At 33.9% G+C, this 243793-nt stretch overlaps 15 protein-coding genes across 17 annotated transcripts; 8 read left to right on the top strand and 7 right to left on the bottom strand.

The window, feature by feature from the left end:
* The first annotated feature begins 281 nt into the window (after nt 1–281).
* On the top strand, nt 282–26460 carry LOC137928901 (arylsulfatase B). The gene is made up of 12 exons (XM_068771905.1): nt 282–377; nt 3954–4113; nt 9785–9944; nt 10586–10680; nt 11649–11716; nt 12339–12492; nt 13849–14006; nt 20015–20163; nt 21603–21742; nt 23230–23380; nt 25133–25252; nt 26162–26460. Exons 1-12 carry the CDS (start codon nt 282–284, stop codon nt 26322–26324), a joined length of 1614 nt encoding a protein of 537 aa, XP_068628006.1. The 3' UTR covers nt 26325–26460.
* Nucleotides 26461–28524: 2064 nt separating this feature from the next.
* Nucleotides 28525–40269, bottom strand: LOC137929005 (uncharacterized). The gene is made up of 10 exons (XM_068772018.1): nt 40153–40269; nt 39809–40069; nt 36623–36899; nt 35579–35748; nt 33996–34047; nt 33324–33417; nt 31702–31858; nt 30941–31133; nt 29413–29591; nt 28525–28788 (listed from the first exon to the last, which is right to left on the bottom strand). Exons 1-10 carry the CDS (start codon nt 40180–40182, stop codon nt 28525–28527), a joined length of 1677 nt encoding a protein of 558 aa, XP_068628119.1. The 5' UTR covers nt 40183–40269.
* Nucleotides 40270–41836: 1567 nt separating this feature from the next.
* On the top strand, nt 41837–50755 carry csw (corkscrew). The gene is made up of 2 exons (XM_068771704.1): nt 41837–42105; nt 46293–50755. Exon 2 carries the CDS (start codon nt 46405–46407, stop codon nt 48307–48309), a length of 1905 nt encoding a protein of 634 aa, XP_068627805.1. The 5' UTR covers nt 41837–42105; nt 46293–46404; the 3' UTR covers nt 48310–50755.
* Nucleotides 50756–53040: 2285 nt separating this feature from the next.
* Nucleotides 53041–55821, bottom strand: Ype (yippee zinc finger protein). The gene is made up of 3 exons (XM_068771873.1): nt 55627–55821; nt 54346–54505; nt 53041–53336 (listed from the first exon to the last, which is right to left on the bottom strand). Exons 1-3 carry the CDS (start codon nt 55742–55744, stop codon nt 53249–53251), a joined length of 366 nt encoding a protein of 121 aa, XP_068627974.1. The 5' UTR covers nt 55745–55821; the 3' UTR covers nt 53041–53248.
* Nucleotides 55822–56487: 666 nt separating this feature from the next.
* Nucleotides 56488–63760, top strand: LOC137928884 (TBC1 domain family member 19). Its single transcript, XM_068771888.1, has 11 exons — nt 56488–56589; nt 57118–57252; nt 57340–57514; nt 58009–58096; nt 58164–58224; nt 59055–59285; nt 60046–60183; nt 60765–60927; nt 61329–61438; nt 63347–63438; nt 63505–63760. Exons 1-11 carry the CDS (start codon nt 56488–56490, stop codon nt 63758–63760), a joined length of 1551 nt encoding a protein of 516 aa, XP_068627989.1.
* A 613-nt stretch (nt 63761–64373) lies between these two features.
* On the bottom strand, nt 64374–72827 carry LOC137928725 (alkylated DNA repair protein alkB homolog 8). Its single transcript, XM_068771674.1, has 8 exons — nt 72697–72827; nt 72298–72529; nt 71901–72218; nt 70679–70838; nt 68314–68569; nt 66980–67135; nt 65908–66072; nt 64374–64813 (listed from the first exon to the last, which is right to left on the bottom strand). Exons 1-8 carry the CDS (start codon nt 72790–72792, stop codon nt 64412–64414), a joined length of 1785 nt encoding a protein of 594 aa, XP_068627775.1. The 5' UTR covers nt 72793–72827; the 3' UTR covers nt 64374–64411.
* A 290-nt stretch (nt 72828–73117) lies between these two features.
* On the top strand, nt 73118–74777 carry PIG-A (phosphatidylinositol glycan anchor biosynthesis class A). Its single transcript, XM_068771771.1, has 2 exons — nt 73118–73203; nt 73277–74777. Exons 1-2 carry the CDS (start codon nt 73189–73191, stop codon nt 74573–74575), a joined length of 1314 nt encoding a protein of 437 aa, XP_068627872.1. The 5' UTR covers nt 73118–73188; the 3' UTR covers nt 74576–74777.
* Nucleotides 74778–75969: 1192 nt separating this feature from the next.
* On the bottom strand, nt 75970–83325 carry Clc (clathrin light chain). Of its 2 annotated transcripts, XM_068771696.1 has the most exons (6): nt 83080–83325; nt 82722–82865; nt 81612–81723; nt 80670–80681; nt 78210–78398; nt 75970–76236 (listed from the first exon to the last, which is right to left on the bottom strand). In XM_068771696.1, the coding sequence occupies exons 1-6, from the start codon at nt 83240–83242 to the stop codon at nt 76230–76232; spliced, it is 627 nt and encodes a 208-aa protein (XP_068627797.1). In that variant the 5' UTR covers nt 83243–83325; the 3' UTR covers nt 75970–76229. The 2 variants fall into 2 exon arrangements, with proteins under 2 accessions (XP_068627797.1, XP_068627798.1); XM_068771697.1 differs by lacking the exon at nt 80670–80681 and having other exon boundaries at nt 83080–83324.
* Nucleotides 83326–84213: 888 nt separating this feature from the next.
* LOC137928584 (uncharacterized) lies at nt 84214–143068 on the top strand. The gene is made up of 21 exons (XM_068771462.1): nt 84214–84540; nt 88488–88720; nt 90120–90308; nt 91143–91406; nt 92430–92605; nt 106281–106460; nt 119037–119166; nt 124078–124207; nt 125225–125368; nt 130130–130311; nt 131713–131889; nt 133212–133386; nt 134335–134513; nt 136153–136211; nt 136855–136947; nt 137577–137725; nt 138736–138892; nt 140086–140188; nt 141197–141319; nt 142031–142135; nt 142881–143068. The coding sequence occupies exons 1-21, from the start codon at nt 84381–84383 to the stop codon at nt 143034–143036; spliced, it is 3264 nt and encodes a 1087-aa protein (XP_068627563.1). The 5' UTR covers nt 84214–84380; the 3' UTR covers nt 143037–143068.
* Nucleotides 143069–148102: 5034 nt separating this feature from the next.
* On the bottom strand, nt 148103–151068 carry CRIF (growth arrest and DNA damage-inducible proteins-interacting protein CRIF). The gene is made up of 3 exons (XM_068771839.1): nt 150673–151068; nt 149013–149248; nt 148103–148386 (listed from the first exon to the last, which is right to left on the bottom strand). Exons 1-3 carry the CDS (start codon nt 150974–150976, stop codon nt 148183–148185), a joined length of 744 nt encoding a protein of 247 aa, XP_068627940.1. The 5' UTR covers nt 150977–151068; the 3' UTR covers nt 148103–148182.
* A 374-nt stretch (nt 151069–151442) lies between these two features.
* LOC137928583 (nitric oxide synthase-interacting protein homolog) lies at nt 151443–153890 on the top strand. The gene is made up of 2 exons (XM_068771461.1): nt 151443–152164; nt 152940–153890. Exons 1-2 carry the CDS (start codon nt 151482–151484, stop codon nt 153124–153126), a joined length of 870 nt encoding a protein of 289 aa, XP_068627562.1. The 5' UTR covers nt 151443–151481; the 3' UTR covers nt 153127–153890.
* Nucleotide 153891: 1 nt separating this feature from the next.
* LOC137928581 (uncharacterized) lies at nt 153892–162784 on the bottom strand. Its single transcript, XM_068771460.1, has 8 exons — nt 162593–162784; nt 162114–162517; nt 160814–160876; nt 159900–160025; nt 158837–159032; nt 157321–157443; nt 156164–156417; nt 153892–154942 (listed from the first exon to the last, which is right to left on the bottom strand). Exons 1-8 carry the CDS (start codon nt 162677–162679, stop codon nt 153943–153945), a joined length of 2253 nt encoding a protein of 750 aa, XP_068627561.1. The 5' UTR covers nt 162680–162784; the 3' UTR covers nt 153892–153942.
* A 360-nt stretch (nt 162785–163144) lies between these two features.
* RpL21 (ribosomal protein L21) lies at nt 163145–165446 on the top strand. 2 transcript variants are annotated; one of them, XM_068771623.1, is made up of 3 exons: nt 163145–163230; nt 163414–163550; nt 165071–165446. In XM_068771623.1, exons 2-3 carry the CDS (start codon nt 163422–163424, stop codon nt 165419–165421), a joined length of 480 nt encoding a protein of 159 aa, XP_068627724.1. In that variant the 5' UTR covers nt 163145–163230; nt 163414–163421; the 3' UTR covers nt 165422–165446. The 2 variants fall into 2 exon arrangements, with proteins under 2 accessions (XP_068627724.1, XP_068627723.1); XM_068771622.1 differs by having other exon boundaries at nt 163191–163279.
* A 1706-nt stretch (nt 165447–167152) lies between these two features.
* On the bottom strand, nt 167153–177829 carry Usp12-46 (Ubiquitin-specific protease 12/46). The gene is made up of 8 exons (XM_068771770.1): nt 177632–177829; nt 177370–177450; nt 172430–172646; nt 171807–171887; nt 171193–171383; nt 169984–170241; nt 168551–168694; nt 167153–167456 (listed from the first exon to the last, which is right to left on the bottom strand). Exons 1-8 carry the CDS (start codon nt 177674–177676, stop codon nt 167346–167348), a joined length of 1128 nt encoding a protein of 375 aa, XP_068627871.1. The 5' UTR covers nt 177677–177829; the 3' UTR covers nt 167153–167345.
* A 793-nt stretch (nt 177830–178622) lies between these two features.
* Nucleotides 178623–184899, top strand: scf (Calumenin scf). Its single transcript, XM_068771615.1, has 7 exons — nt 178623–178809; nt 178904–179126; nt 180083–180242; nt 180984–181110; nt 182197–182318; nt 182812–182927; nt 184391–184899. Exons 2-7 carry the CDS (start codon nt 178909–178911, stop codon nt 184614–184616), a joined length of 969 nt encoding a protein of 322 aa, XP_068627716.1. The 5' UTR covers nt 178623–178809; nt 178904–178908; the 3' UTR covers nt 184617–184899.
* Nucleotides 184900–243793: the final 58894 nt, after the last annotated feature.

Genomic DNA, 243793 nt, shown 5'->3' with positions numbered 1-243793 from the left:
ATCTTTACACAACTTTAGGCTTGCTGGTAGAAAACAAGGCATAAATTCCGCCATAGTATGGGCATTAATAGTTTTAATAAATAAGTATTGTTATGTTTATAACGAAGTTATCTAAAAATGTTTAGTATTTATTTTTAAATCCAAATTACTTATTGGGAATATCAGAAATAGTGAAGTCGCGTGGATAGCTTACAACGCGGCGCCGGGCGTGCGGCGTATGCTGTGGAACACAGCATTCGATAACCTATTTTGATCATTCGCGTTTAGCGCGCGGTACAGGGATGATGTCTTTTTTGTTGTTCCTCTCCCTGGTGACACTGGGTCAAGCTGTCGCGTCCACTAGGCCTCACATCGTACTGATCATCGCGGACGATCTGGTACGTGAAATAATTTTCTATACCTTTAACAGTTTTTTTTTTCATTTAAATTTCTACTCGTTGCGCAAGACAATTTTACCCTTTTTTATCAATGTTAACGGTTTAATAAATACTTTTTTGTAACCTGTCAAAATTAAAAAGAAAATATTTTTAATTTTGACACATTAATATTGTATTCACAGATTATATATATGTTCACATATTAATTTTAGTAGAGAAAATACATTGTTACAAATCGTAATTTTATGCGATATTCCACTGTTGTCATAACTATATTATCACGACTTGTCATGAAGTGTATGTGCAGAGAGTTATAAAATAGCAATAATTGCAATATAGACGGTAGTTTTAATTTTTTTCACATGTTTTTTTTTGCTAATATTTATTGATGAATTAATGAAATAAGGCGTAAAATCTAACAATTAAATGAAAAATAATGCCCAATGGCAAACGAATCAGTGCAAGACGATAGAATGACGTAACGGTCGCTAGCATTCGAGTTGCAGGTTCGATTTTTATGCAAAGTGAATTTGGTGTGCGGGCGGATTTGTTACATTTTGTTATATCTTCAATTACGTCATATTAACACGAACATACATTTATTTTCGTACATTATAATACTATTTACTATACTGCTATATTAATATTGAGTGATAATGATGGAAGGAATTTAAGATCGATGTATATACTATGATTGTTTATAAATGTAAAAGCTTTAAATGCGTAAATGTTATGCTTATTTGACAATTAATTTATGGAAAATCCTGTCCAAAAATCAATGGTTCCAGAAATAATTAATAACGAAAAGATAAAATAGTAAGAAAAAGCATTTTCTTAATTCAAATTATTTAAAATTAATTATTGTTTATCTGTCCAGCAGTAGTCGTGCAATGAAGTGCACCGCCCGCCAACTTTACACAACTACCTCGGTTAATTCACTCGTCTCGGTGTTTGGCACTGGTCGGTGTAACATTACTCCTGAGGATTCCCCGTGGAGGGGTAAAACATGTGTTGAGTGAATTAACGGTGGTAGTTGTATAATTCGCATTGTTCGCCGCACGTGCATTTATCAGCGAGTTGCCGGGCGGTGCACTTTATTGCACGACTACTGCTGCATAGCGGAAGTAGCTATATATTAGTCCCTTTCTTACTTATATTAGTAGAAAAAATAAAATTTTCATCAGTATCCATTAAAGACATTCGTATAATAACTGTTTTAATTTTTTTATATAACTTATTGACTCGATAAATTTGTCCTGTCATAGCGATAAATAATTAATTAGATATTTAATATATTAAGAAAAACTTATTTTCAAAAACATAGTGAGGATCAGATTCTTCTTGGAATGTCTCTTGGCGTTGTATTGAGGGGCACTAGCCAGTTTCGAAGAAGATACGGCGGCCTCTCTAAAAGTACTGATGACGACCAGCGAGGAGGTTTTAATGAGCAGAAATTCCACATAACTCTGTCCTTCCACCAGAGGGCAGAGTATCTTGCATACAAATTCATTCCGGAACTTTAAAAAAAAATCATTAAGGTTAAAAACAACTACATGCGAACATATATAATATTGGCGAATTGTTTATGTTAACTTTTGTTTATATATCAGTAGGAAGCGACATCTGTCTTCCGACGACCTAAACAAGGTTATATGTCTATCTCAACGAATAATAAAACACACAAGGAAAAGTTGAATAATAAAACCTGGTAGAATTTAAGTTCCTTTTTTAAACATTTATGTTTTTATTTATGTATCGCTTGAAAATAGCCGTGACATATTTGCCAAATAATTTTTAATACAAATCAGTTGTAAATGTCAAAATGGCCATCTGTTGTTTTATTAACAGGCATATTTTTTTCTATTAATTAGATCACAGATTATAAATGATACAAAGGCAATGTAACAAATAAATCAATAAATTGTTATTAATAATAATAATTGATAGCCTTTTTAATAATACCGCTTAATTTTTTACATATTAAATTATGTAGTTAATTTTTTTTTAGGTTAGGTTAGAGCTCTCGGGCTTTATCTATCCGTACAGAGCCGCGTTCAATTTATACAAGCATTTGTGACATAAGTGAAACATTCACAACTAAACAATAATTGTTTTCGTAAATAAGAACTTACTTTTTATATTTTTGTTATGTATAAATATTACAGTACCTGGCGATAAATATCGACCTTTGGGAAGAGACAATTGGCTAATTTCGGCTTCGTAGAGCGTTATCTCCGTCACACGACTTTTACATTTCACACTTTTACTTATATTTACGTATTTAATTATTAAGGAAAATTACAACTGTACATAATAAACGTAATTTGAACATGTTTTTCTTTATTTTACCCCAACCTAAAGCCACCACAGAAAAATTGGTGTATTTTATACAAAGAATAAAAATAATTATTAAAAAATCAAATGATGCTGGTTTTAACAGCTCCTAATAGATACCAAACTGTATTTGGTACTACAGAGATAACGTTCTACGAAGCCGAAATTAGCCGATTGTCTCTTTCCAGAGGTCCTTGTGCAATATTTATCGTCGGGTACAGTAACAACTTTTTTTTCTATTACTTTATGTTAGACACTAGCAACAATCCGTGTGATTTTTTTAATCTTACTAATTAGCTCTAGCATTTAAAAAAATTGTTTTGAGTTTGACGTATGTACAAAGAGTGCTACCATGTGACGTGGTTCTATCTCTCTTCCACACTACAAAATATTTTTAAAAATTCCCTTGGTGATTGATTATAGGAACAAAAAGCTTTAAAACTTTTACAGATATTTCCATTTGCCGTCTCTTTTTATCTTTAATGTTCATTTTTCTTTTTTAAATGCGTTATTTCAATAACTTACAGACAGTAAACAATGATTAATTTCTATATGAAATGCATTTTGAAAACTATTTTTAAGCATTAGGTTATTTATCAGTAATTGACAGTAAATAAACACTCACCCTTTTAAAGGCTTTACACCTATGTATATAGATTAATCACCCTGTTTGTATGAAACAATAAAGTAACATAACTTTCGTATTCCTATTTATGTCATACAGATTTCTCATTGGCGTTCACCGTCATTATTTAGGCCGAATGATGTCCTCAACTGAACATAGCCCCACTATCCCATATATTCCCAATAGGAATGGTTGGAACTGAATCCAGTATTGACGTTAAGTACATGTTACAATATATAATAATGTATAGGTACGCCCAATAAACCAATAGTCAAACATTAATCTTTAGTGCTGTCTCCCTCGCACAGTACTTACCACATGCAGTCCTATGCGGGTTCACTCACCCACGAGTTGTACTATGCAAAATGTATAGATATAGCGGCAAAATAAAGAAGCAGATTGAAGTAAGAGAAGCATAGAACAAAGAATCGTAGGAGCAGGCCAGAAGAGAATCAAGAACCAAATGGATTAACAACATTACAGTGTTTCTTATACGTTCGACGGACTTTTACTCAACGGCTTATCTCCTAAAAATCGTTTCACGCTACTGTTTTTTTGGAAAGTCTTAATTGGTTATCGTTCAAATTCTGTAGAATCTATAAAGTGATAATTTTCAGGGCTGGAACGATGTGGGTTTCCACGGCTCCAATCAAATACCGACGCCGAACATCGACGCGCTGGCGTGGTCGGGGCTGGTGCTGCAGAACTACTATGTGACTCCCATCTGCACGCCGTCCAGGGCTGCGCTTATGACCGGCAAATACCCCATACATACTGGTAAATATATATTTCAAGTTTAATCTGATATATGCAAACAATTGCGCCACGGAGCTCTGTGGTATTCTGACAATAGCACTGATACAATAAAATTGTGACTCTCTAAACTGGAGAAAGAGTTCCAAGGACAATCTAAAGTAAAGATAAAGCCGATATTTTATTTTTACAATGCTATGTAGGTCGTATCTTCGTCGATTGCTATTGTTTTTTTTTTAATGTCCCCGACTATTGGGAGCCTCTCGTACCCCTATTTTGTTGGGACAAGGACTTTATTGACAAATAATTTTTTCAGGGTTTTATCTTTATTCTACACTCACTTTCATTCTTCTCAATTTCTTTTATTCTTTCATTTTATCCTTCACAATATCTTGCAATTTTTTTTTGTTCTTTCATTCCGTCTTGCTTTCATCGCCTTCCTTTCCTCATCTTTTTTAATCTTAGGTGGCTAGGTACAATTTTATTTCTAATCTTTATTTTATTTTTACATTTTCTATCATTATCTTTTAATATCACAGGTTTATTTAGATTAGACTTTTTAATACATTAGAGTCTTGTCTTACATTCTATTATTATTTAATAAGTTCTTTTACATATGCATATTACTCATTTTGGTTCAAGTGTTCCTATTTGGTTTTGTTATTTTTTATTGCATTGCTTACCACCCTGCGAGTAAACGATTGCTATTGTTTAATTCCGACAGTTTATTTTCTACGTGTCTTACGATACGACCCTAGTGGCATTTGCAGATTTCCTGGATTCTAAGCGACAGGATCTAGCCCAATTTTAACGTGGGCAACACAGTAGGGCAATTAGAATGTTAAGAGGGGCAATTCGAAAGTGATGTACATGTATTCAGCTATTTCGCTTTGATATAAAAATTATATATGTTATACAGGCGTAGGAATTTTAGAAAGACTAAGGTAAAGTAGGCCAGAAAAAGTTTGGAAGAGGTTTTTCTAGCCTAATTTAGCCTTTTAAGTTAGCGAAGCTCTCGAGCTTCCGTGGAGAATTTTCGTCCGAAATGGAAGTCCGCAGAGCTGTTAAAGCCCTTTGGCGGACGCGTCATAGTGACTAGACTAAGAGCCTTATTAAGGATAGAGATCCTGAGAGGATCGAACCTATACTTGGTCGGTTGCTATTACCTATCTTATAACAATTTACCATTTGGAAAAGAGTTATCTGTAGTTGAAGTGGCGGAAGAAATTCTAGCTATGCTTCTATCTAGTACGATCGGAGCTGACGTCCCGTGATATATATGATCCAGCTTTTTCTCCTACAAGATCTGTTGGTAATCGAATAGTGACGATGATGGTATGTAGTGGACGTGGCTTGTACTATTGTCGTCGTATCGTTCTGAAATCCGACACAATTTTTATTATTTCGTAAAAATGTTGATGCTATTAGCCTTAAGGCTTGTACAGTTACATCGAATACGACTTTAATTTAGCTGTAAAAGCCTTAGGGCTACCAGCTGCAACATCCGACACAAATGAGCGGCGCTTTTATATGCGACTACTTTACCATAAATGATAGCGCGAGGCAATCAACTATTAGCGCCATCTATTGGTGACGTCCGAAGTGAATAAATTAAAGGAAAGATATTACCAGTATATGATTCCTTCACAAATTTATCTTTCCATTCTCATCATTATATCAGCATATAGATGGCCACAGTAAGGTGTAAGCTTCTCCCAAAGAGCGCCACGTTGACACGCTCTTTCTGCATCTAATTTCTTCTTGCAACTTTGACCATCTCGTCCGGCCGCATATTATGAGATCTACCCACCTACCCACGTTGCGTCTACCGACTTGTGATTGCCACTCGAAAACCTTTCGGGACACTGCCATTTCAGACGAGCATATATTCGAGCTATATCGGTGAAATTATTTTTTCTGCATTCATTTTTGATTCGATCTTGCAGCGAATTTATCATGGCTATATCCGTTGCACCACATGTCTAATCCGTAGGTCATCACCGGCAGCATATACTGGGTAAAGATTTTCGTCTTCAGGCATTACGGTATTTAAGGCTTTAAACATCTGCTAAAAACGTAGCAAATTCCCGTCACTCACCGATATAAAATGCCATTAAACTGTTATATACATAAGTTCATACAAACAATAAAGCTAGCGTTCCACTAAAAATGTATATAAAGTAAAGCCGGTTATTTAACTGGGCCACATCGATCGCAGTGGAAGGAGATCTTAAACGGGTCACAGAAATAGGAAATGTGTCGGTCGATTTAAGATGGAAAGAAAAATATATAAAACCTTTTACTTAGATATTCCATCGCCGATATTTTAATAATGACGGGTAAAATAAACAATAAATCGTAATATTATTAATTACTAGCTGATCCCGCAAACGTTATTTTGCAAAAAAAATTAAAGTTTTTAATTAACAAATGTAAGATAAGGGTTGATCGTAGAGGGGTGAAAATTTAGGTTTGTATGTATTTTTGTATGCTGTATCATAATAAAATAAAAACCAAAAAAATGTTCTAAAAAATGATAAATAAAATTTATGGGTGGACCACCCTTATCACTTAGGGGTATGGAAAATAGATTTTTACCGCTATTTGTATACTAGATGACAAAAGGTTGTTAAATGAAGGTGAATATATTGTTGATTAAAAATAAAAACTTGTTACAAATGTAGTCGTGTGAATTTAACTTAAGAAAGCGACATTACTTACCGGTCTCCCTAATAATATACGGTTTATTTCTTTGAAGTATGCGACAGAATGGCTTCGTCTTAGTGATAGCTTTACACGCAAGAATGCGAATGCACCGTTAGCTCTATGGAGCATTCCGTTGACATTCTTGACCGATATTAGCTCTTGGTGCAATTTAGTCTATACCAAGAGATAAATTATAAATAAAAAAGACTTTGTAAGACATTTTAACAAAACATAAGATATTTAAATATACTTTTTTCTACTTACACCCTACTGTATTAATATGTTGCCACGCATAATTTTATTGAGATATTCTGTGCGACACAATTATCTGCAATTATATTAATATTTGGTGCTATTCACCGTGAAGTTACATGGATATATTTGATATGATTATACTGGCTTTACTCACGGCTTTGCGTGGAATTTAAAATCAAAAAATATTTTTTTTTTTCGCCTAAGAATTTTTCTAAAATAAGAGTAATCCAAGTTACTCCTTTTTACATCAGCTACCTGCCAGTATGCTATTTTAAAATCGATCTAGCCATTTTAATTATTAGCCGAAACAAAAATACAAAATTTTAAAAACATATTATTTTGGTACACTTACCGTATATATTTATATGCATCTAATAAAAAGCAGTTATATTACATACAAACAGATACCCCAATTTTATTTATTTTTATTTTGGTATATATACCGTATACGTATTTATATGCTCGTGGTAAAAATCCTTAATATTAATATTACAATAACTTCGATTTTATCTATTTATATAGATAATCTAAATTATATAAAAGGCTGCATGTTGTAGTATCATTGCGTTATTTATTATTTCTGGAACCATTGATTTTTGGATAAGGTGTACCACAAGTTAACAGCAAATGAACTTGTATATATATGTATATATATGTACAAGATATATATATTCATAATTTTGTAAACAATCGATAGGAATAAAAGTAAAGAATAAAGGGTAGGTTTAAGCCCGACTACGAGAACACAAAACAAGATAGAGAATCAAAATAACAATCGATGTAATTAAATAAACAAATAAAAGTAAAAGTACAAATAAAGATGTAAATTATTTAAAAAAAAGTAAACAAAATAAAAGAATGATGTATTTTAAACTTACCGGAAATGTAGATGATGAAAAAAGGTGATGTGTTAAATAATATCAGATCGCGATGAATGAAACAAAAAGATATTGTGAAGAAACGAAGGAGAAAGATTAATATATAAATATATATATTTATATATATATATATACACATATATATATATATATATTATATATATATACATATATATATATGTATATATATTATATATATATATATATATATTCACAATACGAGTAGTTTGTATTACAGGGAATCAGTTATGATGGCTGCGCAAATAATATTCCAGTTAATCAATCTCTTCAAACAATTTAAAACAAATACTTTAAAACTTCTTCACCAGCATTTCAATCATAAGAGGACAAGTGCTGGATATGGGCTTCCCGTTAATGACCAATATGACCGGTTGGTACTGCCTACCATAGTACTACTTTTTCCGTCCTGGTTCCGTGGTCTTCACTTCAGAACCTTAAGGTCTAAGCGTTCATCTTCAGTGCTGTGTGGTGTTCCAAGTACAACTTGCCAAACCACTGGTCTATATCAGTTAGGAATGAGGAGTAAGATAGGTACTACTAATATATAGCATCCTCAGGAGATGTTACAGGAGGGGTGAAACACGTGTAGTGAATTAATGGTGGTAGTTGTGTTTCCCATTGTTTGCCGCACGCGCATTTATCAGCGGGCTCGCGGGCGGTGCAGTTCATTGCACGACTACTGCTACATAGCAGAAGTAGCTATATATTAGTCTCTTTCTTAGTTAGGATTGACTTCTTCTTGGATTCTGTTAATGTTTCACTCATACCTTTTTTCCGTCACATTATTATCAAATACTTTACCTTTCATACACTGCCTCTTATCCTTCACTGTTCAACCCGGATTGCTACTTTACAATTTCGATTCATCTATTTATTTACTTTATTTCACATTTTGTTATATTTTAAATTCTTATTTTTCTTGTTCTAATGTATGTATATAACACAGTATTATCATTATTTTTTTTATCACATGTTATCGTTTTTGTTCTTATTACTACTGCGTTTTATTACCTTTTATTATTTTATTTACTTCCTTCTGGCAGTAATACAAAGTCTAGCGGCTTTCCTCTTTACATATTAATGAGGCGATGTTCCCTTCTATTCTTTCCTGCAACCGACACCGGCATTCAATCCGTAACGTGCTTAATGCGTTCTGGTCACCTGTGTTCCAGACCTGTATTACGTTTATTTTTTACATCTTTTTCTTTATTACTATTGTACATAAACAGAGGAAATAAAAAGAAATTAGATAAAATAAGATTAGATTTCATAGAGAAATCCCAAGCATAATCCTCTCCATGGCTAGTAAAGCGACTGTATGTGATATACTATATATCTGTGAACGAAAATGCATCTGAAATGAAGGCTCGCTTAGGCGAGCAAGAGAATAAATCGACCGCTATAAAACATAAGGAATTAACTGAAATTGCCAACGTTATTCCTAATTTAAAAAAATATTATAAAGATTTCGTTTTAATTATAAAAAGCTGAAAGCACAATATTGTCTCCAAGGAAATCGCTGCAGTATTATTATGAAAATTTTTAATTTATCCTATTATATTCACATAATTGTGGAATTTTTCCTAGGGATGGTAGATCTTTGGAGATAATAAAAACACGAAGTCCAAAGTAGAAGTGGGAATGTTCATCAAGCTTAGCCCATATTTATATCGATTCAATGTTCAACTAATAAAAAACTCGAGAAATATTGTAGAGCGTTCTCTTTCACCTGATACAAGGAATTATATTTCTGTGAAATGCCCCTTTCGATGCGCCTCTGACGATGACGTTATGTAGCTCATGTATCATAAAAAAATATCTTACATTTTTTGCAGGTATGCAGCATTCGGTGATTTATGGAAACGAGCCAAGGGGATTGCCGTTGACTGAAAAACTGCTCCCACAGTACCTCAAGGAGCTTGGTTACAGTACGCATTTGGTCGGCAAATGGCATTTAGGAAGCTACAAGAGGGATTACCTGCCGTTAAATCGAGGGTACACCATTTTTTCTATATAAAATGACGCGAAAACAGTTGTCTATTATATTAGAGCAAATATAAATAATATTAGAATAATAACAAAATAATATTATAACAAGAAACTATTCGCTTTTTCAAAAAATAACTGCTGCAATCACTTTTGTCCTTAAAACTATGATATTTTATAAATTAGTGTATTTAAGTAACATAAAAATAGTTCAATAAAGTATTGTTTAATCTCTTAACCGTTGATGTGTCATTAAAATAAATAAATGAAGTAATTAAAAATCAATTGAATGACTATATTCGTAACTATTGAAACTTCACGCATTTGACATTTCTCTTTGATTCTCGCGTTTGACAGTTCCCGCGCTGCAAAACTATATTGTCGTTTGACAGCTGCTTCGGACATTATTTAATGATCACATAATTAATTAATTAATTTTACATTTCATTGATAAATAAAGTGATCATGCAGAATGCTCACTAAAATTAATTTATTTTTTCTTTTTAATTGGACAGGTCAATAGCTACGGGCTGTACAATGTCTGTTAGGACGGCTAGCTAGAAATAAATTTGATTTTTCGATAATCGGTATTTCGTGTTTTTGCAAGGACCTAATATTAGTGTTTATTATAAAAAAATATAACATTACAGATTTGACACTCACCTCGGATTCTGGACAGGAAGGATCGACTTGTATGACCACACTTCTTTTGAGTACGGATCTTGGGGCTTCGACTTTCGTCGTGGTTAGTATAAAGAAACACCATTATAAATAAATAATTTTATTATATACTATACATTATTTTTTACATTACTGTGTTTCTTTGAATATACAAAATACATTAAAGCTTTAATTAATTACGTTTAATTAAAACTTTGAATAAAACAATAAAACCTTCACCTAAATTTCTATATTAATATCACTAAATAATATGCATAAAGTTTTGTATACATATTTAACGATTCACATCATAAAATGTGGTAAAATATATATTATTGATCTTTTTGAAAAAATGTATGAAATTTTAATTAAGTAGGCAAGTTCACCTAAAATACCTATACGTATTGATAAAAATTGTTAATAATCGGCATAAAAATAATTATTTAATTAAATGAGATAATTATAATCAATTTATAATCTTCAGCTTAAAATTAATCCACACATGACATATCGCACACATAAACGCGTACGTAATAATATATGCGGCCACACACAATACTATTGGGCCAGTAGAATTTTTGTAAAGTTCACGAACTTTACCATCATCATCATCTCCAGTAAGGCTAACAGGCTGACAGCTAACACATCATCAGAAACAACAGTAGCTAAATTAAGTTCGTGCCACCTACTCAGAAGAACTAACAAGAAACTCTGTGGATGTCTGTGACATTTATAATCTTTCATATTTGATTACAAATTCATTTTATTAAATAAAGAAATTGTCAAGATAAAATTTAATAATTCATTAGACAATATTGCATCTGTTTCAATCAACAAAATTATTTTTTTTTTATTATTTTTGTTTAAAACAAATATGCCAAAAACATGACATGACGTGACAGACAAAATAGCGCCAAATGGTGACAAATAAACATTGCTTATATATAAACCATAGATTATGCATACAATATTTCCATACATCCTATTTAAACCTGTTTAATATATGAATGATATAAATAATATAAACAGTGATTAAATAAATTATGTTTATAGGTTTCCAAGTCGCACACGACCTGTTCGGAGTCTACGCAACCGATATATACACGGATGAAGCTGTGAAGGTATTTTAATACAAAACATTACAAGTATAATTTGTTATAAATTAAAAACAAAAATGTCATGTTTCAGTTTATAATAATTTATGATACTAATTGTAATAATTATGATTTGTAAGTAAAATCGATTTTATATTAAGAAAATGTAAAAGCTAAAAATAATAATCCAAGTAAATCGATTATTTTATACATAATTCACACTTTGTGCGATTATTTATAAAGTATTTTGACGGCTTTCAAAAAAGTTTTCAGAGGATTCGCAATAGCGTCCTCTGCGTACCATAATACCACACTGCGCTCGCCAACCCTTCTGCCAAGCGTGGCGATTATGGTATCCCCCCATAGACATCTTTGGCGGAGGCCGATGTCTTGTTAAACGATGAATTAGATTTGAAAATCGAATTTTATAGTTCTTTATTATTAGTGTGACATAATGACCATTTTTATGGTCACGAAAAGAGTTTTAACACCGAATTATATAGCACGTAATTCAAATTACGCAACATCTATCCCATGTCAAGACTTCTTAAAAGTTCTGGAATAAACTATTAAGTTAACAAAATAGATAAAAAATGATAATCCCTAGTGATTGAATTTGCACACATTGAATCGTGTTATATGCACACAGCTGATCCGCGCACACAACGAAAGCTCTCCAATGTTCCTGGTGGTTGGGCACTCCGCGGTGCACAGCGGTAACCCATCCGAGTTCCTTCGCGCGCCAGACGCGGTCGTTGCCAACTTCTCGCACGTCCAGGATTTGCAGCGACGAAAATTCGCCGGTAGGTACGTTGACGTCGTATCTCTTATATGCAAAGATATATATACAGGGCGATAGGGTTTAGGTTAAATTTTAAAGAGGTAGTATAGTTTTTTTTAATTGTTTTTGTTTAAAACGAATATGCCAAAAACATGACATGGCGTGACAGACAAAATGGCGCCAAATGGTGAAAAATAAATGTATGCTTATTTATAAACCATACATTATGCATACAATATTTCCATACATTATATAAGTACCTATTGATAGTAGTATAGTTCATTTCATCAAAAAGCCCAAGAACTTTTAAACCTGTATCCAATCATCCTATATAAAGTGATCTATCTAAAATATGTTATATCAATATAATTTATCTATTAGAATACGACTGGCCAAAGCCTTCTGATATAATCTGCAGGAACGGATAGAAAACGATTACTTTTAACATTTTGAATTAATTCCAAAACAATTTTTTTTTATTGGACTAACACTGCAGTCGAAGGAACATTTGCAGCTTTCGCGAGAGCTAAGTGGCAGAGCGCTGAATACGCTTAACTTAAATCTACTTTTAATATAGAGAAGCGAAGGCTCGCATGGAAACACCAACTTGGATCGCTACATTCTACAATTTTATCGCATTGGGAGGTTGTTGAGCTTTTAGATCGCATCAACGGACGCTTCTGAACTAGATTTATGCGTTCCCATAAGGGAACTTCGGAGCTGTCATTCGTCGATAATACTCGTTTAGCATTCCTCCAGACCTCGACTTGCTCGGTCTTTATTACTTGGCAAACGTTACTGCCACTTCGGAAAGTAGAAATGGCAGATGAGACTCTAACAACGCTATCTAGGTAGATCGGTGGTTGGCGATTTCCTATACAGTAATACCCCGCTTTACGCGACCCCGTTATACGCGGTTTCACTGTAACGCGCAAATTTCATTCAATTCATTTCATTTTCAATTGCAAATTTCGCGCTCAAATGCCTCGAATTACGCGAAAGAGTGCGTATAAATATAATGTAGTCATCAACTTCTCTATGGTGTCTTGACCATCTGTCAAACAATTAAAAACAGTGTTGGGTGTTATGAACGTATTTTACAAGAACGTAAACAAAACGTTACCCAAAAGACAATAGATGTATTTTTTCGTGAAAAACAAAGAGTATGTATTGCATAAAGTGTTCCTAGAATTAAAGTGATTGATTAAAATGATTTTTATTTTTTTGTAATAATTTTTGACTATGTTTAATCATAAACCTCGTTATACGCGAATTTCAGTTAACGCGATTATTTTTGGAACGTATCCCTCGCGTAAAGCGGGGTATTACTGTATAGGAGATATCATGATCTCTCATTCAACAACCGATTCCTTTGCAGCGATGTTGTCAAAGCTGGACGAGTCGGTGGGTAAGGTAGTGGCCGCGCTGCAGCACCGGGGACTGCTGGAGAACTCCATCGTGATGTTCACCACCGACAACGGTGGAGCCGCGGCTGGGTTCAATAACAACGCCGCTTCAAACTACCCACTCAAAGGGGTAAGTCTAGTTAATCATAGCTTACTGCGCGTTCAATTTGGTCACGAAATACTTCCTGTGTGATATATTTCTGTATATCCCAGTGTAACATATCATTTCAGTCGTTTAGTCCACTGCTGGATGTAAGACTATTGTGTGTTCATATAATCTAACAGAACAGGTTAAAAGCAGCTTGCTTCGGTGTGACATCATTTGCTTTTGTAAGAAAAGGATCAATATTTAGCCACTTCAACATGCAGTGGTAGTCGTGCAACAAAGTGCACCGCCCGCCAGCCTACTGATAAATGCGTATGCGGTAAACAATGCGAATTACACAACTGCCACCGTCAAATCACTTAACACGTGTTTCACCCCACCACGGGGCATCTTCAGGAGTTATGTTACACCGATTAGTGCAAAACACAGAGTGTAATGCCTGATTCCATTAAATATGATTTGCTTTTTTGAACTTGCTACAAATACTTTTTAATTTTAAATAACATTACCTATAATATGTATTTAAAATTATTTTAGTGTCAATATGCTCTTTGATACAAAGCATATCGTTCACAGTATCGGTCTAACATAGTTTTCCAACCTTTTTTCTGACATGCTCCACAATAAGTACAAAAGCAAACAATTTAAAGCCTTTCTAAAATGATTACATCCTCCTATGTAACATACATAATTTTTACATTTTTTTTTTTTTTTTTTAATGACCCCCGCTATTGGGGGCCTCTCGTACCCCTATTTATGTTGGGATAGGGACTTTACAAGCATTAAATTTTTTCACTTAGTTATTTTATTTTCATTCTCTTCTCTTTCATTCTTCACATAATCTTTCTTTCTGTTCTAATCTTTCATGCCACAATTCGTCTGTCTTTCTCTTTTCCTCTGATCATCTATCATTCTTCCCTTGCTTTTTACATTTTCAATAGCTTTTTTTTACTTTTATTTCACATTTTTGTTTCTTATACAATAATAATTTTTATTACAGATTTACATATTTTAATAGTTAATAATTATATTTTCTATTTTAATTTTTTAATATATATTTATTTATTTATTTCCTATATTTACGTTTTGTTTCTTTTCATTGCACTTTCCGCTATTTCTTTGCAAAGGGATAGGAATGATTCTTTATATTCTCCGCCTATCAGGGAGGGTATTGTCTCCTCCCTGACTTGAATTCCAGACCGGCACTCGAAGCCGAACCGGAGTCCCCCGAATGCGGGACACCGGGCCACAAGGTGGATCACGGTCTGGTCCACGCCCGGTTCACAGAAGCACGAGGGGTCCTCCTTGAGCTTAAACCTATGAAGGTACTCAGAGAACCCCCCGTGCCCCGTGAAGAGCTGGGCCGAGACCGCGTCCACCTCGATGCTGCGGAGCACGCGGTAGGCTGAGACGGCGTCCGGGAAAAACATCCTCGTTACCGAAGCCGTCGTTCCTTCCACATACCTCCTGTTCCATTCGTCGAGCGACTCCAGTCTCAGTTGCCGCTTGACGAATGAAACAGGGCATCTCTCGTACTCTGGTCGTCTTTTACTCTTCAGGGCCGCTTCCTTGGCCAGCTGGTCCGTCCTCTCGTTCCCCTCCATCCCCGCGTGCGCTTTCACCCAGAACAACCTTACATCCTTCCCTTTCTCTCTCGCTTTCATTACATTCTCCTTCACTCTTAACGCTAAGGGATGGAGGGTGTCCGATCTTGCGACAGTTTCGAGAGCGGACCGCGAGTCGCTCAGTACGGCGCAGACTTGCGCCGACTCGCCGGCCGCGTACCCTGTTGCCTCAGCTAGAGCCAGCAGCTCTGCCTGGTATACGGTGCAGAAGTTGCCCAACTTGAGTTTCTTTGTGTATGACTCTACGGCGCCCCGCTTGACGCAGAACGCCGCACCCACCTTATCCTCTATGCGGCTGCCGTCGGTATAAATTACCAGATCGGCAGCCGCGGTGGCAAGTCGGACTTCCTCCGCACTTTCCCCCAGACGGGAGAACTCCACACCAACTTGACCAGACGGGTGTGGTAGTCTCAGGTAGCTGACCGGTACCTCCAGGTCTCGGTCCTTTACCACCTGCCGGGAATGACCCTTTCTTATTTCAAATAAGCGGGCTGCTTCTTGGACCCGAAGGTCCAGGGGAAGCAACCCGGCAAGTATAAGGGCCGAGTGCAGGGACGCGGTCCTGTGGGTCCTCGCGATCTTCTGCGCGAAGCCCCGCTGGACCGCGCCCAACTGCCTGCGGACCAGCAGCTTCCTAGCCGCCGGCGCCCATGCACTCGCTGCATACAAAATCGTCGGCTCCAGCACCGCCAGATACATCGTTCTGATCACCTCCGAGTTCAGACCCCAAGATACCTTCGCAGCCCTGCACAGCTGACGATAGAGGCCCTGTGCCTTCTTGCTCACGTTCTTCACGTGACTGTTGAACGTGAGCCTATCGTCAACTGTGAGGCCTAGTATCCGGACCTCCCCAGTCCGGCCAAGCGGCTCACCTCCCATGCTCAGTAATGGGTAGTCGAACTTTAGCTTGTTGGTTAGCACCATCACCTTGGTTTTGTGTGGTGCGAACCTCAGCTTGTTCCTGACCCCCCACTCATGAACATGGGCGAGAACGGCGTTGGCCCGACTCGAGATGTCCTGGGCCTTCTGCCCCGAGAAGACCAGCACGACGTCATCTGCGAACGCCTGGCAGTGTGTCCCGGTCCTTGCCACCTCCTCCAGGAGAGGGTTGATGAGGAGGGTCCAGAAGGTTGGGCCGCCTACGGATCCCTGCACGCACCCCTTGGTGGTCTCTCTGGCCCACTCTGCCCCCGCGTACCGTACGGACACCTTGCGATCGCTAAAATAGCTGTCAACAAGACGCCGCAGATTCGCGGGGCAGCGAGTCTCTGCCAGTCTGCACCGTATAGCAGGCCACCAGGCGTTATCGAAGGCTCCCTCTATGTCCAATGATACCAGCACTGCGATCTCCTTCTCCTTCAGCCGGGTTCGCAGATGCTGGATCAGGTCATACAGGGAGTCTTCGGTACACCTCTGCGGCATGAAGCCGTATTGGTGGCTACTGATATACGGTGCAGTGTACCACCGGATCCTACGGACCATCATTTTCTCAAGGACCTTGCCGAGAATCGGCAAGAGTCCGATGGGCCTGTAGGATTTCGGGTGCGTGTAGTCCTCCTTGTCCGGCTTCCGCAACGCTACGACCACTGCCTCCTTCCATCTCGTGGGGAAGTGGGAAAGCGCGAGACACCGGTTGGAGAGCGCGAGGTACAGAACGGGGTCCACGGCGACGGCCGCACGGCAGATGTCCGCGGTGAGTCCGTCAGAGCCAGGTGCCTTCTTGGCGTTGAAGGTCGATACGGACCATCGGAGCTCCTCCATTGTAAACGGGGGGTCGCATGTTCCATCATGGTCCCCCGAATTGACTTCATCGGCTTTAGCTCTTACAGTTCTGTGGTCCGCATTGTCCTTCCCGGGGTCGTCCTCCGGGAAGAAAACCTCCGCCAGCAACCTGGCTGATCCCGCTGCGTCCAGCACTTTACCTGACTGGACGAGGGGGACGTCCTCTCGCCTCACCTCCGTGCGACGCATCACACGGTGGATCCCGTCCCACATGGTCTCGCGATCCTGTCTCTCACAGAAACGCTTCCAGCTATGGGTCTGAGCGCGCCTCGCCTCAAGGCGGTATGCCTCCTTCGCGTCGCAGTACTCGCGCCAGACCAGCTCCTTACGAGCCGGCCTCGCGGCCCTGATCCTTCTCTTCTTCCTCAAGACATCCGCCTTGAGGAGAGAGAGCTGTTCGGACCACCAGGGCAATTCCGTCCTCTTCCGCTTGGAGACCTTCGGCAGGACCAACTCGCAAGCGTCCCTCACGGTTTCCACATACCGACCGACCGTGCTGTCCAACGCCCCCTTTTCGGTGATCTGATTCACCTCGGTAGGCGTCAGACAGCGATCCGATAGCAGCCGAGCGACAGTTCGATGGAACTCGCCCCAGTCTGCCCTACGGGTAGTGTACTGCCGTGTGGTCCGCTTGACGTCCGTGCCTTGGGACCTCTCAAACTTCAGATTGAACACAATTGCCCTGTGGTCCGACGAGGATATGTCGTCCACGAGGCTCCAGCCCACCGCTCGGTCGAGCAGGGTGGTCGAGCAAGCAGTAATGTCGACGCGACTGGAGTAATGCTTACCGCCCCGATACGTATCAAACGTCGGCTCAGACCCCTGGTTCAACACGTGCACTCCCAGTTGGTCGAGGGCGGCTGCGACCTCCTCCCCCCTTCGGTCCGTGGACCGGCTACCCCACCAGGTGTTATGCGCATTGACGTCGCCACCCAGTACCACGTTGGCAGTCCCCAAGCCCTCCACGGCCGAGCCGATCCGGTCCAGGTATGGTCCGACGGGCGTATTAGGCTCCAGGTAGACGGACACCACCCCTATCTCCCAAGCCCCAGTCCTCAGCCTGGCCACAGCAACGTTGCCAGACGTGAGTTGGGGACATTGAGTGATATCGATAGTGTCGTCGAATAGCACAATGGCCGCCTTGACAACCTCCCCGTTGCCTCGCGCGACACATTGTACCACCCTTGTCCCTGGGTAGTGCCTCATCTCGCCAATAGCGCCGATATACGGCTCCTGGACCAATGCGAACGCCCAGCCTCTCTTCGGCGCTTCGCATATCAGCTCGGCAGTAGCGAGCTTGGACCTTTGCAGGTTTAGCTGCGCCACGCGGTACTGGTGGTGCCCTGCGCGGAGAGTGCGGTGAGTCACCTGGGTGCCCTTAGCAATACGCTACGGACGCCCGTGCAATGGTGTCCCACTTTCTCCGCACAGGACAGTCTTCGTCGAATGCGCCGTGGTCCCACCGGTCTGCCTTAGCTAGTCGGCAGTTCCGGCAGGCGGGAGGTTTCCCGGCTTGCCGATCCGGACACTCGGCGCGTAGGTGCCGGCCACCACAATGGCTGCACCGGTCTTCGCTCTCTGTGCAATGCCGTTTGGTGTGGCCGTAACCTAGGCACCGAGTGCACTGGACTAGCGGGGAGTGATCATGCACCCGCACTCGCTGGAGGTCCACGTGCATGTAGCCCGCAGCCGTCAGCCGTCCCCAGAGAGCAGGCGACACGCGCATGACCACATGGACCGTCTGCACGTTTCGCGCCCTCCTCCTGAACCTCACCTCTGCCCTCTGATCCTCCTCAGAGACGTCGACCAGCAGGTGTTTGTTTTGGGTCTTAATGGCCTTTATTATTTCTTCGTTAGTATTGTAGGCCATTACGTCTCTGAGCAGCACCAGTGGGTCCTTGTTTTTAACCTCTGCAAGGTTCAGGTCGTTACCTGCCCTCCTCAGCCCCTCACGCACCCTCTCCAGCTCGGCCTCTGTGCCGCAACCTAGAATAACACGACCGTCCCGCACTCTGCGGATCCGGTCGATATAATTTATAACACATGTAATTTTTACATTAAAACGAAAGGATTAAACTCGTGTCGGGTCTACTTACGAATTGCCCCCTTAACAATGTAATTGTGTCCCTGTGGGGCGTGGGCCCTACGCTGGGAAACACTGGTCTAAATCAAACGATTCGTCCGAACCTACGTTCACGTTATAGATATTTCTTTACTATTTTTAGTATCAATTTTAAAGATGTAAAATAAACAACATAATCTTACGGTTTCATTAAATAAATATTACATTTATCATTCATCATTTATTATAAATATATACTAAAAATAATTAATAAAAATCTAAAAGTTACCTACTAACTTTAAATTAGATTTAAAAATTTATGTTTGTCTATTACAAACTGTGAACATTGAAGATTAATTCTTGATCTGTCATTTAAAATAAAAATATGTTTATCCTATCGCATGTTGTGGTTATCTGTGATTCAAATTATAATTGTACCAGAACTCATTTTGTATCTGTTATAAAATGAAAATAAAAAGTTAAAAAGAACTCTATGTATATTGTGATAAAGTTTTTACGATTGGCACAAACTAAAATGAGATTGGTCGTTTGTGTGTTGGTAGGTGAAGAACACGCTGTGGGAGGGCGGCGTGCGCGGCGCTGGGGTTTTATGGAGCCCACTGTTGAGCAAAAAGTCGCGCGTGGCAAGACAACGAATGCACATCGTGGACTGGCTGCCCACACTGCTCGCTGCCGCGGGTAGTAACGAAAGGTTTGTGCAAAAATTTAAGAGTTTAGATCAGGGCTTCTTAAACAATGGGTCGCGATCCCAAATGGAGTCGGGTAGCAAAATTCTGGGGTCGAGAAATTTTAATGTCAAATATTTATATATACCATTTTGTAACATCACTAGAGTTGTCGGAATACAGTGGACTTGGAGCGTCTAGACACGCGTATTTGTTGATGGTTTTGAGCTATCTCCACTGACATCAGCAAACGATCAATGATCGCTACTATTATACTGTGACTATACATTGTTCGTGCGTTTGTCGGTATCATACATGTTGAATAAACCGCGCGCCGCTGACTTCCCACTCTGACCGCCACCTCTAAATATCAGCGCTTGTTCACGTTGACTCGCGGGCGCGGTGGAGGGTGCGTTCACGAAATATCAAACATACGACCGTAATATCCAAATGTTCACGTACAAAACGCACGTGCGGTCTCAGTAGCGGGCTAGCTAGCGGCAATTTTGTCTTGCATTTTTAAATTTTTAATTTTAGATTTTTGTATGTTTCAAAACGACTTATAAAACTATATTCTCATATGTATGTGTATATTGTTACCAAACAAGTAAATCATGAAAAAATTTAATAATTTTTGTTTTATATTTGTATGGGGTCGTCAAGAAACTCGCAATCATAAATGGGGTCGTGAATGACAAAAGTTTAAGAAGCCCTGGTTTAGACCAAAGATTAGCGCAGCGTATGCCGTAAAACTCTGATGATGTCTATGTCCAGCTGTGGGCATCCTACGGCTGACACTATAATGATCGTGACATAAAACGGCTGCGTCTTTCGTGTATATAAACATAGTCTATTCATGTTAAACATAGTGACTCTTCATTGGAGACTTATTAACTGGTCAATGTGAACACGACTTTCTAATTTGACTACTTTGTTATATATCTCATTATGAATTTTAGATTATTATTAATGTTAATGTCCAATAGTGAACGTAAAAGAGATGATGGTGTTGTTGGAAACATACATTTTTTAAATAGCAACATTGGTTTTAATGTGTCAATGTGAATTGTCAAACCATCTCCAAGTCTGCCTTTTATTCAACTTAAACAAATCCAGTGGAAATACAACTTCGCTTACCTTCAGCTTATTTTATAAGATAATAGCTTTATTATATAAGATCATTAAAACGACGATTTCTTTACTAGTTTTTATTAGATCTTTTTATATTTATAGATATTTCTGGAAAGTTAATTGTAATAGGGGGATCGGTAAGTAATGTTGTTTCTGTCGACATAATATACAGAAAAACCTATGGATTTTTATCACTCCTGCATTGATTTTGCAAAAGGTTGTTGATTAGAAATAAAAACATGTAAAAATGTAGTCGTGTGTAACTTAAGAAAGCGACATTACTTTCCGTTCCCCGTAATATATGTGAGTTTGCATGAAGGCTTTTCTTGCACAGCGACGACGACATTGATGGCGTAAACCAGTGGGAGTCGCTCTCTGAAGATCTGCCGTCGCTGAGAACGTCTTTAGTCCACAATATCGACGACATCTACGGAAGTGCTTCCATCACTATTGGGAAGTGGAAGCTACATAAAGGTAAAACAACAAAACTTATATGAACAAGATTAAAATTAAATATTCTTCTTTTTGTCCTGTCTAAAGCGTTGTACTGTGGCAACTGTGTTACTCTACGCCATCTAGCGGAGTTGCCGTAAACGATTTCGGGTGTAAATCGCAGAGCCGTGTGCGCAGGCGGCGAGCATTGATCGCCCCACTGAGAGCTCAAGCACGGCGGCGAGCGCATGTGTATCTTTCATTTTCTTACCGCGTAATTTATTAAAATTGTCTAGCATAACTCATATTCCCATAACTGTTGATTATAGTTCATACCTGACGATTTATAATAGTTATCCTACAATACTTTGGAATGAACACAACCTGTGAATTAATTACCAATTCTTATATGTACGTTTAAATAGAAAGTTCTAGAATTCTTATTATCAGCCGATAGTCGCCCACTGCAAAGCTAAAGCCTTCCGATCGGTCTTACGCTGCCGCATTTAGCGACTTCCCGGGACCTTAACTATCTCGCCGGTCCACTTAGTGGGTTGCCTACTCACGCCGCGTCAATCGGTGCTCGTCGTCACTAGACAACCTTGCTGCGTCAAAGTCTCTGGAGGGAAGGCTTAGGCCTCCCCCAAAGATTGATAGAAGTGTTCAAATAAGGACCCATAGACAACAAGCCGAAAGACATCCACCTATAACGTTAGACATACGACATTGGTAGTCGTCTATTGAAACTGGATACAAACCGCTTATAAATAGTCCTATTGGTATCTACGGGGAGGGCTATGTCCAGCTATGATATCCAATAGCTGAAATAATGATGAAAGAAAAACAGTTTTTTATGATAAATTAGGAGAATAATGCTATCAAATTTGGTAAAACTTTTTTATGAGGACCTCTCGTGCCCCTATCTCATTTTGGGACAGCGTTTTTATTCCTCTCCTGTCAATTTTTTGCATATCCTTTTTTATTTATTCCTCTTAATATGTCTTTCCTCTTTTGAAGGATAAATCTTTTTCGTGCTAATTTCCGTTTATTCATCGCCTCACTTCCTTCGCCTCGGTTTTAAGTTCGGACCCTTCCGCTTCCTAAACTCGGCTCAGATGGAGCTGTAAAAACCTCCGAGCTAACTTCACCTACACCAACAGAGAATAATTAAGTCGCATCGTTCCTCAAATATCGCAGAGTTTTTTTATGTTTTATTTTGTTAACGTCTAATTCTAATTCTACCTCCTATTTACTTGGTAGCTTACCTGACCTGTATTTGATTTATTTATTTTTCTGACATCCTTCACTATCCTCCTACAGAACTACAGGAGCGCTGGTCTATCGATGTTATCTCCCATTAGTGAGGCGATGTTGTCATCTTTTTACTTAACTGGCATTTGGAGTCTTATCGAAGTTCTCCAAATGCGGGACAGTCAACCACCAGATGTACCACGGTCTGGTCCACACCCAAATTAGCTATATTACCATCTGTTCGTAGTTCAAGGAGTTATGAAGGTACAATTTTTCAGGTACAAATTACAATGGAGCGTGGGACAATTGGTACGGACCCGACGGACGCGAGGGATCTTACAACGTACAGCTGGTACGGACCGGGGACGCCGGTCAAGCCGTGGAGAAGCTCGGTCTGCTGCCCAGCGACGAGGACATACTGGCATTAAGGTGTGCACATTACTATCAGAATCGAAAATGGAATTATATTTACCCTACTTTTAGGGTATTTCGAAAATGGCAACACTACATAGATACTCTCTAGCTTTCTCCGTCTACGTGAAGTAACAGTAACAATATGTCACAAAAACTGCTTTGAGATAAAATAATTTTATATAATTTTCGTGAGGGTACTCCGAATAAAGATGACATAGTCGAAGTTGCGGGAAATTCCCGGGAGCGGGCATCGAAAATCGATAATCGTGACCATATTTGGGGGGAGCCCTTGATAATAATGATTTCGTATAATAGCTATCGACATCTAAACCCTAAGGAATCCTTACGTTCAGTCATAAACATCTACCTAAGCGACATTTTTTTGTTTATGGTCCCCACTTTTAAGACCCCTCGTTCCACCTATATCATAGGTCAAAATGGTTAAGAACTATTTACTAGACCTATGATTATTTATGTGTTAATTCATTTCTTTATCTATCTATGCTTCTTTATTTTTTCTGAGGCAAGTGCTATCCAAATCAGTTTGTATTATATTTATAATATGTATCATACCTTATTTATTATAAGTATATATGCTATATACATTTGTTTGTATGTTTTGTACACGTGAACTACTCATTGTTTATATTTCTATTGTTTGCATGCTATAGTTGTCTGTAAGAGATTGCCTCGTGTGATAAGACCGACCATTGCACTGTTTTGTTTATTATTATGAAACTGTTTAAATGTGTCCTAGCATGTACAATAAAAAGTATGTTAGGACTATAAAAACAGGACTGGGTCTTTATTAACATTATAATTCTTCAAATGATTTTAATTAATTTCCATACTCCTCTTTTGTCATTCATTCTTTCCTCTAATTTACCATACAATATCTTTCATTCAAAGTTATTTAAAAGTCCGAATCGAAGCTCTCGAAGAAGCCTCGAGCTTAATTGTCACAAGGCAGTCTAATCTAAAGGTCCTCAACATTAAGATATCTTAAATATTTCACTATGATCACAATTCTGTCCTCCCAATATATAATACAAATGATCATAGACATGAATCGGACTTAGGTTAAGTTTAAATTTAGTTTTTTGAATTAATTTCTTTGATATCTCAACAAAGAACTGAAAATAATTAGATAATAAGGGAAGACAAGACTGATTTTATCATCATATGAGCCTATGAACGCCTACTCCAAGACTTGTTCAAAGGTCACCACCATATCCGGTCTTGTACTGCCCGCATCTAGAGACTTTCCGTGAATTTAACAATGTCGTAGGTGCATTTAGGGAGGGGCCTATCTAAACCGCGTCTACCGGTATCAAAAATCTTAAATTGATGACAAAATTAAAAATAAACATGTCGATAAAACCCACGTAAGAGATGATAGAAAATGTATAAATATAAATGAATCTTCTTCTTCCTTCCCTTTTCTCTTTATTTGGGGTCGGGTCTCCTTATCAATTTGCGCCATGCCACTCTATCCTGGGTTGTCTCTGCATCAAGTTGAAGGGTTTCCAGTTCCTTTCCGATATTAGACCACCACGTAGCTTTTGGACGCCCTCCCCTCTTGGGAATTCTAGGAGGCTTAAGGCAGTTTTTACCACGTGGTCATCTGGTTTACGTTGAATGTGGCCATACCATCGCAATCTTTTTTCCTGTAATTTGCTGGGGATCCGATCATAAATATAAATGAATATGCCATAAAAATGTAAAACTGTTGCTAGCTTTTCAAATTGTTTTTTTTTTTTTTTGCAGAGAAGAAGCAACATTGAAATGTAACAAGGAGATACAGCCAATACCGTGCCATCCGCTGAAGGAGCCTTGTCTCTTCAACATAGAGGAGGATCCGTGCGAGATGAGAAATTTAGCTGGCATGTATGTATTATATCGATAAAATCATTTTATGTAATTTTTTTATTGTTTACATTTAACTGTTTTCGTGTTTTTATTCCAAACTAATGTCATATATAAAGGAATAGTGCGCGAAAATGTTTTATTTTCGTTGTTGGTTTTTCTTTACAATTATAGATAAAGATAGTCTAAATGTAAATTAAATATTCTCTTTTATTTTTACTTTAATATTAGTGTATAAAATGTTTTTTTCTTTTCGAACATGATCAATAAAGCAGGATGTTCGTTTTATGGTATATGATGATTTAGCCATTACATCTGTTGATTCTATTATCATCATCTTGGAAAATGAGATGATGTTTCATATTAGGCTATAAATTCTAGCTTTTTGGACTTATCCATAAGCTAACTACAGTTTTGCAGCAAATAGTGAACTGAACAATTGTAAAGTTATGGTACATTATAGAAATAAACATGAAAAAGCAAGCACTTGATAAAAATAGTAAAATATTGAAGCTTTTATCATTGTAAGCAATCATAGTATAATTTTTAAGAGAATAAATTATTTTAGTAGGCAAACTAGTCATAGAAACTTTTTGTTGGTTTTATGAATATATTTTTTGTATAATATACTTTAGACTTTTAGGGAAAAAAATTACAAAGGGTTTGTACTGAAATCTTCTCTTTGGTAGTCTTTAGTACTTTAAAAGGTCCCACAAATCTGTTACAACTGGAACAGGAAGTCCATAGTCGTTAATCTACAGTAACATGGGATGACTTTGTTGCCATTCTCTATGGTTTTATTACACGAAAAGTAAATTTAGTTAAAACTGCGTATGATACTTATTAAAATTAAAAAAAAAAAATGTGAAAAAATGTATGTCCAATTGACACTATTTATTTATTTACACAAATCAAATGTTCTAATTCCAGAGAGCCAGTGATACTAACGGACATGCTGAACGAGTTGGATCAAGTGAACCAAACGGTTACACCGCCGAACAACGTGCCCGGGGATCCCCGGGGAGACCCCAAGTACTGGGGTCGTATCTACACAAACTTCGGGGACTACGAACCGGCTTACTTTTACTCGTAACAACACAAGCTTCGCTTCGATTTTGAATTAACGTGTGTGTCAAGGTCTTAAATAAGGTCCCCACACACCATCTGATTATCAGTCATATGTAAACCAAACTGTAAAGCTTTATAATTTCCTCATTATTATTATTTCAGCTTATAAACGTTGTTGAATGCAAGATATGGGTCATCCCTAAAAATCGTCACGGTGACCGGTCTTCCCTTGCCCGCTTCCGGTAATTCCCCGCGATCTTAACTATGTCATCGGTCCACCTAGTGGGGCATATTATTTTCTTACAATTATTTAGTTTTAAATGTTATATTATTGTGCATTATTGTCATTGATTCTGACTTTTGGTCAACTGTATAGTATCATATACAGACGTGTATGTTGAACCGATTTATTCAGACTACCATATTCGTATGAGAACACATGTTTCTTAGTTTACTTTTCCGGTGATCAGTTTCTCTGAGTTGTCATCCTGGCAATCATCACCTTGTTAACCAATAACCGTTTACTGCAAAGCATAGGCCATCCTCGAAGATCGGCACGATGAGCAGTCATGCACTGCCCGCACCTAATGACTCCTCGCGACCCTGACCATGCCGTTGATCCAGCTGGTGAAGGGCTTATCAAAACCTTGGCGATATGTTCAAAACACACCACTTCTTTAAGGCTGATGATGGACAGCATTTTTTATTTTAAGCTGCTTTAATATAGAGACATAAATCTCCTTCAACGTGTCTCAAATAAAGATATTACGTAAATAATAGTTTGCATTTATAATAAAAATGCTTTAATACGTTACAATAAACTTGTTACAATTTGTCATGTACAAATTTAAGGTTGTGAAAATAGATATTCTTTTTTTGTGTTTAATTTGTATTTTTATTTTAATATCTGTATAGAAATCTTTGTTTTTGATGCAACGAGATTTATTATTACCGTCCTATATGCAGAACTATATTGGATTGACTCAATATTTGCGCTTTATTTAAAAATATTAATATTTTGATTTTAAAAGTCAAACTTTCATATAAAATCACCGGTACGTGATTCTAATATAATAGTTGATTATATATGGTCATTGATAAAATATAAATCAGTAAAACCTATTGACTCATTACATTTTCAGCATCAAAAGATATTGGTTTGACAACTTAAGGCGCCTTTTTTTTGGGCCCTGTCAAAGTTCGTTTAAAAAAGTAAATAGGGTACATTTAAAATTAAATAATGGACATAATTTTTTGTTAGTGTTTAATCAAATAATTTGTTGACATTTTTTTATTTTTCATCAAATTATTAATACTAAGAAGACAATGTACACGAATACGTAATGTGATACGTATATTTAAAGAATTAATGTTGTTAGGCGTTGTTAAAATTGGCTCGAAAATGGAAAATATATGAAAATAAAATAGAAATTTAAATCAATTCCGTACGTTTTTCTATATTTGATCAGTTCTTTCGCCTTAAAACACAAATTACTGTTTATAATTTACACTGTTTACATTTAAAATCAAGTAATAAAGAAACATATACAATTTTTTGTTAGTATTTAACCAAAAAAATTCGTTCGAAACAATTTTTTTATGTTTCATCAAATTATTATGATACGAAATTTGAGAAACTAATGTTTTCAGGCGTTCTTAAAATTATTTAAAATTCATTCGAAAATGGAAAAATATGTGAAAATAAAATACAAATTAAAATCAATTCCGACATTTTTTTTTTAAATTTGATTAGTTGTAACAAAGACAGCTTCCGCTTTAAACATGAATTGCTGTTACAAAATCGTACCTATCGTTTAAAAATGAGAAATGAAAAAACATATGAACATAGATTAAAATTAAAAAAAATCACGTTTTTGAAATAAACAAGCAAATAAGTTAGACGATAAATTTTCTAATACATATAAAACATGAATAATTATACAATTATATTGGATATCATTTTTAAAGAAATTGGCGACGATTTTCTAGCTTCACACGTTTATAGTGTGAATAAACCCTTACTCAGGTCCAATGTCAATCTAGCTAATAACATAAATCTTTTTTATATATATATGACATTAAAATGTATTAAACCTACTTTCATGTTTTTTTTTCTAGATTTGACTAAATATATCGGACAAAAATTTTTCATTTTAATCATTAAAATTATTATTACTATTATTTAACAAAATCAATTACGAATGTATGAAATAATAATAATTAATTTATTTATTTGCAACTCGAGCGCGTTTAGTTTTGACTCCACTCCTGAGCGCTTGTCTCTCTGACTCCATCGTTTCCATCTTCCTCTTCCCTTTTCCAATATTTTTGCTCTTATCCAATGCCTCAAACAAAGGCATTTCGTCTTCTTTATTTTCCCTAGAGAGGACGGCTTCCTGATATTTTTTTAATATCGGGTCTTCGAACGCGGCCGTTGATGGTGTTGGTTGAACCATTTGGCCAAGGTTTCCGGTTTTGTGTAAGTTCGCCTTGTGTTAAAATATAGATTCTCTGATTTAGCGGTGTTACAAAAATTCAAGAATAAGGAAGATTTTTATATGAACAAAAGTAAACGGCATAGCCCAGCTGATAAGCAAGTTGAAGTGATATTGAGCAGGCTATGTGGTCTGCATGAACAAAACAGATGTCCACTGGGATGCACATCGTAGGAAGATAATGGATGCAGGACGCTTCCAACTGATCTTATTGGACCACCCTGATGATAATATTACTTCCGATTGTTTTTGTAATTGTTTATAATGACCAAAAAGTTCAAATATAAATATTGTAACAAATACTTATTATTTCGAATAGGCTTTGCACTTTCGAACATATCAACCAACTTATTTATATAACGTACATTTAAATATATATTTATTCTCAAACCACTATCACGTTCGGAATGTTGATTCTTTCGAAAAAAATCTGACATGAAAGTATATATATTTTTTAACGCCAATCTTATTCTATATTATAATATTTTTTTGGTTACGGGAATTTAATACAATAATATGCTTTATCGATTTTGCTTTACATAAAAGATTTTTAGCAGTTGAATTAAAAATTACTTCAGAGAATATAAAGAAGAATTATTTTAAATGAATCATACATACCTTGTCAAGTGGAGCGAGCGCATCCCCCACGAGATCTGGTTGGCTCTCTTGCGACGCGAAGGTTTCCTCTATGAGCCGGTCCACTATATTCTTTCCATCGTTCATGAAATGATCTTTCATCACCGCTTTCAACTGCTTCTGGTTTACTTCTTGATTAGCCGACCTAAATTTAGATATACCTGCTTAAACATTACTAACGGATAATAAAAGAAACGTGTAAATATATACGCAATATATTTAAAAGATGAATGATTATGATGATGTGATGATTGAAATGTCTTAGTGTATGAAACTGTCCACATAAATTAATATGTCTATGTAAATAAGTGTCTCAGTGAATGAGACTGTATACATAAAAATATGCCCGTTAATAAATGTGTTCAAGTAAAAAAAAACTTTATACGTAAATGAGTCTTCGAACGACTGTTTACGTGAATAAAATCTTCGACGTGTGTTTATAAATGAATCTCTCAGCGCATGAATTTTTCTACTAAAATGAAGGTGTACGTAAATATAAATGAGTCTTTTAATAAATGAGTGTGTACGTAAATGAAAGTGTCTAAATAAATAAATGTATCTTCGTAAATATGTGTGTACGTAAATGAGTTTCTTAGTGAATGAGTTTGTCTACTTTAATGAGAGTGTATACGTAAATGAGTTTCTCAGTGAATGAGTGTGTCTACTTAAATGTAAGTGTGTACGTAAATGAGTTTCTTAGTGAAAGAGTGTGTCTATTAAAATGTAAGTGTGTACGTAAATGAGTTTCTTTGTGAAAGAGTGTGTCTACTTAAATGTAAGTGTGTACGTAAATGAGTTTCTTTGTGAAAGAGTGTGTCTACTTAAATGTAAGTGTGTACGTAAATGAGTTTCTTTGTGAAAGAGTGTGTCTACTTAAATGTAAGTGTGTACGTAAATGAGTTTCTTTGTGAAAGAGTGTGTCTACTTAAATGTAAGTGTGTACGTAAATGAGTTTCTTTGTGAAAGAGTGTGTCTACTTAAATGTAAGTGTGTACGTAAATGAGTTTCTTTGTGAAAGAGTGTGTCTACTTAAATGTAAGTGTGTACGTAAATGAGTTTCTCAGTGAATGAGTGTGTCTACTTAAATGTAAGTGTGTACGTAAATGAGTTTCTCAGTGAATGAGTGTGTCTACTTAAATGTAAGTGTGTACGTAAATGAGTTTCTTAGTGAAAGAGTGTGTCTATTAAAATGTAAGTGTGTACGTAAATGAGTTTCTTTGTGAAAGAGTGTGTCTACTTAAATGTAAGTGTGTACGTAAATGAGTTTCTTTGTGAAAGAGTGTGTCTACTTAAATGTAAGTGTGTACGTAAATGAGTTTCTTTGTGAAAGAGTGTGTCTATTAAAATGTAAGTGTGTACGTAAATGAGTTTCTTTGTGAAAGAGTGTGTCTACTTAAATGTAAGTGTGTACGTAAATGAGTTTCTTTGTGAAAGAGTGTGTCTACTTAAATGTAAGTGTATACGTAAATGAGTTTCTTAGTAAATGAGTGACTACAGAAATAAGTGTCTTAATCAATGATTGTGATAGTGATTGTGCAAACGGCAAGGACTGACTGCGCGGCGGGCAGCACGCCGTAGGAGCGCAGCAGGTCGAGCAGCTTGGCGGCGTTGCGCGGCGTGACGCCCAGCGCGCTCAGCCACGCGCCGCACGCCACGCCAGTCTCCGCGCACCGCACCAGCGTGCGCCGGTACATGCACAGGCTCTGCACACCGACATACAATTACCATTCTAACGCCGTATCCAGAAAGAAATCTGACAGTCGGCGCCGATCTACCAGCGCTTATTAGAACCAGCCATCGCGAGAAATATTAGCTGATAATAGGCGCCGAATTTCAATACTAAGCTCAAAACTAGCTAGCTATACACATGCCATTTACAAAGTGTTAATGAATTGTATTCGATCATATTTTGGTCATCACCTTTGTACTGGTCTCTTCACCATTTCTGTAGACTCATAAGGCTTAGAAACGTTATATTTGGTATGAATATTTCTTTTGCTAAGTTGATATTTTAGCAGGATTTTACAGCTACCGTTTTTTGCCGAAGTTTTTTTTGCAATTTTTTATACTTTTTCTTTTATATGATCTCTACCCACCGCACGTAAACAGGTTTGAGTGTATATTGTAAGTGAAATTTTAAAGTAATACTTTTTGTGTTGCTAAAACAAGTTTTTTATATGTACTGTATATATTTTTAAGATTTTTATGATTTTTTTTTATGCGATATCTACCCAACGGTTCAAAAAGGGGTTAAGTGTATCGTCGGCTTACCTCCCGTTGCTTGGCGCTAAGTGAGGCGAGTCGTGGGTCGGTGGGAGCGCGTGCTCTCCCCGCGTCCGAGCACTCCGTGCAACAGTGGCGCTCGATGTAAGCCACGCGATCACTTAAGACACCGAAACACGCGGCATGCTGGCGCATGTTGCAGTAGCTGATAATATAAAAGCTTTTAAACACGTTCACTGCGGGCCCAATTTTGAAGAACTTTCAGCTGGTGCGGCTGAGGTCGAATCAGCCTCAAGTTGAACTTCCTAGTAGTGCGGTTGAGGCCTTTTCTGCCTCATGTTTCAATCATTTTTTTTACAATATTGAGTCAATGCTTCGCAGACATAAAGAAAGCTATATTTGTCTTTGTCATACCTCATACGGTTGAGTGTAAACAGCCGCCGCACTAGAGAGAAAACACGAGTTTTACGCGCCGCACCAGTGCAAAGTCTACCATGAGGCTGAATCGACCTCAAGCCGCAGTGAACGTGTTAATAGAGAACCTAGATACCCTCCTCCTTAGAGGCAGTGTATCTCATTCAGAAGATCAGGGATATCGCCCTGAATCCAAAAAAAACGTTGAAAAACGACATCGGACGGTTAGGTTATGTTATTTACAACAGTCGACTGCAAAGTAGTTTTTCAAACTAACGAAATATGGTGTTTTTCAATAAGAAGTTTATTTTTCAATCTACTGCGACATTATTGCGACGATCCCCTCTAAAAATATCCACCAATGTTTTATCGTTATCAAAAATGAATATAATTTTCACGACAACTTCCAATTGGCTCATAAATACAATATTAAAAAGTAAAATATTATGAAATTAAAACAAATATAAATCAAAAAGTCACTGATGAGTAGGATGTGCATGTTTTTCTACGCAGTATCACACACACACACAAACACACGCGCGCGCACACACACCAATATACATATATATATATATACACATTATACACCAATTTTTCCATTTGACTATTTGTGTTCTCCAAAAGTCAATATCACTGTATGAAAACTAAACTGTGAATTAGAATTAATATTATTTTTATTACAATGTCTCATTTTAAGTTCAGTTGTAATTTTCCTCAATAATTAAATACGTAAACATATCGTGGAAATGTTTTTATTTCAACCCAACCTTAGACCACCATTATTATAGAATTTTTTTTATTTTATACAAAGAATAAAATAATTAATAAAATAAGCAAATGATACTTATTTTAACAGCTAATAGATACCGGAATGTTTGTATTTCGTGCGACAGAGATAACGCTTTACGAATCCAAAATTAGCCGTTTATCTCTTTCCAAAGGTCGTTGTGCAATATTTATCGCCGGGTACTAATATATTGATTATTGAATGTAAAACGTGATATGTCAACAGAATTACGATCTACCCACAAAATTAATACATTATAATTTCACTATATAATCATTATGAAAAAACCCAAAAATCGCAGTGTTGCAATGGTAACCATTTTGTGTAAAACAATTGCAATTAAGTCTTCTTACATCTTACATGATTCCCAAAGCATATTTAAATCATTGGTTCGGGCCCACGTTGGGCGCCAAATAAATCTATATGTTTTTTTTTTTCAACAAAAAATAAATAAATGGTGTGAACTGACTAGCAAATAAGTATTCCCATCATGTTGTCGGATTCCTCGTCGCCGTATTTGCCACAGGGGCATCGGAACATCGGCTCCCGGCTCCTCCATGCACCTAAGTCAAAAGTTACCATACACGTCATGAGTTTAACGGAAAAATTTGCTTTTATAAAAAAATATATAAATACAGGAAAATTAATTTAAATTTATTACTCTCTTCTACAAGAGTGTCTTCTATATTTGACGGTGGCCTATGACGAAGAAATATATAAAAAGACTATGATGATGGACTTAGGACTCCAGTGACTTGGAATCTTCGTGTAATCCGCATTCTGCAGATATATAAATAGCCATGTAACTCTGTCAGTACAATTATTCCTTAAGGGAAAAAATGAAATTTTAGCACTTCGTACACTAAAGTTTAGTGTGTTTAGTTCTAAATAAAATTTCATTTTTATTTTGGATATAGGATCGCTCTATTCTTAAAGTTCTATATGTACTTAAGCTTTCTAATTATTTTTTCACTTTAACTTAACCATGGTTTTATGAGAGTATAGCTCTTTCTGGCATTTTTTTTTTCAATAAATTTCTGAGGTTTGCGACTACCCTACAATTTTTATCCGTTTGATGTTGACTAAAAAACACCCTCTATATATATATAAAAATAAATATTAAAATAATTGGTTCTATTACCTGGGGTCTCGTCCAAATCTCTTGGTGTCATTACTGGCGTGTTAAGCGACCCCTGGAAATATACTAAACGATACAAAATCCTATACATTTTGATACGTATTAAAATAGTGTTTCCCAACGTAGGGCCCATATCCCACAAGGGGGCAATTTGATTGTTAAGGAGTGTAATTCGAAAATGGACAAGCTTTCAACTCTTTAACTTTAAAAATTACGTATGTTACTTAGGGGGGCGTAAGAATTTTAGAAAGGCTTAAGTAGCACGAAAAAGTTAGGATGAATTACAGAATAGTAAACAAATAAAAAAGTAATTGAAAATAATAATTAAATAATGTAAAACCCTGTTCCAATAATCAGATAGGGGTGTACGAGAGACTTCCAAAAACGGAGTCAATAAAATAGGTTGCGAAACACTATTAAAACTTTAAACATTAATCATAATAAACCGCGACTCATTGTTATAAATAGCCACACCACGTTACAAATATGAAAAAGTTCGTTTCGTTTTTAAAAATAACAAGATGCGTCCGTTCTCTCTGAAGGTCTACCTTCAACTGGTTAATGGAAACACGGCTTTACAATTAACTTCGATCTAATAGATATATTAAGTATAAGTTAGTGGATATGCGAAATAGCGCCAATGACCGTTGGGGCTTTAAGATTTTAGAGTGGAGATCGTGGACTGTCAGGCGCAGCGTAGAGAGTCAGTCCACTATATCGGAAGAGGCTGGTTGCAAGCTGTATTTAACTTATTCTATTGAAAATGAATGGGAAACGTCTACGTCAAGCAGTGATCGTGCTAAGGTTGATATGATGATGATCTATTAAGTGGCAGTGAGCAGATCACATATCGCACAGAACAGATGTCCGCTGGGGCGAGGAGACTGGAGGTTAGGCTGGCAATAAACCCGAATTTCCACATATAAGGCAGACAGATGAGCTTGTTAAGAGGTCGTCATCATCATGTTTACAGGGAATAGGCCTTACCCAAAAACCTCCACGATTACCGGTATTGCGCAGCCCGGATCCATCGACTTCCCTTGACCACAAGGGCGGCTTAACCTATAGTGCAGAGTGGGCAATGTACACGGGCGCCGCCGTGAGACGAGTTCTATGGGGCAGCGAAATAGAAATTTGATACACTTCACTTCTATTTCGCTGTCCATAAAATTTAAAAAACAAGACGAAAGATGAACTATCGCGGTTCGCCGCTTAGTTTCGCAACAGAGATGTGCTACAGGCATTAAAACAATGAGTGTTATTCTGTCGTCATATGAAGAAAGGCCGAAACTAATACCATAATGTAAGCTATACCTATTTATAAAATAGCTTGCTGCAATATGGTAAACTTTCTGGTTACGACGGCAAAGTTAATAGTTAGCCCTGGGGGGTGGGGGGTTGATCAGGCCTGGGGGCGCCAGGATTTCATTGCACACGGGCGCTACACGAGCTAGAGCCGCCCCTGCTTGACCTTTAATATATCGACGGTCCATCTAGTGGAATCCAGGTACTGGTCACCACTCAAGAAATTTCCAATAATGATCTAATTTGGTAGTAATGTTCTCATAAATATACAAATCACTTACAGTGGCCTCGTTGCTTGCTTTAAAATTGACTTTGAAGTAAGACTTCGCTACGATCTTGTGGTGGGGTGTCCGCACGCTGCCCAGGATCGTGGCGCTCGACGGGGTCTCCGCCAAGTGGTCCTCGCACTCCTGGCTGCTATATCCAGGCGCTTGATAGCTTTCAGGCGCGTCTTCGAGAAAGATGTCATCACAGCACGATCAGGTTTAGTTATGTTTACGACATTATTTTTATGGGACACTTTTATAGGGTAATGTCGCTGTTATTACTTAAACGATTTACTCTATACCAGGGAAGACCAACACGCGGTCCGGGGGTAGCTTTCTGACCGTTAAACAGGCTTATGTGGCCCGCCAAGTATTTCTAAAATTGAATTTATTTTGTCGATTTTCTTGCATCAATATATTGTTATAAAATTAATTATTATGAAATGGTAAAGTACATATTAAACCGAAAAAAATAGTTAAAAATGATAATCAATCAAGACTCTAATGCACGATAAGAAAGCAGTTTACATGAAGCTACCTCATTAACCCCAGCCTTTATTAATTAGGTCGTATCGAAAAAAACAATGCCGAACTTACATTTTGCATTAAAATACGTTTTAAATCTAATGTTTAATTTAAATAAAGTTTTCTAAATTATTAATACAATACCCTGCGATAAATATTGCACATCGACCTTTGGAAAGAGCCAATCGGCAACTTCGGCTTCGTAGAGCGTTATCTCTGTCGCACTACTGACAAAACGTCACATACGTAGTGTGTGACAGAGATAATGCTCTACGAAGCTTAAATTACCATTCACTGGCACTCTGTTTGGCATTAATCGGTGTAACATAACTCCTGAAGATGCCCCGTCGGTGTGAAACACGTGTTGAGTGATTTAACGGTGGCAGTTGTGTAATTCGCATTGTTTACCGCATGCGCATGTGCGATAGTGGCTAAATATTGGTACTTTTCTTATTTAGGATGGACTTCCGCAAAATAACGCCTGATTCCATTAAACCTATAATAATAGTTAAGCAAATTAAAATAAGATCCTACCTTCGTTGTAATAGAGTCGCAGGCTGATGTCGAAAGATTGCGATAACTGCTGCTGGCAGGACTCCATGACGACCAGACAGGCCTGGAGGAGCAGTAGAGTCTCTCGCCTCACGTCCCCAAACGTGCACGTGGCACTGCTCTCGGAGCCGTCTCGCGACTTGGAGACCATGCTCATACTGGTCTTCCCATCTCCATAAGTGTACTCAAAGACATGGTATTCCACAAGATTCTCCGCCTTGCATTCGCCATCATAAAAACACAGCGCCAGTTGATGCAGCTGGAAAAATTACTTACTTATATTTATTTCATTTAATAAACACTCATAAATTCAAATTTAATAAAAAAAAAAGCAAAGGAAAGAAGTAGTCAACTATTTTGGGTATAGATGACACGCACGCATAATATAAATAAAATAATAACAAAAAAGGAGGTATTGTATAAAAATAGATTAAACAGTATAAGGTAAACCAACCATAAAAGCCGCAAAGTTTTCCACAATGTGTAAAGCAGGCAAAAAAGAATAATATAAAAATATAGGTCTACGTAAATACTTGATAAAAAAATTATAGTAAACTAGAATAGACTAAGATAATAATGTAAAGGAATCGGAGTGAAACCAAGAATAGGTCAGATTATGAAAAAAATAAAAAATAGAATAAGTAATAAGGTAAGAAAAGGACTAAAATATAGCTACTTCGCAGCGGTGCACTTTATTGCATGACTACTACTGCATTGGCGGAAGTAGCTATATATTGGTCCTTTTCTTACTTAGGATGGACTTCCGCAAAATAACGTCTGAATCCATTAAATAATAAGATAAACAAAAAATAAAACTGAAAAAATATTAACACGGCTACTACACTAACACGGTTGCATCGTGTGCGTAGAGAAAATTATAGAAAATTCTTCCTTACTGTGGCAGCAATATCTCAGTCAAATTGTACTTAAAAAAAAAATATTTTTAAATTCCTTATACTGTTCGTCCAATTTTAAAGAGCAGCTGCTTATAGCTACATCCAATATTCAACTTTATATTTATATATGGTTAAAAAAGAATAGAAGTATAGAAAAGTTTTTTATGTATATGACCTCACAACGCACTAGTTGAAACTCGCGTGCATACAGTGCCGCAGATACCGTGTTTACCCTATATTATTAAAATATCTGCCACTTCTTTTTTATTAATTCTAATTTGTATCGCTAGTGTTTTTTTCTACAATATTTTTCTTTCGCTTTAACTAAACGCAGACAGTTGGGAGAGGGTTGCCGCTATTTGATACGGATCTTTCTTCTCCCAGCTGCGAAGCACGACAGTGTTTTATAATTATTTTTTTTAGACAATTTTCACTTACGGGTAAATACAGCTAAAATTTATACATATTAACAATACAATTTGGAATACTCAATTATATATTAGTTGCTACATTATTTTATTTCAAGTCGCTGCCCAAGCGCTACAGACCGTTAAATGCCTTGAGATCTATCTATCTGCCACTAGAGGTGAGAAGGCGAGTATATAAAAAAACACACACACATACACTAAAATAAAATTAAAAATCGATATTACTAATTGGCGGTAGAATTAAAATATACAAACAAACATTGCATCGAAGTGGACCGTAAATGTTTTTATTAAACTCAATATTATTTCGAAGAGTATTGTACAAAGTAAGAAAAGGACCAATATTCACTTCCGCACATGCAGTGGTGGTCGTGCAACAAAGTGCACCGCCCGCCAGCCCGCTGATAAATGCGTATTAGTGCCAAACAGAGTCTCTGTGTATGGCACTAATCAGTGTAACATAACTCCTGAAGATGCCCCGTGGAGAGGTGAAACGCGTGTTGAGTTAAAAGATAGATAAAATACAACTAGTGTATTGTCGCAGCATATTGACGCCCACTACAATGACATAACCCTGAGATATATAGGGGGATATACCATAATCGCCACACTTGGCAGGCGGGTTGACGATCCTAGGTATTACAGTATGCAGAGAACGTTCCTGTTCATCCTCTGGAAACTTGTCTGTCAGCAATCTTCTATAATTAATGCAAAAAATTCGCGACGAACCACTGATTGCTTCCACAGGTGGATAAATAGCCTAGTAATTTTACCAATACTAAAATTTCGTAAAAGCATTCCATCCGAAACAGCTTAGGTTTAACTGGAGAATTTTAATACACCTATCCCCCGATTTACACGGTACTTTTTTTACACGTTTTCGCTTTTACACGGTTTTCAAAATAAGTTTTTTTTGTTTTAATAACCGATTTTATTACCATCTCTCATAATGAAAATATTTCTGCTTCAAACATCGAATAATTTCGAGTGATGAAAGTGAATTCGAACCTTCGATTCCGAAAAAAAGAATGAGAGTAATTTCTAACAGTGATAAAGGATAATAAAACACGTTTGGTTTTATTTTTGGTCTTCTGTAATATATTTAATATATTACACCTAACTCAATTTTTTATTGTAATAATTTTTATAAATTACTGTAAAGGATTCTTGGTCATCACCGCATAAGTTATACAAAAGAGTCAAAAACAGAAAATACGTAAACTTAGTTTTTAAGCAAAAACATTTTTAGAAATAAAAAAAATATAAATACCTTATTTTTGGTCAATATATTTGATAATTTGTAATGGTACTTTACGAAAATTTTATCATTATGAAAACATGAAAAAGAAAATTTTTGATATTTTATTTTGATTTCTAATTAAATATAAATTTTAAAAATGCTATTGTAATAGTAATTTTTATTGTATCAGTGACCTTAATTTTAATTATAACAACGATTTAAACTTTAGCGATTGTTTTACACGCCTGTTATAATTATAAAAACGACTCGATAAGTAAAAATAAAAATGGCGGCTAAAATGACGGATAATATAAAATTCAAATTTTCACACAATATCAACGATATACATAGGGTAATATAAAAATGTTTTGTTCGATAGCATACTGGATTTTAAATCTACTATAATATCAATATATATTATAACATAATTATTGATGAAAAACTATACTTTTTTCTGAAATTCTTAAACGTATCAAACCGTACAAGACGTAGACATAACTTCTGTAACATAGGTCCTAACCTAGCACAGAAGGTATATCGTGTTTTTTACACTTAAACTTATTCTTAAGTAATAAAGCGTAACATAAACAAATGAGCCACTTACATATTTTTTATCGAATGCATCAAAAGCCTGCACCAAAGCCATACTCAAAAATTGTGCAAGCTCATCTTTACATTTCTTCTTTAAAATCCTTAGCGTAATATTTCCAAATTTTTCAATTGTATAATTGGCATCATGGAATGCATCTTTCAAGTACATTATTGTACTCACAGCAATTACCGTCAGTTGTTTCATAAAAGTAACCGAACTCGTATAATTCTCGACAATATTTTTCGGAAATATTTTTGTCCACTCCGCCATAGCCTGTGAAGTAAGAAAATATAAGTTGTTATTAAACAAACCTTAAATATATCCAATCATTTTATACAAAAATATAAAAATAGTACCGTCGTGGGTGTTAAAGTTGTCGTCTTCATGGCTAATTATTAATTTATGTTTTAGAGAGAAATTAGGAATAGATATGCTTTGCTTTGTATTAGATTAAAATTATCTCAAATCTCAATCTCAAGCGACTTTAGTAAATTATTTACGTATTTATTATAACCAAACTTTTTTTTCCCGCTCAACTTTATTTTTTTTACAATCTGAAGCGAATGAAAAACATTTGCCTATTTAGTGTATAGGATAAATATAATTATATTTACATCAATACAACATTTTTTTAGTTGCAATAATATTAAACAAAGTTATTATTGTTTAATTTATTGCAATTTTAATGTGAAAATTGTGGTGTTTAACTGCAATTTTTTTATTATAAAATTAACACATTCATTAATTTAAATTGAGCTGTTTTTTATCCTGTATTAAATTTTCAAAACAATAAAAAACTCGTTAAATAAATAAAAATAACTGATAACAAACAAATATTCTAAATAATAAAGTACTTGGCCATTTTGTTGCAAAAAAGGTCGTATTCTATATTCAATTTAGACATTATCTAAACAAATGCTCAAAATTATTATGACAGTCATTTGCAAGCATTTTTAAACGTTTTAAAACATACAATATTATAGTTATAAATAATAAATATAACAAAGTAATAACAGTGAAAAATGCTATGCCCAGAAGGTACTCAGTATCAAAAAGAATCTATAAAAAAGGAAGAAGAAACATATCATAAGAAAAATAAAGTGCCTGCAGATGGGTCGGGTAGTTTAGATTTAAATTCTTTGAAAAATCCTAAAAATTGGAAGAAGTCTTTGTCCAACTTTTTCCGTGGTCAACTTCGATCAACTAAGTCGAATGATGTAAGTAAAACATGCTTGCATAATTTTCGTTTTGTCAAATAATTGGTTATAATAAATTTAATGAGCAGTTTGGACTTTTGATTTATGTTTGTAGCGTTTTAAATTTAAACTTTTAAATGCGTTTTACCCATATTGTACGTAACCGTGGTTGCCAAAATTAATGCAAAGGTTTGATATTGTTTAATTTCGGGCTTTTTAGCTAAGTCACTATGTCACAAATGTATAAAATTGTAAAAGTGTATAAATCTCAGTTTAAAATAATTTCTTTTCTGATACCAGGGTGATCGACCATCCGGCAGTAAAGAAACATTTCATGATAAACAAATAAGCCCCGAACAAAAGTGGCAATCACTTGGGAAAGTGTTTAGACGTCAAAGCTTTGCAGAACATTGGAATAAAATGTCTCATAACCAAGGTGAAAGTTCAACTCAGAACAAACGGCTTGCTGTTAGAAAAGTGTTGTCGAGTTATTTCGGTAAATCCCAAAAGAGTCCCTGTGCAACTACTGAAAAATAATATTTGGTTACAAAATAGAATTTTTTTTACATAACATTTTGTTTTATTTTGCAAAAAAGAATTTTCCTTATTCCAATTATACATAAGTTATACAATAAAAAACCGTTTGTAAGTTAGGTTTAAAAACTGATTTAATATACATTCACATTAATTTATTCTAAAACATTGAATATTATAATAAATTATTTTATAATACATTAATATACAAATGAAAGTTTTCACCTAATTTACAATTTTTTTAATTTATCTGTATATGTTAATCTGACAATTCTGACAAAGTAGAGAAAAAAAATTGTGTGACATTTCCGTAGACATCTAAGAATCGAAATTATATTTTGGCTTTCGCAGAAAATAGTAGATTTTACGATCAAATTCCCTCCCAGAAACATATTATGAGATATTATTAATGATACTGCGAAAATAATTAAGTTATTGTGCATCATATTACAAGTGAATACGCCCTTGAAAACAGTGTAACAAAAAGTCCAAAGTCAGCTTAGCAACAACTGTTCGATCCTTATAATTCCTATTTCAAGGAATACTGCGCATTGATCAATATTCGGGTGCTTTTAGGAGGTAAGAATACCTTTATGTAGACTTGTATTATATCGTAATACTTTAATTTCGTATTTATAAAACACCTTTGTCTACAGTCTTATGCATAAGAATTTTCTATAGCAGAATAGTGACACTTTTAGTTTGTCCCGCGACGATGTTCGCAATGTCGTGCCCAAATACAACACGCTAGTATTTTTCATTAATATCAATTGTTAACTTGTATTGATTGAAAACAAATTGTAATATTGCTATATGTCAATATGCTTTTCTCCATTACAATTCGATTTATACATTATGTGGTTATTTCACCTACAAGCTAAGTATTTTTTCATGTAGTTATGAATTGTAGATCTATTTAAATTTTGGTTTTTTAAATATCTTTGTAAAGCATATTTATTTAAAAAGATATATTTCATTTCTGTTCCTTGATGCTCAATGCTGATAACCTATTGATCTTAACATGGATTTTGGGTCTCCACATATCAGATTGACATTGATATATCAATATCTTGTGATATAAATGTGGACCTGTGAAGCTCAGGCAATGTTAAACCTGTGTATACCGCTTTGAGTGTGGTTATTGGTTTTGATGTGTTATGTAGTATGTACACAGTGGTATAGGGAAAGCTCCGATATACCTACAGGTTAACTAATAGCCCAAGGTGAAGTCCTCTTTTGGGGGTCCTTGAGCATAGTCACTCTAAAAACATTTGCCTAAGTGATCTAAGAACTTGGAATACTCTAAATCCTGTGAAATTTTAGTATATATATGTCCAAGTCAAGACTCCCAAGGGAACTTTTCAGCTTTATTACCTTAAAAGAGGTTTAGGCTAGGCTAGAATGATCACGAGGATGCCACTTCCAACTATGAAATAGCCCTCATTATTCTAACTTACACTATACTCACAACACTATACACCAACATGGTCATAGTCCCTCTTTGTATGAGGGTCATTGTTGTAACTGAAATACAATCTGCCAGAGTAAAGCTTTTTATCTCACGAACCTCTGTTTTTATGAGCTGAATTTCAATGGAGCTACAAAAAACTAGCGGTGTAACATCATATACATCAGTAGTATATGCCTCTGCTGGAATACTCAGATATCTCTATTATACAGATTGATTAGTTATATGTGTAAAAACTTTATAGTGGTGAATTTATAGCTTGTTTGTCATCAAAAAGCTATAAAGTTTTTAGCACCTATTTTGAATCACTCTGTGATTGAAAATATGTGTAAGAGCAATTTATTTGTTCTTTTGGAAGTATAAATTTATTTGTTTATATTCATTGCTATGTCATAATTGCTCTCTCTTCAACTGCCTGTCATTCATTGGTGATTATGTTATCACCAGCATCTGTTTAAACTGCTTACTCCAAGTCTATAATCAATCACCATAAATAGAATGCTATTCTTTACCTCTTCTTTCATTCTGACTTTAAAAACCATTTTCACTTCTTAAATATGAGTCACGGTATGTATGATCTCTAATCAGAAATTGAGAAGAGAATCTAGAATTAGAAATGTACAAACATAGAAACTCCTCGCAAACAAGGTTCATTTACAAATAATTTATTGTTCAAGCTTCATGCTGGTATAATGAATTGCTTATACCACATAGGCTAAATCTCTGCCAGTTGTAAAAGACTAGTACAGCTTAACTACTGCTACTAGATGACTATAGCTTGAGTGATGGAAAATTTTGCATAGTGTTGCATATGGCAGAAAAGAAATGTGGAAAGAGTTGTGTAATTCGCATTGTTTGCCGCATGCGTATTTATCAGTGGGTTGGCGGGTGGTGCACTCTGTTGCACGACTATCACTGCATGTGTGGAAATGGCTAAATATTGGTTCTTTTCTTACTTAGGATGGAATTCCGCAAAATAACGCCTAATTCCATTAAATAAAAGTAGCAAAGCTCAAAACCTTCCAAGGGACTCACAGTTCATGCTTCTATATACTACAATTTCACTGGATTTTGTATATAGCCCATTGTCAACAAAAACCTTATAGCTTTATGAACCTATTTCTAATTTTCCAAAAGTGTTTATACTGAAATAAGTTACATTATTTTTTTTATTGAAACACAACCCAATAACTTCTGCCATTACAAAGTTAACAGTGATTCTACATAGAGTCTACATTTAGTAATTGAAAATTTTAAAACACTTTCATACTGTATCCATATGATGTTTATTATTTCTGAAATCATTGGTTTTTGTATAAAGTATACTGTACATTAATAAAGTGTGAATTGGCTATATCCTTTTAATGCTTTTAAAGCTATTTCTAATCACCATATATATCCATATAATAAGAATATCATAATGTGGAACACGAGGAAGATCATAATTAGAATAGTCTTAGTAATGAAGAATTTACAGATTTTTTTATGCAGGAATCTCCCCCTGTAAATCTTTAGTAGTTGTGCTTGTAGCTCAGAAACATTGGTTTTTTGTTGTTGTTGTGAAGTCTTTACCATGGACAAGTGTCTGTGGTAATCTAGCCTTATTGTGTTTAAACTCTGACTATATTTTTATTTAAAATTTAACAAATAAATAATGTTACAATTATGTTTACCTTTTTATTGATTGCGTCATAGATAAATTTGGTTGCAATTGAGTCACCTCTGTACAGACTATATTTAACATAATGCAAAAATATTATAGTGTGTGTTAAACCACATGATTATAGTGGTATAAATAACAGTGGAATTTTGCAAAATATTTATTTCCCTATGATCAGAAAATTTTATTATTTTGATGATGGAACTTTCATGTACAAAACCACATTGTTGTGGTAACCTTTAAATAGATTTTTCATATATAGCTATATATTATTTTGACATTGTCGAGTTTCATCTTTGTTATATATAGTGCGACTTGCTTTTCTATAGGCCTTCTCCAATTGCTTCCATCTGTTCCTGTCTTGAATGTGAGTCCATAGTGGCTTTGCAATTCTCTTAAGATCATCAGACCCTTGTCTGAAGGGTGCGCCTCTTTTTCTTATTATATTGTCTCTAGTTGTATATACAGTGGTGGACTTATCAATTACTACCCTCAATATGTGACCAGCTCATGTCCATTTCAGTTTGCACAATGCATTCTCCAATTTTGTGAGTTTCATCAAATCCAGTGCTCTTTCCTTGACCAATTTTGTATATCTATGCTTCTTTCTATAGACCCTTGGCAAGTTCTAAGAGTGTTAAAGTAGGAATACAAAACCTTGACCCATATCACTATTTTAAATAAATTATAGAATAACTGTGTTTTAAAAATGGAATCTTAATTTAAATTATTTTTTTGAAGCATGATAAATTTTTATACTATCTGATCTTTTCTAATATATATAATAACAGTATAGTTAAAATGCAACATAACTTATTTACCCATAGATTTAAGGTCTCCTCCACAATGGTAGACATATATATGCAAGGCTAAAAACAGCCATTTAATAAGAAAAAGGTGTAGTTTATAATGCAGAAAGCCAATTATTATCAAGCACACTTTATATATTTTTTTATTTGTATTAGGTGGGGGACTGGAAGGTAATGTTGTTTCTGTCGACATATTTTACAGAAAAACCAATTGATTTTTACCACTCTGGCACTGACAATTTGTGTACTAGATGGCAAAATGTTGTTGATAATAAAGATGAATATGTTGTTGATCAGAAATATAAACTTAATAAAAATGTAGTCACATGAATTTTACTTAAGAAAGCAACATTACATTCGATCCCCCTAATATTTGTAAAGAGCAATTGTTGAGTTTTTCGCCTGCTCTTCTCAGCAGAACAGCATTCCGAACTAGTGGTAGTTTACTATAGAGATAATGCTCACAATTTATATTTGTTGATAATTTAAAGGATGCCATTATCCATATCTGATGCCATATCTCAACCTAGTTATAGTTTCTATCAAATTGGGCATCATCATCTGGAATTCAGTTCATGATGTACACAAATGTTTACTATAAATAGTCCTTAGTGAATAAGCGCCAAGTGAAACTAGAATGCTTCCAACCTGTGCTATTAGAAATCTCTGAGAAGGGCTAATTCCAGCAGTGGAAGTCATTGATGAAATGATGATAAAGTGGATAATGCGAATAAAAGTACTAAAAGTAGTCTTGGTCCAATATGAAATTGATAAAAATAATTGTGGATTAATATTAAATTATCAATGACAGTTTTTATTTTATTTTCAGATGACTAAAGAGAATGCTTGGAGGTATAAGAAGCAAGAATTAAAAATATTAATTTGATAGATCTCAAGTGTATTGGTCAGTTATCCAGTTGGTGCTTTTTGGTAAGTGTAAGATGATCACCAGGCGGTGGTTCCACCCGGCCCTGAATGGCGTGGACGCGGAGAAATTGCTGATGGAGTGCGGACGCGACGGATACTTCCTCGCCAGGCCCAGCATGAGTAATAAAGGAGATTTTACACTGTCGGTGCGCAGAGGAACCGAGGTGACGCACATTAAGATACAAAACAACGGCGAGTTTCTGGACCTCTACGGCGGTGAGAAGTTCGCCACACTCTCAGAGTTAGTCCAACACTACATGGACAATCAGGGGCAGCTTCGGGAAAAAAACGGAAACATCATACGGCTTAAGACGCCGCTCAACTGTGCCGATCCTACAACAGAGCGCTGGTACCACGGTCAGCTCACTGCGAAAGAAGCCGAGAGGATGATGCTCGAGAACGGCAAGAACGGGTCCTTCCTCGTCAGGGAGTCCCAGAGGCAGCCCGGGGACTTCGTACTGTCTGTCAGGACCCGAGACCGTGTCACCCACGTTATCATAAGGAGAAAAGATAACAAGTACGACGTGGGAGGTGGAGAAAAATTCGATGACCTCGTCAGTCTGGTAGACCATTATCGCAACTATCCGATGGTCGAAACCACGGGCGACGTGCTACGCCTCATCCAACCGTTTAACGCCACGCGGATACAGGTGAGGCATTTCCATACGCGCGTCAAACAGCTGCAGAAAGAAAACGAGGGCCCCATCGAGAGCATGGCTTACAAGCAGGGCTTCTGGGAGGAGTTCGAGACGCTGCAAATGATGGAGAACCTTCAGCTGTTTGATAGAATGGAGGGTTCCAAGTCGGAGAATACGAGGAAGAATAGATACAAGAACATAATACCGTTTGACCACACGCGTGTTATCCTCCGCGACGTTCCACCGGACGCCCCGCCCGGCGCTGACTACATCAACGCAAACTACATCCGTTGCGAAAATATTGACGCATTTTGGGAAACGCACGACTCGAACGGGAGCTCCGATCACAACTCTTCACCGACCAGGGACAATTCATCTAAGAGCGACAAGGACAAGTCATCCCCCAATCACGCGAGCATTATCATCACCGAGGAAAAACCGGCGGACGCTGGTAAAATTCAGGAGAATGGAACCCCAAAAGCACCCCCCTTTGTCCTCCGATCGAATCCAAACTATGTGAACACCACGATCCCGAAGAGCGCGCCCGTGCCAGAGAACGGCGACGCTGATCACGTCTACAATAAAATTTACATCGCCACCCAGGGCTGCCTATCCACCACCGTCTATCAGTTCTGGTCTATGATCTGGCAGGATGATGTTCGCATTATTATAATGACCACGAAGGAAATCGAACGCGGCAAGGTGAAGTGCGAACGCTATTGGCCCGAACTGAACAAGACGGAGGTGATAAAGAAGTACACGATCTTCAACGAATCCGAGTCCTCCACGCAGGATTATACGCTGAGACGTTTCGTTGTGACGAAGAAGGACGAGCCGAATGTCAAGCGAACTATATACCACTTCCACTTCACTGCTTGGCCCGACCACGGCGTTCCATCCGAGCCGGGGCGTGTCCTGAACATCCTTTTGGACGTGAACTACAGACTCCAACAGATCATGACCGGTGATGATGCACCGGTGCAGGCGGTAGTGTGTGTACACTGCTCTGCCGGCATTGGCAGGACTGGCACTTTCATAGTCATCGACATGATACTCGACCAGATAAGAAAAGAGGGTTTTGATTGCGAGATCGACATACACCGCACGGTGCAGATGGTGAGAGATCAGCGATCTGGTATGGTCCAGAACGAGGCCCAGTACAAGTTCATATACATGGCGGTGCTGGAGTTTATTGAAACAGAGAAGCAGAGAGTCGGGTTTGGACCTGAAAGTCCGCATGAGTCGCCGCGTAGCCGCAACCACCCGGTACCTTTTTTATAAATCGTGCCAGAAAGGCGAGGAATTTCTTCAAAAAAGCTTTATCTGTCAGCCATGTAGGGGTCCGTAGATTTTAACGTATCAAAAATCGATCGTATCTCTTTCACAGCAAATCTTTATTACTTTCATCGACTTGTTGACCCTGTAATCGATGTAGATGTACAAAAGGTACGTGATTAACATAATATATATTGCATATATTCGTGTATTCAAATAACGGATAGAAAAAAAATTCCACATTGCATCGCACATTAATGTTCCCCTACATATTTTTTACTCATTTCAAATCGATGTCGAATCGATATCCATATACGAAGTATTCCATTATTATAGTTAAAGCATTGAACAGATTTAAAAAAATTATTCACTTACACCTATTTGGTAATTTATTACAGCTTTTAATTCTGCTATATGTTCGAACCAAATATATATTTGTATAGATATATAAAGAAGTCTATTGCTAAATCACAACACGTTACGCTTCCGTTGAGACAGTCAAAAGATCGTCGAAATCACATCACTAGTAGATTGTATGTTAGCAGATAATATTTTAAAGTGTTGTCTATGATACTTTATTTAAAATAATTAAAAAAAAAATACTATTCTTGTTACAAAACGGAGACCTGATAATGTTTCAAATTATTGCTTTAATATGTACTATATGAAGTCTGGAGTGCGGCTTCGAAGTGATCTCGAATTGGATAATGAATTAGACATGTTTGTTCCTCGTATAGACGAGTTGAAAAGAAACGTAGGTATTATAAACCAATTGTCAATGGTTCTATATTAGAAATAACGTCTTTCAATGTATTTTTAAATGTGTCCACCCAGATGTATAAACCTGGTAACATTTTCACAATTATTTATTTTAATTCGACACAATCGGACAAAGATGTGACCGAGACATCACCAAAATCGATTTTTATAGTCTTTTTTGTTTTTTTATTCGATAGTTTTCGATTATATGTATATTTTTTTGTATTTTTAAAAAAGAAATGTATAAAATGAGGTGCTCTATGTGTATATGTTGAGCTACGGTTCGCCGTGGACGGTCGGTGCGATATTTTTTATGAAATCTATTCTGTTTGTAAGCGTAGTTACGATAAGGATTGCGTCGAGTAGTGGAATTTCTTGAAGAAATCCTTGTAGTAGTCTAAATATATTTTTTTAAGGATATGCTGATGGACACACGACAATATTTTCTCTGTATGTGATCTTATTTGTTTTATTTTTCAACCTGAATCTGTTTTGGTAGTATTTGGACAAGTAAAATTTACGAAGAAAAATTAACTAAAGAAAAATCGTACATTATCTGTATAGAATTTTTTAATCGATTCAACTTAAAATGTTTCGTAGTATTAAAAACGACATATTGACAGCACAAATGTGTACAACTGAATTTTTGTTTGTTGCATTCTATTTTCTTTTGTATATTATAAAAAGATATATACGTTCATCCATTTTTGTACTACCCACAGTTTTAAGTTTCCATTCGATCAGTCTGAGCACAATGTGGATATTTTTAATGATTTTTTTTTATAACATTTTATATACATTATTTGCAATGGACATTTGCGAAATATTTCTAACAAGATGTATAAGTTTAATACAATTTATGTATGCCGACGTATTTTAATATATGAAGCAATATAATTCGTATCTACATATATCGGAACAAATAACCCAAGTTGGATTTGAATATGATTAAAATTCAAATTTAAGGAGCAATTTTAACATATTTTAAGGTTTAGCATAATATTCAGCTTTCTTTTGGATAAATATTTTAAAACGCTTAGCAATGAACTGCATTTACGACAGTTGAAATTTTCACCGGCAGATTCGTTAGATGTCCGCTTCGAGAAACATTACGCGTTTTATTATAAGTGTTTCGACTATATCAAATTATCAATCGGTGTTATTAAAAAAAATAGTAATAATAATAATAATTGAATTTGCATATCTTTATAAAAAATAATTGTGTAAGGAAGATTTTTAAAATATATTATAGTGCCCGGCGATAAATATTGTACATCGATCTTTGGAAGGAGACAATCGGCTAATTTCGAAGAGCGCTATCTCTGTCGCACAAAAGATAGTGTGGGAGAGAGATAGTGCTCTACGAAGCAGAAATTAGCCGACTGTCTCTTTCCAAAGGTGGATGTGCAATATCTACTTCCGGTTACTGTACGTGATGTTTTGTTTATGATAGAATATATTTTAAATTCTCTTTTAAAGTGCATAGATATAAACTTAGGTGCTAAATTATGTGATGACCTTTAAATTCAAAATTCCACTGCTAGATTCGTGTCCGTAACAATTTACGTTGTTGGCATTTTATTTATACTGTATTCCAATATGTAAAGCTGAAACCTATGTATTTGGCAGAGGAGAGATAAAGAAAAAAAATATGTTATCTTATATGTTGTGTTATATAATATAATAATGAATAAATGTGATATTGAATTTGTATGTTTCATTTACCTTTATTTATTTACTTTTTATTTTGGAAGAAAAATGGATCTACCCTCTTAAAACTCGTGTAAATACTAAAGCGTATTGGGCTTTGATCTTTTCACACGAACAATGAAATAACATTCATTTCTAAGTGATATTTGGTCAATTTCTTTATTGTGACTGTTAAAGTAATTTTTATTGGCCTTCAATGTCCCTACAATTGGAACAAAAAAATTCAGCGCGTGTCTATGGGCCCTAGAGATAGAGATGTGCTAAGGAGTGAACAAACTCTATAGCTAAATAATCTATTATTTTCTCTTTTAAAGGCGATTTTTATATTCATAAAATTATAAACAAAACAATCTAATTATAATTAAATTTTTCATTTTGTACATTCCTGGGTCATAACTATAAAACGGTGAATGTCAAACTTTTTAATTTTTTTAAATAAGTAGTATTAAATATGCCAGTTTTTTGTGTCCAACAACACGATAATTGGCCACATTCTTTCACCGCTGCTATTATGCAAATGATAAGATTTTAAACCTCTTGTTACATACTACTACAAACCACTTGTGTCAATATGAATGATCAATAGAACAAATTAAAAATATTATTAGTATGGAAATGACAAATTTTACAAACCTAATGAAAATACTCACAAACAGTTACCACGTAGGTATATCAATAACTTATACAAATATCATTTTTAAGTTTGTGCGAAAAGGTAAAACGATATTATAGAATCGTTTTACGCGTGGCCATTTGTAGTATCTTAACGTTGATATTTTTTTTAATAAAAAAATCTTTAGCTCCACTTATACTTTCAATTTTATTGGCCACTTGCTAACCCTTTGCAGCACCAAAACAATTGTCTTGACAGACGATGGACTTTAGCAATGGCTGAAGTGCAATAAGACTACAACTTATACGCCGTCGAAGCTCAGGGAGGACCCCTCGTACTTCTGTGAACCGGGTGTGGACCAGACCGTGACCCACCTGGTTGCTGACTGCCTCGCATTCGGGAGGGCCCAAATCGAGATCAAATGCCGGCTAGGTGTCAAAATAAGCCATGAAACCATCGCCTCAATAATGAATGACGGATACAGTAAGCCAGCATTTCTAAAATTTTTCGAAACCATTGTCAAACAAGTAACAATAATGAATAAATGAAATCGATTGGGCAATAGAAACAACAAAATTCAGAAATCAATTATATTAAATGATAATAGAATATAAAACCCAAAAATCTGTGATGAATTAGAAAATAATTATACTGTGATAATTTTATTAGTATGTAAAAATCAAAAACGAATGTAAAATATGTTTTGTCGAAACCAAGAAATGAGGGAAAAGGATGAGGCGATGAACGAATGGCAATCAGAATGAAAGAGAAAAAAGACAGATCGAATTGTGGCATGAAATAATAGAATGATAGACTATGTGAAGGATGACAGCTGAGAATGAAAATAAAAGGGACTGAAAAATTAGGAAAGATAAAGAACAGGGACAGGTTTGGTCCCAAACCAGATAGAGTGGAAGCAGATATCTCCAATAACTATGGAAACTTTCTATGATTTTCCGCAGGTGTATAAATATCCATAAAACTTTAAGAAATAAAAGCATTCCACAATGGCGTTATATATAGAATAGTCATGCAGCTTACTTCACCCTTTTGTCTTTTTATTTATGATGCAGACAGAAAAAATACAATACTTTTTTATATGTTTAACGTCGAAAAAACCGCTAAATAATTCATTTCATATTAATGGTTAATATTATAATATAGATATCAAAAAATAATTTTTAAATTTAATTTGCAACTGTTGGGTTTCTAATCGGCCCTTCTCAGCAGATCAGCTTTCCGAATTAGTGGTAGCTTATTACTTATAATGGCAAAATAATTGACGATTTAAAAATTACAGTAAATGCCTACTTAAATAAATATATTTTGAATTTGAACTTCGAAAGTATTGATTGAAGATAGGTTTCCAGTAATAATGTTATGTATTTGATGTAACTTGGACTTAGATAGTACTTATCTAAGTAAGCAATTAAGGTATTTAACCACTAGACAGACGATCACGGTTTTAAATACACAAATAAAAAAAAACACATGAAGTTCAAATTCACGGCCAATTCGATATTTGGACGAATATAATTTTTATCTGTGGCGGTGGAATTAAAAAAATTACGTAAAATCTAAAGATGTTTATTAACACCGTTTAAGCATTTACTTAATACATAATTTTAATGTTAATATTTTAAAGAATGTTTACACTTAACAATAATAACGACAATTAGATCGTAATAGATTTATTAAAATAAATTGCATGCTATTTTACAAACGAAAATGGCAGTAGTATATTTATATTTGGAATTTTACAATTTTATTGCAAACTTTCAGATTTGATTCGAATTTTATAATTTTTTTATGGTGAATATCATAAAAAAATTTACATCTACTAAATACTAATATTAATAATGTTTAGTCATCGTTGTTGACTTGAATCTCCTCGATGCCATCACTCTCAGTCACCAGCGCCCTCTCTAAAATCACACGGCCCTCTTTGTACCTAAAAACAAGTAAATTATAGTTAGTTAAAAAAAATTTTAATTAGTTATTAAAAAAAATCTGATAAAATGTCATTTACAATATACACCCTCATATATACAATATAAACCTCATAATCACATAAAAGAAAACATTTAAAAATTACAAAATCAACAGTATCAATAAAAATAGTTTTTGCTACTGTTAAAGTTCGATTTATGATATTAATTAATGTCATCAATCTTACACTTCCAAATAAACTTTTTTCAACAACAAACTCCATTTTAATGCATTATAAAATGGCTGCAGGTTCTAATTATGACATTTCTTTTGCACCACTTATTACAAGTAATTTACAAAATTATATTTATTTTAATTTCAAATTAAGATACAAATAGCTAAAGTTCGTCTTTTAGCTTGTGGAACATATTACTCAAATCTTTATTTTATTTTAATTTATTTAACTTTCAATATTTAACTTTGAATGTCCTATTACTCCCTAAGAAATCTACTAACCAAATGGTCCAACAGTAACCAAAAAAGGGTGTATATATATATACACATATAAGTTTGATTGCATATCTATTGGTAGCTTTAATTGTGTAACATGTGAACTGTTTTATTTGACTATTAATCATCATATCAGAGGACACATCAATCGCACCCACAGCACAATTTAGGCCTCCTCTAAAGATCATCATGATCATTTCTCATATTTAGTGATATATTTCACTATTACAGAACAAGAAAAATATTGCTTATTTAATTTTGCCTCTACTAGTGTTAAATATTATACCTCAATGTCATTATTGATGAGGGTAGACCGCCCACAAGATGAGCCAATGACAATCAAGTTTGCGAGAAGTCACTGGATGTATCTTTGGAGGCAGCTTATGGCTTACAGTGGACATTTATTGGCCAGGACCAGAATGAATAATTGAATGAATAATTTTACTTTAACATCAATACTTATTATACTAAATTTAATATTAACTTTCAAGTATTTGTCAATATATAAAATAATACATAACCTTTGGTTTTCTTCAGTAGCAAATTCATAGACCCAACCCAGCTTGTTACCACAGTTTTTACAGGAGACATCCCGCACCATATGTCGGCCAGTCAGCATTACTCTATCCTGCACCTCCGAGTACACAAGGTTCACCACCTTGTGGAACAGGAAGGCTCGTCCTGTCATCAGTATCTTAACTTCATCCTGGCATTTCTACATAATTCTATAGTGCATTATTAAGAAGGTATATGTATAAGACATTGACATCTAGTTATAGGCATACCCTATAGATTTCCAAAAGATCCTTAACACGGTTGTTTATTTATCTTGTGTCTGGACTTCCTATGCTGATTTTACTTATACCTTCGGCACAGTCCAAAAAAGTGTTTGATTGTTAATGTTAAATGTGTGCAAAAGTTAAAGTAAAGGTACATACATTATATAAAACTGTGACTGATTTTGTGTGTGACTGCTCAATAGATTGGCCTTTGTGAAAAACATAATATCTAATATATTGTGTTCATCATAAAGGAAAGGCAGCTGCCATACTACTTTAGTGTACAGGGGCAGTACCCTACTGGGCCCAGCATCTTGGATCACTAAAGTGCCTCCCCCAGATCTCCAACAAGACTTATTATAGGTTGGGGTAATTATGATATATCTCCCTATGGGGGAGGACTATGCCTTGCATTAGGTGCAAGCATGACTGAATAAAAAAGAATTAGAATGTTCTCCCATTAACCAAAATTTTTTAGTTAGTAACAGTACTTTCTGCCATAACCCAGTACATAAAAAAATAAGTCTTTGATTTAATTAACTTTTAAAAGAAATGTATCAAATACTTTGCTGTTGGCAAATTAAAATTCACCATAATATTTTTTTAAAAATTATTAGCAAACACTACAGCAAGATTTGAAATAAATATCAATAATTTTTTTTTGAAGTAAACACAGTTATATACATTATGTATTGTTTTTATTTATCACGCCATATTACTAAAAAAAAATTAGCAACAGAATAAAAAAATTCTCTTGAGATAATTGAATGATTTTACACAGTTCATAATGTATGTCATAATAGTCAAAACATTTTCTAAACTTTTATAATTGGTATGAGTTTTTAATATTAAAAATAATTATGAAGTCTTTTAGAAATTAGACTTGGTAACTTTGGAAAGTAAAAATAAAAGAGGTCTATCGTGAGGTGTATCGAGTGTTTATAGAGAACTAGATATAAATATGGGTTCATAATCAAAACATTGTTCTGCGACGTGTAACAAGAGTATAATTATACAATATACCTGTCGCTCCAGTAAATCTCGTGCTAATTAACTCGGCGCGATTGGTCAGATTAACATCACAAGTGGCGCATGAAAATAATCTCGTCCCACCAATGTGATGGAGAAATATTTTCCCCATTTCCTTTGTTAATTGTTTTCAAAACACTCAATGACACTACGTAAATTTGGTGAATGTCAAAAACATGGTGACTTATGTGTCCAATGTTGCAAATAGCTATTTTCTTATTATTTCTTTACTTAATTTAAAAAAGATTCACATTTTACTATGCATTTTTAAACAAGTAAAAGGGCCCATATTGTCAAGGGCTTCAACAAATTTATAGGAATTTACTGAAGCGTTGCGTTAATAATTTGCGGCAACTTTTTTTAAAAAGTATGATTGTAACAATTTATTTTTTTCTACCTAATCCAATATATACATATTTTATTTAAGTTTTAAAATATAAATCTGAATCGTGAACAGTTATAACATGATATTATCCATGAAAAACACGCATACAAGGAAGAACAATTAACATACAAGTAAGAGAATTACATTTTGCTCCAGTGTAAACGCATCTTAAAATAAATGAGATAAACTTTTGGATTTTAACTTAAACATCATTAATAATGTAGCCAAAGCTCTAATTAATTAGAATTGTTTAATCTTCAAGTTTGACAGTCTTTATAGTAATTAAATAATCTTATTTGGAGCAATTTATTATGACAAGAACACTTTGTGTACAAGTAACTAAGCAACGACATTTCTTTAAATCTATCACAGTTATTTATATTAATAACATTGTCCTCTGTTGATTAATTAGGCCCCACCAATTGAAAATTGTTAATGATAATTGTAAATCAATTGGTGAATTAGTCATAATGGACGGCATTAAAGAAGACGCTATTCACCACACTGCTTTAAAATTAGCAGAAGAAATTAAGAATCTTTCTATTTATAAGTCTTTTTACAGTGACATACAGGTGCGTTGCCTTTACGTATTTTTATATCCGAAAATATTTTTTTATTTAGCAAAAAATATCCCCATGAGGTTCTGGGAAATCTTTTAGCAATATTAAATATTTGACAAAACTGGTTCAAATGTTCAGCAACAATTTATCGATATTTTATCACAATATGGGTTAAAGTTATTAACGTATCCACTGTCGAACTGATAATTTGAACTTCATTTTTGATTTATTATTATTATTTATTTTAATCTGTACTAAATTGTATTTGGATCATTATTAAAATAAAGGGTCTTGTTATAACAGAAAGTTATTCAGTCATTGATCTTAACATTGCTATACAATTTCAGTTTAAATTACAATCTGACTATTGTGGTTTACAAATGTTCTTTCAGTAATAAAATTTAAAATCTAGTTGTATTTTTGTATAAATAACTTAACAGATACAAAATAAAAGTTAATTGCGTAAATAATTTTTAATATTTTAGCTTAGTACTATTTCTTTAAATGCAAAAATTGTTTCAAAATCCATAAACATGACAGAAATTGGTTTCGTCACCGGGTGTAAAAAAAGAAGATTTCAAACAAAGCCTTCAGCAAGCGATGAAAGAGAAGGGCTTGGATACAAAATTAAGAAATACCGTTTACCACTGGGTGAGAACGCAAAGTAAACATAATGTAAGTTTTGTTTATTTATTTAAATAATTAATAAAAAACTAAAACGACTATTTATTTAATATATCTATTACGAATTATTAATTTTAGAAATTGGACCCTTTGACATCATTATCAAAAGCCAGTGCCCAATGGGAAAAAAGGATACACAAGTCGCTTAATTCAATGTGTTCCGATCTAGAAACATCGCTGGCCAAGCTGAGACCACAGAGCGAACAAGAAGATATCGCAGATAAATGGAATGAACTAAGCACTTATAACTTGGGTTAATATTAATTAAAAATTTTATACGTCAATAAATGACAGTCTTTATTTTGATTGTACTGCATTGTGTAAAAATTGATATTGCATTATTGTTTCATGTAAATATGTAAATATGTTTGTCTGTTTAAGTATATTTCAAATTTTTTTTTGGATCCACCGAAAAAAAGTCTAAATGTCATTTCAAACTATTCATACGTCACCTAAGTGTTGCCTAATTTTGATTATGTAAATAATAATTTAAATGTTTTAAAAAGAAATCCCTGAATTTTCACACAGATAAAAAACATTATTTTTACTTACTTATTTTTATTGCTAGATATCAATAAAAAATATAAACAAGAGATTTTTTTTCATCATATCTAGGATACTACTGATGTTAACATATAAACATATTATTGTAGTATTCTTATTCCTTCTTTTTTAATTCTTCTCGTTTATTAATGTGTTAATGCCTGTGCTCTTTTTATTTAAAAAAAAACATGTATTTTATTGCAGATCTTTCAAAGTATCGGCCAGTGTACGCGCCAAAAGATTTTTTAGAAGTGTTGCTTACTTTATCCGGCTACGTTCCGTATACCAGGGAGTGAGTAAAATTAAAATTCGATTTGGTAATTATTTTAAATGTCAATGTTTATTTTTTTTCTTTTTAGAGATGAACCGAAATGGGAATTTGCGCATTTGCCGCTTCAAGTGAAAACTCTGGATCAATTGGTAATATTTTTTATAAATTAAATTTTGATCGAATTAAATTTTATTCAATAAACGATACATAACGCAATGCTTTTATACTTTTGTCATATGGCTTATATATCTTTTACGTTCATTGTGTGGATGGCAAAAGAATATTTAGACAATTACTCCCTAATGATAATTTGCTTTAGACCGTATGGTATGCTATATCAAAAGCCATATACGCATGCTGAGCCTACCTCCCTCAATTCTCTGCAAACGCTCCAAAACTGCTTCTCCCGGATAGCCGAGGCGGAGTGGTATCAGCGCAATGTAGACCTCCATAGCGACCTCAAACTCCCATTGGTCCAGCAGTTCTTTAAGGCCTGCTCAAAGACTTACTTATAATCGGCCTCTTCACACCCTAACCCCCTCACAGCGAGCGCCTCTCGCTACTCCCCCCGTACCTCAGTAAAGGCCAAGAGACTTAAGAGTTTTTGAGACCGGAAGGGTCCATGAATTCAGCTCTAATGAAGCTGTAAAAGCCTTCAGGCTAACAGCGGCAACATCAACAGAGAGTAAGTAAAACCAAATGGTGGAAACATGAGATAAATTTTATGCCCTGTAAATGTTTGATTCATTGTTCATGTTTCTTTCTCATTTCCCTTTCTCACGCTTTCCAAAGAGATCACAGTAAACTGACCTTCAAAGAATTTAATTCAGTTGCTTCCCAATTCTAAGTTCGTGTAAAGTACCATGTACCGCTCAAGCTTAGTTAGCAAGTAAAAAGATTGAGTCAACTCTGCCTCATGTATCTATCTCATGTAATGTGTTAATTTTTAAGGCTGTTAAAGAGGAGTACTTTTCCCTAGCGTAAGGAGTACCCAGAGTGGGCGAGTGGGGAACCTCTACTAGGAGCTCATCCTGAGTCTAGCTGCAGCTCGGGATGCGGTACGCTGGGAGCGGAGCGTGCGGCGTTGGGGGCGCGCGTGTCGGCGCTCCGCTACGCACCAGTCGCCCAGGAGTTCCTCAAGCGAGGGAGTCCACACTGTCTTAGAGCCGGACTTTGGGCTCAGGTGTTGGGCGTAGAGATCACCGAGAAGGTTTTATAGTTTTTTATTTAGGAAGTAATTATTTTTGGAGTAGAAAGGTTCTAATTATAGAAATAAGAATTATGTGAAGTAATATAAAGGGCTGTTCCCGACGGAATGCTTGTATTTATCAAGATACATGGTTTTTTATACACGGGCAGAAATAAATTCTTGGAAAGTTCCCAACGTAGCGCAGTACATAGTCCTATTGCACTTCAGTCGCTTGACCATCAATAACAGGTTGCAAGTGGGCGATAAAATATGAAGTTTCAAGTGGCAGCTACAATTTAAATCATTACTAGCCCCGTTTCATTAATATACACACGCTGTAAGATTTCCAAAATGTTTAAAACTTTTTTAAACCATATAATAATAAATTTAAAGTAAATAATAAATCAATTTTAATCTGTATCATACAGACTAAATGGTTTGAGAATATTGCACCAAATTGTTAATGTAAAGAAAAATAAAATAAAACAGCAGTGTCCAGGAGGAATAGCGAAGGTTGAGAGGAAACAAGGTATAGAAAGGAAAAAAAAAAAGAATATGATGGAAGAGTAAGAATTAGTAAGTGAAAGATGTTGAGATTGATAAAAAAGAGCGAGAAAATAAAAATGATTATGGAAATAAATTATTAAGAAAATATTGCCCCTGTCCACCCATGGGGAGATACCAGAGGCCCGAAAAATAGAGTCATTAAAAAACCTACGAAAATCTGATATAGTCATTTATACTATTATTATTATTAATATTAATTACCAGTTATCACCAGGAAATCGATTACTTCAATCAGTTGAAGATCAACGTCCTTGAAGTGGATCTCATGATAGATAAACTCATATTCAAAGACGTTCAACTTACCGCATCCAATGACGACCAATACTTCGTATTCGAGGATCTACTTTACCAGGTATGGTTTATTTTTTAAGAACAAATGATTTGTGGGATTCTTCCTAGGGCCGTTAGGTATTGAGGTAATAACAACACGAAGTCCGAAGTAGAAGTGTGTTTATTTATTTGAGCTTCGCCCTTATTTATATCGTCGTAAATGAATAATTTTATTTCTGGAAGTCCCGTCATCAGTGGCGCTGAAGAGGGGAATTCCACAGAAATATAATTCTTTGTTTACATTGGTATAAATACGGGCGATGCCCATATGAAATACATACTTCTACTTAGGACTTCATCTTGTTATGGTCTCCTAGATCTACCGTTATTAGGAAGAATCCCACACAATAATTAATTTTAATATATAGTTATTCGACGATGCTTTTTTTAACCCTATTATTATTACGTTATGTATGTAGGATTGACATTGATTGACAGCAAATGAGTCAATCATCCTGTAGATTTAATGGGTAAATATCGATGTCCATAAACCATGTATTCTTATAAGATCAGTATTAAAGATCTATTTCATATCAAAAAAGTTCAACGTGAAGAAATAAAAAAGATATTTTTGTAATTATTTTTCTGGCAACATCTGACCAGGTGATGCTATGTTTTTCCCGCGACCGCGAAGTACTGAAGCAGTTGAAGGGCAGCGTGGGGAACGCGTTAACAGTGACCATCAAAGGCAAACCCACGTCTCCAGACAGTATCACCGTATTTCCACCAAGTGGGATCATACCTTTCCATGGCTTCTCTATGTATGGTGGGTGTCACACTTTTATTTTGCATTAAATATAAAAAATAAAGAGTAGAGAGAAAAACATTCTTTAAGTTGAATTAAATAAAAAACTATGATGTGAAGTAAGCTGTATGAATGTTCCGTGCAGAACACTAAGTCTAAATATACACCTGCAAGAATATCATGGAAAGTTACCACTGTCGCAAAGTTCTATTGTATTTTGTCCATTGCTGAAAGTCCGTTTATGATGAATATTTTGGCGCCCAAATGGGACTCGAAATTTAGCAATCTGAAATTAAATATGCAGGTTCATGTGGCAGCTACTACTAGAGTAGTCTAGTCTAATAGTATCAACTATTTGATTTGAATACTATCATCATTAGTTTTATAGCTTCGTCAAACTCAAGTCGCTCTCCCTCCACCAGCCACTCCTTTCTGCTACCTGTACGACGAGCCGGTGCAACTCTACTACACTTTCCGCGCGTTCTACATTCGTTATTGGCATCGACTTCATTATATATCCACACATCCGCAGGTAAACATCATGAAAAATACTTAAATAGACCAAGTATAAGTTATAATTGTTTAATATAAGCAGCTCCTCACGGGCAACCAACGTTAGAGCCGAAGGTTTCGAATAGCGACCAAGAATTAGTAGACGCGGCGTGGATAGGTTCCTCAATAGGTTGACTGACAAAATAGGAATTCTATGTGTGCGTCCATAGTGCGAGCCTAGCGCGGTTGCGACAACGGGCGCGAAGTATCATACATATGAAACGCGCCTTTGCGTCCATATTGTAGTGACTAAGGCGGAAGCCTAGTGCGACGGGACTGGGCGAGACAGCGCGCCTAAATTTCAAACCCTTCTGTCCGCGCGTTTTGGCCCCACTACGGGCCTAGTCAGCGAGCGACCCAAAGCGCGGGTGGCGGGGGTAACAAACCAGTTCAGTCTTGTCGCTCGGCGTATGCGCGTCTGTTTGTTTTGTTTGTCGTAAAATGGCGATAGATACTGAATCTTTTATATGTGCAATTCAATCTAAACCACCGATTTGGCAAAGCAAACATCCATATTTTACTTAGTATGTAGTCAAAAGTTGTCACGGGCATTCGAGTATACTGAAAGAATTTTGTAGGGTATAATCTTAATTCTTCATATAAGTTAACAAATTCACCAGTTATTGCTCTTTTTTTATTTATTTTGTGCACACCATCTCTAGTGTTCAACACCTCCCATCTCAGAATCGGACTGTCTAGTAAAAATAGCAAATCCTCGTCCATAATAGTTTACAACACCTGATGTACGTCAAACCGCTACAAGAGCTCGCGCCTTTACTGTGGCCACCGCACGCCCCCGCTCGCCGCGCCCGCCTAGGCTCCAGTCACCGCGCTTTCAGTGTGGACGCACACTATGCCTTGCAAGGGGGTCTATAGTCTGACATGATATAATTATGGTTCGATTTTTGAGGAAGCTGCTGGGGAATTTTATATTCTCATCATCATTTAAATCGCGGAACGTCTACTTTTGGACATAGCCTTCACTACAGATTTCCAACAGGAACGGAAAGAAGAAGCCTGCATCCACTTTTTTTTCTTAATAATTTTTTTTTCACTAGAATTTTTGTTTCGTTCTCGTCTTCCATGCCTGCATCCACTTGTCGCTCATTAGTCCACCTTGATAGTAGACGTCCATTCAGTGCAGACCCGTGGTCCACTCCAGAACTTTAAGGCCCAAGCGGCTTTCTTTCCTGCGTGCTTGATAATGATAATGACTTCGATAAACTCTGGAATCAGACTGACCTTTTCAATAATGACATTCTTCATAACTAACTTCTACTAACTTTACTAGGGGTCCAAGCGTGATTTTAAAAGTCCAACAAACTCGCATTTTCTTGTAATCACTTTTGCACTCTAATACAGTTGTATTAGCAGTATTATCAATTAAATATCCTGTATCCTATAGTAATATTTTTGCAATTGTAATAACACTAAGTCTGAAATAGAAATGTGTATAATCAAGCTTAGACCATATTTATACCGATTTAAAACTTCTAAAACTACGGTAAATCAATAAAAATTCTCAGCCAATCATAAGTCAAAAAGTATTGTAGCTCGCTCTCTTTCGTTCGATATGTAAAGAATTATATTTCTGTGGAATTCCCCTTTTCGATGCGTCGTTGACGATGACGTAATGTCGCCCATACAAAATCAATTAAATGATTTAATATATTATAGACATTACAAAGGGAGTATTGTTAATCGTACACAGTTGCCAATAGGAGTTTATAATTTTATTAAAACCTATCTATTTGAATGCTAAAATTATCTACTATTTTTCTTATGTTTATCGATGTTCTAATGTGTATACAAACAGTTATTGTAATTATTAATTATCATAGTATCTATATTTAATGCGTTAACAGAATGATATAATAATATATTTCAGAGCATTGTCTCGCTGTGCCTTTTATACGAGAGACTTTTAGAAGCCAACGAACCCTTGCTTTGGATACATTTTCGAAATATTAACATCAATCCGTAAGTATATTCAAATAAATACTAATCGAAATGTTTTTATACTTATTTAAGTCTCATTGCTTACAGAATAAGGGTGGTTTTCAAATGGCTAATGCGTGCGTTTAGCGGCCATCTTCCTCCGGATCAGCTGTTGTTTTTATGGGACGCCATCTTGGGTTACGACTCTTTGGACATTCTGCCACTATTGGCGGTCGCCATATTGAGTTTTAGAAAGGAGAATATATTTCAAGTTAACACGATACAAAATGTCGACGCCGTATTGGCGGATTTGTCCACGATACCAATTGTTCCTTTATTGCAATTGGCTTTGATGAAACCATAGTTTGAGTAAATATGTTTTTTAACCTTTTGGACTATATTTGTCTTTGACAATGGTCAACAGCGTAGAGTTTTTATCTTTTTTTTAAAGATACGATTGATATAACCTTTATTACACTATAATCGGTAAAACAATAAAATGGTATCAAAATATTTTTTTTCACTTGTTACATTTAATCTTAAAAAAAACCATATATACATCAAAAAATCTTGGCGTCAAAAGTAACTCCGCTAATTTTGGATTTGTAGAGCGTTATCTCTGTCGCACGAAATACAACAACTGACAAAAGGTCACACAGGTAGTGTGGGACAAAGATGCTCTACGAAGCCGAAATTAGCCGATTGTCTCTTTCCATAGGTCGATGTGCAATATTTATTGCCCATGCGCTGTATATTGAATTTCATTTAGCGCTAATAAAAGATAATGGGACGTTTTAACCAGAAGTATTGAGTCCAAAAGGTTATAATTAATTAATTTTGTAATGTTTTAAAAAAATATTAAAAGTAACTTTAATAATGTTATGTAGTTTCGAAATAAAACAATAATTAGAATGTACAAAATTTATTTATTTATACATCCATCATTTAAGGCACAGGCCTCCTCCATTTCCAGCGTTTTTGGACCTTGACTGGATCATCTGTCCGCCATTTGTATCTACGCTGTCTTTATACATACAACACACCAATTACCTTCCTCGTAGAAACTTTTTTCGACAACTAAATTGGACATCCTGCAGAGTGTATCCAATTCGCCTTCTTCGAACACATGATAGAACCTCAGTAGAGTGCTTTCAGGCTTCTCTGACAGCTTATTATCCTTCGCTCCCCTCAATTTCCAAGGTACAAGGAGATCTTTATGTTGGAACTGGGTCCTGTTCTCGTGAACCGGTAGAGTGAGGTCGCCGACTTTGACGGTGGTGTTAGTGTGAAGTGGAATTTCTTTTTTCTTACACAAGTAATTCGACTTTGCTTGATCTTTGGCCCAAACTGTAATTAATGCACGGCCTCCCGGTCGCAGTAATCTGGCTATTGTTGCCACCGCTTGTGACCGTCTCGTCTAATTAAAAAAAAAAAACTAATGTCAAAATTGACAGTTGTGGATGATACATGAGCATGTGAAAAGCATGCAAAAGCATATGTTTGTAATTGTATACAGGACGATTGGTTTTAGATGTAAGAGCTTTCAAAACGTGAATGTATTGCACATTTGCTGCTAGTTATTGTTTGGCACATCCTGTCCAAAATGGTTTAGTTTAATAACGAAATAATATGAACATCGATAGCAAATTTCGGATTACTATGTATTAAAATTAATTATAGTTTACTATATATCAATCAGATTTCGTATTTCCCAGAAGATGGATTGGCTTGTCGCATTGCTATCGAAAAGACATGATCATTCTATACAGGCTGATTAGAAAAAGTTTTATAAGCTTTTTGCGGAGGAATAGGCTATACATTAACCCCTTCACTTTTACACCTTCAACCAATTACCACATGTAATAGAAGTAGGAAAATAATATAAATCATATAAAATAGATTCTAGAACAGTGTTTCCTAACGTGGGGCACACGCCCCACAGTTTTATTTCAAAGGGGGGCAATTCGGAAATGCACTCGATTTGCTTTTAACGCCTTCGCTGTAATATTAAAATTTGTAAAAAGTAGTCCGGGAGGAAATGGTGAAGAAAAAGAAGAGGGAAAGAAAAAGGGAAAAAAGAGAAACTAGTGAGAGGAATTGAGAAAGGTGAAAAGAGAGCGAGGAAATAAAATTAGAATTGAATAAATTATTTTAAAATATTGTCTCTGCGTTACCAAAATAGGGGAATTTACGAGAGGCCCCTTAATAACGAGGGACATATATAATATATATGTGGAGTGCTCCAATTAATATTAATCATATATAACAATAATATTCAGAAGACTCAATTAATTCGACCGATGCCTATTATGCCGTTGTCGCACTGATGTTTTAGGTCATTCGTAACATACATAACATATATATGTTATGAAGAGGGCGTAAGGATTTTAGAAATGATTAAGTGACGTTGCGTTTATTTGAAATATATACTATATGTAATACGTACTTTTTGAAAATGCTATTACTAATTACAAATAGTGGTAAGAAACAAGTATTATTATTTGATTTCACCTGAGTGCTAAAGTGGTGAATGACGGCAATGCATATGATGACGTCAGCGCAACCATCCCTGATGCAAGGTTCCAGTAGATCCAATCTCACGCAGTCGGCCGCCGGAATACCGCAAGTGCGGCTGCGGCACTCGCTCACCAAACCGCAGCTGCGTTCGCCTGCTATCTACAACATATATAGTATACAGGTTTAAATGGCTCCCCTTTTAGGACCTTTCCTTCCCCCCCACCCCCGCTACCCTTCACAATTTTTATTATTATAGGAGATAGGTGGTTGAGTAAAAGTTCGTCGAACGTATAATAAACACTGTAATCAATATTGCTGGTCGTTTGTTTCTTGATTCTCTTCTGGCTTATTCTTACGCTTTTTGTTCTTTACATCTCTTCCCTCATTCTGCTTCATTGTTTTGCATTGAATCTAAAGAAAATAATGCTGTTAGCCTTGCGGCTTTTACAACTTCGTCGGAATGAGTTCACGGAACGGAGGGGTCCGTGAACTTAAAAACTAAGTTTGAGTGTCGGAACTCGCATCAGTGCTCGGTGGAGAGACGTTGAAGACGAAGAGCAGGATAGGGGCAGCGGGGCATCCCAGCCAGTTCTCGAAGACACAAATCAGGCGCGACCTTGCTGGCCGGCAGAACTCACGGCTAGTGCGCGTGTCTGATCAGTGTTGCTGAAGTGTACTGAATGGGAACTTAAGTGTTAACGGCAGCGTGGACCACTCGGCAATCTAAGGAAGGATACTGATCCTACCTTCATTCTGTTTCTTTATTTTGCCGCTTTATTTAAACATTTTGGGTAGTACAACTCGTGCATGTGTGAACCCGCACAGGTCTGCGTGCGGTAGATATAGTGCGAGCGCGACAGCACTAGAGATTAATGTTTACCGGTTAATTGGGCGATCCCCATATTATTATAACGTATCAATAAAAGCATTTATTTTTAAATAGTTTGTACCTTACGTTATATGACAGAAAATGATCTATCAATTATGATCGTCAAAGTCTTGTAACTTTAAGTATTAATCCTGTAGGATATTAAATGACATTTCTAGTTTCTATTGCTACAATTACCTGCAGTATGTCGCCACGGTTGAGTATGTTCTTGCCATTGCCGGCTCCAAGGTCGAGTAACACCGAACCGGCGGGGACTTCCCGGAGGAACTCGACCACCTTCGGCCACGCCGTGTGCCGTGTGCTGCTGAAGTGCTTTGATATCTGCTCGTACACCTAATGAACAACACACTTACTGACTTCTTCGAATATTTCTCAACTAATTTTTAACAGATTATATTACGATTTTTTTGGCAGACTGTGTAAATTGTTTTGACGCATAGTGAAGTAAAAAAAATCGCGCTAGGGTTAGTGTTGTGTTGATGGGGCATACACAAAGCCTTACCCCCGCGTCTTGCACCTAGAAGGCTGGCTATATTTGACTGGTGCAGGGGCCTGTTAGCCTTTCTGGATTTTTAAACTTCTTCGGATCGAAGCTCTGATCCGAAATTCGCGAGCTAATAAATTAAAAAATAACTACTCGTTTATATAACTGACGTAGTCGCGGGAGTTTAGGGTGGGGGCCCTAAATTCCCACTAGCTTTGGCGACTCTGAGGCTGACGATGGTTCGACGTGGTTTCAAACCATCGTGATAGCACCACGAGGGTTGCGGGGGTAGCATGAACCATACACGCATACCCCGGGACAGGCTATCTAAAATAGCACGGCGCGAGGTAAGACCGCGTGGCGATCCCTAACCGGGAGATACCGCAGTCCCCTGTATAGCGCAGAGGACGATCACCGGGGGGTTAAGTGGGTAGGAATCCCACATACCCCTGTTTTCCCCCTAGAGGCGGGTATATTGAACGTCCGGAAGATTTCCCCCCGAAACCAAAAAAAAAAGGTTTATGTAACTGAATCATTTAAATATTTGTATAAATGCTATGACGTTAATTAATTGAGAATTGTCAATTACTTTAACATATAAGTATATAACATACATGTAGTAAGTTACCACCTGCTCGGAAGGCAGATCTGCTAAGAGCTGGCCAGATACTCAACAGCTGTTCATTAATATTAAAAAAAAAAACATAGACTATTCTATTGAACGACACTGAATCAAATGATTCTTCTCGATTACAGTTTTACTTACTATAGAATTTAGGAGAATTGCAGAACCAACCATCGAAGTAGCTCAAATAATTGCTCCCCTGAAGTAGCATTTGACGTAGTACATCGCTTGTGCAACCGATGGCTGTTGAGACCGAAAGAATGTCGAGGGGCGACCACAGGTTGGGAGTCCCAACCATTAGGTGGACTGACATTGAGTTAAAGTCACAGGAAGTCGATGAATACGGGCAGCAATACCATCATGGTGGTTTTTGGGAGAGGGTGATGAATTTTATAAAATTACCTGATGAACATGGAGTTCCTCCAAATTCGATGCAACATTATCATCTAAATCATTCGTAGACTCCGTTGAAACATCACACAATGTTTTATATAAACAGTTACATTCGCCGCTCCTTGTCCATCTGAAAGTCAGAGATATCCTTGTCCCCCTGTTCGTGGTATCACTTGTGATCACTTTAACATGGTTGTCTTGCAATGTTCGGTGTTCGATGATAGGGTCCCAGGTTCGTGGCTGAATACCATGTTGCCAGTCATACCTGTAATTCCAACACTGATAAAGTTTCGCATTACGCTGTCATTTACGAAGGCAAGAAACTCCTGAAACATATGCCAAAATGTATTTTCTATTTATTTATTTATTGTACATAAATAAACATGAAGCGGATCTCTACTTGGGCTAAGTCATTCGGACTAGTAGTAAACCCGAAAAAGTCACAGGCTTTGCTTATTGGGAGCGCATATATGTATAAGCGTCTTGGCGCTGTCACTGCTATCCGTCCATTGCTTTACGATGGCGTTATTATACCTTTTAGCAAATCTGCAAAGAATCTAGGGGTAATCATCGATTCCAATTTGTCTTGGCTCCCGCACGTCAATGAGGTCAGCAAAAAATTACATTTTTCACTTCACTCGCTCAAATGCCTCCAGAACTTTTTACCTCTGAAAACCAAGATCTCCCTCGTACAGACTCTCCTTTTCCCCATTCTTGACTACGCTGACGCGTGCTACCTGGATGCCACTGAGAAGCTTCTAAACAAACTAGAGCGTCTCCAAAATGTATGTATTAGATTTATTTTCGGTTTACGTAAGTACGATCATATTTCCCAGTTCCGATCGCAACTCAAGTGGCTTCCAATTCGTCACCGCAGGAACGCTCATGTTCTTTCTACTCTCTATAACATCCTATACAATCCCTCTGCTCCTTCTTATCTCCGTAACCTCTTCCACTTCTCCCGGGCCCAGGACAAACCTTGTCGTACGAACGTAAGGACGTCACTGGCCATCCCCACCCATCACTCTGATTTCTTTTCCTATTCCTTCACTGTCCATGCTGCAAGATTATGGAACGCTCTCCCCTACGAAGTACGTGATTGTCCATCATTACCTGTATTTAAAAAGCGAGTCAAAGAGCACTATTTATCGCTAGTTGTCTAGTATATATAATATTTTTAGTTATATATGTTATATATGTATTTATGCTTATATTATGTATATATATTATTTATTATGCTTATTTATGTAAGTATATAATATGTAAGTATACATTTATGTTCATGTTAAGTATGTAATTATGGTCAAAAGTCGTATCTATTGTAAATATTTCAATTTAATTATTGTGCACGTTGTGTCTGCCTCACTTTTTATGAATCTCCTTCCGTAGGCCTACTGGAAGAAATTTCTGGTTAGAAATAAGTAGTGCCTGTTGTGTCAGTTATATTTGTATTGTTACTTTAGTGTTTTTATTGTGTACAATAAACTGTTAAATAAATAATAAATAAAATAAATAAATGAAAGATATCACATATAATAGACCAGAAACATGAAGTACAATGTGTCCATTGGATGGACTTGGTTAATATGAAAAAAAAAAGAACGAACGGTCAACAAGCGACAGGTAGATCTGAAGATACATTGTCTGGTCTGTCTGGTGGCTACATGCCGAATGTATTATCATAGCCCTCTCATGAGAGACGCAGGTTATCGCCACATTTTCTTGCGATATGCAAAAATTATAATAAAGGACGTAATAAAAATAAATACAAGTCATGATCGAACAAATAAAAAAACAGATAAATAAAAATAATTGTAATATAGAAATAAGACATATTAAAAAAATAGAAATGCAGCGACTACAACCACATACATACCGTTATATATTCCTTTCTTTGTCATACACACCTTCCATCGCTCTCACACAAACAACGCGTGTGATTGGTTATATAAATAAAGTAAGTTCTAGGATTCGTTGAGGCAGCTTTAATGTATAAATACGGGGTGTAGGGCCAATAAAGTTAAGGATATTTCTGCACTCGAGTTTTACTTTTAATTCTCTTGAATAAATGAATGCTATTAAAAAATCAAATGGGAATTGTAAAACAACATGTAATATTAAGCAACATGGAGAAAGATGGAAGACAATGCATTGAAAGTATGTAAATAAAAGCAATAACAATGAAACAAAGTGTGGAGGAAGGAAGAAGATAGAATGCCAGATATTGTAAGACATATGAAAAAAAAAACTATCCTGAGAAACTTAAATAAATCAAAGTCCCTGTCCACCACTATCATTACCTCCAAGACCTACTGGCCCTAGGAAAAATCCAATAAATTTAAGCACTAAGTGAATATTAAATAAATTTACCAACCTCGCCGCACCTTCCATGACTAACAGAGACCTTGCCGGAACAACAATTGGAACATTCATGCCGCTATGACGTCGCCAATCCATAACTACTGATGACCCCAATGAGAGAGACAGTATCATAGGTCCAAATGGACTGTGTCTGTCCACATGGGAAGGTATACCTTGAAAGGTTTACATCAAATTTTATATTTGTTTATTAATATGGTGAACAAACAATTGCTTATAATTGTTTTTTATACTAATTTAAAAACTTATTCTGTCCATTTTTCATATTTATAAAGAATATACCGGCTGATTGGTTATTGGTTTATGTAGGAATTACTTTAATTAATTCCTCCATATCTTTTCTTCCATTTGACATCACAATGATTTTGACGTCCTTTTGCAAAATTCCCTTCAACAATCACTAAGCGTTTTGCAACTATTTTTAGTGTTAACAGCCAAGTGATGAAACAACATAAAGGCATCATTGTTTTCAGGAAGCAATAACATGAGAGTCTTTAAGTCAAGAGTGAATAGGTATCTTCTAGGCAAGCATGTACCATCATAGACATTAACTTAACATCAGACAAGACAGAGTTTGAATGTTTTGCCTATAGACAGTTAAAAAAGGTGTTAAAGCTATAATGGTGTAAATGTAGCAAAAAGCTTTAAAGGTTTCACAACTATTTCCAATTACCCTTAATAAAGTGAATGCTCTCAATTGCTTTTTTTTCTATAACACTGCAAAATTAATTTTTATAGGTAATAATCTAAATTTTTACAAACATTTATTTCAGGAGCCATTGATTTTTGGATACAGTATACCATATATTAATTATTAGAGAATGAGCAACATGATGATTATGCAATGGAGGCCCTGCAGTAGAAGACCGAGACAAGTGATGATAGGTCACAGTTTCTATTCCCAGTGTACGGTGTTATATAATTCAAACTTTATGCATTAATTATATAGGATTGCCACTGCCCACAAACAAGTTTCTAAAGGATTGGCAGCAGCATCCTCCACATACCATAATACTACATAGCAATTGCCAACCATAGATATCTATAGGGCCCTGTCTTGCAGTACACATCTATACATATAACCAATCACCCTATATGCTGAGTTTTCTAAAATAAGCATTATTGCAATAATATACTTGTTTGTATTAACTTTATAGAATTAAATTTTCTTTGATTTTATTTACATTGGCTTTAATACTTCATGGAAGATTATTTACCATGTCCTGGAGCATATTTGTTAATGGTCAACTGATCAGGAGGATCAATAGCAAAACCATATTTTTTTAATCTTGTCCACAAGATATCACATTCCTGTGGTATCTTTTGAGGTAAGGGAGAGCTCAAATCTACATCATTGCTTCCATAACGGAACTCGTAACCGAAATGTCTGACTTGACGATTCTTCAAGCTTGCATCTATCTCCTCCCAATCAAAGAGTTCTATTAAATCTTTCTCTTCATCTACACTTATAAAATCTTCTATTATCTGTAGACCTTCAGGATTTTTGTGAGGACATATCACTTCTGTATTTGGCACTGAAAATAAGAAAAAAATACCTAAAATCTTTCAAACATCCAGTACATCAATGTTATTCTTAATTATTTATAAACATACCATCATCAATATAGCACATATACAAAATTGTATCATTAATGCATTTTCTTCCATTATATTTTTGAAAAAATGTTTCAGCTTCATTTTCACTATTGAATGTCAAAAAAGAATGTGATTCTCCCTTTTCCGCAATGAATTTTTTAAGTTTCACTGATGGTGTATTATATAATAGATTAACTATATCATCTTTTGATAGACCTGTAGCTTGTCCGACGTTGCACAAAACAATACTCTGAAAAACACATAAAAGATTACTACAAGATAGCGGTTTAAATGTTAGAATTATATTAATTAATGTTCTTAACGCGACAATTGTTTAGAATCCTATGAAAATAAAAGGAAAAATTACTAGAGTGCAAATTGTTCGAAAATCAACAATAATAAGTGAAGATAACATACAGGTCTAGCATAACTAGAACATATAATTCCTTTTGAAGACAACAAACGCGCAGCAAATCTTTTGCATTTACGATCGGCCTTTTTGTCTTCATTCATTCTAAAATTTTTATTCCATCCTTGTTGCTTTTAAATATGAATTACCGATTGTTTACAATTTAAATATAACCTTACACATGTCACTATTTTGAAATGTGTTAATATGACATTTAGTCATTGAGCATGTCTTATGAATTTAACAAGATGAAAATTTTTTTTAGTATATATTACCATTCTAAAAATCTTATTAAAAAATAACATACTCGATATTTTAGATATATTTAATAAGTTTAAATTTTTATTTAATAACAAGTGGCTGAGTAGTCTCGCTACCAAAGCCCTTTAAAAAATCTATCTTAACATGATATTTATTTTGTTTATTTAGCTCAATTTCAGTTTGTATTTTTTTGCCGCATTATTTAGTATATTAAAGAAAAATAGATCCAATTGGAAATCATGAATTTAAATAAGGTAAAAAAGTTTTGAAGGGTATAAATGTTTAAGAAACTGTGTTATAAAAACATAATTTCTTTTATTTCTTCAGGAAATAACAAATTACAAGAAGCGATTTGTGATCTGTATGGCCTCTGATTTCTTCTATCCGAATACAGGCGGAGTTGAGGAACATATTTATAACTTATCCCAATGTCTAATAAAATGTGGACACAAAGTCGTCGTTATCACACATTGCTACGGCGATAGAGTAGGTGTGCGATACCTAACCGGGGGTCTAAAGGTTTATTATTTACCAATAAGAGTTTTTTACTCTCAATGCGTGCTCCCCACCATGATATGCAACATAGCTTTAGTTAGATACATTTTGATACGCGAATGTATTGAAATTGTGCATGGGCACTCTGCGTTTAGTGTCTTAGCGCACGAAGTATCAATAATAGGCAAATTACTCGGTTTGAAGACTGTTTTTACAGACCACAGTCTATTTGGTTTTGCAGACACATCAGCGGTGTTAACTAATAAATACTTACAGATGTGTTTATGTGAGTGTGATCATTGTATTTGTGTATCACATACTGGTAAAGAGAACACAGTTTTAAGAGCAAAAGTTAAGGCGCGAAATGTATCAGTTATACCAAATGCAGTAGATGCTTACAATTTCACCCCAGACCCTAGTAAAAGAGATCCTAAAGTGATAACTATTGTCATTGTATCCAGATTAGTGTATAGAAAAGGGGTGGATTTAATGGCTGCTGTCATAGCAGATTTGTGTCCTCGCTATCCACATATTAGGTTTATTATCGGTGGAGATGGCCCCAAGATGTGGCTCTTGCAGGAAGTGAGGGAAAGAAAGAGTCTGCAACACTGTGTTACTCTCCTAGGCAGTTTAAAACATTCCGAAGTTCGGGACACTTTAGTAAAGGGTGATATATTTCTTAACACATCATTGACAGAAGCTTATTGTATGGCTATAGTAGAAGCCGCTGCTTGCGGATTGAAAGTAGTGTCCACAAAGGTTGGCGGCATTCCTGAAGTTTTACCAGAAACAATGATTTACTTAACAGAACCAAATGTACCGAGTATTATAAAAGGTATTGAATCAGCTATGGATGATATAAAAAAGGGTAACATACTATGTCCATATGAATGTAATAGAATGATAAGGAAAATGTATAACTGGATGGATATTGCAAGAAGAACAGAGATAGTTTATAATAAAATTTTGCAAAATAAAAATAAACCACTGGGTCAACAGTTAAGAAGTTATCTAACTAGTGGAGTGTGGCCATTCCTTTTAGTAATAAGCTTAATGTATTTATTACTGCAATTAGTTGAAAGAATATATAAAAGGAAACATATTGATATTGCAAAGGATTTAAAGTTATAGCACTGCATGAAAAATTATAGGGAGTAACAAAAGTTAGATAATACAATCTGAGAAGTCATTGATATTCAAAGTTAAAGGTTTATTTATACATGGCAATTGATTATGGCTGTAAATGTTTTAGCGAGGTGAATGTATAGGTCATTTGCTGTCAAGTAATGTTTACATCCTATCCAAAGGTCGATGTTTTCAGATTAAAAATATATTAGGCAAAAACATTTTGAAAATACTACATATTAAAATTATTTTCACTATCTATCTTTGCAGACTATACTGCCTTAAGTTATTGCCTATTGCTTTCTAACAGAAAAACAAATATCAGAGTGATTACTTTATACAGGTTGATTGGAAATAGGTGTAAAACTTTTAAACCTTTTTGCTGACAAATAAACTACATTCACTGATTTAAAACTTTTACCTGTAACTAACCATCCTGTATAAGTAGTGAGTTAATTAAATGTCTAGATATGTGTATATTCTGTTACTTCTTGAGAATTACTCGACATTGTTATCGCTTGTGCCTTATATATACAGAGATTGGTATTTAAATGCATACATGCCTAGTTATTTTGTTTACTAAGAAATTATGGAAGCAGTTTTAATATATTACTAATAAATTAACCAATAAACTATTGTGTCTATCTGTGCACACAAGCAGCATCCTTGGATGTTTTGGACACAAAAGTGTATTCTATAATTGGCTAACACTTTATGTAAATGTGATTCTGAATATTGAAACGCTGTTAACATTATTGAATAAAAAATTTTGCATTTAAATAAAATTTACAATCATTGTAGCAAAATGCAATGTCTGTCAAATTAAGAAAGGTGATATTATATTATTTTTATTGTTAAGTATCATCAATATTTCAGTTGAAGGACCTCCACTGTTGGACATGAGTATTCCCTTCCCAGATTTCTAATAAAACTGAAAGCTGCCTACAACCAGAATATTCCAATAACCTTGTCTTGTCTTGTTGGGCTGGTTTCCTAAACCAAGCGGCACTGTGCTTATGTTGCATATGACTAACAAAGTCATCTATTCACCTTGTAATTCCGACATTCCACACTTCACTTACGGGTTCGTTTATAAGCACAAAAACTATATGCAGCAATGATTTTAATTATTAATGATAATAACATTCTAATGATATAAGACTGACATTTTTTTTCATTAAGTAACATTATTATTTAAAACCAGTATTATATACAAAGTTGACAATAAATCCGAGACGAAAAATAGTCTTTTTTATATTTATTTTTATAGAAAACAAAGATAATAAATAGATTTTGTTAAGTTGGATATTATGGTTTACGCAAGTGTTTAAAATTGATTACTAACAAAATGTTAATAGTTTGAAAAGTAATATTGTGTTATTTATATTAAAACAACATAATATATTGGAATGACTTTTATTCTTCATTTTCATGCGATATAATCATATACATGGGTTGCCTATATATAAAAATGTATCATTGGCTAAATAAATAACAAATCTGCGGTAGCCAGCACATAACGGTTCAGCTAATGCCATGTAACATTTCCTATTAAACAATTTAATTTATAATTAAGTGTGATTTCCAATTGAGGCTGGTGTATTTGTTATGACAAATATTCACGCCTCTAACAGTGCTCCTTCCAGGTTGCTCCAGCAATTTAAGCCCTGAAAAAATAAAAAAATAATTGTCATTTTTTTATTATTGTGGCTTGAGATCAGATGCATATTTATCTGTAGTTTGGCCGAGTTATATGACATGACAGAGTATCACCTAAATTTTCTCATAGACAACTTTCCAAATTTAGCTGGTTCCGGTGAATTTCTACTTCTGACATATTTATATAACTCTTATGTGGAATATACAAATTTTCACAAAAAAGTCGGTGATTTTCTTTAAATATTATACTCCTATATTGATAGGCGACGTCAAGTAAACATTGTTTTTCACAATCAAAAGCAGATAAATCTATTGTGAACCCCTTTTATTTTGACATACCGACATAGACCTAGTACATTCTCTTATGCACCAAGGTGGTCCACTTAGACCACTTTGATCGCTAAAGTTATAACCAATTAAATGTTTGGAAGCAAAGATCCTATCCAACGATTCTTTGAATTACTTCAACTAATCAAAAAAATGTTTATTATAAAAAAGTCAAGAGACACATTCACTATTCTTAACATGAATTAATTAAAAGGTTAAAGTGTTGGTATAGTATGAACGGCACTTTTGTATTCAATAAATTCATGTCATAACCACTTGCATGCAGATTGACCATAAAAATAGTTACATTTGTTAATTCATCTATCAATAGGTAATAATAAATTCATTAAAGCCGCCACTATAGTTTCTATATTATAATATATATCTAGATAAATATGCATCTGAATATACTATCGCTGGTCATAGCATATTTTACAATAAAACTCATTAGCCATGTTTGAGGTAGCAAAATACTGTCTAATAGTTTTTAACTATATAGGTAATGTAATTTATTTTTATTATACAGGCAATACAATCGTTCATATAAAAAAACTAGTCATAAAAATTCACAGGACAAAACACTTAAATTAGCTTAATGAAAATAATTATGTACATACAAAAAATATATTTTGAATGTTGTATTAGCAAGAAATTGCTAGCATAAAGCAAACCATTACCTCCTCATCAATTATTTCAGTTGGGCTGTAAGTGTGAATATAAAAAATCAGTACAGAAAACATTATATCAGCGTTTCCCAATGTGGGGCCCATGTCCTACAAGAGGGCAATTTGATTATTAAAGTGGACGATTTGAAAATGGACTTGACACGAGTTTAACACTTTCGCTTTAATATACAAGTTATGTGTATTATAATAGGGCGTTAGAATTTTAGAATGGAGTAAGTGCTGCAAGTTATAAAAAAGGTTGGCAAACACTATACTATATTATACATAAACAAAATTAAATTAATTTGTCTTTGGTTTGAATAACAAATAGGATTTTTTTTACAAAAATACACATATTTCTTTGTGTATTAAAAAATTGAAAAGTTACATTATATTTAAATTGAGGTAGAATAGTGCTCGTTCAATTCGGCTATTTTTATTTCATCTTCCTTCCTTCTGACAGGTCTATAACTTTTAAACATATGAAGACTGTCAAAGAGGTTGGTCTAGTTAGATATCAATAACATTTATATTTAACGTAATATTGTAGAAATATATTTTTGCACAAGTGACATACAACAAGACACATGTATTAATCGTAAAGTTGACAATTTATACAAAGTTTTTATAGTTATGAAAGTTTTTGATTTTGGTGTACTGATGTAAAATGAATTTTGTATTTACAAATAATGTTTGTTTTTAAAACACCTTATTGAGATGGGCAATGATGAGAGATCAAAGAAAAAGGAGATTAATAAATACTGAAGTATATATGTATACTTCATTATATATATATATATATATATATATATATATATATATTTTTTTTTTAAAATGTGAACAGAATTGTACGAAATAACGTAAATTGAATGAAGTTAACACTGGATGCAGACCACTTCTAACCGTTCCTATTGTAAATATGTGGTCGAGGCTTTTGCCCAGCAGTCGACATCCAATGGGAAAAGAAAGGCGAAGTAAATTCAACTCACACTTTGGTAGCGCGTGGTGGATACTTTGGCCGGACACCGGATTGCTTAAGTTGGAGTACGATCGAGCGCAGACGGGCCACGTCTCGCCCACGCCTGGGACCGAAGTCGCACAGCTCGGCAACACGCGCCCACTCGCCTCCTTCCGTGGAACCGCCTTCCGAACCCCGGGCTAACGCTCTCTCTGCATTTCTATATATTTTAAATTTGATTATTATATACATTTGTATTTCTATCATTTATAGATCCACTAGATGCCATTGAAAAATACTTTATTTATTACAGTACCTTATCATCCTTATTTACTAATGGCATCCTTTAATTTAAAATACATGGCTACTATAAAGATGGGCTGTACTTTTTGATGATCAAACTTTTACTTTAAGTGTTATTAAAAAAAAAATTAATAGTAACAAAATTAATAATAACAAAGGATACAATAGATCTTGCCTCAAATATGAGCCTAGCTTATATATTTAATGTAAATATATATATTTAAAGTAACTGTAAATGTATAGTGTAACACAGAGGAATATTTGGTCTTTGAGGCAATTTTCTTAAATAAATTATATTTAAAATTCCTTCTATATATCTATGTATTCTTTTGTACATAATATACTAAAAATTACAGATGTGATATTAGGATGATTTAAAATAAGAAGTAAATAGTAAAGGTAATATTTTTAGTTACCCATAAATACATAAAACAGCTATAAGTAGCTATATATATGTATAGTAATCAAAAAGTAAGGTGAAATTGTCATTTAAAACTCCTGAGCATTAGCAATGCAGGTAATTTTTTTCCTAGGTTAGGACTGTCTATAACATTTGCCAAGCGTCTCTTTGACAAAAGTTTGAATATCATTCGGTTCAGCCCAAAACATTGAGGGATGTTTTGTGTCTCAATCGCTTCAGGTCTCAATTGGTAGTAGCCATACTGCATTGGTTCTTCACAACTTTTTGGGCAAAAACTTAACTCAAATCCTTTCTTATTAACCGTATTCGCCTGATTTGGCTCCGTGCGACTTCTGGCTTCAGCAAATTCAAAAGATCAATGCGGGGAACCCTTTTTTACATGATTGAAGTCTTGAAGACTACACTGGAAAATTACTATTCAAACTGTTTTGAAGAATGAAAACTGCGTTTAGACGGACAGGGATTACTTTGAAGGGGATGAAATAAATTTTATAAACAAATTCACCTTACTTTTTTAGCACAATGATATATGTACCTAGTATATACCTACCAAATTAATAACCATAGATATAACTAATTATGTATATATGAGGATTAAATGAATGTTTTTTTGTAAAGACTTCACAATAGTAAAACAAACAGTTTTTCTAAAACCAAACAATATTATACCCGAAATATGACAACAATGAAAATTATTAAAAATGTAAACTGTTATGATACACCAACATTAGAACAGAATCAATGACAATACTGTGTTATGACATAAACAAAGGAAAAGATGTATGCCAGGGGTGACCAACCTGCGGCTCGCTAGCCACTTGCGGCTCTTTGAAGGATTATTTGCAGCTCGCGATTATTGTATCCGAGTACACTGCATTTTTATGTAATTATAAATATTAAAAAAAATTATAAATTCGTATGTTTCAAAACTTTTTAAAATTACTGTAATAATTAATTTCAATGCAAATATTTTGTACTTTTCTAGAAAAAAATAATACTTTTTTAAATGTTATTAATTGCTGGTAGTGAAAAATTTTTAAATCTCGATAGTTTCTCATATTATCAAGACACTTGGCTACTCCTGATATATGATTTATTCAAAAAGCTGACATCTGTCTATTTACCCATTATTTGGAATGAAGGCTTTAAGGCTTAGGTGAGTTAGTAATAGATAAAATTACCAAACATATATTATTGGAATATATACTTAGGCGCCATTTATTAAATACGGTCACACTAAGGGGGGGGGGGGGGGGGGAGAAGAGTTCCGCTTAATGTAACATTAACAGTGGATTTTAGTCTAAGAAAATGTGACAATACTTCAGTCTTAAATATGTAACAAATCTTTGGACATTTCAACAAAATTGAAACAATTATTGAATATTAATTTATTAACATTTCCGTATTATTAATAAAACAAAATTTTTAATTGATTGCTTTTTTACTATTTTCAGAGGATGTGGTTTATCTAGCTTTTATATGGAAGTATTATTTCCAGGGTTAGCCACAGAAAGTATAACATGGTAATCAATAAAGGAGGGGAGGAAGGAGTAGGAAGAAAGAAAGTAAAATTTCAGATGACACAGAAGTGCCTCCCATACTAAGCAAACACTAAGTTAATATGTATGAGACTATATGTATGATAAACCCTAAATATTTTAGAAACATATATATAGCCCTCTATAAAATGAAGTTAATTAAATACAACATATATACCAATAAGTAATAGTTAGTAAACAAAAAAAAACTACTGTGCAATATACTCACTTAGCTGACTCCCTGCCAGCGATGAAAAGAAAATAGTACATTATTTAGTATATAAATAGTACAATAAACATGGACAGCACATTTACATTCAATTATATTTATAATTAAAATACATGCAATAATTGTTGAATCGATATTTACATACATCATACAGTCATATCTTTTAATTACTTTGTTTGCTATTATCTGTGGTAATAGAATTTTTATCATGTTAATATAATTGTCTTTATATGTTACCATGCAAAAATACATCAAGACCAGTCAACTCAGTGTTGCTATATAACAAATTCTTTTTTTTTTTCACTGGACTCCCATTATGACCTGTATGTATATTTATTGAAAGCTTATTTACACCCATTTAAAACCATGCAATGCCATGCATATTTTTCCACATCAAATTATTTCTTCTCATTCTTGAGAAAGTTAAAAGTTTAAATAACATGCTACTTTTAAACCTCGCTTGTACTATTTGTACACAATTATTATATACAAGACGTCCCATAAATCAAAAACACAGATTGCAACTAACCCATGAAAATTAATATTAAAAATCACATACTACACTTTGTATTTAATATTATACTTCATAATAAATTTTGTGTATATTATTTGACATAAAGTGCTGTTGTTTTTATAAAAGATACAGAAGGGTATACATTAATATAAGAATAAGAAAAATTTGGAAAATAAGTCCATAATCACGATTTTACTCATAAAACAGCAAGTGTAAAAAAACAAGAATTTAACTCTCACTTAATTTTTTTGGATAGGTCACTAACTTTTTCTTGTCTCCAGGGAATGCTACACCGGACATCCCTCTGTTGCACGGCCAATGAAAGGGTTATGCCAGACTCCTATCAGTCTTAAACTCTACCTTCTTTACTAACTTTTGTTAAACTAACTTAACTTGTGATAGATCATAAAAATTATAATAAATTTTACCTGTTTGCAGCTTTAGTTTTCGCAATTTGTTCTTCATGAGTCTTATACCAATCTTCCAGTTCCTTCTTAGCAACCTTCAACATTTCCTCCTTCTTCCTTTCCTCTTCTTCATCTGAAAAGATAGTTATCTTTTATACACAGTGATAGGTTGTAAATGTAAAAGCTGAAAGTGGTGAAAGTTTAGCTCAATTAGCAGCAAATAGCTTTCACATCAATTTCCAATCATCATACATAAAGAAGTTTAACAGGTTCTTAACTTTTGTTAGTACAATTAATGTAGAAACAGTAAATAATAATTTAATTTGATTTGTTGAATTTTTGAAATGCTCTCTTGTACAATAATATTTCTGTTATTTATTGTTTCTGAAACCACTTATTTTTCGATAGGGTGTATTTTACAATAATTGACAGTAAATGAGCAACACATTTCAAAAATAAATTAAAAAAATAATTTGGTAATTAAGTACATAATTAAAAACCCTTCCTTGTTAATAGAAAATCTCTTTGCATTAATGAGTTATAGAAATAAACTTTAATAGCTAATTACTAATTATCCTCAACATATAAGGATATAACATAATATGCCTCTGTATAATAATTATATTCCATACAATAGATGACTACCTATATGTAATGTAAGATGTAAGTAAGTACATAGTATATTTGTGAAAGTTGGCCCATAAACCAAATAATAAACAGATGTGAGTGACAAATCCTGGAAAATTAATTAAAAAATAACTTACATATTTATAAAATTATAATATTCAAAAAAATTTTGTAACTACCAACCCTTCCAACTAATTTCAGTTTGACCATATAATATTTTAATTTATATGGTCAAACTGAAAAATTTATTGTACACACTAGGATACATTTAAAAAGTTTCATAATAATAAACTAAAAAGTACAATGGGCGGTCTTATCACACAAGGCAAACTCTTACAGACAACCATAGTAAGGAAAAGGTAGAAGTATAAATAATGAGTAGTTAAAGTGCACAAAATATACCTGGACATACATACATAATGGTAGAAGTGAAGAGTAAAAGATACAGTCTTATCAACCTATGATGAAGATTAGGATGATCAGATATGATTTTTAATAGTTTACCTTTTTCTGTAAGTCTCTTTTTCTGTTCCTCACGCCATATTCTAATCTTCTCTGGTTCTTCTCTTTCTTGTCTGAACACTGGTGCAGGAGTAGGCTCTTCATCCATTAACCCATTTGTTTCAAATACTGCAGAGCTTGGAATTTCTAGAAAGATTAAAATGACATCTTACTTTTGTTTAAATCTAGAAACTGGCTAAAATTTTGTAATTGTAACGAACTATACACTGCTAGCAATAATAAATAACTCCTCATATTTCTAAAAATTAACAGTTAACCCCGATCTTATAAGAAATATTGATTTTTTTCAATTACGTCATGTATAAAAGAGGTGCGGTGTAAAAAGAAACCTGTAACATACCAACAAAATCCCCTAAGCCATTTGAACCCGGGGCTACAACAGGGGGCGGAGCGCTTGTTTCCAGTTCATCTTCGAGGCCAGCCAGTTGGTTCTGTTCACGGGCCAGGAACTCCGCTGCAGGGTCTACTTCTGGCTGAACGAAGTTATCACCGAAGTCATCCATTTTCACCAATACGCTGAATAATATTTTAAAAGAATAAACGTCGACGACGTATGAATAAATAAACCAAAGACAATGAGATATTAAATACGATGACAGGTAATCCAAAAAAAACTTGTCTATTTGACAATAAAAATTTACAAAACAATATTTTAAAACCTTTCGTCAATATTTTTTTAGATTTAGTCTACCTGAATTCCATAAAGTTGATTTGATTTTATGACTATTTACCTTAATAGCAGTAGTGGCCTTCTGCCAATTGATAATAACACAGTGTTAATGGCGCTAATTCTAAATTTTTTATGTGGTAATTAAGCTCTGCTCGGTTTTTTATTTGAGACATTTCTCAAAATGAAAGGCTACAGATCTCTTAGTTAGCTTGGGCGAATGCATCTATTTAAGTACATGGTCCCTCAGTGAGGGAATCTTCACTTCGTTATTATCAGAGCTGGATGGTTTCACTTCCGCTTCATTTATATTCACTAATAAACAGTAGTGTACCAGATAATGGAAGAAAAGTTGTATAATAAAACCCCACGAAAAAACGCATTGTTATAAAAGACAATTTTTTTTCCCTGTTTATTAAAGGAATGTCGTTAGCAGTAGATGCCTGTTGTAATAAAAATAACCATTAGGTTTTTTTTCGACATTTCTCTAATAATTATTTGTAAAAATTTAAGAATTTTCGACCACCATCTTAATTACATATAAAATTTAATTCTTCTTTCGAATTACTTTCCGTTATTGTTTTTGCTCTTGACATTTGGTTGTTAATATATTGAAAAACAATGTTATAAAAGAATACCATCTAGACACTAACTTTGTGAAATGAATTGTATTAATAGTTTCATTGTTGTTGTCAAGTGTCAAACTTTGACATTGACGTTTCCTGTGATAAAGTCGACTTTTGTAGTATATTTGAATACAAATTTGTTTTATGTTTATTTATATTCAAACTTTATCCGCGACAGTCGTGTTCGTTTTTATTCAATAAAATCGCTACAAGTAGTTTGATAACGATAAGTTTCTTGTGATTATTGTTATCTAATCTCAACTGTGTAGTCGATAAGTTATATTATTGCCGACCTATTTCGTTTATATATTGATAGTTTTCAGTTATAAATTTTTGTATGCGTGAATAATGAACTTGTCGTTTGCGGGTTGTGGTTTTCTCGGTATATACCATGTCGGAGTTGCTGTGTGCTTTAAGAAATACGCGCCTCACTTGTTGTTAGGAAAGATATCAGGTGCTTCTTTTGGTGCTATATCAGCCTGTGCTCTCCTTTGTGACATTCCGATAGGTGAGCATGCATTTTAAATATTTTTTTAAGTGTTTAAGTTACTTATAGCAACAATTTATTTTATAAAATAAACTTTTCAATGTTTGTTTTGGCTCAAATTCTGCACATTATTTTTTAAATTTATAGAGATATATTAGTTAGAGTAATTTTAGATATAGTAATTTTTATAACTTTTTATATTAACTACCTAATTTTATAATTTAAAAATATACACTTAAAATAGAAAACAAATTTATAATAAGCAAGTGCATAACAGAATATTGAATAAATATTATGTTGCAATACCTGAGTCTTCATTTAATACAAATGTTATCGCTTGACAATATTGTAGATATGTGTATGTAATTACAAACAATTGTTTATTATATAGATAATTACTTCCATGAGAGTTAGGTAAATTAAGTGATATAAATACCTTTGTTCATTTATATCCAAGAATATTTTTAAATAAATATTCACGAAATATGTTACCTTCTAAATTTAAGGTTTTTTATATAATGTAGATGTATGTTATATAATTAATTTCTAATATTTTACAATTCCTTTATTTAATTAATATGAAATTGAATTAAAAATGCAGTTACATAATGGTGTAAATAATTTAATAATTATTTAAAATTATCAAATCTCAATCATCAACAAATATAATTATACCTATAAAAAAGAAACAATTAAATTTTATTGACATAATATTAGGAGTAATGTAAAAGTGGATTTGTGAGTGGTGTAATTTAAAGGGGTAAAATAGCTATATTTCTGAAAGTGTAGTTAAACAATGGTTGCCCAGCACTAGGGACTTGCAATTGTAGCTCCCTGGTTCGATCCCCAAAATAAAACTTACTTATTCAAACTTTGTACAATCATTTACACAGTTGCCACAGCTCAGAAATCAGCAAACAAGTCTTTAAAGGATGGGCAGCAGTTTATTCTATGTACCATAATACCATACTGCTATATCTAACCTGCCTACCAAACATGGCAATTATAGTATATCTCCTGTAAATATCTTTGGGGGAGGCCTATGTCCCAATGGGCGTCTTTGGGCTGAAATGATGATTTCTCAAAAAAATAATTTTTTTCTCACAATACATAGACAATATATTTAAAAAAAACTAAAATTAGTGTTTTTTTTGGTTGACAACTGACATTATTTACCAACAGCCTGATAACAAAGAAATGATAATAGCTATGAATAAACATTATGTAATACATACCTTGTCTCTTTAGTGTTCTGATTTGAAATCTTGTCTATTAAAATCTTAGAAGATGATGTAAAAAGATGTGAAATTGTTATCTCTGATTGGAAAAGATTTTTGACACTTGTACCATCAAATTTTAATTGTATAATTAATAATCTGTTAACTTTATACTTTTTTAATTTTTTTTTTAATTTTTGTATGATGTTTTTGATACTTGCTCCATGAAATTGTAACATTAATAATAGATATACAAAACAAACAAAAGATTTTTCAAAGTGATCACTTTAAATTTTTTTTACTAATTCAATGAATTTATTAATAATTTGATAATATTTTGACAATAGTGCTCCTAAATCTATCATAAACACTTCTACTTTTTTTTAGTTTCCAAAATTATATATTTTTGTTAACAAAAACTGATAATTCTAGAACCAACTAACCTTCTAAAGAGCCTATTCATAGCGTATTCATTTTGATGTTAGACATTTTAAACAATACATCTCAAACATGTTACATATATTATTTATACAAGAAATATACTAAGAAGATTTTATATAAAAATAGTGTTATGTCAGCAATTCTGACATTACAAACATTATTTCTGAGATTATATTAAACTTTCAAGGCAACACAGGTTCAAATACACCAATACCTCGATGTGCGTAATTTTGCGTTTTTTTTTTTAAATTGCGTCGCGCTGTGTCATAACATTTTCAAAGTTGCGTTGTTTTTGGTTCTATCCTTTATACGGTTTTCTAAAGAAAATCTTAATTCACTTTGCAACGTTTCATTTTGCGTCGTGTTTTTTTTTGGAATGTAACTAGGACGCAAAGTGACTTACTTATTCTCTGTTGATGTAAGTGCTGTAGGCTTTTACAGCTTCATCTGAACCGAGTTTGCGGAGCGTCCGTTAACTTAAAAACACAAATTGAATGAGAGTGAAAAGTCTTGGGGCCCTTTGTACGCTCAGGTGATGCTAACCACAGTAACAATATTAACCGATTTTACAATGCAAAACATATATACGGTTCACGAGTTACGGTGTGATGTATTTATTTTTAAAAAAATTAAAGAAAAGGAACACTTTTGGCACCTAAAACATGATATACAATTTTTCAAAAGCTTTTTTAGAGATTATCTCATAATATACGTAATTTTCACAGCGAATGAATGTATGGTTTTTGAATCAATCGCGTACAGACAAGAGATTCGTTCATTTTTATATATGTAGATCAGGTGTGAGCAACATTTTTATCAACGGGCAATTTATATTTTAAAATTGTTTGGCGGGACTCTCATAATGTAATACTTGTTAATAATCTACAAAGCATTATTTATAATAAACATTCGAATAAAAAATGTATAATATAAAGAGGAAAAGTAATTTTCATATACATTTTGCATATAAGAAAAAACCGCGCAGATAATTCGCGGTTACACTGCACGTATGAACAAGTCGCTGTGTGAAGAACTCGTTAGAAACAAATTGTTTTGGTTTAGTATATAGTTATAAAAACAACAGATGGCTTGTTACAGAATAATGTGCAAACTAGGCAAGAAGTTATATCTATTTCCTAGGCTTTTGCTTTGTGAAAATTTTACTTTGTGAAATAAGTTGTTCACAAAACTATGTAAACATCCGTCTTCACTTCCAAGAAACTCAAAAAACGTGAGGAACATCAGATGGTCATAGCGTCAGTTCTGGGTTAGGCTCCGGGGGAATCGCTGCTCACAACAGCACTAGCTCAGACTCACAGAGTCCCCAAATCTACTCTTAGATAAGTTTAACAATAACATAAGGCCTATATATGAATATTAACTTTTTTTTTAAAAAGAGAAGTCTTGAATTTCTGAAACTTTTGAACTGCCATTTTGTCGGGAGAAAGTCGATAAAATAAATGTAATTTTCGAAATGCTCGGCGGACCGCATAAATATGTTTTAAGTGCCGCAATAGGTCCGCGGGACGCATGTTGCTTACCCCTGATGTAGATTATTAAAAAATTAATAATGTATATTATACTTCAAGTATGCTTATTATCCTTTTAGGCTATATGTACGCATATATGCGTCTCGCGAAAACCGTCACTTTGAAACGTTTCTAATATGCGTTTATTGAAAGTCAGGGCTGTGAAACTCGCGGCCCGAAATTAATATTTTTGCGACCCAGCCAATATCTGAAACAGAGTAAAATATAATAGTTATTGTGAATTATAAAATAAACTAGTATAAAAAATATAATATGCTTTATTTTTAAACTATACAGATGACTTTAAATTGTAAAATTCTAATTAGCTGAAATGGAGTAATAAATTATTTAATTGCCCTTTTTTGGGGGCCTCTCATTCCCCCTATCTTACTGTTGGGACAAGAAGTTGGAAGTGCTTTTTCCAATAATTTTTCATAATTATTTTTATTTACATTCTCTTCACTCGTAATAAATATTCTGTCCGAAATTATATTGATAACTCATTTTAGGTCAATTTTAAAAGTCGCTTCAGCCCATAGACACCTATAACAAGGCACAGGCTTCCTCTATAGGTTTCTATGGAAGGGTATACCATAATTACGCTTGGCAGGCGGGTTGGAGATCGACGGTGTATATATATATATATATTACGGTACGCAGAGGACGCTTGCTACCCATCCTCTGGAAACTTAACAACTTAAACAAGTTTTTATCCCGAGAATATAACTCCCAGTTGTATTGATTGGAATAAATATATTATTATTATTATTTCTTTCAACAGGTGAAATAACAAGTGATGTCTTAAGGATAGTCGGAGAGGCGCGGGCCGGGTCGCTAGGTCCGTTTAGCCCGTCATTTAACATTCAAAATGTGCTCCTCGCGAGCATGCAGCGACACCTGCCCCCTGACGTCCACAAGGTGGTCAGCGGTCGGCTGCATATATCACTCACCAGGGTTTACGATGGCAAAAACGTCATCGTATCAGAATACCCTACACGGGAAGATCTTTTGCAGGTAAGGCATATTACTCTGTTCTTATTGTACAAAGCCTTTAACAGGATTGAGGATTCAGCCTTAAGGCGGGAAGGGAGGGATAGCATGGGACGCCCGTTTCTCGAGGCGGGCTCGCGGAGTTGTGAGTTCTATGTAAGATTTATAATAAATAATTAAAATTTCCACATATCTTCATCTCGCACCAAGGCGAGAAAGGCACCCAGATTGAAAATTTCATCCCAGATGCCTTTTCCGCCCTAAGGCGTGAGAATTTTTTTTTTTTCATAAAAAGAAATGAAACTACCTATTTTTGCACTTACTTATTTTGTCAAAAAACAAACGAAATTATAAAAAAAACTTGAACGGCTTCCAACAAGCGGTGCCCTACATCGGTAGGCAGTCAAACTGTTAAGTTGAGAGGATTTAAAAAAAACGTCATAGAAATAAAATATAAAGCTTTTTTTAAAATTATTATTAGTTATCTGTATTCCACTGACATTAGCGTCCTTGCCTTTGTTTTTACAATTACGTTAAATATTTTCAAATTTTTTTTTGATCACGTTTTTGCATGTTAGTGTTTAATAAGTGTAAATATTTAAAACTAAGTTAAAGTCAGCAAATTATTTTTTTAAAATTACTGTTCGTGTGACCACTTCTTTATCCCTACTAAACATAGATCTTCGGCTAGCACTTCATAGTGAATGACATGAAAACCAAGCTATCCATCCCCAACCGCGTGATTTTTACAAGCAATGCGTTTTGAATTTGGAAGCTTTTCTAGTCCACCCTGTATTTCAGAGCCTTATTAAATATTTGGGGAACCGGAAAGTAATTTTGCTTTCTTAAGTTAAACTCACATGACTCCATTTTTAAGAAGCTTTTATTTCTAATCAACAATGTATTCACCTCTGTTATCAACAACCTTTTGCCACCTAGTATACAACGTCTTCCAAGTGTGTAATGAGCTGCCAAATGACAATAAAATATTGACATACACAGAAAAGAACGAACGACATTACTTACCGATTCCCCTAATATAATAACCTGTTATCTTGTGTATTTTATGAGAAAAATGCCAGAGGAACTCAACAAAATTCCAAGTTCCCAACGCGTTCTGATATCAGAAGAGCCCATAAAAACTCAGACGGATTATTTTGTGAACACTTATAATATTTTTATACGGTCCTAGAGCTATTCATGTCCACTTATCACTTTTATTATCACTAAAAAATCTTACATATTAAATTTAAAATTATTTATAGAAAGCTTAGAGACATAACATGATCGTATTTTAATAGAACACAGTTATCCACAAAAGAGTTTGTATGCTCATTTAATTTTATGAAACAATTTAAAAAAAGAATACGTTACGGTGGGTAGCGCTGACGTGATGATTATAAAGTTATGGTGGTGAATGCAGGCGTTGCTCGCGTCGTGCTTCGTGCCAGTGTTTTCCGGGATGCTGCCGCCGCGGTTCCACGGTATCCGATATATGGACGGTGGCTTCAGCGACAACTTGCCAGTTCTCGACGAGAACACGGTCACCGTCAGTCCCTTCTGCGGAGAGAGCGACATCTGCCCGAGGGATCTTAGTTCACAACTATTTCACGTGAGTATCATGTTGTCCTTGTCTAACAATTCACGTTAACTTAGCAAATTGTGGTCTAGGAACGAAGACCAATTGAAGAAACATAGATATTGTGGAAGATAAAAAGAGAAAGTGAAATAAAAGAATAAAACGAAAAGGACTTTACCCGATTTGTAACCTTCCTGTCTCACACACGACAGAAGGAAACAAGAGGTCTCCTAATACTCCCTGGTATTTAAGAAAAAATTCTCGTTAAGATTCACACATTTTGGGCGTCAACAAGCTCACATTGGCTCAGCGAGACGTGAAGATCGAATTAGGAATGAGATCTGTAGAAGAACGAAAGTGACATAGCTAGGTATTTATTTTTGTAGTCACTTTTAAAATATCCTTAATACAGTGGAGCAACTCATTCCTACGTCGATTATCAATTAAAAATTCTTCACACTACAATAGGATTTTTTACAAGTTATTGTATTACAATACTAGCTATTCCCATAACGTCTGCGTAGAATTTTACATTAAGGTTTAAATTCTGAAATAAAATAACCTAAGTTACTTCTTTTTATATCAGCTACCTGCCAGTATAAGTTCCGTCAAAATCGGTCCAGTCATTTCAAGGATTAGCCGGAACAAACAGACAGACAGACAAAATAAAAAAAAAATATAATTTTAGTATATGTACCGTATAGATATTCGAATGCATGTACGGTTATTTTAATATTACAAACAGACAATCCTATTGTATTTATTTGTATAGATAATTTAGAGATATGACTTGGGATTGTAAACTAAACGAATGACATTAAAAAAACAATGTGATAAGTTTCTGAACGAAAAATCGTTTATTGACAGGTAAACTTGGCGAACACTAGCATAGAGCTGTCAAAGCAGAACATGAACCGTTTCGCGCGCATTCTTTTCCCGCCAAAACCGGAGGTGCTCAGTAACATGTGCAAGCAGGGTTTCGACGACGCTTTGCGTTTCTTACACAGGAATAACCTCATCTCTTGCACAAGATGTCTGGCGGTGCAAACGACATTTCAGCTACAGGATGTTTTGGACGATACAAACTGCGAATACGACCCGGAGTGCGAGGAATGCAAAACACATAGACAGGTAATTATGAAATTTATTAAACGTCATCAATTAAAAAAAATATCTGTAAAAATAGCTGAGAGATTATAGTTATTTTTACCGGTATAAAGCTTTGCTTGGCAAACTGACGGAATCATCACGATAATTTTAGCATATTTATATAAGACGTTTTTTTTTGTTTTTGTTGATATTTTTCTTCTCTTTTTGAATTTTCTTTCTCTTTTATAATATTTATTTATTTCACCTACCTTTATTAATTTATCTCTGCACCGTCAAAAAGTTTAACCGGTAGAAAATGTCATCAGCATTAAGTTTGCCGTAATACACTGTGTAAATCAGTGTTTCCCAATTTAGGGCCCACGCCCCATAGAGGGGTAATTGGAAAGTGGATTCGACACGAGTTTAGTCCTTTCGCTTTAATATAAAAGTTATGTACGTCATATAGAGGCATGTAAGGGTTTTAGAAAGGGCACGGCACCAAAAAGTTTGAAAAACACTGGTATAAGTATTAAAATAATTATATATATATATATATATATATATATAAATACACACATATGTATATATACATAATTATATTATAAAATATATTCATTGAAATAATGCACCGGTAGTTCAATATTGTGTTGCATAAGATTTTAAATAATCAAATCACGTTGACATTGTTTTTTTTTTTAATTTAAAGTGCACCGTGTAATGTGACTTGCAATATTTTTTTGTTAGAAAAAGGCACAGGTGACTTTTCATGGAGCCTTCTTACTTTTATCCCTGAAGCTATATATAGGCCTAACAACTGATATCGTCCAGTAGTATGTGATATAGCTTTTAAAATGGCGATAGCTGGTATAGATGTCATTATGGAATGTGAAATACCTTTGAATGAATATTTTGTAATTTATTTACATTATAATTTTTATGATTGATTATCTATTATTGTACGAAATTGCCATGTTTACCATAAAAATAATTATAAATTGCAATTTTATCTTAATTTTGTATCCAAAAGAGAATTTGCATTTTTAAATTATTTTTGTTTTCAATCAGGATGCTCTCGTTGACGACCTACCGGACACAGTGATGACGATCTTCCAAAACGCAATCGACTCAGCGAACAGCGGCCTCGTCAGTTGGCTGATGAGGCAACGCGGCATGAGGTGTGTCTCCATGATGACCCTACCATACAGGGTGCCCGTCGACATCCTATACGCCACATTCACCAAGTGAGTACTTCTCGAATTGGTATCATTATACTCGTTTACTATAATTTTATTTACTGATATTTCTTAGTGATTTACATATACGTATTCCTAATTAGGTAAGAGAATACATCCTTTACTATTTATATGACTTCCTATCATAGTCCTTGTATACCAGTGTTTCCCGACGAGGGGCCTATGATCCACAGGGGAGCAATTTCATTTTTAAGGAGGATAACTCGAAAAGAAACTGGACCTAAGTTTAACCCTTTTGCTTGAATATAAAAAAATTTCATGTACCATAGGGAGATGGAATTTTAGAAAGGTTTAGGTAATTTTAGGAAACATAGCACAAAAATGATTGGAAAACACTGCTGTAGACTTTGTACTGCTAGAAGTTCCTGAAGGCCTGTTGCGTTCCGTGGGCCGCCCGTTCCCTAACCGTGAAGAGCGTGGGCGAACCGAAGTTGGATCCGGATCCCTCCTCGGCTCGCCTGTGGTCCACGCTGTCGTCCCAAGCCGCATACACAACATCGATATTACACAGCTCTACTCGGGTAAAGCGTGCAACAACAAACATGTGAACGACTTTGTACACCTGGAACGCGTCACATTAGCTTTTGTTTTTAAATTCACGGACCCTTCCGCTCCGTGAACTCATGTCCGATTAAGCTGTTAAAGCCCCCGGACTAACAGTATCAATATAACTCGAGAATATGTAAATGTTGCATTACAATAGAAAAAAAAAACATAGTGAGTGATGAACTGTTGGGTTTCAACTTTAATTTTATAGTTTGTCGGTTACGTCTTACTTCAAATAAAACATTAACGCCGACTGCAAGGGAAAGGCTTCCCCCAAAGATATTTATGTGGGAATATACCATAATCGCCACACTTGCCAGGTGAATTGGCGATCGTAGTGCGGTATTAGGAGACGCAGAGGACACTGTTGCCCATGCCCTGGAAACTTGTTTGTGAGCAGTGGCAACCCTATATATTTAATTCACAAAGTGTCATATGATATTTGGTCCAGGGAATCGAACCCGCGATTTATGATCGCAGGAATAAGTCCTCTACCGCTAAGCTACCACTATTCATTTCTTAATAATAATAACAAACATGTTTCAAGTTTATTAATATGTAACTTATTTCGTTAAAGATAACTCCATCCCGTTTTGGTTATGCAAATAAGAGTGAAATAAACATAGTTTGAATTATCACTGGATGTTGTTTAGTTCATGTTATGTATTCGATTTATCGTATGTGCGCGGATCAAATAATGTTGGTAGCTTTTAATTCAATTAAGGAATAGTGAAATCAATTGCATCATTATCTAGCGAATGTTTCTGTATATTTTTAATAGTATTGCAGTTTAATATATCAAAGCATCTTCTTAACTTCTTGAACAGCCTATAGATGCACACTGCAAGCTATAGGCCTCTCCGAAAGATATCTATGGAAGGATATATTATAATCGTAGCGCTTGAAAGGCGAATTGGCGATCGCTATGGTGTTAAAGTACCCAGAGATCGCTGCTGTCCAACCTGTTTACACGTTTGTGACATAAAACATCCTTCAAAATGGTTTGTTCTGAGTCAAAAGATATTTCAACTTTTTTGAAAACTTGAGAAACAGACGCTAGGCAAATGTTGAAGACTGTCCTACCAGCCTAAAAAGATATCTTTACTCGGGTGTTTTATATGAAATTTAGCCTTAGTTTTTGATACAGAATATGTATATGGAAGGAGAGTTTGATACTATATGCGAATAATCACTAGTCTATTAATTTAAAAGTATTTTACAAGGCAAAAACGCATCTTTATCTTTGTACTACTTTTTTGGCAATCTCTCATTGACACCTGTCAAAAAGGAGCACATAAAAATAAAAAAAACAAAGATAACAGAACATTCAGCCTCATCCTTCATATATATCTCCGGCCGAATGAAATCTTTTCAACGTTTAGTTTTTTTTTAAATTATTACGCGGAAGAGGTAATCGTTTAGTGCGTCCTATATTTAATTTAATTTAACATTGTATGTTGTTTTGAATGGTGTTAATATTTCAACAGCGTTGTTTGACCTCATACGTTATCGTTTTTTTTTTTACACTTATAACATTTTCGAACGTAGATAAAGCTGTGACGTCAATGGCCTCTGCGTCGTTCGTAATGTTTCGTTATGTTTTTTTTTTTTTGGACAATCTGTTACTGTCATTCATAAATTGTGTCAAGGGTCATTGGTTCTAGCTCAGTTATTTGGGAAATATATCATATTGAATATCATTGACTGATATAAAAATAAAAAAAATACGTAGTGTGGTCTCCCACGGTTCATTATTACAGCCATAGATTGTCCACAGCTGGACATAGGCTACCCTCGTAGATTTTCATTAGGACAATTTAAAGTGGCTTCAATTCGGTGTCTTTAAAATACCTTACACTATATATATATATATATATATATATATATATATATATATATATATATATATATACGCATAGTCTAGTTTCGTGCGAACGTCTTCAACAGGCGAAATTGGGTTAGTTTCATTTATAAACTTTCGTGGACCTTTCAGTTCCAATAAAGCTGCAAAAGCCTCCGGTCTAACAGTATTAACATTAATATATAAAATATTAGGCACATAAATGATCACCATAAATCATCAAAAATGAAGAATAATGTTAATTAATTTATATATAAACGAGCGGAGCAAATCAAACACAATTGCTAATAATTTTTATATTATTTTGTAACTACGTACAATTTTATTAACCTACACAAATATTGATATTTCTCTCGTGTCTTTTGTTTGTTAGTATTCAAGTATCACACTTGTATACTTTATCTTATGTAATTAAGGGTCCGAACACACTGTGCGTTTGCTGTGAAATGAGGAATGTGAAATGGGAATATTAAATAGTTTTGTGAAGTAATTTCTGGTAAATAATGGATATATTTTGTGGGCGGACGTCTTGTGGGTCCGTGGTGTGTGCTGTAGAACCTTAAGGCTCTAGCGGCTGTTTATTCTGTGCGCTATGCAAACAGATCCGGTATGGTTATGTTGTTTACATTAGTTCTGTGAATTTCCTCATTAATTTCAACTCTTTAACCTAACCTAACCTAACCTAACCTAACCTAACCATTATTGTTTTACCTATTTTAAAATTTTCCAAATTTTTATCTTTTCTATAGTTAAAAAACTAATAGTTAAATTTACATTACCTGATGAGCTTTGATAGTTTCTAATTTGATTTAGATCATAATGTAGATAGATGAACTTGTTAAAGTCATTGGAAGAAGCTGGATGCAAGCCGGCTACAAATCGCTCTTATTGTAAATTTATGGGGGAGTTCTATGCCCAGCTGTGGACATCCTATGGTGATGATGGTCTGATTAACACGATTAAGTTTTGTGGTCCAAGTCAGGTGTCGGTAACATTTTTTTTTAAATTTATGTATTATGTTCAAAATCATAGACACCTACTGCAAGGCATTGAACTCCCCTGATCTATATGGAGATATACGATAATCGCTACGTTTGATAGTTCACAGTTTGGTATTATGATATGAAGAGGAATTTCCAGTCCATCCTCTGGAACCTTATTTGTTATGGTACACAATAAATGTAGCAAAAAAAAACATTACAAGTTTTCACTTAGAGAAATCAGTACAATCTAGAGTAGTGTTTCCCAACGACAGGCTCCCACAGGGTGGGCAATTTGAAATTGGACTCGACACGAGTGTTAAACTTTGGCTTTAATATAAAAAATATATATGTTACATAAAAGAATTTTAGAATGGAAATACCGCTCTAGAGTTAAGACATTATAAAACATTACACCCTAGATTTGTAATAACAGAGAAAAATTGTAATAATAATAGGAAATAATTAAAAAATTAAAATATACGCAATTAATAGTATAAACACTATTCAATTTAAATAAAGAATGCGTCGCACAATCGTTTTGAATTTCGAAAGATTTGTGCAAAGGTCTAAATCCATTAGAAACGGGTAGCTCGCGAGCTAGACGCGAGACAAGAAAGATATATATCTTTGCAAAAGATATAATCACTAGCCCGCATGTGTTTCAATTATATCTCTATATCTTTATTCTAAGAGACAATTTTCGTAATGAGTTACGGTTCGTTCAGAGTTAGAGAGAAAGAGAGGGTTATATAGCAATTCATACGTAAAAGAGGGAGTCCGATAACTATTGCATGTATGTATTAAATATGTGAACTACGGATTTACAGAACGACAACATAACGCGCGGGCGTTTAGCTTTTTTGTGTTCTATGACAAAGAGAAAATGCTTAATAGGAATATTTCACACGTTTTATTCCGCCTTACTGAGTTCTAAGTCTATGCTAAAAGAGCGGAAGATATAAAGGACATATTTTTAGTGTTAGATGACTTATTCTCTCTTTGCGCCGTACTGATCTAAATGAGTTAAAGATATAAACTAGCTCTCTTTTTGTCAGCGATACATTTTGCCCATCTCTAAAGTCCATATATATAAGTAAGAAATACATACAGTATGAAGTTTTGTTTTCTTATCGATAAAATCTCTTTTCTTCTACAGTAGTGATCTTCAATTGGTATATGATTTGTATATATAAAATGTATTAATCGATTTTTAGTTATATTGGTGATAAAGTAGAGACGCACGCACTGCAGTACGGTGTGGTTGGAAGTGTGCGCGTCCGTAGGCGACGGTGTCTGCGACACAACAACGTAATGACTAGGTCAGTGATTGCTTGTTTTTTTTTTATCAACCGGTGATGGTTGTTGTATAGTGTTGCCATGTTTTGTCTTTACCGGAATTCGGTTTATATCGTTAGCTTCATGTTTCGTCTGTGTTAAAATATTGATTTTTTAGTGGAATTTCTCGTGTATGTCTTTTGTTTTATTTTCTCTTCGCTTCAAAATTCAAACGTCAAAAAATGTTTTCATTTGTTTAGTTATTAAGTTTTTAATGAATGTTCTGCATGGATGAACTAAAATGTAAAAAAAAACGTAATGACTAGGTCAGTGATTGCTTGTTTTTTTTTTGTCAACCGGTGATGGTTGTTGTATAGTGTTGCCATGTCTTGTCTTTACCGGAATTCGGTTTATATCGTCAGCTTCATGTTTCGTCTGTGTTAAAATATTAATCTGTTGGTGGAATTTCTCGTGTATGTCTTTTGTTTTATTTTCTCTTCATTTCTAAATTCAAACGTCAAAAAATGTTTTATGTGGTTTAGTTATTAAATTTTTAATGAATGTTCTGCATGGATAAACTAAAATGTAAAAAACAACGTAATGACTAGGTCAGTGATTGCTTGTTTTTTTTTGTCAACCGGTGATGGTTGTTGTATAGTGTTGCCATGTCTTGTCTTTACCGGAATTCGGTTTATATAGTCAGCTTCATGTTTCGTCTGTGTTAAAATATTAATTTGTTGGTGGAATTTTCGTGTATGTCTTTTGTTTTATTTTTTCTTCGCTTCTAAATTCAAACATCAAAAAAATTTTTCTGTTGTTTAGTTATTAAATTTTAATGAATGTTCTGCATAGATTTACTAAAATATCGTAAGAAAATTGAACAAGTATTTACCCTTAATTTTCATTGTTTATATAAAATCTGGTTACGAAAATTTTTAACCATTCTACTGTCGTACGAATCAGTCTTATAGAATAGCTATTTCGAATCTATGTTTGTCTTTGTGTTAGTCGAGTGATAGAGGACTAAGACTTGCGATCATGTGTCGCGGGTTCGATTCTTGGCATACAGACCAATATATAATTCACACTTTGTGCATTATTTATATAGAGCTGCCACTACTCACAAACAAGTTTCCAGATGGGTAGTATCGTCCTCTGCATAGTACCAAATTGTAATCACCAAGCCTCCTACCAAGCGTGGCGATTATCATATATCCCCCCCATAGATATCTTTGGGGGAGATTTATGCATAGCATTGTGCGACTATGGGCTCATGCAACAAGAGCGACGAAATTTGAAACATTTTATTTTTAATAAGACGTAACCGACAAACTATGTAATTAAAATTATAATTCTTTTTATGTTTTGCATTGACAACATATATATGTTCAGCAAGATGGTTGATTTTCTCTTGTTCATACAGATGTGGGCATACTTATTTTACTCCATAGTTTTGTCCTTATCAATTGTCTACTGTACCACTACCTAGCAGAACTTAAGTAATGCAGGGAGACGTTTATATTCGTCAACGAGGAATGCAGGGTGACGTTTATATTCGTCAACGAGGAATGCAGGGTGACGTTTATATTCGTCAACGAGGAATGCGATGCTATCGTCTTCAATTCTCCTTACTATTTCCACGTCGACGTATATATACGTAGGACGATGTTGACAGTATTAGTTCTGTCGGTGACATCTTGAAGTATTAGGGATACCGGAAAGTAATGTCGTTTCTGTCGATATATTTTACAGAAAAACCGATAGATTTTTACCGCTCCGGAATTGACAATTTGTATACTAGATGGCAAAAGGTTGTTGATAACGAAGGTATATATATCGTTGATTAGAAATAAAAACATGTTAAAAATGTAGTCGTGTGAATTTTACTTTGGAAAGCAACATTACTTTTCGGTCCCACTAATATATGATTGGTACGATGGGGAAGATAGGTAAAGGTCAAGTCCGAAATCTGTTCTTAAATATCTCATGTGCGTCTTTGTTTTTTTATCGGCGCGCATTTTTGGGAGTTTCTCTTATTTCCCCTGTCTTATGTACAAAGGGACTATTTTAACAAAATATATTTTTGTACCTGATATTATTAGCGTTCTCGTCTTTTTTCACTCTGAATATCATTTATTCAATCATGTTTTCACAAAATCTTTTATTACTTTCACTTATTCCGAATCTATTTATTCATCATATCACTTTAGTCGTCTTCCCACGAGAACACTACGGGTTTACATTTTGTTGTGTTTTGATTTATTTTTAATTGTTTGTTAGCTTTTTGTTATTCTCGTGTGCGTCATGACGATCGCGCTCTTCCGCGTCTTAGTACAGTAGGCCAGTACGTATGACAATACGTGTGACGATTTAAAGATATCGAAATCATTGTGTGGAGCATTTACAATTAGATTTATTTATTTATACAGTAATACAATACACACATTAAAAAAGACTTCGATTCAAAGTTTGCATTTGTTTGAAATTTTCTCACAGTTTGGTTATGAAATATCGGTGAGAATCTCCGCAGTAGTTAATAATAATAAATATATTTTTAGAGACTTTATAGTATATCGTAATCATGCAATGCTACCTTAACCTATAATTATACAGGGTGTTTGGTTATACGTGTGACCCATAATAGCCTGATTTACGAAAGTGATTTTTTAATATTACTGTGTTTGCTTGAGGGTCTAGATGAACGGAAAAATAGATTTTTTTTTAATTTCGTTGGAAAGAATATTATAGAACAGTAAAATACGTACAGCCAACCTATAAAAAAACTAATAGTAATGTGAACATTCGGTTTAAAAGATTGGTATCAAAATTTAAACTCTAGGCTATTAAGGGTTAAAACATTAATGTAAAAATGCGCGAGTCATCTTTTAAATCTTTCTATTGTTATCAACTCGGCGTAATTATAATTTACGTGTGCATCTGTTTAAATACACACACACACGTACTCGCTAGTGTTTAGTACTCACACATGTGTCTCTTTCACATGTATGAGTATATGTGTTATAACAGTTTATTAAAGTATTTTCCTATTTTTTTTTGAATGGCGGAATGACCTCACCTTAGCCTTTATAAAATTCTTACGCTGCCTTATGTAACATGCATAATTTTTATATTAAAGCCAAAGGTGTCTCTCGTGTAGAGTTCACTTTAAAGTTGCCCCCTTAAGCCTTTAGTTACCAGCGTCGGAGTTAGACGGCATCCACTGGACGCTCCGTGTGTATTAATGCAGCATTTAGGTGGCATCCAAAGTAAAAAAGGACCAATATACAAGCGCAGAGTCAAACACAGAGTGTGACTAGGGACTTTATTAACGGAGCCCATCCATCCAAGAGTGATCTCTTTTTCGAAGTTGGACGTACCAAGTAAGAAAAGGACCAATATTTAGCCACTTCCGCACGCAGTGGTAGTCGTGCAACAAAGTGCACTGCCCGCCAGCTCTCTGTGTTTGGCACTAATCGGTGTAACATTACTCCTGAGGATGCCCCGTGGAGGGTGAAACACGTGTTGAGCGATTTATCGGTGGTAGTTGTGTAATTCGCATTGTTTGCCGTATGTTCATTTATCAGCGGGTTGGCGGGCGGTGCACTTTATTGCACGACTACTACTGCATTGGCAGAATTAGCTATAGCTTTTCTTACTTAGGATGGACTTCCAATTGCAATCCATTTGCCGTTCCTTATATTGCATTGTTATTGAATTGATTGCTATAAGGGTACAATCATGTTATTGAATGCGCCTTTACTCGAAAACAATTCCGAAGTGTAGCATGTATTTGGAAACTAAAATTTAAAATATAAAAAAGTATCACCGCAATAATAATCTACTATGGTTGACCAAAAGACATATTACTTTCAATTTATAAATCATAAGGAATAAATCGAAGTAGAAGGTGCATTGTTTGTAGTGCAAATGGCAAAAAACGAGAATCTAAATATGACGGTAAAAAATTGTAATGTGGGCTTACATGTAGATTTTAAGATTTATCACAGCCAAATAAATTACTAACAATTATTTTAAATTCTATTTTTAATTAATATACAAGTAAAATATTTAAATATTATATATAACTAATTCAATTGAGAAAATTCGAACATCAGCCTACCGCCATGCAATGTGCACTTTGTGGCACGCTGCCCGGTTCAGTAGTCACTTCGACGGAAGGTATTGCGGTAAGGGAAGGGCTAACAATCAAATTTCCCCACTGTGGGGCCTGAGCTCTACATTGGGAAACATTTGTTTCCCTTCGCGCTATTTTGTAGAAGGCTATATATAGCGTTTATTTTAGCTCACTGTTGAATTTACAGTTTCGTTCCGTTAATGAATACGGCGCTCACAACTATATAGGGTGATTGGTTATAGGTTTTAAATCTTTAAACGGACTCATTTGACGCCAATGAACACCCTATACCATGGATGCACAGACCGCGGCCCGCCGGTCGAATACTGGTGGCCCGCCGACAGTAAAAATAATACTCACGTACATTCGAAAAATATTGAACTCTATTCCAGAATAAAACCAAAAAAAAAATTATTACCTATACTTCTGGCGGCCGGCCCGCTATCAGTTCATGATTTGTCCGAATGGCCCCTAGTCTTAATAAGTCTGTGCAACCATGCCATATACAAATATCAAAAGTTTCATAAGTAATAGAAAAGGAAATATTCGGATTACTACATGTTGATATCTATTTTTAAAAGCTATAGACATATTTGCTCATTGATAAATGAGCTATAAATTCATTATTTTAAAGTTTTTACACGTATAAACAATTACCTTATACATGAACATTACGTGTAATATCTACATATGTAAAATCATCCAATAAGAAATCATCAGATCAAATCAAATCTTCATTCAAAGGTTGTCGGGTAGAATTCGCCTCTAGTGATAGTACCATATGAATTGTTTATTTTTTTTTTCTAGTTATTATCTACTGTGTACTAAAAAGTGTAAAACACAAGCAAATGAGGCGCAATTAAAATAAAAAAAAAACAGGAAATGAACGGCCTGTGAAGAGGATATGATACCGGACAGCGATTTTGCTATTACGCGTTTCGATAACGAATGTGTACCATTTGAAGGTCGTACGGAAACAAATCGGTGGGGCAATCGCGAAGTTTCTAGAACACTTACGTAAACTATTTACGTACACTGTAAAAATACTACCAACATATACATGTGATCGAAAAAAAAAAGGATTTTAGTCTATTTCGATTTTTGAAAAATGCATTGTGAAGTTATAACATTGACTTATGCGGTATCTGGTAAAACAAAAATAATTTCGAATTGGGAAGGAATTAGGTGTAACAAAAGAAAATAATTGTTTTCCTAATTTTATAAATGTACCAACGATTTTTCTGCATTCATTCACCGTCGGAGCCTTATATGGCTTCAATGAACTGACAAAGCGAACGTTTATAATCCCAATTATTTCTTGGCGCAGTTTAACGAGTCAGATTCGTGATGAAAATTTTAACCCCAACACGAATATGACGAGTCAAACTCGTGAATGGATAGTCGGGCCAAAGATAAACATCACGAGCTTATTGATGATTCAAGTAAAAAAAGAAATCAAATATACAGCAGTAAAAAACTGTCTACATCAGAGGCATTTGCATTTCGGCTTGTATTGAGACTTTCCTCGCGCATCAGTCTGATCTGTTTGCCACGTTTTGACGCGTAACACGTGGACCCACGTGAAGCTTCGTCGAGATAAATGGCACAACAAAGAGTTAAACATAAACAAGTCCTATTCAGTTGTACTAGTTTTACAACGCCTATATTTTATCTATATTTAAACGGTATGACGTGTCTTCTGGACATGGGCCTTCGCCATAGATTTCCAATAAGACCAGTTGGAAACGGTCTTCATCTTGCGTCTTCCGACGACCTTAATGGTCTTCTGTCCACCTTGTTAGTTGATGAAGAACATTAATGTTCCAACTGCTATCTGATCTGGGACCTGCCACTGCCACTTGCCAATACTCTGGACTAAGTCATTGGTATTGCTTTTAAACCATTTTGGTGGCCCTTGGAAGCCATCTTACATATTGTAAAGAGATTTGGTTAAATGCCTTCCATGTTATGTCACCCAAAACCTCAGTTAAAATTCGAGGCTTCCTCCAATGGGGTGATATACCATAATCGCCACGCTTGGCAAGTAGGCGATTGCAGTGTGATATTATGGTATACAAAGAACGCTGCCGCATATCCTTTGGAATCTTGTTTGTGAGCAGTGACAATCCTATATACTTAATGAACAAAATGTGAATTATATAAAATTGTATCCCGGAAATCGATTGCAACTATGATCGCAAGTCTCAATCCTCTACCACTGCTTTTCGTAATGCTAAACATTATCTATACTCTCGATTTTTTCACTTGGCTTATACTGCTGCGCAAGTGATATTTGCGGATTTTGCTGATTCAGGGAGGAGGGGTGATGAGAGAGGATAGATCACAGAGGGCGCTTAGCCTAAAACAGTCGAGTCATAGTTATATACATATCAAATAAACTGTAATACTATAGAGTTTAGAGACTCTGTGTTTGGCACTAATCGGTGTAACATAACTCCTGAAGATGCCCCGTGGAGGGGTGAAACACGTGTTGAGTGATTTAACGGTGGCAGTTGTGCATTTATCAGCGGGCTGGCGGGCGGTGCACTTTGTTGCACGACTACCACTGCATCTGCGGAAGTGACTAAATATTGGTCCCTTTCTTACTGTAATAATCGCTGATCTAGGAATAAGAATGAAGGAAGGATGGTGATGTACGAAAGAAGATATGAAAGAGAAGTGAAAAAAAGGGTTTGTGAATGACAGAAGGAAAGTATATGCTATTGAGAAGGATGAAAGGAAAGTGACGAATATAAATAAAATATTTACATGATAATGTAAAGTCGTGCATCGAACACAGTTAGGGAAAACGAGATGCAAATCAAAACAGGGACCATAAAAACAAGACAGCCAAGGCATATCAGAAAATCGTCGAGCTTCACCTTAAAAAAAGGTTTTAAGGGTAAGCTCCCTCTGCGCTTTGCCACCTGAAATCGTAGGCGGCAATGAGAGCCAGGTAAAAAACAGTACAGTAACAGTACTTTGTAAAAAAAAGTGATTAGCTTTATTTTAGATTTACATTATCGCGATAAAACCAGTACATACGTTATCATGTACAGTGACCGCATGTGACCGTTCCGCATTGTGTCATTATCTAGGTGACGTTAAAACGAATCTTTGTCCTTGCCACGATATCCTGGTGGCGAACGCTTTATCAACCTGATGATATAAGATAAAGTTTATAACTGAGGAATATATTAGACGTGTTATCGACTATTATTTAGATCTATGATAATCTATAATGGCAAAGGAAAATAAGATAAAAGATGTAAGAAATAATTAAGTTTAATTTTTTTGATAACAGGAAGAAATGAATGTAAGGTGATGTCCAAAAGAAATGAAAAGAATGATAGATACTGTGTTGAAAGGAAGATGACGAACAGAAGAAAATATGAAGCGTGAAACAAGAAAATAAAATAAAAATATATTGAACCCTTGTAAAACAAGTCTCGATACTACATATAAGGCTGAAAGAGAGGTTTGGTTTACGTCTTATGTTATGTTTCTTTCTTTTATATATAGACTATATACTTTATATATATATACTTTATATATACTTTATATTTTATATATAGACTATATACTTACACACTTTTCTATAAACATATGTCCTATACTAATGTATAGGACATATGTTTATAGAAAAGTGTATATAGTCTTTTTTCGAAAAACTGCAGAAAACCCGATATGTACAGGATGTGAAAATAAAAACGTAAGTATTTATTGAAATAATGACAGCATCTTAAAAATGTTAGGAATTATACCTTTTGGCAACTGAAAAAGATAATATATTTATATTACAAAATTTTGATAAAATGTGGACTTATTCCTTCTGAAATTATTATATTCAGAAGCTATTAAAAAAGAGCTATCTAACCTAGAAGGAAAGTAAGCAACTAGTAAATCTTTTAATAAGTAACAAGAAATTTATTTATTTGATCAACATGTTAAAAAAACCGAAAGTATCAAAAAATGGACTAACCGCAATTGCTTCTTAGCGGCTTATATATCCTAGTATGGGACCTTAGCAGTGGTAACTCAGCGGTGGAGTAGTGAGTAAGAGTGAGAAAGAGTGAGACTTGAGATCGTAGGTCGCGGGTTAGTTTCCCAGGATACATTCCTATATAATTCACAATTTGTGTAATAATTATGAAGGACGGCTACTGCTCACAAACAAGTTTCCAGAGGATGACCAAGAGTGGTGCCTGCGTTAAATAATTTCTAGAATGTTCTAGATTAATGTTACGCTGAAAATGGGTTATGTGCTTTTACGAAACAGAGTATGGTCTTACTATGATATTTTGCAGAAAAGACCTATTCAAATTTATTGTGAATCTTTATTGTTTGATAGAGGAATGAGCAAATAATGATGGAATAATTCGTAAATAGTATCAAAAATATAATTTGCTTAAAATAAATATGGTGTCATCGTCGTCATGTCAGCAGATTGAATCCGAAAGAGCTCCTAAAATCGCCGCGATGATCGGTCTTGCGCTATATCCAGGGACTTTCCGCAACTTGGACTCTGTCCTTGGTCTACCTGTGATGACGCATCTACCGGATCGTGGTCGCCACTCAAGAACGCTGCACCTGCGATATGCCCCTCCCCCCACACTGCAGAGAAGCAGTTCCTAGAGTTACATCGGCAACCTTGATTCTTCTGCGGACTTCTCGTCGTTGACTACGACGCCGCGTTTACCAGCACCTGGTAGATATAGAACCTCTCAGTCCCAACAGTCTTCGAATGAGCCCTGCATACAGCCATTTCAGACGAGCAGTAATTCTCCTGCGGATTTCCTCATCTGTATAAATTGTATTCCAGGTATGTTAACAAAAATATAAAGTGATTTAAATATGGTCCAGATTCGTATCCAGTACACCGAAGATGAGCAAGTCCCTGTGGCGGTTGAGCTGGAGTCTGCTGAGACAGCTGCATGCCTTCGTCTACTCCGCGCACGACCGCTCTGATGCAGCGGCGAGGATATACTACAAGTTGGCGCTGGAAGCCAAGAAAGACTCCGAGGAGTACAAACTGGATAGAAGGTATGTCTTATTAAAATTGGTCTAGGTGTAACACATATATATATGTATACATAGTGATTTATTATGAGTATAAAAGAATTGAAGAGTTGAATCTATATCTCATTTGCTGTGAATTAAAGTAAGGTACATTCTATACATAAATTAATAATAATGGTTTCAGAGGTTATAAATAACGTAATGATAATATAGGAATAAAAATGATTATTGTTTAATGTAAGTCTCTGAATTTAATATTGTTACACGTAAAAAATCTTATTTCAGAGTGATCACTTCATGATTTTTAATGAGCTATACATTCATCCCTATATGTTTTGTACATATAATGAATCATACTGTACATCTATTTATTGTAAATTTATTAGATGCAGCACCTTTAAAGTTATGTTTCATACAATAAAATTTAAATTGATTTTTAGGTATAATATATTCAGTATATTTTCAGTGTAAGGTTTCAAATTGTCTATAAAATTATTTTATGAAAAATTCTACAGTATTACTAGCTGTACTCGTGACTTCGTCTGCGTGGAATTTAAGAAAAAAAATTATTTAGTTTAGTTTTTAATTTTTTTTCTTTTAAGATTTTTCTAAAATGAAGGAACTACGTGTTTATATTTACAAATATATTAGCTGTGCCCGCGATTTCATCTGCATAGAATTTAATAAAAAAATATTTAGATCGTTCACTTTTTTTAAGATTTTTCTAAGAGCATAAGTTAGTCCTTATTACATCAGCTACATGCCAGTACAAGTCTCGTCAAAATCGGTCAAGCCATTTCATAGAGAGACAGACAGATAGGGAAAAATTAACCCTTTCCACTCCAAGGCTGTTATGTAGCATCGATAAAATTTAATTGAATTATAGTATCTTGCGGTTCTAGAATATGTTTTATTCATTCGTGATTCAAACATTTTAGTAACAAAAATCTTTCCTGTTTTAAAATTTTCCGGAAAAAGAAGTATTACACCATGTCGAGTATCACTCGACAGTGGAGCTTGTGGAACAAAATCAGTGTCGAGTGACACTCGACATTGGAGTGGAAAGGTTTAAAAAAATTTTGCTAAATGTACCGTAAATATATTCATATGCATGTAGTAAAAAGTGATAATTTTAATATTACAAACAGACATACCAATTTTATTTATTTGTATAGATTTTTTCCTAATGTCATATATTCATTTTACGACAAAGGATAACTTATGTGACCTTTTGATTCCAAGGTTGACTCAGTTATCTATCGTTGTTGCATCTTTATAAAACCGTCCATTCCATAGTGCAAAGATTTGTTATACTAATAAATCAATTTATTGCAGTTCGCAATTGATAAATAGGCTTTATTACGAAAACTACGTAACATTATCATATTAGGTGGACAGGAAAGTAATGTCGCTTTCTTAAGTTAAATTCACACGACTACATTTTTAACAAGTTTTAATTCTAATCAACAATATGAGTATATTCACCGTCGTCATCAACCTTTTTCCATCTAGTATACAAAATCAATGCCGAGGCGGTAAAAATCAATCGGTTTTTCTGTATGTCGACAGAAATGACATTACTTTCCGGTCCCTAGATGGGTCCCTAAATGTGCCTTATACAGATTTTAATACAATGAAATTGTTTGTATATCTTAATAATATATAATTATTATTATTTTAAATTGGATTTACATTTTGCATAAATTCAATTTTCATCAAATAATGTAATACCGAAATACCGATATTTTTACATAAATATCGGTTTTTAATAACGGACAAAATCGTCCGGAATTTCGAATGAAATCCGGACGTTCCGGATCCCGGAATTCCGGTATTGTAAGTTTTTGTTATAAAAAAGAGCCATCAGAGCTATTTACGCCTTAGGCCTGCGAATCTCCTTAAGAAATCCGTTTAAAGAAATCAATATTCTTACAGCGGCTTCACTATATATTTATTACTAGCTGATCCCGCAAACGTTGTTTTTCAAAAAAAATATTTTTAATTTTCAATTTAAAAATAAGGGTTGATCGCAGAGAGGTGAAAATTTAGGGTTGTATGTTTTTTTGTATGTTGTATCATAAAAAAATAAAAACAAAAAATTTCTCAAAAAAATAAAAAAAATTTTTTAAGAGTGAACAACCCTTATCACTTAGGGGTATGAAAAATAGATAGTAGGCGATTCTCAGACCTACTAAATACGCATATAAAATTTGGTAAAAATCGGTCAAGCCGTTTCAGAGGAGTTCAAGTTCGAACACCGTGACACGAGAATTTTATATATTAGATAATACTTTATACGTTTACAATAATCATAATAAATTCGAAAATATAGATGTCCATACCTGTACTGCCTGTACCAAAGTTTCAACTGAATAAAATCTCCAATTCATTTGTAATAAACGCAATTAGATATTTTAATGAAATTCCGTAAAACATTATTGGTATACCAAGTACAAAATTCAAAACGCATATTAAAAGTAAATTGACGTAAAATGCTTATTATTCGATAAACGAATATTTAAATGACGAGAATCCTTGGCAGCGATGTCGCCTGATTATTTTTATTTCATTTAGGCTATATCTGATAAAGTGTATATGTATAAATATGTATTGTTAAACTTTATTAAAATATGTGTTGATGTGGAGTTTGTTTCTGCTTCTCGTCCACAACTATAACACCGATAAAACAATGCTAATGATCAATAAGAGTTCTGTCAATATTTATTTAACCTACTTTAATGTTGACTCTACATTGCTCCGCAAGGTGTTATAGATGTGAAGAAGAAGCAGGAAGAAGTTGACGGACGCCCACTACAAGGGATAGGCCTCCCCCAAAGATCGCAACGATGTCTGGTCCTGCGCTGACCGAATCCAGCGACATTCCAAGACCTAAACTAAGTCGTCGGTCCATCTAGTGGTCTACTCTCGCTGATACTGTATCAGCTCGTGGTCGCCATTCGAGAACTTATCGCCCCTACGGCCATCGGTTCAGACGAGTAATTCTTCAAGCCACATCGATAACCTTTGAGGTGGATATACCAAACTCTGGGTTTGAGATCTCATTGTGGTATTATGGTATGCAGAAGACACTAATGTTTATCCTCTAGAAACGTTTTGTGACTGTGGAAATCCTATATACTCGTAATTAACGCACAAAGCGTGAATTATATGTAAGACTGTACTAGGAATCGGACTCGCGACTTAGACCGCATTTCTCATTCCTATACCGATGGGCAACCACTGACCAGTCTTTCAAATATTTAATTACACGAACATGAAAACATTTGATAAATTTACGCAGTATTTTAAATGATTAGTAACAATTGCTTACATATTTGATACATCAGACGCATTCGTTTCATCGCACACGCATTTTATTGAGTTCCATTAATTAGGCGGAAGGCATAAAAAACATCGTAATTCAACATAATGGCATTATTTTTTCTATAATGACGTCATCACTTTTTATCAAAACTTCTTTAATTCCGGTTTTAGATATAAAAACTTAGCGGTATATCTATATACATAATATTTCTGTCTGAAGGCGAAGGTCTTTGACCAGCGTGTATTGCGAGTACAGTAATACCCCTCTTTACGCGAGGGATACGTTCCAAAAAAAATCGCGTTAACTGAAATTCGCGTATAACGAGGTTTATGATTAAACATAGTCAAAAATTATTACAAAAAAATACAAATCATTTTAATCAATCACTTTAATTCTAGGAACACTTTATGCAACACATACTCTTATTTTTTACGGAAAAATACATCTTTTGTCTTTTGGGTAACGTTTTGTTTACGTTCTTGTAAAATACGTTCATAACACCCAACACTGTTATTAATTGTTTGACAGATGGTCAAGACACCATAGAGAAGTTGATGACTACATTATATTTATACGCACTCTTTCGCGTAATTCGAGGCATTTGAGCGCGAAATTTGCAATTCGCGTTGTAGTGAAACCGCGTATAACAGGGTCGCGTAAAGCGGGGTATTACTGTAATGATATATCCAAGACGTGGTAGTTACGAGCGTAGCTGGAAGAACCGCCGCTGTAGTGGCTCATGTAACCGATGGATGTTTTTTTTTATTATGGCCCCCGCTATTGAGAGCCTTTCGTACTGCTCTTGTGTGGGACAGGGACTATTCAACATTATTTAATTTTTTCACATTATTTTTTTATTTTCATCATCGTCTTTCATACTGTAAATATGATCTTTCGTTCTTTTTATTTTTCCCACAATTCTTCTGTCTTTCCCTTTCGCTTTGTAACGCCTTTCATACATCCCTCATTACTCTTTTACATTTTTATTATTTTATTTCTATATAGGATTATTACAATATCACTTGGTTTTACATTTTTTTTTATTTTTGTTGTATACATTTTTATTAGATTTTATATCTATCAATTACTATACTTATTATTTTTCTAATGAGTAGGAGGAACTCTTATTTTGTTTTTTCTTCTCATATCAGGGAGGCTATTGATTCCTCCCTGATTTTCACACCAGACCGGCACTCGTAGTCGAAACCGATGGATGTTAAAGCCGAAAGGTTGTTTAGGGAACTAAAAGCCAATAGACGCGGCGTGGGTCGACCCCTGCTAGGTGTAAAGTTAGATGCGGGCAGCAAAAGAACGATCACCGTAGCGAACTTTGTGGCAGGCATATGCTTTGCAGTGGGTGTCTATCAGCTGAAAAGTAAAGATAGTTTAGAAAATTTAAAATTGGAATATTTAAAAATGTGTGTGGTATCGATTTTGAAATAAGGTTATTCCATTATACCATTTAAATTATTTTTATGTTATACCATTTAAAATCGATTTTTAAATCGATTTTTTTAGCTGATACGCTTATAATGAATACGTTTCTGTGTTTAAATATATGTTTTACAGTACCCGGGCATAAATATTGCATATCGATCTTTGGAAAGAGACAATCGACTAATTTCGGCTTCGTAGAGCGTTATCTCCGTCACACACTTCCTATGTGACGTTTTGTCAGTCGTGTAATATTTCAATATTTATCGCCGGGAATTGTAATATATATGTTATTCTTATATTTTAACAAGAACAGACAAAAACTCAAGACGTGTGTAATGTTAATGTTTGCCTGTTTGTTTATTGTTCTCTCGTGTCGTTTCAAAGTCACTCTTATCATCAAAGACTGATTGTTTAAATTGCAATGTCGCGGTAAATGACACCGTTGACCTTGAATTCAGTCATTACCTATATAGTACACCGGTATTATATACATTAATGTTTATCTTTTTATCCTTAATGATTTCACGAAATATATAATTGCGTTTCATATAATCAGAGATTCGATATACAAATCCATATTTATATGGTTGTTCTATTGATAAGAAATTATAGAGACGGCTTTAATATGTTACTAATTTTTATATAAACAAAAGATATCATCTTGTGTTTATTTTCATATCTGTTTTAGTGCTATGAACAGAAACCGCGTTAAAAAATATTGCGTGTAGTATAAAAGGTAGTTTTCAAACATAAAAAGTATTTTTATTCGGTAAATACGGAACGCATAAGAAACCTAACGTAAAAAATAATTCAAGACCTTACGGAACATGTCACCTGTCGCAGATAGAAATACCAAAAATTTAATGGAATCAGGCGTTACCTTGCGGAAGTCCATCCATTTATTGTATTGATTAAAGTGGTTTAGATAATTAATAAAATATTATTTAAAATGACACGTCAAAAGATATGACCTTTTTCACATCAATGAAAAGACGAAAATGGTAATTTTCAGATCATTGACTGGAGAAATTCCCACAGTATTTTTTGTAATGAACCACCTAAAAAAGCATACTTGAAAAAGTTATTAATATATTTTTTTATTTAGATCGACCATTTAGTGTATTCGATTTTTGATTTGTATATATTTCATCACCCTACATACGCGTGTACAGTTATGTCTCTAACTTTTGCTGATGAAATGATGATGATTTTGTTGATGATGTCATCTGTGGTTTATTTTAACAGGTTGGTACAAGTGTCCTTGAAGGCACCTAAGAGACTTTTTATTATTCTAAGTAAGAAAAGAACCAATATTTAGCCACTTTCGCACATGCAGTAGTAGTAGTGCAACAAAGTGCACCACCCGCCAGCCCGCTGATAAATGCGCAACAATGCGAATTATACAACTACCACCGTTAAATAACTCGACACGTGTTTCACCCCTCCACGGGGCATCTTCAGGAGTTATGTTACACCAAAAAGTGAAAGACTCTATTTTGGCACTATTGTTGTTGTTGGTTGAGTGATTTGGCGGTGGCAGTTGTGTGATTCGCATTGTTTGTCGCATACGCATTTATCAGCGGGCTGGCGTGCGGTGCACTTTGTTGCACGACTACTACTGCATGTGCGGAAGTGGCTAAATATTGGTTCTTTTCTTACTTAGAATAATATTATAGGCTGTTTCTCACAAAAAAACTGTGGGAATTTCTCCGGTCAATGATCTGATTTTCGTCTTTTCCTTGTTGTGAAAAAGGTCGTGTCTTTTGACATGTCATTTTAAATAATATTTTATTTAATTATCTAAACCACTTTAACCAATACAATAAACAATCATTTTTCAGCCCATAGACGCACACCATAAGGCATATGCCTCCTCCAAAGTTATCTATGGGGGGGGGGTGGTTCATAATGGGAGGGAGGGGTTGACGATCATAGTGTGGTATTATGGCACACAAAGAAGGACTTGTTTATGAGAAGTGGCAATCATATGTAATAAATGCCCAAATGCGTAATTATAAGATTGTATCCCCGGAATCGAATCCCCGACCTAAGATCGCAGGTCTTATTCCTCCACCGCTAGGATACGACTGTAACAAATGAATATTGCGTATAAAATATTATATAGCATTAATTTGTTTTTGTTTCATGCACTTAATTTTAAGAACATTTTTTATCTGTTATACAGTATTTTATCTGTATAATATACGACAGTATTAATATAAAAACATGCAAGTCGTCTTTTATTTATTTTTTTATTATCATCGACTTATACGGTAATCAATATGTGCATCTGTTAGACACACACACATGTGCCCGCTTATGTGTAGGTGTGTTATAATAGCTTATCACGAGTTATTTACCTACGTGCTATTTTCTAGAGCTCTTTATAGCGTTTATTTTAGCTCACTGTTAATTTACAGTTTAGTTCCACTAATTGGTACGTCGCTCGCTTTTGTTAAAGCTTTAAAGGGCTGAATATATAGCTCATTTGTTGTTAATTAACGGATATGATGTTCTCAGAAATAACGTTAATTATAACATAAAAAAATGAAATTAAAATTCAGATTACTAAAATTTTAGTTATTGTTGACTTTGTCCTGTTAGAAGTTATTGGCCTTTTGCACGCCTATAAGGTGTCAGGGTGTTTACTTTATACAGGCGGATTTAAAATATGCGTAAAAACTTTTACACCAATAATTAATCACGCTGTATATTTCCAAGTTGACATTTCCGTGATACGAAATTTTTACACTGCGTAAAATGCCGCCACACGTCATCGTGGTTGCGTTTGACATGTGTTTTCGCGGGATTTATTATCTGTGCCACTGGGTTATTTGTTATTGTAACAGATTATCTAACACATGACCTTGTCGATTTGAAAGCTTTGCGTATAATCATATTTGTGCATTATTTTATGAGGAAAAATTGAATGATAATTGGTGGGTGATAAATTTTTTATCATTATAATAGTTTAATATATATAATCAAATTTGGAAGCTATATATATTTTATTATTTTTGTCTTATTTAAAACTGCAATAAATAAGTAATTAAAAATAATTCTCTTGTAACATTTAACATCAGTCAGGAAAAAACTGTTTTTGCGAATGGTATATAAGCATTGTAATAAAACTTCATTCATCACTATTTGTGTCTGCTGGCTGGTGAGTGATGGCATTAAAAAGAATATACTCGAAATAAAGAAACTAATTAGTAAAAATGATTACGCAATAAGATTATGGAAGGAATTCGATACATTTAAATTTTACTTTCAAAAATGAAAAAATGCAACACAATTCGCGAAAAATTTTTTGATGTTGTCAGGCAGTAGAATATAGTAAACTTTTAATGACATAGATTCATATCGCTCTAGTCGCACATTTACGGATAAAGTAGACGCCATTTGTAAAAAAGTTTTTTTTTTAAAAAAAGAAGTCCTATTGCTACAGCATCACCAGCTACATAATGACAAAAGGTCATCGGACTGAATGGCTCCTATATTTTATAGTTAAATGTAAATAAACTGTGAAAAAATATGTCTCTAACATTCATAGAAAAAGCGAAAGAAGTTTTTCCTTAATCTATCATTTGCGCACCTTTTTTGCGCATATTTTTTAGCGACCGACATAATCATGACAGAGTCGCACGATCAAAATGTTATATTTAATTTACTCAATCGAATTCGTTAAACAGCAATTAAAACGAATTAACACAAGTATCGAGGCATTCCTCTCGCTCGGGGTCATATGTCAGTTGTAGTAATTGGCGCTATCTCTTCAGCTCTGACGTCACAGCTTTGCACTTTGTTAGGGGTCCCGTCAACAAAGATTGTAATATAAACATAATACAGTTAAGTTTTGTTTTGTATCTATTAAAGAACATCTGTATTCATTTATCACTTTACGTTATATGATTTAAAATTGTATATATCGGTGAAGAGAGAAAATCTAATTATAAGTATTATTATTAAATTAAGCATTGTAGCGACCAACCGACTACGTTTGCTCGTTAACGAACCCGCTAACTGACGTACCGTAAGTAAGAAAAGGACCAATATTTAGCCACTTCCGCACATGCAGAGTCTCAGATCTCAGTGTTTTGCACTAATCGGTGTAACATAACTCAAGATAACACTGAAGATGCCCCGTGGAGGGGTGAAACACGTGTTGAGTGATTTGACGGTGGTAGTTGTGTAGTTCGCATTGTTTGCCGCATGCGTATTTGTCAGCGGGCTGGCGGGCGGTGCACTTTGTTGCACGACTACCACTGCATGTGAGGAAGTGGCTTAATATTGGTCCTTTTCTTACTTAGGATGGACTTCCGCAAAGTAACGCCTGATTCCATTAAATATGACGTACCGTACGCCAGCTCTGTCCTCTGACTTCTGCCTTTGATTTTTAATTATAAAGAAAACTTCTCTCCTAAAGTATCTTCATGCGTTAAAGCACTAGTAAGTTGATCTAAAGGTGATGTATGTCTAACTGTGCAAGTTCTGCAGATGAAATGATGATGGCGGTGAAACCTGTTTTATTTCCGCGCGTAGAGAAACTATACAAAAAATCCCTCCTTTTCTTTTCGGAAACCAATGCCTTCCTCATTTTTACGACGCGTGATATCAAAAGAAATGCTGTCATACTTCTACTGATCATGACGGGATTCCGCTCTAGCGGATACTCTTTAGTCTGAATGCTAAATGCGTAATGATAGCCAAAGCCGAAGTACCCTACTGAGTGCCTATGTGACTGATCAGTCCATGGAGCGTTCACACAAGCAATCTAAAGGTTCCGTAGCGTTTCTATCCGGGCGAACTATAAATCTTCACCCATCGGAAACTTCTCAGAGTTACTCAAAAAGAGATTTGGGATAAGTGCTTCTTCCCCTTTCTCCTTCTCCACCTAAAAAATTATCTGATAGGTAGATTCATCAAGGCATCTGTTTCTCCGGCCAGTGTTACATATGATACTATGTTAGATATAAGTTTAATGATTTATTTACAAGGAAGTTCAATTTGATTGTAATACGACGTACAATAGTTATCACTGTAAATGACGCAAAGTAGTCTTCTTCTTTTAAGAAGATAGATGCCCACTGCTGGGCATAGGTTTCCCTCAAAGATCGTCACGATGACTGCTCTTGCGATGTCAGTATCCAGCGAATTTGTGGTTTTAAGTATGTCTGTCTACCTAGAGGGGAACCTACCCTCGCACCGTCTACCAGCACGTGGTCACCACTCGAGAATGTTCGGAATGTTTCACGATTGATGTCATCAAATAGAAAGAACTGAATGTGCTGGAATAATCAGATATTCTATCTGGATCAGAAGCGGTAACACCAAATATTTTGTATTTCAAAACCGTGGAAAATGTTATGACGTTGTATGGATTATGGTATGAAAATGTACCTCAGACACACAATTTTCAAATTGTTCATTTTATATACATACATATGTTAGATGCTATATTTAAAGTAAATCTAAAAAGTTTAACCGATTCTCATGTTAAATAATTCATTTGACGTCATTAAAGTTTATTTTAATTCTAAACAGGCATTGTACTGTTAAATTTATTCCATATTCGATCGAGCAAACGTAACGTAATTCTAATTACTATATTTATAGTTTTAAGAAGTGTAATTTTGATAATGCCGTTTTGTCCATAGCCCGCTCATAAAAAAATAAAAAAGTCTCTCAAAAAAAGGGAGATATATACACATATTCAATTTTTTAAACTATCATTTAAAAAGAGAAACCGTTGACTTTTTAGCATGCTCTTAGCAGATCAGCCTTCCGTGGCCAGTGGTAACTTCTATTTTTTTTTAAATAATCGACGATACAAATGTGCATCCGTGTAAATGCATACTTATACACGCATGCATGCATATATATATATACACTCACACACACACACACACAAATATATATATATATATATATATTTATTGATATTGTGAAGGAAATTAGAGAAAAATTTGAAAGGCATTTAGGACGAAACATGAGAAATATAATTTAATAAAGCCCCTGTATATCCATGGTCGGGGTTGAACAAGAGATGCCAATCACGGGGCAATATAACAAAAATGTTCTTATAAATAAGAATAACTCCGATCTAAAAGATATAAACACAATATCCTTATGGATTTTATATTGTTTATAATAGATTATTTAGTATATAATTCCGTATATTAATCGTATATATCTTAGAAATTATTACTAATGTATTAATTATAAACAATACGTTTTTGACCTTGTAGAGGTTTTAGATTATATATTAGATACGATCAATATACGTGTGGTGTTATGATTTGACGACAGATTGAACATCGTACGTTGTACTTTATTGGTGAAGTGAAAAAAAAATTATCAACAGATTATAAAATTAAATTATAATTTGTTAGATAATTGATCATATGGATCCTAAATTAAATCCTTGTATACCAAACGTTATATTACATTTATACGATATAAAAACCTAAGATTTATAATTCTTAGTAAACATAGATATGAAGAAACGCAATCAGAAAAAAAAATTGGAAATAAAATAGTGTAATTGTAAAAACAAAGGCCTTAATGTGTATGATGTGATTTTATTTATTCATTTAATTTATTGGAGATAAACAGTAACAAAAGGCAGTAAGAAAGTACAAACTTAGAAGCTTGACATGTAAAATTAGTTGCAATTGTTACCTTATAACTATCTCACTGAGAACATTTAATGATTTATAGTCAAACAATGACAGAACAAGTAAAAATATTACTAAACAGTGATCAAAGATTATGGTTTATATATTTATATTATGTTTGTTTATATGTATATCATATATTTATATTATGGTATGATATGAAATGAAATATGGGAGGATTGAGAGTGTTTACGAATTTTAAATTCTTGCCGGAAACCACTGGCGTACCGGCCATTGTTAAACAAAAGTAATGGTTTGACGAAATGATGTGGCAGTAAACAGATGATCACTGGGGCTTTAGGGTTCCGGGGTGATGACCACTCACAAGGTGTATCACCTTGTAAATATCATCGAAATGCTCGATGTACACCTACCACCATCTGGTCCTGTTGAAAAGCTATAGTGGAGGTATATATCCAACAGAAAGACCTATTGCTGATATGATGATAATTGGCATATATCCTTCTAATTGTGATGAACATGCATCTGTACGTATCAGTTGCATTATATTTATATTTGCTTAGGAGAATATATATTACGTTGACTAGAATCGTTGTTCGGCCCGTCCACTAGATGAACAGTTGATATTATCAAGGTAAATTAAATAAAGTAATAAACATTATAAGAAGGATAAACAAATATGGCGCTAGATAAAAATAAAAAAAAAACTAGAAATAAGTGTAAATAAATTAAATTAAACTTTGTTCTAAGAGCGAACACGAAGAAAGAAAGGCGATTTGCAAGGCAGATAATAGACAGAAAGCAAAGCATAAAAGTATTTGTGCTTTGCTTTCTGTCTATTTTTTATTATATATATAGTATATATTTTATTGTGAAGAATAGAAGAGTGAGAAATAAAAATTATTCTTGCTCCACACATGGGAAGTGGAACGCGAGGACCCACCCAGACATAGTCAAGGTCGCTCGATGCGCGATACATAAGATCGTTTTTGGGGGAAGCCTAAACCTTCCAGTTGGAGTCTATCGGCTAATATCTTGACGACCCTGAAACCTTAAAACTTTTTATAAATGTTTACCGGTAACTTATAAAAAGGTAATATTTATATCATGCTTATAGTAAACCTTTCACGGAACCTTACATATGCCAACCACTACCATATGTTTTCGAAAGTGACTAACCGGTAACTGATATATTGACAGACGAGCGAGTGAAGTTCGAGTTACGTACGGCGACGTGGTGGCCGACGGCGACACTTTCGAGCACATCCTGAACGTAACAACACACAACGAAGCGCTTCTTGCGTACTACTACCTAGACAGCGACAATAAGGTAAGAATTTTCTTATTTTTAGCTGGTAAACATCATCTGCATGGCATATGTCCTTCCTTAAAGATCATCACAACGGCCGGTCTTGTACTGCCTGCATCTCATCATCCTTTTCATCTAGTGTGAGGCCTATCTATGCCGTATGTACAGGATCGTGGTCGCCACTAGATTGCTCAGACGAGAAATTCTTCTAACTACATCTTTGATTCAATCTCACAGAAAAACTGCGAATATAGCTCTCTCCGTTGCTCCCTGGGTAACCATACAGGGTGACATTAATTGTATTTCTTGCGGGTGAAAGAGACAGATAATTATCGTGCGCTTCAACAATTATAAGGATGCTTTTACATAGGTAATTTTTTTTAATGTGTCCAAGTAACTAATAAAAGTAGGTATTACATGTGAAACTTATAATAATTGATTTTATTTCAAACTCTAGTGAGTATATAGTAATGAGTAATAATTTCTATTTGAAGGCTATATAGCTAATTGGAGAATAATGAAAAAAATTATATATATATATATATATTTATTATACAAGCTGTTGCTTAGCTAGCTGTACCCGCGATTTAGTCCGCGTGGAATTTAACAAAAAAAAATATTGATCTCATTTAGTTTTTTTTTTTTAAAAATTCTAAAATAAAAGAAGCTTCAGTTACTCCTCATTACATCAGCTGCCTGCCAGTATAAATCACGTCAAAATCGGTTCAACCATTTGAGATATTAGCCGAAACAAATATGCAGACAGACAAAATTTTTTAATAATATAAATGTAATATAAATATTCATATGCATGTTGTAAAAAGAGATTATTTTATTATGACAAACAGACAATCCGATTTTATTTATTCATATAGATAAACTGAATTTTGAACTTTTGATTGTATTATCATTACGTCTATGAATTCTCAAAACCATTGATTTTAGATTAGGTTTTAACTATACATTCATCCCACAAAGCTTGTACGCCTATAACAAATCACCCTGTATATTAAAGATTCAACATGATTATATTGCAAGTCAATAACCGCTCTTCACCTGTTGAAATCACCGAACTACAGAGATACACTGATAGGTGTCGATAAGTCAAGTGTTGCATTTGATAATTTCGTCTACATTATGAGTAATGTATGATTTTCTGATACTTACACTTACATTACCTTGTGATATATATTGATATGGTTCAAGAATATTGCATTACAAAAATCTGTTTTGTTTTTAAAATAAATTTACAGGCGTGTATAAAAGAAGCTTTTATTTTTTTATCTTACGTCATACAGTTTTGATCTGTGGTGATTTTAAATAATTGTTTCGGTTTAGCATGTACCACAATTTTATTGTTAATTTTATAACAATATATTAATGAGAGAAAGTCAATAAAATAAATACAAATTTAGAAATGTTTGACAATTCGCGTGTTACTCGTCTCTGTGCTAGACTATATGGGTTAGTTTCATTCGCCTACGGATCCTCAGATTCTTTATTGTTCTTGTACAGTACCTGGCGTTAAATATTGTACATCAACCTTTGGAAAGAGACAATCGGTTAATGTCGACTTTGTAGAGCGTTATCTCTGTCGCTCAAAATGCAACGACTGACAAAACGTAACATAGGTAGTGTGGGACAGAGATAGTGCTCTACGATCCGAAATTAGACGATTGTCTCTTTCCAAAGGTCGATGTGTAATATTTATCGCCGGGTCCTGTATATTTGTTGCGCAGCTGTGGGCTTGCCAATAACGCCAGTAAGTTAGATGAGATATACTTAATTATATTTAAATTGTATTTAAGTTAAATTTCTTATTATCACATATATTAGCAAATCCTCTGCGATAGCAACGTGGCTGCGTAACTTTGTTTATCTGCGTTAAATGGCGGCCGCGGTGACGGCGGCATCGTCCGATATTCCCGCGCGCGCCACGGTTCATAGCCATATTTATTGACATTGCATTTTTTTTTACATATCCGACAAACGCTTTGTGAACATGAGGCCTATGCTTCCCTTAAATATCTAAACATAAAATTATATTTTTTAAATGTTATTTATATATTAATTAAGCCTTCACCTGCAGAGGGGTTCTAGTCGAAGATTAAAAATCATATCGTATATTTTAGTCACTTTTTAATTTTATAATTTTTTTATATTTTAATTATTAAATTACTATTATTTTTATGCCATGTAATGTTAACCTTATGTTTAAAAATAAAGGGCTTTTTATTTTTTATTTATTGTTTATTAATTTGAGTATTCTTTTCGTGGAGAGAATAACAAATGTAGCCATGGTTTCTTATTTAGGGCGATCAGTTACATAGACATATGAAAATATCTGACTTACAGCGGGTTGGTAAATTGAAATGGTAGTGGACAGGCCATATAACACGCAGAACAGATTGCCTCTAGGGCCTTAAAGTTTTCATCACTTCTCTGCTTAACTCGCGTATCTACGCCAAAGGCCTAATGTTTTTCTTTTAGCATTATCAAGATGAAATACCACGCATTTCTTGTGATTAATTGCTTTAATCTTGTAAGAGCTGATAGAGGAAAGAGGTCACAAACAACGGAAACCATAAAAAGGTACCTCTAGAGCTTATAAGAAAGATTAAGTTAATCACTTATAGTGATTAGCAAATGGACAAATGTCAATTAGCGAAAAATTACTATTTGTACGAAGTCCTAATCACAGGAAGCGCAATTGCGACTTACAGCTGTGGCCGCACACAGCTGCACGCAACCACGTGACTCATTTTCAACATCTGACACGCTCCAAATTGATTACCATCGCAATAGGGTTGTCTCTTGTTCATTTTTGTAAACTATATTCCCAATCCGATAAAATAGTAGCGGCCCGGGCTTGAGCACTCCGTGACCTGCCACTTCATACGCGTGTAATTTGCAAGTGCCATTTGGGAAGCAGTTAGTGTCCAATCAAAAAGAAAATCTCCAAATTTATTAAATTAGTAGATTTTAATTTCGTTTTTTGTTTGCATTTATTCAAATACGTTTTGTTATATATTATTAATTTTTAATTGTTCTTAAACAGACTATGAAACTTATTATTGATATATATATGCTTCATTTAATGTATCTTATATCATAAAAGTTAAAATTTATTAAATTCGTAATAGGACTCTTATTGGTCGTCAACTTTTTTAAAATCTTTTTTTTTTAATTTTGACTCTACTCTGCTTTGCGTGTTATAGTTGTAAAGAAGAAGCAGGAAAAAACTCCACACTCTTATCTTTGATTGAAAATAGTTGTCTTTGTATTTAGAAATTATAAATTAAGATTAATTAATTTATAATAAATATAAGATTATTAAAAATTTACACTTGGCCTAAAAATGTGACTTTAAAAAATACTCATCATAATTAATTTTATTTGTTATATAAAAAAATTTCTGTAATAATTTATTCCGCATATTAGTTTTGACGATAAACTAAAAATATGCTTATAAAAATACAATAAGATATGTGTTAGAAGAAAAATATATTTACAATATGCTTGGAACAACCCTGAATCGGAGATTTCTTTGTTGTTTTGTTCATATAAACAACTCGCAACATACAATTTGCAATTAGTGATCATTTTATATCATACTATGACGTTTAATGTTATCAATAAAATAAAAAATATTTAATAAATAATTGTTACGTATATATTTATATATTTTGTGCTATTTATCTGTCCGGTTCAAATGCCATAAATTGAATGATATTAAAAAAAAAAAAACTTCCCGCCATATTTTAAATATTTTTCTCTCTGCCGAAATTAGTGATTTTAAAACATTTGACGTTTAAATTGTTTTGTTATACGGGACAAATATATTACAAGCCGTGAAAATTTTAATTTCATTTATTACTAATATACTTATAAATGCAACACGAGTAATAAAAACGTGATATAAGACTGGTTGAAGTATAATATTTAAAATATGTTTCAACATACGAAGTAAATTGTTTATAAGGTCACCTATTTGACAGTTGAGAAATGTATATTTTTAATATTATCACGTTGAGTTGCAATTTGTAACTGCCATGTAAATGTGGTTTATTGTTTTTTTTTTATTTTGATATTCTTATAGTAATCCATAAAACATAAAAACTTTTGGAACTCATTTTAAAATTATAATTTCGTGCCGTTTAAAATTAAAATTCAGACAGTTTACTTTCAAGACGTATTGATATTATGTTACAAGATCACTTTATACAGGGTGATTGATGGTAGATACAAAATCTTTATAACTTCTTACTGTCAAATGTGCTGTATATTCAGCAATTTAAAGCCTATATATAGAGATGGGTAGCTCGCGAGCTAAAGACAAGAAAGATATCTTTGCAAAAGATATAACTCTCTAGCACGCGTGTGTTTCAATTGTATCTCTATATCTTTGTATTTAGAGTCCATTTTCGTAATGAGTTACGGCTTGTTCAGAGTTAAAGAGAAAGAGATGGGCTTATATAGCAAATTACAAGTAAAAGAATGAGACGAATAGCTATTGCATGCTTGTATTTAAAATGTCAACTACGGATTTTTGGAACAAATGACGAGCGCGAGCGTTTAGATTTTTTGCGCTTTATGGCAAAGACATAAAATGCTTTATAGGAATATTTCACACGTTTTATTCCGCTTTACTGAGTTCTAAGTCTGAGCTAAAAGAACCGAAGAAATAAAGGATATGCTTTTAGTGTTAGCTGCCTTATTCTCTCTCTGTGCCGTTCTGATCTAAATGATGATAATATAAAAAGGTGATATATATCCCAAGATCGAAAAGATATTAATCACTCTTTTCTTCTCGGGGATATATTTTGTCCATCTCTACTTTACATCTATATCCAATAACACTAGTCAGTTTTTAGATCAAATGTACTTTGTGAATTGGATCTTTGCATAGTAAAACCAGAGGTTTAATTCCAGATGAAGATGACGGAGATATATGACGTGACGGACGCCGACACGGAGGCGGTGCAATCGCCTAACGAGAGAGACGTCAACAAGCAGTTGGAGTTTGACAACGACTGGTCTTCAGATCTCATCGCCAATGAGGGTATGTATCCTTGTGTTCCCCCAAGCTTTTTTGTGTCGTAGACCCCTTGCCTTATTTTTCCGTATTGGGTAGACCCCCTACTTACCTGATATTGATTTCCTGTAAATTTACGAACGAAACGAATAAACGTATTTGTCCCACATTCGCGAATACCAACATCCTACAACTTACACAATTTTATAAACATATATAATATTTTTTTTACTTCATAGGTACTTTTATAAATAATGTAAATGTTTTGATATTATAAGATATTATGATGTAAGTAAATGGGTACTATCAGTGTATGTGTTGAGATCCACTATCGTGGACCCCCATTTTCGTTTCATGGACTCCCAAATTTTTTTTCGCTGACGTAGACCCCTTGCAGGTTGTCATAGACCCCTAGGGGTCGATATAGACCACTTTGGGAATCACTGCCCTAAATAGACGCTGGATGCTTGCCGCTTTTCACCGGTGTTATTGGCTGTACATTTTCCGGTTTTTACGAATCTAATTTACGATACCCATTTCTAAATTCAATTGTGAACCCATTAACAAAATGTCTAAATTGAGAATAATTTTCAAACAGTTGAATTATATAAGAATTATATGATGCAATGTTATCGAGGAAAAATTCCATAATCGTAGCAAGTAGCTATCTGATAAATGCTCTTATGTTCATACAGATTATATTCTATTTAAGGTTATCTTTTTTTTTTAGTTCAAAATATTTTTATTCAACTACGCATTTACGCGCAACTTTGACATGTCAATTATTTTAATATTAAATATATTAATCTACTACCGGTTTGAAATGTAGATTGGTTGAAAAGAGACAGATATTCAACAAACTATTTTTAAATTAAATTTAATAATGTTATTCTTGTACATTATAATATTAAGTAAAATGTTTAAAATAGTTAAGATCCACAATTAATAATATTTCTCTCACTTTCCTGCTTACCAAATTAAAAAAAAATTCTACACTTTTTCCCGCCAAAAAATATGTCACTAAGATCGCCATGTTAATTACAGATGAGCTGGACGTAGACAACATAGACGACGAATTACTTGACCGAAATATATTTTCGGACACCGAAAGCGAATGGACCAGACAGAGATCGTTTTCCGATTCGGATTCGAACTGTGAACAACCCGAATCGGATCAGAGGATCGTCAGTTTCACGGCTTTCGAGTAGAGTCGAGACAACTGACATTGTCACAGATAAACACAACGCAAACGACGAAAATATAGAAAAAAAATCACAACAGTTTATGATTTGGGTTATTTGAGCCCAAAATACAAGACGTAAGGTCTTGATGTCTATTCAAAATAGATTTTCAAACATGACCTACGTAGAAAGTGGAATACTGGGTGAGATATGATAACGATATATAAACGTCCAAGTTCCATCATCAGATTTGAAGACTTCGAAGACCAAAAAAAAACTATTTTTGATACAAAATTTACTATATTCATATAGCAAATGAATCGTATATATAGCATATTTGAAATTAATAATTAATGAAATTATTCAAATTTGTTTAACTGCAAAAACTTTACTGTTAAAAAATATTTCAACCGAAAAATAATCGATTTTGTATCGCTTTATTTGCTATTTTGTATTCGAACAACACTATATATGTCAGATGATTGTCAAATTTGAACTGCATATTAAAAGAATCTACAGATTCTAATTCGTTCCATTTTACAGAACATATGTTACCATAGTTTTATTTGTTCGATATCATTGGCGTAATATGTTGTCAATATATGTCAATTATAATTCGACATTATCGATTATTTTTAACACCTCATGTGGAAACGTTAGCGCCTCTATGAATACAAAAATTGGGATAAGCTCAGATTAAGTGTTGCCAGTTATAGTATACGTTATTACCCACAGACTATAATTATAAAATTGGATGAGAAATTTTTTTTTATGTTGCCGAAGTAAAACTTTTAGATATCGTAAACAAATTGTTTACAAATAAGATTTGTAAAGACAAGATTTATGCTTCTATTTTATTGCATTTCAGTGAAAAAAATCACTGCAACGTGATTTTTTTAAAAAAAGTTAATGCACCAAATGTACCAGGGCCTTTGAGTTATAACAACTTTTTTAACGATATACAAGTTTTTTTTTAATATTCTTTAATATCTGTGAACAAAAGTATTGTTAATATTTCATCTTGAGAAAAAAAGGAGATGACTTTTTTAAACACACTATATATTAGATTGTACAAAGAAAACTTATGTATATAATATTATTTTGTTTGATATATTTATATGCCCTCACATTTTGGTTGTTATATATATTTAATAACGATATTTTTCTGGTCAGTTATTTTTAAAGAAACTATCAAGTATTTCTTATTTCAGTGCAATAAATATTTCTTAAAAAATTACATATTTTACAGACTAAAATCGGTATAGTGTTTAATAAAGAAACAGATTTAAATAAGAAAATAAATTTTCTACATTTAATGACAGTTTCAAATGTTGCCATAAAACTGTTACGGTATTTTTTTTTATAAAATTAGTTGTTTACAAAATATTTCGTTAAACTTTTTAATATTTACCGCCATGTGCAATTTATGACATTATTCAATTCGACTTTCGTACTTATAAAATTGTAATATGATATCTGTTAATCGACAATAAAAAATATAGACTGACAGTTGACAATAAATCCGTGACTTTGAAATTAATAAAATATTTAAATAAGAAGAATTTATAGATTTAAGATATCATGCCATTGTTGCCCGTTACCAAAATAAATATTTTATATTATTATGTTGATTGAAATAGTTCTAAATGGGTTTATGTCAAGGTTATATTTTGTATAGTATTTTTTGTTGTAACGTTATTGGTCTCTTACAGGTTTTAGTGTATATTTACATTCATGTATACCTCCTGTAGGATGGCAATACTGCGTTAAGATATTTATTAACTAGTATACCAAAGTGAGCAAAATGTTTTTTATTGATGCCAGTGTTGCCATGATACAGGTTGATGTTTAATAGACGAAAGTCACAATTATTTTTTATAAATAACTTATATTTCAAATGTGTTTTATTTTATATTTTTATCGATTATTTCGCCTGTAACTTCATTTTGTATTCCTCTCGTAATGTGAAGATAACGGTGGATGACTTTCTTCGAACTACAACGACTTCTGAACACTCTACGTTAAAAATCTACGTACTATTACATATGCTTATTAGAATCTTGAGTGGTTAGATACATAGATATGTACGTAAAAGTCCTCTTGAAAGGAAACCTCACGTAAATAGATTTCAATGTCTTACAAAAAAAAGTTAGCTTTTAAAAAAAAATACGGTACACTGGATCGAAATATTTTAATAAAATTGAAATACGAATACACGCACACTTACACGGACGCTATTCCATTCGGGGCAGCTAAGAATTGTCATAGTAATTCCTCCTTCGAAAAAAAAAGTGTTTGTGTTTAATATTAATATAGTTTTTTGTTTACTTTAATTAGTTAAAATTATTATTGTATTTTGGACTATAATTATATTATTATTATTAAATTATTCTGTACTCTTTTATACATTATCTATATATTTTAAATTAATAATGCGATCGGTAAAAAATAAAAAAAAATAATTCTCCGTCAACGTCATAGAGATTCGATTTTCAAATAGCTGCTGTCATTAGTTTTTGAGCATTTACATAATTATTAACTGAAACAGATCGCGGACGCCCGCTGAGTTCGGACGGGTGATATTTTTGATGCTTTCTTTATTTATATATTAACGCGATGGGAAAAGGTGTTGACGCGAAAAGCAGTAGGATATTTCACCAATGCTACTTGAAATGCTGCAAGCTGCAGAATCTGACGCCGCTGAACAACGTGGTGCCTTCAAACAATGGGAAAGTTTTGGACTTCTGTGTGGACAGGATAAAATATGCAGAGTGGGCGCCGATACTCAACGCGCTCTGCTCTGACCTGAGCCTACACTCAATCTCCATACGATGTCGGCAACAGGTTAAAACGGGTAATAATACTAATGTATTTATTTCCACAGTATGATAGATGTAAAAACTTTAAATTGGTGCATATATAGTTCATTTGCTGACAGTTAATTTGTACCACCTATCCGAAATACAAAATTTGGATTACTAAAATTATAATCATTATTGTTTATTATCTGTCTTTGTACACTTTTGAAATTATTTGCCTATGCTTTTTGCTGACAAATGAGCTGTACATTCACACCTTTAGCTTTTTACCCTTTTGTAATCATCCTGTATATCATAAAATAATTAGAGAAGAAAATTATACTAATAGTATCGCCTGTAATTTTTGATAACAAAACCCTTCTCAACACCGTTTGCTCCCATCAAAGAGACATTGTACATCTCATTGAACATTTGTTTCGATTGTAGCAATAGATCGATGTTGTAACCTTTCGGGGACCCTTGATTAGAAATCCTAAACTCGAAGAAGCTCAGTTACACCATGGAGCGTCCGTCTAAGCCACAACCTAAGAGTTTGAAGGCTTTATAATCAGATGAAGTAAATAATATGAGATTCCTGAGGATTCTGAAGACTTCGAGCGTAGTTACTGTAAAAAGGTTTAAGCAAAGTGACTCGAGAAAGTTTTTTTTCTAATTAATTAATGCCATAATGGACTAATAAACCAGTATCAAAGTGAATTCCGTTATAATTTTTTTATGTGAGGTATAATGCATGGGCGCCCTTGTGGTAGACAAGGACAAGATATTTCGGACTCTAATTAAAACGTTTCAATGATATGCTAATATCGCTGTAAAGCGGGCAGCCAGGGAATGTCCTCATCAGCTTCCCTGGTATCCGCTATGCTGACCTCGTTTCGAAACCTTGGGCTCAGCCGTCAACTATGAATTAGGAGATCATATTTAAAAGAAATCGCGATGTAAGTTTTAAAATATAGCAACAAAATCTATTATATCTGAAGGATTGTCTTCCCAAGTAAAAACATCAGCTATCTGGTGCAGATTTATAAATGTATTGGTAGGATCATTTTAAATTCGGTTGGGACGAGTCTGGTCGATGAAGGTGCACGCCAATATATTGCAAGAAAGCCTGACTAAACTGGTATGCGGGTCGTCAGCCCGGAGTACCGTACCTAGCCCTTCTCCCTGCAACGCCGTAGACCCGACACCCACATGATGAACCTTTAGGAAGTCACGTCTCTAAAAGGCAGTGTATCATACAAATATATATAGTTACAAAGGCCTTTGGTACATCGCTATTTTTCTTATATTTATCACCAGGCCTTTTGTTATTTTTTTGAGAGAATGGTATTTTTCTAGTAGTAAGTTCCATTTTTTGTAAAGGTAACATTTTTTTTTCAAATGGCAATTTTTCGATATTTACAAAAATTTCGTTTGGAAGGGCCGTGCGTGCCCCGACAAGAAAAGCCTGATCTATGGAAATAAATGAAATTTTTATGCAAACGAGTTTATAAATAGTACATACAACAATTTTTTTTCGAATTTTTGTCTGTCTGTCATTGTGTTTGTTTCAACTAAATTCTAAAATGGCTGGACCGATTTAAACGGAACTTATACTGGCAGATAGCTGATGTTATAAGGAGTAAGTTAGGCTGCTTTTATTCTAGAAAAATTCTTAGATGAAAAAAAAAATAAACAAGGTTAATGTTTTTTTTTTGTTAAATTTCACGCGGTTTAAGTCGCGGTCATATCTAGTTGTAACTAAGATCACACATAATTTTTAAATATTATGATAATCTTTCGGATTATGAATAATAATAAAAACAGTTTGCATGAGGATAACGTATCAAGTCAAATGTCTAGACGTTTTTTTTATTTACAGCTTATTCTAAAGAGCTTCCTCCACAAAAAAAAAACCCTTGTTTATAATTATTGTTTTAAAGAGTTTCGCTTTCATAATGTTCCAGTGTTAGAACAAATCGATTGCGAACGACTGGCGAAAACAGTTAACAAAAGGGCGGTGATACTGACCAACTTTATGCTCACGAACCTGGTGGAGGCGATCGCGCAGATGCTGGCCGACACGACCTTGCTGACGACGCTCCTGTTCGAAGGTCTACCGATGAAGATACCTTACCTGAATCCGCTATGTGAGGTATTCAAAATAAACCGTTTTAAATTTTTTCTATTTATATTACGTCATGTAGCCGCATTGTTGAGTTCAGTCCCTCAATGGGTTATGCAGAGGTTTAAATATTTAATGGAATCAGGCGTGACCTCGCGGAAGTCCATCCTAAGCAAGAAAAGGACCAATATTTAACCACTTCCGCACATGCAGTGGTAGTCGTCCAATAAAATGCACCGCCCGCCAGCCCGCTGATAAATGCGTATGCGGCAAACAATGCTAATCACACAACCGCCACCGCCAAACTACTCAACACGTGTTTCACCCCTCCCGATTAGTGCCAAACACAGAGACTCTGTTTAACATAACTCCTGAAGATGCCCCGTAGAGGGGTGGGGGTATTGCACGACTACCACTGCATGTGCGGAAGTGGCTAAATATTGGTCCTTTTCTTACAGAGGTTTAAGCCCAGAATTTCTGTATATCATCGGATCAGAAATAAAAGTCTGTTTACTGTCAGGAAGTTTAATAAAAATCAATTTTTTAAAATAGGATTTATAACATTTAGATAAAACGAAACCTTGGACATCCTTTTAACACGTGTATATTGACTTGATAGACTACTATTTAGCAAGTGATGTACTGAAGTGATTGACTATTGCACGAATTTGATAGAATTAAGATGTCTGATTCTGAGGGCCTTTAAATACAATAGAAGGTGATGATATCGCAGGTGCGCTAACTAGACAGAAAAAGATGCCTGCTAGGGTCTCAAGGTTTTAGGTGGAGACCACAGACCGTCAAGACCAGCGTAAGATGTCCAAGAAGTTGGGACTGACGACTTGCTTAAGGTTGTTGGAAGAAGCTCTGGTCAAGCAAGTCATATTGGAAATCAATGTGTGAGACCTGTGTTCAGCTATGGACGTCCTGAGTGATAATAATATATATGTCTTTTTGGATATTTAATACTCTTTACCACACGCGGACCTATGAAGGGTTTGTTAACATTTTGAAGACGAAATTTTATATTACAAGTTTATTTTTATTTCTGGTGTTTATTATTATTTTATTTATTTATTGTAAGGAAGTTTATTTGTCATCGTCAGCGGCACATCGTAGAGGGGAATCCCATGCGAGAACGCTTTATATTCATGTGCTTTTCGACTTGTTATTGGCGGACTGTTTTTATCGGCTGAATATTGTTTTCATAGTTTTAAGAATTGGTATACTTACTTGTAATTTGGACTTCGTGTTGTCATTACTTCAAAGACCTACCAGCTCTAGGAAGAATCCCAAATTTTTAAAATATATTCAATCAACTTAATATGTCTAAGACATCTTGCGGAATTATATATGCAAACACTCAACTAATGAAAGATTTATTAACATTTAAGTATATAATAAAATTATCGTTACATTGCTATTTTTCAGGCTATATTAGTCAACAATTCACTCCAGCACTTGTATTTGCCGCGTTGTCTGGTGGGCGATGCGGGTTGTTTGGCGATATGCAAAGCGGTGCGATGTCTCCCCAACATCCTTACCCTGGATTTATCTGGGTGTGACCTCACGCCGATTGGAGCCAGTTATATAGCTGAACTGTTAAAAGTAAGATGCTAATTAGCATGCTATATTAATTAGCGGATAACGATATTTTTAACACGTAAACTAAAACAAAGAATTTCATTTGCTTTTTTATTGTTACTAAAATATTACAGTGCAGTCTTTGATTAGATCATAATAAACAATTTAATATTTATAAAGAAGAACAATGTATATTAAAACAAGTATTGCTCTATTTAAAAGAAAGCGTCAAAATCTATTGACAATTTTGTTTTGTATCTTATGTATAGTGTGTAACATATGTTAGTGATATTGATATATTCTCGTGCTCTCTCGTATCTTTTAAAAAACAATTTAGTTCGAAATTATTAAGTACATACAATGCAATTTAAACCATAATATAAATATATGAACAAACATAATATAAATATATAAACCATAGTCTTTGATCCCTGTTTAGTAAAGTTATTTCATTATTTGACTATAAATCATTAAATGTTCTCAGTGAGATAATTATAAGGTAACAACTGTAACTAATTTTATATTTCTAAGCTTCTAAGTTTGTACTTTCTTACTGCCTTTTGTTACTGTCTATCTCCAATAAAGTAAATAAATAAATAAATAAACTGACCAGTTAAAAGCATAGATAGGGTCTCTATGTAAGGGTGTAAACCGAATGGATTATTCAGATAGCTTTTACAGATTGCTTGTATTTAATTATAAGGATATGTATATACACATGTATGTGTGCATACACTTGCTGGAATAATACCATTGAAAGTTCCCACACTGGTGGCGCATGAGTTATGATGATTGCATTGCGTTAGCTTGAAGTGTGGTCGGAACTTTCGGTTTGGCAATTTGGATGTAAGATATTGTTATGTACCGTGGGTTCTGACACGAAATGAAACACCACTGGTTGACAAGGAGTCTTTATTTACAATTCAGACGGTCATCCTTCTTTAACACAAAGTATAATTTGGAATAGTCCAAACTACGCCGCCAAATCGCTCAATAAATCACTGTCCAAATAACTTACTAAATAGTCACTTTATATCACTTAAATAGTCACTTTATATCACTGATCGTAGATATTAATCTCATAACTCAAAAGACAACTATGAACTGTTATGGGGAGTACACCTATTTATACTACCGAGTTCTAGTAAGTTCGAGATAGTACTCTGTTAGAATTTCCGAGAACCGTACACAAAAATCTATAAATAACTTGAAGGTCACGCTTGTTTACGGCGCTTTTGTGTTTGGCGTTTACTAGGGTTCCGTGTTTATTGTTTGGATGGTTCTGTAAATCGTGTTTTGTAACAATATGATGGTAGTATGGCAGCTGCACTAACAATTTGTTTCAGTATCAAAAAATTCATCGGTACAGCGAAAACTGGGTCCAAACTCTTCGGTACCGTCTACCCGAGCTCGACACCATGGCGGGGCTGCGACGCATCACGCTCTGCGGAAACACACAGCTCACGGATCGAGGGTTCGTCACCTTGGCTGATGTGCTCGCGGACGACCTTTGGATCAAGGGTATAAAACATTTTTCATCTGTACCATTTATAATGTTCATTTGTGTAAGGTCAAGAAACTTGTTTTATGGAAAATAAAGAGAAACACATACCACTTAAAATAGAACTAATAAGGTTTCAAATGCGCCCAGATTCAAATGGTGTTCTTTTTCTTTTCCGGCAGATTATTATTGTAATTTACTATTTGCAAACCCCAACATGTAACATCAAACAATAATATGTGTGTGTACATATATAATATATAAACATGTATATGTATATATATATTCATATGTTTATCCGATATGTAAATCCTTTAATGGACAATGTATGTAATACAATAATATATAATAACATATACATACATATATATATAAAGAATTTAAAATTTATTGTAAAAGCATATACATACATTACCCATAAAAGGATTTACATATTGGATGAACCGAACGAAGTACTTACGTAAAAATACTTTGGTTCTGATATTTACAAAGACTCACATAATTTTAGACTCTCTTTACTTGAAGACATCTTGTAAGAGTAAGTATTTCTTGGTTTTGAGAATCTTAGATATATAAAATTTGTATTTTTTTCTGGTGTTTAGTTACTGACGTCAATGACATTGCTTGATCAGTTGCTCATCCGAAGTGGCAATGGGCGGAATACATCGCTCGTAACCCCAGGCCGTCTGGGCCGAAAGGTTCTCTAGTGGCGACCAGGAGTCGGTAGACGAAACTTGGTAGCTCTTTTCTGGACCGACGTCAAGATCACGGGACGTTGATACATGTGAACAAGGAAAGACTGGTGACCTGGGCGACCTTTGAGGAGGCCTATACCTCACAGTGAGAGTGTATTGGCTGAAATGATGACTATGATTTTGACTTACATAGATTACTTAAATTTTGACTGTATTCACTTCAAGACGTACCATGTTTGACTGTTGTTCGAGTGCATTGTACGTCGACTACAGCACTGGACGTCCAGAACTGTGGGCTGACGGAGCAAAGCGCAGCGACGGCGCTGAGAATGCTGCAGTCCAACAACACGCTGGTGGTGCTGGACGTGCGTTACAACCCAGAGCTGAGCGCAGACTCTGCGGCCAAACTGCGCGCCGCCCTGCGAAACAACGAGAGGAACGCCGGCGTGGGTGTTGTGGAACAGGTGACTGGTCTACATATGATTATGTACGATGTAATTTCTATGTACAATGCGATTCAAATAAGAATAGGACGGGCTCTCGGCTAACTTTACTCATATAAGTACGGTCAGCATTAAAAATATAAAATAAAAAAATAATAATAATTGTTTTTGTTGATTGTTTAATTTGTTCTACAATGAGCAAAAGAGGTAGTGTTTTACATCGGCGAGCTCGAGAGATTATCAGCAATGTTGATAAGTACTTCGAGGAAGAGAAAAAACGTGCCATTATGTTGTTGGACCAGTTAAAACAAGCAAGAATTGTACCAGGGCCAGATGGCAATATTCATATATCGCGTGATGTATTTGGAAGTTTCATTAAGCATTTGGAAACTGCTTCGAAGGTAACCGAGCGAGTGACTTAGCCACTGGTATTATTTTTTAACATTGCTTTTTTTGCACACTATACCAAGTTCCCGTTGTGACGTCACAACATGGCGCTAGGCCGGTCCTATTCTTATTTTAATCGCATTGTACCTTATATTTCGAAGACAGGGTAAAATTTATAGGTTGATCAAACAACCATTAATATTTAAGATATACAACATATTCTGAATGGTGTATTTAAATAGAAGCTTTAATCGGCCAACATTTCATTTATTTAATTTGAAAAAAATATTCAAGTAATAAAAATCAACAAATTATAAAAAAAATCGTTGTAGGAGCTACATTACGTCGTGGTCAGCGCCGCATCGAAAAGAAGAATTTCATTTTTTGTATTTGATGTACTAGATGATGTACTAGAAGTTATACTGCTAGCCGATTTAGACCTTGTGCAGCTACATCGAAATAGAATCCGTGAAAACAGGTCGACGGCCTAAAAATGTTTACGCTGGCGATTGTACCCTAGTTACAACGAAGATGTACACTCGCGGAGAACTATACCCGTGTAGGTGTATAGTGTAGTAAGTGAGGTGTAGTGTATGTAGCACGAAGCGAGGACTACTCGGCGGTCGGGAGAGACACGGGCCTCTCCAGACCGCCCTCGCTTGAACGCGGGTTAGGCGAACGCGGCCGCCGTGTCATGTGTAGGTGTGTAGTGGATAACATGTGCATCTAGACCTCCGGGGCTCGATGTGAGGCGGCGATATCTTGACGTTGAGACGGGGAATTACACAGAAATATAATTCTGTATACATCGTGCGAAAGAGAGCGCTCTAAAATACTTCTCGACTTGTGATTGGCTGACGATTTTTATTGGTTGAATATTTTTTCAAAGTTTTAAGAATATGCTTGATCAATAAACACACTTCTACTTCGAATTTCCTGTTGTTATTATCTCCAAGACATACTTGCCCTAGAAAGAATCTCAATGTCAACTTTACTAAGTTTGTATCTATAAAATTGAATTCTTGTCATAATTTGTCATTGAAAATGTAACATGAAATGTGTCTTTTGATCTCGTATTGAAATTGGCACTTACAATTTGTTTTTAAATTATAACATACTGATGCTAGGGTTATTTATCACACATTACATTAGTCGCACTTGTGACGTCATAAGGAAACTACCTACCATAGACACAAAGAATATTTTTTAATGATTATAATTTTTTTTTAAACATTTTAATTTATTTCTACATTATCTGCAGTACTCATGGCTGGCCAGCACTTCGAGTGACGGCAGGTCGATTAAATCGGTAGGAAATAAGTAAGTGAACCTTTAATATTTAGTATTCGCAAATTAAAGAATTTTAATAACGTAGAACAACGATTTGATTACTATAGTAATTTTATACAAAAAATACAGAATTTTGTATAATTATATCAGATTTTGTAATTCAAAATTGAAAATAGAACGATGTTTGCATTTTATTACTTGTACAATCCGATTTTAACTTGTTGGTTGTGTTGCCATTATAATGATCCCATTTTGAAAGAAAATCTCAGATATATTCCGAATTTGTTTTAATAATTATTTCAAAACAACGTATGTCGCCTTTTCTTATGAAACCAGCGAGCAACGACTTTGTCATAGGTGGTAACCACTTGTTGCCTACTGTTGCTACCTTGTAAATATAAACACGTCTTCCTATATAGACATATATTATGATCGGTTGGATATGGTCTGCATATATGGTTATACCACGATCATAACAAGGTTATCTTTTTACGTCCAACGCTGCGCTTGTAGATCCGTGCTCTCGCTCCAAAACTTTAGGGCCCCAACGGCCAACAGTTCTGCGCGCTAAGTATGTGGCCCATTAAACTTGCACATATACAAATAATAGAATAGCATAAATTAGTCACGTAGTAAGCTATTAGCAACTATCGAAAAGGAAAGTCATTTACAGGAATGGAATAACGAAAGAGAGGGTTGCGTCCAGCGTAAGAAATGCGAATATACCTAAATACAATAATACGAAAATCGCGGGCAAGAAAGAGAAGTAAGTTTATCTGATATTTAATTAACAACTTTTAAGACTTACAGATCGTCGACTTTTGTTTTTTAATCTTTTTTATTTTTGACTCGACGGTGCATCTTAAAGTTATAGTTGTAGAGAAGAAGCAGGAAGAAGTACCACATTACATCTTTTAAATAGTTTAACAATACAGATTTATGTCATATATATCCTGAAAACAAAATAATTAAGCTATATCATTGCCAAGGATTCCAAATAAATTAAAACCGATTGTGATTAAGATAATGACTATTTTTGTAATTTAAAAAATGGACCATGTGTAAACGCCTCTTTAGATTTCTTTACAATTTTTGATGTCCGGTATTATCATATGTCTTTCTATTGCTTACAAAAATGTGATTATAGTTAACTATACTTAGTTTCATCTTACTGCTTATTATAAAAGAAATATCGATATTTAATCGACGTTTTATTTCCCTTTGAATTTTAATATCACCAGAGTACACATAGCAAAAATCTACATAGAAATAGCTATTGCTAAAGCTATTTTTATAGCTGTAAATGACTATATGGTCATATATATCAAGTTGACAATATAGCAATGTTTTGTATTGTAATTAATTTCTATCTTTTTTCCGGTTATTAAATGATAGAGATTACACGGAAATTTTGGAAGAGCAGTTGCAAGAGGAGATATCACACCGGCAGCAGCTGGAGGAATTGAATCTGCAGCTAATCGACCAGATGAAGCAGCTTAAACAACAACAGGTGCGACTTTGGGCCAACGCTGCCAACTCTTCGGGTAAGCGTGTACTTTTCCTCTTCACATTTACATGAAATAAATAACTGGACTTTATCTAATTTTGACCGAAGCTGTCAAAGGAATACTACATTTCGCGTGTTTGACAACTGTCATAGAAAAGTTGTTTCATTGAATTATATTTAATTTTTTTGTCTGTGCAATTTTCTTTTTATGCAATTCCGATGAATTTAAATTTGATAAACTATCCTTAATATAAAAGATGTTTTTATATAGCATTATTTAATATAGAATTTTGTAATGTTTGATTAATATTTGGTAATAAGACACGTTATCGTTTTGATAATGACATTTAGTTGACAGACAATATAATTTAATAGAAACTAGAATTAAATTGAACTCTCCTATAAAGGCATTCTTCGACATAATCATGCTCTGGTCTGATTTAACCGACAACAAACTCAATCGGATTTTTTGTGATAATTTTACAATAAAATACAATATCCAAAATGCAGTAAGAGCAATTCGTTCCCAACTTGCGCAACTTAAACTTTTACGGTTTAGTAATATTTTAGTTTTTAAATAAGGTTTTTAGATAGATCAATATGTTCCCAATAATTTTCTTACGAGTTTTATAATCTTTTTAAGTCCATTACAATTTATATATGGTATGTAATGAATTTCGATGTATGATTTAATGAGCTTAATTATTACTGTAAAAATAACCATATTTACCTAATCTATGTAAATGGTTTCCTTAAAAAGAATAATTGACGTATAGTTGGTGTGTAAAATTTCACTTCGTTGCCATCTAGCGGTCTATTTACCGAATATCTTTCGGATAAAAATATATCTGTCGGCTAATATTTGCCTGTTTGACAATTGTCCGATTGATACATATCGGATATTTGTCTGTCGGACACTTATCCGTTGGACAAATATCTGTCGGACAAACCGGTCGGATTAATTTCTGCCAACCTTATGTCTCTAGATCGTTTTTCCTCGAGTGTGTTTCTTATTGATATAATTTCATTAAGTGTGTTATGCGATAGGTTCAGAGCAATCGCTGGCGGCGAGCTCGGCGTCGGGCGGCCTGTCGAGCAGCTCGGGGTCGTCGCGCTCCGTGCCCATCGAGCAGAGCACGCTCTCATACATCCAGCAGGCTTTCCGGGATATCTATGCCTTCATCAAGAACAATCAGTGCCACGGGTAGGTCGCCATACATCACGCTCGATTGAAATAAACTACCCCAATAATACACGAGCGCACTGTATTTTTTCAACTCTCCTAAGATCACACTTGTCCTTGATCGCCTAAATTATTCACATTATTTCTGCCGAAAGACGTGTACATTGTTAAACTTAAGCCTCCCGTAGAGGTCTCTAGTAGTGACAGTAATAAGCGGCCTGTATATTACAGCTTACTAAGTTGTAGTAATCTCCCGAATATGCGACAACAATAATTCTTTCGAATTGGACAGCTTTACCACTAATGCACACACCTACATGCACCTATTGTAGAGATTTTGGCTATTTCTTGTCTCTAAGACTTAAACGAATATTGCGCTGTTATATGTATTACATTACTCTATTTATTGACTTATTATTAAGGGCAGGCGTAACGCTCTCAAATGAACACTTGAGTTTTATTATATCTGTGTAAAACTTAAATATTGCTATTTGCTCGATCATGATGTAAAAATTTGAAATAATCATCATTATGTCAGCCAATATTTGCCCATTGCAAGACAGAGACCTCTCGGAAGATCACGATCATCATGCGCTGCCCATTTCCAGCAACTTCCAGCTACCTTGACTTTCCCCCTCCAGGTGAACCGATAATATAGCCTGAGTACCCCTCATAGCTTTTTAAAGTACTCTGAAGCCACAAAGTTACTTATATTTTAAAGAGAAAAACAGAGTCCGTTAAAAAGTATTTGTAAACATTTGTAACGGGGATGTCAACTCCTGATCATACTTGATAGAAGCTTTGCTGGAGTTTCTTCCGCCACATCTCTTGGTGCTGACGCTTTCCGAAGTGATAGTAGCGATAGAAGTCAGGCAATAGAAACCGACCTAGCTGAGGTTTAGCACTCTCGGGTGCCCTTGTATCGGAGTGTGAATGCTAAGCGGGTTTTATCGTCAACTGACAGCCCAAGCCTAGGTCTCCTCATGAAGCCCTTGAGGTAAATCACACCACTGAGCGTTCACTGAAGAGATCTGAGGGGTCGGTGGCCCCCCAATCCTGTATAAAAATAGTATGTAACGAACCGTGCTGAGACTGCCCCGGGAGCCTTCTACCTTCGCTACTATAAAAGAGTTCTTAGGCATCTGCAAATGCGATTTGGGCCGCAGTGAGAGGACCAATCATAAAAAATTATAATAAAATGACTGTTTATTTAGGCAATGCCTGCAAGAGAAATTGGGGAGTGTTATAGCAGAAGTCACAGAACCAGAGGAGACGGAGGGATCTGAACACCCGCCGATGTACAGTGATGTACATAAGGTTAGTACCAGTAGTAAAGAAATGCTTTTACCTTGGAGTTTATAATATTAGTAACATGACAACTGTACAGCATGAATGAGCAACACGCGGCCCGTTTCAAACGTGTTTATACACCCCGCCAAGCATTTATAAAATTGAAATCATTTTAACGACTTTCTCTAATCAATAGATTGTTATAAAATTAATTATAATAAAATGATGGTACATGCTAAACCGTAACAATTAGTAATAACCACCAATAAAAACTAAGTGATGCACTATTAGAAAGCTGCGTATGTATTATATTGTAGGATTCTTCTTCGGGCCGGATTACCCTAAGTCTTAGACGTAATAACTAATAAGTCCGAAGTAAGTGTGTATATTCATATATAGAACTATATTTCTGCGGAATTCCCCTTTTCGATGCGCCGCTGACAATGAAATCGTGTAGCTTCTACAATAAATTTGCTTGTAACGAAAGCACGTTGCCAAAATTCTGATTAAATTTCAATCAAGTACATTCGTTCTAATTTTTGTCAAAATTTGTATATTTTCTAATTCTAACGTTTATTAAAAATAGTTTAATTAAGTGTTCTTGTAAAATTAGTGTTACATTATAATTTTTTTTATTTTTCCAAAAAAAAATTTAAATTTATATTGGTCAATTGATTGAAAAGGTTGCTCACCCCTGGTGTGTTATTACAATACAATCCTACGTAACGCCCCTAGATTAAACTTTATTAAATTAATGAAGTACATTAAAAGAAAAACTTGAAAAGATAATCTATTATCGGATGAAGTATGTTTTAAGTGATGATATTGCTTGGGGAAGAATTATTTTGACTACTATAATAAGAATATTGTAAAAGTGACTAACCAAACCTCAAATATGGGCACTTTTGGAAACATCGTAGATTTAAGTTGAAGGATGATTTATAGAGTTCAATCTGATTGTAGTTTCTATCAAATTGGATTATTCCTGTTATTCTTTCCTATGGCACAAGATGTCACTGTAAACGATGTGAATAGATGCCGGCGAAGAAGGCGCAGAGCACGCACGTGCACCTCGTCGAGAACGCGAGGATGAAGAAGATGACCAAGTCCGCGCACATGCTCGGCGACCTTCAACACCTGAGAGACGGACTAGAAGTGGTAAGAACATGCTATGCTCTCTTCTCATACGTATGCTCTTGGTAGAACACTTGCGATGATTGAACTCATAGCAAGGAGTAAAACAGGTACTGTATTAACAGTATAAAATGAGGGATTTGCTCACTAGGACACTTTGCACGTGTAGTAGATCCAAGAGGACATCATCATGAGTAGTCATAAGACTACGGGACATTAGCTTCTCTCCTAGACTTATTAATTACGACGACTGAACAGTAATATTAGCCAGGAAATAGCAAACAGTCAAGCCAAGGTTCGACCCTTGTGTCGGAATGCTAAGCGGGTATTGTTGAAGAGTGATAGACCAAGCCGAGGTCCTCTCGTGGGAGCTCTAGAGGCCAGTCACTCCATGGAGCGTTTACGGAAACGATCTAAGAGTTTAGCAACCTGGTATGTAGCGGCCCGAATCAAAGCTCCCCCGGGAGTTCTCAAGCTTGGCTTCTTTAAAGTGGTCTTGGCTAGGTGCACTCTGCGCCCTGTCACCTGAAATCCAGGAAGCAGTAATAGTCCGGTCAAAAGATTTAAAAGAGGCCCCCATTCTTCTGTACATGGGAACTGCTATTTATTATTTAGGTTTTTTTTTCATTTATTGTTAATGCCAGTGGTTTATGCTAATTTTGCCTTCCACTGCTTTTGATGTTACTACTAATTGCCTATCCAATCCATTCGGGCCCTAATTTGATGCGTTCCCAGAATCCAGATATGTTCGAGAAACAGATGGGCGACACGTGGGAAATGCACAACGAGGAAATAAGCACTCTGGACGAACTCATCGCGGCGCAGAGCAAAGGAAAGAAGGTTATTTGTTATGAAACCTACATTTTATGCCTAAGATTTAGTTTTAAAAATTTTCTGTCTCTTTTTTATGAGTCTGGTAAGAAAACGGGGAAATGAATGTGTTTGTCATGGTACTGTATTCTAAAATGTCTTTACAAAGTATTCAGAAATACTTCTTTTATTATTATGGACTAGCATTTAATTTATTGTTATGGATATAATTGTATTTAGCTCCCATGTTCTTTTAAAACAAGTAAAAACCTAGTGTTAAACCTTTAATAAGAGGTAATTTCTTACTATATAATTGATAGTTAAGAAAATGACATTTGTTTATTATCACAAAAATGGACGGTTAACTGTAAGCTCTTTTAAGTTAAGACGAGCTTGAGTTATCGTAGCTTTGAGTGATACCAGTGCAGGAAAGCTCGTATTTGATTGGTTGTCAAATTTGACACTTCTGTCATTCTGATGACAGTCGCTGTCAATAATCTAAAGAGGTTAATACATTAATACAGTGCCACTGATACAGTGGTATTTATAATACTTTATATTTGTGTGTGCCTTCCGTAACGGCAAAGCATTTTGTAATGTTCCTACGAGTCGTGCAGCCCACTGCACACGCCAGATTTTTATTTAAATTATGACAAGGAACCTTTTGTTATACCTAAGATGCTCTACTTTTTAATAACTGTCGGATTGTTACAGTGTAATATTGTTAATTTTGTTGGCAATTTTTTATAAATAAAATGTAATTCATTTCTGTAAGGGTGGTGTTGGTGGTCAGGAGCGGAGTCCATGCGGCAGCGTGGTGAGCGACTCGTCGGCCACGCTGGTATGCTCACCGGTGCGGCACGCCCTCCCCGCGCCCCTCGCGCCCAACCCCCGCGACGCCTTCGACTCCACGGACGAGGAGAGCGACTGACCGACACGTTTCGTACAATTTTACATTCGATTTTTGTGAGGATAAATGGTTTTATTGCAAACTTGTTTCATTAACTCTATTAAATATATTTAGATTATAGATGGCAGCACTTAATGCCAAGCCTTACTGACCACTGACTGACAGAACTGTGTTCTGTCAAATTTGAATAATAATGTAGTTGCCAGACTTGAAGCTATGTTTTGTTCCACAATTGCTATTGGCATCACACTTGATGCAAAGAATTTAGAAATAGAGAACCTTAGTATATAAGATAGATGAATAATGTACAATGCAATAAGAATGTTTTTGAAGTAAAACCTCGTGACTTCCGTACGGAAAGCTATTACGAAATGCGTGTTGCATTGTTGCATGCGACAGTTTCATTGTTATTTATATACATGCGGGCACAATGAATTTTGACAGCGGCGCATGAATTCGACCTGTTGCAGTTTAGCCATCACTCTTAATCACACAAGACTATTTTGGCATGAAGTGTGTTGATAGAAACTTACTTTTAACTTCGGGTTAGCAATTACATTGAAAAAGTTCCAGTATGTAAGCAAAACTGATATGCAGATGCAAGAGAGGCGTTATATTCCATATCTGCTAGAACTTTAAGTAACTTAACTAAACAAAATCTTCGAGCATTCCGTATGGAAAAGCCAGGCGATTTAAATATTTTATTACAAGTATAGAGAATTTAAGAGACCGTCTCTTGAAGTTTAATTTAAAACTCGAGTGCAGAGAACAGACTGGCTGAGCTAGGTATATTCGATTGAACCTGGACGCTGTAAACCTTTCTTAATAATACAGTTTCGGACTCGAGACTAGCGGATTCGAAATCCGTAAGTTAATACATTTAAAAATCGACGTCAAATGCGTCGCTTAATCTATTATAGTGTCTACCTATTTTTACTCGGTTTTCGGAGAAAGGTGAGAATTTTTCCTTCAAAGACTTATGTTGGAAGAGGAACGATTTAAGTCGCCAATAAATGAGGCACTACATCGCACACGGGCATAAGCGCTTTATAATTAAATTTAATTTTTATTAGGTCTGATTAAGTTATGCTGTTAGACCTTAGGCTTTTACGGCTTCATCTGACATAAGTTGACGGAACTGAGGTCCGTAAACCCAATTTTTTTTGGCTGTGTTTATATTAAACCTTAAAATTACAATTTCAAATAAACAACCAATCACAAACCTAAATTTACAAACAATCAAAATACTTTCTTAACAACCAATCAAAATACTTACTTTACAACCATTCACAATCCTTACTCTACAACCAATCACAATCCTTACTTTACAACCAATCACAATCCTTACGTTACAACCAATCACAATTCTTGCTTTACAATAAGTCACAATACTTACTTTACAACCAATCACAATACTTACTTTGAAACTAATCTCAATACTTATTTTACAAACAGTCACAATCCTTACTTTACAACCGATCACAATCCTTAATTTAACACCAGTCACAATCCTTACTTTGCAATCAATCACGATCCGTTTCTACAACCAATCACAATCCTTTTCTACAACCAATCACAATCCTTACTTTACAACCGCTCACAATACTTACTTTACAACCAATCACAGTACTTACTTTAGAACCAATCACAAAACTTGCTTTACAACCAATTACAATACTTTACAACCAATCACAAAGAACAGAGGGGTCCGTGAACTCGAATTTTTTTGCCGTGACCCGGTGTTTATATCAAACCTTAAAGCTACATTAACCAATCCTAAACTATCTTCGATTATACAACCAAACAAAATACTTTACAACCAATCAAAATACTTTCTTTACAACCAAACAAAATACTTACATTACAACCAATCACAATCTTTACTATACAACCAATCGCAATACTTACCTTAAAACCAATCACAATCCTTACTTTACAAAAAAATCAAAATACATACTTTACAACCGATAACAATACTTACTTCACAACCAATCACAATCCTAACTATACAATCATTCACAATCCTTACTATGCAACCAATCACAATCCTTTCTTTGCAACCAATAACAATACTTACCTTATAACCAATCACAATACTTACAATACAACCAATCACTATACCTACTATACAACCAGTCACAATACTCACTATTCTACCAATCACAATTCTTACTTTACAACCAATCACAATACTTACCTTGCAACCAGTTACAATACTTACTTTACAACCAATCACAATACTTACTATACAACCAGTCACAATCCTTACTATACAAAAAAAATCAAAATACATACTTTACTACCAATAACAATACTTACTTCACAACCAATCACAATCCTAACTATACAATCATTCACAATCCTTACTATGCAACCAATCACAATCCTTTCTTTGCAACCAATAACAATACTTACCTTATAACCAATCACAATACTTACAATACAACCAATCACTATACCTACTATACAACCAGTCACAATACTCACTATTCTACCAATCACAATTCTTACTTTACAACCAATCACAATACTTACCTTGCAACCAGTTACAATACTTACTTTACAACCAATCACAATACTTACTATACAACCAGTCACAATCCTTACTATACAAAAAAAATCAAAATACATACTTTATTACCAATAACAATACTTACTTCACAACCAATCACAATCCTAACTATACAATCATTCACAATCCTTACTATGCAACCAATCACAATCCTTTCTTTGCAACCAATAACAATACTTACCTTATAACCAATCACAATACTTACAATACAACCAATCACTATACCTACTATACAACCAGTCACAATACTCACTATTCTACCAATCACAATTCTTACTTTACAACCAATCACAATACTTACCTTGCAACCAGTTACAATACTTACTTTACAACCAATCACAATACTTACTATACAACCAGTCACAATCCTTACTATACAAAAAAAATCAAAATACATACTTTACTACCAATAACAATACTTACTTCACAACCAATCACAATCCTAACTATACAATCATTCACAATCCTTACTATGCAACCAATCACAATCCTCTCTTTGCAACTAATGACAATACTTACCTTATAACCAATCACAATACTCACTATTCTACCAATCACAATTCTTACTTTACAACCAATCACAATACTTACCTTGCAACCAGTCACAATACTTACTTTACAACCAATCACAATACTTATTATACAACCAGTCACAATCCTTACTATACAAAAAAAATCAAAATACATACTTTACTACCAATAACAATACTTACTTCACAACCAATCACAATCCTAACTATACAATCATTCACAATCCTTACTATGCAACCAATCACAATCCTTTCTTTGCAACCAATAACAATACTTACCTTATAACCAATCACAATACTTACAATACAACCAATCACTATACCTACTATACAACCAGTCACAATACTCACTATTCTACCAATCACAATTCTTACTTTACAACCAATCACAATACTTACCTTGCAACCAGTTACAATACTTACTTTACAACCAATCACAATACTTACTATACAACCAGTCACAATCCTTACTATACAAAAAAAATCAAAATACATACTTTACTACCAATAACAATACTTACTTCACAACCAATCACAATCCTAACTATACAATCATTCACAATCCTTACTATGCAACCAATCACAATCCTCTCTTTGCAACTAATGACAATACTTACCTTATAACCAATCACAATACTCACTATTCTACCAATCACAATTCTTACTTTACAACCAATCACAATACTTACCTTGCAACCAGTCACAATACTTACTTTACAACCAATCACAATACTTACTATACAACCAGTCACAATCCTTACTATACAAAAAAAATCAAAATACATACTTTACTACCAATAACAATACTTACTTCACAACCAATCACAATCCTAACTATACAATCATTCACAATCCTTACTATGCAACCAATCACAATCCTTTCTTTGCAACCAATAACAATACTTACCTTATAACCAATCACAATACTTACAATACAACCAATCACTATACCTACTATACAACCAGTCACAATACTCACTATTCTACCAATCACAATTCTTACTTTACAACCAATCACAATACTTACCTTGCAACCAGTTACAATACTTACTTTACAACCAATCACAATACTTACTATACAACCAGTCACAATCCTTACTATACAAAAAAAATCAAAATACATACTTTACTACCAATAACAATACTTACTTCACAACCAATCACAATCCTAACTATACAATCATTCACAATCCTTACTATGCAACCAATCACAATCCTCTCTTTGCAACTAATGACAATACTTACCTTATAACCAATCACAATACTCACTATTCTACCAATCACAATTCTTACTTTACAACCAATCACAATACTTACCTTGCAACCAGTCACAATACTTACTTTACAACCAATCACAATACTTACTATACAACCAGTCACAATCCTTACTATACAACCAATCACAATCCTTACTTTGCAATCAATCACAATTCTTGCTTTACAACCAGTCACAATCCTTACTACACAATCAATCACAATCCTTACTTTGCAACCAATCACAATACTTACTTTACAACCAATCACACGAGTCGTTTGTGCAAAAGTTATATAAGAAATGTACGACAAAGAAATGTATATATAAATATGCAGCTGGTTATTGTCTTATGTATGAATCTAGTATGAACGTATGGATCTCTCTCTACTGCTAATTTACTTCCAAAAATTATACCTATCATCAGGTAAATTAGCCCGTTGAGGTAGACAAACATGTCCAAAGTATATATGATAAGAATGGCCATGAAGATTCTTTGCTGTGATCATCGCAACTAATGTGATAACGCTAGAATCCTCTATTTTCATGATTGTGGATATAAATTTACTACGGATTAATAACTCAATAATTTCTTCCATTTAGTTTAAAAGTGTCTGTCTGCGGTTTATTATATTGCCGCAAATGTAGGAAGCTGCTGAGTTTTAGATCGTTAAGGCAGGCAAGGGCCTTCTTAAAGTAGACAATAATATATAATTAATAAAAACACGTTTATTTATCATATTTATACATGTGGCATTAAATAAAACGAACAGATTACTTAATATTATATTACTACATAACATAATTTCTACTTTATGATTGTTCATTCAATTGCACATTTTTTTGCTGTAACTTTGCAATCATAATCTTCTCTTTAGCTTCCATTCTCGCCTGTTTCTCCAATTTCTTCTGTTCTTTCTCCCGTTTGGTTAACATCTCTTGGAACCTTTCGTCTCTTGGATCAAGTGTAAAACCAAAGTGCCTTCGAACCTCTTCTACTAAACGTTCCTTTTTAACCTAAAGGGAATAAAGAAACATAGTTTTAAATATTATTGCTATAATAGCAAAGAAACTAAATGAGAAGATCCACAGAAGAAACAAGATCGCCGACACTGCTTAAACCGTGTCTTTGGACTTGCAGTTTCACGATTGGGCGATAACTTATGTAAGTCACTGACATAGCTCGAAGATTTGCTCGTCCGAAATGGCAGTGGGCATGACACATCGCTCGTGCAGCTGTCGCCGGTTGGGGCCATAAGGTTGGCGACCAAGAGCACGTACACGCATTAGGTGGACTATGGTGTTTGCTTAAATCACCAAACAACAGTTTCCGAATCATCATCAGTCAACAGACTCAAAGATCACCTCGATGATCGGTCATGCATTGACCGCATACAGCGACCTACCGCAACCTTAAATATGTTGTGGATCCACTTAGTGGAAGGCTACAGCATGTCTAATAGCTCATTGTTGCTACTCAAGAATCTTGACCCTGAAGGCTTCACACAAGCAATTATTCAAGATACATCTGTATCCTTGGTTATTATTACAATAACAAAGGTCACTAAGGTGCATTTCTTGTATTATTTATTTCACTACAATCCCTATCAGCCAATTGTGGTTTTACCTTTGTGGAATATTACCTTTGCAGCTTGTATTTCTGCAGCTTTCTTGGCGACTTTAGCATTAAGCTCATTCTTCCATTGCTCTAACTTTGCAAATTTCGCTGCAACCTCTTTTTCCCTCTGTTCTATTTTCAGTTGTTCTTCTTTCCTCTTTACAGCCGCTGCATCCATCATTTCTCTGATGGTGTAAGGAAAAGCTACTGCCTCATACTCTAGTCGTTCTTGAATATCCTTCCTTGTAGGCCAGCAGAGACCTAGATAATATGTGAAATATAACAAATCTGACAACAACATAAGGTATTACATTCAGTAGCCTAGCGCTAAGAAATTAAGTTGTTAAAGAGTGTTTCTAGGAACAGCCATTGAGTTCAATAGATTTTCAGAACTATCACTTAATTTTGATATATGCAGGAAGTCAGTAGATGAAGGCAGCACAAGACTGATCATTATGGTGATTGCTTAGGCAGGCCTAGCCCCGCAGCGGGTGTCTATCGGCTGATATAATGATGATCAAGCTCAAAGTTTACAAATTTTATTATCATTGTAGTGCTTCATGGTCTACAGTATTTTTGTTTTATAAAATCTTTAGATGCATTCTTTTAGTTTAGTTTAGAATGTGTTTGAAAGGTACAGATGCACAAACATACCAGAAATTTCTTAAAATGGTAAGTTCATCATATGAATGTTCAGCTGGAGGTAAGCTTTGAAGTCATTCAATAGAAAAAGATATATTAAGAGAAAATTAAAAGTCAAGTGCAGTGCAGACACATTAGCATGTTACTTCACATGATGCAGGCATTGTACTGGGTAATAAAACTTGACTGGTAGGCATCTCGCACTAGCGTGAAACCTGCCCCTCACTATACACCCCACACCTGGTGCTGGTGCGAGACCAGCAGCGGTGTTATTAATTTACTCAGTGGTTTGTATTGATAAAAAATGGAAATAATAAGTATTCATTTCACTGCTTTCATTGTCTTTCATGTCATCTAGACATAAGAACCTCCTCCATAGTGAAAATATGAAAAAGCAATATCAACTTAATAAAACATTTGGCTATTTATTTTTATTTACATGTAACACTTAGGATAATAAACTGTATACATATTTATATACATATATGGCAATTGGTTTGAAAAGGCTTCAAAAGTACATTCATCATGTATGTAATGTATGTCCAATACAATTGTATAAAGAGAGAACTTTGAAGTATGTAACATATTTTTGTTTCTTTTATAATGCGACAGGCCAATTACTTCTGACAGCACAAAGTCTGTAGGGATAGATAGTAAACAGTACTTAATTTTAAATTGTAGAAATCCATATTTTGAAAACACTTTTCTTATTGTATTATCAATACATTGTTTATTCCATTTGAAACCTTTTTTTGGATAGAGCAAATGAGGCAGCTGCCTTTTTATGCCTTTTTTTACTTCTATATTTTCTTTTACTTCTATATCCAATCACCTATATATAGAACGGGTTTATTACTGTTGTGTTTATTGGATATATTTGGTTTAAGCTACAAATCAGTAATATTCATACATTCCACAAACTACACTTTCACTTCATCATTTCAAAATCTTCAGCAGGTATGTTGAATCCCTAAAGATCCTAAGGGGTAGATTTATTTGTTCCATAAGGATATCAGGGCGTTAGAATTATTAAGAGAACTCACTTGGATTAACGCCACTAGCGGCTCCATACTTTCCATACATCTTACTATGATACTTCACAGTAAGATGTGCTAAAGACTTCGGAGCTTCATACGGACGTCGGTCGTTCACTAGATTAAAGTGTGCAGCTGATAATCCAGACTTGTTCCTTTTCTTTTCGATTTCAGCTTCCCTTGCTTTAACATCATCAGTGTCATCTATCAGGACTTGCTCATTTTGCTCTATTTCAGGAACGGTTGAGGAATACTGCCGGAAGGACGTTAAAAGTCTTGTTCTAATGAAACATGATCTAGAACATAAATTCATTTTGTATTAATCTATGTATTTGATTATATTATGATCTATTAAAGTTTATATAAAAACTAATATGAATTGTTGAGGTTATAATTACAAAATATTTTGAGTTATCACTGACAATTGAAATTTGACAAGATTCTGCAGCTGTTGAATCTTTTCCATTTTACCTTTTATTTACACAATTATAAAGTTTATTGGCATTAGATTTTTATAAAATTTTCTTTATATAGTATTGTAACCATAAACCTTCTTTAATTTTCATTATGTTTGAGTATTTTTTTACCATTATCAAAACTTTAATGAATTTTATAAATATAAAGTGCTTTAGCTCATTAAATCTAAGCAGATTTTTAGAAATAGAAACGAATATATAACCAACTAAACATACAACATATTAAACATTGATTATAAAACGGAACGTTTTGATAATTCATCAATAGATCCATATTTTACATGTCAAAAAATAACAAACGGTGCTAGATAAAGTTGTTAATAAAAAAGTGATTGGTTAATAATGACTAGGCACGCAAGAAATTGTACAGCCGGAGCTGTATATACTTATCACGAGAAAAAAAAGGATGCAGCGGCTTCAGGATATGGTACTCAAAGCGAAAGAGTTGGGAAAGATTCAGTAAAAAGCTTCGATTGTTGTAGTTTAACTTTGCAGCCTTGCAGAAATCCAGTTGTTACTAAAGACGGTTATTTATTCGATAAGGAAGCTATACTAGAATATGTAATTGCAAAGAAAACCGAATACACCAGGAAATTAAAACAATACGAGAAACAACTTAAGAAGGAGGAATTAGAAAAGAAAGAGCTTGCAGATGCCGAGAAGGAGGCGAATTTAATCAAATTCATGAGCAGAGAAAAGAACATTTCTAATAATGGCACAAATAGTCAACCTTCAACATCTAATTCAGTATCAAATTTAGCAAATGGCAAGCATAAAGAACTTCCAAGTTTTTGGGTACCATCACAATTGCCAGATGCAAAAGTTTCGAAAGTAGAAAAACCCGATCCTACTATATACTGTCCCGTTAGCGGAAAGCCGCTTAAAGTTAAAGATTTAATAGAAGTTAATTGGACATTAGTGAAAGATCCAGATGACAAGAAATCATTGATTGCAAAGGAAAACCGTTACATGTGTCCTGTTACTCATGATATATTAAGCAATGCCGTTCCCTGTGCAATAATCAGGTTATTCATATTCCTTGTTTCTACTTAAATTTATTGCTCTTTTTGTTTTAAATTTTGTGCAGGAACAAGATGAACTTTAAGAGACCTGTAGAAACTATTTGTTAAATATACAACAAAAATTAATTTTTATGAATATTAGCTACTTCTGTTCTGAAAATTTGATTTTAACAAACAATTGGGATGTAAAATGGGTTACATATACTGGTTAAGGTCACAGGAACTCACTTTGTGAGCAGTGCAAGACTGCTCATTGTGATGATCTTTGGTGGATGCTTGTTTTTTGCAGGGGGCTGCAGTGCTTTTAACTGATGCAATGATGATAATACATAGACCTCTAAAATAATTTTTCAGGGGGAAATTAATCATCTAAAATGTGGTCAATGAATTGTTAGAATTTTATGTAAATACTAGCTAATCCCGCAAACGTTGTTTTGCAAACAAAAACTAAAGTTTTTATTTAACACAATAAAAATAAGGGTTGATCGTAGAGGGGTAAAAATTTAAGGTTGTGTGTATTTTTGTATGTTGTATCATAAAAAAATAAAAACAAAAAATTTAGAGTTGAACCACCCTTATCACTAAGGGGTATGGAAAATAGATAGTAGCCGATTCTCAGACCTACTGAATACGCATGTGAAATTTGGTAAAAATCGGTCAAGCCGTTTTGGAGGAGTTCAAGTTCGAACATTGTGACACGAGAATTTTATATATATTTGATACACTTAATATGTGATCAAATATGACCAATGATTGTAATTAAAAATCTTTTTTGCAGGACAACAGGCCATGTAGTGACAATGGAGTGTGTTGAAAAAATTATTAAAAAGGACTGGCTACATCCCCTTACTGGTGATAAGCTGAAAGAAAAAGACATCATCCAATTGCAGAGAGGTGGAACGGGTTATGCACTGACAAACCAAAATCTTGAAGGAAAGAATGAACGGCCAGTGCTACAAGCCTAAATATAATGCTCTTTTAAAAACTATTTTAATTAATTATTATCAATTAAAAAAGTAATTTTGGAATGCTCAAGTTTGACAAATGAAGAAGTCATGTTCTTATCTCAATCGGCTGGTTTGTTTTGGTTTAAGTATCCTTACTTCTCAAGAAATCTTACCAGAGCCTTGATGTATGCGGTTATCAGGGAGCCCACTTGGTGAACCAAGGTGGGTAGTCCTAAAGGATGCTTCATACTTAATGTACAGCACATTGAAGTAGTATACAAGTTGCAAACTTGTCTTTTAGGCATACCCTGCATAGAGTACTTCCCATCACACCTAATGTAAATATCTTATTCAAGACCATGATCCATATATAAAAGGTAAAATGGGTATTCTAAGGGTAGACTAGGTTTAATCTGACCTGAACCCATATTGTTGAATGAGATGATATGATATCATGAGAAGTGGTTCATCTTCAAAAACAAACAACCTGATCATCAAATTTAATTAAAGCTTTCTGGCTGATCCTAAATAGAAAAAAGGAAAATAAAAGAAACAAAACAATAATCAGTTAAGAATGGTGACACCAGAAGCCATTACAAATGAGTGGGGCATTGGTGTCTATAATAATGATGATTAACAGCTCAGACTGTCTGGATAGCAAAAGGATCACAGAAGGTCCTATCTTGACATTTAACAAAACGGAAATGTTGCCACAATTGAAATTTTTATTAAATAAAAGATAAGCGACTTTTGCAAATTAATTAATATATTTAAAATAAAAATATCTTTAATAGCAATACAGTTTCATTTCTTTTTATTAAATTATCCTTATAATTAGGTATTGCTAAATGGGAACAAGTCCAGTTGAAAATCTACTGGATTATTCCTAATTTCAGTCTCAGGATATGAAAGACAATCGCTGCCCAGCGAGTCGAAAAAATTTAATACTGAGTGGCTTTGATTTGAGTGATTATTAATTTCCCAATTGTCATTGTGACTATCTACAATCATTTGATTTTTACATTCGCTATCCTTAAAATGTAGTAAAGCTGGTTCAATCAGCGTATTTGATTTAATATCACTTTCTGTTTGTTCATTAGTTATATCTATTGTCCATTCTTTGTTCACGAAATCTAAATTATTATCAGCTGCCTCTTTTGTGGGTACTTCTATGTTATCATTAAATATTGCACTTGCATCTAATGTTCCATTGGTTTGTACTTCGTTTTGTAGTTCTTTCTCCGTTTCAATGGGTTTTATTATTTGGACTTCATACTTGGGTATTTTTTCAGGATTTATTTGGAACTTGCAGAATACAGTTGATGATTGTTTAATAGGTGATGATCGGATATCAAAATGAGCGCTATGGAATCGTACATGTGCAGGTTTTTTAGGTTCATCTTTGAATATGTCTAAGGCGATGGGTTCATTTTTAACATCTGTTGGTATTAAGGGGACACTTGGAGCTGGTTTTTCTAAAGTCTTTTCGCTATAAGTTATGAGATCATCTATTTCTAAATCGATGTGTGTATCACATTCAGATTCCATTTTAGGTTTTTTTGCATTTGTGTTCTGTGGTTTTTGTTTCCAATTTCTTTTAGTTACAGTCGGCCATTTCGCAACTGAGTTGATTCTTGCGCAGTCATCAACTTTGCTGTCTATACTGGATTGATCATCATTTTGTTTCATTGACCAAATCTGTGTTGGTTGACCCAAGTTTGAGTTGATCTGATTGGTTTTGGGTGGGTTATGTCTACAGTGTCCCTCTTTATCCTTTACACAACTCAGTGCATCCATGTTAAGATTGTACTTTCCAGGGTTCATGCCGAATAATCTAAAAACAAAAAAGATACATTCAAATAGGTTAATTGTCAGTTTATAATTATTTGAATGCCTTAAAAATAATATACTTGTTAATAACAAATCTAACAGTTACAAGAGATACATAAGTAATGTAAAATAAATATTGATGAATGGTGGATTATTATATGTACTATCACTAAGAGCGTTTTTAAAAGCCATATATATACATATAATCTATGTAACAATATTATCTATGGAATGAATAGTATAAAAATGTTTTAAGTCATTTATGCAAATCTTTAGTTTCAGAAGCTGCAAAAAAACATAACATTTGAATAGTTATATGTTGAAATATTAAATAACAAAAAAAACAACAATAACGTCCATTGCTTCTGGACTCAGGCATTGTGGTTGAATGGTAATCTGAATTTCACCACTTGTATTTTTTTTTAATTGATTAATATAATCTAGTACTATACATTCTCGAACATTTCACACAACTGCCTTAAGTCAAGCTGAGAAATTCCGTGAAGAACATACACTAGCAACCACACACACTATTCCATTCATAACAACTAATGGTTAATTCATTCTTTTTTTTTAAAGTATAGTGTACACATTTATTATTGTGGACATTCTCCAACAAGATGAATAAAATATTTAATGCTAGCCAACATTTTTATTCTACTTTGATTAATATAATTATTAGAACTGTACACAACATAAAAAACATAATATTTTTATTAATTTTAATAATAATATATCTTTTATCAATATACTGGTTACTAAACCTATGGATAGATTGTTATAAGTTTTGAAAGACTTCCTGAATGTTTCGGTTCAGACACATTCTATGAGGATATAGTGGACATCCACCAACACACCACATTTTGTGTGATTTGGTGTAGGTATTTTATCCATTAAGTGTGTAGATTTACCTAAGGGTAACCCTTAACGGAACTTAAGGCTGTAACAGCTTGTACAAAGCAGAGAATACAAGTCGCATGTGGTTGTTCCAATTGCTTTTAAACATTGACCTAAGGTCGAAACATTCACATTATTCTTTTAAATAAATAGATAAATATAAAATAATATTGTAAAACACTTCATCTATCACCGATAAAATCTTCCTTGACTAAACAGTCAATTTGGTTTTTTAATTAGCACTTTAGTTCATTCTTACTTTATTTTTTATTTATCCTAATTATGTTTTCTATGTATTGCAATACAATAAATATATTATTATTGTCACCTTCCAATATCATCATTAATATTGCACAATTTGCCTTCATCACCGTCAACCTTCTTCAATAAACACGGTAAGAGAGATTTGAATTTTGCTATCAACTGTTCCAGCTGCTGTATAAATATGTTCGCTCTGTCTTCCTCTGACCCGCTTTTTATAATTGCCAGCAGGCAGTGGAAAAGGTTTGAGTGTATTTTGGCCGGTATGTGCGTTGGATGGTTCTCATAGTGTCTCTGTAAACGGTATAAACTGCTGAATTCCTGAAACAATAATTTCTATTAAATTTGGATAATTTGAGATATTCAATACATAAATAAGGTGTACTATAAATGAACGTCAATCCGATCTGTTAATAGATACAGCTAGGGGTTAGCATCAGAAAATTTATAGATAACAACTTATGTCTGTGTATAAAAACAAAATGAAATAAAAAATAGTAAAAAATGTACTGAAGGACTACTAAATAAAAAAAAACTAAACTATGTGAACGATTGTAAGAATTAAACAAATTTAAATAAAATCTATATTCATGAAATTATTGCCATTGAAAAGCTAAATTAATTTATGGAACTTGTAGTGAGTGTTTGTATGTTTGAATCATATTTAAAAAAAAAATTATTTGGTAGCAAAACCTAACAAAAATACCATACTACCTCGAAATAAGGTGTTTGTCAAAATTTGTATTTTACTAAATTTGTGTGTTTAGTAGTTTAAGCCACTACTCGCTCTACCATTTCGACTAGACATTGATTTATAGGATTGCTAAAGAAAAAGATAAAAGAAATATCTAAATGACACATAACTAAATGACATTTCTGATAATATGTTCCTATTATATCATTTACATGTTATATTTTAATATATATTTTAGATTTTCTTGGTGATGACTTTTATATAATAGGAGACCAGTTTCCAACTGTTTATTCCATTGGAATAACTTACTCAAAATGAGACAGGGTTGGTTATTTCACCATGTATGCTGAGTTTGTCAAATGATAAGATAATGTGCAGTTTATGAAACTGGCCAAGCTCCACAGAATCTCATCAACCTGGGTAAGTCATAATAGACTCTATATTGAGGAGTGTACAGCTTCTGGTATTAACGGAAATGTTAGTAATGTAGCATTAAATAAAATGGCAAACAAAAATAAAACAAAACTCACTAAAGAGCATTGAAAACAAGATACAATTGATCCGTTTTTCTTTCTCGGTTTATGCGGTGTTTCTTCCTCTGAAGTGTGGTGCTTTGGCAATTTTACTTTTCTCCCACTTCTTGTTACTTTTGTCTGTAATTCAATTTTACATTAAATCATTTTCTATTTTTATGCTGTGGAAGAAGGATCGAGTGATATAATAGAAAAATCTCTATAACCTGTCAAAGGATTAGTTTTTTTTTAATGGCTTCCCTTTTTAGGGACCTCTCGTTCTCCTCCGGCTATGTGTGGGACAGGGATGTTACAACTTGGGGAAATATTTTTTTAAATTTATTGTTTAATTTGACTTTCTTTTTTCATCCTTCTCAATCTCTTATAACATATTACAATTTCCAACTGTCCTTCACAATCTCTATCTTTCTTTACATTCAAATTGTGTCTAGTACATCACCCTCCTTCTCTTAGGATTAAAGTTTATTGAGAGTAAATATTAGGTCATTTGCAGATCAAACTTTGTAGAATCATTTAAAATTAGGTCACGATGGTAGATGAATATTGCTGTTGAAGGTGAATGCATTCTATAGATATTCTAATAAATCTGCTAAAATAACTACAATCTGAATTATAATCTAGAATCTTGAAACTTGTTTTATTAACATAAGTTACTGTTCACTGGGAAACAAATATTCCTATGACTTGCTCAAAGAAATAACGAGGGTTAATTAAAAAGTGAATTTATATGCAGCATTAGTAGGAGTGAGTGATTTTATTCAGAAATCTTCACAACTTAAGCCTGTCAAGATTGACCATCATATCATTCTTGTAGGATGATTAAAATCTGGTTAGGTAAGGAAACTGCTATGTGAAGGTGAACATATCCAATGCGTATATTATTACTACAGTATATTATTACTTTATTTACTAAAACAATTTGTTTACTTCAGTAAGTGTAAAATGAAACATTTAAAGAAATACTAAAAAAATAAATTAAATTGACATCTAATTACAAGGCACTGATGGCGCTAGTGCGTTTTATAGTTGCCAAAAATTATTGAGAAAAAAATAAGTTATTTTTTTTGTAAAAAGAATTATATTTGGGAGACTAAAATTACTAATATTTCCGTTAACTGTCCCAACTTATTATCATCAGCCATCATAGATAAATTTTATATTATTAATCTTCGAATATTAAATTTATCTACCCTACAATTATGCAATCGTCCTTTTTGTCCCTATTAGCCAAATATCATTTGAATATTCCGTTGGTTCGAGGTGACAGGGAGCAAAGGGCGCCCAGCCTAAGACCCAATTTTTAAGGTTTCCAAGTTTGAGTTCTTATATTGTTTTGAATATCATTTTATAAGTCTTAATGGTTCCCATGTGGAAATTTCAATTGTGGATGTTTACACTTATCGAGCTTTTTATTCTTTACAATAAAAGTGCTCTCTATAACAAATAAACACTTCAAATTTTTATACTTATTTGTTACAGAATTGTTAACAAATATTAAAATTAATTAATTTACCTCTAAAACCGTAGCTGGTGGTTCCTGAACATCTTCAGGTATAATCAGCTTAACTTCTTTTTTCTCTAATTTCTTTTTACAAATATTCTCTTCTTCTACTTCCTTTTTAATTAATTCCGTATTGTCCTCGGCTTTCTTCTGTTTAAATATTAATTTATTCTTACCAACTACAGTCAAATCCTTTGGTGACAAGACTCTGGAAAAGAAAATCTAATATTGTAGGGCGCTATTGTAAAGGCTACCAGATGTGGAATAATGTAGGGATTCTGTTCTTTAAAACAGATGTCTATTGTTTAAAAGTCGTTAAATATAGCAATACCATTCCTTGTTGGACACAATTATATGTCAATCACTTTGTCATCATCTTTATATAACTTAACTATAACCAGGCGTCACAGTATAATTATTAGTAATTAATTAATTTTTACACATTTCCTTTGCATTGTCGTCCTCGTGTATTATTAATTAAATTCAACTGTAAAAGATCACACCATATTTTATATTTCTACTTGCTGAACTTGCTATTATGTTATAATTTTTCTAAAATAAAATTAGTTTAAGTTACTCCTTATTACATTAGTCTACATTTGGCTGGCTACTTAATATGCTGAACAGACTGCTGTTGCAGAACAGAGTGCTTCAAGGTTTTGGAGAAAACTATGGACCAGCGAGCCCAGCTTAGGAAATTGACAACCAAAGTAAGACATGGTAAATCAGGGTCAGTCCTTTGTGCAAAGCGTGCCTGGAAGGCGAGATGGCTGCTCTACAGGATCCATCTTGCTTGGATCACCAAAGTGCCTCCCCGAGACTGCCAGCAACATCAACGGTCTGCTGGGATTTCTCGAGGAGTTGGGTTGACTTGATTAAAACCAACCCCAACGCAAAACGACGAAATCAGCCAGTTGAGACTAAACAACATATCTATCGGCTAAAATGTGAATGATGATCTCTTTATTCTGGCTGAAGAACGCCAGTACTAAACACAGGCATTTTACAAAAAAAGCTGAACCATTATTGACCATTAGATATATTAGCTTTAACTTACTTATTAGTATTAACTTACTTATATATAAAGCGCGTATTTGTGACAGGATCGTAAGCTGGTTCCTTTGGCGTTTTCTCCGGATCACTAAATATTTTCAGAGCATGATTCACTATTTTCATCTGGTCATCGCTCAACTGATTGAGACTGCAAAGATAGATATTATGAATGAGTATTTTTTTTTTAACATTTGCTATGAAAGGCATAGATATTATTGATATCATAGTATTGCAAAAACCTCTCTATAACCAGATACTGTATTGAGAAGTGAAGTCAAAACGGTAGTGTTACTGTTAATATTGAATAGAATAATTCAAATATTACAATAGTAATCTGTTATCAACTTATATCAACACAACTATGCAGATCAACCACCTAAATTTTTTTTTTCATTCTAAAATTGCTTAAATATACACAACAATATTATAAAAATTACTAGTTTTTTTTTCAGAACATTTTTGTCAAGAAATACTATATAAATCAGTGTCAGAAACCCATTAATCTCATATTTAGTTTTATTTAATGGCCCCAGCTATTGGGAGACTCTCGCTCTGTGCTCTTGTATTTATGGGTGAGGGCATTACAATCTTATAACGTATAATATCCTTAATTAATATACATGTTTAATTCATATTTAGTTTTGTTATATAGGTCATAGACATAGTTCGATGAATTTCGCATATGATTTATCAGTGGACCAGGGAATACCATACAGGCAACCATATGCAATTAGAGTCGAAAGAGTCTCATTTGACAACCATGAATTTTTAGACTCTGCATGGATAGGCCCACCATGGTGCACTGACATGGTCAAATTTGGGGGAAATTATAGGATACAGGCAGTGTAAGTTCTATTGGTTGACATGATAATGAACATTAAAAATAGGAGACATAGCACACATTATGTAAAATAAAATATATTATAGAGTACTCACCTGTGGTATGTCTCACCAAGCTTTAATAATTGCACTGAAGTATGTTTAGATGGATTCGTAGAGCTAAAACAAAAAAAAAATTGTATATTTTTCTCTTTGTTTCATAGACATAGTTGATATGTGTTGTAGTGATAGAATATCCAGTATGTTTTGAAAGCATTTAGTGTATGTGCCGTAACAATAGATTTTGGTAACTTATGTCAAGTGTTAAATAAAATGATTGTTCATAAAATAATTCAAAGGGTTTCTTTGTTAAAATTATTAAAAACATATTGAATTGAGGACGGCCGAACAGATCAACAAATCTACCTCCACTAAATAAGGAAAGGGACTCTGCAATTGTACAAGCGAGTCTAAATTATTTGGACATCTGACTTGCAAACAGGATGACTTCAAGAAATTACTCATTGTAAACAGATGTTCAAGGAAACTTCATATAGAACATTTACACAACTTTGTTCAAGTGTGTTTAGGACGAAGAAGAGAATGACACAATTTGACTATGAGCAGTGCTTTAGGGATAAGTATATGGCAAAAGAAGTCCAGTGAAAGTTAATAATGGGCCTCTTTTTTTATAGAAGAGAAAAGCAAACAACAGGATGATATGGAAACAGTTCATTATCAATTCCATCAATGTTTTATGATGAGCACTAAGAAATAATTGTGAAATAAAGCAATTCTTTTAAAACACCCTAGATCAGTGATTTTCAATGTGGAAACCACACCGCACCTACACAGAGGTGCAATTTGATTTTTAAAGGTAGCAATTTGAAAGTGAACTCGCCACAAGTTTAACCTTTAACCGGGTTTAATATAAAAAATTAATATGTTACATAACACCCGCCTATGTAACATATTTTTTTATTATTTATTAAGAATTTTAGAGACGCTAAGGTGCGGCATGGCCGAAAAATGGTTAAAAATGACTGCCTACAATCGATCTATGGATGGTTTTATTATAACATATCATATCTTTATTAATGGTATGATAATGTAGTTACTAGACATTGTATAATTAAAGAAATTAACTAGTTTTAAAACAAAAATTTACCTCTACCATTAGGCTATCGCTGCTATAATTGTGAGTATGCCATAAAAATATGCATTAATATATTAATTTAAATTATCAACAACTTAAGTACTTATGGGAGACCTCAAGTTTAGTTACTATCAGTCAGACGTAGCAACTTCAGTGCATCGCCACTCAACTTGGTAAAGTTGGTAAAATAAAGTGGCTGTATGCCTGAGTGGCATTTGTCCATAAAAAAAAAATGAAGGTATAAAATAAAGTCACACTTACATTTCTTTTGGTTTAATCTTTGGCAATTTTCTTGCTGGTATTGAGGTCTTTGTACTATTAGGGATGCTTTTCAGCTTCACAATTTTTCTATTTATGTCTAATTTCGGTACGATATTGACTACACTCGTGTTAGACGGAGGTACTACAGGTTTGAGCACGATGTTATTCACAGGTGCAACATACTGCTTACTTGTGTTATCGTTCTTAGGCAAGAGGAAACTGGCTAACTTCAAATTATTTCCAACTACACTGCTATCGACTTTTTTCAGTATCTTCGGTTTGAACTCTACATTCTCCTGGAGGTTATTCGCTATTTTGCCGCTATTTTCATAAAAGCTTCTCAAGCTGTCACCAACTGGTTTTTGTGCGTTTTCATTATTTTGGGATATAACAAACGATCTGGCCTGCAAGTGATTAGGTATTAATATATTACTTACATTCATAACAATAACACAAAACGTAAATAACTGTAAAATTACCTGATTACTAACGCTAGGATTTTGTATCACGTAAACAGGGGTATATTGACAGGAATTTATTAAGATATTCTCTGCCGGAGTGTTCATAATTAGTAAATAATTAAATATAAAGTAAAATATACATTTACTGCTAAATTCTAATTAATAAAAAGAGAAATAAAATAAAAAGAACATTCGTTGAAATGATGTATGACGTTAAGGTTTTTGTTCGGTAATTGCAATTTATGTACTCCCGCACAGATACAGATATTATAAAATTGTTACTGGTGAACTTTGTTAACACAAACAATGTCTCGACCAATTTAGACTACAGCTAAGATAAATTAATTAGAAATTATGTTATCTTCCATAAAAATTATATTCTTGAAAATTGTAAAATATTGGCCAAAATTTCTGAACGGTAAAAAAGATCCGTGTGAACTAATTAAATATATTATCAACAATTTTATAAATTAAGTCTAATGCTGTTGAAATGAAAATTATATAGGTTCTATCTGATTAAATCTTTTAAATTGATTTTAAATTAAAATAATTTTAACAGAGATTTATTATTTTATAATATGGCAATGTTTAATATTTAATACCAAAGACAAAATAACCTATTTTCTTTCTTTAGGGCAAAGCTTTGCATAGTTAAGGTGAATATCGGGAAAAATCATTAAAAAACAATTTATAGTGTTTAAACTTGTAGGTTTCTCTTGAAAATAATTATTTTAAATAATATAAGCAATCAGTATATTAGATTTAAGCGTCTATATGTTTATTGACGATTGTATTTGTAAGGCCACGTGCAATGTGCGGTAACTGAATTGTGATTCCAGGCTTCAAGATGACGAACTCCAAGGGATACCGCCGCGGTACGAGGGACCTGTTCGCTCGCAAATTCCGCACACATGGAACCATACCGCTTTCCACTTATATGAAAGTTTATAAAGTCGGAGACATCGTTGACATAAGGGTATGATATGCTTAGATCTATTCCGTCGCTAAAACACGAGGGTTAGTGCGATATAACTTACTACGCAAATGCAACCCCAGTCTTTTGTTGTTTATTTCTTAGATGGCCGCTGTTTTTCTTTTCTCCATTAGGGATATAAATTCTGTTACCCTCACAACTTATTTGAAGATATAAAGATACAATTCAAACGCCGTATATATTAGGTAAATAGCTATTTTTTAATTAAATATCATTCCAATTTCGAATTTTCTCAGCAACAACTTCAAAGATTTTATCTTTGTGCCAGAATACATTCTTATATAGAATCTTAGAATTTATTATTAATAAATAAAATAAAACTAGAGACTGTACAAATTGTCTGGCAACTTCAAGGAAAATCAAAGATAAATAGAAAATTAAATTGTTTAGGTGCAGTAATTTAAAAAACTTGTACCAGGACATTTTTCAATGTAAGAAAAAATTTCTGACCTGAATCCTAGACAGTATTTTAAATGTGTATATTTCAATAGGTTATAACACTCAATTTTGATTAATTCTGTTGACTATAAGGCTTGAATAGTTTAAATAAAACTGTTTTAAGCAGATTATATAGCAGTTTATTTAAATTAGTTTAATGCAAGAGTTGGAAAGTACCTTGGTATAGTTATATCTTGCATCTCACTGCTAAGCAGTAACCAGGTATAAAAGTATATCAAAATCCATAAAACATATATTTACATATAATGTATACAGTAAATTTAAGATTTATATGACATTAAAGTATTTTTTATCTAATTTGAACCATGTTCATGCTTGTGATTTTTTGGCTAATAAAAGTTAGTTAGCCCACAAGGCAGCACTTGTTGGGTAGAGTCAACCATGTTGACAGTTTAATAATATATTTTTGATTATTATTATAAGAGAGTAGCTAAGGTACTTTATGGTCTAAACAATTATTCATAATTGTAATTTTTCACTATATACAATTTTATATATTTTATGGAATATTTATTTATTATGTAGTAGCTATTTGCATGTTTTTTGTCTTTTTATGTGATTGTTGATTCTCTTCCTTCATGGTTTGATTTTATTTTTTTATTCTATTTATTGTATTTTATGATATTAACTGGTTTCAACTACCTTAGCAAAACTGGCAGAGAATGTGTTCAATGCATATTAATCAATGTATTAAGTTTGCTGTTATACAAAAATGTATAATTTTTTTTTGGAATAAATTAATTTAATGCATATTTTTAAGAAATGCAAAAAACGTATTGTGTTTTTAAAAGAAATTACATGGAGTTAAAACAAAAGTTCATACTATGTATATTTGATAAGAACTTGTCTGTCATATTTGTTGTCAGTAATTTAATTATTTTGAAACATGAAACAATGATAGATTTTTAAATTATAATAACAAGAAAGTGAAAAAGATTATTTTTAAAATCATGTTTGACATATTTATGGCCACAAATAATTTTGTAAAGACCTACATGTGGTTTGCACTAAAGTATTAATGGTTTTGGTTTCTTAATTCACAGGGCAATGGAGCAGTTCAGAAGGGCATGCCACACAAGGTGTACCATGGCAAGACAGGCCGTGTGTACAATGTGACAGCACATGCTCTGGGAGTCATTGTAAACAAGCGTGTCCGTGGCCGCATTCTACCCAAGAGGATTAACATCCGAGTGGAACATGTCAAGCACTCAAAGTGCAGACAGGATTTCCTCAAGCGTGTCAAGGAGAACGAGAGGCTGCTGAAGGAAGCCAAGGCTGCAGGCAAGATTGTCAAGCTGAAGAGACAGCCTGAGCCACCAAAGTCAGCGCACATTGTCAACGGTGCTGAGAAACCCATTCTATTGGCTCCAATTCCATACGAATTTGTAGCTTAAGAAGGAATAAACTATTTTTAAGAAATGCCATCTTTTATTTTGTTTATATTCCAAGAGTATTGTGTATATACATTTTGTTAATAATTAAAAATACCTGTAGATAAAGTTAATTAGCTAAATGCAGTCAATCAACTTCTTATATTAAAAATGAATGATTTCATTAAATGTTTAAGAGGCAATGAAAACCAATGGTTTACTAAAACTAACCTTATCCATCAAAGAATCATTAGTTAATATTTTTAAAAATCTCTTAAAGAAACTAGAAAAATATGAATACTATTAAAATTATACAAATGAGTGAATACAGAAAAACTGCAAAATATAGACTTTGTGTAAGTTGATTTGTTACTCTTTATAGTGTTACCATTTAATATCATAAGTGTGTTCAAGTAACACTTTGCTTTTCTTCACTTGTTACAGAACCAAGGTTCTGTAACAGTTGTAAAAGGTTAATGAGGGAAACATACAAAGTATCGGACTTTCTTTCATTAGTTGATGACTATGTAATGCGAGCTGGATGTTTTAATCCTCCATTGTAACATATTAAGTATGAGATTCAGCTGATCTCGTGTTTTTGTGTTAAACATTTAAACAAGATTTCCAAAATAATTCAATATATTTACTGCTTAGGCTGCATGCTGGTCAATTGAGTTACCTGTAGTGGTATGTATATATTGAGTTACCTGTAGTGAAATCCAAAATTGTTTTCAAAAGGCCAGTAAAGCTTCATTATTTGTCACAATAATATTGTATCTATGCTTCTACTTATCACAATATCATGTACATGTGTATATATTATATTTTAATATTTGTTTACATCAGATTTCTAACTAACCCACCCTCCAAAAAAGAAAAGACCACCATCCCTATTTTTCATTAGTACACTGTGGTTTGTACTGCTGTTCTTGCTTATTTTATATGATTTAATTTCTTTTCCTTTGTCCAATAAAGTGTTTATAAACTATCCGCATGAAATTTAAGGAAGCAGCGTGTGCAGTGAAAAGTATTTGAGATTTGAAAGAAATATGAAGTAAAGAAACATTTTTATCCTAAAAACAGAACTTCCCGCCAAAATGTCAGCTTTGACTGCTTCCGTCAATAAAATAATACGTATATATCCAGGGGTGGCCAAATTGCGTCTCATGCAGCCGCACACTGAACGATTACTTTTGACTCCGTTTAATTGTCGAATTATTTTAATATTTCAAATTATATAACCTCAGCTCCTGGGAAATCGAAACAAATTGCTGATATGAATAATTATTATTGTTATTTCGCCATAAAATTAGTAAATTCCAAACACCGTTCATAATTAACTAACCGTCATCTTGACTATTATTAGAAGTGCTGTCATATACGCGTGCCATTATATCTAACTTAAATTCATATTTTGTACTGTCAATAAATATGATTTTTGTAAAAAAAAACATTCTTTTGCGTGTTTTAAACGCGTAAATTGCGGCATGCAATAAATTTTGAAAAATGGCTTGGCCACTCTTGGTATATAATACTCCACATTTGTGTCTGATTAGTAACTTTTGATCATATAACGTATACTTCCTCCAATCCCATTATTAACTATTTTTTTTATTCTTTTTTATAGGGCTAATCGCACATCTAATAATAAATAACTTGCTTAAAAAGTAAGTAATACTCATGCATTTAAGGGTTAAGGATCCAGGTTCCGTAATGAAGTAGGGAAATAAATAAGGTGAAATAAAACGAAAGCAATGAAGAAAATCACAATTCTTAATTTTCGAACGATTGATATTTACAAATTGGATGAAAATCTAAAATGAATATAATAATAATAATCAATGATTGAATCGGAACAATCTCAGTATCGCGTGCCGCGTCAACTTTAACAACCAGGGCACGTCGGTCCGCTAACTTAAATAATATAAATGACTATGTTTAGGGAAACTTAACAACTAGCGTCTCTCGACTGATAGAACAGTATGTATCCCGTTTCGGACGATTTCTGAATGTCGGAAGTTAGGCCGTAGAAGTCTTCTATTGCAGACGCGTCGATTTTCTGCAAAAAAATAATATTTCCAATATATATATATATATATTTCATATAGTCATAGATTCAGCCAACACGGCATAATAGTATATCATAACAAAAAATCTTCAAAGTAAAACTCAACAGTTTTATTTAGATGGTTTAAAATATTAATTTATATATATATATATATATATATATATGTCTAAACTCTGTTTAGTAGAAATTAGATTCATTCTTGTAGTGTTGCAATATGTAAAAATGTAAGTAGAGTCAAATCTAAATAATTTTATTTAGTATCTTTATTTAATTTGTCAAAAATTTATAAAACTGTTCGTAATTAATATTTTAAACCATCTAAATAAAATTGTTGAGTTTTACTTTGAAGATTTTTTGTTATGATATACTATTATGCCGTGTTGGCTGAATCTATGACTATATGCAGGCCTTTATATATCATTTCTTTTTTTAAAAAAAGGAGAAGAAGGGGGCAAGGAGGCTAGCTAATTTTTATAACTTGAAAATGGATAATTTTTTGTATTCCTTCAGATTAGAACTCGGGCCACTGTTTTGTGGACATGATTGCAGTAAATATTTTTTTTATTGTTTAAAACAATGACAAATGATTATTTTCAATACAATTAAAATAAACACACTTGGCATATTCAAAAGAAATCCAAAAAATATTGTAGTTTAGTTTTTTCAATTTTATGTCAATTTTTCTATATCAATGAAATATCATTTGCGGGCACTGTGTGGGATCACTTGGTTATCATTGTGTTTAATTTACCACGTTTGTCAGAGAGATGTGATCCTTATGATTGACCCTATCGATGGATTCCGTAAAAGTGCAGGGTGTTATTTTTTCGGATTTTACGCGGCTCAAAAATCTGTGAATGCAGTTTTGTTTCTTTTTTTTTAAAAAAAAAAAGGAATGTTTCCTTTGAGTAAAATTGTCCATCTCCAGTGTGTACAGTACTTTCCATCCAGATGGCGTTAAAAAATTCCACCCTGTATAGTATTTAACATGTTATGTATGATTTCCTTATCACATTTACAACATAAGTCCGCCGTTACAAAGTGTAATAAGAGTAAATAACAGATATATTAATAAATATGCGTACATCGACCATGTCGTCGTCGAAGAGCAACCAGAAACCGTGACTCTTGACGATGCTGATGTAGTGGCCGCGGTTGGGACCCGAGCCGCAGTGGACCACCACCGCCACCAGGTCGTACAGCCGATCCGGGTTCACTGCGTCATCTGACTGATAAAGAAAACCTTATCACATACCATAATACCTTCTATCAAAGTCCACAACATATATGCCAATTTTACACGGTGGACATGTTCTACAGCTAAGTGCATTTAAAAAAAAGCATATTTGCTCTGAAAAAAGTAGGGATATATTGCAAAGTTTTCTAAAATAGCATTAAAATCAAATCAAAAAGCTAAAATTAAATTAAAACCTCATTTTCATTTTTTTTCAATTTTCAAAAATTTTTAAGAAATTAAGAAAATAGGCTATTTAATAAATTACTTCCAATGTTTAAAAGAAATATATACTATTATATTATATTTTTTAAATTAATTTTATTTTATGGATATGTAGTTTATGTATTTACCCGTCTAGGCATTTTGGAGAATAGCCGGAAACAATGGTATATGTACTATATATTTATATGCATGTTGTAAAAATGGTTTGTTTAATATTACAAGGAGACCACTCTAATTTTATTTATTTGTACAGATTGAGCTGCAATACTCTATTTTAAACATTTCTCACAGCTTCAAATTTTTAATAAATTTTTCACAATAAAAAAGATAGAAATATATGATCAGTGCTCAATGATAAATATAAAGTTTAAATTAATTTATTCAACAATGGAACTTTTAACAGGACTTATTTTAAGCCACTTGTATATTGGTTACATTTATTAACATTTCTCCTTTTTGAATTTTTGCTCACCACTAATTCCTTATTTAAATTTATTTGTCTATATGATACCTAATTATTACTGCCTTATTATTTACCTAGATTAATAAATATCAATCAAATTACTTTATTTTTTAATTAAATGCCTCATATATATTCATTTCTTATCCTATATTTGTATTAAATTATCTACCGATTCTATTATCTATATGTATATGTTTTTGCCCTTCTAATCATAACAAACAGGTGGCATTGTGGTACACATGATTTATTGATCCTTAACATTTATTAAATCTTATTTTTGACTTTACTCTTCTTCGCAAGATGTTATAGTTGTGAAGTAGCATAGACATATAGATAGCCACTACTACACATTTTAAAATAAAGTTTTTCAATACCAATTTATGTATATGTACTTTCAATTGGATTTAGCTTTAATAGAAAATTGATTTATTTACAAGCCTATTTATTATATTATTATTTTATTTATATACAGTACTAAAATCCCAGTTCTTATTTAGTAATTACTGTGAATTCTCTGGGATAAGGTCCCAACTTATTGAATAACATGTCTTTATTATAAATTTATTTTGAATCTGTTTGGTCGTGCATATACTCACAGTATTAAACAGTCTCAATTCCAGAGGGAAGACCACCCGATGCGACACCTTGATATGCCTGTTGTACTGCTCCATGTACTTGAACCGCTTGAGGTGGAGCGCCAGGATGAGGGGCAGTTTCTTCACCCTCATCCGTTTCTGCGCCTCCTGGTAGCTGCTGCAGTTGTCGCACTTGAACTTGTTGTCATTGCAGAGCGTCTCCGTGTCGCTGAAGCACTTCAGGCAGTGTGTTATGCTTGTATTCTGACCCACATCCACCTGAAACAATTGTCCGTCTTGTTAATTATGAAATCTTGCAGATATTGATGTAAAGAGCTGAATGTATAGCTTACATTTATATTAGAATGCAATTGGACAATGACTTATGGATAGTTTAAAGTTCAAAGATAGTAAACAATAATACATTTTACTATGTAGTCATTTTCATATCTGAGACTTCTTTTAAAAAAAAAGTTAATACAAGAATATATTACTTATTCTATTGTGTAACTTATCTAAGAGTCGATTTGGGGACTCTGTGAGTCTGATCTAGTGCTCTGGTGAGCAGCGATTCCCCAGGAGCCTGACACAGAACTGACCCTATGACTGTCTGATGTCCCTCACGTTTTTAAGTTTCTTGAAAAGGCCGTCAGATGTTTATATACTTTTGCAGATAGCTTATTTGGCAAAGTAAAGTCTAGGAAATAGATATAACTTCTTGCCTTGTTTACACATTATTCTGTAACAACCCAATTGCGGTTTTAATAACTACATAGTAAATCTGAGTTTTTTACACTTTTATTTTAATTTCTGAAACCATCGATTTTTGGACAGTGTGTCCTCGTCATTTCCGCCTATAGACGCCCACTACAAGGCATAGGCCACCCCTAAGTTATCTATGGGCGGATATACCATAACCAGAGGGTTTTATGATACACAAAGGACGCTGGTGCCCATCCTCTTGACACTTGTTAGTGGGCCATAGCAATCATATATAATTAGTGGACTAAGTTTGAATTATATAAGATTTTATCCCAGAAACCGAACCCAAGACGTACAAATGCAAGTCTTCTACCATTGCTCAATAGTTGTATAGTGTGTATGATACATTATTTCCACATCAAATGAGCTATATATTCATCTCTATGGCTTTTACATCAGTAATCAATCACACTCTATATAGGTTTGAGGAAACCTCGCTGGATTTAATAATACAAGGTATCAAATGACCTGCAGATCGAAGAAGTGCTCATCCTTGCTGCTGACGGTCTCGCAGTTGAGGCAGCGTGTCTCGCTGGTGAGCGTGCCTTGGAATATCTCGTGCACCCACGTGGGCTCCGCGCTGTGCGGTACCGTGCCGTTGCAGGTCACGCCCTCTCCGGCTGGCTTTTGAAGCTTCAGAGTGCTTTGGTTGCGTTCCGCTGTAACATCATAATCTTCAGTAGTTGGAAGACCTTATCCTTTATTTAAAATAATGTCTTATACATAACACAATCTTCTTAAATCAATTTAGGAAATAATTTCTAAGCTTTCCAAGGATTCATCGTGTGAGTGCTGGGTCTATTACCAAGTTTACGGGGATTACTTTAAAAACTATGAAATTGATTTGGAATAATAAATAATGAAGATTACATTTTATTAATAAATTTACTTTTCTTTTTGATTTTAGTGACTTATATGTTAATGCACAAAGAAAACTAATTGTTACGAACAAAAGCTCGAGGAAAAGTCACTTTTAGTTCCACTATGAAATATTTTCGAATAGGTTAATTAATTAAAAAATATATTTTAAATAATTTTAGTGAATTGATATTTGATATATTATAATATATAGAAACACTTACCCAATATAATCTCATTTATATGATTTATTAGAAAGTTTAGAAATTCGTGGGCATCTTGCTGCATATAATTATCAAACTCCTCTGCAAATAAATTGAAATATTTATGAAATACTATCAATGGTATAAAAGTTCAAATTTGTATCTTATAATAATTTTATGCAAATTCCTTATTAAGATTATAAGAAAAATTCATTTCTTTTCCGGCCTGATCATATATCATTGTCAAAATTTAGTTGGTTCTGGTGGACCACCTGCAGCTACATATTTATCATATTCTCAAAATTCGACGAAAAATTGACGCTTTGACATATCATGAAATCTGCAAGTTTTTACAAATAAATCACTAAGTTTCGTAAAATATTCTCCACCTACATTAAAACATGAAGTCAAGCTAACATTTTGTAAACCGTAGATAAGTTTTCATGGATATATTTTCCTGCATATGAATTGTAAATAGATAGGGTACAAATAAAAAAAAGCCACCAACGGACTCCAATGTTGCTCTGGGAACTAAGGATCTAAATTATTGATATTGAATTTTTATTATTAACTAATTTAAACAAATATCCTGGAATGAGTAATATTACATTATTAATGTTGTCACAAAAACAAACACCACTTACCTTTCTCTTTCCTTAACCTAGCTATAAACTTTTTGGGCGCTATAGAACCCACTTTCTTCTTTTGCGTGGCAATACTATAAAATAAATCTGCTAAGCATGTCAAAAGTGTCTCCTTTGTCCTTTTATTTTTAGCCTTATATTCTAAGACTTTCTCTCTAAAAGGCCGACAGAAGTATAGTGCTTGCAATACTGAATTGCTATAGCAAGTGTTGCCAAACTGAAAAAAAATAAATTAACATTAAAATAGGTTCAAATTAATTTTTATCAATGTAATGGTTTCACAAGACAGGCTTTGCCTAATTTAGAAACTTCTGGAAACTTTAACGGAAAACTTTAACTGGAAATTTAATGAAGATATATACTAGAAAAGTTAATTTAGTTAATAAACATAGTATGTTTAAAATATTAGGGGGACCGGAAAGTAATGTCTTCTGTCAACATATTTTACAGAAAAACCGATTGTTTTTTACAGGTCTGGCATTGAAAATTTGTATACTAGATGACACAAGGTTGTTGTCAATGAAGGTGAATATATCGTTGATTATAAATAAAACCTTGTTAACAATGTAGTCGTATGACTTTAACTTGAGAAAGCTTATTACTTTCCGGCCCCCCCAATAATAAAAAATAAAAACGAAGTTATTAATATATTTTACAACCATAAAGTTCAATGAGTGAAACACAACTATGAACTTTGGAGAATAAACATGCCTCCAAATTAAAAGGAGACAAAAAAACCTTGAATTTCCTTATAGCGCAATACTCATACTGTATCATAAAAATACTATATTATGTAGATTTTGAGGGAACGCACCATTTTCCATTAACATTGGAGTCCCTCAAAAAACGTGTTGCAGTTACATGAAATCAATTTACATTTAAAAATGCTCTTCGGTTAAAAGTCTTCAGTGTTATTTCAGGATTTTACTGATTATGGTTGTACAACCATGATCACAAATCAATAAATCAACCAAATATGTATAGTGATACTGTAGGCTTTCATGTACAATCGTGAGAATAAATCAATAAATCTACTTAAACATAATTACAACATGTTTTCTTTTTTATAATTGAAGCACTTGTATGTAATCACATTATGAGATTACAGCATTGAGTAACAACTACTTGATTTTAAATAGTCCACTCATGTTTATCATTTAAGGCCTAACTAACATAGAGATTTACCTAAGACCAAATTTTTGATGCCAATAAATAATTTCACTATAATTTTCTATCAAATATATTAAAATGCAACTATATGATGAATGAACACTTTTGAGGTATATGATTTGTGAACCACATGCTGTCTGCAGAAGTCAGAAATTTAACAGCGAACTATTTAAAAGTTGGTGGGTGAAGCTTCGTTTAAGATTACAAATAAAAGGTTAAGAAATTTGATCTTCCAACCCATGCTATTTAAAATCAATAAGACAGGTCTATGTTCAGCAGTAGACATCCGTGGTTTAATTTTCCGATATATTAATAGATATTGTCACTTAATATGCATTTAGTATTGAAATTCAAAGTTGCCGGAGAAAATTTGAACTGAAGTATTCCTCAAATGTTATGCAGGCTCTTTGTTAGCTGGACTGACAACATAGTCAAGGTCATAGGAAGTCACTGGATGCAGGTAGCGAAAGACCTGCCAGCATCACATACTTTGGGGAAGGCTTATTAGGACTTACAGTGGGGGTTTTTCAACTGACATGACAAAGTAGCCTCAAATGGTTGAGTTTGCTAAAAAAATATGTTTTATACTGTCAAATTTCAGACCATAAACACCTACAGCAAGGCAATGACCTCCCCCAAAAATATCTATGAAGAGATATAGCATAATAGCCATGTTAGGCAGGCGGGTAGGCAGCCATAGTGTGGTATTATGGTATGGTATATGGAAACTTGTTTGTGAGCATGGCAATTCTGTTTAACTAGTTCACAAAGTGTGAATTATATAAGATTGTAACTAGAAATGGAATCTGGGATCTATGATCACAAGTCACAGTCCTCTATGTCTGGATATATAGTTAATGATGTCTTTTATAACATACATTACATTACTTATAAATTCTTAATTTATTTTAAAAATATTCTTATTACAAGTTGCAGTGAAAAAAAATTAAACTTATTAGAGTCTTATAGTGAAAAATATATGAAGAAGTTACTGAAATAATTGAAAAAGGGAGTGGGAAGTGAGATATAAATTTTACTCAAGTACCATAATGATAAGCAAGCAATAGATGTCTAAGATATGATAGTACATAACAGCTGTAGAATTTATCTATTGTAAAATTGATAACCAAAAGTAGGACTTTATGTAACAAATACAAATTTAAAATTCAGACACATTTGCATATTTTCCTTCACTATCAAACTATAAAGTTTGAAGTGGTTTCAATAATTAACCAGTAGATAAAAGGTAATATTTTTTGAACCTCTCTTGGCAGCAGCTGTAACACCACATACTAATGTGATTAATAAATATAGGGTGATTGGTCATAGGTGATTTACACCTTCTTATGAGTGAATGCATAACTCATTTGTCAGCAAAAAGCTTTTACATCTTAATCTAACCACTATGTGTCTTTTCTTCTATGAAATATATTCCTTTTGAAATATGTGACATTAATTATTTTTTTCAATTGAAATAAAATGCGCCAGTAACTTTTAATGGAACTACCTGTGAAGGGACAGATAGGTAACATTAATTTTAATAGGTGCTAATTCAAATTTTGATAATGAAATCTTTCTAGCTGTATTGTTCAAAATCAAAATGTTCTTTATTTGTATAGAATGTGATAGGTACTTTCACATCGTCAGTCAACTTAAAATGGCATCGTTAACTCTAAAAGAAGTTACCGCTGCGGAAGATAGTTTTGCTGAAAAGGGCCAACGAGAAACTCATGAGTTGCTTATATACACAATAATTTACTTTCTGAATGAGCATCTACAACATTTAATTCCTAACATTAATATCAGTATAATAATCCTGGGTAAGAATAATGTAATTTTTTCAATAATGAATGTTTAATATTGGTCTTAAATCTCTCTAGTGATTACATTATTTATTATTTCTGAAACCATTGATTTTTTAATAGGATGTACCGCATAATAATTGATGCTAAATAAGCTATACATTCACACCTCTAAAGCTATTTTACACCTGTAACCAATCATCATGTAAACTTTGAGTAGATATGAATCGAAATATCTAATCTCTGGTTATAAACAAGTTTAACAGGTCAGATCCTATGTAAATTGATACTAAAAATCTTTATATTTATTAAGAAAATTCAATATATTAAACAGTCACTTAATGAGCCACAGGTAGGGCCAAGAGATTTCTTTACAAGGTAGAATCAGGAATAAGGAGATCCCAGCACATTGGCAAGTTCATGTGGCAGTGGGCAAGCCTTATAGCACACAGAACAGATAGCCACTGGGGCCTTAACATTCAGAAGTTGAAAACAAGAACCAGTAAGCATAGGACTTTCATCCATAAGGTGGAGAGGGTGGATCAATTGGCCAAGGACGCAGCCCTGAAGTGCAAAAAAGGACCGGACTATGAGGAATGCCCCATCTCATTCGCCAAGCGACAATTTAGGCTGGGAACACTTGATGAATATGGAAGGTACGACAGCATCGATAACGCGGAAATTCTTCCCGGACGCCGTCTCAGCCTATCGCGTGCTTCACAGTATCGAGGTGGACGCGGTTTTGGTGTAGCTCTTCATGAGGTCGGGGAGGGTTCTCGGAGTATCTTTACCGGTTTAAGCTCAAGGAGGACCCCTCATGCTTCTGTGAATCGGACCAGACCGTGGTCCACCCAGTAGCACACTGTTCCGCATTTGCAGGACTCCGGGTTGTCTCCGAAAGTCGGCTGGGCGTAAAAATAAATCAGGAAAACATCACCTCGATGTTAGAAGATGCCAAAAGTAGGGAATCTTTTCTCAGTTTAAGTAAAGTTAAACATGTTACAAAAATAAACAAGTAAAACAATGTAATAGAGTAAGCATAAAACTGTAATAAAAATGTGAAATAATGTGAACAAAATTGTAAAAGAAAGAAATAAGAAGGCGATGTATGAATGAGAATTAAAACAAAAGAGAAAAATAGAATGAATTGTGGAAAGAAAGAATAGAATGATAGATTATGTGAAGAATGATAGTAGAGAACAAAAATGTAAAGGACAGACAGAAAAAATTAATAAGACAAAAAACAACCCTGTCCTTCCCAAAGATAGGGGAATGGGAGTAAAAAAAACCATGAAGTGGACAGATAACCTTGTTAAGTTTGTAAAATGCTGAAAGCAGGCTGCTTTCAACTGGTCCTATTTGATATCAATAAGAGAGAACCTACGTTTAACTATAGACCTGTTCATGTTAGCACAACATGTCTTAATCTTTGTATATTTATTTAAATATTTTATTTTATAAACATGGAACAAGTTCCAAGTAACCCTAGACCAATAATTCCTCAAGCTATAACCTGTTAATGTAATATATAATTTATCATCATAGATCAGCCATAGGATATCACTACTGGATATAGACCTGATCTATAGATTTCCAATAGGACCAGTTAAAACTGGACCACATCTAGTAAACTCCAGTATGGTATTAACTGTAGCTTATTTTCTAAATTACATGTTAGAGAGAGCTAGTAACTACATAAAAAATCAATCATTGTATTATGTTTCTTAATCTATGATAAATAAGTGATGGTTCTCCTAAATATGTTTACCATATTAATAGTCTGCTTAGTTAGATTCTCTTTATGTGCGAACTATTATAGTATCTATTTCTAAGAAATCAAATTAGTCAGAATTTGAATCATACAAGTACAGGTCATAAATTTAATGGTTCATTGTATCTAGTTTCATGGGTGGTAACTGAAACTTTATAAGGTAGCACAAATTATTTTATATCAAAATTATAACTTACATTAACTAAACCAAAGTAATGTTCGTTAGGTGGAAACTGCTCTGACCCAATATCTCTTTCTAACTGTGATATATTTGCGCCCTGAAATAAAAAGAAATTCGTCTGTCACTCGATGCCGACACTTGAGAAATAGTAAATATAAACAAATAATCAAATCTTATTGTGAACATAAGGATAGCTATAAAAACCTTTCATAGTAAACTACGTAAAAAAATTGTATACTTTTAACAAAAATGCACAATTCGAAAGTGTATACTCTTACCATTCTCTGTTGGAAATTAAGGCCGAGATCCTGACATATTGACATTTGCAATCTGGTTTTAGCGACTTCTGGTATGGAACACACTATGCAGCGACCCAAAAATGTAACTTAAAGTATCGCTGTTCTGTTTGAAAACATATTTATTACTTGGAATTAAACTAAATGAGCCTGGGAAACGAAAACGAAAAGTCAATCATGTTCATGACAATCAATCAATTTAATGACAGTTTAAAATTTGCGTACAGGAACAGAATACAGACTATTAATTGACTATTTGGTGCTTACAGTTTTCTGAATGTAATATTTAGCTTTCTATACTTCAATATAGTTATAATATAATTATTATCTAATGGATATAATTGACACTATTTTAACAGTATGGCTTACCAAAAAGTTTAAGCTATATTTCAAAGTTTTTCTGTGAATTACAATTGTAAAGTTTAGATTTAAATCATAAGAATGCTTCTTTTACTAGAATGTGCAAAAACTAACACACGGGTTTCTAGCACAAATTTGTATTAAAGTCATTAAAAACTTTGAAACAGTTATGAAATTAATAAATTTGTCGCATATATAAGAACCTCTTGATTCCGCTTTTAAAAAGCATCGCAGTATTAATAGTTACCATGAATATAACCGCCTTCATTTTAAGAAAAAAATATTGAAGCATTGCTAAAAACTTGATAAATAATGCTTGTAAGGGGTCTAAAGTTCTGAAAAGTGTCACTAAATTTGTAATTATTCTGTTACCTATTAAGTTTGTTCTCGTTTCAAATTGCGTCTTTGAAGGTATTTGTCTTTGCTTTATTTGTTTAGTAAAGCAAGCTTAGGATGGTTATGGTTATTTAAATCAATATTAAGTTCATGTGAAAATAATTTTTTTAAAAAAATGATTTCCAATAAGAATTTTAAGTCACGAATAATTTTTTTTATTATCTGTACATTGATATTTCGTCGATGACTTTTGCGATCTGTTTTACGAACATTGAGATAAAGTCGATCGTTCGAGTCGGTTCTCGACGAGATTCCTGTTCGGGAATAGGGAACAATCTATTCAATCTGTGATCTCGACAGGAAGTTTACGTGTTGAATATTGACGTGGCGGTCATAGTTTTATAGCGGGTGATTGAACTGAAATTCTGTAACGCCTTGATATCGGCAACTAGAATTAAACGCCGGTATAAATTTATTCACTTGTATATTTGAATTTATAGGATAAATTTTAAATTGTTGAAATAAAATTATTAATTCATAATCACATTTATATTTCAGTTATAATGCAGACTACGCTTTTCGTCGTTTTGACTATATCGGCGGTGTTTGCTGGAGTTCCTAATCCAGATGAAACTAAGCGGCTAATCGACCATCTCTCCGACCAGGAACACTTCAGAAATGAACATCATAACAAACAGTACGACCACGACGCTTTCTTAGGTGAAGATCAGGCTAAGACCTTCGACCAGCTACCTCCCGAAGAAAGCAAACGAAGACTGGGGTAAGTAATGCCCCTATCCTCAGAAACGTCTATTTTAATTAACTGAATAATCTGAATTTATATATACACTAATAAATTTTTCTAGTATTGATTATGATCTATGCTAAGGAAGTAACATAACATATTAAATATAATTTAAAGTAGGTCCAAATAACACTTTGGTTGGTTCTACATTTTAGTGATGTTTTTAAATTGACACAAATGTAAGCATAATATATACACAATATATATTACATACAGATAATGGTAAGATTAAATTTCGTCTTTGAAAAACGAAACATACTCTTCATATATAGTTGTTCAATTGTACCAAACAATAAAAATAATATATGCATTCACCTTTTTAAATATATAACTTATCCACCCTGCATACATTTGATATATTTTTTTTATATATAGTTGAGATTGAAATTTATACATACAAACATATATCTCTCTCATGTATGTATTTTGCCCGCTTTCAAGATTGAGTGGTTAGTAGAGGGCTGTGTTGCTTCCAACCAGCAAGTAGTGCTTACTTCATAATTCTATACTATATTTTATTCACTACACTATAGAGCTACATGGCTATAGTCCCTTGTTATTGATGTAAATGCAATCACTCGGAGTAATTTTTGATCACAGAAAGCAAACATCAAATTTTTAATAATCTCTCTCAAATTTAATACATCATATTTACTTATTTATCTTATTAATATTCAAAATTCTGCATGTAGTAGCCCCAGTGAGAATAATAACCTACAATATCTTACATATAGTGTGAGATAAACTAAACAAATAAAGCAATGTGGACATTGTACATTCTTCTTTATAAAACAAGTGTGATAATCATGCCATTAATTTTACATGCACTACTTTTTGTTCTGTAGAGACAGTATGTGCTCAATAAGCTTTAAGGTCATTGACCCACTTATCAAATTGTGTAAACATGTTTCATAACTTTTTTTTTGTTCTAGAATAATCGTTGACAAGATTGATTCTGACAATGACGGATTTGTCACACTAGTGGAATTGAAGGATTGGATCCGTTACACTCAGAAGCGGTACATTGATGAGGATGTGGAAAGGCACTGGAAGCAGCATAACCCAGACCATGATGAACTCATATCGTGGGAGGTGCGTTAATTAAATTGTTAACAGAAATTTTGGATATTTGAGTAGATATTTACTTACAGTTTTAAAGATGGCTTCTTACAGAAAGCAATTGTGGTTGAATCGAAAATTGAACCCAGGACTTAATGGTAAAACATAATTGTACTGACATCAATATTTAAAAAGTGAATTGAAATTATAACACATTGTGATGTAATATTATGAATGCCAAATAATTTCAAATGAAAATAATTGTATCAATATCCATTAGAAAATACAAAATCAATGTGAGCTTGTAACATTGATACTGTTCAGAAACTTTTACATTGATATAATTTAATATTGGACATCTAAATGAGAGGCTAAGTAAACAAATATGTTATTTAATTGAGAGAGCTAGACAACTGAGCATCATGGGGGAAATGTAGCCTGTCTGTTTTTGCTCTGGCATAGTACTTCCCGCAATCCGCATTCCAGTGCTGGGAAAGTGTAACACGGAGCCGTAAAGCCCACAGATGATATTGGGAAAGCAAGTCTGTATTTTGAACCACAGACTGCAAGAAGAACCAAAACGAAGCAAAAGTAGACTACATTTCCTCCACAACCCTCAGTCATCTTGCATTATCGGTAATGTTATTTAATAAATGGTTCATAGTAATACATATTATGAAACTAAGGTTCTAAGATTTTTATAGCAGTATCTCAATAGATGGTAGCGTATGTAATGATAAATTTGTGATTACTCACTTTACGACACAATTACAGACATACAGAAAGAATGTCTATGGTTTTATGGATGAAATGGATGAGAGAGAGCTGAAAAACCCCAACAGTGAAGGATTCACTTACTCCAACCTTTTGAAGAGGGATCGCAGGAGGTGGACTTATGCTGGTATGTTTTTATTAATGCCTTTGTCCTTAATTCAACTCAGGAATTTAATTATTGTCAAGCATTATTTAAGTATATTTGAAAAGAGCACATGTCAAGTTTCTCCCTTGCTCTTCTGGTGCTTCTTAGTTTCTTCTGGTGCTTTTGACTTGTGTGTATTTGAATAAAGAAAAGTTTTTTATATGATTTAATGTTGAATTGATTGGGCTCTAGTTAATAAAAATTCAACAATAGTTTACCTTCAAGCAATGGTGTGACTCTCTGGCAATCTTGAAAAGTGTTGCTAAGCATTCTAGGGGACTGTCAAAATCATGATTCCCACTTCATAGTCGTTAGTAACTTAAATGCTTGAATTTGTGCGAGCTTTTGAAAATTAAGAAGCCTTAGATTTTATTGTCCACTAGCCTATATACAACCCGCAGTCAATCAAAATGTATATAATTAGAAATATATCCATTACTACTAGCTGATCCGGCGAACACAGTTTAGCTATATAAATTATATTTTGGGTATATGTAATAATAACTAACTTATTGTGTGTTAAAATGTGTTATGTAAGTTACAGAGGTAGGTACTGCTGTTAACGATATAGGAATATAAATAAAAAACTTTTTTTTAAATCTGGTTATTAAAACCTTAAAATTTTGTATAACATTAATTATGACAAAGTTACTAAAAACAATAACATTTTCACAATACAATATTAATATGTGGTAAGTGATCATTTATAGATCACTAAAAGTAGAAAATTATTACAGTACTATTAAAAAAACAGGGGTAGATAGGAGAAGGGTGAAAATAAGGGGTTGTAAGTATTTTGAATGCCAAATCCAATGAAAAAAGAATTTTTTGTCGAAAAGACGTAAAAAATTTTCTAGGGTGGGTCACAAATATCACTCAAGTGTTTCAAAAAAATTTTCAACAGATTCTTAGACCTACTTAATATACATATGAAATTTTGGTTTCCCTGGATATTTCAACACTCAATAAAATCTTTAAATCCAATTAAAATTGATAACTTAAATACATTAATGACTGCCCAATTTAACTTTCGTCACATCTGACACATTGAAACACTTTTTTTTTCAGATTTAGACCAAGACGACTCATTGAATAGGACTGAATTTGGGTTCTTCTTACACCCAGAGGACCATTCGGGGATGAGGGATGTGATCGTCCTAGAGACCATGGAAGACATTGATAAAGATAATGTAAGTAAATTTGGTTTGAAGAGCACTTTGATTGCTATTGCAACCAAAAACATATGGTATAACTTTTGGTCGCAGATAATAAAGTTTTACCTAGAATACTACCGAATGGTAAAAGATGCAGGCTTTTAATTTTGATCAGATCACTCAAGCGATAAGTTGTCCACTGATGGACATAGACCATGATATAGGCCAGTCATAGATTTTCAAAAAGACCATTTGGAAGCATTCTGCAATCAGTGTTTTCAGACGACCTTAACAAGGTCATTGGTCTATCTTGTAGGTGGGCGTCAGTCCAAATAGGACAGATCCTTGCAAATTATGTCCACATCCTTTGATAAGAGGGAATGGTATTTACTAATTGTTAATACTATTAATTTAACTAAAAACAAACTAATGTCTTATTTTCTTTATCTGTCATGATTTTTTGTTCAAAAGTATGTGTAGTATGTAAGTTTATTGGCAGAACTACTTTAATGTTTGTCTACATCTATAGGACGGTAAAGTGTCACTGGAGGAATACATTGGTGATATGTACAAACCAGAAGATGGTGATGATTCAGAGGAGCCTGATTGGGTGAAGCAAGAACGGGAGCAGTTCACCGGATACAGGTAATTAATAATAACTACATAAACAGTATATTACAATCTACTATTTTGCACTTGTATGATGATTAGTTAAAAGTATAAAAGTTTTAAAGAGGTAATTGTAAATTTTATGAATGTCTTTAAAGGGAATATCAAACAATTTTGAACCATTTTTTGATTTAATTTTGAAATGATGATAATGACCTCGGTATAGAGGGCTATTGAAATATTGTTATCGACTGTAGACTAATAAATCAAAAATCAACTGTATAAATTAAAAGATTAGGGGCCATAGTGTATTTAGAAGGCACTGAAAAACTGGCAATACCAAAATTTCGACTGCATAAAATCTAATTCATTTATATATAAATATGTATGAATGGAGTCAGATTTTTTAATCAAATTCTACAAAATGTTATTAAACCTATTCATTAAATTCAAAACACATTAAAAAGACAAAAATTTTAATTTATTCAAAAAGCGAATATTTAAATGAATTTGGCAATGTTGCATTGATTGCAATTAATGGCACTTGATTACTTGGTTTTCATTTAAGCTTTATTTGTCTAAAAGTGTATGTGCATAAATTGGTATTGTTAAGCTTTGTTTAGAAGAATTGTTGAGTTTCTTCCTGCTTCTCTACATTACATTCTCCACTATAATACATGGCAAAGTGTAGTAGAGTCAAAAATATATATATTTTTAAAAAGTTGACTAGCAATGTGTTGTTTTTTTTTTAATTTAAAATATATTGTAATTCTGTAATCGAAGAGTAAAGTAAATTTATTTATGTAATGTAAATTCTTTATTTATTCTTATAAATCCATTCGAAGTAGTCCCTGGCCGATAAACGCATTTTTGTCAACATCCAGTTCTCAATAAATTCTGAATATTCTTTTTCTCATAGTCTTAAATAACTTCTTTGATTTGAGTTTTATTTCCTCAATCGTGTCACAACAAGGGCTGAGACAAATGATAGTCCGATTATGGACCAGACGCTTGGCAAATGTTATAGACATTCCTACCTTGCTATTCCTTGCTAATGTTTGGAAGTTTTAAATGACAATTTTACTGTACTTTTTGATTACAGTAGTATGTATATATTTTACATTATCTAAATTTTAGTCTATTGTCGTAAGTTGTGTGACAAATTGGTTTAATAAGAATTATTTCTTCTATTTTATATTGTAAATAGCTGTTAACTTCGATATTATGTTAATTCAATATTTAAGGCTTACATCAACATTCTCAATTATATATACTGTAAATGATCTCATAGTATAAGTTATCATATACTGTGATCCATATGTTCTACTCTAGTGTAGTGTTTCCCGACGTGGGGCCTACGGCCCACAGAAGGGCAATTTAGTAGTTAAGGCGGACAATTCAAAAGTGAACTCTCCTTTTTGCTTTAATATAAGAGTTATGTGTTACATAGTAGAGCAACAAAGAGTATGTAATATATATATTTATTTTCAAATTGACAGAGACACAAACAAAGATGGTTACATGGACGAGGTAGAAGTGAAGGACTGGATCGCTCCCCCTGAGTTTGACCATGCAGAAGCGGAGGCCAGGCATTTGGTGTTTGAAGCTGATGGGGATGCGGATGAAAAGCTCACGAAAGCAGAGATCCTGGATAAGTATGATCTGTTTGTTGGCAGTCAGGCCACCGACTTTGGTGAAGCTTTGGCTAGGCATGATGAGTTTTAACCATGTTACTGAAAGGCATTGATTTTTTTACATATAGGATTGATTAATCATTTTTGGGTAACTATTAAAATATTGGGCAACTAAAAGTAACGTTAAAAAAATGGTTACAAACTTGTGTAATATTTTTTTATAATGGCAACTACACAGGAAATATACGTCTAAACGTTTTTACTTTTTTATACACTCATCGTATCAGAAATGGCGATATTTACAAAATAACTAGGGTCACTGAAATAGTTCGAAGAATTGCATGCTTGAAGTGGCAGTGAGTGGGGCACATAGTTGGTGCAAATGGCCGTTGAGTTCGAAAGGCCATTACGAGCCATTAGACGCGGCGTAGATAAGCACCTAACTAGGAGGACAGACAACATAGTTAAGATCGCCGTAAGTCTCTGGATTTAATTGCATGATTCCTACTTCAGATAAAATTTATTTGCTTTATAACATTTCTTAGTTAAACATTTAGTTTTATAGTCATTATTATACATTATCTGTGAGTGCAGTGGTAGCCCAATGGTAGAGGACTGAGACTACGCGATCGTAGGTCGCGGGTTTGATTCCCGGAATATAATGTTATGCAATTCACACATGCATTAATTATTTAGGATTGCCGCTGTCTATAAACAATTTTCCAGAGTATAAAAGGTGTCCTTTGCGTATCATTATACCACACTGCCATTGTCAACCCGCCTGCCAAGAGTGGATATGTCCTGTTTGCCTTGCATTTATATATATAACAATACACTATTTCTGTTATCCAAATATTGATAGATCATTCCTATATGTTTGTCAACTTATTGCCAGTGATTATAATTTAGTTGTAAATTCTATAGATTTTTTTGTTAAATATTCCTTCCATATCTCGTGGGTTCTATTGACAATATTAATACGTAACATCTTAATTCTAATAATTTTAAATACATTAATTAGTAATTACATATATAAAACATGGCGAGTGTCAGAATAAAACATGAAAATTCCTATATCTAATACAGAAGGTCAAAAATCGGCAACAACTTTGCCTGTGTGCAATTAAAAAAATCTCATATTTTTTTAATTCCTAATGAAAATATATAATAGCAGTAAAAGCTTATTAATTGTTTGACAGCTATATACAGCGCTATCGCGCTTCTATATTTAACGTCTAAAAAAGCTATGCAACGCTATCGCGCTGTTATTTCTTGATGAATCTGTATCATTGCAAATATTTTGCGCTATAGCTTTTTCTTAAAATGTGTCTTTAAAAGCATAAATAGCTTTTTTAATTAGTTTTCCTTTAAAAATGATTTTAATTATAAATGAAATTCCAATTTAAATGCTTATAAGCATCACTTAAATATGTGATATTTTAATTTCACCTTTTTAAAATTTTTCAGATTTTACGTGTTAAAAAATTAAAAAAACTTGTTTATTTATACAAAGATATTTAAATAATCTATAGCTTTTTTGGAATGTATCTTTTTATTACTTTCATATTTTTTTACCTGATGGAAACATCATGTCAACTGTCTGTCATGTTTCCTTCAGAGTTTGATTATTATTTTTTTTTTAAAAATTGAATCATTTGTGTCAACATTTCAACTTCAGAGGTTATTCACTATAAGAATAAACATAATTCATTGTTTCATCTAATTTGGAATTATCATGTTTTGTTCTCTCACTCCTTATATATAATCTTGTATTTGTTTTGAGATTAAAAACCAATGTATAACTTGACATTATCAAAAATTATTGGTTACATTTAAGATGTGCGTTTAGCTGTGTTTATATAAATGAGTCTCCGAATGACTTCACTTGCCATATTACTCTATTAGAATCTCGTCTAAGTCTGCAAAACTTGTATATATTTTTTATATATTTTATCGTTTGTCTAGTTTCTAATGATACCAAAGCATTATATACATAGTTTTTATGAAAAAGTTCAGCTTATATAGTAACTCTCAATTTAATTATTGTATTCCGAAAATAAAATTCTTAATTTTTATAGGTGATTATAATGGATTTACTTAATTTTGTGATATTTTTTGAGCCATTTATCAACATTGGAAAGCTGAAATACAACATTGATATATTTTTATAATTAAAATTTTGAGGTTTATACACCAACCTCTTTATCCTATGTTGATAAAATAATTTGTATTACTCTATGCATTTAACATAATTCCATACTAACTTAAGGTGAAATGTATTTTGCGGTGGCAACATTTTTCATGTGTAATCTCTTTTATTTTTAAGCAGTGTTTACACACAACTTAAGTACAACTATTAACACATATAAGCTTGTTCTAGTTATATTAATAAATGATTTTAATATATATACTTTGGTTTTATTATTTTCTTGTTTTATTATTCACATAAGTTTTTATCGGATTTCATTCCGCATTTCATCACCAACACCTGTTAGGAAGCAACGACCTGGTTGAAGAACTATGCAGACTCAGTAGGTACCTGTTCCCTCTGACCTTGAAGAGTTTCGGGTTATATTTCTCTGGAAATAAGGAGATCATCGGAGGAGGCAGATTGTTCCATACTCGGGCTGTGCTGATGCCTCCCATGGGAACTCCACCGTGCAATGGTGGTAATGAGCCTACCTGCTACTCGTCCTATAGAGAAACTGGGATAATGGGATGGTGGTTTGGTGATGTCAATTACGATGTCCTTAGTGTCGAAATTGGAATATATCAAAATTATATAACCTTATACGCCGTGTCGTTGCAGTGTCTTCTTTATTAATGTCAATTCTATGGCACAGTGCCCCTTTATGTTTGTGAACAACTAGCGCCATCTGTCGATGCCGGCCAAAATTACAGAGGTCTGACACGACCATCCTGCGCCTGACATATCCTCATATGGACAGTCTGATATATTTAAACGGATCTCGCCAATGTACGGAGTTCAAACATATATTTATTATATGATGAACGGTTATATGTGTGTTAAAGTGGTAAATGTATATTTCATTTATTGTCAATTATTGTACACCATGTCCAAAAATTAATGGTTTCACAAATAATAAACAACGCAATGATAATATATTAAAAAAGTATTATCAAAATTCGGATCACTACATAACGGAATTATTTATTATATTTTTTCTGTCCTTGCAGACGTACTGCCGGAAGTTATTGTTCAATAACATTTTAATAAAAAAAGAATGTAACATGTTACAAAATTACTTTAAGAAGGTGATTGAAATAAGCCTTTGTTCTGTGCCTCCAAAAAGCTATACATTCACACCTTTATAGCTTCTAGTTCTATACCAACCACTCTGTATACATATTCAAATAGCATTAGGGTCTAGTTTTTCAAGGGTGAATATCTTACACTTTATGACTTATCTAATTGGTATATGATTGTGACTTAAGAATGTGTTTACCTTACAGTAAAAAGTTATTATAAATCTATGAAAATAAACTAGTAAATTTACCAATAATTACTTAAATAAAAAAGCCGATTGTGATAAAGTTTACAGAAAGTTTTTTTTTTAACATTCTTAACCAATTCCAAGGAAAACTAGATTCCAATTTTGCTTTGTCTAATGTTACAAACGATCGATAATGATGAAATAAGCCCAATCAATGAACAAACGAAACAATGAAAAAAATAAAAAAATGTTGAAATTAAATAATCACTGAATGAGTAAAGACAAATGATTTCCCAAAAGATGTAGACTACCTAGAACTATAATCCGTATTTATCAGGGAAACTGTCTAAAAAGTTTATTATTAAAATAAGAAAAACAACAACTCGCAGTGATACAAAAATGACGAATTTTTAAATAATGTTAAGAAATATTATATTGTCTCATAAAACAATGTAAGAAGTAGCAATGTGTAAACGCTTTTTTAATTTATTTATGATTTTTGGCTTAGTTTCGCAACAGAGATGTGTTACAGGCATAAAAACAATGAGTGTTATTCTGCCGTCCTAAGAAGAAAGGCCGTAACTAATACCATACTGTAAGCTATACCTACTTATAAAATATCTTTTTGGAATATTCCAAAAAAATATTTTTTTATGACGGTAAAGTTAATAGTTAAAGCCGTGGTGGGGGGTGGGGTGGGGATGGTCAGGCCTAAAGGGCGCCAGGGTTGTAGTTGCACAAAGGCGCTACACGGGCTAGAGCTGCCTGAGTGGGTCACATTATATTTACGTATTTAATTATTTAGGAAAATTACAACTATATATATACGATTATTTTGCTGACAGGAATGCGGATGAGAAGGTCGTATTTAGTAATTTAAATTATACTCACGTACGGATCCGCGTGTTTAAGCATTAGTTAGTAGGTAGGTAAATATTAGCTGCTTAGGCAAATACGCGCGGACTTGTCTTAGAATTTATTAACAGAAATAAGTTTCCACTAGCGCGTCGTTTTTTTATGGCCTATCGGGGGCCTCTCGTATCCCTATCATATACTATTTTATTTTCGCGCTCTTTTTCCATTCATTTTAAGATTTTTTATTCTTTTTCTTACTTTCTACATATCATCTATCTTACTCTTTCATTCCATTGCGTCTTATTTGTAGCTATGCGTTGAAATCTGTACCTTAATAAAATTTTGAATTATAAATCTTTACATTTCGATTATTTTAAACATTTGATATCGTCGTAACGTCTTTTCTCAACGATTTTTATAACGATAAGAAAGACAACAGAAAAGACACGGCGTTTCTCGAAGAAATGCTTGTCTACAGTAGCAATGAGCGGAGCACAATACCACTGTAATATATAAGATATATGAAGGTATAGTTCATTTGTATAATCAATAAATTAATAAATAAAAACCCATTTTAATAATTCGGATAACTACTTGTTAAAATTAATTATTTTTTAATTATCTGTTCCTGCAGACTTTGTATTATCTGTAGTTATTGGCCCGTAGAATTGAAATAAAAAAATTGTAACATATTTAAAAGATGTCAATATGCAGGTTTAATGACAAGTACTTTATAAAATAAAAAGACTTAGCCATGTTAACTTTATTAAAACGAATCATAAATCCTATTCATATAAAATTAATGATTTCTAATTTTTTAATGTTTGAAGTGGCAGTGGGGCACATCGCTCGTGTTACTGAAGTAAAGGTTCTCAAGTGGCGACTACAAGCCGGTAGACGCAGCGTGGCCAGGTACCTCACGAGGTAGACTGATGATATAGTTGGGGTCGCGATAAGTCACTGGATACGAGCAGCGCAGGACCTGTCATCGTGGCGAACTTTGACGGAAGTCTATGCCATGCATTGGATGTCAATTGACTGAAAAGATGAAGAATAGTAATGCCTTTAAGATTTGAAACAGACCCCGGTCCCAAAGATAACCAGTGTTCACTTTAGAAACATTAGTTATAGAATATCTAATGGATTCAGGCGTTATTTTGCGGAAGTCCATTCTAAGTAAGAAAAGGACCAATACCGGGGCACCGATTAGTGACTCAGTGTTTGGCACTAATCGGTGTAACATTACTACTGAGGACGCCCCGTGGAGGGGTGAAACACGTGTTGAGTGATTTAACGGTAGTAGTTGTGTAATTCGCATTGTTTGCCGCATGCGCATTTATCAGCAGACTGGCGGGCGGTGCACTTTATTGCACGACTACTGCTGCATGGCGGAAGTAGCTATATATTGGTCCTTTCCTTAATTAGTTCTATAATTTTATTTATTCAATTTAGATGGGTAAAAGGAAGGCAACCCGAAGAATGTCGCAATTTTATTTCCGGTAGACAATTTTATATAATTTACATTTCGTGATTTTTATAGTATTGCCCATGTTCACAAGTTGCCAGAGGATAGGCAGCAGCGTCCTCTGCGCCAACCTGCCTGCCAAACGTGGTGAATATGGTATGTTCCCCATAAATATCTTTGAGAGGGGCATGTGCTTCTCAGTGGGCGTCTAACAGCTCAAAAGAGAATCTAAATAGGTTAGACAAACAAGAAATCGTCAATAAAACTGCAAAAGTTTTTTTATAGTGCGACGGGAACTCCTGTAAGAGCGCTCTCCTTATTATATTAAACGGTTATTTAATGTTCACACAAATAAAACGTGTTTCCAGTTTAATGTAATTTAAACACAATATTAAACACCTAAGAACACAGAGGACGCGATTAATTTAATAAAATATTAATTATTGTACAGGTTAGAAAATATATATGTAGTTGTATAGTATTGAAAAAAATTACAATGAGTGGTCTTATCACACAAGACAATTTCTTACAGACAATCATAGTATGGAAACAGTAGAGGTGTAAATAATGGTTAGTTAACCTGTATAAAACCTACATATATATGTATATATCATATATACTTATAATAAATGCAGTGTAACACATTCTATAAATATTATTATAAATAAAAATATCATACTGACGTGAATCGCACTTGCCTCAGTAAGAATAAAGAAACAGAGAAAAAAAAAATAAATTTCGAATCTGTAATAGGTTTTATTTAGTCTTCTTTACTAACAATATATCGTAAGTACAATGTGACGGAATTCTACCGGAAAAAAATAATATTTAATGCGAATGCCACATTCAATAAATTAATAGCACAACCAGGGAATATATCGGCAGCCGCCAATAAAGTTCCCGGGAGACGCATATATCCTATCATATAACACTCAGCGCGGCATATTTCTCAGCTTCATGGACGAGGCTTCGGTTAAGCCGCTCTTATTTACTGATATTGATATAGGCACCGTCGAAATGACAATTACGCGACTCGTATATTTCTCCAAAGAGATGAACTTATACTCCCTGGAAGTGTCACAATTCGATGACATATTGTGTAAAATTTTAATGTGAAAATGGGATGAAACATCTTTCGGTTTGTTTACTTATATCAGAAGTTTGCGTGTTCAAATAACGTCGGATTCATCACTTTGGTTGGCAACCTTCCGTTTATTTTAACTCCAAACAAAGAAAAAGTGAGTGAAGTGTCAATGTCAATGACGTTTGAACGAGAAATATCAGAATGTCTTTATGGGAGTAATATATTTTGTAGTGGCCACAAATACCATTTTAAAATAATAAATATGCAATTTATTTTTGATTTATCACATTATTGTCTCCGATAGCGGTCAGACAGACGATATAAGAAAACTAACGACATCTGTCGGACAACTTAAGACATTAGCAACTCAAAATATATAACAAAACCTTATTTGCTTATTCAATATACGATATATAATAATCCGGTATTCATATTTACTTAGAGCTATTTTATTAAAGAAATTGCGGAGTAGGCTTTAGTGAGTTACTAATAAAAAAACTTAAAATAATATTTTATAACCTCTATCTCGAATTTATTTTCATACAAAACTGCTTCCCATATTAGGTCAGTGGTTTTTCCCATTTTATTTTAAAATGCATCGGAATATTTCTGACGAAAGATTTACTTTATAATCTGTATATAAAATATTCACAATGACATCTTGTATATACAGGTACGCTGCCTTTAATTTTATGTTAATATAAACTAAAAAGTATTCTTAAAAATTTGTTTTATATCATATTAATAATGATCGTTTTAATTTTTATTTATAATTTCGTTTAGATTAGTTATAATAATAAACTAATTTTGATAAATAATTGTTAAATTTATAAAATTGGTTTAGGTTTTTAAAATTAGGTAGGTGGTAGATCACATCCATTGGAGCTAGAGCTTGGCCGTCGATACCGCGACACGAGAACGAATTTCCCCGGAGCGCAATCCACAACAAGCCGCGAAGAAGAATAACCAAGTGAATGCAAAATGAATATTATCATACAAATTCCCTTTCCTATATGAACCAGGCGGCGTTACTGTCGCCCTGTAAGTATGCAAAAATATGTAACGTCTCCTTTGCCTTTCAAATGTTAAAGTAAGAAAATATTTGTTTTCGGCTGTATTTTCTCTTGTAATTTTGAACGTGCGGTAATTTGCATTTATTACGCACATAATGCATGTAAATAGCGTTGTCGTCTTTTGTACATCGAGTTCATTATCGGCGAATGAATAATACAGAACTCGTTCATCTTTCCTTTGCTCGATTTTATTTTGAAAAAGTGAATCAAGGGAAAAAAAGTGCAAGTATAAGGATTATAATATTTGAATTAAATCGTTTATTTTGATTTAACATTTTATAACCTATTTTGATTTAAACTGCAGATGGTTTCAGCTCTGGTACCTTCTCAGAAGATTTGAACATCGGCATAGCAACGCCACTAGGCAAACACAGCACAGTGTTTCAAGCTGAACGCATGGGTATCATAAATGCGGCAGCCCTGATTGCTAGAAGAGTAAAAAGTTCCTCCATTGGAATTCTCTTCGTCAGTAGAGCGGTGTTATTAGCCTGTAAGTGTCACATTATGGACTCTGGGTTAACATGAGGTTCACAGATGTCTAATGGAGGTAAGTAGTAACAAACTTATTACACTACAGTGGATAAAAGGTCATAGCGGCTCCAGAGGCAACGATGTTGCAGATGAGCTGGCCTGAAGGGGCTCCAGCATGGTCGTTTACAGCCCGGATCCCTTTATCCCACTACCAATGGGTAAGGATAGATCTTTAGGAGTCAACACAGAGAGCAAGGGACGAGTCGTGAGGAGTGCCGACAAGCAAAAGAGGCAATGCCTACCATAAGCTGTCGGCTCTCTAACGCCTTGCTCCGGCTGTCGCAACCCTGACTGCTTTTGGTGGTGCGACTTTTACCGGTCATGGTCTTTTTAACAAACATCTATTTACATTATTCGTTACGGACAGTTCTTTTTATAGAGCGTGCATGGAGGAGGACGAGACAGTTACTCACGTACTACTTCAGTGTACGGGAGTAGCACTCTCAAGGGCTACACATCTTGGATCTCTAAGGTGCCTCTCCGAGATCGCCGGCAACATCAAAGGTCTGCTGGGATTTCTCGGGTTGGTTTGATTAAGACCAACCATGACGCAAAACGAGCGCATTGCCGTTTAGGTGTGAAAACCAGCTCGCTGAGACAGGAGGAGATAAGATGTATTTTGATTTTAGCATTTTACGTTCGGATACACGGACATATTTTACAACGACAATATGATAAGAGAATGTTTTTAAAATATCTGTCATATTTTCTGTATAAGATAAGCAAATGATGCTTGATTCGGCAGATTAATAAACTTTTTTTTAACACCACATTTTTGCATGAAGTTTTATGGTATATAATCTCTTTTGCAGTAATTGGGCGTGCTGCTATAAAGAGACGAAAAAATACAGGAAAAAAACGTTTTTTTAGAAGAGAGATCTATAGTCTTTGGTATCCTGGAGGTGATGAAAAGATTATGCTAAAGCCAAAAATTAAAAACATCATTATTTAATGACATATGAAATTATGTAATAAAAATACAATTATATGAAAAATTGTTTAGTGTTGAAGTAAGAAAAGTAGTAAATGAAAAAAAATAATCTGGATAAATGTAAGATAAAATGCTTCTAGTCCAACACATTCGCTTCCGAGTCAGATAAATGTCAATTAAAATGGAAATTATTCTATAAGAACATTGTTATTGTAAATGTGAGTTTATTGAAACAAGTCCAATAATAAAGATTCCGTAAAATCACTTTTATTTTTGGACGAAGTTAATTAAATTTTAACGAAAAATTCTTGCCTGTATTAAAACAATGGCATTACTTAAGAATTTCGATAAAACACTTTTTTATTTCATCTCTCTTTTTTAATAGACGAGCAGAGCATTCCTATATTAATTTTATTTTTCCTCATATTGATAATTTCAAGATTCCTTAAAATAGGATACCGTGTTACATCACGCGCTGATTATTATAATAACTGCCAAAAATAGAATTCGAAAAAAGGTTTGGTTTTGCAACATTTCATCATTTTTATCATGTCAGCTTTCACATACTGTCATCACCGCAAGGAATAGAGTTCCCCCAGCATGAACCATCCGGTGATTTGTCGCGACCCTGACTGCCGTGAGTCCACGGTCCACTTAGTGGAGGTGTTACTCGCGTCGTGTCTACTGGTTGCATGAGCCATGTGCCGCTTACTACCAATATCTCAGTCTATCAGTATATCAGTATCTCTCAGACTCTGTGTTTGGCACTAATCGGTGTAACATAACTCCTGAAGATGCCCCGAGGAGGGGTGAAACACGTGTTGAGTGATTTAACGGTAGCAGTTGTGTAATTCGCATTGTTTGTCGCATACGCATTTATCAGCGGGCTGGCGGGCGGTGCACTTTGTTGTACTACTACCACTGCATGTGCGGAGGGGGCTAAATATTGGTCCTCCACATCTTCAGGAGTTATGTTACCGATTAGTGTCAAACTCTGAGTTTGTTGTCTGAGTTCAAATAGAGTTAGGCACTGTGTGGACTCTGTGTTGCCTCGTGGAGGGGTGAAACACGTGTTGAGTGATTTAACGGAGGCAGTTGTGTGATTCGCATTGTTTGCCGCATACGCATTTATCAGCGGGCTGGCGGGCGGTGCACTTTGTTACACGACTACCACTGCATGTGCGGAAGTGGCTAAATATTGGTCCTTTTCTTACTTAGGATGGACTTCCGCAAGGTAACGCTTGATTCCATTAAATATGCAAGACTTATTGTACGTTTAATTATTAATCTACATCTAAATTGGTTAACCACTGGTATTATAATGTCTGGTTGGAGGAATGTTATATGTTAAACGGATATTGAGTAACAGTTTTTTAAAAGCCTCGCTATGCTTAGATTGCTTAGAGCGCCCGGTAAAACCGATCCTCAACATACACAACTCCTTTATATTATCGTCCTTGATATTATTCAATAAACGAATATTTAAATGATAAGAATCCTTGGCAGTGATGTCCTGATTTATTTGATTTCATTTAGGCTATATCTGATAAAGTGTAGATGTATAAATCTGTGTTAAACTTTACCAAAAAATGTGTCGTTTGGAGTTTGTTTCCGCTTTTCTACAACTACAACACCTAGCGATGCAAAGTAGAAAAAAAGTAAAATAGATTTAAAAATAAATAGATAATAAGTTGACGATCAATAAGAGCTCTGTTAAAAGTTCCTATGTTGAATGTGTTTTTTTTATAGTTTTATTTACTTAATTCATCCAATAGAGACTACAGTCTGGAAGATATATACACGGTGATTTCAATCACGCTGTAGAGAGTGATCACTCTGAAATATGTATACTTTTATAACAATATGACAAATCAACAAACAAGATATAATTTTAACATGTAGCAAAAATGATTTTTCTTATTGCATGATCACTACGTTATTTATAATTTCTAAAACCATTGATATTTAGATATAATTGTTTCGTACATTAATTGGCATCGTAATTATGTCGTCGGTTAATCTAGTAAAGCAAATAAAAAATTAATATAACATAGTAATGTTATAAATGTAAACGATTTCTTAAAATGTAAGTCTACTGTTGACCTTCAACAATTATTCGAGGAAAAATAATTTCCGTGTATAACATAATATTTCGGCTCCTTAATTAAATATATCCGTCATTTTTCGGAATTCAGGTCAAAAATAATTTATTTAACTTAGAAAAAAAGTTATATAAACTTCTTACAATGAGTCTTCCAATTTAAAGTTAGTTAGTCGAGTAAATGAAACTTCGGGACAGCAATTAATTGAACGAAACGTGCCCTTTATAAATTGTATTTACTTTGTATAAACTATTCAGAATTTATATTGTAATGTTCCGTGTCAGAATAGAGTACGGTTTATAATCGTAGATGTACACATAAGATATGTCTATTCACGGCACCAAAGTAGCCAAGAAATATACTAATTATTCACACATAAACTGTAACTCTATAAACACCCTCAGGATTTACGCCACGACCTCGACTTCAATCCACGGTAATGTGCCCACTATTCCTTCGTAACCGCCTCGAGAAGTCAAAAGAATAACTCTCCGTTTTTCTTTCACTCCTCAAATATCGCTGGCACGTAATTTCTAGATGGAATTTCTAACATTAAATTTAAGTTCATCGACCCTTCAGCTCCGTGAACTCAGTTCCAATGAAGCTGTAAAAACCCTCGAGCTAACAGCATCAACTTCAAACCAAAACCAAGCAAGTAACATTAAAGCCACCTGAACGACTGACGAGCCTTTATTGTAGTCCATACTTTATTTCATTTAAAACAGTGTACCGGAAGTGGTCTATATCGACCCCTAGGGGTCTATGACAACCTGCAAGGGGTCTACGACAGTAAAAAAAAATTTGGGGGTCCATGAAATGAAAATGGGGGTCCACGATAGTGGATCTCAACATATACACTGATAATACCTATTTACTTACATCATACTATCTGATAATAATATATCAAAACATTTACATTATTTATAAAAGTATGTGTGAAGTAAAAAAAATATTGTACTTATATGTTTATAAAATTATGTAAGTTGTAGGATTATTAAATTGACATGTGTTTTTACTTTAAAATTTTAACACAAAACTTAACTAAAGTTAGAAATTTACAGGTAATCAATATCAGGTAAATGGGGGTCTACCCAACACGGAAAAAAATAGCAAGGGGTCTACGACACAAAAAAGTTTAGAGAACTCTGATCTAAAAGATGATATAAAGATGCTTGCCGTCAGCCCCGACTGGCTCGTTCATGGAATTTGTTCTTTGTTCCCGACCGTCGCGTTTGTGTCAGATTTTCGGCGGTTGTCACATAGTAATAAAATGAAACAAAATCGGGAAAGAGGTCAATATTCGAATCTAACCCGGCAAGGCCGCGTTCGGAAAACTACGAAACATCTTCCAGTCCAATATCCCTCAGTGCCTACAGATCTAAAGACGAAAGTCTACAACCGATCTATAGAATTTCCTTTTTAGTTTTACCAGTGGTACAGAAACGTAGGTTTCCATTAACCATGTTTCGATATTGCATGTCGTTTGCCAACGTCTAATTAAGCTAACTTATTTAACACAAGCTTAGCTTAATTATGTGTCCACTAATGATGCTCCAACTAATGACGATGTAACTTATAATAACCTATAATTATTGTTATCGGTAGTCAAGTTAGATCAGCTTGAGTTGACTGTTTTATACCGAGACACTGCATCGAAATTACGTAGGAACACTATATATAGAAATACTCCCAGCAGTAGTTTATAAACATTAGAGGCCATGTAATTTTTACCAACTTCATTTAATATAAACAATATATAAAACAATATCTTAAATATCATAATAAATCGATGTGAAGCGACATAGTGGCCGCTACAAAACGCTTCACTCCCATACAGATGTTCAGACATTTTTCGTTCATACACTGGCATACACATTGAGACTTTAGACACTTTTTATCTGTTAGAACGACATTACGTTACGCTTGCGACTGTATTATTTTGTATTAAACATTGGATTCAGAATAAGCGGGAGGCTATTATACGTATCACCTCCCAAAGTTGTGACCTCGACGTGATTTGAACACGCAACCTTCTGATATAAGGTTCAGATGAACCTAAATGAGCGTTAGGGACTTTCAAGATCTATCGAGACTGTGTTCGTGTTGAAGACCTCGATCTGAAAATAATTCATCATCATCCGTTCATTTCATCATGGTATAGCAACCGCCATTTTGAAGACCATCAATATGTCTTGAAGATAGAAGCTCGTAATATAAAATCGTGAATCAATCTAACCGCCAGCGAAATAGTTTTCTACTTTTATTATCTGTTGTAAAGACAATAGACACCGAGAAATAATTAATATTTCTATTATTTATTTCATATCAAATTGATTCTGCTCTATTGTACGGAATAACTGCTCAATTTCTCTTTTAATATGTACGCACGAATGCAAGACAATAGAGATACCGGTGTGTTATAAGTTATTGCATTCTTTGTCTATTGTGTCCTTTTTCTTTGATTATCAGCGAGGCATATTACTCGTGTAACTGTGGGTCAGAAAATTCTCGACGTAATAAGGTAAAACTGAACATCGTGGCAAACATTCAGGGAGGCCTATGTCTTACGTCTATCGGCTGAAAAGAAGAAGATACTATGGTTTCATGCCAAAGAAGAGAGTTTCTTTAGAGTCATCATCAACATGATTTCATCATTTAAAAATCAAAAAAGACGATTTGGAAGCGGTCTGTATCGAGCGTCTTCCGACGGTTGATGTTATGGGCGGGCGTCCAATGCTGCGCCTTCCAGTCGGTGGTTACCACTTCTGAACTCCAAGGCTCTAGTGGAAATTTTTTTTGTGTGCTATGTGGTCTGTTTACTACCTCTTAAATTTCGGAACAACGGCTTCGTCTGTTTATAACATTGCTCACTAATACATAAAGATATATAGTGTATAAAGAAAGTATATAGAAAAGTTTTCGATATTTATGACAAGAAAGAAACCGTGGCGCCATCTAGTTTAACGATCGTTTTCTCGGTGACACACGTAATAAGTTATGGCGCACGGCGCTCCGGGGAAATTCGGTCGCGGGCTGCGCTGTTATTGATAGCCCGGAAGTTATACGTAAAGTGAATTGACGGACACAAATACGCGATAGTTTTCTTTATATATATTAAAAACAAACATTGAATAAACTGCGATAAACTTTATAGCAGTTTAGGTATGTTTTGGGAGAAGTAATTTTATTGACTTATAGCATGTATACAGTACTTGGCGATAAATATTGCACATCGACCTTTGGAAAGAGACAATCAATAGAACGTTATCTCGGTCGCACGAAATACGACTGACAAAAATAGGTAGTTTGGAATTGGAATGTAAAAATGTTTTTTTTTCATATTATAATTAAAAAGAGAATCGCGTAGAAAATTTACTATATATATTATGACAGAGGAAAAGTGTGTTCGCAAATAGTATGTATAAGCTCGTAATTAAATATCCTTGATTGTTGGAGATGACTGGTTTTGGTGACATTAAAAAGGTTATAATTTAAAAATTAAAGAAATAAGTAAAATATCATTCCGAGCTCTTTTGAGGGGTTTTACTTTTTTAAAAATAAATCTAATTCAGAAATTTTTCAAAACTCCAAAAAAAATTATCGCAAGCCGCTATTTAGCCCCCCGTATAATCTCCATAGCTGTCCAACATCATTTGATAAAGACCGTTTTACAACAACATGATCTTAAGTTTTGAAAACTTTTAAACTTGTAACGACGGGGCTAAATATTTGCTTGGTATTGCCAGTAAATAATAAGATTTCGTTCTTAATGACAAAGTAGATTGTTTACTCCATTAAAAGAAGCAAGTAAACAAAAAACTTCTGTTACTGCTCAAATGTTCTATTATATTTTTAATACCCAAGCTTTACGTCAATTGGGGTGTTTCTTATGCAAAAACATGTATTATTTATTAAGATTAAATGTAATTTTTACTTATATAACGAAATTATTCTAAAATTTAAAAAAAGTTAAATAAAAATGTAAACATCTATGTGCGGTATTGTGTGAAATATGGCGAAGGATGGAAAGTATGCAAAAAAATGTGAGAAAATAAGGACGCAGGAAGGATTGGAACATAAGAATTTGTAAAGGAAAAAAGAGCACAGCGCCAATAACCAGATTAAGTGAACAAAATTATTAAAATAAATACCTAAAAATGTCTTTCAATATGACAGGGGAATGAGAGGCCCCAAAATGGTGGTCACTCGTTCCGTTTGATAGGTTAAGAAAAAAAAAGGACATTCTCCTAGAACGGCGCTGCATGTAATGGCGGCTGACACGGCCACTAAAACAAATTGTTTTTGAAAAAAGAGTGGCAGAATTCTCTATGATTTAAAATATTGTTTAGTTTCATGATTAAAAAATTACATTATAAGTAATATGCTTTAAAATTCGTTTATTTGTTTACAGGTATAACAGTGATAGAGTTAAAGGCCAAAGAGTGTATTTTAGTTAGCATGTATGATGTAAGTAGTAAAATAAAAACATTGTGTTCAGCGTGACTCTATTGTTTAATTTTTTTAATTAGTTTTAAGAAATTGTCATATATGTGTTTGTATTATAGATCCGCAATATTGACAACATTTTCAATATCCGCAGCGATAACTCACTAAAAATATTTATCCGCTTCGCTTTATAAAGTTAGATACATGTCGATTTTTATAAAAATAATATTACCTAAAAAAAACAAATTTGATTAAAAGATACGTTAACTTAAAAAAATACGCACTGATAATATAAATTATATTATCGTTGCGTATCTTTTGTAAACAAAGTCATAATTATGAAAATACAAAAAAGAAATTGTTATGCATAAATTTAATGGCATTGTCGTGTACAGGCCGGAAGTTTAGCAAAAAAATTTTTTTGTCTTAATCTTGAAAAAGAAACAACTTGTTAGCAACTCATTAGAGCAAGAGTGAATTTTCGCGGAACGCCGTCAAAGTGAAATTTAATTTCATTTGGGTTCTTACAAATTTTCGGGCCCTGTTACATTGATCCGTCGAAATTTAAAAACCGTTGGTAAAATGTTTGAGAAAAATTTTAATTATTTACATTAAAATATACCGAGATACACAATTAGTTTTTATGCGAAATAAATCAATATTTTCAAAATATGATAATTATGTCACAAGTCTCCTAATGTAACTTTTAGAGCTTAAGCTTAATTAAAAAAACATCTATTTAACAAACTAATCACTACTTCAAAAATTTTATAAAAAAATGTCATAATTTTAAACTATTATTTAATATAAAATAACGTATTTCATGTATTAATTTATTTTTATAAATCAACATTATAAAAAGTTAAGAAATGAAGTAAAATAATTTCTAGACAAAATATGAGTATATTATTCTTGACATTTCTGTGCTAATCTGTGGTAACTTCGCTGTTTCCCGCCACAACAACCCGCTATTGACAAACGAGACGAAGCACATGCTTTGAAAGTTAATTTTTAAATTAAATTAGTGAGACTTAGTGCTTCTATTTTTACAATAACATTAAAGAATTGTATATATTGTATAATAATATTGTTATTTTTTAAAACTTAAATAAAACTTATGGCATCTTTATATAAAAATATATTATTCATATCGAAATATTGTCAAAATGTATATGATTTATGTATAATACTTTTTTTCATTATAATTCTTACTTTTGCCCTTGTTTAATTGTATGAAATATTAAGACATATAATTAGTGTTTAAATAATATAATATTAATTCAAAATTAATTCGTAAAGATTTTAGTTAGTTTAGTAGATAAGTTTGCCAATACTCTACAATATCTTAAATGCCTATAAAATGTATGAATATAATCCGATGTTGTGATTTATATTTTTTAATTAAAGTGTTTAACATAACGGCAAATGGTTCGATTTATAGATATCTTTCACTATATTAATTTTTATGCATAGTTTCAGGTAATTATAATTCAATGACTATCAATATCCTCCGAATATATTTATTTAAGTATTTGTCGGAGTACCGTTTTGTAAATTCGCTTAATGTTTGCAAACTGATTTTTGTAAATGTGGACTCATATTTTTTAAACATTTAATTGTCAGAAAGTAATTATTGAGAATGGACGAATTTTTGTGAATCTTAGTATTTCAAAAAATGATGCTTCGACGCCAAAGAAACAAGAATTATCACTTCAAACTCCGGAGCATTCGAATCTCTCAGTGATGCTTGATGTCTGCTATTTAATAAAACATAATTAAGGCTTTTTTTCCGGCATATACAGGTTGATTGGTGATTGGTGTAAAAGCTTTAAATATGCACGTATAACTCATTTGTTTGAAAAACAAATTAATAGCTTTTACAAGTATTTCCAATCATCCTGTATAAAGTTTACACTTTTTTTTCTATTGGAATGCGGCAGGCTTCTTCCATTAAATAAACTATAATAAAAACAATGATTTTTTATACGGTGTACCATACATTAATAAAATTCTACATTTACCCATTCAAGGCTTTTATATTTATAACAAATTAACCAGTATATTTATTACATTGGGTAGTCCTGAAAAATATTCATTAACGAATACTACACTAGCGCAGTTACAAAATATGACATTGTTTTTTTGACTGCAGACGATATTTTTAGTATTGACGAACAGTGCAACGGCAATGAATTAAAATCAACAGAAAACGTCGCCATTGGCGTGCATTATTTAAAACGAGAACCATAATTACACACACTCGAAACTTCGTACAGTAAAATCCTCTCGACATACTTTCCCACTGCGTTAACATCTGAAAGGCAAACGAGCAAAAAGCAGTTTCATATTTCATTTGTACTTACAGGGCGACAGTAACGCCACCGGTTCATATGAGAAAGGGAATTTGTATGGTAATATTAATTTTGCATTCACTAGGTTATTCTTCAAGGCGGCTTGTTGTGGATTGCGCTCCGGGGAAATTTGGTCGCGTGTCGCAGCTACCCGCCTTCGATCTACGATCGCTGGACGCGACACTGATTTTAAATTAAAAAAAAAAACAAAGGAAATAAAAGTAAAAGATACTGGCTGTGTAAAAAGTAAACAGTTTCATACCTTTCATATGGTTTGACATGAACCCGTAAAAAATATAAAAATTAATTTGATTGTAATAAAACCTTAGATGTGCTCTCCCAGTTTAGATCTTAAATTAAAATATTTTATGAAATCCATTCCTCTTTTAGTTCATTTTTATGTAAAATTGTTCACTTTGTGCTGTGAAAATAAAAATAGGCTGTTAGATATGGTCCTGGCCGATTTTGAATTGGGTATGAGGAACTGTTCCCAACGTCTTGTCATCGATGTTGTTGGATAAATTTCGTGACGGGTTTTACTTGGTGTTAATCTGTCATAACCCGGTTTTGACCTCGCAGGTCAGATGTGCGAAGACATATCTTCCGATAAAAACGAAAAAAGTGGAAGCAATTGAGGGAAGGAAATCTCGAAGTCGATCAACAACTCTATCTGATGCTAAAATAATATTTTAATCCTTATTACTTATGCTTTATGATAGGCAGAAGCCATCATCATCTTTTTAGCCGCAAAAAGTCTACTGTCGGACCCAGGCCTCTCCCCAATGATTTTCAATAGGACTGGTTGCAAGGTAGACGTCATCTTCCGTAGTAGATATCATAGTCATCATTTCAGCCACAGGACCTCGACTGCTGGATACAGGCCTGCCTGGTACATCAGGTTGTAAACGGTTTTAATCTAGTGTTTATCACCTCAGTCTTATCAGTCATCTGTCCACCTTGTGACAGACTTTCCATATTGTGCAAGCCGGTAGCCCGTGGTTTGTACTCTAGAACCTTTAGGACCCCAGTGGTCATATGTGCACACTATGTGGCATTCCCACTGCTGCAGACGACACGATGGCAAAGAATCTGCTGTTCAGCTTCGTTAGCAAGGCTTACCAGAGCTAAACTTTTAATAATATAGAATACAATAGAGTAAAACAAAAAAAGATATTTGATTATGGCTGCCATCAAATATTTTTTTCTACTATATGTTGACACTTCCAGCCATTGTTTATCTAACGTGAGAAATATAGTGCGCGTAATTGTCACCTCAGCGCGGCTTAGTATGAAGTGAAAAGATCCGTGGACGTATTGTGAGTGTTATATGATGATATGAGATAGTTTCGCGCGTATTCGATCGGAGAATTCGTAAATAAACATATCTATTTCATCTAACAGTGGGGATCATTGTTAGATGAAATAGGTATGTTGTATGAGTTATTTTTATTATTAATATCTATACATTAGCATCCGTGCCTTTATTTTAACATTTACGTTTAATATTTTCGAACTTTCTTTAGCTCACGTTTGTGCATGTTATAGTATTTACTATGTCTCTTGACCTATTTTAACGACCTCCTGATAATGCTCAGTTGTTTAGACTTCCTCATCCCTACTCCAAATTGCCATCCTCAGGTTGTACACCAGTATCTGTGCGGTGGTTGCCGCATTCGCCACATCGATGAATCTTGCGATCGCATCTTGAGTCTCATCCATCATCATGTGTACACACAAGCACAAGTTCGTGTGATGTCATATCGCTAGCACCGCGTGATGGACACTGTTATACAGCCCGAGGGTGTCTGTTATTTGACGGACAGCGATGATCGCCTTGATGAATGGTGAACATCCTTGAACCTATCTGTACCGTAGCCTTGAATAACGAAAACTTGTTTATTGGCTTGAGTGTGAGTTAGGTACAGAAGGTTTTCTTGTTTCGGAATATTCTCTCTAGAGTGTTTTTATTTATTTATGAGTTCCAGAAAAATAAAACAGACGACATCATTTTTAAATTCTGTCTCATCATGCCTACTCCAATAACAGTTGCAGCATAGGCTCTTGCAATTGTTGATTCGTATACCCGGTACATATAACCAAATTAGGTAAGACTAAATTCTAGAAAGTGATAAATTATCAAATCCTTTCAGGTCAATAGCGTTCAAAAAACTACCATAACATCTTGTTATATTTGTCAGTGTCTAAATAAGAAAGTCTATACTTAATATGTGTTATTGGTGATGACATACGGTACAGAAACGCGGTTTCTCACTTCTGGTTACATCGACAAGCTCACTGTCACTTTACCTGTCATAAAGACCGCTATTCAAGGTTTCTTTACGAGGTCGATCAGAAATAAAGAGAACCGTGGAGGAACGTGTGAAAATTGAAGTTTCAGTGGGCAGGCTACATAGGCCAATTGAGTCCCGCATACCAGCTACAACACTTTAGGACGTCCAATCACAAATCGTTGATAATCGTATATTTCAAAATGATCACCTTATAAAAGGGTGATTAAAAAAGCTTTTTGCTGACAAATGTACTATTCAATTACTTCTTCAAAGCTTTTATACCTATAAACAATCACCCTGTATATTATGTATCATATATACATGAACTCGCAAGACTGGCACGATCTTCAGATATGAAGATACTATTACGTACTGTGGATTCTGATTCGAAATGGAACGCCACTGGTTCACAAGGAGTTGTTTATTCACAAATCAGATGGTCACCCTACTTTAACACAAAGTATATTTTCGTTTAGTCCAAACTACGCTTAAAAAATCACTATCCAAATAACTTACCAAATAGTTATTTTGTATCAGTGGTCGTAGATCTTAATTTTATAATTCGAAAAACAATACTGAACTGTCGTCATGGGGATTACACTTACTTATAATACCGAGTTCTAGTAAGTTCGAGATAGTACTCTGTTAGAATTTCCGAGAACCGTACACAAAAATTTATAAAAAACTTCAAGGTCTCGCGGTTTCTGAGGTTCATAACAGATGTAACTCGTGCTTTGTAACAATATTATTGAGATGAAATTTATAATTTTTACAGTGTTCTCCTATCAAAGTTTAAACTTGCGCGTCATAGGCATTCTTTAAACATCAGGTTGCATTGTTATAACTTAGCCAAAACGTATGAGCTCTGCATTTCAGAGAACATAATCAAATGTAAGACGGACGTTGGCTAAAATTATTCCGCATTGCCTGAAGGCCGAGGTACTTCGTGTAATAACAGGCTGGGAAAGTTGGCACACACTCGAGTAAACTTTCTACTTCGCCCTCCGTACTTACCACCTGAGATGTAGCTTTGAGACTGTTATAAATTTGGGAACACGTGGTTAAGTAACCGTTTCACTTCTGCACTCCTTATGCTGCTATAAACCTTAACTTATTTATCTTCACTTGTAAAAGGTATAAGTGGTAACATCATCACTAACAAAGACCTACTCAAACCATTGTTTAATATCGAATATGTTATCGCATCGCAGTATCTATACCCCATTTCATATATAGCCTACCGTTTTTAATACTTACTTGTCAGCGTTTGACTATTAACTTTCTTGATGGAAAGCAAAAATGTGGTCGAAGACGAAGCAAGCAGACACAGTACAGACCAGGGCTATAATTCTTTCGAAATAAGGAAGCCGGTAGATCACTACATACACGGGCTTTGTCGGTAAAAAAGGGATATTTAATGGAATCAGGTGTTACCTTGCGGAAGTCCATCCTTAGCAAGAAAAGGACCAATATTTAGCCACTTCCGCACATGCAGTGGTAGTCGTGCAACAAAGTGCACCACCCGCCAACCCGCTGACAAATGCGCATGCGGCAAACAATGCGAACTACACATCTGCCACCGTCAAATCACTCAACACGTGTTTCACCCCTCCACGGAGCATCTTCAGGAGTTATGTTACACCGATTAGTGCAGTAGTGAAAAAGGGATAGTTGTCGAAATATAATAATAAACTTTCTAAGTAATAATCGTGAAACAAAATAGGCGAAAAATATATGGGAAATAAAAAACTTGACATAAATATATTGAATTGTATTATATGTATAATATAATAATATAAAAGAGGTGATACGTAAAAGAAACAAGGTAAACTAGTTCGAAGAATTGCCCGTAAAATAGCACCGCCAGATGTCGCTGGACGCGAGCAGCGGAATACCGGACATCGTGGCGATCTTTATGGACATCTATAGGCTAAAATGATGTTGATAAATTTTCTTCATCATCTATTTTATTTCTATATAAATCAGTTAATTATTTATCAGTAATAATATATAATGGATGTGATAGATCTGTCAAAAATTTTACTCACAAAACTTGATAAGTTCAACTCATAAAAGCATTCGTATCAAAATTGAATTATTATAAATTGGTTAAAAATATCAATTCGATTTAATGTTAATAATAATGAGGGTGATAATAAAAACTTACCGATCGTTATACAATAGCAGAAAATAACGATTTACAATAAAATTTGGTCGTGTAATTGCGGCGGGCGGTGCAATAAGTGAGCTATCATTTATCGGAATTTATTGTAATATGTGGTCGCGATTTCTTGCATAACCAATGTATTTGTAACATCGATTTAAAGTCCTAATAGCCGTTTTTATTTTGTATCGTAGTAAATTAAATGATTTAAACATATTAATTTATATTCATTTTATTATCGCTGTTATATTTGTAAGTAGAATATATTTATTTAGTATATTAAAATACCCAAATACATTCCTCTTTTTTGAAACAGATTGATAACATGTAAGGTAAAAATTAAATAAATCATATAAAAATAAATTCTAACTAAATAATTATTTTTTGTTGTTGTAGTTTTAATCCAAAGACGTTCACTGCAACGCAATAAGCCTCGTCTTAAGATATCTATGGGGTGATATACCATAATCGCCACGCTTGGTAGGCGAGTTGGCGATAGCAGCGTGGTATTGTGGTTCATAGAGAAACCTGCTGCCTCTGGAAACTTGTTTATGAGCAGTGGAAATCCTATGTAATTATTACACAAAATGTGAATTATTTGGGATTGTATTTCGCGAATCCAATCCACGACCTACTATCACAAGTCTCAGTACTCTATTGATGAGCTACCATTGCTTTTACAATATTTACCGTGACCATTTCTCTTCTCCCTTTATGTACAAGTTAAATAAATACTAAATATATTTACTTATGTTCAATTTTATTACCATCTATAACATTTTTGCTTCTTAATCTAATATACTGTCGAAATTTTGTTTGCTTTACTACCGGTGGTCTGCAACTTATTTCTCATTATGAACCATTAGGAAGCAACAGTGGCAATTGTTTTAAAAAATTTAACTTAAAAACGTTTTGCTTACGTGACTTTTATAATGCGAGTCGTAACTCAAGTTATAAGTAACACAAATGGCTCTCATTTCCTGGCCAAAAGTTGTGCTTATTTAAGAAATATTACTTCGCAGAAGTATACCATATGATATATTACAGTATATATGATTATTAAATTACTTTCTCATGTTAATATCAAGGAACAGATAAAGTTATCACTTGCATATGTCTTTAGAACAATCCAGAAGAGCCATATTTGGAAGAAAATAAAAACAGCTTGAATTCCCCTTTCAAATTAAAGCTCCGAGGAATACATGTATTAGCTCGAATCTTTAGTAAATGTTCCATTTTCAAACTCCGTGCAGTCTGATGATTTTGTTTTAAAACGGCGCAAAAGTTCCTTATTCACAATAACATTACCGATCGGTATTCGAAATTCAAAAACAAAGTAAAAATTCTACGCGATCCTACCAAGTACTCTCAAGTCGATTTTATTTTAATTTTTTTTTAAAAGAAAATTTTGTTTATAAGTTTGTGTATTCAGAGAAAACGTGATAGAGAAGTTTGAGCTGCAAATAAATGAGAAAAACAGTGGAAGGTCTAACAATGGCGGCCCGTACGCCCTGAGCCAGAAAATCAACGAAAAATATCCTAAAGTAAGACGCTAGATTAAACAAAAAAATTGGTTCGGAAGATACTCCGCAAATATTCCCCGCGTTCTAATGAGTTTTAAACTTTTCTTCCTTTTAAGATTAAGCCTAAAATTGTAAGAAACTTTTCCCGTGTGTTGCGATGATCTTTGTTTGCCTGAATATCTGAATGGATATACATTTATAGGAATATTTACAGACGAAAATCTATTCAATGATTAAAAACTTAAAAAATACAAGCAATTAACAATAGGTAGATAATACGAAAGTAAGAAACAAGGTTTTATATCGGATAAAATCGTAAAGTAAGTTGGCGAAATTTTATGCCTTAAGAAATATATTCTCTTTCCTAGATGTTTTCAAGTTTTATTTTTATTTACATTGATTTGTAAAAAGAATTTTTGAGAAAAACTTCAAAGTTGTTTTTGAGAAAAGCTCATAAAAATTCAGAATTATTTTAATAATACAATAGTTAAAAAAATTCATTCCCTACCTTTTTTATCATTTAAAAATCTATAACAACGTAACAGTAATTTTTATAAGTTTTTTAATAAAATTTTTAAATTCAATACAAGATAATTCAGACTACATGAGAGTGCGTTGTACCACCATACATAGCTACAAACTTTTGGACCTTAGTTAAAGGTATAACAAGTTTCTTCGTATATGATTACAATAACAAAATATAAAATTGAATGTTTGTCTATATGTCCTTTAAATAATTATAAACTATCTATTTGAACGTGTCATACATCTTTAAGTACAGTTGTTGTGCATGACTCCACGAAGGTTTCTAAGTTGGCGAGACCAATTTTGGACAGATAGCGTCACTGTTATTCCAAGGGATTGCTTATATAGAGACAGTTCATGTTGATTGTTTTGAATTGAAACAAAAACAGACAACGAATGATTAAAAATGAATTGAATATTTGTGTAATGTCTTCCTTTCAAATTTATTTTAGCTAGTTACACACACACACATATCGTGTGACGAGCGGCTGCTGAAAATCGTGTGTCGCTAGATTCAATTTTTCCATATTTTGCGTCGACATTTTGACGTAAAAAAGAACTTTTTATATTTTCTTCTGTTTAAATCACTCGAAAAGGTTTTATTGCAAAACGAGTCATAGAATGTGTGGCTAATAGCTTATCTTTAATTTTGTATTGCTAACTTTATGTATATTTCTATTATTCCTTATATTAATTAATCTTCGTTCACATTTAGATTTGATTACCATAAAATATTCCTATTGAGGTTCAGAGTGATCACTTTATACAGAATGATTAGAAATAGTTACAAAAGCTGTAAAGCTTGTTGGTGATGAATGAGTGATATATTAACTACTTAAAAGCTTTTACATCTACACCCAATCATTCCGAATAGCTGTGAACGCCACACTAGCGGAATCAATCTGTATACTAAAAGTGAGCTAAAATAAACGCTATAAATAGCGTTCTAGAAAATAGCAACACGCTATTAGCTATTATAACTAATAATAAAGGTGTGTAAACTGTCAAGATTCGTTAAATTTCGTATTTATTAAAAGTCACATTAAATTACTGTACTAATAGTTCAGTTAAAAATCAAATTAAATATAAACAAATTCCTAAAGAGTATTTTTAATCTGTTACAACTTATGTTTAGATAAGTTGAATTGGGGTTCACTTCATAACGAATCGGTTGCCTTTAATTAGTACGGACTTAATTAAATTTACAAGAAATGTAAATATTTGCGCGGATAAGGAGCGGCGAGTGATTCCCTTATCTCGTTTCCAATTAAAATTTCAATCCGTCCGCGCGCCCAAATGTTTATTAAGTATTTCAATTAACTGTATATTAAAAAATTATATAAACAGAATTTATACGGGCATCGCATTTTACGAGTGACTTTTATGTTATAGAAAAAATATATAGAATGGGCCGTAACAAATGTCACTTCTAAACAATATTTTACAACAAAATCTTTCTGAACTCGATAGATACTGTTACGTACTATGGGTTCTGACTCGAAATGAAACACCGCTGGTTCACAAGGAGTCCTTTATTCACAAATCAGACGGTCACTCTAACACAAATTAAACTTTCGCTTAGTCCAAGCTACGCTTCCAAATCGCTTAAGAAATTACTTATTGAGGTGATTTCTAAAGACTCAATAACAGCCGCAAACAAAATATATATATATATATATATATATATATAATAGAGCATTTGGAAAACTACGTAACATCTTTTTGTCCATTAGCGCTCAGTGTCTTAAAATGAAAGTCAGGAAAAATGCATGTTAATCATGACTCGTTGCAATAAAAACATGGTCTCTTACTCAGGTCCTCGTTTGAAGAGGGCTATATCGGGATTTCTCTACGAGATCAAATCAGGTATGCGGAGGTCTGCTGATTGACGAAGTTACCCGTCATAGCCTAGCTGATGGGCAATTTTTTTATTGGCCTCCGTTATTGGGGACCTTTCGTTCACCCCTATCTTCCTCGTCCCTATCAACTTTGTCTTTTACTCTCTTTTTTCCGTCACAATTTCAGTCATATATTGATCTATTTTTTTTCACAATAACTCATATTTCTCTGGCTTATTAGTAAATATATATTTCTGACGTTTTATAAATTTCTGACCTACCCGATACTTACTGTTTTATTTCTCTCTATTACAACATATACAACCTCCTTGCTGAATTTTAGGAAAATTGGGCAACGGGTGTACAAGTTGAAGTAGCAGTGCGGAAGTTACATAGACTTATATTGTAAAACAATAAGTTTACTTTCTTTATTCCTAATGCTAACCTTGTTATGTATATATTTTTTTTTATTATATTTATCAACAAGAAACCGTCGACAATTTGATTAAGATTACGTGAATTTTTTTTTTCACAGCGCTATAAAACAGAAGTCATTATTACAGTAATAATTATAGTAGACATTTCATGTAATATATTTGGATTTTCATTGTATATAGTCATTGTAATTGTGCAACGATAAGCCAGCGGTAGAGGATTCGATTCACGAGATACAATGTTATATAATTTACACTTTCTGTTTCACATAAGTTTCCAGAAGACGGGGAGCACCGTTTTCTGCATACTACAATATAATACCACACTGCGATCGCCAACGCGCCTGCCAAGCGTGGGAATTATAGTATATCACCTCATAGATATCTTTGGGGGAGAACTATATTAGCAGAGTGTGTGTATGGACTGAAAAGAAGAAGAAAAAGTGAGTAGAATATCAAATTTACTTTAACTACATATTAAACTTCTAAAATAGATTTATTTGATATCATGACATTATAAAAGAAAATCATCTTTTAATTACACGTAAGCAACTGTATCGTATGTAACGTAATACTTGACAACAAAGTAATAAATCTTCGCCGAAAAGTACGTGGAGCAGGTAAAATTAATTAGGCACGATTCATTGAACAAGTTGTAATTGAATAATAAGCAATAAACATGTGAAGTATGAAATTGAATATGGGGAATTATAACGGGAAATTTCCAGAGTGTTTATTTCAACAAAATACGATTTATTTGTTATGATTTTTAAAATATTAGCGTATTGTCCGATGAAATTTATTTAAATCTAAAATCAAATTATTGAATTAATACGTAGGCTGTTTCACAATTCGAAGGCTTTTTCCTTAATTTTTTTTCTTAAGCATTTTAAACTAGTTACAACTATTCGACGTGATCATCATTTTGCATTTTTCTCAGCGTCGAATTGATAGTTTTTATTTTTTATGTAATACATCACATTTTTTATTCAAGTTCTTTTGTCTCGTCTGTCATAATCTCTACTATTAAATTCTCTTTCAGTCTTCACATTATCTTCCTTTCTCTATCAGTATCTACTTCACTTATCATTTGATAAATATCGGAATATTTCTCATATTCTGATCTTTTGTTCTTTAGGGCCACTTCCTTGACCAATTGGTCCTCCCTTTCATTTCCCTCTGTCCCTGCGTGCGCTTTCACCCAATACAATTTTATACTCTTTCTATTTTTTAAATTTCATTCCCATATCTTAAATCTATGACCGCACTTATGTTTCAAATAATTTTAAGTGTATTTTTTGTTAGCGTTCTCTTCTATCATCCTTCACAAGTTCTTTTAGTGTATCTCCTTTTATTCTTTACATTTTCTTGTATACTCTTTTCTTTTACTCGCAGTCCTTCCAGACATCGTCTATGTTCCTTCGCCGCATTCTTTTATCGTATTCTTCCTATTCTTTCTTGCTTTCATAATATTCTCTTTCATTCTCAACGCTAAGGGATGGAGGGTGTCTTGCGACAATTTGAATGGCGGTGCTGAGGCTGAAATCTGAGCCGAACCACTGGCCGCGTATTTTTTTTTACTCGTTCAGGAAACTTGAAACTAGTTACATTTTAACAGGCGACTTATACATCAAGGGACCATTATAAGATTCCGCCTTTAGCATTACATACGTTGTGAGCACTTGCAAAAGTATCATATTCCTACATAGAAGAAAGTTACTCAATAAAATCTTTAGCACGTACAGGATGAGCAACAAAGTCTTACAAGACACATATAATAGGTTGTCAAATATCTCCCTTCCGCCTTTTTGTCTTTTGAATTTCGCGGCTATGTACAAAGCGCTACAGAGCTCGTATCTGGCAATACTATACATAATTTGAAAGGTCTTGACATAACCTACAAAACGACGCTATGCATAATTAGTTTGGATATTGCGTTCAACAGTTATAGACGTGTAAACATGTAGTTCACTTACGCCGAAATTCGCGCTATTTTAAAGTTTTCCTTCGTTAAAGGCAAATCCGCTAGAGAAACGTTCCGTAAGATTAATGGTGTTTTGGGGGATGGTACTCTATCGCTTCGAACCGCGGAGGAATGGTTTCGACGATTCAGAGCCGGCGAAAACGACACCATGGATAAGCAAGCCGGCGGAAGACCTGTGACGACAAATACCGATCAAATCATGGACTACATCGAGTTAGACCGGCATGCAGCATCTCGTGACATCGCCCAGGAGATGGGAGTTAGTCACCAAACCATTTTAAACCATCTGCAGAAGGCTGGATACAAAAAAAAGCTTGATGTTTCGGTGCCGCATGATTTGACGCAAAAAAACCTTCTGGACCGAATCAACGCCTGCGATATGCTGCTGAAACGGAACGAACTCGACCCATTCTTGAAGCGGATGGTGACTGGCGACGAAAAATGGATCACATACGACAATATCAAGCAAAAACGGTCGTGGTCGAAGGCCGGTGAATCGTCCCAAACAGTGGCCAAGCCGGGATTGACGGCCAGGAAGGTTTTGCTGTGTGTTTGTTGGGATTGGAAGGGAATCATCCACTATGAGCTGCTCCCATATGGCCAGACGCTTAATTCTACCATCTACTGCGAACAACTGGACCGCTTGAAGCAAGCGATCGACCAGAAGCGTCCAGAATTGACCAACAGGAAGGGTGTAGTGTTCCACCAGGACAACGCCAGACCACACACTTCGTTGATGACTCGTCAGAAGCTACGGGAGCTCGGATGGGAGGTTTTATCACATCCACCTTATAGCCCGGACATAGCGCCAAGTGATTACCACCTGTTCCTGTCCATGGCGAACGCCCTTGGTGGTGTAAAGTTGAACTCAAAAGAGGTTTGTGAAAAGTGGCTGTCCGAGTTCTTCGCAAATAAGGAGGGGGGCTTCTACGAGGGAGGTATTATGAAGTTGCCGTCTAGATGGAAACAGATTATCAAACAAAACGGCGCATATTTGAACTAAATCCGATCACTGTAACACTTTTTATAAAGCATTGAATAAAGAGCAAAAAAGCGGAAGGGAGATATTTGATATAAATGTATATGCACACACGTTCATGCATGCAATGAATAAATAAATATAACAAATATTTTAAATTCGAGAACTAAATAGATCGTTCATGCATTTGCGCATTAATGCGTATGGATTGACACTTAAAATGTCAAATTCTAATTTTTCAACTAATTCATTCAACCTACGCGGAGCACGCAACAAAAATGAGTTATTTCGAGTTACCGCGATCATTAGGAACAGAGAGTGGCTTAGGATTTCTCTGCTGATAAGATGCAACATGTATAAATATAGAACTAACAACCTCGCGGCAATCGATAGGGCCATTCAAAATTTAGTCTAGATACTCAGAGAATTGTAGTATCTCGTTACTACTGCTAAAGATAGCAGCTCTGCCTGGTATACAGTGCAGAAGTTGTTCAAATAAAATAGGAGTACAATTGTGTGGCGTCCCACATAACGCAGAACGCCGCACTCACCTTATCCTCAATGCGGCTGCCGTCGGTGTAAATCACCAGATCGACAGCCACCGTGGCAAGTTAGGTCGCCTCCTCATCTTCCTCCAGACAGGAGAATTCTAACTAACCAGACTCTTAACTAATCAGACGAGCGTGGAAGTCTCAAGTAGCTGTCTGGCACTTCAAGGTCCCGGTCCTCTAGTGATAGTAATATTAGCCAGGCAGCAGTGTTGAGGTGGACGCCGTCTTGGTCCAGCTCTTCACGGGGCACGGGGAGTTCTCCGAGTACCTCCACAGGTTCAAGCACAAGGAGGACCCCTCATGCTTCTGTGAACCGGGCGTGGACCAGACCGTGATCCAGTGTCCCGCATTCGGAGAACTCCGGTTCGACTTCGAGTGCCGGTTTGGTGTAAGAATCAGCGAAGAATCAATAGACTCCCTGATAAGAGAACAAACAACGAAGAATAACTTCCTCTCACTTCGTAGGAAAATAATCAGTAAAGCGATAAATAAAAATAAAAACCTTTAAAAATGTAAATAGATAAGATCAATAATGTAAAATAGCGAAAAATAATAATGTGATATAGATAATTCAATATAAAGAAATTGTAAAAGAGAGAAGAGGATGAATGAAAGGCGAAACAGAGCGAAAGAGAACGAAAAAAGAAATGTGGGATAAATACCGAATGGAAGATCATAAGATGCATAAACGAAGAGAAAGAAAATAAAAAATGTCGTGAAAAAATTAAATATGTGTAAAAAAGTTCCTGCCCCACACCAGATAGGGGGTACGAGAGGCTCCCAATAGTGGGGGCCGTCAAAGGAAAAAAAATATTAGCCAGGCAAAAGCAATCGACTAACCCAATGTTCGATCCTCTCTGACATCCTGGAGTCGAAATGTTAAATGGGTATTGACAGTTTTGTCCAAGGGACAGTCATGCAACTGGGCAACCTATAAGAGTTTGACACTGCTTGGGTCCTCCATTCCCAGCCGTTCTATGTAGGATTTCTCCCCCTCTATCTATTTAGAAATATAAGATCTGACTATGTTAGAGTAAAATTTTGTAAAACTAATTAACAAAAAGAAAACTGGGCAACCTAAATGCTTCCAAACCAGTAACATTGTACAAGTATGTGCCATTATAGATCTACGACTAGCTACCGTTTGATCGTCTACTTTTAGGTATAGACGTATGGAAGAGAAGTTCAATAACGTTCGATACAAAATTAGATGATGCGATGATTGTACCGTTAAATTAATTATGGCCAAGCTTTCCGCATTCCGCAGGAGTTAAACCCAAAACGGCGCTGTTTAATTAGTACCGGCTTAATGAATTTTACCAGCGAACGCTAAATATTTACCGCTAACAAAGGATAGCAAAACATTACCAAGTAATTCCGTTATCTCATTTCAAACTTCGAATCAAATACGTGCCATTCCTCGTGTTGCATTGATTTATATATATTTTTTATTTTGGATCATTTTGCAGAATGCTAGAAGAGTCTTTTTTGATAGAAATCATGTTTAAATTGTGCTCTCCTTTGATGGCATACTTCAACGTCAAGCTTCGAGAGTTAAAAATAGGTTCAGATATTAGTGCAGCCCAAATCAAATATAGACGGGTTTTTTAGGTTACTTTCATCAGGGGCGGCTCTGGCTCGTGTAGCGCCCGTGTGCAATGAAACTCTGGGGACCCTTAGGCCTGACCCCCCCCCCCCCCCGCGGCTATAACTATTAACTTTGCCGCCGTAACAACAAATTTCCTATAATATTCCAACAAACTATTTTATAAATAGGTATAAGGAAAGTAAAATAAATGTGTAAATAAAGATAAAATTAAAGAAAAAAAATAAATAACATGTACCTAGCCACCTTAGAGTAAGAAGATGATGGAAGAAAGGCGAGGAAAGAAAGAAGGTATAAAAGAAGCAAAACGAAAGATATTGTGACGCATGAAAGAGAGTGATAAATAAACAAAAGACTGCAAAAAAAGTAGGTATAACGCGTTATCTGGCCGCTTCCATACTTTAAATACGTGAAATAAAGTTTATTTCGAGGTGAAACAAAATGTTCCAAAAAGAGGCCGCCCTTAGGATGTTCGCGTTTAATAACTGCCGCCACCGCGTTGGCTGGCCGTTTCTGTCATATCATTACTGTACCATGATGGTCCAAGATGATGCTCTTAGCTGTCTCAGGGAGCGACGCACACCCTGCACTATAGGTTAAGCCGCCCCTGCCTTCATAATAATACAATAGTAAAGTAACTTATTCTCAAGCTGTATTTACGTTTTAATCCTTCATAATATAACAGAATTATTTATTAAGTTTTAATATAAACGTATTAAGATTATGATGGTTCATTTTATGGCCCCTGTTTTAAAGGGAATTTCGTACTTCTTCTGGGAAAACTGGGGCTATTTTAAGAAAGTAATTTTTTTTACAGATTTTATTGTTTGAGTTCTCATCTTTTTTATTTCTCAAAGTCATGTATCCGTTCATATTTTATTCTAGACAATTCCTTTTACTTTTTTCTAACCTAGAAAAGGACCAATATTTAGCCACTACCGCACATGCAGTGGTAGTCGTGCATAAAATGCACCGCCCGCCAGCCCGCTGATAAATGCGTATGCGGCAAACAATGCGAATCATCATCAATCACACAACCGCCACCGCCAAATTACTCAACACGTGTTTCACCCCTCCACGGGGCATCTTCAGGAGTTATGTTACACCGATTAGTGCCAAACACAGAGCACTCTGTGTTTGGCACTAATCGGTGTAACATAACTCAAGGTTGAAATTTTGTTCCGTTTTGCCTGATATTTATTTATTTCTTTTCTTTATTCTTACATTTATTTTCCAGATGATCGGTAGCAGCTATACGCACCATAATACCATACTGCTATCGCCAACGCGCCTGCCTAGCGTAGCGATGATGGTATATCCCACTATAGATATCTTTGTGAGAGACTTTTACCTTGCAGTGGCCGTCTATGGGCTGAAATGTCGACAAATACGATTTATATTGTGTACGTAACAGTTCCTGTGAAGATCAGTAACGTTTTTATGGACATAAATTTTCAAAAAAGAGATCTACAGTCAATATTTTTTTTCATGACGAAGCAAACCCGTAACACGTATTTATTTTATGTCATTTTAACAAAACGCAAATCCCTATATATATAAACTTTAATCACCTAAAATTTCTGTCTTGTTATTATAATTAAATTGATTACTGACATTAAGCAATCGCTTGCCAAATATTTTTTCTACGTGCCAAAGTTTGTTTAGCGAAATGTTATTTTAGTATAATTTAGTTTACAATTGCTTACATTAGATAAGTCTGGATAGACCTTATTAACAATTATAATTTCATTCTTTCAGTTTTTATTTTAAATTTATTTATGACTTTAATACGTATAATGTTTATTTAAATTACATTTTAAGCGTTCATTTTGATACCGGTGCCTCCACAAGTAATGCATTATTTAAGTAAAAAATTACTCGCTTTTATTAACAGTCTAAATTAAAATTACAAATCTTTAATGTAAATAATACATTTCAAATGTATACATATGAGAAGTTGTATCACAGCAGTAGAGTACCGAGATTTGCGAGCACAAGTGGCGGGTTCAATTCCCGTGATATAATCTTATATAATATAACACTTTGTGCACAAATTATATAGGATTGCCACTGCTCACAAACATATTTCCAGAGGATGAGCAGAAGCGTTCTATGGGTACCATAATATCACTTTGCGATCGTCAACCCGCCTGCCAAGTATTGCGATTATGGTATGGTATCACATAGATATGTTGAAGGTGGCCACGATATGTATATATATATATATACATAGTACATATTTATATATATATAGTACATAAACCTTTCACACACACACATACACACACACATACACACACTCACAGGCACGCACACACGCACGCACACACGCACGCACATACGCACGCACACGCACGCAAGCACACGCACGCGTGCACACACACGCACGCACGCACACACACATGTGTATGTGTGTGTCTGTGTGTATTTAGGAAAGAAATACTGGTTGCGGATTCCTACATCTATGACTCGCGGAAACACATGGATATGTGTGGTGCAATGCGCTTGGGCTAAAACGACGAAGACATGTTAATGAAGAAAATAAAGCGATGTATGTACAAAATGATTGACATTCATACAGATGTTTCAAGCAAAAATATAAAGTTCTGCGGGATTCTTCTTAGGGCCGGTAGGTCTTAGTAATAACACGAAGTCAGAAGCAAAAATGTGTTTATTCATTTAAACTTCGCCCCTATTTAAACCGTTGTAAATGAACAATTTTATTTCTGTGGAATTTCCCTTTTCGACACAGGAACTCTCTGGTATCAAAGACACAGGCTAGACCTGATTTAGATACCAGATAAAATCCGATGTAGTATACACTAATATTGTATGAAACATTATAACCAATTGTTGATTAAAATTGATGTAATGGAGACAGGTGTTAAAGATCTAAAACTTTTTTGGAGAAAAGATTAAAAGATGATATACTAAATAAAATTATTTTATAAAGATATTATACAAAATACAAACAGAGTTTTATCTAATGTTTGATTTATCGTATATATTTCGAGAGTCCCGATGGAAATCATTACCTGAAGCTTCTCTATTAATGTATGTGTACCTTTTGATATTAAAGTTATTATCGGAGGCAAACATCGGTTCGGAGATATGGAATCATTTCAATTATGTATCCCCAGATCTTTTGGTACAGATGTAATATCACGTGAGCCCGTAATCAGTGGAACGGAGCGAGCTTTAGCGGTTCAAAGAAGCGGCTACGAGGAATTTAGATTAAAATTTATCCCAATAGAAGTGCAATGAAATGTGAAATTTAATCTATTCATATATTTTTTTTTTCTAAATCTTAACATTATCAATATGATAATAACGAACAATAAGACGCACGAATTCACGAATAAAAGTGAAATGACCTAGCAGCGTCGTCTTCAGCCAACTATTAGAAGTTTTTAAGTTAATAATGTTCATTGGCAACGGTGCTTTGGTAAGCACTAAGCTTTAGAGTTTGAAGCATCGGCGAAAAGTTGTCAGTATATCGGTATTCTAGACTGCGGTTTAGAGTATGTCGAAGTTACATCAATTAAAACCACATCTCCTTTCTTCCATCTGACAACAAGACTGTTGCTCACTGAAATCAATTCGCTCTAAACGTTTTGATAATAATTTTATAGTGCAAACAGTCAAGTAATGGAACAACCCACCAGTGTTGCCTCCAGCTTACTATAACTTGAGGGTCTTCTAGTCAAGAGTGAATAGGTTTCTTTTAAACAAGCATGTAGCATCGAAGACCTCGTCATCGTTTAACATCAGGCGTGACAGAGGTCAAATGCTTTGCCTATAAACGGTAAAACGATCTTGTATCGTTTCATGTGTTATTTATATATTTGATAAGACATTCATTGCTATTTTTAAGATCGGTATCATGAAATAATATATCTTTTCAGTATAGTGGTATTTTAATAAAAACTCCACACATAAGAAATAAAAGTATAAAAGTTGTTAGGTGTTAATATAACAAAATAAGTCTAGCAACAAAAAAACAGAGTAGATATTGCCACTTAAAGAATAACACAAAGACTTATGTTCACATTGTTCATACTAGTATGCCATAGAAAAGTGGAATGGCCGAATGAAAATAAATAAAAACCCTTATAGAATATTCAGGGTTCAGCAGACTATGTAAAATTGCACATGAACTAATCGAGTTTAAAATTTTTAACTTCGTTCAAAAAAAGAATTCGTACGGGATTCGAGCGTTGCGTATTTTTAGGTTGGCAGTTTTGTAGGTTACTTGTGAATGTCATTGTGTTTGTTGTTGACTCTCTGGAATATTGGTAGTACCGGATTTTTAGTTCAAGTGATATAGAATAGAGCTCTTTTAGCATTCTTATGACGTAAACAAGTTGTCACAATAAATGATCTAATGAACCAATGAATGAACGGAGAAGTGAACGATTGAATGGATTAAAAAAGACGTGTTATTAAACCAAATAATGAGTTTCATATGCATTAATAAAAACCTTATTAAATATTACTAAAATATTTAAGTTTTTAAACTATTATTAGTCGTTGTTAAAATACATTTATGATGTGGGCAACCCCACATATGTCACACAAATTTATGAGTACTACGAATGACATAAGCACGTCATTGCGACAACGACCTAATAAGCATTGGTCGAATTAATTGAGTTTTGCGAATATTATTAATACAAGTTTGAGCACTCCACAATAGTAAACATTTTATAATCACATTAAAATCAAATATTTAATTTTTAAATACGTAAAATCTGTTGTCTACCTTTCAAATGACTTTAATACAAAATAAACTATGCTATAATAGTCGTATCATTTAATTCGTAGCTTATCTACGGACATAGACCATTCCATGGATATCTAAGAGGACTGGTTGAAAGGGGCCTACGTCCAGCGTTTTCCGACGATCTTAACAATGTCGTCTGTCCATCTGGTGGGTAGACGCCCTGCGCTGCGCTTGCTGACCCATGGTCTTCACTACAGAACTTTAAGACTTCAGCAACTGTTCTATTCACTATGAAGCCTGCTCATTTTAACTTACCAATCCGTTACGAATCTCCTCATTCTTGATTTGATCTCTCAAAGAAATAGGCATAGCCTTATCCCTAGCACAAAAATATAACGTCGAATTAATATCTCGAATAATTTAAATTCATAATTAATGTTGTTATTAAGTGTGAGGGAGGTTATATTTCTTAAGTTAATTAAAAAGAAGAAAAAAGAGAGAAAAAAATGGAGCGTATCGACATGGCCCGGAAGCGTTTAGGACGAAGCTATTTTTTATTATTTTAAAAGCCTCTCGAGCGTGGGTGGAGTAAAATTATGAGTAATTAATTAATATTTACTCTTCGTACATTATCATAGCGTTTACAATTTTTCTATTTACAATCACTTTTATTTATGCGAAGAAAACAAAGGTAATTAAAAATTCAGCCACTTTCAAATTTAGAATCCAATACAGAAACTGAAAAAATTGGATCGACTCTCAAGAATATTAAAATGTACACAAATTTTCTTACAGCTTCAGCCCATAGATGCCAACTGCAACGCATATGCCTCCCATAAAGATATCTATTGGGGATTTTATTATGGTACGCAGAGGACGCTGGAAACTTGTTCCAGACTTGGCTACTACGATGTAGTCAACGAAATAACTAAGCATGAATTACCAGAGAATTTATGTGTAGTGGAGGCAGGAGGGAGAACAAAGTAATCTTTTTACAATTTGCCGAAGTACAGACTTGTTAAGAATGAACATCGGCTACTTTCTAGTACAGGCTTCCAAAGTAGCTTTAGTAGAACAGGGAGGTTAATGTGGGTCGTCAGCCCCGAGAACCGTATTTAACACCTCTCTATAATGCCATAGGCCCGGCACCTCACGGAGAATTACACAGTCAAATAATTGTAGATTAGATTTTATAGTGCATTTTTGTCTATATATTTTCCTCTTCTGGTAAATTTGCAACAAGACATGTCAAGAAGTAAAAACTTGGTAAATTCACCGTGTTTTATATTGTATTTTGCGCCTAAGATAAAGATTCTTCTAGATCACCGATAATATGTATAGACATCAGACCAAATTGGTACTTTAAAAATTGTTTCAGAGTAAAGAAAGGAACTAGTGAAAATTCAGTTTGCAGGAAAAGTTCTGTTTGAGAACTGGACAAATGAGGTCCATAATTGCGAAGGTACAGCATAGGGGCGTTTGGAGTTCTAACTCATACATTATAAATTGTTCGAGAATGTAAATCAAAGTTTATCTTTGCTTACATAGAATTACTGATTTCGTGCATTTCCGGATATAATATCTTTCACATATATATCCGGACTGAATTTTTGTTGCTAGGCAACAATCAATTAACCTTAACTGAAAATAATTTCATTAGTTAGGTTGTTGTTTGTAAAAAGAGGTCTATATTCAGCTGTGGATGTTCTACAGGTGGAATGATAATGCTTTAATCATGTGAATGTATTGCTTATTTTATTTTAATTAATTCACGGTAAAACCAAAAATCAATAGTATCAGGAATCAGAAAAGCGTATTAAAAATTCTGATATTTTATATTGAAATTATTTATCGTTTCAACTCACAGATGCCCACTGCGAAGTTACCTTCCTCAAAGATATCTATGGTGGATATACAATAATCGCAACACTTGGATCGATCGCAGTGTGGTATTTATAGTACGTGAAAAATACTGCTGCCAATCCTTAGATAACTTGTTTGTAAACAGCGGCAGTCGTATATAATTTTGCACGAAGTGTTAATTATATATAATCGTATGCTAGGACAGTCACAAATCACAGTCCTCTACCGCTAGCTTGCCAGTGCTCATTTATCTGTTATATCCTAACTGTTGTTAATTACAATCTTTCACATATTTATATATAACTGCCTTATGCTATATCAGAAGTAGCTATAAGATTATATACTTATGATAGAGATGTACAAAAATAGTGAAGAATCTCTAAGGTTATAGCGGTGACGTTTTTTGGACCGGATTTATCCTTAATTTTAAGATTAAGAAATTAATACACAAAGTGTCGATTATATAAGACCGTATCTGGGGAATACCGCTGTCCTTCCGCCGCTTGTTCATAAAATGTAATAATTCGATTTTTGAAAATGCTTTTTCGTAATATCTCATTATAACGTTACTTATTATCTCAGAAAGCATTAATTTTTAGTAAAGGGATTCTAATTTTTAGTAAAGGGATTCTAATTGATACATCAATTGATAGCAAATGAGTTATATTTTCAGCCCGAAGCGTTTACACCAATCACCCTGTATAGTTAGTGACAGTATCGATTATCGTACAGAAATCGTTCAGCGACTCAGTTAACAGAGCTAATGGATTTCCGATAAGTTAATCCATACATCACTCAGACTCGCCGGGACGTACGGGTTAAATCAAGCGTTACCGGAAGAACGAAAGTTAAATCGAAACTAAAATTATTTTGTCGTTTCACTTATATCGGTTATATTATATTTGATATTAATATAACGCATTGTTCAATGAAAACATTCGCATTACCGCCTACGGAATTTTGGCGGGAAGAAATGACATTTCTGTCATCATGTACTTTTTTTTTGTTGGTTGCGTAAAAGACAAAGGTAACATAAAATTCAGCCAGTTTAGGTACTCGAAGCAAAATTTAAAATATAATTATATTCCGTGACGAAATAGCAGTAAAATTTTATATACTAGATTTTTATAATACTGAAATGTATGAAATAGAATTTACTCCCTGTACAACTGTTAACTGTTACAAATATACATAAAGCCCCCATAACTAGTTGAACAACTATGATCTAGACATTAAAATAATTAGAAACAAATTCATCGGGCGCTGGATAACTAGATGCAGAGGATCGCTGGGGCCTTAAGGTTTTGAAGTGGAGACCATGGAACGGCAAATGCAGTGAACAACGTCTATCCATGATGTGGACAGATGACATTGTTAAATTGGTAGGACATTACTGGATGCAGGTAGCTTCCAACTAGCCATATAGAAAATCTATAAAGGCTATGCCTAGCTGTGGATATCCTTTGCCGAAAAATAGATCATGACAAACATACGCATATATTATTATAATTACTCATCAAAACTATTTTTTTTAAATTCTAACAAGCTTTACTTTTTTTCTTATTCTTATATAAGGAAACGGTTAGATACAGTGTTTATAAAAGTGTAGATTTAATGAAAAATTTGCAGCGCAATATTTCGGCTGAAAAGCATAATATAAAGCTTTACCCGCTTGTTTGCATCCTCATGTAAACTTTTCTCGTTTAAACTTATTGTCTTTTGTGAAGCGACCGCGCAAAGGTCCCGTGACTACGACAAGAATTATGGTTTCATAATTAAGGTAATTAAAATCTATTGTTGTTTTTTTTTCGCTTCGCCTTTGGGAAGGATTTTCTTGAATATGCAAGTATAATTCGCTAATTTGCGTGAAAAGATAAATAAAAGAGATTTATGTTTTCTTTTAGATATGATATTAATAAAAATAACCCTTAATATCTAAAATAATTTATTATAAGAATGAATATCAATGTAAAACGTATGAAGTTCTGATATTTTATACTAGATGGCGTCTGTAGTACTTTACATCGCGCTTTTGTCTATGTCCAGTCGGTGACATGTAACTTCAAGTAATGACTTGTATTTCTTCGAATTAGGAAAAAGACAATAAGAAAGTAATTAATATAGCCCAGCGGATTGTAAAGTCGACTTGGCAGGCCACATATCGCGCATATCAGGCGGCCGCGGAAGCCTTAAGGTTCTAGACGATTAAGTGTGTAAAAAAGAAACTGACCTCCCATGTGTTTTATTTTAAATGTATAAGTTTTTTTATTCAATTTTAATTATAAAAAACCTTAATAAATAAGTGTACAAGTTATGTAGCAAGTACTACACGTATTAAAAAAAAATTGTTGTGTAGTATCTGTATTGAAATTATTTTTCTTTACAGGCCGCTTTCGACAGAACTAAATCTGTTGAATGGATATTGTTTATTTATTGTGAATTGATACATCTATTCCGATCACTGATTGTAAAGAAATAAGTGTTTAAAAGTGTTATGAGCCATCAAACGGAAAACTTAACAGTACTTAGAAATTTCTGCGTTAAGTCTGTTAACATTGATAATGGATTCCCTGGCAACTTAATCTACATATCACTCAGGATTTGCAGCGACGTGCGGGCGAAATCGGCCATTGGAAAGTCAATGACCAAAGCTTAAATACGAGTTGAAATTATTTATTACGCGAATGATAACGTCACTTGGAATTTTACTCTGGTTGTGATCTATGACCGTGTCTTGATTTTGCCATTTCAAGTCTTGCAGTACCACAATTTTTTAAACGGTTTTATTTCGTTCGACTCGTACGGAATTTATTTGTTTATTTATTTGGGTCAAAATTAGAAATTGAAATTGAAGCACCTTCCCGTTGTCAGATTTATCTGAAATTTGGTACACATTTAATTTAGATGAAAATACAATAAAATAAAATCAATAACATTATAAATCTAAGATGGCCGTCGATACAAAATGGCGGATTACATATTTTTCCTTAACCCCCTCAATATGGGTATCAAATGAAAGGGCTACACTAGTAAAACACGATGATTATGTCAAAATTTAAAATTCAAGATGGACGCCGTTCCAATATGGCGGACTAGGTACATATTTTTCCACAACCACCACAATATGGGTATAAAAAAACCGTTTAACTTAAAAGTTTTTTAAATGTATTTATTTTTAAATTAATGATTATTTTTTTAATCTGGAAAGAACTCTTCGTTATTATCATTTCGACCTTAAATATTCCACTGCTGGGCATAGGCTTCACCCAGAAGTTTTTAACGGAAACTGTTGTGATGTATGTGGTGACAAGGTCGTCTGTCTACAATGTGGAATGAACGTCTTGCTGGTTCGTTTTATTTATTTACTTTATTGGAGATAAACAGTAACAAAAGGCAGTAAGAAAGTACAAACTTAGAAGCTTAGAAATATAAAATTAGTTACAATTGTTACCTTATAACTATCTCATTAAGAACATTTAATGATTTATAGTCAAACAATAATAAAACAAATAAAAAGATTACTAAACAGAGATCAAAGATCCAGCGCATTCTACATATCACACCGCAATAATTACGAGTCACAGCAAGCCGTCACGTTCCAATGAGGTTTAAATTGTATTGCGTGTACTAAATAATTTCGAACGAAATTGTCTTTTAAAAGATACAAGAGCATGAGATTATATCAATATCACTAACAAATGAATTATCTTCACTCCTAAACTCTATCACTTCACAAATGCCCATTATCATTTCAACTTGTCGATTCGCTGGGCTATAATCGATATAGCTTTTTTACTTGCGTTTTTATACGAATTTGCTAATTTTTGATTCGAACTCGTAGCTAAATACGACCACAGCTCTTCCGCGAGTTCGAAGGAGCAGAGTGTTGATGAAGCTTAGTACAAATCTATATTTTCAAACCATGTACCTAACCCCACCGGCTGCCGTGCATTCGAAAATTTCTGGAAGGATCTCGAATTTGAAATAGAGAGATAGATAGAGGTCGACAATATCGCGTCTCTAATGAGCGGCGTTGCCACGCATTTATCAGTGAGATATAAAAATAAGAATAAGGAAAAATTATAACTACGATACTGTAAAAATTATGGACAAGAAAGTGAGGAAAACAGATGAAAAGAACGAAAGAAAATGTGACGCATGTAAGACATGGTTGCACAGACTTATTAAGACCAGGGGCCACTCGGCCAAATCATGAAGTGATGGCGGGCCGGTCGCCAGATAGGTAATTAAATTTTTTTAGTTTTATTCTGGAATAGAATTCAATATTTTTCGAATGTATGAAAGTATTATTTTTGCTGTCGGCGGGCCACCAGTATTTGACAGAAAGTAAAAATAATTAATTTTAAAATATAGCAGTCCAATATTTTAAAACGCATATTGTACTGTATTATCATTACGTTATTTACTATATCTGAAAATATTTTGAATAGGTTTGTATCACACATTAATAGCAGCAAATATGCTATACATTCACCTCTTTAAAGCTACACCTATACTATATCAATCATTTTTATATCTAAATATATTACGTTATCTCTCGATCTCATTTTTTGAGGGTACTTTTGCAAAATTTATTAAAAGGGTTATTATACTTTCGGAGCCTCCATTTCCGAAGCAATCAAATACCGATTTCTCTAAAACAATGTCGGAAAATTAGAAAGGCAGTGGTGCGTGTGATGTCGACGATTTGCACTGCGAATTGGGAACGGAAGGATGAACGATCCACGAATTCTCATTGTGATACTTACTGGCTTTTGACTGTGACTTCAACAATTCGGGGCTTTATATATTTACCTACAAAGGGTGATAAAATATAATGAATATTTCTTTAATTTTTAGTTTTAATTTTCCTACCTTTAAGTCTATTATTACATTAAAGTTAACATAGGTAGATTTGCTCAAATAAAATCATTTTGAACTTTTAATTATGAGGATTCGATAACTATATTGAAACATTGCTCAGGGTTTTGAAAGATAAAATACCTTATTTATATTCACAACATTGGAACAAAAGACATTAGAATTTGTACATATAGTATAGTAGTATTAGTAAACATATACTTGTTCCATTAAATGGTGTGTTCTATGATCCTTCTGCATTACACTAGAAAGGTTCCGCGACTCTCCTCGTTGTCCGATGATGCGATGTTACTTTTTTCGCCTACAATCTCGAACCTTCTCTTTTAACACCGATTTCTTTATTATCTAATGCTGAGGGGATTTATTAAATATTCAAAATCAGGACGTTTCAGTTTAAAATAATAATATTAATACGAGTACTAGTGTTTATCTATGTGCTTATTTAGTTGTATGACATTTGCGTCCCATACATCCAACAAATTAAATTTACTACTATAATAAATGTGACATGACCTGTTATAGGCAGTCATTGAAAAGTCCGCTTGATATTAATTTTAACCTAAAATCCGAATTGAAACTCTCAGCTGCGTGTCATGAAGTAAACGTTTATAAATCGAGTCCGTAGCTTCTATATTAATTGTTCAAATGAATTTCTCATTTCTCCAATTACTCAACCGGATTTAGTTGTTCCTCGTGTTTTGTTTTGCCGCCAACAAATTTGCCCGCGGTTCGTTATAATCAAGTTTGAATCATTATAAACGCACTGACAAATCGTATTGTATAATTTAAGTTTCATTTGTGTGTAAACATTAAGTTAATATGGCATAAGACTCAATTGTAATAAATATATGTAAGTAAAGTAAAGAAAGGTAAATAAAAATGACAGAGTTTGTGACGTATAAGAGAAGAAAGAGTGTAAGATATTATGATGCAACTCCTGATTAAACACGTGTTGAGTGATTTGACGGTAGCAGTTGTGTAATTCGCATTGTTTGCCGCATACGCATTTATCAGCGGGCTGGCGGGCGGTGCACTTTGTTGCACGACTACCACTGCATGTGCGGAAGTGGCTAAATATTGGTCCTTTTCTTAATTAGGATGGACTTCCGCAGGGTAACGCCTGATCCATTAAATATTATAATGTACAAACGAACTTTTTTAATTTTTTTTTTAAATGCAACTGTTGAGTTTATGGCCAGCTACTGCTACTACTAAGGTATAAAGTAATTAACGAATCAATAGCTCATGCAAATATCTAGTTAAATTTAAATAAGATATTTTTATTTAATAACATATTAATGTGTGTGTTATTAATGTAATAAATTTTAATGTCTAAACATAACATGTCAAATTGACATTTGTATTTATTGTTACAGATAGAAAATGATATGACACGTCCAATTTAAGAAGTTAACATGATAAAGAAACGTCGCTTTAGATCGTGATAACTTTTGATTGTCACAAGTAAGGCAGTTTAAATTAAAAGGGTTACAATTTCAAGTCGCTTGTTTGGTAGCACGGTGCCGCAACTTTTCTCGTTCAAACTTATCTCCCCGCGTTTGTCCGCAACGAGGCATCGGATACGGCTATCGATCGCCTTATTAAATTTTCTTTATAATTTTCCATCATCTTGTTTCATATTATTTTCGCTTCTTTCTTCACGATACTTTCGTTGTTTCGTCTGATTTAAATCATGATACGATATTACGTAAATGAAAGAAGTTATTTATTTCATTTATATTTTTGTTTATTTTGGACAACAAACAGAATTCTCTATTACAAATAAATACAAACAAATTCATATGAAAACAGTCAGATAGACAGATAGTCATAACATGACGAGATGAACAGATGACCATATTAAGGTAGTCAAAAGACTCTTCCGCCTGGTCGCTTTCAAATGGTCGTTTTGGAAATATAGAGAGTGGGCCTACGACCAGCAATAGAGCTCCTATGACTGAAATGATAATAAGCATGATGATAACATTACCAAATCATATTTTAAACTAAGCTAATATAATGATATTTTAATACAATAATAATCTTTAAATTAAACTAATCCTTTCAGACGTGGTCACACAGACACACACACACACACATTAACTTATTGAAAATATCTGAAATTTAAGATTCATTATACTCCTAATGTAAAGTGGCTTCAATTTAGAGTTATGTAGTCATTAAGTGTTATTGTTTTTATATAAGTTCATTAACAGTTAGTATTTACTTAGACTTTAAAAAGATAAGTTGCTCGCAGAATCTTATCAGCTCCCAGCAAGCCTGCCTTCCGCAATAAGCCTGATAGATGTAGTACTGATTTACCGACGTCTTGTTTTATTTAAAACCACTTGATGAATCCCAAAAATCGAGTTTCTGTATTTCTGGATCTTTAATGTGAACATCTTGACTAACTGCTATAAATAACAATGACAATAAAAGACAAAAGACACAATGTATTCTTGTCCTATTAATAAAATAATCGAATTCCCAAAACGATTAAGGAAATTCGCTTTCGTTTGGGATCCAGTAATCTGCTTACGTGCTCTAAATCGACGCATCGAATAAAAGGTACAATGATGATTTCCAATTTTCTGATATAAGAAGCTTGTACAAAAGCACTGTAGCGTTGACGTTTGCTTAGCCTGTAATCTAAAATTACTCCGTATATACAGCCTTAACCACAGCCTCTGTCGAAATTTCATAAGGTCCCACCCGTAGCACTCTAGCGAGACACTTAAATGAGATCAAATATGGGATCGCAGAGGTGGACATTATCGCGTAAAATGTCCAACGTAATTACAATTTTAATTAAAACTCAAATGTAGATGTGTTTGTTCATTTGAATATTTGTTAAAAGCGTAAATATCATATTTTTTTTATTTTAAACAATTAATGTCTACTTAATTTACACGGTATAATAGTTTTAAAAAGGAGAATGAATAGCTCATTTGCTCTCAATTAATTTATGGTATACTCTCTCTAAAATCAATGGTTTTAAAAATAAACAATAACGTAATGATAATAGAGCAAAGAAAAAATTAATTATCGTTTAGTTCAATTCAACAGACAACTATCAAACTTGTCACATACTTTTTATATACACTTTCCTTTTATACATACTTTCCCAGTCAGGGATCGCCGCGCGGTCTTCCCTCGCGCCGTGCTATTTTCGATAGCCCGTCCCGGGGTATGCGTGTATACGCTACCCCCGAAACCCTCATGGTGCTATCACGATGGTTCGAGACCACGTCGAACCATCGTCCGCCTCAATAAGTCAACTTAGATTAACTTGGCTTGACTTAGCTCGAGACACTGGGATTGTCTATATCTGTCCCTACAGACTTAGTACTGCAACAAGTTACTGTCATATTTCATGTCAATTCATAGACTTCATAACCATAGGTCTCCCAGAAAGATCACTATGGGGGATATACCATACTTGCCACTCGGTGACCGCAGTGTTATTATGATACGCAGAGGACGCTACTATCCATACACTAGTCACTAGTTTGTGAGCAGTGGCAATCCTATATAATTAATGCTCAAAGTGTGAATTACATAAGATTGTATCCCGGGAATCAAACTTGCGACCTATTGCGATGCTTTATACATGGTGATTGTAAAAAGTGGTATAAACTAGTGAGCCCATTTTTTTTATTCGCACCATTAACACTAAATATATTATAAAGTGTCAAATGATACATATTGAATTATTGTATTTAAAACATAAAAAATGCGACGAGTAATAAATCTAAAACTTTTTATATTTTGAGTTTGTATTAGAAGGGGTCAATATACTAAAACATTTATTTAAAAAAAAAATTATAACGACATTTCCTGCATTCAAGTAGGAAAATAAAGTAGGGTCATTAGACTCGCTGTGGTACAAACAGATATCTAGTAAGTGTTGGTAAGATTGGTGTAAAAGTTTTATACATATAATCAAATACCCTATAGATTCTAGAATACAATTTTCGACAATTCACCAAGATTAAAATTTCATCATTGAACTATACGTCTAACGAATGAACAACACATAGTTTATACAATGGAGATTATAACTTAATAACATTGTTAAAAGCACCCTTTAAGTTAACTGCGCAGTTAGCACGCGTAAAGGGATGCCACTCGGTGCGTTAAGACATTAGAATGTTAACTTCATAACGCGTTAGCCTGCAACTTTATAGAGGCTTTAATATCACACACAAGCTCTAATTAATTACTTAATAATGATGTGAATAAACATTAATGAAACTGAAATTGAAATATAGAATTTATTGACAGAAAATAATTTCATAATGACCGGTTGGAAGCTTCCTGAATCTATATTCGTATTGTGTCGAAGTTAATAAGGTCTGTTATTGACCTTGTAGGTGAACGTCGTGGTACAGGATTTTGTGTTGTGCTTTGGTGTAAACTAGTATAGTTATGTATAGTATAGTATAGTAAAATAGTATATGTATAATGTAACACGTATCGTATGTTATATAAATACAGAATACTAACGAATAGCTTGATATTTCCCACAAAGGTAGTGTGTTTTCAAGTAGCCCGTGAAGGAATGACGTCAGGGATGTTTAGTTTTGCTTTTGAGTACGGTGAATATTGCTAGTTCAATTTGTCAAATCCGTGAACCCATAAATGCCTCTTTTTCCGTCTATAAACCTTCTCATTCTTGATTGGATTCCATGGTGAAATTCGAAGCAAATGCTATGTTATCTCCATGGTTCGTTGTCCCTGTCCACCACAAATAGGGGGAGCACTTGAGGCCCCCAAAAACGGCGGTCAAAAATTAAGAAGAAAAAACACATTGGTTGTAGACCTTTGTCTTAACACACTAAAGGTAGGATTTACAATACCAGGATTCTGGGACCCCGAATCCCGGACGACTATTGTACGTAATTAAAAATCGATATTTATATAAAAATACTGATATCTTGGTATTAAATTATATATACAAAACGCAAGTCATTTATTTATATTTTATAAATACTTTAAATTTAAATATATTATTATTACTTCTTTAATTATATAATGCCATACAAACCCATTACATGTAAAATGTAATATACAATTTTTATTTGTAGTAATATGTACTTTTTTTACTTGCTCGTTTTTTATATCTATCTACTCCCACTCTCTATGTAATAAAATAAATAATATCTACTCATTTCACAACAATATTTCTTGGATTTCATATACTATTTGTTAATAAGTCAATGTAATAATTGAGGTAAGTAAAAATATAACCAGTAAATTTTTTATTAATAATACCGGTTTTAATACTAGCATCCCGATATTTCGAATTCCAAATATCAAATACCAAAATATTATTGAACGAGAAAATGAATAAATGAATAAAAGAAAATGATACACAGTAGCATAGTCTAATAGTTCTTAAGTAATATTTAAGCTCTATTGAATTTCGGGGAAGATTGGTTACAGACGAGAAAGATTTAAATGAGGAATGCATCGTTCATTTGTCAGCAAAAAATTTAAAGATTCTACACCTATTTTCAAACACTCTGTATAAAGTGGACAGTTTGAAATAAGTTACATTAGTTATTTATTTCTATCGGAATACAAGGTCAATAATTTCTGGCAGTAATAAGTTGGAGGCACAGATAAAATGACCATTACATTTTATTTTTTAAAGCATTTTTGGATAAAGTTAACCATATTTTAATTGACAACAAATGAGCAATAGAACGGATCAGGCTGTAATGGGTAACATTTTTATTGGAATGCAACAGACCAATAAATTCTTGAAGTACAAAGTATACAGAGACGGATAGTAAACATAATAAGATGATAAGACCGCCCATTGTACTTTTTTGTATATTATTGTAAAATTAATTAAATGTACCTTACGTGTATAATAAAGAATATGAATAAAAAATTGAATAAATAAATAATTAATTTTATACATGGCAATCCAAATTTTAAAGACGCTTTTTTATACTAAATTACCATAATGTTTCATATTATTTTTGATTTGAATCTATCATATTGACAGCAAGTGAACTATATATTCAACCTTTGGAAAATTGTACATATATACATTACCTTTAAAATATTTTGTAATGTAGAATTTAGTAAACAACCTTAATTAGATACATCTGCGAAGTATTCCAGAAGGTTATGCGGCGAATTTGAGAAGTGCTTGTGCGCGGTTAGGCCTTCACGTAACGAATGTGGCGGTTGAATTGGAAGTGTAAAGCGCCGCCTCCGTCTGTTTGCCGATGCTATCTCGGCAACTTTTCCCGTTTAAACTTATTTTCTCTTATCTAACTGCCGCAAGGGAGCGTCGGATAGATTTATCGGGGGCCGTTATTAAATTTCTTGATAATTTCACTCTAACGTTTTCTGTTACTGTTATTTGCTCTTCCAACTTTCACCGACCACTAAATGTTCGCAAGTCGGATTATAACTTTTACGATCTTATGCGATAACATCGCTTTGCTTAACTTCTAAATTTCGTATACTTACATTATTTTTTATTGTACACATACGAAATACGTACATGTTACAAAAAAAAAATCAGTATATCGAACAGTACACAGAACATCCCGAATCGTAATTCTAGATAGATATTTACATCGCAATTTTTAGTAATTAAGCGACATTTACTTTATATATTAATTGATTTAAATGTTTTTTTTTATATTGAAATAAAGCAAGAGGTTTTATTTGATATTTTTGAAGTTTATAACAGCCAAAGGATCGAATTTTAGTTTCTGTCAAATTTGGCACTTAACGTACATATTTAACACTATAAAATATAATCCAAAATAAAAAAGATTACGAGTAAATGAATAACTCCGCTCAAACTAACCTGCAGTTTATTAAAACTGGCAAAAAATTAATTTAGCCGAGTAAATGAATAGTTCTAGACCGTAGTAGTCAAACATCAAAGGCACGTTTTCAATTTGCACGCAACACGAACCTTTGACAGCGCGCCGTCGAATTCGCTGACGCACTGTAAGCTAATAAAGGCGAGCTTTTGAGTGCTAAAAAGTGCGTGACCGCTTCACGGATTTTCGATAACTCTACACAAGTTTTGGAGTTGATCATTGATCGTGTGTGCATTCGTCTGGTGCAGTCTAATGCTGATTGAGGGCCACTCGGTTATTGCTTACATAAAGGAGTCATTAACGGGTGCATTTGTACTTAATAGCACTAGTTTTTTTATTCCACACCTGAATATGCCCCACGTTAATATCGTTTCGAAGAAAAAACGATGTGGGTGCGTAGAAATCGCATGTAATATGAAAACTTTCAAAGCCAAAATATATCTAAACCTGTCAAACAGACTCAAATTACTAAAGAGATTCTAAAGCAGTGATAAATGCATTTAGTTATAATAATCTACAATCTTTTTGTTAATGGTCTCCATGCATCTCTACCATAAAACGGCAAAGACCTTTTATTTTAGTTTTTATTTAGTACTTAAAGATAAAACAAAAAAAAATCGTTTATTCAACATTGGAAATTTTACTATCAGTTTATTTTTGACTACTCTGCTTTAAAAGTTTTTATAGTTGTGGAGAAGGAGCAGTAAGAATCTCTTAACCAGATAAATAAATGGAATTCTTGAAATTTGAATACTTATCATTTAATATATTCGTTTATTAAATAATAAGCTTTTTTTAATTTGTGTTTTAAATTTTGTTCATGGTAGTGTTTTGCGGCATTTTATTATCGTTTTTATTACAAATGAATTAGAGACTTTATCAAATTACTTAATTATAACTCTTATCATTGTTTTATGTGAATATTATGTTTTAATGTCATAATTATGTATGCGTGCCATCTATTGGTCTGATAGTTGGCATTTATGGTATAGCTTGGCATTTATCTATATCTAATTAATTTACTTCTGATAAAAATCTATTACAGGAAGGAGATCCGTAGATAGATTAAAGTAAAAAGCGTAGTCCAACGAATAGGCAAGTTAAAAAGGCAGTGCGCAGACAGAATAGCGTGCAGAAGAGAAGACATTTGGGGTCTTTACCTTTTGGGGTTAAAACCACGGACTAATATTGGATAAACGCTCTGATAAAACAATCGTACATCAATTTACTGGAAATGTATGGAAGAGGCCTATGGCGTGTGTATGATGACGAAGAATTCCATATGGAACATGAACCAAAAACATTTAATCACACTTAATTCCAGCTTTACCGTTTCAGTTAGGATATAGAATCTCTCTACTCATTTAACAGCATCTTGTTAATAGTTCTAGATAGTGTAATAATGTAGAAAATGTTTGAGAGTAATCTTGCATGAGTTTCATGATGCTAATGAAAGCTAAAGGAAATGCTTTGAAAAAATTGTATGGGACACAGATATATTTTAACTAAATTTGTCAATTATGATATTGTATTAAATAAGCTCAATCATTGCGGATTAGCGGTGTGATTCAGTCTAAACAGATTGAGATTAACAGCTGGATTTAACTACAATCACGCCGTTCGCTGAACAAGAGCTTATTTAGCGCACATATTTCACAATAAGCTCCGGTGATATATTAAGCCACCTACAGAGAGAATCAATTTACTCCATTAACCGCGGGAACCTCTAATCTCGTAAATCATTATAAATTATCACGCCGCCGATGCGTGCGTTATTTTGAACGGCCAGACCTGTATTAACTTTTATTTAAAACGATCGAATTATATTAATAAAAACTATATACAGTGACTTACGTTAATATAATTTATTTATTGTCCATTAGTAGTAGTGTTAAAAATAATAGACACAAAGCACGAGTCATAGAACCCTATAAACAATAAACACGGAACCCTAGGATCAAAAAGCACCATAAACACGCGTAACGTTGAAGTTATTTATAGATTTTCGTGTACGGTTCTCGGAAATTCTAACCGAGTACTATCTCGAACTTACTAGAAACTTTTCCGTAGTATAAATAGGTACACTACCCATGTCGACAGTTCAGTGTTGTTTTTGGAGTTATAAGATTAAGATCTACGATCAGTGATGTAAAGTGATTATTTGGTAAGTTATTTGGACAGTGATTTTTTGAGCGATTTGGAAGCATAGTTTGGACTAAGCGAAAGTATTCTTTGTGTTAAAGTGGGGTGACTATCTGATTTGTGAATAAAGGACTCCTTGTGAACCAGTGGTATTTCATTTCGAGTCAGAACATACACACAAGACGTAACAATAAAAAAAACGGTTTTCAAAATTCAGATTAATCTTCTTATTCGTCGTATACTTTGGTAAGAGTGGTCGTGATCCTGTCCCGGTCGGTGCTGTTGATGTTGATGCCTCCGTTGCTCATGCTGTTCAACGCCAGGCAGCATGGTGTTTGGCAGAGTTAGAACATTGATTAAGTTTTTAGTAGCAGATCTATACATCTTTTTGGAGAGCGTTCACAGGATCTCTAGCATCTTTACCTAGCACCACTGAACGTTCCATTGAGGCCAAATATGGAAGACATTTCCAAAGAACTGGGAAATTCTTTTATGTTTAATTATTAGAAGATTTATACAAATTCAAATGATTACATATAAAATAATAATTATTACTACCTGTCCGTGTAGATTTTGTATTGCCAGAAGTAAGTAGCCTGCTGCATCACTACAGAGAAAATAAATTAATGAAACATATTTGAGAGTGATAAAGTTGTACCGAGTAATTAGAAATTAGTGTAAAAATTTTAAACCTAACTGACATATGGGCTAAACATTCACCTACTTAAATCTTTTAATCCAATAGTAATATAAAATATCAATTTTATTTCACACAATTACAAAACATTTTTTGCATATTGTACGGTATCTACTACGTATAGATTTTAAAGAATTATACTAACAGATTCTGTTTAACTTTACATTATAATTTGATGCCGCCAATATAAGCAATGCATAAAGTTTCTTCACGTTAGTAATAGATGGCGCTCGGAACGCTTTAATTTTAGGAGACACCAATTGATGGCATAGTCTATTTCTCATGTTTTAAAGATTTTCATATAGCAAGCAGAAATGATGGCCGCTGAGCTTAAACTTAAGATAAGTTTCTGTTGTAGAGACCACGACTCGGTAAGCCCAGCGTTGGACGTCTATTAACAGATTGAAACAAATGAGCTTGTTATGGTTGTCGGAATATGTCGGGTGCAGGTCGTTTCTAGATCACCTTTTTGGTAATCAATACAGGAAATATCAACAGTGAACGTCCTGCGATTGAAATTATGATGATGATATTGATTATCATCATCATCATCATCATATTTATGAATTATCATTGTTCATGTTTATTTGTATTTATAAACAAAAACTTATAAAATCTTACACATTGTTTTTTAATGGCCTTATTAATATTTAAAATTAGAATGATATTATTACATCGTCATTATTTCAGTCGATAGATGCTCACTGTGAGGTATAAGCCTCCCCTAAAGATCAGGAAGATGACCGGTCCAAACTGTCCGCATCCAGAATCTTCTTGCCGACTTTGATCATATTATCGGTCAGATGTGCTCCACCCACTGCTACTTTATGCAGGCAATTTATTTATTATTATATTTTTAAAGCTAGTAATTTAAATATTTTGGTTATGTATTACACTATATCCTGTCTCTGTATTACTCAAGGTTGAGTCTTGTATAGAACATATTCTAGTACCATTAAGTTTATCTGTATAAGCCTGTAAATAAATAAATACGAGTTTAAATGTCAGGAGCACTATCATACTCTCATTACTATAGTACATGTAAGCAATTAAGAAATGAACTTTCACCGTCTTATTATGAAATAACCCTGTAGGCACTCGACTTATGACACTAAGAACGCAGTGAAACGCTCGGGTAGGTGGAAAACAGTGGGAACTTTCAAGGCGCTAACAATTATTTGTAATTTGAAGTGAGCCTGAATAATACTCTCGGGGAAATAATAACAGCCGAAATGTGTGTGAAATGTATGTTATTATGTCGTTAGTGCGGTGATATATTCTTGTGAGGGCGTTGGCGTAGAGGCCTTGACGAATGAGGACTCTAGAATTTGATTTCACGAACATGAACTTGTATTTCTATGAATATTATATGCTTGCGTTTGAATACGATGTCTACTTGATCATCATCTTCTGTAATACTATTTCTGGCTTCTGTAATACAGTGAATACTGATTCAGAAGACCGTGTCTTGGTTTTTTAACTATATACGACCAGTCAGAAAGCTTTAATTAAATTTGATGATCAGGTTGTTGTTTTTAAAAATGAACCACTTCCCATTATGTGACGTCACATTCAACGGTACGTTGAATCTGACAAAATATTATCGTTTATGATTATCAAAGACTTGGCCAAGAAGTTTTTATGACAATACAATCTTTCAAATTCGAATCGATTCGAAGCGGCCTTCGTCTAATAGCATAAGCATATAGTTTTAGTCACTGTTAGTCCAATATAAGAAGATTTTCTACATCTGTGTTGTATTGGAAGTGAGAAATGATATTAGAGATATCAGAGTTACTGACGTCACGCTTTTAAAAAACACTAGGCATTTTCAGACATATACAGGTTATTTAGTTATAGATATAAAACCTTTAAAGCGGTTAATATATATCTTATTTGCTCTCAATTAATAGTGTAGTACTCAATATTTAAAAATCAATGGTTTCAGAAATAATATTTAACAAAAGGATTTGACAGCGCAGTCGCGTCGTCGTGCTGTCGAAGTCAACGTCAAGGGTGACTTGTCAGTCACTAGCGGAGCGTCGTGTCTATGGTAGCGGGCGGCCATCTTGGATCGAGACAGCTTTTGAACGAAATGTCACCAGCGCACCGCGTCAGCGACGAATCGTTCAATATCGTATCAATCATTCTGATTTCCTACTTTATTATTATCTTATTGTTTAAAGAAAGTGATTATAAAGAAAATACAGCAATAATTTTGAGTCATGCGCAAGAATACTTTATGTTTATTATTTTCATAACTTCCCAAGATCGCGCCCACTTGACACGGATTCGATGAAGGTCCTTGCTGCTCTTTCATATACTAAAAAAGTGTTTTCATAATTTGGATTACTAAATTTTAAAATTAACTATTGTTTACTATCTGTCCCTGTAGATTTTCTGTAGAAAGAGTTTATTGTCCTGTTGCATTCCAATTACGTATGATCACTTTATGCGCGAAGCTTTAAAAGAATGAATGTATAGCCCATTTGTCAGTAAATAAGTTTAACATTCACGCTGTAGATGTAAAGGAAGATGAAATTCATTAGAACATCAAAAATTCATTAACAAATGAAAGCCGAAGTTAACAAGACATTTCCTTTACAAAGTGGCGACATTTTTTTCGTAACGTCGCCACTGCGACCGTGACTGTGGAATTGCACGAAATATTCGTGAAGCGAACAATTTTTTAGGTTACTTAAGTGAGACGGGAGACGCTAAAGTTCATTTCTACAAATCGAGTTGAGTTTTTTCATCGTCGAATTTTTTCACAGCGCGACTACGGGGTTAGTTAAATTAGAGTTCGCTCTTAATTGTTGAACAAGCGCGGTTCTTTTAGCAAGGTCTCGTGTAACGTTGAAAAATAAAAATTCAACCATTCAGAACATATCGCACTAAAAATTCTGTTTTGAATTTGGAATTTTAACCTTCGATTTACAAAGTGACAAATTTACCTATATATTTATCTGATTTTTAATATATTACTTCTTTATGTATAAAAAATTACCATATACAGGACTGGAAATATAAAATTAATTTGTGTGATTTGAAACAAAACTATAACAAAGATTATATGTAATTTTGGAAAGAAAACAATTCAATTTATCTTTGTTCTTAGTTCAAAGAGGTTTGTAGATTTAGTATTATAGAAACTGTTGACCTATAGTGTATCGGAAGTTAGATATCGGCGAATTACTATTAGAATTGATTAACAAATAGTAAGATATATATATATATATATATATATATATATATATATATATTTATATATATATCTTAATATATATAAAATTATCTAAATGGATAGATTCTCGTTGACGGTACCCTTTCATTTCTATCTATCTATCTATTTCTTTCTCTTTCTTCTTTTCTATATATCTATTTCTTATAACAATTTGACAGTTAAACTACGTAAAAAGAATATTTTCAATTACGTTAGTAAACGTGGTTGTTCCTTTTCTTTTTTATTTAGCAGGTCATTTTATTTAAATAAAGGTATTATATATTCTGTGGATTCAAGGTGACAGGTTGCTGAAGACACATAGTCTAAACCTCGTTTTTTTACAAAGGCTTTCTTGAGAACCTTAGCTCGGAGTAGTACATGCATATTAAATCTGCAGGAAAGGCCGTATCCAGGACGATGACGAAGATGTTGATTGGAAGTATATGAGAAGAGTTTGTATCGAGAAGTTGTTATAAAGAAGTTAAAATTTTCTTTAGAACAATTAATAAATTTTCTTTCAAGTCGGATACAATGACATTTCAAACGCGTAGCGCCTTGTGTTTCTGCTACGGCGTAGCTTGGAAACAGTTACTAGCGTAGCGGGCTAGTAATTTAATCTTTAATATAGGAGTGAAAGTAAATTATTCCCAAACTGTAATTTAAAAAAAAAGTTCGTATTGTAGTACAATTTTTAAAAGCCTTTTTTAATTTAAAATTTATAATATCATGATAGCAGTGGTAGCCCAGCTGTAGAGGACTGATACAATCGCAGGTCGCGGGTTCGATTCCCAAAATATAACTTTAAATAATTCACACTTTCTGTGTTAGCTAGTAAAGATTGCCACTGCTCACAAATAAGTTTACAGAAGAAAGCTGTGTCCTCTGCGTACGATAATACCAGACTGGTATCGCCAGTCTGCGAAGCGTGGCAATTATAATATTTCTTCTTAGAGATATATTTGGGGAAAGCCAACGACTGGCAGGGAGCGTCTATGGGCCGAAAACAAAGACGGCTTCTTATAAAAGCGTATAAAATTAACAGAGAAATTTTTAACCTTATTTAATTTACTATTTTTCGTATAATTGTTGTAATTTTTATGCTCATTGACAATATTACAAAATACACAAGTATATAAGATCTAAAAGCGTGAATGTATAGATCATTTGCTGTCAGTCAATGTATGGTACGCTATATCAAAAAAATGCTTTAATAATAAAGGACATCATACGTAAAAAGCATTTATAAAATTTTAACTACTATTTATTAAATACAATTATTGTTTATTATCTGTTCCTACAGACTTTGTACAGCAAAGATTTGTTGACCTGTCGTATTCTAATATAAAGTGTTTACTTTACACAGGTTGATTGGAAATAGGTGTTTAAGTACAGTACTATATATTCACACCTTTAATGCTTTTATATCTATAAACAATCATCCTGTACATCGCTTAATAATTATCTATATTTTTACTTTATAAAGATTTTTCGAAGAGACGTTTTTAGATTCTAAATGACTGTCTTAAAATGAATAATATATATATAATTTTATAATGAATTTAAAATAAAATAATTTTAAGTATCGTATTTATCTAGATATAAAATTACACGTATTTCTATAATAATATCATTTTTGTTTTGCTTATTCGTAGAAGTAATTTAGGTACGTTATATGGACTATTAACTCGGATCGTGGGTCCTCTGTTTAATTGCCAAGGGATATGATATCCTTTACTATTAATCAATTTATTGCTTTCTAAACATGTTGCTGAAATGTGGTATATATTCAATATAATCTGAAACCTTTCACAAGTTATGTTAATTAAATTTCTTAACTTAATTAAAATAATTTTAGTTCAGTTTACCCCAGTCATAATTTTTCTAAATTCAAACTGATCGAAAAATTTTGATAAAGTAATCCATATTGTTCTCCTAACCAGCCGATAGAAGCCCGCTGCTAGTCATAGGCCAGCCACGAAAGATCGTCACGATATTGCGCTGCCCGTAGTCAGCGACTTCATCGCGATCTAAACTATGTTCTCAGTCCACCCAATAGGGGCCTAACTAATACCCTTAGTGAATATATGTAATAATACCCTTAATGAATACTTCAGCCCTGAGTCTAAAGAAGATGTAAACGTCAGAAAGGCTAACAGAGTCCAATACCAATCGAATATAACTACAGCCAGACTCGTGGTCGACTGGAGAATCATTAGTCGGTAACAGCCTTCGAGATACGTCGGTGATCTTGTTTCTTCTGCGGATCTTATTTTTGATTTCGATATCGCAGCGAAAGTTCGGAACTGTTGTCCAAGGTAAACTTTCGAATTTCTGCAGCAAGAACGCATTCTAGATCTCTCTTTTTTTATCAACGGCTAAGACAAATATCGGTAAACGTGCACCCTTATACAGAATGTGTGACCTCCACAATTCATATATTAGTGATATTGACAAATTCTCGTGCTCTCTCGTATCTTTTAAAAGACAATTTCTTTCGAAATTATTGAGTACACACAATACAATTTAAACCATAATATCAATATACAAACAAACATAATATAAATATATAAACCATAATCTTTGATTCCCGTTTAGTAATATATTTATTTGTTTTGTTTTGTCATTGTTTGACTATAAATCATTAAATGTTCTCAGTGAGATAGATATAAGGTAACAATTGTAACTAATTTTATATTT

Source organism: Battus philenor, unplaced genomic scaffold (assembly GCF_028537555.1).
Source record: "Battus philenor isolate CCGP_79_NKW_IND1 unplaced genomic scaffold, ilBatPhil1.0.hap1 SCAF_4, whole genome shotgun sequence".
Classification (NCBI taxonomy): domain Eukaryota; kingdom Metazoa; phylum Arthropoda; class Insecta; order Lepidoptera; family Papilionidae; genus Battus; species Battus philenor.
Note: the sequence above shows the minus strand (reverse complement) of the source record. Positions and strands in the feature narration are given on the sequence as shown.

Coding starts and splice junctions, on each gene's coding strand:
- csw (XM_068771704.1), top strand. CDS start 46,405: ATGATCACCAGGCGGTGGTTCCACCCGGCCCTGAATGGCGTGGACGCG.
- Ype (XM_068771873.1), bottom strand. CDS start 55,744: ATGGGGAAAATATTTCTCCATCACATTGGTGGGACGAGATTATTTTCA. Junction 54,506..55,626: donor GAGATTTACTGGAGCGACAG/GTATATTGTATA, acceptor TACTGATGACAG/GACGAGCCTTCCTGTTCCAC. Junction 53,337..54,345: donor GCTACTGAAGAAAACCAAAG/GTTATGTATTAT, acceptor ACTTGTTTTTAG/GTACAAAGAGGGCCGTGTGA.
- LOC137929005 (XM_068772018.1), bottom strand. CDS start 40,182: ATGAAGACGACAACTTTAACACCCACGACG. Junction 35,749..36,622: donor GCGACTCTATTACAACGAAG/GTAGGATCTTAT, acceptor TCTTTCTCGAAG/ACGCGCCTGAAAGCTATCAA. Junction 31,859..33,323: donor ATGGGAATACTTATTTGCTA/GTCAGTTCACAC, acceptor TTATATTATCAG/CTACTGCAACATGCGCCAGC.
- LOC137928901 (XM_068771905.1), top strand. CDS start 282: ATGATGTCTTTTTTGTTGTTCCTCTCCCTGGTGACACTGGGTCAAGCT. Junction 9,945..10,585: donor TACCTGCCGTTAAATCGAGG/GTACACCATTTT, acceptor ATAACATTACAG/ATTTGACACTCACCTCGGAT. Junction 11,717..12,338: donor ACACGGATGAAGCTGTGAAG/GTATTTTAATAC, acceptor ATATGCACACAG/CTGATCCGCGCACACAACGA.
- LOC137928584 (XM_068771462.1), top strand. CDS start 84,381: ATGAACTTGTCGTTTGCGGGTTGTGGTTTTCTCGGTATATACCATGTC. Junction 134,514..136,152: donor AGAGGAACGCCGGCGTGGGT/GTTGTGGAACAG, acceptor CATTATCTGCAG/TACTCATGGCTGGCCAGCAC. Junction 142,136..142,880: donor CGCAGAGCAAAGGAAAGAAG/GTTATTTGTTAT, acceptor CATTTCTGTAAG/GGTGGTGTTGGTGGTCAGGA.
- Clc (XM_068771696.1), bottom strand. CDS start 83,242: ATGGATGACTTCGGTGATAACTTCGTTCAGCCAGAAGTAGACCCTGCA. Junction 82,866..83,079: donor TGGCTTAGGGGATTTTGTTG/GTATGTTACAGG, acceptor TAATCTTTCTAG/AAATTCCAAGCTCTGCAGTA. Junction 81,724..82,721: donor AAAGAGACTTACAGAAAAAG/GTAAACTATTAA, acceptor CTATCTTTTCAG/ATGAAGAAGAGGAAAGGAAG.
- LOC137928725 (XM_068771674.1), bottom strand. CDS start 72,792: ATGAATGAAGACAAAAAGGCCGATCGTAAATGCAAAAGATTTGCTGCG. Junction 70,839..71,900: donor CAAATATGCTCCAGGACATG/GTAAATAATCTT, acceptor AAACCTTTCAAG/GTATACCTTCCCATGTGGAC. Junction 66,073..66,979: donor ACCGTGGCGACATACTGCAG/GTAATTGTAGCA, acceptor TATATGTTGTAG/ATAGCAGGCGAACGCAGCTG.
- LOC137928581 (XM_068771460.1), bottom strand. CDS start 162,679: ATGAACACTCCGGCAGAGAATATCTTAATAAATTCCTGTCAATATACC. Junction 160,877..162,113: donor AAGATTAAACCAAAAGAAAT/GTAAGTGTGACT, acceptor TTTTTGTTTTAG/CTCTACGAATCCATCTAAAC. Junction 156,418..157,320: donor CTTGTTTTCAATGCTCTTTA/GTGAGTTTTGTT, acceptor TTATTGTTTCAG/GAATTCAGCAGTTTATACCG.
- scf (XM_068771615.1), top strand. CDS start 178,909: ATGCAGACTACGCTTTTCGTCGTTTTGACTATATCGGCGGTGTTTGCT. Junction 179,127..180,082: donor GAAAGCAAACGAAGACTGGG/GTAAGTAATGCC, acceptor TTTTTGTTCTAG/AATAATCGTTGACAAGATTG. Junction 180,243..180,983: donor ATGAACTCATATCGTGGGAG/GTGCGTTAATTA, acceptor ACACAATTACAG/ACATACAGAAAGAATGTCTA.
- LOC137928884 (XM_068771888.1), top strand. CDS start 56,488: ATGGACGGCATTAAAGAAGACGCTATTCACCACACTGCTTTAAAATTA. Junction 59,286..60,045: donor GCGTAGAGATCACCGAGAAG/GTTTTATAGTTT, acceptor AGTTATCACCAG/GAAATCGATTACTTCAATCA. Junction 63,439..63,504: donor CGAAATATTAACATCAATCC/GTAAGTATATTC, acceptor CATTGCTTACAG/AATAAGGGTGGTTTTCAAAT.
- Usp12-46 (XM_068771770.1), bottom strand. CDS start 177,676: ATGTCAATATGTCAGGATCTCGGCCTTAATTTCCAACAGAGAATG. Junction 170,242..171,192: donor AGCACTTCTTCGATCTGCAG/GTCATTTGATAC, acceptor CAATTGTTTCAG/GTGGATGTGGGTCAGAATAC. Junction 167,457..168,550: donor TCGACGACGACATGGTCGAT/GTACGCATATTT, acceptor ATTTTTTTGCAG/AAAATCGACGCGTCTGCAAT.
- RpL21 (XM_068771623.1), top strand. CDS start 163,422: ATGACGAACTCCAAGGGATACCGCCGCGGTACGAGGGACCTGTTCGCT. Junction 163,551..165,070: donor GAGACATCGTTGACATAAGG/GTATGATATGCT, acceptor CTTAATTCACAG/GGCAATGGAGCAGTTCAGAA.
- CRIF (XM_068771839.1), bottom strand. CDS start 150,976: ATGAATTTATGTTCTAGATCATGTTTCATTAGAACAAGACTTTTAACG. Junction 149,249..150,672: donor CGCTAGTGGCGTTAATCCAA/GTGAGTTCTCTT, acceptor CATATTATCTAG/GTCTCTGCTGGCCTACAAGG. Junction 148,387..149,012: donor CAGAAATACAAGCTGCAAAG/GTAATATTCCAC, acceptor TATTCCCTTTAG/GTTAAAAAGGAACGTTTAGT.
- LOC137928583 (XM_068771461.1), top strand. CDS start 151,482: ATGACTAGGCACGCAAGAAATTGTACAGCCGGAGCTGTATATACTTAT. Junction 152,165..152,939: donor GTTCCCTGTGCAATAATCAG/GTTATTCATATT, acceptor TCTTTTTTGCAG/GACAACAGGCCATGTAGTGA.